The sequence below is a fragment of the Scyliorhinus canicula genome, chromosome 2 (genome assembly GCF_902713615.1).
Source record: "Scyliorhinus canicula chromosome 2, sScyCan1.1, whole genome shotgun sequence".
In the NCBI taxonomy this organism is placed as follows: Eukaryota; Metazoa; Chordata; class Chondrichthyes; order Carcharhiniformes; family Scyliorhinidae; genus Scyliorhinus; species Scyliorhinus canicula.
The window spans coordinates 124,795,432-125,083,789 of record NC_052147.1 but is presented as its reverse complement, the minus strand read 5'-3'; the positions used below and the strand labels follow the sequence as shown (position 1 = coordinate 125,083,789).

The 288,358-nt window shown below is 48.6% G+C and overlaps 2 long non-coding RNA genes across 2 annotated transcripts; one reads left to right on the top strand and one right to left on the bottom strand.

Annotated features, from left to right (window-relative positions):
* Window positions 1–154,433: 154,433 nt before the first annotated feature.
* LOC119962403 lies at window positions 154,434–277,637 on the top strand. The gene is made up of 3 exons (XR_005459866.1): window positions 154,434–154,631; window positions 255,007–255,042; window positions 277,235–277,637. It is a non-coding gene; the product is annotated as an uncharacterized LOC119962403 (long non-coding RNA).
* LOC119962402 lies at window positions 165,269–172,460 on the bottom strand. Its single transcript, XR_005459865.1, has 3 exons — window positions 172,383–172,460; window positions 168,948–169,049; window positions 165,269–165,329 (listed from the first exon to the last, which is right to left on the bottom strand). It is a non-coding gene; the product is annotated as an uncharacterized LOC119962402 (long non-coding RNA).
* Window positions 277,638–288,358: the final 10,721 nt, after the last annotated feature.

Here is a 288,358-nt window from a genome sequence, read left to right as displayed (position 1 = left end):
CACGAGCGTGCTCGTAAGGGGACTGGCCCGCAATCGGTGCCCACCGATCGTCGGGGCGGTGTCTCTAAGAAACGCACTCTTTCCCCTCCGCCGCCCCGGAAGATCAAGCCGCCACGTCTTGCGGGGCAGCGGAGGGGAAGACGGCAACCACGCATGCGCGGGTTGGAGCCGGCCAACCTGCGCATGCACGGCTGACGTCACTTAGGCGCCGCCGGCCGTGTCATTCTCGGCGCGCCGCTTTCACGCAAGCGTCAAGGCCCGGCGGTAGAGTTTCTCGCAACGCCGCTCCTAGCCCCCCGGGGGTTGGGGGGGGGGAGAATAGGGGGCAAGGAGCGGCCTCCGACGCCGGAGTGAAACACTCCGGGTTTCACTCCGGCGTCGGCCGTTGCGGAGAATCACGCCCGTGATCTTGAATTCGTTTGCTACCTTAATTAGGCTGACTAATTATTTCTTGCATGTGGCGTCTTTTCCACAGTAAACAAACAAAAACAGAAGTTGCAACTTGAGCCTATTGCTTGAATCTAATATGTTACATAATTATTCTCACTTCTATAAATGTTTAAAGGATTACCTTCAATTTAGATATCATTTTAAACTATTTGAATTTTATTTGTTCTTCACTTTCTTTTTAAATCTTTTGACTTTCTTATCTCTTTCTCTCATTTGGTGGAGAGGGGATGAGTGTCCAGACTCCTCCATCACCCTTAATTCCATAAGGAGTGACCAGTGAAGCCATTCCACAGAATCAAGAGAACAAATAAGTAGTCCCACTTAGAAAACAGCTGGAATCTAACCAAACTGTCAGAATGTAATTCAGTACATCAGTATGTAGCTTGCAAATTACTGCAGAGTGATATGATGCCATCATGCACATGACTTTCTGTCACTTCCACCGATGCATGCTACCCATTTGGCCTGTCCAGATAAACTGGTATGTACTGTGGTCCATAGAGAAATAATATTATAACATTGCTAGGCAAAGCTTATTTCCTTGTTTTTGATTTGTTAGCCTGTTACTACCAATGAGGGATTTTACACTCACCAAACAGTACTCCACACCAGATGATATGGACTAGGGTGTAATATCTCCACTGACCGACGAACAGCATCTGAGGAGGCTTTAATTTCCCAAGGGAATGGTGCAAGCTGCAAGCACGCCTGCAACCAAGTTCCACAACAGCGACAGCCTAGCAGATAAAAGGTTGAGTTTCTCTGAACATCTACACATCCAGCTCATTTGAAGCCATCACTGGGAACATTGTGATTATCAGCAGCATCTATCCAGGCTCAGTTGACACTGAACAGCTTGTGCAATCAGCAGTGTGAAGCTAATCAAAAGTACATTCTTTGTATAATTTATCTCCTTCCCCTGGACAACAAAGAGCTGTTCAAAATTCAGGATTCCCGCAAGTATAAGAGCTATTGAATTTACTATCTACATCATCCTTCTTCATTGACAGATCCTCAAGATTGAGGATGACTTGCTTCCACTCTGATTTGATGTGCTCTGAGATGGCTGATCAGTCTGATGGGTGATCTACAGACTCTGACACATTTGGGACAGGTGGTGTTTGTAGGGTTAGGTAGATGAGTTGGTTAGAGGTTTGTGCGCTCCCTCTGACACCTCAGATTTGTCTCTGCACACTCCCAACAAAGACCCTCCATGTGGTCCGTGCCTTCCCAAATGAGCCTTCCACATTCTGGTTAGTCACAAGACCAGGGACTCCCATTTTTGATCTCTTCAGGGATGCTTTGACGACATCCCTAAAGTGTTTCCATTGTCCTCCAAGTGTATCATGTTGTAACTGAGTTCCAAGGAGAGTAGTTCCAGAAATCTTGTCAGGCATACAAATTAGATGTCCTGCCCTCCTTAATATGGTACTGCTACCTACAAAGATCTCTCTCAATCTTCAACTCCATTGCAACTATCAATACAATTCCCACCACTTCCATTGTCTATTAATATCCTGGGCAGCCACCTAAATTGAGCAAATGGTGCTAACCATTTACAAAAGAGTCAATTGCAAAGGCGTTGCTTATAACATATTAAGCTTGCTGACTATTTTGGGCATCTCAGTAAGCACTTACTATGTACTTAATATAGAAAAGGCCGTGCTTATTTCTGAGAGTCAGATCTTCAAACAGTTTTAATCAATCATTCACACCAAGAATGCAATCACCTTTGAGATGAGATTCTGGACCTATCCTGCTAACAATTAGGAGAGGCAGTTTACTTGGTTACTTGGCATCTTGATTTTAACCATCCGCCACATGTAACCAATTGTGTTGACACCGAGACTGGTAAGACAAATGGCATCTCGGTCACCCGAGCAAGTAAATGTCTTTATTTGAATGCAGTCCAGGAACTGGGTAGCCCTACAAAACAAGTTGCAGGGTGATACAGGGTGGGCAAGGCTGTCTTCTACAATCATGGCATACGATAGCTGCAGCTTCCCAACACACCAACTGACTGCAGATTAAAATGAAGGTTATGTGTCCATTAGAGTTAACACTGTGCACACCATTGGTATGCCAAGCAGTTCCGAATACAAAGGCAAAATACTGCAGATGCTGGAAAACTGAAACAAAGAGTGAAATTACCTGAAATACTCAGAACCTGTGGCAGAATCTGCGGAGGGAGAAATACAGGCAATGTTTCAGGTCAAGACCTTTCAATTTAGTATGTTGCATTCACTCCTCTGCTTGGGAAAACTAAACACAGACTGGGTGACCACTTTGCAGAACAACTTTCAATCTGCAAACATAACCTCGAGTTTCCAGTCATCAGTCATTTTAATTCTCTGTCCCACACCCACTCTAACCTCTCTGTCCTTGGCTTCTTACACTGCTACAATGAAGCGCGATATAAACTCAAGGAACTGCACCTCATCTTCCAATCAGGCATTTTCTAAATTCAACATTGAGTTCAACAACTTCAGATCATGACTTCTGTCCCCATTTATTTTTTCTAGTTTTGTGTTTTGATGTTGTTTTTGGACAGCAGCTATTGTTGATGATTCTGCTTTTCCCACTTCCGTATCCTCTGGTCCCATATTCTGTTTCTTTTCTTTTCCCATTCCCATCTCCTTTTCCCTTGCAATATAATTACTTTCATCATATCATATTGATTAATAGGGGGATCAAGGGTTATGGGGAGAAGGCAGGAGAATTGGGATGAGAAATGTATCAGCCATGATTCAATGGTGAAACAGGCTCAGTGGGCCAAATGGCCTAATTCTGTTCATATGTCTTATGGTCTTCTTAATCCCTCGTGTCTTATCCAGACCTCTCCTTCTGTGATTTTCCTTCTGCCCACTTCCAATTTCTTAAAACCTTTTAGGTGGGATTCTCCATCCAGGGACCCCCAGATCGCGTTCCCCAATGGGACAGACGGGACGGAGCATCAGGCATTGGGACAAAATCGCGATCAACACCGGGTGCTGACCCAATCGCAATGCTCCGAGCCCTCTCTGTCCACAGGATCGAGGTCCATTCAGACCTATTTACATCCATTTAGCGAGCCCGGCTCCCTATGCTCTGTACCTTCATGACTCTCCGCTTCCCATGGCTGGGAATCACATGGAGGTAGACCACTTGTGGTCTCTACCAGCGTGGCCCTGGCATAGTGGACTCCTTGGGGAGTTGCACCCTTACCCACCATGAGGTCCACCACTCCAGTGCCACACTAGTAGAGACCAACTGAGCCCAACCAAGGGCCAATCCCCCCAACAATACACAGCCTGCCCACCCCATCTCTACCAGACTCCCCTCTCCATGCCCCCCCAAAGGGACCCTTTAATAGGGAGATCCCCCACCCCCGGGACCCCTGTAATGTGGCAAACCTCCCAGGACCCCTGTAATGGGCAGGCCACCCCCCCCTCCCCCCCTCCCCCCCCCCCTGCAGAACCCCTGGAATGGAGAGACCCCTGCCCAGGGACCCATAATGGGGATACCTCCCCACAGGGACTCCTGTAATAATGGGACTCCCCCCACAGACTCCTGAAATAGGGGGGGGCACCCCACAGATAGCCCTGTAATAGGGAGATCCCCCCACACGGACTCCAGCAATAGGGAGATCCCCCCCCATAGAGATCTAAGTATTAGGGGGACCCCCCACAGGGGCTCTGGTAATAGGGGGATTCCCCACAGGGATCTTGGTAATTGGTGTCCCCTTCAGGAACCTCCTGCTTAAAGGAACCCCCCAAACAGATCCTCCCCCACCCTGACCCCCCCCCCCCCCCCCCCCCCCGCCAGAAAAGATCACACTGTCTGGAAGCTAGAGAACAGTCCAGACAGAGGTAGTGAGAGGAATTATAGCTGTAACACTTATCTTGTAGCGCCACATGTCAATTCCTGGAAGGAGAGCAGTCTTTGGTTCCCACAGATCCATTATCCATTAGCTGTAAACATAGCTTTCTAGTAGTGGTCTGTGGTTTACATCTTCTACAAGCCATCTACAGCTTTGATCCATTCATCTCCCTTCAAGGCTCAGTGGCCGAAGTGGTGAAACCCCAATGTTTGTAAACATTGACCACATCAAAGAGAGTTAAGTGCAATCCAATGGAATGCACTTGTGCTTGGAATGCAAATATTTGGGGCAGCAGGGTAGCATGGTGGTTAGCATAAATGCTTCACAGCTCCAGGGTCCCAGGTTCGATTCCCGGCTGGGTCACTGTCTGTGTGGAGTCTGCACGTCCTCCCCCTGTGTGCGTGGGTTTCCTCCGGGTGCTCTGGTTTCCTCCCACAGTCCAAAGATGTGCGGGTTAGGTGGATTGGCCATGCTAAATTGCCCGTAGTGTCCTAATAAAAATAAGGTTAAGGGGGGGTTGTTGGGTTACAGGTATAGGGTGGATACGTGGGTTTGAGTAGGGTGATCATGGCTCGGCACAACATTGAGGGCCGAAGGGCCTGTTCTGTGCTGTACTGTTCTATGTACTCTATCTCTTTGTCTGGACTGCTCTCTAGCTTCCAGGCGGGTGTCGCTTTTTTTAGGGGTGGGGTCATGTGTGGGGGACTCAGTGGGGGTTTCTTTTGCCAAAGGGTCCTTGCGGGGGGTCCCTCATTACAGGGGTCCCTGGGAGTCCCCCTCTTACAGGGGTCCTTGTGGGGGAGGGGGGGTCAGGTTACCCCCATACATGGGGGTTGGGGGAGGAGCCAGGCAATTCGGGAGTAGGGGGCTGTTGTGCTTTGGGGGTGGGGGGGGCGGGGCTCATGGCAGATTTGCGGTTTGGAGGGGGGAGGAAGGTGGCAAGCCATGGGACCTCGCTATCGGGTCACTCAAATCAAGATGACAGCTCGACAGCGGGATTCCCCTGAGAATCCAAGCTGTGCATAAATTTGCATTTTGCATGCGACTGCAAGAGGATCGTAAAACTGGTGCAATTCAGCTCTGGCAGGTCTCCCAAATGGAAAATCCAGCCCAATGTCTTTCCAATAGAGGTGTTTTCCATTGTTTTCAGGTTAGATATTTGCTGAATTATATGCTTTTTCCTGTTCAGTTTAATATTCTTTATTTTATTTTCGTGTATAATTTTCTGAGCTGGAAATGATATATATGTTCAAATACATATATTGACCAGGAATTTCTTTCCTCAATAGCCATGAATGCTGATCTCACCACGATTGAGGGATGTAGTAGCAGTATAGCATCTGGAGAGGTCACTTGGGCTGAATTCCTGAATGAACTCCTAGATCTGATGGTCCCGCCATTTCAATTGGCAAAGTGGTAGGGGCCATTCATTCAAAAACTTTGCCTGTTTCACTTGCATGAATTCTTCTGTGTGAAGAGTGAGGGCTAATAATCACGGGTGTAAATCAAGGAGTCAATCCTCCAAATGCTTAGGTCTCCATCTAGATGATTGCTGATTGTGGGTGAAATGTGTGGCCTCTGCTACAAAGGGACTGATTGCATTCGAGAAGTGGGTGGTTGGGACCAATTAGCTCTCTCCACAATAGAAAGACCAAGTTGAGATCATTTCTGGGGTTGAAGCCAAATGGAAGAACTGCCTTGCTGAGATTTGATATGGAAAGAAAATATTGAAAATAAATAGCAGACTGGTTGTACTGCCTGTCATGCTGTTGCCACAGCTCAGATTCCTGTTGTACGGCAGAGTGAAGGGAATTGCAGCTGTTTGAACACTGTCATTTCACCCCGGGACCTGGGTTTCAAATCAGTTCGGATAGAAGAAATGATAGTTTCTTCTTCCTGACAGCTGTCAAGGGGCCTAATTGAAATGAGTCGGGGAAGCTCACTTCAGTTCCCAGTGGATGTGAATCTACAGCAGGTAATTGTCCTTGGACTTGGGAATGACTCACTGCTAATTTGGTAATTTTTTCCGGACAGGTCACAAAGAGACAATGCAGAAAATAGAAATATCAGGTGGAGGCGATTGATGAGGATAGCTTTCAGAGTTTGGATGTAACATTCTGTCTGGATTCTTGGCAGAGCCCGACAATATATTTGATCAATGTCATAACTGTGAATCGAAGGTTGCTTTCTCTTCCAATGGAACAATCCCTTTATCTTCTCACAATACAAAAACAATGCAGTTCTCTCTGCTTTTTAACTGCTCTTCTGGCTCCAGTGATGGGTATACAATACACACATGTGTTTTCTGTTTCCAGATGGTTTAACCTCCTGTTAACTTCCCAACATGTTCAGTTTTTATTTATTTCACTGGGCTGTCTTTTCTTGCAGCAAACTGTCAGCAAAAGCTGGTTTTGTGCATGCGATTTGGTTTTTATCAGTTTTTTTTCTTCCCCATAGATATGGGATGATGGAGCTGATTCCACGCTCGGTGAAGAAGTGTGAATTCTTCAACTGTGCTCCTGTCAGTGTGACTTGAGAGGGGTCAAGGAATTATGCGGTTGGTCACGTGTACCGAGGTACCATGAAAAGTATTATTCTGCGTATAGTCCAGGCAGATTGCTCCATGCATGAAAACATAGAACATGCGATATGTACAGGAGGATACATATTGAAAATACATAAAGATAGACAACGGATGACGTATATGGTATATAGTTCATAAGAGACCATTCAGGAGTCGGATCTAGGTTTAGTTCTTTTAAGTTTATTTTTGCTGGAAAAGCAATTTGTCAGAGTACTCAATGGATGAAAAGCATCAGAATTGTTGGCGTAAATGTAGCATTAGCTCCTGTTTCTGACCACCCAGCTTTTCTCACTATTCCTAACTCCGTCCCTTCCTTTCTAGTTTCTTTACTTGTCTGTTAATAAAAAGAAAGCAGCAACTTGAATTCATATAGCACCTCCAGATGCTCCAAAGCACTTTACAGTCAATGAAATACCTTTGAAGTCTAGGCACTGTTATAGTGTCGGGAAGATGCTGTTCAGGAATCTTTAAAAAGCTGCAGCACTGTTAGTCAAACAGGAAGGTGCATTCATAGAAACAAAATACTGTGCATGCTGGAAATCTGAAATATAAAAGGAAAATGCTGGAAATAGTCAAATGCTGTGGAGAGGGCAAGAGTGTTAAAGTTCCAGGTCAAAGACTTTAATTAGAGAACATGAGAGACGGAGCAGATTTTAATAACATATGATGGGAGAAAAGGGGAATGTCAGCAAAGAACAAGAGAAAAGGGTCTGGATTCTCCTCCCGCTGCGCCACATTTCTGTTTCACCCTGCCGGCGGGATGCTCCGTTACGCCGGCTGGTCAATGGGGTTTCCCATTGTGGGGCAGCCCCAAGCCGTTGGGAAACCCGCGGGCTTCTGGTATAACGGAGTATCCCGCCAGCAGAGAATCCAGCCCAAGGCCTGTGATAGGATGGAAGGGAGGAGTGATTAAATAACAAAAAGAATGATTGTGCCAGGCAAAAGCAGGTGATTCATGTAAAGAAAATTCCAGCACCTGGAAAATAGGAAGTTATGTTTGGAAATTGTTGAATACAGCATTGAGTCCAAAAAGCGTCAAATCGAAAGATGAGGTGATGTTTCTCGGGTCTCTGTTTAGCTTCAGTGTAACCATAAGACCATAAGACATAGGAGTGGAAGTAAGGCCATTCGGCCCATCGAGTCCACTCCGCCATTCAATCATGGCTGATGGGCATTTCAACTCCACCTACCAGCATTCTCCCCGTAGCCCTTAATTCCTCGCGACATCAAGAATTTATCTATCTCTGCCTTGAAGCCATTTAGCGTCCCGGCCTCCACTGCACTCCGCGGCAATGAATTCCACAGGCCCACCACTCTCTGGCTGAAGAAATGTCTCCGCATTTCTGTTCTGAATTTACCCCCTCTAATTCTAAGGCTGTGCCCACGGGTCCTTGTCTCCTCGCCTAACGGAAACAGTTTCTTTGCGTTCACCCTTTCTAAGCCATGTATTATCTTGTAAGTTTCTATTAGATCTCCCCTTAACCTTCTAAACTCCAATGAATACAATCCCAGGATCCTCAGCCGTTCATCATATGTTAGACCCGCCATTCCAGGGATCATCCGTGTGAATCTCCGCTGGACACGCTCCAGTGCCAGTATGTCCTTCCTGAGATGTGGGGCCCAAAACTGGACACAGTACTCCAAATGGGGCCTAACCAGAGCCTTATAAAGGCTCAGTAGCACATCGCTGCTTTTATATTCCAACCCTCTTGAGATAAATGACAACATTGCATTCGCTTTCTTAATCACAGATTCAACCTGCATGTTTACCTTTAGGGAATCCTCGACTAGCACTCCCAGATCCCTTTGTACTTTGGCATTATGAATTTTCTCACCGTTTAGAAAATAGTCTATGCTTGGATTCTTTTTTCCAAAGTGCAAGACCTCACATTTTCTCACGTTGAATTGCATCAGCCATTTCCTGCACCACTCTCCCAAACTGTCTAGATCCTTCTGCAGCCTCCCCACTTCTTCAGCACTACCTGCCTGACCACCTAACTTCGTATCATCGGCAAACTTCGCTAGAATGCCCCCAGTCCCTTCATCCAGATCATTAATATATATGGTGAACAGCTGTGGCCCCAACACTGAACCCTGTGGGACACCGCTGGTCACCGGCTGCCATTCCGAAAAAGAACCTTTTATCCCAACTCTCTGCCTTCTGTCAGACAGCCAATCCTCAACCCATGCCAGTAGCTCACCTCGAACACCATGGGCCCTCACCTTACTCAGCAGCCTTCTGTGTGGCACCTTATCAAAGGCCTTTTGGAAATCCAGATAGACCACATCCACTGGGTTTCCCTGGTCTAACCTACCAGAGGACAGATGGGTGTGGTGGAGAGAATTAAAATAACAGATAACCAGAAGCTCAGACACACACTGGCGAACTGAACAGAGGTGTCAGTTTGGCCACCTTGATATGGATGCGACAGCAAAATGAGCAGCAATTATGGTGCACTCAGTTGTAAAACGTACAAGTAAATCGTTGATTCATCTGGTAAGGGTGTTTGGGGACCTGATAGGGAAAGGAGGTAATGGAGCAGGCATTACATCTCCTGTACTTGCATTCAAAGTATCGATTTAGATTTCTTTTAGATTTGGATTCAGTTTCAGATTCTGAAATGTTAAATTCAATTAATGGGAGTTGTTGTGTTTGGTCCTTTGTACTTTATGAAGGAATCCACCAAACACTTCAACTTGTCCACACCAAAATCTTTGAGTGTTAAGATAGCATTCTGATACAGAGCACGTGTCATGGAGTCTGCTAACTACCCCTCTGGAACTTGCACCCAGCAGTGACCATTCACTTGTATGTCTTATTACCCTCTCAATCTTCTGCTGAAGATGGCCGGATGTGTCACCCTTTATATTGGAGTCACAGGTCACATGAACTCAGTTTAGAGACCGCATGGTGTGGCTGTACCGCCACCTGCTGGTCGGAGGTTGCACACCTTCCAACTATGATATAGTCCATAGGCATATCACCACAGGGGTAAATTAAAATCTAGAGCCCACAAGTAAAGCAGAGACCTAGAACGTACCAAGGCTGCAAGTCCATGGACCTAATATTCCTGGATAAGTAAAAGGATGCCCACTTCGATCTGACTTCAGTGATTTCATCAGATTCCATGCTGGGTCAGGAGGAGGTTCCCTTATTAACATAAGTAGGGAGTAGTACTGGCATGATGGGTTGGGCTAGAAAATATGGTGGAGGCAAGTTATCCAGACAACCTACAAATTAAACTGGAACCTGAAAATGTCAGGTTTCAGATGTCCCTGTCCTTGTAAAAGGCCTTGCTCAAAGTAGAACTTTCACCCACCTCAAAAAGAGGATAGCTCCTCCGCTCAATGCTGAGATTTGAGTTTGCTGGGATTCTGGGTGGCAGGATGGTCCAGCCCTTCCAGTCCATAGAGGTGGAGTTCTTCTGCTGTTCAAGAAGTCTGCATCCTGGCTTTGAGCCAATGAACATTTTTTAATGCATCAAAGATTACAGTGTTATGACAGGGAGGTAAGTGAACAACAAGATTGTGTTGGGTTGGTTAAGTAATATATGTTGTCCAGGACACTGAAAGAAACCCCTGCTCTTCTTCAAATAACACCATGGGATCTTTGACTTATGCACTTGAGAGATCTCAGTTTAACATCTCATCTGAAAGATAGCACCTGCGACAATGCTGCACTCCCCCAGGTACTGCTCTGGAATGTTAACCAAGATTATGCTGATGTCCTAGAGTCGGGCTTGAATCCACACACTTTGACTCAAAAAGAGCTGCCCTCTTAAGGTCAACATGCAAATTGCATTGTTTTTGAGTGGTAATAGCCTCTGGCATAATTTAACAATGATTGTGATTTTTTAAAAACCTGATCATAGCCCTCATATCCCAGGTAATATTTTCAAGTCCCCTGATATATTTTTCTTTTTGCCACTTTTTTTTTTTTAATTGTGTATTTTTGAAAGCACTCACTTCAGGTAGAAAGTATTGTGGTATAAATTTCACAGTACAATGCTCAACACTGTACCGATTATCAAATAAAAAAATTTCCTCTTCCTAGTTTACTAACCAACAGATTTGAATATTTACATTGTACTCGCTTTGAAAATGTCTCTAAACAAGAAAAAAGTTTTTCATGTTTTGCTCAGGATCCAAATACCTGAAAATGGGCCATTTAGTTAATGAAAATGAACCCTGGCTTTTCATAATTGCTCAATTATAGCACTCAACTATTATCTGAAACCATAGTCAAATTTGAGAAACTATTGTCAAAATCCAGCTTTGCAGTAAACAGCCTTACTTTCTATCCAAAACATTCTCCTCCGTGTCAGATCTTACTCTAATCAAAATCTCTGAATTTAGTTTAAAAATATCATAAATAGGCTTGGTACTTTTTATCACTGAATATCTACACATTTGTGTGAATAAATTACAATAATTGGGATAGCTTAAACAAAATAGACAAAATGGCGGCACACTTACTGAAATAGAACTTTCACATTCCAGGAATTGTGCTGCATTATGATTTTGAGTATTTTGGGATAGAATTTCTATTAGTTTGCTCAGCATCAGCCAAACCAGTGCAAATGAGGGGTGAAATTCGAACCACAAATGACACCCAGGGCAAACTGACTTTCCACAATCTTTTACATCGTCCCACCCACAACAATTACTACGGCCCCGGATTGAATTAATCACCATGGCAAATTTCTGCTATTGGCAGCCATTTAAAGGCCTATGAAGGGGCTCTGAAAATTAAACTTCTTTTTAAACAGAAAGCCCATTAATGGACACCTTTTAATAAGTTTTGAATATTAAAAATATATTTAATTTGTACAGGAACTGACAACTCTATCCTGAGAACCGGTAATTGGTTGTGGAATTTGTTAGTCATTCACTGAATGTGGGCATCACTGACTAGACCAGCATTTATTGTCGCTAATTGTCCTTGAGCTGCCCTCTTGAATTGTTGCAGGCCCTGACCCACAGTGTTGTTGGAGAGAGAATTTTTGGACTTTGGCCCAGCACAATGAAGGAACGGCAATATATTTCCAACTCAGGATGGTGAATGACTTGGAGGAAAACTTTCAGGTGGTGGGGTTCCCAAGTATCTGCTGCTCTTGTCCTTCTAGGTGGTAGAGGCCGTGGGTTTGAAAGTTGCTGTTGAAGGAGCCTTGGTGAGTTCCTGCAGTACATCTTGTAGATGGTGCACACGGCTGCCGCAATGTATTGCTGGTGGAGGGAGTATATGTTTAAGGTGGTGGAAGGCATGCTAATCCAGTGGGCTGCTTTGTCCTGGACAGTGTCAAGCTTCTTGAGAGTTGATGGAACGACAGCCATCCAAGCAAATGGAGAGTATTCCATCACACTCCTGACTTGTGCCTTGTAGATGGTAAGCAGCGTTTGGGGAATCAGGAGGTGAGTTACTCGCTGCAGAATTCCCATCCTCTGACCTGCTTGTGGCATCAAAATATTTATATAGCTAGTCCAGTTCAGTTTCAATGATAACCCCTCCCCCCAAGACGTTGATTGTGGGGGTTTCAATGGAGGTAATGCCATTGAATGTCAAACAGAGGTGGTTACATTCCCTCTTGTTAGATATTGCCATTGCCTGGCATTTGTGTAGTGTGAATGTTGCATGCCACTTATCAGCCCAAGCCTGAAATGTATACAGATATTACTGCATATTGGCACAAACTGCTTTGGCATTTAAGGATTTCTGAATGGTACTGAACATCGTGCAATAATCAGCAAACATCCCCACATCTGACCTTAAGATGGAGGGATTGTCAATGCTGAAGCAGCTTGTGGTAGTCACCATTGTTGTATTGTGTATACTGCATAAGAGAGTATTACGGTAAGGCCCCTGTACTACAGGTACGGGGGTAGATCCCTGCCTGCTGGCTCCCCCCAGTAGGTGGAGTATAAATGTGTGGGCTCTCCGAACTGCAGCCATTTTGGTAGCAGCTGCGGGAGGCTACACATCTCTGCTTAATAAAGCCTCGATTACACTCTACTCTCGTCTTGTCGTAATTGATAGTGCATCAATTTATTACGCAGAGATTTTAAAACGATGGGCCTCCGCATCAAGCCTGATCGCCTGCAGCTGCACCCTCAAGCAGACAACGCCAAGTTGGCCTTCGCACATTGGCTAGCTTGCTTCAAGACATACATCGGATCTGTGACAGAACCACCCTCAGAGGCACAGAAGCTCCAGATCCTTTACACGGGTCTGAGCTCCGACATCTTTCCCCTCATCCGGGACGCGCCAACCTACGCTGAGGCCATGGCGCAACTGAAGGAGAACTATACTCAGCAGACCAACAAAATCTATGCCAGGCACCTCCTCTCCACGTGGCACCAACTCCCCGGTGAGTCTGTGGAAGATTTCTGGCGTACCCTGCAACTCCTGGTGAGAGACTGCGATTGCCAGGCCGTTTCGGCCGCTGAACATTCTGACCTCCTACTTAGAGACGCGTTTGTTACAGGCATAGGGTCAGCCTACATCTGCCAGCGACTCTTAGAAGCGGCTACCCTCGAACTCGCGGCGACCAAGCTCACAGTCGCCTAACGCAATATACAGGCATATGCCCCCGAGGCAGCCAACCAACCCTGGGGACCCAAGTGCTGCTTCTGCGGACAGTCAAAACACCCCTGACAGTGCTGCCCGGCACAGAGTGCTCTCTGCAAGGCCTGCGGGAAGAAAGGACATTTTGCTGCTGTGTGCCAAGCCCGCTTGGTCGCCACTATTGCCCTGGCACCCCCCATGTGCGACCCGCGGACGCCGCCATCTTCCTCGCCTCAGAACACGTGGAGCCCGTGGGCGCCATCTTGCTCGCCTCAGACCACGTGGAGCCCGTGGGCGCCGCCATCTTGCTCGCCATCTTACTCGCCTCACAACACGAGCGACCCCTGGGCACCGCCATCATGCCTGCCCCATGAAACGTGGAGCCCGTGGAGGCTGCCATCTTCCGCACCTCAGGACCCCTGCTCATCGGGCACCTCATCAGGCCGCTTATTGCCGCCTATCAGCCATGTCTGGCCTCCATCACGATCGACCAGTCCCGACCGCACAACATCGCGACCGCGTCGACGACAGTGAAGGTCGACGAGCACAAGATATCCTGCCTTCTGGATTCCAGGAGCACTGAGAGCTCATCCGCCCCGATATGGTAAGGTGCTGCTCCCTCACGGTACACCCTATCAACCAGAGAATCTCCCTGGCGATCCGGGGGAATTGCACCGCCACCCTCACCATCCAGGGTGTAGAGTTCAGCAGCTTCCAGCTCTACGTCCTCCCCAACTTTTGCGCTGCCTTGCTACTCGGCCTAGACTTCCAGTGCAACCTCCAGAGCCCAACACTGAAATTTGGTGAGCCCCAACCACCCCTTACTGAATGCGGCCTCACGACCCTTAAGATCGACCCACCTTCCCTGTTTGCGAACCTCACCCCGTATTGCAAACACGTCGCCACCAGGAGCTGACGGTACAGTGCCCAGGACAGGACCTTCATCAGATCTGAGGTCCAGCGGCTGCTGTGGGAAAGTATTAACGAGGCCAGCAACAGCCCCTAGTGAGCCCAAGTGGTTGTGGTGAAAACTGGGGAGAAAAACAGGATGGTCGTTGACAACAGTCAGGCCATCAATCGGCACACGCAGCTCTACGCGTACCCCCTCTCACGTGTATCTGATATGGTCAATCAGATTGCCCATTACCTGGTCTTCTCGACAGTGGACCTGAAATCTGCCTACCACCAGCTCCCCATTCGCAAGGCGGACCACCAGTACACCGCGTTTGAGGCGGACGGCCGCCTTTACCACTTCCTTAGGGTTCACTTCGGCGTCACGAACGGGGTCTCAGTCTTCAAACGGGACATGGACTGAATGGCTGACCGGTATGGATTGCGGGCCACTTTCCCGTACCTGGATAACGTCACCACCTGCGGCCACGACCAGCAGGACCACGACGCTAACCTTTCAAATTCCTCCACACCGTCAAACTCCTCAACCTAACCTAAAACAAGGAGTCGTGCATGTTCAGCACGGACTGATTAGCCATCCTCGGCTATGTGGTTCAGAACGGAGTTCAAGGGCCCGACCCCAATCGCATGCGCTCCCTCATGAAACTCCCACTGCCCCAAGGCCCCCAAGGCCCTCAAACGATGCCTGGGGTTTTTCTCGTACTACGCCCAGTGGGTCCCAAACTGTGCAGACAAGGCCCGTCCACTCATCCACTCCACAGTTTTCCCCTGATGGCCGAAGCTCACCAGGCCTTCAACCGTATCAAGGCCGACATCGCCAAGGCCGCGATGCACGCGGTCGACAAGACACTCCCCTTCCAAGTCGAGAGCGATGCATCAGATGTCGCTCGAGCCACCACCCTCAACCAGGCAGGCAGGCCCGTGGCATTCTTTTCCCGCACCCTCCATGCCTCCAAAATTCGCCACTCCTCTGTTGAAAACGAGGCCCAAGCTATCGTTGAAGCTGTGCGACATTGGAGGCATTACCTGACCGGCAGGAGATTCACTCTCCTCACTGACCAACGGTCGGTTGCCTTTATGTTTAATGACACACAGCGGGGTAAGATCAAAAATGATAAAATCTTGAGGTGGAGGATCGAGCTCTCCACCTACAATTACGAGATTTTTTATCACCCTGGTAAGCTCAACTAGCCCCCCGATGCCCTCTCCCGAGGTACATGTGCCAATGCACAAGTGGACCGATTCCGCACCCTGCACGACGATCTTTATCACCCAGGGGTCACCCACTTTTATCACTTCATGAAGGCCCGCAATCTGCCCTACTCCATTGAGGAGGTCAGGGCTATCACCAGAGACTGCCAGGTCTGCGCGGAGTGTAAACCGCACTTCTACCGGCCAGACAGTGCGTGCCTGGTAAAGGCATCCCGCCCCTTTGAACGCCTCAGCGTGGACTTCAAAGGGCCCCTCCCCTCCACCGACCGCAACACATACTTTCTCAATGTGGTTGACGAATATTCAAGATTCCCTTTTGCCATCCCATGCCCTAACATGACGTCTGCCACTGTCATCAAAGCTCTCAACACCATCTTTACTCTGTTCGGTTTCCCCGCCTATGTCCACAGCGACCGGGGATCCTCATTTATGAGCGATGAGCTGCACCAGTACCTGCTCAACAGGGGCATTGCCTCGAGCAGGACGACCAGCTACAATCCTCAGGGAAACGGGCAGGTGGAGCGGGAGAATGGGACTGTCTGAAAGGCCTTCCTGCTGGCCCTACGGTCCAGAAATCACCCGGCCTCTTGCTGGCAGGAGGACCTCCCCAACGCCCTTCACTCCATTCGGTCGCTCCTGTGCACTGCGACTAATGAAACTCCCCATGAACGTCTCTTTGCCTGCCCCAGGGTTTCACGCCCAACATGGCTGGCAGCTCCAGGACCTGTTCTCCTCCGCAAGTACGTGCGGCTACACAAGGCGGACCCGTTGGTTGAGAGGGTACAGCTACTCCACGTAAACCCGCAGTACGCCTATGTAGCGTACCCCGATGGCCGCCAAGACACAGTCTCCCTCAGAGACCTGGCGCCAGCTGGTTCCCCACACACACCCCCCCCCCCCCTGCCCAGGCACCACCCTCCCTCCCCCCAGCGCACCCCATAGCAGCCCCCGATCCAGGACGATCCACCCTCCCCTTGATCCCACCCGGGGATGAAGATGAGGTTGACGCGCTCCCGGAGTCACCGATGAACGAACCGACGCCTGAATCGTCACCACGATTGCGGCGCTCGCAACGACGGATCAAGGCGCCCGATCGTCTAAATTTGTAACCTCTTTCTTAAATTTTAAACAACCTGTATGTAAATAGTTTTCCACCACCCCCGCTGGACTCTTTTTTTAACAGGGGGTGAATGTGGTAGTCACCACTGTTGTATTGTGTATACTGCATACGAGGGTATTATGGTAAGGCCCCTGTACTACAGGTACGGGGGTAGATCCCTGCCTGCTGGCTCCGCCCAGTAGGCGGAGTATAAATGTGTGTGCTCTCCGAACTGCAGCCATTTCGGCAGCAGCTGCGGGAGGCTCCACATCTCTGCGTAATATTACACTCTACTCTAATCTCGTCGTAATTGATCGTGCATCACAGCTGAAGATGGTTTGGCCGAGGACATTCCCCATAGGAATGTCAGTAGCAATGTCCTGGGAGTGAAATAATTGACATCCAACCACCACAGCCACCTTCCTTTGTGCCAGGTATGACTCCAACGAGCGGACAGTTTTCCCGCTGATTCTCATTGACTCCAGCTTTGCAAAGGCTCCTTGATGCCATACTCGGTCTAGTGCTGCCCTGATATCAAGGGCAGTCACTCTCACCTGACCTCTGGTGTTCAGCTCTTTTGTCCATGTTTGGACTAAGACAGTAATAAGGTCAGAAGTTGATTGGGCCTTTCAGAACAATTATGGGCAGGTTATTGAGCATGTTATTGAAAAGTATGTGCTGCTTTATAGCACTGTCAATGGCCCCCTTCTATCATTTAACTGATGATCAAAAGTCAAGTGAGGGCAGTAATTGGCCAGGTTGGATTTTTATGTACAGAACAGACCTGGGCAATTTTCCACATTGCCTGGTAGATGCCAGTGTTGTAGCTGTACTGGAACAGCTTGGCTAGGGGTGCAGCAAATTCTAGAGCATCATTCTTCAGTATTATTTCCAGAATATTGGCAGGGTCCAGAGCCTTTGCAGTGTCCAGTGCCTTCAGCCATTTCGTTATATCAGGTTGAGTGAATCAAATTAGTTGAAGACTGGCATCTGTGATGCTGGGGACCTCCAGACCTCTTTTGGCTGAAGATTGTTGCAAGTGCTTCAGCCTTATATTTTGCACTGATGTCCTGGGCTCCCCATCATTGAGGATGAGTATTATGTGGAGCCACCTCCTTCAGTGAGTTGTTTAATTGTCCATAACCATTCAAAGCTGGATATGGCAGGACTGCAGAGCTTAGATTTGATGGGCGGAATTCTCCGCAATGGCCGACGCCGTCGTGAAACCTGGAGTGTTTTACGACGGCGTCGGAGGCCGCTCCTCGCCCCCTATTCTCCCCTCCCGGGGGGGCTTGCGAGGAACTCGGCCGCCGGGCCTTGTTGCTGGCATCAAGGCCCAGTGCGCCGAGAATGACGCGGCCGGCGGCGCCTAATGACATCAGCCGCGCATGCGCAGGTTGGCCGGCGCCAACCCGGGCATGCACGGTTGCTGTCTTCCCCTCCACTGCCCGCAAGATGTGGCGGCTTGATCTTGCGGGGCAGTGGAGGGGAAAGAGTGCGTCTCTTGGAGATGCCGGCCCGACGATCGGTGGGCACCGATCGCGGGTCAGTCCCCTCCCGAGACGGCCGTGGTGCTCGCTCCCCTCTCCACCCCCCACAAGCCCCAAACTCACCTTTTGAGATATGTTCACGCCAGCAGCGACCAGGTGGGTTGCTGCCGGCATGAACAGCAGGCCGCTCGGCCCATCCAGGCCAGAGAATCGCGGGTCGCCACGAAAAACGGCAACCCGCTCCGCTATTCTCCGAGTGGCGTGTCGCACAACACGACACGCCATTTTGGGGGGGGGGGGGGGTGGGAGAATCACGGGGAGTGCCAGAGAGGCCCTCCGCGATTCTCCCACCCGGCCTGGGCAGCGGGGAATCGCGCCTGATGTGTTGGTTATGGAATTGCTATGCTCTCTCTATCGTAGAAGGTTTTGCTGTGCGGCATGCAATTGGTGATCTTGCCTGTGATGTAGCCTCACCAGGTTGACACTCAGTGGTGATGCTTCCAAACCACTCTTGGTGGTGGACCACCCAGACTACATTCTATTCCCCTGCCACCCTCAGTGCCTCTTCCATGGAGAGTTAAACATGGAGGAGTACTGATTCATCATCTGAAGGTGGAACGGTGCGTGATAGTCAGCAGGGGCTTTCCTTGCCCATGTTTGCCCTGATGCCGTGAGACTTCATGGAGTCCAGAGTCAATGTTGAGAATTCCCAGGGCAACACCCTACTGACTGTGCCGCCACCTCTTCTGGGTCTGTCCTGCCCGTGGGACAGGGCACGCCCAGGAATGATGATGGCGGTGCCTGGGACATTGAATGCAAGGTATGATCCTATGAGTATGATTACATAAGGCTGTTGCTTGATTGGCCAGTGAGACAGCTCTCCCAACTTTGGCACAAGTTAGTTGTTAGTCAGGATGTAACATTTTCATGGTCGACAAGGCTGGGTTTGCCATTGTCATTTCCGGTTCCTAGGTCAATGCCAGGTGGTTCAACCAGTTTCATTCCTTTGTTGTCTTATAAATTCATTTTCATTTAAATAAAAGTAAGTCTTGAACTAGACACTCTCATTAAAACTACTTATTTTTTGTTACGAGCGCATTTTCAACTGTATTCAAAACTGTAGCAGATGATTACTTATAAATGTGTCAAGACATGTAGTTATAAGCTGTATTTTTTGAAATTAGATTCTATCCAATTGAGCGAATTCATGAATGATTTTATGTTGGTGATTATGCAAATTAATTTGAGTGGAAGCTTGAACTATTAACATTAACTTTGAAAACCAGCACAATTTGTTGAGCATTTTGTGCCCTGGTTGGCAATTGCGTCGAAAATAGAATCCCTACCTCCTTTTGTCGAAGATAAAATGGATTGGTCTGTGAATACGACACTTAACAGGGGAAGTAAATGATTAAAATGTAAACGTAAAATACAATATTGGGCTTTGTGGAATATTGACTGTTGGTGGACATGGATGAGCAAAACTTTGGGGAAAATCAGGATTGAAGCTTCTCAACTTGAGATCAATTGGAAAGAAAAAGTGCACCTCAACAGAAAATTCAAGGTACAGGGCACGATTTAATGGAATAGTTTCTAAGTGTGGTAGCGAGCAGGAACTGCTGTGAGCTTTCCGACATTCGACCCGGTATCATCCTCTAATTGGTCCACTTAGCGAGGCCCCACAGTGTGATAAAGCGAGATGAGTCCAACGAGTTCTGATGCACCATCAATTGGACTCGAGTCGTAGTGAAGTTCCAAACAACAGGCTTTAATACGCTACATATGAGCCCAGCAGTGGTCGTACAGAGAAAGGCCGACTGCCAGCCGGTACGAGCTCTTATACCCTGCCTTGTAGGCGGAGCTATCAACCTCTCAGCCAATCGATAGGGAGTCACATGACCAGCCACAACCAATTGGCAGAGAGGCACATGACATGCCTGGGCCAATGTGCAGCGAGGCTGCTGTACCAATGGCAGCTTGGTTCTTTGGTAATATGATCTCTCTAGTCATACTACCACATTCACCCCTTGTTGAGAAAGAAGCGGGGGGATGGGAAGGAGTGAAGGGAGAGACGGGGGGGGGGGGGTGTATGTCCCATAAAACTGGTAGTATGACTAGGGACCTTCTCAGGTAGTACTGAGGTAACTATGGCTGCCCACTGGCCCGCAATGAACGTCTAAGAAAACCATGCTATATACAGTGCACAGGAGAAAAAAACCCAACAATAACCATAGTAATAATAATAAAAAGCACAGGCAAGGAACATATGCAGAACATGAAAGTCCATAAGGTCCAAAAAATTGACTCGATCAGCCGGGTGGGTGCCTTTGGTGTCCTGCCGGACCTGCGCAGCGGCGCTGGTCACGTTGGAGCGGTGGTCGTCCGTGACTCCAAGAGCTGCAGTCGTGGACCTGTGTTTGTAACCCTGGTCGGAGTTAGTGGTAGTCGGGCCGGGGGAAGGGGTTCCTGTTGGGTTGCGGGGGTTGCGGGGGTGCTGGGGGCACTGGGGGCAGTCGGGACTGGGGGGGGGGAGTGTTGGTGCTGGGGGGTGTGGCCGCACTCCGGCGGGTGCCAGGTCCCGAATGGAGACCGTTACCTGTCGTCCGTCGGGATACTCCACATACGTGTACTGCGGGTTCGCGTGGAGTAACTGGACTCTTTCAACCAACGGATCGGACTTGTGCACCCGACATGCTTCCGGAGCAGGATGGGCCCGGGGGTGGCTAGCCAGGTCGGGAGTGGGGTCCCAGAGGAAGACATCCTGGGGAAAACAAGAAGACGTTCATGATGTGTTTGATTTGTAGCAGTACAGAGGAGAGACCGAATAGAGTGGAGGGCGTCTGGGAGGACCTCTTGCCAGTGGGAGACTGGGAGACACCTGGACCGCAGGGCCAGTAGGACGGTCTTCCAGACCGTACCGTTCTCCCTCTCGGCCTGACCGTTACCCCGGGGGATATAACTGGTCGTCCTGCTAGAGGCTGTGCCCCTGCTGAGCAGGAATTGACGCAGCTCGTCACTCATAAAGGAGGACCCCCGGTCGCTGTGGATGTACACGGAGTAACCGAACAAGGAGGAAATGGAGTGGAGGGCTCTGATGATCGTTGATGTGGTCATGTCGGGGCAGGGGATGGCAAATGGGAAGCGGGAGTACTTGTCAATCACATTTAAGAAATATGTGTTGAAGTTGTTGGAGGGGTGGGGACCCTTGAAGTACATGCTAAGACGTTCAAAAGGGCAAGATGCGCCTGCTCGGGGCGGTAGAAGTGCGTCCTGCACTCCACGCAAATGTAGCATTCCCTGGTTACAGTCCTGACCTCCTCGATGGAGGAGGACACGTTGCGGGTCTTGATAAAATGAAAAAAATGGGCGACCCCTGGATAGCAGAGGTCCGCGTGGAGGGTGCAGAGGCGGTCCACCTGTGTGTTGGCGCAGGTACCGTGGGACAGGGCATCAGGAGGCTCGTTGAGCTTCCCAGGACGATACAGGATATCGTAGTTGTACGTGGACAACTCGATCCACCACCTCAAGATCGTATCGTTCTTGATCTTGCCCCTCTGTGCATTATCGAACATGAAGCCTACTGACCGTTGGTCTGTGAGGAGGGTAAACCTCCTGCCGGCCAGATAGTGCCTCCAATGTCGCACAGCTTCAACAATGGCCTGTGCCTCCTTTTCCACCGAGGAATGGCGGAGTTCGGAAGCGTGGAGGGTCCGGGAGAAAAAGGCCACGGGTCTGCCCGCTTGGTTGAGGGTGGCCGCCAGAGCTACATCGGATGCGTCGCTCTCGACCTGGAATGGGAGGGACTCATCGATAGCACGCATCGTGGCCTTCGCAATGTCTGTTTTGACGCGGCCAAAGGCCTGGCGACCCTCCATCGACAGGGGGAACGTGTTGGACTGAATGAGGGGGCGGGCTTTGTCGGCGTAGTTAGGGATCCACTGGGCATAATAAGAAAAGAAGCCCAGACAGTGTTTGAGGGCTTTGAGGGAGTTGGGAAGGGGGAGTTCCATTAGGGGGCGCATGCGTTCGGGGTCGGGGCCTATCACTCCGTTACGTACTACGTAGCCGAGGATGGCTAGACGGTTGGTGCTAAACACGCATTTATCCTTATTATACGTGAGGTTAAGGAGTTTTGCGGTACGGAGGAATTTTCGGAGGTTGGTGTCATGGTCCTGCTGGTCATGGCCGCAGATGGTGACATTGTCGAGATACGGGAAGGTGGCTCGTAAATCGTATTGATCAACCATTCGGTCCATCTTCCTCTGGAAGACCGAGACCCCATTCGTGACGCCAAATGGAACCCTTAATAAGTGGTAGAGTCGCCCATCCGCTTCGAAAGCAGTGTATTTTCGGTCACACGCGTGGATGGGGAGTTGATATTAGGCGGACTTAAGGTCTACCGTGGAAAAGACTTTGTACTGCGCGATCCTGTTAACCAGGTCGGAGATACGGGGGAGAGGATGCGCGTCCAGCTGCGTAAACCTGTTGATGGTCTGACTGTAATCGATGACCGTTTGGTTTTTCTCCCCAGTCTTAACCACCAGCACTTGTGCTCACCAGGGACTGTTGCTGGCCTCTATGACCTCTTCCTTCAGCAGCCTTTGGACCTCGGACCTGATGAAGGTCCAGTCCTGGGCACTGTACCGTCTGCTCCTGGTGGCGACGGGTTTGCAATCCGGGGTGAGGTTTGCAAATAGGGAAGGGGGGGTCGACCTTGAGGGACGTGAGGCTGCAGACAATAAGGGGGGAATAGGGCCGCCGAATTTAAAAGTTAAGCTCTGCAGGTTGCACTGAAAGTCCAGTCCGAGAAGTGCCGGTGCGCAGAGGCGGGGAAGGATGAGGAATTTATAGTTTTTAAAAACCCTCCTCTGGACCGTGAGGTCCGCCACGCAGCACCCGGTGATTTGGTCTGAGTGCGAACCAGATGCCAGAGCGAATTTGTGCTTTACTGGGTGAACGGGGAGCGCGCAGCGTCTTACCGTGTCGGGGTGGAAGAAGCTCTCTGTGCTCCCGGAGTCCAGTAGGCAGCTCGTCTTGCGACCATTGATCTGGATCTGTGTAGTCGCCGTGGAAAGCGTGCGGGGCCGTGATTGATCCAGCGCCACCGAGGCGAGTCGTGGCAGGAACCCAGAGTCGCCATCCAATACGGAGTAATCGCTTGCAGGGTCCCCCGTGCCGATCCAAGATGGCGGTGCCCGTCGGCCGCACGTGATGGGGGAATGAACAAGATGGCGGCGCCCGGGGGTCGCACGTGGAGTCGGGGACCCAAGATGGTGCGCCCGCGGGCCGCATGTGGCACGGGGGCCCAAGATGGCGGCGATTGGGAATCACTCATGGCGGTGGGGGGTGGAGGCAGCGAGGTCCGTGGGCCGCACGGAGCCCTAGAGGAGTGCGGGGGGGGGCACTGTCACTGTCCGGGACGGCAGCGACCGACTTGGAGAGGCAGACGGCCGCAAAATGGCCCTTTTTGCCGCAGCTCTTGCAGACTGCGGTGCGGACCGGGCAGCGCTGGTGGGGATGCTTGGCCTGCCCGCAGAAATAGCAACGGGGGCCCATGGGCTTATCAGGACATCCTGCAGCGCAGGTCTCGGGGTCCGAGTCGGCGGGGGTGAGGGGGCTGTGCCACACTGCCCAAGGCGTTGCTGCGTGGCCGGGGGCACATGCGCGCGCGTTGCAGTCAGCGACCTCCAAGGAGGATGCAAGGGTCCGTGCCTCAGTGAGGCTGAGAGTTTCCTTTTCTAAAAGTCTCTGGCGTATTTGAGGTGACTGCATGCCTGCCGCGAAGGCGTCCCTGATCAAGAGTTTGGTGTGCTCCGCAGCAGTGACCTGCGGGCAGGCGCAATTTCTCCCCAGGACAATGAGGGCCTGATAGAATTCGTCGAGGGACTCACCGGGGAATTGTTGCCTTGTTGCCAGGAGGTGCCGCACGTAGACCTGGTTTACTGGCCTGATGAAGTGTCCTTTCAGTAGATCCATAGCGACATCATAGTCCAGTTCGTCCTCTATCATAGAGTAAACGGCGGTGCCCACGCACGAGTGGAGGATGTGGAGTTTTTCTGCGATTTTCTGTAGTAGTGAGGTAACTGTTGAAACACGCCAGCCAATGTTTAAAAGTTGCTGACGCGTTTGCAGCATGCGGGCTGATTCGGAGCCATTCTGGTTGATCCGTAGTTCCATTTTCAAAGTCTAGCGTATTAAATTGATGCACCATCAATTGTACTTGAGTCGTAGTGAAGTTCCAAACAACAGGCTTTAATACGCTAGATGTGAGCCCGGCAGTGGTCGTACAGAGAAAGGCCGACTGCCAGCCGGTACGAGCTCTTATACCCTGCCTTGTAGGCAGAGCTACCAACCTCTCAGCCAATCGGCGAGGAGTCACATGTCCAGCCACAGCCAATTGGCAGAGAGGCACATGACTTGCCTGGGCCAATGGGCAGCGAGGCTGCTGTACCAATGGCAGCTTGGTTCTCAGGTAATATGATCTCTCTAGCCATACTACCACACTGATCAGCCAGCAGTGCCAGAAAAAACTGCACAACTTCCTCAGGGCGGCCAAGATGAGTAGGCAGCACTGTCGCTGGCACTAACCCCGTCCCACACAGTCATAGCCCTACCACCCCGCCCTACACCCACCCCCCCTGGAGGGCGGCCAAACCCCCATCCTGCCCCACATGCGGGGACCGATACCGGCCTTATGGCCAGATCCCTGGCCACTGAGGCCATGACCGACCCATCGGATTGTCTAAAACTGTTGTTTTATCTGTTCCCCCTGCCCCCGGAGAAGGCCGCGCACAACCGCCAGGAGCGGGAGAAGACAGGAGGGGGACTGCCAGACCTGCATCCCCTCACCATGCCTGGCAGAGGGCCCTGGACATGGTCGGTGGCCCGGAGGAAAGCGAGGTTGCTGAGGTGGAGTTCAGCCGGGGGCGAGGAAGTGCTGAGTTGCGGTTCTCTGTGACACGTGTGTCTACCCACCCCTCCCACCAAAACTACCCGCACACCACCCTCACCCCACACCATCCTCACCCCCACACCACTGTCACGCCAACCCCACCCACACCATCCACTCCCACACTACCACCCTCCACCCCCACCAGCCCTGCCCCACGGTCTAATCATGTGCCTTGTCTTGTGCCTTCCAAGGCCTGCTGGAGATGGGGTGGGTCCATCTGGCATCTCCCACCCCCAGCCAGTGCCACTATCGGAGCCACCCAGTGACCTAAGCACCGATGCTGAGAGCAGCTCAGATACCACCCTTCCCCCAAGACACAGGACACCCCAGAGCTCAGGTTGGCGGATGACACAGATTTCCCATCACAGCTATTTCCAACACCCTCCACCATTCCAGAGACACTTACCTCGGTTGGACACATTCGTGAAGAGGCTCCTGGGACACTATCTGGTGTGCACCACACAGCTGATACGGTACAACAGGTGGAGGTAGGAACACCCAACGGGGTGGACGGTCGGAGGGCGGGCTGTCCCGAGGAATCAGCTGCCATCCAAATAGGTTTTGGGTTTCTGGAACAGACAATCCCATCGATTGTGGAGATGCAGTCACAGAGCCAGGGATGACATGAGGGGTTGCCGGCGAGCACCCAGTGCATGCAGGTGCAGTTGGAAGAGTCCAACCATGTGCAACAGCAGAAAGTGGTTCCGACCATGAGTGCCACCCAGGCCAACACTGCACAATGGCATCCACGGTGGAGACATTAGGGGCAATGATATTGGGTATGAATCAACAAGGCCTGGGGCATTCTGTGCAGGCGCTGGCTGAGGCCCAAGGCAGGGTTGCTACCTCACAGGCAACCATTTCCCAGAGCCACCTGGAAATTGCAGCGGCGATGGCTGTGAACGTCGGCGGCATTGCCCAGGTGCTGGGCGCGTGGTGCAGACACAGAGGCAGGTGTCTCAGTCCCAGAGGGAGAAGGCACAATCACTGGCTGGTGGACCGGGCAGCACGTTAGCACAAATGGATAGCACTGTGGCTTCACAGCGCCAGGGTCCCAGGTTCAATTCCCGCTGGGTCACTGTCTGTGCGGAGTCTGCACGTTCTCCCCGTGTCTGCGTGGGTTTCCTTCGGGTGCTCCAGTTTCCTCCCACAATCCAAAAACGTGCAGGTTAAGTGGATTGGCCATGATAAATCTCCCTTAGTGACCAAAAAAAAGGTTAGGAGGGGTTATTGGGTTACGGGGATAGAGTGGAAGCGAGTTTTTAAGTGGGTTGTTGCAGACTCGATGGGCCGAAAGGCCTCTTTCTGCACTGTATGTTCTATGTGACACAAACCCAGAAGGTTGTGGCACAGTCAATGGTTGATGTGGCACAATCTCAGGCAGTGATGGTCCACTCCCTGTGCTCCATGGCCGTGAGCATGCAGACCTGGTTAAGACCAGAGCCGGCCTCCAGGACTGGCAGCGCCAGGTATCGGGAGAGCCTCCGGGAATAGCTCCACTCACACTCCCATCCCACAGAGTAGCCCAGGGGCCATCAGGCACCCCGAGGGAGGAGGAGGTGATGGGGCCCGTGCCGGTGACCCCCGTAGGGGAGAAGCCAGAACATGGCAGCATCCTGGACTCCCCCCCCCCCCCCCCCCCTTCCCGGTTCCTGGTGCATCTGGTGGGCAGCTACAGGGGGGCACCACACCACCTGAGCAGCAGGAGGGTCCATCCAGGCCTAGTCACCCCAGAAGACGCCCGCCGACAGGGGCCCATGTCGCCGAGCGGGAAACACAGCAGGCCCCCACCACTCCTGCCTCAGTGCTCTGTCTGATGAGTGTGAGGGATGGGCTGGTCTGAGCTGGCCGGGGTGGGGTCTGGGGGAACGGACTATGTGGGTGGCCTAGACTCTACACCACCTCCCCCCCCCCCCCCCCCCCCACCATCCCCACCACTGCCACCCCAGGGATGCAATGGCACCATGTGATGGAATAGCCAGTTTGCTTGCAGGGATCATCTAATTGGACGGTGGAAAGTGCTACCCATGGGCAGGAGTCAGGCATGGGGTTACTGTCAACCCAGGCCCCCCATCCCGTAGTGTGGCAGGTATGTAATGCAGGCAGGAGTGGGGCGGAAGTGCGGGGTGTGTGGTGGGGTGTCGGGCTGAGATGAGGTGTCTGTGCCCCTGGACAGTCCCTCCCCTCCATCACCCTGGTTGTGCCCAACATGCCAGACAGCCCAGCTAGTGTCCGGCCCGGCAGCCTGCAGTCGCTCCTCTTTGTGTTTACCTCCTTCTTTCCCTCATCAGCCATCATGCCGGTTTTACAATTTTTAAAAGCACAAGTGAACCACGCCATCGGGATCCCAGCCCATCGGAGGCGGAGAATCGCGGAGGCCCCGGAGAATACTGGATCGGACCCGCTAATGATATGCAAACGATGTTTACTGAACGTGTGTTCCAGTACGAATTGACGCTATTGTCGAGGTGACGGAGAATCGCGATTTGTCATCAAATCGGGGTCCGCTGCGATTTTGGCATCAGAACCTATTCTCCGCCCAATCACGTTTCACAATTTCGCCGTTGGCAAAAGGAGAATCCCACCCATGGTTCCTGTGAAATTCGTTCCAAATCAAGAGTCAACAAGTGGACCAGACTATTGTAATGAGAGGTGCATGAACAAGAGAAAAGATTGAGGCTTTCAGGGATAGGCAAGCTGGCAACAAGGGAATGACATCTGGTAAAAACAAGAGGTAAAGTCTGAAGTACACCTTTGCCTTCTTCACATTAATGCAACCTCTGGAACATTAATAACACAGCGTGGAGGAAATATTTGAATCTGGCAAGCAGGGAGAGAACAGTACGTTACTGAAAGGTATCAGAGCCAAGGCCTCCAAACAGCAATGATCAGATAATCTATTTGTCAAATGAGAATGTCTGAAGGCTAGTGTTGGGCGGGATACCAAAAATAAATCTCTTGCTCTTCTTCGAATAAGACCGCACCCTGAGAGGGCATCCTCAAAAATGGTCTCAGCAACATTTCATCCACAAGACCTGAATTCCTTTCAATGCAGAGCTCGCTCAGTTCAAAACGGAATTAGAGAATGAAGATTTATGAGCCGACAAACACCAATTCAGGTTAATAAAATTATGAATTCCACTCGATAAAAGCAAGAATTGATTGTTTTTTTTAATGTTTTATTGAAGTTTTTCATTTTATACACTGCACAATAAATATATGTATATGGATCAGATACAATCTACAAGAGCTCTGCATTGGAATTGCCCCGGCCCCATAACGCCCCCCATGCTTCGCCCCCACCCCCACACCCTCCCCCTTTTGTTATTTTAAGATATTTTATTGGAACACATATGTTACAAAAAGGTGTGTTATCTAGTTACATATGTATCGCTCTTTCCCCTGCTCCCTCCTGTCGATTGCCTCCCCCCCATGTTTTAGGCATTTCTTTGGAGTCTTGCGTGGCCTTGCTCTTGGCCCCCTATTGTCTGTTCCAGCCATTCCCAACACCCTCCTCCCCTCCTCTCTCCCTGGCTTCCACCCCCCTCCCCTCCCTGTTGCTTTGTTGCCTCCTGTGTGTCCCTCCCCTCCCCTCACTCTCTTAGCTGTTGGCTTCAAACAGGTCCTGGGACAAGTTAGTGAATGGCCTCCACGTATTGTGGAAGCCACCCTCTGACCTCGGATGGTGAATTTGATCTTCTCCAGCTGGAGGAATTCCGCCAGGTCTGCCAACCGGTCTGCAGCTGTGGGTGGTGCTGCTGATCGCCAGCCGAGCACGATTCATTGGCGGGTGTTTAGGGAAGCAAAGGGAAGGGCGTCAGCCCCCTTCCCCATAAATGGTTCTGGCTGGTCTGATATACCGAACTCAGACACTTTTGGACTTGGCTCCTCCCTCACCCCACAACCTTGGGCATTGCTTCAAAGAAGGTTATTCAGAACCCGACAGGTCTGGGGCAGGTCCAGAACAAGTGGGTGTGGTTGCCCAGGCCTCCCTGGCACTGTTCACATTTGCCCTCCACCTCTGAGAAGAACCTGCTCATTCGGGTTCTTGTTAGGTGTGCTCTGTGCACCACTTCCAATTGCATGAGGCCTCGCCTTGCGCAAGTGGAGGTGGAGATGGCCCTGTTCAGTGTTTTGCCCCACCCTATTTCTATCCATAGTCCTTCGTCCAATTTTCAATGTGTCATCCAGTGGGGAGCGTGCCCTTTATAATAGTCCTCCGTCCAGATTCAACAGTTCCCCCCTCCCAGCTGGCCCCCTGTGTCCCCCTGTCCTGTCTCCACCTCCTGAAGGTGGCATCTAGCATGGCTGCCACAAACCTGTGGTTGCTGCAGTTGGGGGCCAGAGTAGACATTTCAGTTAGGCTGAAGTGCCGTCTCATCTGGTTCCAGGTTCGGAGTGTGGCTAATACCACTGGGGTTTGTTGAGTTATTGGCTGGCGGGGATGGGAGTGGTGCCTTGGCGAAGGCCCAAAGGTCGTCCCTCTATCCATACCCATTCCATTTCCGGTTCTTTCACCCATCCCCTCACTCTTTCTGCAGTGGCTGGGAGGATCACGCCCCCATTGTTTCCTCTTCTTTGCAGAACCTTTTTGGGGATCCTTGGGTTCTGCCCCCCCCCCCCCCCCCCCCCCCCACACACACACACACAAACTCTATAATCATCTTGTCAACTGTATTCAAGAAGGCCTTGGGCATAGGGGCTGGTTTAGCTCACTAGGCTAAATCGTTGGCTTTTAAAGCAGGCCAAGCAGGCCAGCAGCACGGTTCGATTCCCGTACCAGCCTCCTCGGACAGGCGTTAGAATGTGGCGACTAGGGGCTTTTCACAGTAACTTCACTGAAGCCTACTCGTGACAATAAGCGATTTTCATTCATTCATTTCATTTCATATAGATCGGTATGGATCTGGACAGGAAGAGAAGCCTGGACAGCATATTTATCTTGAATGTCTGCACCCCCCCCACCCTCCCCGCTAGGAAGAACGGGAGGCTGTCCCATCTCTGTAGGTCCTTTTTGACTTCCTCAGGCAGACTGGCCAGGTTCCACTTGTGGATCTGTGTCCAGTTGTGGGCGATCTGGATCCCCAGATAACGGGATTTGCGTTGGGCTAGTTTGAATGGTAGCCTCCCAGCTCTGTCCTTCCCCCTTTCGGGTTCACAGGGAAGACTTTACGCTTGCTCAGGTTGATCTTGTAGCTGGAGAAGGTTCCAAACTCTCTCAGGAGCTTCATGATCCCTTCCATGCTGCTTTGTGGGTCTGAGATATAGAGGAGCAGGTCATCCACATAGAGTGAGACTCTGTGCTCTCTGTCTCCTCCTTGGAATCCCTTCCAGCTTCTCGCTGCTCTGAGGGCGATTGCCAATGGCTCGATTCCAGGGCGAATAGAAACAGAGCATCCCTGCTTTGTGTCTCTGTACAGCTAGAAGCATTCAGAGCTGCTGGTGTTGGTCTTGCCGGCATTGTACTGGAGTTTTACCCATGAGGTGAGCCCTGTCCCTGACCCAAACTGCTCTAGAACCTCTATGAGCTACTTCCACTCGACTCTTTTGAAGACCTTCTCTGCTTCGAGGGAGACGATCACCTCTGGTGTTCTCTTCCCAGATATGGTCATTATCACGTTTAGCAGTCGCCTGATGTTTGCTGTTAGCTATCTACCCTTAAAGCCCGTCTGGTCTTGTGCGACCATCTCTGATGTACAGTTCTCTTTGCAAGTATTTTCACATCCACATTGGGCAGCAAAATGAATCTGTATGATCCGCATTTGGTTGGTTCTTTGTCTTTCTTAGCTATCAGCGATATAGTGGCTTGTATTAACATTGGTGGCAAGGTGCCCTTCGTTGGTGAGTCTGTGAATATCTTCCGCAATTGTGGGGCCAGTGCTGTTGCAAATCCTTTGTAGAAGTCCGTCGGGAGAGCTGATGCTTCAGCGAACAAAGAACAGTACAGCACAGGAACAGGCCCTTCGGCCCTCCAAGTCTACGCCGATCATGATGCCTGTCTCAACAAAAACCTTCTGCACTTCAGGGGTCCATATCCTTCTATTCCCATCCTATTCATGTATTTGTCAAGGTGCCTCTTAAACGTCGCTATCATATCTTCTTCCACCACCTCCCCCGGCAGCGCGTTCCAGGCACTCTTGTGTAAAAAATACTTGCCTGACACATCTTCTCTAAACTTTCCCCCTTGCACCCTCGTAATTGACTTTTCCACCCTGGGAAAAAACGTCTGACTATCCACTCTGTCCATGCCACTCATAATTTTATCAACCTCTATCAGGTCGCCCCACATGCCCCTTCATTCCAGTAAAAACAATTCAAGTATATCCAACCTTTCCTCATAGCTAATACCCTCCAGACCTGCCTCTCCCAGTTCTAGTGGTGCTTCCAGCCCCCTTCTCCTATCGTCCCCAATGGCTGGCATGTCCAATGCCCATCTATCGAGGAACTGTTTCTTCCCCAAGTCCCTGTTGGGGGGCCCGGAGGTGTACGGCCCCAGCAGAAGGCCTTGAACACTTTGTTCATCTTTTTTGGTTCGGCCACAAGTCAGCCGTCCCTTGCCTTATCTCCCTCATGGCTGCCTACTTTCTCAGCTGGCTAGCAGGCGACTTGCCTTATCTCCATGTTCATAGAAGGCTCCCTGTGTCAGGCAGAATTGGTGGTTTCCTGGTGGATAACAGGTTAAGGTCCATTTGCAGCTTCTTCCTTTCCGCCAGATGATCGGGGCTTCGGAGTATTTTCTGTCTACCTCCACGATGGAGTCGATCAGTTGCTGCCTAGCCACCCTCTCTGCCCTGTCTCTGCATGCCATGTGGACAATAATCTCTCCTCTGGACTTCCGGTTGCGGTGATGCGGAGCTAAGCCGCACGTTCGGTAGCTCCCGCTATTTTCGATCTTTTGGGCTCTTTTAAGGGCCAGGAGTGGTGCTGGTTGGACTTTTCCCCGGGTGGAAACACATCCACTGCGCTTATCTGCCGGTGGATGGACTGGACCAGGAGCGGAGTGGTTAAAAAATCGGCTTTGGAGGAGAGAAAGGTGCGAGGCAGGAGGAACAAGATGGCGGCGGGCGGGGGACCAGCAGCGTGGCAGCAGTGGGCGCAGGAGCAGCAGGAGCTGCTTCAGAGAGCTGAAGGCTGAGATCCTGGAATCGTTTAAGGCCTCGCTGGACAAGCTCATGGCGACTCAAACGGCTCAGGGTGCAGAGATCCGAGAGCTTCGGCAAAAGGCCTTGGACAGCGAGGACGATCTCCTAGGCCTGGCTGTGAAGGTGGAGTCGCACGAGGCGCTCCACAAGAAATGGCTAACGAGGTTGGAGGAGATGCAGAACCGCTCCCGCCGGAAGAACCTGCGGATCCTGGGACTCCCGGAGAGGCTGGAAGGTTCGGACTTGGGGGCCTATGTTGCCGTGATGCTGAATTCGTTAATTGGCGCGGGGTCGTTCCAGGGGCCCTTGGAGCTGGAGGGTGCCCATCGAGTGTTGTTGAGGAAGCCCAAGCCGAATGAGCCGCCTAGGGCGGTGCTGGTTCGCTTTCACCGCTTCGTTGACCGTGAGTGTGTGCTGAGGTGGGCGAAGAAAGGAGTGAAGTTTGGCCTGTTACAGCCGGCTCGCTTCTGGGTCACTTACAAAGATCGCCAGCTTTATTTTGATTCCCCGGAGGATGCCTGGGATTTCATCCAGGCACAGAAGTTGGACTCGAACTGAGGACTGGGGGGATGGGGACAGTTGTACATAGGAGGCCTTGTACTCCTGGGTATTCTTTCATTTTTCTGGTCGTGTTTGCTGATGCTTTTTTGCTTTTTTGCTTTTGGGGGCTTTTATTTATTTATTCGGGTGCTTTCTTGTTTTTTCACTGGTGGAGGGCTGGGGAGCTGTTTGCGGTCCCACTGGGTCACGCGCCCTTCTTTTTCCCGCGTGTTGGGTCAGGGGGGGGGGGGGGGGGGGGCTGAGTTGGAGACACGGGCTTTTTTCCCACGCTAGAAGCGCAGTGGGCGGGACCGGCTCTGGGTGGGGGGAGTGGTGGTTGTGTTACACCGGGGGGGGGGGGGGGGGTCGTTGGGGTGGCGGGAGCAGCCGGGGTCAGCAGGAGTCAGCTGACTTACGGAAGTACGATGGAAGGGATTACGCAGCTAGGGGGGCCCTAGCTTGGGTTGGGGGGGGGGGTAGGGGGGTTTGGGAGGGGGGGAATTGGGGGGGTACCGGGTTGCTGCTGGAGGGGTCGTAGGGGAACTGCTGATGATGGGGGGGAATTGGGAGGGGGGTCTGCCACCGTGGGGAACGGGCCTGGGGGGTTCTGCGGGCACGTGGTGAGCTGAGGGAGAGCTATGGCTGACCGGTGCAGAGGGAGGGGGAAGACCCCTCAGATTCGGCTGGTCACATGGAACGTGAGGGGGCTGAATGGACCGGTGAAGAGGTCCTGGGTCTTGGCGCATTTGAAGGGCCTGGCAGACGTGGCTATGCTTCAGGAGATATACCTTAAGGTGGCGGATCAGGTGAGGGAGGCTGAGAAGAAGCTGGGTTGGACAGGTATTTTACTCGGGGTTAGATGCGAAGAATCGTGGGGTGGCGATTTTAGTTGGCAAGAGCTTGTCGTTTGTGGCGTCGAGTGTGGTGGCGGATAGCTGTGGTAGATACGTTATGGTGAGTGGTAGGCTTCAAGGGGAATGGGTGGTTCTGGTCAATGTGTACGCCCCCAATTGGGACGATGCAGGTTTCATGCGGCGAATGTTGAGCCGGATTCCGGACCTGGAGACAGGGCGCTTGATCTTGGGAGGAGACTTTAATACTGTGTTGGACCCAGCTCTGGATCGTTCAAGGTCTAAGACGGGCAAGAGGCCGCCGGTGGCCACAGTGCTGAGGGGGTTTATGGATCAGATGGGAGGGGTAGACCCTTGGAGGTTTTTGAAGCCGGGGGGTAGGGAGTTTTCCTTTTTCTCCCATGTCCACAAGGCTTATTCCCGGATTGATTTTTTTGTCCTCAGCAGGGCGCTAATCCCGAGAGTGGTGGGGGCGGAATATTCGGCGATAGTCATATCTGACCACGCTCCGCATTCGGTGGACCTTGAGCTGGGGGAGGGGAAGGATCAATGCCCGCTGTGGAGGTTAGATGTGGGGCTTCTGTCAGAGGAGGAAGTATGTGGGCGGGTCCATAGGTGCATAGAGGGGTATTTGGATGCTAATGACAATGGGGAGGTGCAAGTTGGGGTGGTCTGGGAAGCGCTGAAGGCGGTGATTAGAGGGGAGCTGATATCTATTCAGGCGCACAGGGAGAGGGGGGAGAGGGTTGAGAGGGAGAGGTTGGTGCAAGAAATGGTAAGGGTGGACAGGCGATATGCGGACGTGCCGGAAGAGGGGCTTTTGAGGAAGCGTCGCAGTCTCCAAGCAGAGTTCGATATACTGACCACCCGGAAGGCGGAGGCGCAGTGGAGGAGGGCACAGGGGGCGGTATATGAGTACGGGGAGAAGGCAAGTCGGATGCTGGCCGACCAGCTCCCGAAGCGGGAGGCAGCGAGAGATAGGTGGAGTCACGGACGCAGGAGCGAACGTGGTGCGGAGTGCCAGGGACATTAATGGGGTGTTCAGATCCTTCTATGAGGAGCTGTACCGGTCGGTGCCCCCTAGGGAGGTGGGCAGGATGGACTGCTTTCTGGATAAGCTGCAGTTCCCAAGAGTGGAGGAGGAGCGGGTGGAGGGTCTGGGGGCCCCAATTGAGTTGGAGGAGCTGATGGAGGCGCTGGGGAGCATGCAGACAGGGAAAGCACCGGGTCCTGACGGGTCCCCGGTGGAGATTTATAAGAGGTTCTCAGGCCTGCTGGGCCCGCTGCTTGTGAGGACCCTGAATGAGGCGAGGGAGGGGGGGCTTTGCCCCCGATGATGTCTAGAGCAGTAATATCACTGATTCTGAAGCGGGATAAGGACCCCCTCCAGTGTGGATCTTACAGGCCGATCTCGCTCCTCAACGTGAACGCAAAGTTGCTGGCCAAGATACTGTCCAGGAGGGTGAAGGATGTAGTCCCGATGGTTATCCATGAGGACCAAACGGGGTTTGTGAAGGGGAGGCAGCTGAATGTCAATGTGCGGCGGCTTCTTAATGTTATGATGATGTCATCAGCGAATGAGGAGGCGGAAATAGTAGCATTGATGGATGCGGAGAAAGCTTTCGATAGGGTGGAGTGGAGCTACCTGTGGGAAGTGTTAAGGAGATTTGGTGAGGGATTCATTAGCTGGGTGAGGTTGCTATATAGTGCCCCGGTAGCGAGCGTGGTGACGAATGGGAGGAGGCCAGAGGACTTTCGGCTGTCCCGGGGGACGAGACAGGGGTGCCCCCTGTCCCCCCTGTTCTTTGCGTTAGCGATTGAACCCCTGGCCATGGCGCTGAGGGATTCGAAGAACTGGAGGGGAATTGTGTGTGTGGGGGGGGGGGAAGGACCACCGGTTATCGCTGTACGCGGATGATTTACTGTTGTACATCGTGGACCCGGCCGGGGGGGGGTGGATGCCAGAGGTGTTCAGGATACTTGGGGAGTGTGGGGACTTTTCGGGCTATAAGCTCAACGTGGGGAAGAGTGAGCTGTTTGTGCTGCACCTGGGGGAGCAGGAGAGGGAGATAGGGGAGCTCCAGTTCAAGAGAGCAGAGAGGAGCTTTAGATATCTTGGGGTCCAGGTAGCTAGGAGCTGGGAGGCCCTGCACAGGCTAAACTTTTCGAGGCTGGTGGAACAGATGGAGGAATTTAGGAGATGGGATGTGCTGTCGCTCTCCTTGGCGGGTAGGGTCCAGTCGGTTAAGATGACGGTGCTCCCGAGGTTTTTGTTTGCTTCAAGTGTCTCCCCATCTTGATCCCGAAGGCTTTTTTTAGGAGGGTCAATAAGAGTATTCTGGGGTTCGTGTGGGCGCGGAAGACCCCGAGAATGAGGAGGATATTCTTGGAATGAGGCAGGGAGGTCGGTGGCTTGTCGTTGCCCAACCTGTCTGGATACTACTGGGCGGCGAATGTGGCAATGATTCATAGGTGGGTGATGGAGGGGGAGGGTGCCACATGGAAGAGGATGGAGGCGGCGTCCTGTGTGGGCATAACTTTGGAGGCATTGGTGGCGACCCCACTCCCACTCCCCCCGGCAAGGTACTCTACGAGTCCAGTACTGGTGGCTTCCCTCAAAATTTGGGGGCAGTGGAGGCGGCATAGGGGGGAAGTGAAGGCCCCAGTTTGGACCCCGATACGGGACAACCACCGGTTTGCTCCAGGGAGAATGGATGGTGGGCTTGGGAGTTGGCATAGGGCAGGCATCAGGCGGATGGGGGACCTTTTCTTCGATGGGAAGTTTGCGACCTTAGAGGAGTTGGAGGGGAAGTGGGGTCTCCCCCCGGGAATACCTTCAGGTATATGCAGATTAGGGCGTTTGTGAAGCGGCAGGTGGCGGAGTTCCCGCTGTTGCCGCCAAGGCGGGTGCAGGATAGGGTGCTCTCGGAGACGTGGGTCGGTGAGGGTAGGATCTCGGCAATTTATCAGATGATGCAGGAAGAGGAGGAGGCCTCGGTGGAGGAGCTGAAAGTGAAGTGGGAGGAGGAGCTAGGGGAGGAGATCGACGAGGGGACGTGGGCGGACGCCCTGGGGAGGGTGAATTCGTCCTCTTCTTGCGCACGGCTCAGCTTAATTCAGCTGAAGGTGCTGCATAGGGCGCACATGACTGGGGCCAGGCGTAGCCGGTTCTTTGGGGTCGAGGACAGGTGTGGGAGGTGCTCGGGAGGCCCAGCAAATCACACCCACATGTTCTGGGCGTGTCTGGCATTGGAGGGGTTCTGGAAGGGGGTGGCGGGGACCTTGTCCAAGGCGGTCGGTTCCAGGGTGGAACCGGGCTGGGGGCCCGCTATCTTTGGGGTAGCATCGGAGCCGGGAGTGCAGGAGGCGAGAGAGGCCGGTATTCTGGCCTTTGCGTCTCTAGTAGCCCGGCGCAGGATTCTTTTACAGTGGAGGGACGCAAAGCCCCCGAGTCCGGAATCCTGGATTAACGACATGGCCGGGTTCATCAAACTGGAGAGGGTCAAGTTTGCCCTGAGGGGGTCGGTACAAGGGTTCTTCCGGCGGTGGCAACCTTTTCTTGATTTCCTGGCGGAGTGTTAGGGGGTGGTCAATCTCAGCAGCAACCTGGGGGGGGCGGCGGGGGGGGAGCGGGCTATGGGTCTGTTTTTGTGACTATGTGTTTGCTAGTTTCCTTTTTGTTATTAATTTATTACTTTGTATTGGGGGGGGGATTTTCTTTCTTTTCTTTCTGTGCCTTGTTTATTTTATTGTTGGGAGAAAATTTATTGTTGAAAAATTTTAATAAAAATTATTTAAAAAAAAAAAAATCTCTCCTCTGATCATAGCCTTCAGTGCCAATTTCACCAATTTCCTCACTACAAAGACGTTGATATGGGTATAGACCCTGTTTACTTGCAAAAAGAATGAGAACTTCTCACCCCGGTGCATGAACCTCCATAGGTCCACTGGCCATATCTGCTCCGTGAATGTCCCTAGTTCTCTAGCCATGCCTGCTGTATTTCCCATTTTGGGGATCAACCTGTCCATCAGTGGGTCCTGTACACAATCAAAGTTCCACCCCCGCCATAATTGTCATAATATACACCTGTATATCATGGTGCAGACACACACTGATGGACACACACAGGGACCAATCAACATGTACAAACACAGCAGCCAATCACCAGTTAGAATACACACACTATAAAGGCAGAGGGCACCATGGTTCCTGCTCATTCTGGGTGCTGCCTCTCAGTGTAACAAGAACTCATCCAGCCCAGCACAGACTCTCACCACGTGCTGAGAGAGTCAACTGGTTCGGACAAGGCTTAGGTCTCTAGTTTAAGTTAGCATCATTTAGACCCACAGTCATCGTGTGTTAGTTAGTTAGAAGTAATTAATAAAATTGAGTTGAACCTTCATCTGTGTTGGAAGTGTCTGTTTATCTCTCAAGTCTACACTAGCCAACACTTCATGATCAGTTGATGTGTGTCTGTGTCAGGGATTTCTGCCATGGTCTTTTTTACAAACTCCGTGTCGTCCAGTTGGCCGTGTACACTTTCACCAAGCCCGTCGGTGCCCTGTCCAGGACACTACTGACCATGACATACCGTCCCCCTTGGTCAGTAACCGTCTTTGCCACTGTGAACATCGTCCTCTTACTTACCAGTATGGCTACCCCCTTGTTTTCATCGCATAACATGAATAATAGGTCTGACCCGTCCCACCCAGCCCTTTCTTACCCACAGTCAGTCCTTCTCCCTCAGGTGCGTCTCTTGGAGGAAGATTATGTCGACCGTCATACTTTCCAAGTAGGTGAAGACTCTGGATCGATCTTTTCACTGGGCCCCTTACATTCCAGGTATTCTGATGGGGGATTTCTGTCCCCCAATGCACAACGGGATCAACCGTACGTACCTTGTGGATGCATCCCTGCATTCAGGGGTTTCCCTTTGTCAGGGGGCCATCCAAAATGGTGGCAGTCACCGTACACAGCATGATGGTTGGGCCCCTGCGCTCCGGGGTTTCCCTTTGCCGAGGGACCATCCAACATAGCACAAACTGTTTATATGCCAAGAATTGATTGTTAATTAATCCCAAAGGAAAAATAAATTCAACTTTGCCAAATGTTAAGGAAGCCTGGTTTTGTTGAAGCTTTTCATTGATATTTATTCCTGTCAGAAAAAGTTGAAGAGGAACGATCATAGAAGTTGGACAGAGGAGAGGAACAGGATAGTAATGTAAATTATGAGAAGAAAAGTAGTGTCAAAATGAGAATTAAACATTAACCAAAGTTAGATGTGGATGTTGCCCTCACTCTTTCGACTCATAAATCAAGCTGAAATCAAGAGATAAACCACATGTGACACATATCTTTTAAAAGATTCACCTCTAGACACGAACATAGTAAAGAGTTTAAGGAAAGAATTAAGATTGAAATGAAAATTCACTTTTCATCTTGTCAAAGAAAGGATAACATTTTTCATTTTTAATTTGGCATATTATTAATCACCCATCCATAGCAAAAGGCTGCAGTGGATATAAAATACGAAAACATCATTCCAGAGGCTTAACGTGCCTCATTTAACAAAAAGAACAGCAATATAATCAGGATAATCCTCTTTATGAAGAATCAGAAAGCTTGACACATCTCCCTACAGTTATGTTCAGAGCTATCTCACAAGTCTTTAACTCTATTAGAGAGTAAATTACTGATCCTGCACAGATGGGAGTGTTGGTTGGCATGTTGGTGCTATGGAATTGTAGTTCTTGGTTCCAACCACTGTGTCATTCAATTACATCTCCCTTCTGTGAGCATGGGACCTGTGGAATTATCATTTATGCTATTCATGTTTCTCTAGATGAATCCTATAAAAAAGAAAAGTGGGAGAAAATCTGTTGTTACAGTGTGTAAGTAAGTTCAAGAGTAGACAAAGAACATTTCATCCGTACTTATTCATGTTTAAGGATTTGTGCTGACTGTTTATCTGACAAATTGGGCACTCCTAAAAGTTGCAGATTGTCGGATATCTGACCGCAGGCATCACATTTCTTTTTCAAATTCATTCTCGGGATACGGCCCCAGATTTATTGTCCATCTCTAATTGCCCTTAAGAAGGTGGTGGTGAGCTGCGTTCTTGAACTGCTGCAGTCTGTGTGGTGCAGGAACACTCACTGTGCTGTTAGGGAAGGAGTTCCAGGATTTCTACCCAGCGTCAGTGAAGCAACACTGATATATTTTCAAGTCAGGCTGGTGGGTGGCTGCCTTTGTACATCTAGATGGTCATGATGGAGTGTTTTGAAGGTATTCTCTAAGGAGGCCTGGTGAGTTCCTGCAATGCATCGTGCAATTGTCACACTCTGCTGCCACTGTGGAGGGAGTAAATGTTTGAGGATGGGGTGCCAATCAAGTGGCTGCTTTGTCCTGGCTGATGTAGATCCGCTTGCATGTTGTTGGAGCTGCACTCATCCAGCAAGTGGAGAGTATTCCATTACACTCCCAATTGTGCCTGGTAATAACATAATCTTTATTATAGTCACATGTAGACTTATATTAACACTGCAATGAAGTCACTGTGAATATCCCCGAGTTGCCACACTCCGGCGCCTGTTCGGGTGCACTAGAATTCAGAATGTCCAATTCACCTAACGGCACGTCTTTCGGGACTTGTGGGAGGAAACCGGAGCACCCGGAGGAAATGCACAGGGAGAACGTGAAGACTCCGCACAGGCAGTGAACCAAGCAGGAATCGAACCTGGGACCCTGGCCCTGTGAAGCAACAGTGTGAACCACTGTGCTACCGTGCCCTTACCATGGTCGATGGTGGGCAGGCTTTGGGAGTCAGGATGTGAATTACTCACTGCAGGATTCCAACCTCCTCTTGTAACCACAGTATTTATATGGCTAGTCCAGTTCAGTTTCTGATCAATGGTAACCTCCAGGATGTTGATTGTTGGGGATTCTGCAATGGTAATGCAATTGAATGTCAAGAAATGATGGTTAGATTCTCTCAAACCATCATTGCCTGCCACTTGAGTGGTCTGAATACATAGAACATAGAACATACAGTGAAGAAGGAGGCCATTCGGCCCATCCAGTCTGCACCAACCCACTTAAGCCCTCACTTCCAGCCTATCTCCGTAACCCAATAACCCCTCCTAACCTTTTTGGACACTAGGGGCAATTTATCATGGCCAATCCACCTAACCTGCACGTCTTTGGACTGTGGGAGGAAACCAACGCACCCGGAGGAAACCCACGTAGGCACGGGGAGACCGTGCAGACTCCGCACAGACAGTGATCCAGCAGGGAATCGAACCTGGGACCCTGGTGCTGTGAAGCCATAGTGCTAACCACTATGCTATCATGCTGCCTTGTTACTTGTCACTTGTCAGCCCAAGCCTGGATATTGTCCAGGGCCTTCTGTATTTAGACATGAATTGGTTCAGTGTCTGGGGAGCCGCAAATGGTGCCAAACATTGTGCAATCATCAGAGACCATCCCACTTCGGACCATATGATGGGAGGAAGGTCATTGATGTAACAGCCCGGGACACGATCCTGAGGTGTGAGATGATTGACCTCCAACCACCACAACCACCTTTCTATATGCCAGGTATGACTCCAAACAGTAGAGAATTTACCTTGATTCCCATTGACTCCAGTTTTGTCAGGGCTCCTTGATGCTATGCTCGGTCAAATGCCGCATCAATGTCAGGGGGAGTCATATTAAATGCCAAGTTGTTCAAATACCACAGGAAAACTTGAAACAATTCCCCTCATCAAAGAACAAAGAACAATACAGCACAGGAACAGACCCTTCAGCCCTCCAAGCCTGTACCGGTCATGATACTAACCTTGGCCAAAACCCTCAACACTTCCTTGTGCCTTTTCCCTTTATAACCATCCTATCCATGTGTTTGTCAAGATACCTTTTGAATGCCGTTGATGTATCTGCTTCCACAACCTCCCCTGGCAACGGGTTCCAGGCACTCACTATCCTCTGTGTAAAAAAAACCTGCGTCGCACATCTCCTCAAAACTTTGTCCCACGGACCTTAAACCTATGCCCCTGGTGACTGACCCCTCCACCCTGGGAAAAAGTGCCTGCCCATCCACTCTATCCATGCCCCTCATAACCTTGTAGACCTCTATCAGGTCACCCCTGAACCTCCATCGTTCTAATGAAAACAGTCTGAGTCTATTCAGCCTCTCCACATGGCTAACACCCTCCAGACCAGGCAACAGCCTGGTAAACCTCCTCTGCACCATCTCCAAAGCCTCCACATCTTTCTGGTAGTGTTCCAACCAGAATTGTGCGCAATATTCCAAGTGCGGCCTGACCAAGGTTCTCTGCAACTGCAGCCTGACTTGCCAGTTTTTATACACAATGCCCCCTCCAATGAAGGCAAGCATTTCATATGCTTTCTTGACTACCTTGTCCACTTGTGTATCACTTTCAAACATCTGTGGACCTGCATGCGCAAATCTTTCTGACTTTCTATATTCCTAAGTGTTTTGCCATTTACGGTATATTTCACTTCTATGTTAGACCTACCAAAATGCATGACCTCATATTTGTCTGGATTAAACTCCATTTGCCATTTCTCTGCCCGTCTCCAATCTATCTATGTCCTGCTGTATCCTCTGACAATCTTCAACACTATCTACAACTCCACCAACCTTGGTGTCATCCGCAAACTTACTAATCAAACCAGCTACATTTTCTTCCAAATCGTTTATTTCTACTACAAACAACAGAGGTCCCAACACAGATCCCTGAGGAACACCAGTCACAACCTTCCATTGATAAAAACACCCTTCTCCTGCTACCCTTTGCCTCTGTGACCGAGCTAGTTCTGTATCCATCTTACCACCTCACCTCTGTTCCCCTGTGACTTTTCCTTTTGTATCAGTCTGCTTACTGAAGTCCATGTAAACAACATCCACCATCCTCCCCTCATGTTTGTGTTTGCAATTTGTATAGTATGAGGAGAGGTTTTGAAATACAGAAATGGTGTCTCTGACCACTTGTGATAATTTTATAGAAATGTAAATGTTTATTAAGAAATAGGACAAAAACAATAAACTGAAATAGAAGTACACTTAAATAAGATAAAAGCTTCACAGTCAAAACAGCTCCAAACAATCTGAATTTAACCAGTTTCAGAGCTAACCTTCTTCAAATTAGTCAGCGATACCGTAACATTTTAACGTCTATAAATGTCCAGTACATTTTACCACATAGTGCTTTTAATTCTCTCTTGGGAGGCCCTCTGAGGGTTCTCAGCAGTTGGCTTTTCAGATCTGGCTTTGCTCACTCTGCTTGCTGGGAGTTAACCAGCTATTCCTGCTGTTGGCTGAGTCTAAAATAGCTACCTTCATAGGTTTCAGTATCTCCTTAAATATGTTCTTTCCCTTTGATCTCTCATTATCTCACCCAGTTTCTTGAGAAATGCTCTGTCCCAGAATTGGTTTGGGAGGGTGGTCTAGTACATGGTAATCAGCAGGAGGTTTTTTTTTTGCCTGTGTTTGACCTAATGCCATGCAACCTCATGCAATTTAAGTCGATTTTGAGGACTACCAGGGCAACTCCCAACTGTGTATCACTGTGCCACCACCTCTGTTGACTCTGCCATGCCTGTAGGGCAGGACGTACCCAGCAATGGTGATGGTGGTGTTTGGGGCATTTTAAGGTATGATTCCATGAGTAAGACTATGTCAGACTGTTGCTTGACTAATTTGTGAGACAGCTCCTTCAGTTACCCCCACTGTTAGTGATGAGGACTTTCCTGTTAACCTGCTCGACAAGTATTCAATTCACAGTAGCACAGTGGCTAGCACTGCTGCCTCACAGCACCAGGGACCCGGGTTTGATTCTGACTGTGGGTGGAGTTTGTGGAGTGTGTGGAGTTTGTACTTTCTCCCCATGTCTGCGTGGGCTTCCACCAGGTGCGCCAGTTTCTCCCCACAGTCCAAAGATGTGTAGGTCAGGTGGATTGGCCATGATAAATTGCTCCTTGGTATCCAAAGGCATGTAGGTTAAGTGGAGCTATGGGGTTACAGGGATAGGCGGTGTTCTTTCAGAGGGTTGGTGCTGACTCAATGGGCCAAATGGCCTCCTTCTGCACTGTAGGAATTTTCTGACTAACAAATGAAAATAATTTGCTATGTATTCATGATGTGTAGCCATCTGGGATGGCCACTTCCAGAATACAAAATGGATGATTGCAATGACTGTAGGGAAATATGGACAATGTTAGGAAAGCAAGCAGGCACAGAACCTGTATGCATATTGAGAAGGCTACTCCCAGACGAGACTGAAACTGTAAGGCAATTAGCATATTGATGGCCCATCTCCGGGTACAAAGGAATGACACTCAAGTAACCGATGCTATAGCAGACAGCCCGGTGCCAGAAAGACACAAACAAAGCAAGGCCAACGTCCACCAAAGACACGCCCAGCCATCAGGGCACCCACCCCTTTATTGGTCAATATCAATACGAGTGATCAAGATACGGCCCAATTAATCGGGGCCAAGTTCAAGGTCCGCACAAAAGCCGCGAAGCCCCTTCGGGTATAAGAAGAAGCCCCCGAGAGAGAATCGCTCTCTTGGACCCGGCTCTAGAAGCGGAGAGACCTGTCCACCAGCTGCACCAGAAGCAAGTAAGTCCAACACTCGCCTTCAGACGGACGACCTTAGCTGTTCTCCTGCACCTCTTCGAAGCCAACAGCCTCAGATCCGAACAACGGCCATTGTTCCTCAGACTGAGTGGGCACCCGAAGTTAAGTATAGGCGTTAGCATTAGAGATAGTTTAGTTTATGGTATTTTGTGCATGAGTAGATATTACTGTGTGTGTAAATAAATAGTATTGACTTTGAACTAACTAACTGGTGTATTGGTTCTTTGATCAGTATTCGGTTTTGAACCTTGTGGCGGTATCGAAAGATACCTAGTGACTCTAGAGCAAACATAATTAGGATCAAGGAAGGCAACCATATTGACCGCTGTATTTAGAACCAGATAAATATAGCAACAGACGATTAACTAAGCAGGAGAAAATCGATCATATTCTTCTGGAAGACTACCAATCCCAAATTAAATAGCTTGACACACATGATTAGATCTTCTTCTGCTATAATAACCCAAAATAATATGTTATATTGACTGCAAATTTGATGGGCAGCCACATTCTTACCTTTACCTAGATTTTAGAATCCCAGCCCAGAACAGAAGGCAGCAAGATACCTTTTCTGTGGGCCGTTACATGTCGATGATGGTGGGGACATAGGCCTGTAAATATGCCCACTTTCCTCCCCTTCTGCCACTGCTAATTCTGACTCCAGGGACCACCAGATGACAGGTGGTGATCTCCTGGGGCAGCAGCAGAGGCCTGATTGATTGCAGAGGGCCGTGGAGTGGCTGTTTCTTCTTCCATAAGCACCATAATTACTCAATTTCTGTCATTTTCAGGCCTTCATTAAAGGGTATTGCTAACCTACTGACATGGCTTGTGCCATCTTTAAATGGACTTTTTCCTCTTCACGATGCTCCAGGACATATCGCTCTTCAACACCTCTGAAACATCATCTTTGACAGTGGTGGGCTCAACTTTGTAGGGGGGAGGTCACATTGGGGCTGTCTCAAGGTAGATAGTGAACCCAATCGTTAATGGGATCAAGGCAGGGTTAGGGCTGCAGTTGTAATCCTGTCACAATACTCACCAAATGGAAGTTAGTGGAAAATTCCAGTTCCCCAGCCAGCAAGAAATGACCAATCAAGTTGTTCCAAAACTGAGCTGACCTCTGAACCTCAGTGCAACCGGAAAATGTACCAGTAGAAGTCCCACTTATACCCAAAAGACCCCTTAATAATTGAACAATATTGAATGTAAAGGCAATTTCATTTTCAGGCAGTTCATTCCTGAAATAATTTTCTGTGTCGGAAAATAGGTTCAGTCTGAAGTATTTAGTTGGGGTTTGAATTATTGGTTTGAATTTTCTTGTCAAATTATTTTCTCAAATGTGTTGACTGCTCATGTCTGTAAATCAGTCCATGTTGATCTCCGCAAACCCCTCCCTTTTCAATTTAGCTCCAAAATGCAGGTAAAGATGATTCCTACCTTTCTTTCCAATTAAGGGGCAATTTAGCATTGGCAATTCACCTATCCTGCACAACTGGGCAGCACGGTAGCATCGTGATTAGCACAATTGCTTCACAGCTCCAGGGACCCAGGTTCGATTCCCGGCTTGGGTCACTGTCTGTGCGGAGTCTGCACGTTCTCCCCTTGTGTGCGTGGGTTTCCTCCGGTTTCCTCCCACAGTCCAAAGATGTGCAGGTTAGGTGGATTGGCCATGATAAATTGCCCTTAGTGTCCAAAATTGCCCTTAGTGTTGGGTGGGGTTATTGGGTTATGGGATAGGATGGAGATGTTGACCTTGGGTAGGGTGCTCTTTCCAAGAGCCGGTGCAGACTTGATGGGCCGAATGGCCTCCTTCTGCACTGTAAATTCTATGAAAAAAAAAACGGGGCAGCACGGTAGCATCGTGATTAGCACAATTGCTTCACAGTTCCAGGGTCCCAGGTTCGATTCCCGGTTTGGGTCATTGTCTGCACGTTCTCCCCTTGTGTGCGTGGGTTTCCTCCGGGTGCTCCGGTTTCCTCCCACAATCCAAAGATGTGCAGGTTAGGTGGATTGGTGATGCTAAATTGCCCTTAGTGTCCAAAATTGCCCTCAGTATTGGATGGGGTTACTGGGTTATGGGGATAGGGTGGAGGTGTGTGGTTGGGAAGGGTGCTCTTTCCAAGAGCCGGTGCAGACTCGATGCGCCGAATGGCCTCCTTCTGCACTGTAAATTCTATGAAATTCTATGACCTTTGGGTTGTGGGGCTGAGACCCACGCAGACACGGGGATGATGTGCCAAGAAAACCTTAATTTTTTGGAGTTACTTTGTTTTGTCATAAACAAAGTAGCGAATGAGGGCCTCAACCTTTCCTGGAAGGTACATCGAAAACAAAAATGTTGATCTCTCTAAAGGTGTAGGACAATAATAGAGTGGGGCAGAAAGCTAAGGAACAAAGCTGCAAACAAGTAAAGTCTGGAATGACTGAAAGCAACTCACTGACACTGTTAACAATTTGAATTTGGAGCATAGTACCAGTCAGTCACAATTTTTTCATAATTGTGTAAAAAATTATGATTAAGGAAATCAGGAATTGATCGCTCAGGACCTCGAACCTTCATTCAATTCGCTGACTTGTACCTCGACCCCATTTATATGCCATTGTTCCATTTTCCACAGCCGTATCTGACAAAAAAAAATCTATTGTTCTCAGTCTTCAAAGCTTTACTCAAATTTTGGGGAGGAGAAAATTTCAGGGGCGGATTCTCCGTTTCAGAGACGAAGTGCTGAAGCCGGGTCTGAATTGCAGGAGTTCTACGGCCCCAAAAGTGATGGAGGTCCCAGAGCGATTCAGGACATCCTAATGGGCTAGCACAGGCACCATGTGGAACTAGTGCAATTCCAACGAATGTTGGCATGTGATTCATCGGGGTCAGGATCAGCACTGGAGAGCCTGACAAGCAGGAGCTGCATATAGACACTCCACTTCCCACACACCCTCATATCAGCCAATCAGGTTGTGCTAGACCATGCCCATCCAGTTAATGGTTGGCTGGGGCCAGAGGGTACCTAGGGGGTCGCATGGGGAGGCACCCATAAGATCCGTGGCACTACGTTCACAGTGGGCAATCAGCGGCATGTGCAACCGTCTGGTTGCCTTGCAGGCTGTGGAAATGGTGGTCCATTTCCGTCCACCCTGATCCCAAGGCCCACACCAGGCTGCCCCCTGCTACTCCGCCCGGCTCTGGCAGAAGCCCCCCGCCAGCGGCATAACTGTCAATATACTATGGCGATGTTGAACACTTTTCGTACCCCCTCCCTCAGCAACCACGGCGCCTGTTTCCCAATTTTAAATACCAGAGGTGAGCCTCACCTTCAGTAATTCCTCCTAATGGAGGTGAAGCCTCGCTTCAGGCCCGGAAATTGGCAGGTCAGGCCCGTTAATGACATGCCAACAGTGTTTACTGTACAATTTACCTGCCTACGCTGCATGCAGCGTGGAACGCATTCGAGTCGCTGTCGAGGCACCTGGGTATGGCATTCCGTCAGGTGCACAATGCCAGCTTCGGTTTTTGGCTGATGCGAGATGCTCCGCCCGATCGTGTTTCCTGATTTCGGCATCGCTGGACGGAGAAGTCCACCCCGGATTTCTACTGCCCTCAATGTGAAGATGTATAAACTCAAAATTTCCTTGAAATTTGGACAGATTGACAGTGGCATTTTAAAAGACTGCTATTGCAATTCACTGGCTTTGCCCCTCCCTTCGTGTAAGTGTTCCCTTGCTTCTCTCACCCTGCCTGTGTGTTGCTCGTTTTACTGGAGTGTATTAACACGCCTCCGTTTAAGGGCCGTGTGCTTAACACTGCTATGGCTCTGTGCATGTAATTATGCTCAGGAGTCGCCAGGTGCCGTATTTAGACACCTCACAAGTATATCAAGGTCAGGTTCAAAGTAATAAATCTGTACACCAATTAGTAAGTCCAAACGATTGATATTTATTATGACAAATATAATAAATACACATGCATACGCTAAAGAGACTAACTTACTTCTAACACTAAACAACTAAAATACTTATCTAGACAGGAACAGGCAAGGTCAGGGAGCAAGGCTTTCGTCCCGTTCTTGGTCTGCAACTCTCAGGTATTTAAAGTTGTCAGGGTCTAGCAAAGTCTGGATCACGTAGCGATCGTTGTAGTGGCACTTACAGTTTGATGGCTGATGGCTCAACGGCTGGTGATGGAACTGGAGTCAGGATGCGATGTATCAGCAAAGCGAAGCCGGAGCGATGAAAAACAGACCGGACCATGTGCGGGGTCTACTTTTATAGGTCCCCCAAAGTCCGTGCCCCTTCGGGGCGGTCCTGTTACCTGCCATGTATCGATTGGGCCTTTTCCCAATCGATATCTTCCAAACCCCCCAATCTGAGGGTCGCTTCTCGATGGGTGGGGCGGTACCTATGGTTCTTTGTGTTTATATACTATGGTGCCGTTCTGTCTGGGCGTCTACTCAAAAGTATCCATTCATACTTCAATGTTTCTATTGTGTGGGGTCTGGATCTGGATCACCTCATTACTATGTAGACCTTGTTGCCATTTACACCTTTGGCTGACACTCTGCACCTGGCCACAAACTGGTTTCTGTACGTGCAGAATGCTAATTAGTCTTCTGCAAACTGCTTGTCCTTGCTAAGACTGGTTTTTCCCTGCAGCCTTAGCAGTTCTCCATTTTGTAGCCCAGTGTCCATCTTAGGTGGCTACATTCCCTCCTTGTGATCCTCACAAGAAATTGTGAAGGATTACCTATGCACGTTTCTTCGAGTGCCTTTGGGTGCCCTCTTTGGGTTCCCTGACCTTAGCAAGTTCCTGGGCGTCTACTCTGTCTTTAACTATGGGAGAAAAATTTTATCTGACATTTCTACTTGGCGCTATGTCAAAGGGGACAAGCATTACCAAAAACCGGGAACCTCTACCTGTCACAAGTACTATCCTTATCTTACTTTAAACATTTTATTACAGTCTAAAAACCTTATCCATTCACACCACATCACATATCACTTTCTGACTCGGAAGTCGAGTTCAGAACAATATAATACATTGGTATCCTTTATTAACATAGTGCTTTATTCATCAAGGGGCAAGGGGGATTGATGAAACCGAAAAATAGGGGATCAAACTCCGTAAATGGTTGAGGGGCAGGAACGGGAGGCTCTCCTTTTCCACTTCCTCAACCTAAGGGTCTGTACAATTACGCAGAGGATTGCAATCACCAACAGTGATTCAATCACGTACGACATTGAATACCATGTCATGAATTTTGTGCACCAGGTCTGAACTTCGCTGATCAGAGCTGAGCACGGGGAAGTTGGTGTGAGGGAAACATTGACGGCGGGGGTTGTGGGGGAAACGTGACTCGCTTCCACATATACAAATACAACATTTAACAGTAATAGGTAGGCTTCCATCATGGTCTTCTCTTCGTTCTCTTTGTTCTCTTCCTCCTGTATGGCCGATCCCTGCCGTGAACCCTCTTTCGACTCTTCGAAAGCCATGGGATCAAGCACAGTATCTGTCAATACACAGTTTAATATCCGTACTTGCTAGTGTATCTGTCCTCTCATTCCAATTGACCCTTAAATGACTGGCCAAGTCACACCCTGTGACTCACCTCATTTTATTTTTCAAAAGCGAATTTAGGAACAGAATACACCTAACAACTTTCCTCCTGCGAGCCGTCTCGCAGGCTTTGCAAATTTACCATCCGAATGTTCCTGGATGTAAATAGCATGTGGGATGGCGGCCTAAGGGCTACCTAACGAAAAATGAAAACAAATTTTGAAACAAAAGGTCGAATGGGTTGCGTATGGGCCGCTACGGGTACGATTTGAATGGAATCCCCGGGTAAGGCGTGCTGTGCCGTACCCGAGCTTGGCTGACCAAAGTGGGTTCTCAGACAGGGCAGGTCCTCAGTGCCGTTTCTCCACTGCCTGAGTAACCTGGAATGAACGGGCAAGAATGTGTTTACCGTGGGTTTGCAGCCTCTATTCACCGAATAGAGGGGCACCTAAAACAAGGGAGGAGCCAAGATGCTCCAACATCTAAAAACAGGGAACAAGTCGTGAACCGTGTAAGTTCACCAGAGGATACAACTGAAGTTCTCAAAGGTTTCAGCGGAGAAACTTAGTGTGCGTGTAAGGTGGTCACAATCCTTACAGCTGAAAAGATCTCCAATCAAACCATTGGATTGGGAACTGAAGTTCTCAAAGGTTTCTGCGGACAAGCTAAAGTGCGTGCGAGGTGGTCACAAGTTTTTCGGCTGAAAAGAAGGTGTCCAACCTCCAACTGAACCATTAACATTAAAGACAAACAAACATAAACTTACAAACAAAACATGCGTACAGGTTCCATCAGAAAGGATATCGCTTCCCTCAAGCGGTTCCTATTTTACATCATCTGGACACCTCACTTTTTCTCTGCCTCTGTGAACAGGGTCACAAAGGGGTTGCCGTATTGGGAGTCAGACACCGTGTCATCCTGCTCTCCCGGATCCCACACCCTTGTGTGGATCAGGCATGCAATTTTGGAGTTATGTGACCGGGGGTCACTTTCATCGTTGCGGACAAGTATGTATGAATTGTCCCTGTGCCAAAGTGTTGGGTCTAAACTTGAATGGGCATTGTCGGGGTAGTCGGGGTCGGGTGGTGGGTCTGGATATTTGATATAGGTGACTTCCATGGGGTCACTGGAGTCGGGGTCATAGTCGCTACAGTGTGGGCTGTAGGGTTGTGTGCTGTGGCTGTCCTCAAAGTCAGTGTCAGTATCGCTGTCTCTGCTGTGGCAGCTTGTGGGCGTTTCGGGGCGTGGTCTGTTGTGGTCAGTGGGCGGAGTCGTGGGCGAGTCCGATGATGAACTGGTCTGTGAGGGGGATGGTGGAAACGTGTCTCTAGTGGGCGGGGCGAGATGTTCTGCTGCGTCTAGCAGGACATGGTGTGCGTGGTTAGACTGTGTTCCATATGCCTTTAGCTGGTTAATATGGAACCACGCAGTCTTTCCATTGGGGTACTTTATCCTGTAAACTGAGGGGCTAATTTTGTCCGAAATTGAATACGGGCCTGAAAATTTTGGTGCCAAAAAACTGCTGGGGTTATACACAGATAGCATTACCTGTTGCCCAACCTGGAATTCTGTGGGGTGTACGTTCTTATTAAAGCAGGCTGTGCTTTGTCTGCGTCGTTTTCCTAGTTGAACTGCGGCTGCGATCTGTGCAGACCTCACAGTCTCAACTAGGTCTTTAACAGCTTTCCCATGCGTGAGGGCCGTCACTTCGGGGCTAGTCATGTCCAGTCCTAAAAGGAGTTCTGTACCTTTCATAGGGCGTCCGGTCATGAGTGTGTGTGGGGTGAAACCTGTAGATGTGGAAACCGTGTTTCCGATAAACATTAGTGCAAATGGGAGTACTGAATCCCATGTAGAATTGTTCTCTTGAACCATTTTTCTAAGGGTAGATTTTAGGGTCCGATTCATGCGCTCTACAATCCCGCTGGACTGTGGGTGATACGCAATGTGAAAATTTTGTTTAATGCCGAATATGGTCAGGACGTTCTTCATGACATGTCCTGTGAAGTGAGATCCCTGGTCCGAATCTATACTTCTAGGTAAACCCCATCTCGTGAAGATGTGGTGGGTCAGGATCTTTGCAGCTGTCTTAGCTGTATTCGTGCGTGAGGGGAATGCCTCTACCCATTTTGTAAAGGTATCAATTACAACCAGCACGTATTTATAGCCATTCCTACAAGGGGGCAATGGTCCTATAAAGTCGATCTGGAGGTTTGTCCAGGGGCCATTAACTGGTCGAGTATGCCGAAGCTGTGCCTTCTTGGAATACCTCTCCGGGTTATTCTGGGCGCAAATAAGGCAATTCTTGATGTAATGGGTTACATCGGTCCTTAGGTTAGGCCACCAACAGAGTTGCCTGAGGTGCCTCGTGGTCGTGTCGATCCCTTGATGTCCGTGTCCGTCATGGAACAAGGCAATCATTTGGTTTCTGTCCTGCTGCGGGACCACATAAAGCTGGTCCTTGATGATCACACCCTCATGTGTGGTCAGAGCGTGTCGGAACTTATCATACTGAGGCACAAAATTCCCTTTAAAAATCTCCCTGAGATCTTCATCTTGCTTCTGTGCCTCTGCTAAATCCTTAATGTCTGTCTGTGAGACTTGAACTGCACTAGGGGCGCTAGCTGGTGCGCTAGCTGGGGGTGTCCAAAAGTGTCATCGCCTGGAGCCTGCTTTAGCCAGTGCGTCGGCTTTTACATTCCCAGGGGGGGATGACCTATGGTGGCTTCTAACTTTTATAATGCCAAAGGTCCTATCCTTCGCTTTGTCTAGAATGTGGCGGAGTAAAGGGGCTGATGGAAGGGGTTTCCCGTCTGCGGAGACAAAACCTCGTGTCCTCCACAGGGGTAGAAAATCCGTCAAACTGTTGCAGACATATAGACTGTCCGAACATATGTCTGCCGGGCTGGGGAAAGAATCGGGGTGGTCCACTATGTAAGCTATGGCCGCGAGCTCTGCTGCCTGCGCGCCTAAGTGACCTGGCAATTTTAGTGCTATTTCTTTGAGTGCGCGACCCTGCATGTCTTCGACATAGATGCCGCATCCAGTGATACGCTCACCATATAAAACCGTGGATGAACCGTCCACGTATATCTTTAGTGGGCCACACGTGTCTGTGTGTTGGGGGCTTTGTCTTGGGTTCCCTATCTTCCTGGGGGTGTCTTCGCTACGAAGGGTCCTGTGTTGTGTAGGGGTGCTACAATTTCACAATCATGGGTCTGTCCTGGATATTGGAGGTTGTCGGCTAAAAATGTGTGTGTCCGGGTCCGTTTTACCGTAATGTCGCGTCCTTGTAAAAGTAGTGTCCACCTAGCTGCCCTAATCTGGCTAACTGAACCGTCCTTCAGTCGACTGTCTAGGAGTAACTGTGTGGGGGTGTGCTCGGTCAAAATGGTGATGGGGTTGAGTCCGGTAATGTAGGAGAAGTATTGAACTGCCCAGAAAACTGCTAGGAGGTGCCTCTCGCAGGCTGAGAATCCTTGTTCTACTGGGTCTAAAAGTCGGGAGGCATAAGCCACGGGTCGTAGCTGCTCGTGCCGTTCCTGAAGTAACACGGCCGAGAGGGTCAGATCTGTGCTCGCTACCTCTATTGGGGAAGAGTTGGTCTGGGACTTGAAGCGCGGGTGCTGCGCTAAGGGCTCTCTTTAACTCTTCCACAGCCTCTGTATGCTGCGGAAGCCATTCCCAAGGGGCTCCTTTCTTAAGGAGGTCTGAGAGTGGGGCTGCCTTTGTCGCGAAGCCATCGATATGGTTCCGACAATAACCAACCAGTCCTAAGAACGACCGGAGGGCTGAAGCATTCTGGGGAAGGGGCAATTTGACAATCGAATCAATCCTTTTGAATTCGATCGCGCGTTTGCCGTGCGTGATGACTGTACCCAAATACATCACTTTATTTTCCAATACCTGGGCCTTTCTGGGGTTAACTTTACATCCGATCGAGGTTAAAAGTTCCAGGAGCTCGGCCAGAAGCGTAATGTGCTCTGCCTTTGTGTCTGTCTGCAGTAATAGGTCGTCCACATACTGTACCAGACATTCGGGGCGGGAAAATTTTTCTAAACCATTCGCCAGCTGTCGGTGGAAAATGGAGGGGGAATTGTGGAATCCTTGTGGGAGGCATGTCCACGTATACTGCTGTGTTTTGAACGTGAAGGCAAATTTGTACTGGCACGCCTTTGCCAATGGGATTGACCAGAAGCCATTGCTAATGTCCAATACCGTGAAGAATTTGGAGTTGAGTCCCTGTTTGAGCATGGTCTCGGGACTTGTTGCTACCGTGGGGGTTACTGCTGGGGTTACTTTGTTGAGCTCCCGATAATCAATGGTCAGACGCCATGATCCGTCGGGCTTTCTCACTGGCCAAATAGGGGCATTATTGGTCAAGGCTACTGTTCTAAGTACCCCTTCCTCCAATAAGCTACCTATTACTTTCTCTATTTCTCCCTCTGCTTCTAGGGGAATCTATATTGTTTCTGTGGTCGGGGGTCAGGTCCGGTAACGTGAACTTGTCCAGTCATTCTGCCGCAGTCGTGCCGGTGACTGGCAAATGCTGTCCTGTGTTTGTTTAAAACTGCTCTCACTTGTCTGTCTGTGTTTAGTGTAGTCAGGTCAAATGAATAGTCGCCTACTGCGCTAATCCGATTAGCGTAGTCTCCTACTGTGAGGGTGGCGGGTGCTCTGTCTGATCTTGCCATTCGCCAGACACACTGGTTAACTGGGTCGAACGACAGGCTATGAGCGTTCATAAAATCTATTCCCAGTATGTGTTCTGCTGAACGGGGAAGATTTACTAAAACGACGGGGTGTTTGGTAGAGATGTTCCCTAGCTGGATTGCTACGGGTGCTGTAATATGTCCCTGCTGCGAGTGTCCTGTGAAACCGCTAAGTGTGATGGTGGAGGTGGTCGGCTACGTGTCTGCCTGTGCCGTGGTGGTGGAATTAATTGTGGTGCGGGACCCTCCTGTGTCCCAAAGTAACTCTATGGGCTTCCCTCTAACCTTAGCTGTGACTACCGGTCTTCCGGATTGATCCCAAAGAGTGTCACAGACCCAAGTGGGGGAGCCCGAACACCGTCAGTCCGTCCCGTCCACATTGGTCTGTATTGACAGTATCCCTATACTATGAATCGGCTTTGCTTTATTTCTATTCAGAGTGCCTGTCTGCTGGCCTCTCTGCGATCTTTGGGGTGCATTGCATTCCTTAGCCCAATGTCCTAACTGGCCACAGTTGTAGCATTCAAGCGACTTCTGTGGAGGGCTGTTCTTTCCTTCATTTACCCATGCGGGGCTTTGGTGTGCTCTCACTGGTTGAATGTCCGCTGCAGCCTGAGCTTCCTCTGGGGACTTTACTTTGCCTTTGCCCTGAACTGATTGCTCCCAAGCGCGGGACAATCTTTTCAGGACCCATTTCTCATTGTGGGCCTCTTCTGAGGGGTCATAACTGTTGCAAGCACTCTGTCCTGCATCTGTGGCATGGGAAATTATGGTGCGCGTCCATTTAACCATGTTTTCACGGTTCAAATGGGCTCTATTTAAATCGCCGAAAACTGCGTTAAAATGGATCCACAGCCTTCCTGCAAATGCTGTGGGATGCTCTGTTTTCTTTTGTCGGCACTTGTTAAGTCCTTCAACTGGGTCACCTCGGTTATGCCCTATGGCATCTAAAATGGAGGTGTGCATTTCCTCTAGGGTGCCTCCGCCAACGTTCTGTGGGTCGGGGAGGGCTGCTACAACAGATTGGTCTAAGCTCAGAACCGTGAGCTTAACCTGCTCTCTCTCGTTCAGGCCGTACATGGTTGCCTGTTGTTTCACTTTCGCGAAAAATTGGTGGGGGTCTGCGGTGGGGAGAAACGGAGTGATTTTCTCACACGCGTCCCTGAGTTGGGTTACAGTTAAGGGGTGGTGTAGGTGATATCGGGTGCACCTTCTGTGGTTGCTTTCCTTTGGGTGGTGACTGGATTCATGGTGTGGTAGCGATTTGATCTGTGGGGGGTTGGGGTGCTTTTCTTTTCTGCTGCGCTGCTGGCGCACATGTTCCTTGAACATAACGCTGCGCTGTCTCACTTAATTCCTGCCAGTCTGGGGCATTCTCCTCATCTAGCCCTGTTCCAAAAGTACTTTGGAACCCATTCTGCACTGAAAGCAGAGATTGCAGTTCCGCAATCTGCTTTCTACACCTCGCATGATCCACTGTACTTTGTCTTTGTTCTGTGGTGGCAGCATGGAGTGCTCTTAAAGCTGCCTTAAGGTCAGAGCATTGCCTCTGCAATGCCTCTACCTGCTTTTCCGATTCCTCTCTTATCAGGACGGCACGTTGCACGTCCTGATAGGCCTTTTCGTACTGGGTCTGGGAACTACTGAGATGGGCTAGACATGACTGATGTGCCCTCTTGGCATCATCTACCTCGCTACCCTTCTCTGCCAGCTTCCCTCTAAGTTCCATATTCTCTTTCTCGATGTCCCTGACACCACTTTGCTCATCCTATTTCGTTCTTCTAATTCTGCCCGGAGCGTCTGAACGACCTCCTCAGTGCCTCGCAACTGTGCCAAACAGGACACGATTGCCATCGACTTGCGTGATTTACTAAGGTTTTTCTTATGAATTTGAGAGAGGTTCTCCCACCAAGTATGTCCTATACTTCCGGGACCTGTCTCCTCATTCATACAGAACTCTTTCCAAAGGGGCCATCCCTTTCCTTGCAGATACTTGCGGAGTTCCAGCTCCCACACGGGACACTGACCTACTCGGCTACTGCTGGTCGCTGCGACCACAAACCGTTCTGGGTTCATGAGGCGTTCCATTGCCTGCATGGCCATTTTATCTTTCTTTCTTAAATTTGGAACAGGGGGTGTTGAGGTTATGTTTCACAAGACGGGTAAGGCTTACGCTATGTTCCGTTCACAAAACTCCCGAAAGTACGTCGCAACAAAAGCTCTCAGGTTTTCCTTACAACCCTGTTAGTACGCATGCACAAAACACACTTCCGAATTACGTTTATTCGTTTGAACACCTTGATTACTTGTGATTTTTCCTTTTTCTTTACTCAGATTTCTAATTCAAATTTCTGGGTCCTCGACGGAGTGGGGGTGCCACTTGTAACCGCGTCCCGTCAGGATGTCGCCACTAAATATTGCTCGTTTTACTGGAGTGTATTAACATGCCTCCGTTTAAAGGCCGTGTGCTTAACACTGCTATGGCTCTGTGTATGTAATTATGCTCAGGAGTCGCCAGGTGCCGTATTTAGACACCTCACAAGTATATCAAGGTCAGGTTCAAAGTAATAAATCTGTACACCGATTAGTAAGTCCAAACGATTGATATTTATTATGACAAATATAATAAATACACATGCATACGCTAAAGAGACTAACTTACTTCTAATACTAAACAACTAAAATACTTATCTAGACAGGAACAGGCAAGGTCAGGGAGCAAGGCCTTCGTCCCGTTCTTGGTCTGCAACTCTCAGGTATTTAAAGTTGTCAGGGTCTAGCAAAGTCTGGATCACGTAGCGATCGTTGTAGTGGCACTTACAGTTTGATGGCTGATGGCTCAACGGCTGGTGATGGAACTGGAGTCAGGATGCGATGTATCAGCAAAGCGAAGCCGGAGCGATGAAAAACAGACCGAACCATGTGCGGGGTCTACTTTTATAGGTCCCCCAAAGTCCGTGCCCCTTCGGGGCAGTCCTGTTACCTGCCATGTATCGATTGGGCCTTTTCCCAATCGATATCTTCCAAACCCCCCAATCTGAGGGTCGCTTCTCGATGGGTGGGGCGGTACCTATGGTTCTTTGTGTTGGATACTATGGTGCTGTTCTGTCTGGGCGTCTACTCAAAAGTATCCATTCATACTTAAATGTTTCTATTGTGTGGGGTCTGGATCTGGATCACCTCATTACTATGTAGATCTTGTTGCCATTTACACCTTTGGCTGACACTCTGCACCTGGCCACAAACTGGTTTCTGTACGTGCAGAATGCTAATTAGTCTTCTGCAAACTGCTTGTCCTTGCTAAGACTGGTTTTTCCCTGCAGCCTTAGCAGTTCTCCATTTTGTAGCCCAGTGTCCATCTTAGGTGGCTACATGTGTAAGCTCTTCCACATTGTTTCTAACTTTCTCTATGGTACAATATTCCACCATTGCAAAACAGCATCAATGAGCATGGGAGATCATCTGAAATTCTTGAAGCAATTTTTTTTAAACTTCTGATTTTCACCAATATAATTGTCACTAAATGGCGTTCCAGTGCATTCATGGAACCTAATCATTTCATTAAGATTCTTTGCATGTAGGAGTTAACTTTATATCTTTATGTACACATGCATAATAATGTTCAATTTTCCACAATGAATGTGTGTTTGTTTTTATACTGAGAGGGCGACACAGTGGCACAGTGGTTAGTACTGCTGCCTCACAGCTCTAGGGGCCCGGGTTCAATTCCGGACTTGGGTGATTGTCTGTGTGAAGTGTGCATTCCTCCTGGGTCTGCGTGTGGTTCTTTCATAAGTCCATAAGATATAGGAGCAGAACTAGGCCATTCAGCCCATCGAGCTTGGTCCACCAATCTATCATGGCTGATAAGTTCCTCATCTGCTACCTACAATGCTACAGACCAAGAGCTGGATTGCGAAACCAGCCAGACAATCTCCTTCCCGGTGCTCCAGTTTCCTCCCACAGTCCAGAGATGTACAGGTTAGGTGGATTGCTAAATTATCCCTTGTGCCCAAAAGGTTAGGTGGGGTTAATGGGGTAAAGGGAGAGGGTGGAGGTGTGGGCCTGAGCAGGGTGCTCTTTCCAAGGGCCAGTGCAGACTCGACGGGCCAAATGGCATCCTTCTGCACTGTACCGATTCTATGATTAATAGCACCATGGCTCACCCTTCCCCTTCTCAGGGTATCTACAGATTGGGAAAAAAAATGATGTGCTTCACCAGTGTTTCCTACAGCCGGGAACAGTTATCCAAAATGAGATGTTCACGTAGTTTTAATCGTAGACAAAATGAAGGGCATTTCCCGTTGTAAAAATAAATATTAATTGTGTGGTCAGATGAGACCTCCTCAGACTAACTTTGTTAGAAAGATTCTTTCCTTTAGTTGACTCTGGATGACATTCCACTCCCCAATCTGAAAAGAATATAGATGTGAGCTGCCTTTACTCATTTCTGTCTGTAATTGGCTTCTCCAAGTTTGTGATCACTAACTACATACAGGGGAGATAATAAATATGTGGTAAATCTTGCACACAAGTCTTGCTATTCTGCAGTGTGACATTTTGAAGTGCCTCTCTGCTTTGCCATCGGGACAATATATAAATAATATCAGCCTCATAGCAGAATGTAACCCTCACAAGTAAGAGAACACCTCCAGATAGTAGTAAAGAGGAAGCCAGAAAACTAAAAACCAGTTAAACAGAAACCTTAAAAACACTCAAAGGATACTCCAGGGCAGCACAGGGAGAGATGGTGTATTGTTTGTTATCATTCAAATGATGAGTTGGATTGAATTGAATTAAGTACTACCTCTGAAAGTATGTTGTAAATTAAATTACATTTTCAATTGTGCTGTTTTTGTTACTCACGGGTCATGAGTTTATCCTGATCACAATGGTATTTTATTTTACATATGCTGTGTTATATAGGGAGACTACTTATACCAAATTAATTAAATATACCGGTGATGCAATTACCACAGAGGGCATTTGGGAATGTCCTGGCAAACATGTAGCACAAATCAGTTTTTCAGTTTTAATTTTAAGAACCCACTGTCTGGTTTTGTTTCAAAACCTGTCTCCTCCTTGTTCCCCACACTAATCCAATGAGTCCCCCACAAGAAACCTTTAATTCGATGTGAGGAAAAGGCAAAAGAAGGTTGGCCCATTTTGCTTTACCGTGAACTGTCTGCATTTGATCTCACTGCTCCTCGACAACTGACCTCAAGTCTGAGTGCAAACATAGATTTGGAGATTCTGAGGTCATGGTCTGACACTCACTATTCCACCACACATAGGTCTGTGAACACCCATATTCACCCACCTCCAAGCCAGCAATCAGGAATGCCCCTTTTTCGGCTGTTAGAAACCCCCCCCCCAGAATGTTACATCTTGTTCAATAAGGTGTATCTGGGTTTTAACAGCAAACTGCAAACTAATCCTGAACAATAGATCTGGTCCTGAAAAAGTAATTTTGTAATTGTAGAGCATTGTTAAATGTCACCATTACGTTAATTGCTGGGTTTTTAAATGCATTTTTAAAGTAATTTTGTTAAGTTTATCGCACCCCCATCCCATGGAGTAGCCCGGGGGCCATCGGGCACCCCGAGGGAGGAGGAGGTGCTGGGGCCCATGCCGGTGACTGCTTCAAGGGAGGTGTTGGAAGAGCGCAGCATCTCGGACTCCCCCCCCCCCCCCCCCCCGGTCCCTGGTGCATCTGGTGGGCAGCGGGCAGAGCAGGGCGGCACCATGCCACCCGGGATGCCCGAGCAGCGGACGGGCCCATCAAGGCCGGGTCACCCCAGGAGACGTGAGCCAACGGGGACCCTTATCGCAGGCAGGATTCACAGCAGGCCGCCTCCACTCCTGCTGTACCATCCGGGGATCCACCGAGATGTAGCGTTTGGGCCAGTACAGCCAGAAAAGTAGACACCAGTTAAGCTGGCACCGGTGCAGGGCACAGTTTAATTATGGGGACTGGGCACAAATCTGTATATACGTTGCCACATTAAACACCTATTACCACTGTTATAACCTGCCTCAGTGCTCTGTCAGATGGGCGTGAAGGGTGGGCTGGTATGGGCTGGCTGGGCGGGGAAGGGGAATGGGTGGACGTTGGTTGGGTGGCGGGGAATGAGCGGACCCTGTGGGTAGCACGTGCTCCGTCCCAACTCCCCCCTCCCCAACTGCCCCCCCCCCCCGACCGACCCTCCCCACTGACACCCCACGGATCCGATGGCACCATGCGATGGAATGGCCAGCTCGAATGTAGGGATTGTCATGATATGCAGGCACACACATAATGATATACAGACAAGCAACTAATGGACACAGAGAACAGGACATGACCAATTAGTAGGCAGGACACACAGGGGTGAGATCTTGACTATTAAAGACACGAGGCACTCACACTCTGCCTCTTTCCACTGATGAACATCTAGAGAGTCTGTCAAGGGTGTTGTTACAATCTCACACCTCCAGCACGTGGCTAAGAGCTAGTCTGGTTCAGTCAGACCGAGTAACCACACTTAAGTTAGCAGAGAATCGAACTCATTAAGAACTGTGCTAACTGTGCTATTAGTTCAATAAACTTGATTGAACTAACTTCAAGGTATGGAGTATCTTTCTGATCTGAGCTGCATCCAGTTGCAGCCAGTGTTAGACCGGTGTACCTAACACAACATGATACCAGGAGACTACTAATTTAAGGTGGCTTACTTCAGTCCGTTCTGTGACGTTCAGCAAATGTATCCCGGCACCACGGAGAATGTTCAGGCTCCTCAACAGCTCAGGACCTCCGGCAATCTCAGTGCCAACTTGCGGATATTCAAGCAAAGGTTTCTGCTGTATATCGAAGCCACAGACCTCGAGCGTGCTTCTGATGCAAGAAAGATCGCGCTTCTCCTCTCAACAGCGGGTGATCAAGCCATCGAACTCTTCAACTCTTTCCACTTCACCGAAGGCCAGAACAAGACAAAGTTTCAGACCATCCTGGACAAGTTCGATAGTCACTGTGAAGTGGACACCAATGAAATCTTGGAGCGTTACATATTCAAACAACGTCTTCAAGATAAAGATGAATCTTTCAATGCCTTCTTAACTAACCTCCGCCTGCTAGCGCTGTCCTGCAACTTTGGTGATATTGCTGACTCCATGATCAGAGACCAAATCGTGTCTGAAGTTCACTCTGATCCTCTGATCCTCTGAGAGAGCAGCTTTTAAAAATCAAGCATATGACCCTGCCAGTGGCTATTGAAACATGCACAGTGCATGAGCACGGCAAAAATCGCTATCCCCAGTACAAATTGGCTGAAAATGAGAAACTTGCCTCCCACGACGCAGAGAGTGTGCAGGCCATCTCCCTGATGCAGCGCCTCAGCATTGAAGACAGCGGCCATCTCACACGCTTTTCCCAGAGCCACACATATGCCTGATGTGAACGGGATAACGAAGCAGCCGACACCCACACTGTGCAGGTGCAGACGTCTGCCGACCGCACTGCGCACGTGCGACGGCGTAGACCGCATCACGACGCCGAGGTCATGACGTGCCCGAACTGTGGCAACACCCACTGAAAGGGACACTGCCCTGCAAGAGGCAGGCAATGTTTTAACTGCGGGCAGCCTTGTCCTATGCAGCCTTGTGCAGGTCTGCACCACCAATCAAGGGCCAGCGCTCCCAATTCCAATGCAGGCGCATCCAGAATGTGCAACGTCGATTACAGGATCCTGGCAGTACAACGGATCCAGAGGACGAGTTCCTGGAGTCTGCCTACCGAGTGGGCATCGTTACCCAATGTGAACATGCCACACCTAACGCATCTCGCATTCAGTCCATCCTCACTGTGGATTCTGCTGACGAATGGTGTGCGGTGATGCAGGTCAACCACTGCTCCATCCAGTTCAAGCTGGACACAGGTGCCTCTGCCAACCTCCCCTCACAGGCAGACTTCAGACGCATCAAGAAGCCCCCCAAGGTCCTTCCAGCAGCCTGCCAGCTACCGACTATAACGGTAATGCCATCACGGCACTGGGGTCCTGCCATCTACCCGTCTCCAACCAGAGCACCCATGCACGGCTAAGGTTTGAAATTGTCAAGCTGGACAGGGCATCCCTACCAGGCGCGCATGCCTGCAAGCAGCTGAACCTGGTGCAGCGAGTTTATTCAACAACATCCTCCAAAGTGGATCTTCAAGCTGGCATTGACGACATCCTCGCTCAGTATCCGGATGTGTTTGACGGGATGGGCACTTTGCCACATTGGTACAAGATCCTACTGCGACCTGATGTCAAGCCAGTGGTCCATGCACCTCGCCGGGTCCCAGCTCCGCTGAAGGAGTGCCTCAAGGAACAACTCAAGGAGCTGCATTAGCAGGGGATCATTTCCAGGGTAACCAAAGCGACTGACTGGGTCAGCTCGATGGTGGTGGTTAAAAAACCCTCTGGAGACCTGCGCATCTGCATTGATCCCAAGGATCTCAACCAGAATATAATGTGTGAACACTACCCCACCCCGAAGCGGGAGGAACTCACCAGTGAGATGGCACATGCACGGTTTTTCACAAAGTTAGATGCGTCACATAGATTCTGGCAAATTTAGCTCAATGAGTACAGCAGAAGGCTCTGCACCTTCAACACACCGTTTAGCAGGAACTGCTATAACCGTATGCTGTTCGGCATTGTCTCGGCATCGGAGATATTTCATCGCATCATGGAGCAGATGACGGAGGGCATTGAAGGGGTTCGTGTGTACGTGGACGATGTCATCATATGGTCCACGACCCCTGAAGAGCATGTTTCCCGTCTCCAGCAAGTATTCCAGCGTGTCCAAGCCAATAACCTGAAGCTGAACAGGGCAAAATGCTTTGGCATGTCAACACTCAAGTTCCGAGGAGACCAGATCTCTCAGCAGGGCATGTGCCCCTACACATACAAGGTCAAGGCCATCGCAGCCATGAAGGTCCCGGAAGACCAGAAGGCGGTATTGCGCTTCCTGGGCATGGTCAATTTTCTGGGCAAGTTCATCCCAAACATGGCCTCACACACCATGACCCTATGAAACCTAGTGAATAAGTTCACTGCCTTAAGAGTGGAAGGCGGCTCATCAGGCAGAGTGGTGGGAGCTGAAAGCCAAGCTCACCACTGCACCCGTATTTGCATTTTTCAACCCAGACAGGGAAAGGAAAATCTCGACAAATGCAAGCCAGGGTGGCATCGGTGCGGTCCTGCTGCAACACGATGACACTTCATCCTGGGCACCGGTTGCCTACGCATCAAGGGCAATGACGTCCATCGAACAAAGGTATGCACAAATTGAGAAGGAATGTCTGGGCCTTCTCACTGGCATTCTCAAGTTTCACGACTATGTCTACGGCCTGCCGACATTCACAATCGAGACGGATCACAGGTCCCTGGTCCACATTATCCACAAGGACCTTAATGACATGACACCTCGGTTGCAGCGCATCCTCCTCAAACTCAGAAGGTACGACTTTGACCTGGTCTACATGCCTGGCAAGGACCTCATCATTGCTGATACACTGTCCCGCTCCATCACCGTGCCTAGTGAACCACTGAACATCATCCGGCAAGTTGAGTCACAGGTTGAGTCACGGGTGCAGCTGTGTGCTAGCACCCTCACGGCATCTGATGAGAAGGTGATTCGTATCCGTGAGGAGACAGCCAAAGACACCCTCTTGCAGCGTGTTATGCAATACCTAGCCAATGGCTGGCAAAAAGGGCAGTGCCCTCAATTTTTCAATGTAAAGGATGGCCTGACGGTGGTTGATGGTATCCTCCTCAAACTGGACCGTTTGTAATTCCACACAGTCTCCAGAGCTTGGTGCTCCATCAAATCCATGAGGGCCACCTGGGTGTGGAAAAGTGCAGACACAGAGCCAGGCAGGCTGCCTACTGGCCCGGAATCAGCCAGGACATCGCGAACATGGTCCTTAACTGTGCAACCTGTCAACGCTTCCAGCCAGTAAGGTGACACTTCAGCAGCATGAAATCGAAACCTCTCCATGGTCCAAGGATGGCATCGACCGCTTTCATGCAAATTGTCGTGTTTACATGTTAATCATTGATTACTTTTCCAATTACCCTGAAGTCATGAAGCTGTCAGACCTCACATCTCGGACCATCTTCAAGGCCTGTAAGGAGACGTTCTCCAGGCATGTTATCCCACTCACTGTCATGAGTGACAATGGCCCGTGCTTCTGCAGGCATGAATGGTCTCTGTTTGCCCAGTCGTATCAGTTCAAACACGTCACTTCCAGCTCACACTATCCGCAGTCCAATGGGAAGGTTGAGAAAGGGATGCACATAGTGAAGCAGCTCATCTGCAAGGCCGCGGATTCTGCGTCTGACATTCATGTTGCGCTGCTTGCGTGCAGGGCGACCCCACTGTCCACTGGCATGTCGCCGGCTCAACTCCTGATGAACAGGGACCTTCGAACGACGCTTCCAGCCATACATGTGCCCAACCTGGATCACCTCTCGGTGCTGCAGAAGGTGGAGCAACTCCGAGACCAGCAAAAACAGGGTTATGATGCTCATGCCACTGATTTGCCCGAGTTATCCCCGTCAGACACTGTTTGGGTCAAGATCCCTGACTAGTCAGTGAACCTGGAGGCGATCATTGTGGCCCATCCGCTTTTGCCCTGGTGCACACATCGTGCGGCCTCCTGCATCTGCCTGGGCTCCATGCTCTGCCCACCCTCACCCTCATCCGCAACCTCCTCATTGGACGAGGCCTGGAATTCCTCCTCCTCCTGTAGCACATCGCCCCTCTGCTGTGCGGTGTTGTAGAGGATGCAGCAGGCTACATGATGTGGGTTACCCTCTCAGCATCATACTAGAGGGCCTCTCCAGAGCGATCCAGGCACATGAACTGCATCTTCAGGAGGCCGAAGCACCGTTCAATCACGTCCCTGGTCGCTGTATGGATGTCGTTGTAGCAGGTCTCCATGTCTGTCTGTGGCCTACGGATAGGCACAACCGCAGCGGATAACCCTTGTCACCCAGGGGCCAACCCCCCCAGCCAGGGTGTGTCTCGAATATGTCAGGAATCGTTGAGTGTGTCAGGATGAAGGCGACGTACATACTGCCCGAGTATCAGGTCCAAGAGGTGAACGATGCACAGCTGATGGTTACATATCAGCTGCACGTTCATTGAGTGGAACCCCTTTCAGTTTGTGTAGAGCGGCCTGTCAACTGCAGGTGCCCATAGGGGGACATGCATCCCGTCGATCACACCCTGAACCCAGGGCATCCCATCGATGTCGGCGAAACCCTCTGCCCGGGCATCGTGGTGGGCTCGGTCCACATTGAAATAGATGGATTGATCCACCTGAGCATATAGGGCTTCCGTAATGGTGTAGATGCACCTGTGCACCAAGGTCTGTGGGATCCCGGACAGGTCCCCACTCGGTGCCTGGAAGTCACCCCCATCGCGTAAAAGTGCAGGGCAACCATCACCTTGACGGCCACTGGGAGCAGGTATCCTCCCCCATACCCCCACAGTGCCAGTTGTGCTATCATCTGGCAGATATGTCGCATTGTCTCTCTCTGCTCAGCCGGAGTCTGCGATAGAGTGCTTGGTCTGGCAGGTCCTCGAATGACAGGCGGTGCCAGTACACACAAGTACACACTTATGTAGAGCCTCCTTGGCACCTCCTCCTCATCAGCCTGTTGGGAGGCTCGCTCTCCATCCTGGGCGACTGCCAGCTGCCCCTCTGCTGCACACACACTGCTGCAGCTTCCTCTTACTCGAGCAACTGCAGCTCGTAGAGCCGCAGGGCATCCCCCAGGGATGCAGCAACCAGCAGGAAGGCCACCATTGATGGTTGAATTCCAATATATATTATCTGCCAGGGGTGAAAGGTCGAAACGTTAGCATGGTGCATATCCCGTGCCCAACCAAGTCGATCGGGCTACGTGGTGGCCCCGGTTGGCACTGTGGGATCCTCCCCCCCCTTCCGCCCCCCCTCCCCTCCTATCCATCTCTGCACCCCTGGCCCTGTCAGTGCACGGCATAGTGGGGGCCTCTAGCCCTGGCGCCCGTCCCTGATGGCAGGGGTACCGTTGGCTGGTCCTGCCCATGCCAGGGACTACTGTGGGTGTTGTCCTGGGTGGGCTGCCGGTGGGTGGCGGCTGGGTTGGGGGAAGGGGGTGGCGGAGGGGTGGCATGCGGGGGGCGTCACACTGCAGAACCAGGGGTGAAGGTGAGTGGTCAGTCGGTGCGCAGCACGATTGCCGCCTTAATGGTGGTCCATGCCTGGACACCACCCTAGTCCCGTGGGGGGTTCACCCTGGCCACTCGGACTGGTACACCCCGTGTCTACCCCCCTCCCCCGGCCGTGGCAGGGCCTCATCCACCCCAGCCAGCCTGGGCAGTGATCGGCCCGGCAGCCCGCAGTCGCTCCTCTATGTGTCCCACATCCTCTCTCTCCCTCAGCAGCCACCAGGCCTATTTCACGATAGAAACATTCTAGCCACAGAGATAGCTAAATATCACATCGAGGTTTTCTTTGAGGTCAGAGGCGAGCATCCTTTCCTTCATCACTGATAATAAAATCCAGGCCATTGTTACAAAAACTAAAAACTAAACATTATCCTCCATTAAAATCACTACTCTATAGCACACAAACCATTCCTCATGATATAGTCCTAGGCCAGGATTCTCTATTGGCTGACACGGAAAATGTGAAACGCAATTGGGAGGAGAATAGGTTCCGACGCTAAAATAGCGGTGGGCGCCGATTTGACGGCAAATTCCTATTCTCCGTCACCTCAACAGCGGCGTCAATGTGGTCCAGAATGTGCGCACAGTAGACACCGTTTGCATATCAGTAGCGGGCCCAAGCCGGTATTCTTTACAGCCTCCGCAATTCTCCGCCTCTGATGAACCGTGTTCCTGAGTTCACTGCTTTTAAAAATCTTGAAACTGGCATCATGGCTGCTGATGATGGAGCAAAGTGGTGCAGCGGAAGGCTCCTTATTCAAGGGGTCTCTGGGGGGGGTCGTGGGAGGGAGGTTTTGCATTGTGGGGGGAAGGGTAGCCCTTGGATGAACCGTGGGGGCAACTCCCTTAATCTGTTTTGTTAACATTTTTTCGAAGTGGCATTTCAACTGTATTGTTGCTTTACTGAAATTAATGGCAGATATAGATAGTCAATTCAAGTTTTTCCTTTCATTGAAGAAATGTTAGCTGATAATTGTAAAGGTATTTCTTTGATGTTAATGTGATTAATTCTGGTGTCCCCCAATGATCTATCTTTGGCCCCATCCTATTATTCATCTGTATGCTGTTCCTCGGCACGAGAAGTGATTTTATTGAAACGTAACAAGGTCCTGAAGTATTGACAATTGGGGGGGGGGTTTCTCTATATGGGGAATCAGAAGCATGGGGGTACAAACTCAGGATAAGTGATTAATCATTCAGGACCAAGATGAGGAGAAATATGGCATAAAATATTGTGAATCTTTGGGATTCTCTACTACCCAAGAGATGTTCTGTACTATATTTAAGGTTGAGAAAGCCTTTTGATCTCTTGGGAATCAAGGAATACGATGAGTGAGTATGAAATTGGAGTTGAGGCAGAAGATGAATAGTGATCATGTTGAATGGGTGGAACAGGCTCATGGGGCCCTCTGGTCTAATCTGCTCCTAATCCCTATGATTTTTACTGTCAAGAAACACAATTTGCTTGAGTGCATTGAGAGTAGGAATGGGGGTAGGGTATGCATCTAAAAGGCCTTTGGTGTCCCCAGCATCATTTTGTCGCTCATTCCACCCATGAGTTTAATCATTATCTGTTGAAAAGAGAATGAGTGTTGTTGAGATATGCACAGAACCTCATTATTGTTTTCAGAAGAATTGAACGATGAAGTTTAGTACATTTTAAAGTGTGGTGGTGATGCAGAGATTGGGAAGGTTAAATCTATGTGGGCGGAGTTGGAAAGGCCCTTTTGTGTTCTAACATCTGAACAAACCAATTAAGCCCAGTGAAAGAACAGGTACTGAAGGATCATTTACTCTTTGATGAATGTTTCTTTTTCCAAGACCACTTGTTGAGAATCGTTCTCATCACAATTGATGTTTGCAGAAAATAATTGAAAAAAATGTGCACGTTCCTACCAGCATTTTACCTCAACACCTTGTACTCTGTGGAGATTTGTCCATGTGTCAACTGTGCTGATAATTGTCTACTAAACAGTGACATAATGGTCTCAATATTCTTCTGAACCTATATCAGTTCCTGGAGTAAAGTGTAAATGGCTGTTTATGTCATTTCCCTGCAGATTCCAACAGTGTCCCACTCCGATGAACAATTGCTGCGATCCATGTGGCATTATACATTTAACATTTTTAATGAGATGTAGGTTTTCGTGATGATATGCCGAATTAGTTTAAAGAAAGATATTCATAACGGTGCCAAAGAGGCCCGGCCAACCACGCCCACATGTTCTGGTCTTGCCCCAGACTTGTGGAGTACTGGACAGCCTTCTTCGAGGCTATGTCCAAAGTGGTGGGGGTGAGGGTGGAGCCATGCCCGATAGTGGCGGTCTTCGGGGTTTCAGACCAGCCAGATCTATTCCTGGGGAGGAGGGCGGACGCCCTTGCCTTTGCCTCCCTGATCGCCCGCCGTAGAATCCTGTTTGGCTGGCGGTCAGCAGCACCGCCCAGAGCTGCAGACTGGCTGTCCGACCTCTCGGAATCTCTCCAAATGGAGAAAATCAAATTCGCCATCCAAGGGTCAGACGACGGCTTCCACAGAACGTGGGAGCCATTCATGCAATTGTTCCGGGACCTGTTTGTGGCCAACGTACAAGAGGAAGAATAGCCGGGTGGCCAAGAATCAGGGGAAAATGGACGGGAATTTGGGGAAGGTAGCCGGGGGGGAGGGGGCTACGGGTTCGTTATGGGGGTTTGATGGCTAGCTAAGGCCCAAAACCAAACTGTAAATAAATGCCTATAAACATGTGCCTCGGCCATATTGGGGAATGTAAAATATGTATGTCGGCTAAAGGGGGCGGCCACAGTTGTTATTATGAAGATGCTTACCTGTAAATATACATGTTAATTTTTACGTTTTTTTTCTCTCTAATAATTTGTAATTTGTTGGATATAAAATATGAAAACTCAATAAAAAACATTTATAAAAAAAAAGAAAGATACTCATTTTGGACAGTATCCTTCACGACACAACGGGCATGATTTACCTAAATGGGAACAAAGTCCCACAGCGAGCGCGTTTAGCCGCGAGTTTCCTGGCGCTCGCCAAGAAACGCAAGGCTATAAAATGTGACTCGCGTATGATAAGGGGCCTCAATGGGGAACGCACGGCTGAGGCCACACATATCCCTGTTTTGTACACTGAGGAGCGCCACTTGCTGGACAGAGGGGAGAATGCCCCTGCACATGGGACCGTTTAAGGCCTTTTGAGAGGATAAGCACAACCCTGCTTTAACATTTCATCTGAAAAACAGCACCTCCAACAATGCCAGCAAGATTTCTGTGCTCGAGTTCTTGTGTGGGTCTGGAACACACAAACTTATAACTCAACTGTGAGGGTGCAATGAATGAGACACACCAAACACACATCTGCATATATTAGCATTGTGAAATAACTTAAGCTGGATATTTTGCATTATTTATGTCAATTTACTCTGCACTGCTTTCTGCCACCCAGACACACATGTTTTATAAAGGAGGGGATTCTCCAGGTCTACCAGCTAGCGACAGGACTCCCGATGGCCCAGAGAAAGGGGAGTAGGACAAAAACATTTTTCACGCCAGGTGTCAAACTCATTGCGAATCTCCCAGCCAGCCCCACCAGCCCCAACAGGGTTCCTGCCCAAACCCGGAGCGAACAGTCAGATAGCTCATTATATCTATTTTGAAGGTAATTAACGGACAGGATGCTCAATTCACCGGCCTCCTCTGATGCCCCTGCCCCCTTCCCTCCGTAGCTGGGAATCCCGTTACTGTGAATTGGTGCAAGTATTGAGAAACGGGGACCTGTTGGCTTATACTCCGTGGCGTGGCAAGGGGTGAATACTCTCCCTACATTTGCCTCAGTGGGGTGAGTACCCTCCTTACACTTGCCTCAAGGGTGCTGAGGAGATTGCTTCAGGAGAGGTGGTGGTCAGGGGACTTATGCTGGGCTGGAAGCATTCAGGTTGGGGGTCTTTCCTGTACTTGGGGTTCATTTTGTTGGTCTTCCCGTTTGAAGCCTTGATGTGACACCTTACGAAATACCTTCTGGAAATCTAACTAAAGTGCATCGAGAAGCTCCCCATTACCCACAGTATATGTGTCTTCTTCAAAGATGTGCGGGTTAGGTGGATTGGCCATGCTAAATTGCCCTAAGAGTCCAAAAAATGTTAAGTGGGCATTGCTGGGTTACGGGGATAGGGTAGATACATGGGCTTCAGTAGGGTGCTCTTTGTAAGGGCCGGTGCAGACTCGATGGGCTGAATGGCCTCCTTCTCCATTGTAAATTCTATGATTCCATGATTCTATGAAAGAACTCCAATAAATTGGTTAAACACTGTTTACCTTTCACATACCCATGTTGACTCTGTCTGATCATCTTGAATTTATCTTTGATAAATTCTGATCTTTAATAATAGCTTCTAACATTTTCTCTTTGTTGTAACCCACACAGGAGTCACGGGCCGGGCCAATTAATCTCCTCATGAGTCTCGTAGAGTGAAGCCCCCTTCAGCAGGATAGAACACACAAGGTATAAAAAGCTTGGCTTGAGTGAGAGCTGAGCTGGAGTAATCCTGCCCGAGACCTGTATGTATATAGGGCGGGATTCCCCATCGGCCGACGCCAGATCAGGAAACGTGAATGGGCGGAGAATCGGTTCCAACGTCAAAATCATGGCGGGCGCCAAGTTCACACCAAATCACAATTCTCCATCGCCTCGACAGCAGCGTCAGTGCATTCCAGAACAGTAAACACCGGGGGCTGGATTCTCCTATTTTGCGGCTATGTCCGGAGGAAGTGTCTGGTCTTACAACCAAAAAGTCGGCGCCACCCCAGCACCGATGCTCCGCCTGGTGGGGGGCTAGCAGCCACGCCACGTAAAGCCCCCGGCTTGACCTGCCGATACAGAAGCAGAATGGCTGGGTCCGTGGCTGCGCATGCACATGGACCTGCTGCAGTCACGCCATACAACATGGTGCCAGCCGTACGCGGAACCGGCCTGCCAGATAGTGCCCCCCGTAACACCCCTCGCCATCCCCAGACCAGTCCCACCAGCCCCCGCCAAAGCCCCCCTTGCCAGTGGAACAGCTCCCCCACCCCCCCCCCAGCAAGGATGGGCTGGACATGGGGCCCGGACTGGTGCGGGAGGCCGCACAATGTGTGTGCCTGGGCTAACACACTTGACTCTCTGATCGCTTCCAGGTTTACCGACAGGGGGGTAGGACTATCCAGGGGCACGGATACCGCATCACATCCCCCCAGCCTGCAAACCCCTCTGTGATACATAGCTGCCACATTACGGGGCTGTGGGTCCTGGGCTGTCAGTAACACTGGGGCTGGTCCATGGGATGGAGGATGATGACAACCCACTCTAAAATGAGATCTGGTGCTCCACATCTTTTGACAACGTCTCACTCCTGCCCATGGTAGCACTTTCCATCGTCCACCTGGGTGATCCTTGCATGCATGCTGGCTATTCCATGATGGATCCCTGGGTGGCAGAGGTGGGGACAGTCGGGGGAGAGGGTGGGAAGCCCAGCCCACCAACAACGTCTCGGCCAGGGTCTGCATGCTCACGGACATGGAGCACAGAGAGTGGACCACATCCATCTGGGCCTGCACCACATCACACTGCAACTGTGCCACCACATTCTGGATCTGTCCTCCATCAGCCAGTGAGCTCGCCATCTCCCTTTGGGACTGGGTCACCTCCCCCTGTTTCAGGACATCACTGCAGGAGTTCCTGAGGGTTATATCCTCGGCCCAACCATCTTCAATTGCTTCATTAATGACTTTCCTTCCATTATAGAGTCAGAAGTGGGGATGTTCGTGAACGATTGCACAATATTCAGCACCATTCATAACTCCTCAGATACTGAAGCAGTCCATGTACAAATGCAACAAGATCTGGACAATTTCCAGGCTTGAGCTGACAACTGCCAAGTGTGAAGAAAAAAAATATAGTTTTAAGGGATTTATATTTGTATTGATAAACATGAGAATTAAGGTACTATTTAAAGAATTTACTTTTTAATGCCAGCAAAACTAAAGGTCTGGTCATCGACTTCAGGAAGCAAAGTACTGTACACACCCCTGTCATCATCAACGGAGCCGAGGTAGAGATGGTGAGCAGTTTCAAATTCCTAGGGGTGCACATAACCAAAAATCTATCCTGGTCCACTCACGTCGACGCTATCACCAAGAAAGCACAACAGCGCCTATACTTCCTCAGGAAACTAAGGAAATTCGGCATGTCCACATTAACCCTTGCCAACTTTTACAGATGCACTATAGAGAGCATCCTATCGGGCTGCATTACAGCCTGGTATGGCAACTGCTTGGCCCAACACCGCAAGGAACTTCAGAGAGTCGTGAATACCGCCCAGTCCATCACACGAACCTGTCTCCCATCCATTGATTCCATCTACACCTCCCGCTGCCGGGGGAAAGCAGGCAGCATAATCAAGGATCCCTCCCACCCGGCTTACTCACTTTTCCAACTTCTTCCATCGGGCAGGAGATTCAGAAGTCTGAGAACACGCATGAACAGACTCAAAAACAGCTTCTTCCCCACTGTCACCAGACTCCTAAATGACCCTCTTATGGACTGACCTCATTAACACTACACCCTGTATGCTTCATCCGATGCCAATGCTTATGTAGTTACATTGTATATCTTGTGTTGCCCTATTATGTATTCTCATGTATTTTCTTGAATTCTGTATAATTCCCTTTTCTTCCCATGTACTGAATGATCTGTTCAGCTGCTTGCAGAAAAATACTTTTCACTGTACCTCGGTACACGTGACAATAAACAAATCCAATCCAATCCAATCCAATCCAAGTAGGTTTAATTTAATATTTTCTGTGCCTGAAAGGGTAAAACCTATAGTTAGGTTCATGCTGGACAAAGGTATTTGTATGTGTGGGGGTGGGAAGTTCCAACTGTTTTGATTGTGCTTAGCGAGGGTTACGGAGTAGAGAATAAATAAAAGGCTTATCCATGTGCGTGGTGCTGAGCAACTGGGCCCTTGTTAGGATAAAATAAAGCTTTTAATTTTAGTTTTAGACAGGACACTGAAGAGTGAACATCTCTGAACTCTGCCAGGAGAAGCAGGACAGGACAATGGAGTTGCAAAGATGCAAGCTTCCTGAAGAATACATAGATACATAGAACATACAGTGCAAAAGGAGGCCATTCGGCCCATCTGAGTCTGCACCGACCAACTTAAGCCCTCACTTCCACCCTATCCCCATAACCCAATAACCCCTCCTAACCTTTTTTGGACACTAAGGGCAATTTAGCATGGCCAATCCACCTAACCTGCACGTCTTTGGACTGTAGGAGGAAACCGGAGCACCCGGAGGAAACCCATGCAGACATTGGGAGAACGTGCAGACTCCGCACAGACAGTGACAAGAACACAATACAATTCAGATAACCAGGGAATTGATACAGAAAGAACACCTGAAGTTAAGAGAACAAAGACCAAAGAATTGATCACAGGAATTCAAGGAAGATTAAACAAAGTGTTCTGAGTGAAAGAAACAATTGCAGTAACTGGATCTAAAGTGGGACACCAGACTTCAGAGATAGGTGAAATGTTTGATGTCATTTTAATATAGTCCAGGAACCAAGAGTTAAAGCAATTGTGAGCAGTTTGCACAGCAGTCAAGACATGGAAATTCCAAAGGAGTTGGTGTAAAATCCTGACTGGATTCCCTGTTAAAAGTGGAGCGGAAGATTTCTTTAAAAGTGTCATTTGGAAAGCCTGGTCTGGATTTTGGAATGCAAGCCACTGAGGGAACCATACTTATGAGAGAAGATTTTAAAGTGGAGTTTGGAAACTCTCATGTAACAATCATCTGGGAGTATTCAGCAGTGAAATCCACAAACACTAATTTGGATTCAGAGCGGGGTTTGTGCATTTGGCCACAGTCATGGTATGTACTTAAAAGGGACTGAGACTATTGTAGCTTAAGTTTACCTTGTAATCCATGTTACCCTTTAAACCTGTGTGTATTTGTAAGAGGCTAAGGGGGGAGTAAAGGAGAATTGTGCCATGATCCAACTTTTCATGTTTAATTAATGTATTTTCCTGTTGTTAAAACTAATTAGTGGTCCTGTGACACTATTCCTCCATGTTTTATTTAAAAAAGAAGGTACGACCTTTTGAGCCAGGGTTCCACTCTGTTATCTTCTCGTCCAGTTATAACATAGACTTGGATCGTAACACAGGCAATGGCCATCCCCAACAAGACAGAATGTAATCATCGCTCCTTGACATTCAATGGCATTGTCATTGCTGAATCCCCCACAATCAGCATCCTTCAAGTTACCAGCACGGTAGCATGGTGGTTAGCATAAATGCTTCACAGCTCCAGGGTCCCAGGTTCGATTCCCGGCTGGGTCACTGTCTGTGCGGAGTCTGCACGTCCTCCCCGTGTGTGCATGGGTTTCCTCCGGGTGCTCCGGTTTCCTCCCACAGTCCAAAGATGTGCGGGTTAGGTGGATTGGCCATGCTAAATTGCCCGTAGTGTCCTAAAAAGTAAGGTTAAAGGGGGGGGGTTGTTGGGTTACGGGTATAGGGTGGATACGTGGGTTTGAGTAGGTTGATCATTGCTCGGCACAACATCGAGGGCCGAAGGGCCTGTTCTGTGCTGTATTGTTCTATGTTCTATGTTCTATGTTCTATGTTACCACTGACCACAAACTGAACTGGACTAGCCAAATAAAAACTATGGATGTAAAAGCAGGTCAGATGCTAAGAATCCTGTGGTGAGTAACTCACCGCCTGACTCCCCAAAGCCTGTCCACCATATGTAATTCACAGATCAGGAGTGTGATGGAATACTCCCCACTTGCCTGGATGGGTGTAGCTCCAACAACACTTTAGAAGCTTGACACCATCCAGAATGAAGCTTGTTTGGCACCCCAATCACAAACATTCACTCTCTCCAGCACTGGCGCACAGTGACAGCAGCGTGTACAATCTACAAGATGCACTGCAGGTATTCACAAAAGTTCCTTATACAGCACATTCCAAACCCACTATTACAAACATCTCGAAGGATAAGGGCAGCAGACATATGCAAACACCACCACCTGTAAGTTCCCTTCCAAGTCACCCACCATCCTGACTTGGAAATATATCGCTGTTCCTTCACTTGTCATTGGGTCAGAATCCTGGGGCTCCCTCCCTAACAGCACTGTGGATTTATCTACACTGCATGGACTGCAGCGACTCAAGAGTACAGCTCACCACCACCTTCTTAAGGACATTCGAGATGGGCAATAAATGCTGGCCTAGGCAACGACGCCCACTTCCTATAAATGAATAAAAACAATTATTTATTGTATTTAACCTTTGGGGTCATAGAAACTCAAAGTTGAATTCAGTAGCATTTTTGTCACCTCTGAGACCTCGGTATCATTTTTGGAAACTTATGTCAATACATGTTAAAAAACCAACAACCAAGCAACAAAATTCAAAGGTACAGTGCATTGAAACAACTGGCCCTGGAATCTCTGTCCATTCCCAATTTCTTCAAACACCTTCACTATTAAAGCAAACCCCTGGATGATTAAATATCATAGAACATTGCACACCAGCAATTGATCTTCCCACTGTATACCTGAAATTGTCAACGGCGTAACACGCTGTAAAGGGTGACTTTGTAATTGACAATCATTGCTATTGACCTGTTTTGCACAATTGTCCAGTTTCAACATGGACAGTTTAAGAGGTGTGGACTGGAAGTGGGTCACAGCATCCTGGGTTCTGGTCATTTATTTTGCTGCTGCAGTAACCATCACATCAAAACGTCAACGGTGTTTTGAGAAATTCAACTTGCATTAATTGAGGAAGGTTGTAATATTTTCTATGAGCCACAGTCAGTTCTTGTTGTTTGATTGTTATGGAAATTTAACAGAATTGCCTCTGGGCAATTGCACTGAATTTGCATATAGCAAATTAGTTTGGGTGCAAAATAAATCTTTCAGTAGAACCCTCTGTAATTTTGAAATTTGCATTAGTACAGGTATTTCCCAGTGTTCAAAACAAAGAATAAAAAAATGTTTTGTCTTCAGTTAGTTTAATGCTCACAGATTCTGATTTACATTCTATATGTCAAAGTCAGGTTTAAATGATCAGTAACTGTTGTAAATTGCACCTGAAAGGTCAAGTGGAAATAATGCTTAATTCTCTTCTGTAAACTAATTTGCATAATTATTCACAATACCAGATCCAGAAAAAATAGTAAGCTAAATTTAAAGAGATGAAAACAATTAAATGGAACTGTCACAGTGCGAGAACAACAGTAACATATTGGAGAGCCTAAGGTATCTTAACTCCTGGACAGCCTTTGGCCACCTTCTTCTAAGAAGAGGGCAAGATTCTCCGGCCTTGTGTTTCTCACTGGCGGGAGGTGGCACAATGTTCGCTGGTGGTGGGATTCTCTGCTTCTCATTGAAGCCACCCCATGCGTCTGTGAAATCCAAGCGGGGGTGAGCTGCCGATGGGACCAGTGAATCCCACCTCCAGGGGATGGCCGGAGAATTCCAGTCAGAACCTTCGGATCGAGGGTGACTTTCTTCCACTCTGGTTCAATGGTTTCACAGACAGCTGATCGACAACCTGTCACGTGTGAGGCAGGTGGTGTTTTAAGGATCGGATAGAAGGTTTGTGTGCTTTCTCCAATGCCTCGGTCTTCCATCTGCATGTTCCCAATTAAGTCTCTCAATTTATTCAGTGCCTTCCAGAATGAACCTTCTCCATTTTGGTCACAAGCCTGGGACTCCCATATGGGAAGTTTGACCTATTCAGGGATACTTTGAGGACATCCGAAAGTGCCTCCATTGTCCTCCTGCGGTGACTGAGTTCTGGGTCGAACAGTTGCTTCAGGAGTCTGGTGTCAGACACACGACCAACATGTCCTGGCCAGTGGAGGTGGCTCTCAATAGTGGGCTGAATGTAGAGCCAGAACAGTAAAGCCGATGATGAATTTTATTGTCCATGTCTATCTTTATTGGGAAAACATTTTTGACGTCCGGAAGATGATTCACATTTTCCAGGATTTTACCATTAATTGTAATAGATTATGGGGGTGGGGTGTGAGGCTTGTATCATTGGAGTTAATAAGAAGAGGCCCTTAGTTTTCCAGGTCCTATAAAGTAAAGCCACCATATCCAGATGACTTTAGGCTCCTTTCCTCTTTGAGGGGGAGAGCTGACTGGTGGTGATTTAACCTGAGGATCACCACACATCAGGTGAGGGGCAAGGTTGAGAATTCATGAATAAACTCAGCCGGCACTGAACCCGTGCTGTGGCCTTGCTCTGCATCACAAACCAGCTGCCCAGCCAACTGAGCTAAATCGGCCCCCAACGAAAACAGAAGATGCTGGAAATACTCAGCAAGTCTGGCAGCATCTGTGAAGAGAGAAATAGAATTTATGTTTCAAGTCAAACGTGACTTTTCAGAACATGAGGAAGGTAGAAATGTGATGGATTTTATGTAGTTGAAGGAGCGAGTGGTTGGAAAAGCAAAAGTTTGGGAGAAGGTAGTGGGCAGGAGAGGTTAAATGACAAACCTGTAATGGAAGAAAAGGCCAAGGGTGTGGTAATGATTGTAATAAATAAAACATTTGTCCAGAGTGAGTGTGGATGGCAGAATAATGAACAGGTTTGTCTGAAAAATAAGGTTAGGACTGGCACATGACAACAAACAGAATCAAAATGGGGGATAGAATTAATTGCCTGAATTGTCAGTCGATCAAGTGCTATTCCTCAAGCTTGTATTGTGGTTTCATTAGAACACTGCAGGAGGTCAAGCACAGAAATTTCAGTGTGAGAGCAAGGTGGTGAATTAAAACAGCAAACAGTTGGAAGCTTGGGGTCATGCTTGAGGACTGAGTGGAGGTGTTCTGCAAATCTGTCACCCAATCTGCTTTTGGTCTCCCAAAGTAGAGGGGAGCAGTGAATATGGTAGATTGAATTAAAAGAAGTAGCGAATCGCTGCATCACCTGGAAGGTGGCCTTGGATGGTTAGGAGAAAGGATTCAGAGCAGCAGGTATCACACCTTCTATGATTGCATGGGAGGATGCCATTGGAAGTGGATGAGATGTTGGGGGTGATAGAGGAGTGGACCAGGGTATTACACAATGAACGGTCCCTTCAGAATGTCGACATGGGAGGGGAGGGAAAGATCTGTTAGGCTGCAAAGAATTGGATCAAGTCTGAGGTTTGGGTGTATTTTAGAAACCAGCAGAGGGCCATAAAATAGTTGATAAAGAGGGAAAAAATAAAATATGAGAGTAAAATTGCAAGAAATATAAAAACAGATTGTAAGAGCCTATATACGTATATAAATAGGAGGAGAGTAGTTAAAGTAAATGTTGGTTCCTTAGAAGCTGAGACAACAGTGAGCTTATTAAAATAAACATATTTCAATTCTCCTCTCCGATTAATATAACATATAATATAATCTTTATTGTCACAAGTAGGCTTACATTAACACTGCAATGAAGTTACTGTGAAAATCCCCTAGTCACCACACACCAGCACCTGTTCAGGAGGGAGAATTCAGAATGTCCAAATTACCTAACAGCACGTCTTTCAGGACTTGTGGGAGGAAACCGGAGCACCCGGAGGAAACCCATGCAGACACGGGGAGAACGTACAGACTCGGCACAGACAGTGACCCAAGCCAGGAATCGAACCTGGGACCCTGGTGCTGTAAACCAACAGTGCTAACCACTGGGCTACTGTGCCACCTGTGTAGATGTGCGCGGTATTCCAGATAAATTACTGTCCCATATTGTCTTGAATTGTTCGCTGAATACTAAAACAAAACTTGCATTTATGAAAATGGACCGAATGCACACAAAATCAGTAAATTTACGGAAGGTTCCGGAGATAAAGAGATAAGGCAGGAAAGTGGACTGAGGGAATGTTAGATCAACTATGATCGTACTAATTGGCAGAGCAGGCTCGAAGGGCTTAATAATCTACTCTTGTTCCTATTTCTTATGGTCTTGTGGTTTGTGAACAGCTCACAGGTTAACTGTTGTGAAAAACAAAAAAGGAGGGCATCGAGCAAACAGAAGGGCGGAATGAGCTGAGCAAAAGCCAGAAGAAATGCAAATTGAAGGTGGATGACATCCAATAGTATAGATACCCAAGGGTGTGGTTGCTGAAACAAGCTGACAAAGGAAACTGCAGCTTTATGACTTTAGCAGGATAATTAGAAACTAGGGAAACTGTGGAAGGCAGTTTGAAGAAAATGAGACAGTTAGGTGCAGAGGTTGTTAAGAAAGGACAGTTGAGATCAAAATCAGCTAGGAGAAACCCCACGAAGATGATTATTTAGAAAGAGGCAGTCTGAGGACGATGAATGCAGATTATTGAAAACTGAGTTGAAGTGACAACTCGGAGGCAAGATCAAAGAAGAAATTGTGGCTTTCTGATAATATTCAAAGGCACAAAATGTATACAGTCGGATCATTAGAGAAATAAGTATTCCAAAAAAAGCAAAATAAAAACATAAATATTTTGAGGAATTTTCCAGCCAATTATATTACTGATATGCAAATCTGCAGTGAAAATGAAATAATAATAATCTTTATTAGTTTCACAAGTAGGCTTACATTAAAACTGCAATGAACTGTAAAGAGCCTCCAGTCGCCACATTGGTAAATAATAATAAATACTTGGTCACATATTTTAGGTAGTTAAAAGTAATAATTTCAGCAAACCAAAATAGAAATCTTCATATGGGTAAAATAAATTGAACTATTAAAAACAAATTTAGCTTTAATATATTTAAATAAGACGATCAAGGCAAAACAATCAAATTCAGATATTATCAGAGAATCCCTACAGTGCAGAAGGAGGCCATTTGGCCCACCAGCCCTCTGAAAGAGCACCGTACCCAGGCCAAAACCCTACACCATCCCTGTAACTCCACCTATCGCCAATTTAGCCTGGCCAATCCACCTACCCAGCACATCTTTGGACTGTGGGAGGAAATCGGACCACTGGGAGGAAACCCACGCAGATATGAGGACAAAGCGGAGACTGACATTCAGTAGCTTTCTAAAAGGAACTGGTGAAGAGTATAGGGTCAGCTACATCCTTTTGTGCACAGCAGAGAAAGAGTTAAATGTATTTCATAGCTGAGAGACAGCAAAAACCCCAGGTACATTTTTTGAAATATTCTGTGCACACCTCCAGCCAAAATCAAATCATTGGATCCACCAAAATGAATTTTGAAGTCTGAGGCAGGAACCAGGCAAGCCTGATGACAATCTCTGCACAAGATTGTAAAATGCATCCAGAAAATGTAAATTGAAGAAAACAGGTGGAAGTCTGCCAGATCAGCTCATTTGGGATTCTGCAAACCCTAAAACTACAACAAAATGTGATTGGAATCAAGAAGTTCACAACATTGCAGGCTGTGGACACTGTAAAAGTACGAATAGACAAAGGAAAGCACCGACTGCCCGAATGGATAACCTTTAACTCAGAAAGAGAACGGCAGCAGGTCTGATGCAGTGAAACAGCGACCAAAGAATGCACATCATACAGACAGAAGGATCTGCTGGGGCTACAGGTGACCACAGGAGTTCATCGAGAGCAAGAAATAGTTCAATCTGCAGAGCTTGTGGGAAGCCCAATCACAGGGCAAAGATGTGCAGAGCAAAGAAAGAAGATGGTAAAAGAGCAATACAGCACAGCTAGAGGGTGAATAAGAAGGGAAAGAAACAAAATTATCCATACCCTGGAAGATGGTGATTTGTTTAAGAACACGATAGGCATGATAAGCAATTTACACAACTACTCAAATCAGGTAGAGGGTGAGAAATGAGCTCACTATCACAAATCTGAAGTTGAAGCTTGAAGCAGGAGTAACAATACCCCGACTAATAAGATGGACAAATGACAGAAGAGAGCTCAAAGAATGTTATTGGGAAGGTTTCACCGAACAGCACTTTCTGGTGTCAACCAGAGAGCAGGTTTTACTAGACATGGTTTTATGTAACAAGATAGAATTCATTGATAACTTCATAGTTAAGGTGCTCCTAGGTCACAGAAATGATAGTATGGTTGAATTTTACAGTTTGAATGAGAAGAGTGTTTCAAAGACGAGTATTTTAAACTATTTATTTTAAAATTTCAATTAAGGGCAATTTAGTGTGGTCAATCCACCTGCCATGTACATCCTTGGGTTGTGGGGGTGGGATCCACACAAACGAGGTGAATGTGCAAACTCCACAGTGACCCGGGGACCGGGATCGAACCCAGGTCCTCGACACCGTGAGGCAGCAGTGCTAACCACTGTGTCACCTTGTCACCCATATCATTTAAACTTAAATAAGGACAGTTATGACAGCATTAAAGCAGAGCTAGCTGAAATATACTGTCAAATGAGATTATGCAATGGGTCAGTAGAGATGCCGTGATAAACATTTAAAAGGATATTTAAGAAAACATAAAATTAACATATTCCAATGAAAGAGAAAAATTCCAAGAGGAGGATCCACCATCTATAGTTAACCTATAAAGTTAAAGACAGTATTAAACTTTTTTAAAAAGCATGTAATTGCACAGGGACGGGCAGTAGGCCAGAATATTAGAAAAAATTGGTCCGATTCACTTGAAAGATTTGAAAGTGTGGTTCAGGCGCGATGGCGGGGTGTTTTACGACGGCTTCAATGCTGGATTGGCACCACTATTGATCAGACCATAAGACATAGGAGCATAATTATGCCACTCGGCCCATCGAGTCTGCTCCGCCATTCAATCATGGCTGATATTTTTCTCATCCACATTCTCCTGCCTTCTCTCCATAACCCCTGATCCCCTTATTAAGCAAGAACCGATCTATCTCTACCTTAAAGACATTCAGTAATTTGGCCTCCACAGCCTTCTGCGGCAAAGAGTTCCACAGATTCACTACCCTCTGGCTGAAGAAATTCCTCCTCGTCTCTGTTTTGGTGGTAGTGCTAGGATGCCATACTGGCAGTGCCAATGTGCCCAGGTGCCAGGGAGAGTGCCAGGGTACTACCCTGCCCTGTTGCTGACCATCTGTCAGGCTGTATTAACCTCAGAGACTCCTGCAAGGTGCCATAAAGTCTGGTCCACGATTGTGAAAACCAGGGCTAACAGTGCCCAGCTCAGGCCTTGCAGGTGCGGCAATTGACCCTCAGCCGTTGGGTGAATACACCATCGGGATATATAAATGAGCCTAATGGCTCAGTTGAATATAACTAACTGGATCACACCAGCAAGAGCATATTCCAGATCAATCCAGGTGCCGCGAGTCGGGTGACCCACGCGAGGCTTCTTACGCAACCCAGTGGGAAAATTGTGCCCAATATAAAGAACAGCAAAGAATGACAAAAAGGTTCATAAGGAGGGAAAAATTATGAGCTCCTCTGTTAAGGGGGCGGGGGACCTCTAAACAATGTAGGCCATAAATGGGTAATTATCTGGTTGGCAGCATGTAAGAGTGGTGTGCCACAGGGATCAGTGCTGAAACCTCAACATTTTACGATCTTCACAAATGAGTTCAATGAAGGGACTGAAAGTATGGTTGTGAAACTTGCTGGTGACACAAAGATGGGTAGGAAAGTAAATCATGAAGAGGACACGAGGCTACAAAATTACATAGAAAGGTTAAGTGTGTGGGCAAAACCTGGCAAATGGATTATGATGTGGATAAAACTGTGAAATTGTCCATTTTGGCAGGAAAAATAAAAAAGAAACTTATTATCTAAATGATGAGAGATTGCAGAGCTCTGGGTGTCCCAGTGTCTGAATCAAAAAAGGTAAATATATTGCTACAGCAAGCAATTTGGAAAGCTAATAGAATATTCTCACTTATTGTGAGGGGGTTATTATAAACGTACAGAGATTATGGGCGGGAATCTTTGATCCTGAGGCTAAGTGTTGACGCAGTCGTAAATGCTGTCGTGTTTCCCAACGGGGTCAATATGGCCGCAGGAGCAGCAATTCTGACCTCTCCAGGGGGCTAGCACGGCACTGGAGTGACCCACGCCGCTCGAGCTGCTGATCCCCAGCATCAGATGGGCGCCGCGGGTCTGCGCATGCGCAGTAGGACCCCCGCAATTTCAGTGCCCGCGCGGTGTCTCCCTTCTCCGTGCCGGCCCCGACGCAACATGGCGTGGGGCTACAGGGGCCGGTATGGAACAAAGGAGGCCCCCAGCCCGAGAGGCCGGCCCGGCGATCAGTGGGCCCTGATCACGGGCCAGGCCACAGCGGAGGCCCCCTCCCACAGGCCGCCCCCGGATCCTTCCACGCCAATGTCCCGACGGGTACGCCCAAGTTAGAACAACGCTGGTGGGATACGGGTATTTTTGCATGGTCGTTCGGCCCCTCCCGGGCAGAGAATCGCCGGGGGGTGCCCTGTAGTTCGGCCCCTGACTGGCGCCGCGCCGACAGCGCTGGTGCCAATGGCACCGATTCTTCACTCTCCAAAGAATTGCGTCCCGGCGTCGTGGCGTGATTCGCACTGGTCACAGCGATTCTCCGGCCAGGCCCCGAGGTGAGAGAATCCCGCCCTATGTTTCATTATACAGAGCACTACTGAGACCATGAGACCACATTTGGAGCAGTGCGTCCGGTATTGGTCTCCTGATTGAAGGAAGAATGTAAATGTGTTGAAAGCAGTTCACAGAAGGTTTACGAGACTAATACCTGGAATGGGCAGGCTGTCTTCTGAGGAAAAGTTAGAGAGGTTAGGTTTGTATCCACTGGAGTTTAGAAGAGTACGAGGCGACTTGAAAGAATCCCTTAAGATCCTGAACGGTATTGACAGGGTGGATGTGGAGAGGATGTTTCCTCTTGTTGGAGAATCTAAAACAAGAACACTGTTTAAAAATAAGGGGTCACTCATTTAAGACATGGATGAGAGGATTCTTTTTCTCTCAGAGGGTTGTGTGATTTTAGAACTGTTCCACAAAAAGTGGGAGAAGCAGAATCTTTGAATGTTTTCAAGGCAGAGCTGGAGAGATTCTGGATTAACATGGGGGGGGGGGGGGGTGAAAGGTTATCGAGGATCAGCAGGAATGTGGAGTTAACGTTGCAATCAGATCAGCCATGATTTTAGTGAATGGTGGAGCAGGCCCGAGGGGCCAAATGGCCTCCTCCTGCTCCTAATTCATACATTCAAGTACATGTTCATGTGACTAGACTGTCATGATATGCAGACATGCAGATAATAATATACAGACAGGCACAGACAGGCAGCTAATGAGCACAGAGAACTGTGTTATCCCAGAGTACATAACACATCATGTTACCAGGAGACTGCTTAATCTAGGTGGATTACCTCAGTCCGTTCCGTGACGACCAGCGAATGTATCCCGGCACCATGGAGAAGTTTCAGGCTCCTCACCAGCTCAGGACCTCCGGCAATCTCAATGCCAACTGGTGGACATTCAAGCAAAGGTTTCTGCTGTACATCGAAGCTTCAGACCTCGAGGGTGCGTCTGATGCAAGGAAGATCGTGCTTCTCCTCTCAACAGCGGGTGATCAAGCCATCGAACTCTTCAACTCTTTTTACTTCCCCGAAGGCAAGGACTGACAAAGTTTCAGACCATCCTGGATAAGTTTGACAGTCACTGTGAAGTGGACACCAATGAAATTTTCAAGCACTACATAATCACACAGCGTCTACAAGGTAAAGATGAATCTTTCAACTCCTTCTTCAACTCCTAATTTCCAATCTGCCGGGACCACCCCAAAGTCTAGTAAATTTTGGTAAATTATCACGAGTGCATTTGCAATTTCCATAGCCATCTCTTTTAGTACCCTGGAATGCATTCCATCAGGGCCAGGAGACTTGTCTACCTTTAGCCCCATTAGCTTGGCCATCACTACCTACTTCGTGATAACAATCGTCTCAAGGCCCTTACCTGTTATAGCCTCATTTCCATCAGTCATCACTGTTATTTGTGTCTTCCACTGTGAAGATTGATCCAAAAAGCCTGTTCAGTTCTTCAGCCATTTCCTCATCTCCCATTATTAAATCTTCCTTCTCATCCTCTAAAGGACCAATATTTACCTTAGCCACTCTTTTTTGTTTTATATATTTGTAGAAACTTTTACTATCTGTTTTTATATTCTGAGCAAGTTTACTCTCATAATCTATCTTACTCTTCTTTATAGCTTTTTCAGTAGCTTTCTGTTGCCCCCTAAAGTTTTCCTAATCCTCTAGTCTCCCACTAATCCCACTTTGTATGCTTTTTCTTCAATTTGGTACTCTCCCTTATTACCTTAGATATCCACAGTCGATTTTCCCTCTTTCTACTGTTCTTCCTTTTTGTTGGCATAAACTTTTGCTGACACTGTGAAAAGTTCTCCACTGTTTCTCAACTGCTTCATCATAAAGTCTTTGCTCCCAGTCTACCTTCGCCAGCTCTTCTCTCGTCCCATTGTAATCTCCTTTGTTTAAGCACAAAACACGAGTGTTTGTGAAATTCCACCAGATTGTGATCACTCCTTCCGAGTGGATCCCTGGGCGCGATTCTCCCAGCCCCGCGCCAGGCCGGAGAATCGATGCAACCGCGCCACGCTACCCCAACGCCGGTGCGTGATTCTTCGAGGCGTGGAGAATCGGCGCCATTTGCGCCAGCGTGTTTGGCGCGAAGCTGGTCGCAGGCCGCTATACAAGACCGGGACGGCGATTCTCCGGCCCGGCTAGGCCGAGCGGCCGCGCGGAACAAGCAGAGTCCTGCCGGTGCCGGCCACACCAGGTCGCTGTCGGCGGGAACTCTGCGCTAAGGGTCGGGGGCAGCCTGTGGCGGAGGGGGGAGCGGGGCTCCGTCCCCGGGGGGGGCCTCCGATGTGGTCTGGCCCGCGATCGGAGCCCACCGATCGGCGGGCCAGCCTCTCCCCGCCCCCCAGGCCTACCTTGTTGCGCGTCCAGCCCCAGAACCCCCGCGCCATCTTGCGTTGGGGCCGGAGCATTCAGTAAGGCCACCGCCATGCACATGAACCGTTCCAGCACCCTGCTGGCTACCTGTGGGTGACAGAATCGCTACTGCCCGCGCCCGTTTCGCGCCGTCATGAAACGCGAAGCTGTTCACGACGGCACAGACACTCTGTCCCCCGATTGGAGAATCGCGCCCCCTAACTATGAGATCATTAATCAATCCTGTCTCATTACACAGGACCAGATCTAGGATTACTTGTTCCAGCGTAGATTCCATTACATACTATTCCAGGATACTATCGCGGATACATTCTATAAACTCCTCCTCAAGGCTGCCTTGACCGACCTGGTTAAACCAATCGATTTAAATCCCCCGTGATAACTGCTGTACCATTTCTACATGCATCAGTTATTTCTTTGTTTATTACCCGCCCCACCGTAATGCTATTTGGTGGCCTATAGACTACTCCTATCAGTGACGTTTCTGCCTTGCTATTCCTGATTTCCACCCAAATGGATTCAACCTTATCCTCTATAGCACCAATGTCATCCCTCACTACTGCCCGGATGTCCTTCTTAAATAACAGAGCTACACCACCTCCTTTACCATCCATTCTGTTCTTTCCGAATAGTTGTTACCCTTGGATATTTAACTCCCAGTCATGACCAACCTTTACCCATGTTTCAGTAATGGCCACTAAATGATAGTCAATCATGATGATTTGCGCCATCAACTCATTTAGCTTCTTCTGATTACTATGAGCATTCAGGTAAAGTAACCTTACGTTGGCTTTTATACCTCCATCTTGAATCTTAACATCTTTGTCAGTAACCTCTCCTAAGTTATTTTTCCTTTTAACTTTTCTTCTAATTTCTTATTGTTGAACCCATTTCTTTTTGTAAAAACCTGCTGCTTCGCTTTCCATTTATGTTTTTACGACCCATTCTATTCCTTTTAGTAATACTGGGCTGTTTCACTGAGCTCTCCTCAGTCGCTGTACCCTGTACCCTTTTTGACTTTTGACTGTGGCTTCTCTGCATTACACTTTGCCCCTCACTGCCTTTTGTTTCTGTCCCCATTTTACTTCCCTCCGATTTTCTGCATTGGTTGCCAACCCCTGCCACATTAGTTTAAACCCTCCCCAACAGCATGAGCAAACACCCCCTCCTGGGACATTAGTTTCAGTCCTGCCCAGGTGCAGACCGTCCGGTTTATACTGGTCCCACCTCCCCCAGAACCAGTTCCAATGCCCCAGGAATTTGAATCCCTCCCTCTTGCACCATCTCTCGAGCCACATCTTCATCCTATCTATCCTGACATTACTACTCTGACTAGCTTGCGGCACTGGTAGCAATCCCGAGATTACTACCTTTGAGATCCTACTTTTTGTTTATCTCCTAACTCCCTAAATTCAGCATGTAGGACCTCATCCCATTTTTTAACTACATCGTTGGTGCCTATATACATGATAGTTGTTGACTCTCCCCCTTTAGAATGTCCTGCAGCCACTCTGAGACATCCAGGACTCTTGCACTCAGGAGGCAATATACCTTCCTCGGGTCTTATTAGCATTCACCAAAACATCTGTCTACTCCCCTTACAATCGAATCTCCTATCACTATATCTCTACCACTCTTTTTCCTGCTCTCCTGTGCAGCAGAGCCAGCCACGGTGCCATGAACCTGGCTGCTGCTGCCTTCCCCTGGTGAGCCATCTCCCTCAACAGTATCCAAAACGGTATATCTGTTTTGCAGGGAGATGACCACAGGGGACACCTGCACTACGTTCCTACTCTTGCTCTGTCTTTTGCTCACCTATGTTCTATCTCCCTCAGTAATTTTCACCTGCGGTGTGATCAACTCAGTGAACGTGCTATCCAGATGTCCTCAGCATCGTGGACGCTCCAAAGTGAGTCCACCCACAGCTCCAGAGCCGTACACGATCTAACACAAGCTGCAGCTGGACGCGCTTCACACAAGAGGAGTTTCAACAAACTCAACGAGTAGTATGCAAGGAGCCAAGTCTGTTATACTGTAACATAAAGAAAAACCTGACATTTTGCAAGTAAATGCTTCTACAAAAGGACTGGGAGCAGCTTTGGTACAAGAGATAAAATCGATAGCGTTCGCATCCAAAGCCTTAACCTCAGCTGAGACCAGATATGCCAACTTCGAAAGAGAATTCCTGTCAACCGTGTCTGGATGTGAAAAATGTCATACATATCTCTATGGAAGAAAGTTCACAGTAGAGAGTGATCTTCGTCCATTGGAGCAGATCCACAAGAAAAAAAATCTGTGCAGAGTACCTGCAAGACTGTAAGCAAGACTGTTAATGCATTCACTACATTTGCAGATTAATTGAAGGTATTCTGTATAACACTGCATTAGGACTTCCACCAAATATTTCTTGCAATGGACCTTACTTTCTGCTGTGCAGCCTCTTGAAACTCCTCATGCTTGTCTTTGTGACCCCGACAGCGGCTTCCATAATGGTGCCAGTCTGCAGAGTGAAGTTCTGCTGCTTGCAACACTGTGATGAATAGTATCGGTAGCTGCTGTAACGGTACCTTACCTTTAATACATTGTCCCTTTAAGACCAGGCTTGGAACCCTGGGGGACTCCGCCTCTGGCTCCGCCCCCAGGAAACGGTATATAAGGTGAGGCTCACTCGGCAGCATGTGATGAGCACATTTCTCGGCTGCTGTTCAGTTCTCTGATGATTAAAACCTTTGAATCATCTATCTTCTCTCCTGTGTCATAATTGAGGGTATCTCAATTTAATCATCAGGTGCATCAAGATGGACAGTGCTCTAAAGCCGGAGAAACTCAACCTGGATGCTCGGTCTCCGGAAGCCCCGGAAATTTTTAAATATTGGCTCCGGTGCTTTGAGGACTATATTGACTCCTCAGCGACTGATGTCGACGGCGCTCACAAGCTGAGATTATTACTTGCCCGGGTGGGCCACAGACTCTCCTCCACGATCGAGAACGCGGCAAATTACGAAGCTGCGGTCGAGATACTGAAGAAACGCTTCGTGAAGCCGATTAATGAGGTACACGCCAGACATTTGCTCTCAACCTGCAGCCAGCGTTCCAGGGAAACTCTGGACGAGTACGTGAAGAGACTCACTGTGCTCGGGAGGAACTGCAACCATAAAGCAGTGATGGCAGAAACTCACATGAACTTGCATATTCGCGATGCCTTTGTGTATCAGGTCCTCGTACATCCGACAGCGGCTCTTAAAAGATGGGACAAAGGATCTCCAAGGCACGGTAACGCTCGCCTCTTCTCTAGAAACGGCCCACCGTAACCTCCGTACATACTCCGCAGACCTTGCAAACCCCTCTCGATCCCCTCCAGACTCGGCCACACTACAGGCCTGCGCCACGTGGCGATCCGCTCACTCCGGGGCTTCCCCGTGCTATTTCTGTGGGCAAGGTCAGCACCCATGGCAACGTTGCCCGGCCCGCTCCACGATCTGCAACGACTGCGGGAAGAAAGGGCACTTCGCTAAAGTCTGCCTTGCTGGACCCAAAGGCCGCAAACAAAATCCTCACCAGACCCAGAAATCAAGCTCCCGGTCTCACAGGCCCTGCAACACGGCCGCGCGGCGGCTGGACACGCCCACTTGCGACGCGCCATCGACCTCGTTCGAGTCGTGGGAGCGGCCATCTTGGCGGCAGCCATCTTCGAACACCAACACGTGCGGCCAATGGCGACGGCCATTTTGTGACTCCAGGCGGCCATTTTGTGAGTCCAACTTAACCGAGGACTCTGACTACCCGCAACTAGGAGCGATCACGCTCGATTAATCGCGGCCGAAACACCTGCGGAACTCAATGATGCGGGTGTGAATCAACGGCCACGCTGCTCCCTGCCTATTCGACTCCGGGAGCACGGAGAGTTTTATCCATCCAGACACGGTAAGACGCTGCTCTCTGCGCACCCACCCCGCCTCCCAATCTATCGCCCTCGCCTCTGGGTCCCATTCGGTACAAATCACGAGGTATTGTGTTGCTGACCTCGTAATTCAAGGCGCTGAATACACCCGTCTTAAATTCTACATCCTCCCTCAACTCTGCACCCCCCTGCTGCTCGGTCTGGACTTTCAGTGCAGCCACCGGAGCCTGACACTGAAGTTCGCCAGACCCCTCCCCCCACTCACGGTATGGCGCCTGGCGACACTCAAAGTTGCGCCAACCCCCCTCTTCGTGAACCTCACTCCCGACTGTAAGCCCGTCGCCACCAGGAGTCGCCGGTACAGTACCCAAGACATGACTTTTACTAAGTCAGAGGTTCAGCAGCTACTAAAAGAGGGGGTCATAGAGGCCAGCAACAGCCCTTGGAGGGCTCAAGTATTGGTAGTCCGCTCCGGGGAAAAGCAACGAATGGTAGTGGATTATAGCCAGACCATAAACCGCTTTACGCAACTCGATGCGTACCCACTTCCCCGCATAGCAGAAATGGTGACTCACATCACCCAGTATCGGGTATTCTCCACGGTCGACCTAAAATCGGCCTATCATCAACTCCCTATCCGCCCAGAGGACCGCCCCTACACGGCTTTTGAAGCAGCCGGTTGGCTGTTTCACTTCCTCAGGGTCCCTTTTGGTGTCACAAACGGAGTCTCCATTTTCCAGAGGGCGATGGATCAAATGGTGGACCAGTACGGCTTATGGGCTACCTTCCCGTACTTGGACAACGTCACCATCTGCGGCCATGACCAGCAGGACCACGACGTAAACATGAGGAAGTTCCTCCAGACTGCCCGGGTCCTCAACCTCACGTACAACACAACCCGACTAGCCATCCTCGGCTACATCGTGGAAAACGGGGTCCAAGGCCCAGACCCCAACCGCATGCGCCCCCTTAAGGAACTCCCCCTCCCCCGTAGCCTCAAGGCACTCAAACAGTGCTTGGGGCTTTTCTCCTATTACGCCCAGTGGGTCCCCAGATATGCGGACAAAGCCCGGCCACTCATTACGACCACGGTTTTTCCCCTGACGAATGAGGCCCAGTCGGCTTTCGACCGTATCAAGGCCGGCATCATCAAGGCCGCCATGCACGCGGTGGACAAAGCCATTCCCTTCCAAGTGGAAAGCGATGCATCAGACGCCGCCCTGGCTGCTACCCTCAACCAGGCGGGCAGACCAGTAGCGTTCTTCTCCCGAACCCTCACCGCCTCGCAAATTCGGCATTCTGCAGTCGAGAAGGAGGCACAAGCCATAGTGGAGGCCGTGCGGCACTGGAGGCACTGCCTAGCCGGTAGGAGGTTCACCCTCATCACCGACCAACGGTCGGTCGCCTTTATGTTCGATAACGCACAACGGGGCAAAATAAAGAATGGCAAAATTCTGAGGTGGAGGATAGAGCTCTCCACCTATACGTACGATATTACATATTGCCCGGGGAAGCTCAACGAGCCCTCAGATGCCCTGTCCCGCGGCACGTGCGCCAACGCGCAAAAAGACCGCCTGAGAGCCATCCACGATGACCTCTGCCACCCGGGGGTCACCCGGCTTGCCGACTTCATCAAGTCCCGCAACCTTCCCAACTCCACAGGGGAGGTCAAGGCCATGACTAAGGCATGCCAGATCTGTGCGGAATGCAAACCGCAATTCTATCGACCAGACAGGGCCCGCCTGATAAAGGCCTCTGGGCCCTTTGAGCGAGTAACTGTGGACTTCAAAGGGCCCCTCCCGTCCACCAACCGCAACATCTATTTCCTCACCGTCATCGATGAGTTCTCCCGCTTCCCTTTTGCTGTCCCCTGCCCCGATATGACCTCGGCCTCCGTGATCAAAGCACTGCACAGCATCTTCACACTGTTTGGTTTCCCCGCTTATATCCACAGCGACCGGGGTATATCGTTCATGAGCGATGAGCTGCGTCGATATCTGCTCAGCAAGGGCATCGCCTCGAGCAGAACGATGAGCTATAACCCGCGGGGAAACGGGCAAGTGGAGAGGGAGAACGCGACAGTTTGGAAGACTGTCCTTCTAGCCCTACGGTCAAGGAGTCTCCCAATCGCCCGCTGGCAGGAGGTCCTACCCGATGCCCTACATTCCATTAGGTCACTCCTCTGTACGGCCACGAACGAGACCCCTCACAATCGTTTGTTTGTCTTCCCCAGGAAGTCCACCTCTGGGGTCTTGCTTCCACGTTGGCTGACGACTCCGGGACCAGTCCTACTCCGGAGTCACGTGAGGAGCCATAAAACGGATCCCATAGTCGAGAGGGTCCAACTGCTACACGTGAACCCTCAATACGCCTACGTTGAGCACCCCGACGGCAGGCAGGATACCGTCTCCCTGCAAAATCTGGCACCCGCTGGCTCGCCCACCTATCCCGACGTTTTCCCCATCGACCCCCCCCCCCTACCGATGCTCCCCTCCCCGCACCGACTGCCAACCCCGACAGTGCCTCCCCCATAGCGCCCCCTGCCCCCCAGCCGGCGCCGGCACCGATCACCCTAGTCACCCCAGATACCCCCCGCTCCAAGGCGGGCAAAGGCTCAGTCAACCGTGCTCCCGGATATACCACCATCAAATCCGACCGCATCCACGGCACCACCACCGGAGTGGAGAAAGTCAGCACGGACGGTCAAACCACCCACAAGACTGAACTTATAACTCCACTTCACCCCCGACGGACTATGTGTTTATTTTTAAACAGGGGGTGAATGTGATGAATGGTATCAGTAGCTGCTGTAACGGTACCTTACCTTTAATACATTGGCTCTTTAAGACCGGGCTTGGAACCCTGAGGGACTCCGCCCCCAGGAAACGGTATATAAGATGAGGTTCACTCGGCAGCATGTGATGAGCACACTTCTCGGCTGCTGTTCAGTTCTCTGATGATTAAAGCCTTTGAATTACCTATCTTGTCTCCTGTAACATAATTGAGGGTATCTCAAACACACAATTCTTGAAGCCTTAATTGATCTGTATTGCAGAATGTGCCCAGTTCTGTCACACACGTGAAGCGTTACTTCACTAAGCCAGTGAAATATTTGATTAATTTTATGTGGGTGGATGCGAGCGCCTGAGCAAATGTCCCGGATACCTTAGTGCGGTCATCAGCAATAGCTTCTGAAAATGGGGTTGGTCATTCAGAGGGAAGCTGAAATCTGCCTTTCACCATCCAAAGCCTGCATGTGAAAGCGAGGAGCAACATGTCTGCTCCGTGGGTTAAGTGTCATTTCCAGCAGTCCTTGTGGGCGAGAGGGAATAGGAACTCTTTTCTTGGACACTTGAGAAAGCCTTTATCTCCCACAGGCCCAATGCTCCGCTCACCTGATGACAACTTTCCACCACTCTCCAGTCCATGACCCCACTTCTCCTCATCCCAATTAGCCAGGGACTGTTCCCAAAGTCCTGGCTCTGGCCTCCTGCTGTGTGTTTTCCCTCCCCTGCCACTGCATATGCTGTCAGTTTGTCCGGCTGCTCGGAGAGAAAATGAAGCTTGCCTGCAGCTCCAACCCTGCCACGTTATTTAGCCATGTTTGGTTTTCTCTGCCCTGCCATAAATATTGGGGCCATTAAAACCTTAATGGTTACTAGCTGAGCTGTACTTGTGAAAGAGATTAACTGCTGGCCAGCATGGTTTGCAGTACATTTCTGTCGTGCTATCCTTTGTAAATAGCAGACTCTGCAAACACTGTTGGGCTGATGAATTGCAGAAATCTGCCTCGAGTTTTATATTCTGCTGTGGAAATATTGGCAGTTGGATGCAGAATGCCTTGGGATAAACATCCCTCCATTGGTCCTCATTTTCTTGCTCGATAAAGCACATATATAGTGAGATTCCCCAGGGGGGCCCATTTGTTCTCAAGATGTTGATGATGCTGGTAAAGTTGGATTTACTCTCCAGCCTCAGCTGTCTTGAGGGGTTGACAATGAATCTTCTTCAACTGATACAGTCTTTGTGATGGTCGTGACACCCACAGTTGATGATTTTAAAATAAAACTGCAACACAATAATTGACACAAAAGCTTCTTGACACACCTAAGGAACAATAGCAAAGAGAAAAGGAACAGTTGGTATGGCTAAAAAAAAACTTGTAAAAGATTTTTTTCCACTGAGTTCTTGCTATTGGACAGCTGACTCCCTATTCAGTATGAGGAATGCTGGGATATTGCATGAATGTCGTAATGCTGCCATCGGAACTTAAAATTAAGCATCATTTATTTCAGGGAGACGTTCCCACAAGCAATATACATGTTGTGTAAAATGGTGGAGACTGGCCCTGTTTTCAGATTGGTAGAATGCACTTTGAGACAAAAAACTTGACCATTTCTGATGAGAAAATCTAGGCTAATGAGCTTCCCCAGAGATACTGCTGGTTGGAGCTCATTTAAACATTGCAGCAAATTGCTCCACCTGAAAATCTGTAAGAAAAATACCCCAAACAGATATTTCATGCTGCAAATCTGGATGAAGATCTTTCATTCACAGGAAAGAATCTGCTTCTATTCTTAAAGTTAATTTGTTTGTTTTACAGATCTGCTAAGTTTTTCTAGGAAGTGTTGTGTTATGTAATTTGGAATAACACAAACTGCCACTTAATGCAGTTTTGAATAAAAGATGCTCCAGACTTTGAAGCGAGTTCAATATGTTTTATTGAATTATTAGCACAGTTCTCAATGAGTTTGACTCTCTGCTAATTTAAATGTAGTAACAGTCTAACTGAACCAGCCTTGCTCTAAGCCACGTGCTGGGGTGTGATGCTGAGGATACACCCTGTCTCACTCTGTAGATGTTGGTCTGTGAAAAGAGGCAGAGTGTGAGTGCCTCATCCCTTTTATAGTAAGATACCACCCCTGAGTCTCCTGACTGCTCATTGGCCGTCTCCTATTCTATTTCTTCATTAGCTGCATGTTTGCATATCATGACAGGAAGAACACTGAGAGGTGATCTAAAATAAAAGATACAATTCTGAAAGGAGTTTGAGAGCAGAGGGATCTGTGAATGTGAGTACGAATCATTGCATGTGGCAGGACAAGCTGAGAGAGCGGTTAATACAGCAAATAGCATCCTGGACTATAGCATTCGGAGCATGGAGTACAAAAACAAGCCATCATGATAAACGTGTCGATCAGGTTCAGCCCCAACTGAAGCATTGCATCCAGTTCTGGACACCACAGTTGTGGAATGTTCTAAAGGCATCAGAGAGGGTGCAGAAAAGATTCCCCGAGAATGGTCCCAGGGTTGAGGAACATCCGTGCATAAATAGATTGGGGATATTGGAGCTGGTTATCCTTGGCAAAGGTGAGGTTCAGAGACGGTTTTGTAGAGGAGGTTAGACAGAGCAGATAGGGAGTAACTGTTCCTGGTTTTATTGATGGAAGGATTGGGAACTAAAGGACACCAATGTAAGGTGATTGATAAAAGAATCAATGAATACCTGAGGAAAACATTTTTGCGCAGCAAGTGTTTAGGATCTGGAATGCACTGTCTGAGAGTGTGGTGGAGGCAGGTTTGATTGAGGCTTTTAAAGGAAAATTGGAGAATTCTTATCTGAAGAGGAAACAGTTGCAGGGTTAATGGGCATAAGGCTGGTGAGTGACACTTTGTGAATTGAACGTGCAAAGGGCCAGTACAGACATGGTGGGATGGATGGCCCCCTTCTGTGCTCTAAACATTCTACGAAACAGTAGGAAGTCTTACAACACCAGGTTAAAGTGCAACAGGTTTTTTTTCAAATCACTAGCTTCTGGAGCGCAGCTTCGTCCTCTGAGGAAGGAGCTGAGCACCGAAAGCTAGTGAATAAAATCAAACCTGTTGGACTTTAACCTGGTGTTGTAAGACTTCTCATTGTGTTCACCCCAGTCCAACGCTGGCATCTCCACATAATTCTATGAAAATAAAGGCGAGTCAATTTCAGATAAACTTGTTGAATGTTATAGGTTAATATACAATGATGCCCTGCTGGTTATAAAAACATTTACAGGTTCACCACAACTAAAGCACTAAAGAAAATAGCATGGCATGTAACAAATCTAATTTTGGGAACTATTATAGTACGATCTCAGCAAAGTCTGATGCAATTATCTTCTACAACATTCTTATTTGTCATGGGATTATGTTTGCAGTGAGTGCCCTGATTTGCCTTCATCCACAAAGAGACCATTGAATTTCAGCCATTGGACCTTCGGAATTAGGACCTACTGGCTGCTGTTAGAGACTGATGGTAAACAGGTCCCTGGTTAGACATGACATCTTAATTGTGATTCAGACTCCGTAAAAATGCAAGAAGAATAGGGAAGCTCAGAGTCAGGCCACAATGCCCGAATGCCCAGCAAGCTGATGTACCAGAAGCTGAGGCAGGAGACCAGGAAATTCCCAGCCATTTTCGTGGGGCCATTCAGCCTTTATCTGCTCCAGCTCAGCTCCTCCTCCCCCAACACTTCAAATCCCTGATTTACATAAAGGGGCAACAACCCCTGGCCTTTCTGCCCAGAAGGTTAGAGGTTCCCCAAGGCAAAGGTTGGGCAATTTGTCCCTCAGTCGCAAAAGTTCTGCATTGAGGCACAAAGGGCGGGATTCTCTGTTTCTGAGACTAAGTGCTGACGCCAACGGAGAATCCGTGGACTTTTACAGAAAAATCAGTGCTGCACCGCTACCGTTGAGGGGCTAGCACGAGCGCCACGCAGAACACCATCGGTTCCCATGAAAAACTGTGCAAGATTGGCCGGGTCCATGATTAACACTCAGTAGGCTGATAAGCTGCAGCCCCACACTCCCCATATACACACTTATCAAAGCCAAAGAGATAGCACTGATTGTGCTGGAGCATGCCCATACAGCTGATGGGTTGGCTGGGGCCAGAGGGCATCCAGGGAGGTGCCCCCGGAACAGACACCTAGACGACCCCGTACATTAGGTTTAAAATGGGCTGTTAGCGGTGTGTGCAGCTGCTTGGCTGCCTTGCCAGCCGCGGCAATGGTGTTCCATGTACATCCACCCCGACCCCACAGCCCACCTCCTGGCCACCCACCACTATTCCTCTCAGCCCTGGCAGACACCCCCCGGCTAGCGACACGACTGTCGCAAACTATGGCGATATTGGACACTGTCTGCACACCCTCTCTCTCAGCAGCCACCATGCCAGATTCACTATTTTTGAAGGGAACCACGGCGTCAGGAACTCGGCCCACTGGATACAAAGAACCGCGGATGGGCCCACTAATGATACGTAAACAGTTTTTAAAGTACACGCAGAGTGGAACACAATGATGCCGTTTTCGAGGTGACGGAGAATCATGATTTGCCATCAAACCAGCACCTGCTGCGATTTTGGCGTCAGGCTTACAGAGAATGTCGCCCAGAATGTTTGATCACCATTACAAATGTTATTAACATAATTAATTCCAACGAGGCTGATGCTTCTGACACCAAAATAAAATCCAATTGTTCATAGAATCCAGCAATAAATAAGCAAAACTCAGGTGAAATAGATCTCTTCCTATTCCCCATCGTTAATTAGGCATAACTGATCAGAAAATAGACCCTTCAAAGTTGCAAAATGAGAGTTTATGCATGGATCAATGGTTTCTTTATGCTGTACTGGATCATGAAGATGTTTATATTGGGGTAATTTGTGCCCACACATGCTGTGACTATAAAGGTGACACAGGAGCAAAAATCCCCAAGAGCTGGGAAACAAGATTCTTGTCGGCGAGATCTTGTTCCCTGATTTTCCCCACTCCTCACCGGATATGTAACGAGATTCCTGCCCACAAAGGGCAGAAACCTCATTTAAATGCATTTGGCTACATTGTAATATTATTAGCAGGCCACCCCACCACATGATCCCCTTCACTGAATACACAAACCTCGCCGACATGACTTCACATGCGCAAGGTTTACAACAGGCATTTAAAAACGGAATTCGGTGGAGGAATTCACCAATATCTCCGTGATGGGGTGGGCGGAGTGAGTGCTTTGTGTCCATGGGGATTAGGGATGGTTTCATTTCAGCACTGATGAGGGCGCCTTTTAAAGAATTGAATGGTTCAACAGTACCTGGCTCCCCGCTGTGACACCATAAACTCATTAACAGGCTTAATTGACCATTAATCTGAATTGTGTGGGTTCCAAGGTCCAACCTTGACTTCTCCTCAGAAAAATTGTGGACAGACAGAACAGCAATGGCAAACTGACAGAGGTGCTAATATTAATGCCTGCCCTTGTCCGTTCTCACCATCAGACCTACTGTTCCAATGAAATCACTGATATTGCTGATTGATCAGTGTCTTGCGGTTTCCAGGGGCAATCCCGAATCTTTGATCATCAGAAGTTGGAATATTTACTGTATGTTCTTTTGGTATTTTTTAAGCTGCTGTGTAACTTATTTTCTAATTTACTTTTTTCACCACATTCATACTTACTGTCATTCCTGTACTCTGTTGGGCTGAGCTGAGCATCAGTAGTGTTTTGACTCACATCATTTTTATCAACATTTATCATGCCAGTTGATCATTTCTTGTTATTGATTTGCTTTTTCTGTTGTCAGTTTCTGCTGCATTAACTTGTCCCCTCTCTTATAGTGAGTGACTTTCCAGGGTGGGGATGAACCAATCGATGTGGCTCTTCCTGCCTTTTTTGACATACTCAATGTGTGTCCGTTTGAAGATAATCAGCTTGTTTAATAAGTAGTTATTCAACTTTACTCAGCATGTTTTCAGTATTAGTTGGGCACCAATTTCTTGGATTTATCCTTTTCCAAACAGCTGTCAGAGAACAACACCTCCCTCCATCAATTAAGATCAACTGCGAGATCCTGGAAAATGTGAACCATTTTCCGTATGTATGGCGCCTCCTTTTAACAAAGGCTGACATAGATGGCAAAATTCATTGAGAACCAGGATCTCAAACTTGAGACTCAGCTCATTATCGGACAGCAGTGATCCCGATGCTCTCACGTGCTTCAGAGACTTGGACAACCTAAATCAGGCACTGTGAAACACTAGAGAAGAACCATCAGGTACTTCTGGTACAAAAAAGGAGGATCAACAGCAGCATCCTCCCCGAAATAAACATGCCCAACATCATGGCGGTATCAATCAGAACCAGCTCCATTGGCAGGCGGTACAGTCATCAGCATTGTTTCCTCACAGCTCCAGGGGCACGGGTGCAATTCCAACTTTGGGTCACTGGCTGTGTGACGTTCGCACGTTCATAGAATCATAGAATTTACAGTGCAGACGTTCTCCCCATGCCTGCGTGCGTTCCCTCCGGGTGCTCCGGTTTTCTCCCACAGCCCAAAGATGTGCAGGTTAGGTAGATTGGCCATGCTAAATTGTCCCTTAGTGTCCAACATTTAAGTGGGGTTATGGGGATAGGGTCGGGTCCTTCATGTGCCTGACACCAGGCTCCTGAAACAACTGCTCTAGCCGGATTCACAGGAAGAAAGACAAAGCGCTTTAGGGATGTCCTCAAACTATCTCCAAAGAGATCAAACATACCCCCCAATTCATGATGGTCCCCGACTTGTGAGTGACCAAGATGAAGAAGATTAATTCGGGAAGGCACTGAACACAGTGAGAGACTGCATCAAGAACATGCAGAGGTGAAGTTGAGATATCAGAAGGAGCACAAAAACCACCAAATAACTCATCTACCCGACACTTGAAGCACCACCTGGCAGAGCATGTAGATCACCCATTGGTTCTGAGATGGATGATAAGTCCAATTGAACTAGAGCAGAAACAAATCATCTTCAATCCCAAGGGACTGCCGAACAACAAAGAGGGCACCAATCTTACTTGCTTGACTGATTATCACCCCAGTTGTTCCATAATTATTACATTCATGTGGCCTCTTTTGTCCCAGCCAGGAATATATTTTTGATCTAGCCTATTGGGTATATGATGTTATACAAAATTAGATTATGTAATTTGCATGGAAGAACTAACTATTGTGTCTGCACCAGCTTCAGCAGTTCATCTGGGATGCCATCTGCTCCCAATGCTTTGTTAGGGTTTAATGCTTTCACCAATGCCTCGGTTCTGCTTTCAAGGGTAGAGGTTTCATTGATAGGTCCTCTGGAGACTTAAGAGTTGTCAGAAATGCTGCTTTATTAAGCAGCTTAGTATAAATTTCCTAACACTTGATCACGTCTCTGGTTGTTGTTGTCACTTTACCTTTGCAATTTATTTTACATCCAAACTCCTGGATTTAAATTTGGACATTATTTTATTTATAAATGTGTTCATTCTTAATTCTGCAAGATACATTTTGAAGGCAGAGATGTTCGTTCACTTGTACGTGTGTTTGTTTTTCTGTCAGGTAAATTATTTTCTTCCATTACCAAAGGGCTGGATGAGGTTTACAAAAGATGTAATAATACAACGCCTACAGGCTGAGAAAGTGTTTTTGTTCACTGCTCATAGGTTATTAATGATACCTTGAATGGCCAGTTGCTGAGCAGCTACTTGACACAGGGGATTACATTTCAGCAATTGTTATTATTTCTTGATATTCTTGACACTCCCGTTATTCTTGAACATTACATCTATCCCAGCGTTAGCACAGCAACACCGATGGTACGTTAATTCTTATCTTCCAATTTAGTTTCTATGGTCTGATATTCAAATATGCATCCTTCCAAACTCTGTTTGGTATTTCAACAATTTATGGCCTAGAAATCGTTTCTTACTGCGGATGCAAACTGGGTTGGAACAGGAAGATCCCAACACCCAACAGCTGCGCTAAAATAGGAAGATCCCAACAACCAATAGCTGCACTGGAATAGGAAGATCCCAACACCCAGTGGCTGCATTGGAATAGGAAGACCCCAACACCCAATAGCTGCACTGGAATAGGAAGATCCCAACACCCAATAGCTGCACTGGAATAGGAAGATCCCATACCCAACAGCTGCACTGGAATAGGAAGATCCCAACACCCAATAGCTGCACTGGAATAGGAAGATTCCAACACCCAATAGCTGGAGCTGGAACAGGAAGATCCCATCAACCAATAGCTGAGCTGGAATAGGTAGGGATCAACACCCAATAGCTGGACTGGAACAGGTAGGTCCCAACATCCAATAACTGGGGCTGGAACAGGAAGATCCCAACTCCCAATAGTTGGACTGGAACAGGTAGGTCCCAACACCCAATAGCTGGGCTGGAACAAATAGATCTCAACACCCAATAGCTGGGCTGAAACAAGTAGATCCCAACACCCAAAAGCTGGACCGGAACAGGTAGGTTCTGAAACCTGATAGCTGGCCTTGCGTCTTGTTTATATGGTGAGTAATGAAGTGTAGATATCTGCTGGGCATCTCCAGTAGCTTACTGGCACAATGACTTGCAAATTTTAGTAACAGATTTCCAAATGATCTTAAAATTAACCTTTGGTGCACTGCTCCTTCCTCAGGTGAATGAAGAGGTATGTTCCAGAAGCATAGAAACAGGCAAAATAAATCAAAGATGCCAGACAATGCTTTGAGTTAGACATTTGCAGGTAATTAAATCTTTACAGATCCAGAGATAGGGGTAACCCCAGGTTAAAGAGGTGTGAATTGGCTCAAGCCAGGACAGTTGGTAGGATTTCGCAAGCCCAGGCCAGATGGTGGGGGGGTGAATGTAATGCGACATGAATCCCAGGTCCCGGTTGAGGCCGTACTCATGTATGCGGAACTTGGCTATAAGTTTCTGCTTGGTGATTTTGCGTTGCCGTGCGTCCTGAAGGCCGCCTTGGAGAATGCTTACCTGGAAATCAGAGGCTGAATGCCCTTGACTGCTGAAGTGTTCCTCGACTGGAAGGGAACATTCCTGCCTGGTGATTGTCGCGTGATGTCCGTTCATTCGTTGTCACTGCGTCTGCATGGTCTCACCAATGTACCACGTTTCGGGACATCCTTTCCTGCAGCGTATGAGGTAGACAACATTGGCCGAGTCACACGAGTATGTACCATGATGTGTTGTGTTCTCATGTGTAATGGTGGTACCCATGTCGATGATCTGGCACATCCTGCAGAGATTGCCATGGCAGGGTTGTGTGGGGTTGTGGTTGCTGTTCTGAAGGCTGGGTAGTTTGCTGCAAACAATGAAGGCAAGTAGTGGGGGTGTGGGGATGACTTTGGCAAGGTGTTCATTTTCATTGATGCCGTGTTGAAGGCTGCAAAGAAGATGTCGTAGTTTCTCCGCTCCGGGGAAGTATTGGACGACGAAGGGTATTCTGCCAGTTGTGTCCCGTGTTTGTCTTCTGAGGAGGTCGGTGCGGTTTTTTGCTGTGGCGCGTTGGAACTGTCGATCGATGAGTCGAGCGCCATATCCCGTTCGTACGAGGGCATCTTTCAATGTCTGTAGATGTTACGCTCCTCCCCGCCTGGGCAGATCCTGTGGACAAGCCCTCCGACAATCGCCAGACAGGAATTTTCCCTTCCAGTCAGGCAACACTTCAGCAATCAAGGGCATTCAGCCTCTGATCTCCGGGTAAGCGTTCTCCAAGGTGGCCTTCAGGACGCGCGACAATGCAGGATCGCTGAGCAGAAACTTATAGCCAAGTTCTGCACACATGAGTATGACCTCAACTGGGACCTTGGATTCATGTCGCATTACATTCATCCCCCACCATCTGGCCTGGGCTTGCAAAATCCTACCATCTGTCCTGGTTTGAGACAATTCACACCTCTTTAACCTGGGGTTACCCCTATCTCTGGATCTGCAAAGACTTAATTGCCTGCAAATGTTCGCATTTAAAGCATTGTCTTGCATCTTTGACTTATTTTGTCTATATATATGTTTCTGGAACATATCTCTTCATTCACCTGAGGAAAGAGCAGTGCACCAGAAGCTAGTGATTTGAAGCAAACCTGTTGGACTTTAACCTAGCATTGCAAGACTTCTTATTGTGCTCACCCACTCCAACGCCGGCATCTCCACATCATTAAAATTAACTGTACATATTTAAAGTTTTTTCTCTAATATTATAAATGCACCCAAGCTACCATTTCTTTAGCACAGTAATCCTGTCTGTGGGACAATATCTAAAAATGTGCAAGGTTTAGAGTACCCAATTATTTTTTCCAATTAAGGGGCAATTTAGCATGGCCAATCCACCTATCCTGCACACCTTTTTGGGTTGTGGGGGTTAAACCCACACAGACACGGGGAGAACGTGCAAACTCCACACGGACAGTGACCCAGGGCCAAGATTCAAACCCGGGCCCTCAGCGCTGTAGGCAGCAATGCTAACCACTGTGCCACCATGCTGCCCAAGATGATGCAAGGTTTACCACTTACTTTCAAATTCATTTATTTTCCTCTTTACTCTTTCAAAGAAAAAGAGAGAGAACTATGTTCATGTTGCACCCTTTCAAGCAGTGCCTCGCAGAAATGCTTATTCCCCAAGGGTAGACAGCACCGCAGACTGCTCCCTGCATAACTCTCATGCCATTTTTCAATGATATCAGTGAGGAATGTTGTGGAAACTGTGCAGCTAATGCCCAGGACACAGCCAGCTTCCAGGAAATCCACATAAATCCATGATGCTACATGAACAAAATTTTCAACTAAATTATTTGCCTTTCTTTACCGATTAGGAACTTCTCAGTGTGCCTTCTACAAATAGGTTCACTGAAAGTACATGAGGGAAAAAAAGGAGGTTGATAGGGTTAGCTGAAGGAGTAGACTGGTGTGACGCATTAATGTTGGCCTCGTCCAGCTGGGCAAAATGGCCTATTTTTGTACAATAATTTTCATGCAGTTAGTTTTCTGTGTGCACTGCCTTTTAATGTTTGCTTCATTTAGTGATTTCAGTAGATTAGCTTCTCTTTAATTTAAAATTTTGTTCCAGATTATTAAATTATTCCATGAGATTGCAGTGTATTGATGGGTTTACTCAAAACATTCCTGTCAGAGAACCAGTAGCATTTTCAGATCCCTGTTGAGGAGTCGGATTCTCACTGAAATATCAATGTATTCCACTAATTATTTGACACGCTTTGCTGATTCGTTGACAGGAGGCAATTTATACTCTGGTAAAAAGATGGTTTATTTTAAAGCTGTACTGCTGCAATAAATATTTCCATATTTTATTGGTGCCCATAGGGCCATTCCTGACAAAGAACTAGCAACATGTTTACGAAAGCCTGATTATTTCGCAGTGAATAGTTATTTGAAACAAGCAGGAAACAATGAGAAAAGGATCGCAGGAAATCTTCCTTTTGTAAACTATGGGTTGAGGCAGCACAAACCGGAGCATTTTTCAAATAGCTATTATTCAAACCAAATGTGTTAGAAATTGATGCACAACTTGAATACTAAGTGTTCAAAATGGAGGCGAGGAACAGAACACTCACTACAATGTTGCAGAGAAGACTGAGTACAGCTGCTCAGTGAGCTACCATAATAGTCATAATATTTATCTTTCTTTTGATTTTAAGCTCTTTGAATATTAACGTTGAGGGATTTAACACATATATGAATTGTCTTTGCTGTTTTAATGGAGGTGCTAATCCTTTCGAAAAAGAGTAGTTCATGAAATAGTGTAAAAAAGATTTTAAAGCTTTAAGAGGCTTTAAACATTATTGCATTAGCATTCAAAGAGCCTAACTTCAAGGTCTCTGTCTATTTGTAGAGAGAGAAAAACAATTGCAGTTGCTCTTATCAATTATTTAAATCTGAAACCTTTCCCAGCCCACTCCCTCAGGCTGGCTTTTGAGCCCAGGCCATCATTTTGTAATTGAATGTTTTTATTTAATTACTACATCAGGCAACTTCATCCACTTAGGAATTTCAGTCTCAAACAGCTGCTTACGAATCCCCAAATATGCTTTAATTTGAATTTAATTGCTACAAATAAAAATTAAGTAAAGGCGTAGTTATAGTACTGCTACATATAAATTAAAAATAAAAATTACTCTCTACTTTCTCCATTATATTATATTATAAGAGTTCGTGTACACAATTTACTTTATTTTAAATTGTGTTGGGGTGGTATGTTTAGGTGCAGTGCTGTTCTCAACACCCATAAAAATAGACCAAAGTACATTATTTTGTTCTTCGTTGCATGTTTGCTCACAAGTTGTCTAATGAACAAAGGTGAGGAAAAGGATAAATATATATGTCACCACAACAGGACTGAGGCTTGGAAGCCCTGGAAGAAAACATATTTGCAATGGGGTGGGATTTTCTACCCATAACCCCCCACCCCGCGATGTGTTCACCGGCGTGTGGAGGGTGCGGGCCATGCAACACCCTGTGGCTATCAGTGAGACCAGAAGATCCTGTCAACAGCCAAAGGTGCCTCCGCGACCAGAAAATACATTGCGAGTGGTCTGGAAAATCCTGCCCAAGGTTGCAATTGGGCACTGACACTCGTTGGCATGTTATTCTCTTTGCTGCTGTCATATGCCTTCAGTTGGTCAACAGAGGCTGTCTACTTACATACAAGAAATGGTTGGAAAGCTGTTCAGCCTTGCTTGCTTGAGATCCAAATCAAAGGCATGCCAAGTCCTCATCAGAGAGATTCACTAAGGTGAAAACAGGGCCAGGGAGAGGATGCTTTACACTAGGCATATGCAGGCTGCCCTTATCACCCCCCCCCCCCCCCCACCCCCCACCCCCGTGATTCATTCGTGATTCACCAGAAAAGTTTCAAAGTGTAGTTTCAGGCTTGTTTTGCGAAGTGTTATGCAGCGGCTGAAATGTCGGGATGGAGACCGCCATTCAACAGCAGTTAGCTAATATTTTGGGCCTCGAGGAGATTCTCCCCCATCAAGGTCACACCATTGGGGAGGTGAACTCGCTAGCAGACTGGCCCCTCGCAGATCGGGACACCATTTTGAAAGGCTACCCCGATCTCCACCCCTCCATTTCAGATCCCCCCTTTCAGAACCCCCCTTTCAACCCCCAACCTTTCTGCGGCCCCTTCATAACATCTCTCACCCCTTCTTTTATGGGCGTGGTCCCCAAGGTCCTGACCTTTAGCAGTGCCAACCTGGCACCTGGACACCTTAGCACTGCAAGCCTGGCACCCTGGCTGTGCCAGGTGATCATCTGATAGAGCCAGTCTGGCAAGGCCAAAGTGAAAGGTTTGCATTGCCCAGGTGCCCATTGAGGGCATGATCCAGATCGCATCGGGTGTAGCAAGTTGGGTGATTCGTGATCGGCCCGACACAAAGCCTGATTTGGGCTCTCCAGGGATTAACCCATTGTGCCCAGCTCTGCACCTGGCACAACGCAGTGGCTCAATTACACCCCATGTCTTTATTTAGAAACCCATTGAAAGCTCAAGTTTCAATATGATGCACTTTACAACCTGGGCTTTGTCAGATAATTACACACAACTTGGTCTTTCAGGTTCTGCAACTAACTCCGTTTCTTTGAACCTGGCACTATGTAATATCCAGACAGCAATATGCAGCAGACTTGAACTACAAAAGCACCACAAGCAACAATCCCACGTACAAATGGGAATATCTTGAACTAACCGGCATAAAGGGCCTCACGGTAGCATGGTGGTTAGCATCAATGCTTCACAGCTCCAGGGTCCCAGGTTTGATTCTCGGCTGGGTCACTGTCTGTGTGGAGTCTGCACGTCCTCCCTGTGTGTGCGTGGGTTTCCTCCGGGTGCTCCGGTTTCCTCCCACAGTCCAAAGATGTGCGGGTTAGGTGGATTGGCCATGCTAAATTGCCCGTAGTGTAAGGTTAATGGGGTATACAGGTTACGTGGGTTTAAGTAGGGTGATCATTGCTCGGCACAACATCGAGGGCCGAAGGGCCTGTTCTGTGCTGTACTGTTCTATGTTCTATATGATTCCTGATTTCAGGTTTAAAAATGGTAAGACCTTCCAATAAATTAGCGCCAACCAATTCACCTGCAATAATGTGCTATTTCTAAACCACAAGTGGATTTTGTTACCTTTGCCATTGAGTAAAAAACGTTTTCTCATTTTAAGTTGATACACACTTACAAATGTTCAGCTTCGAGAATATAATGGGAAAACAAGTACTGCAAATGCTGGAAATCTGAAATCTAAACAGAAAATTCTAGAAGTACTCAGCAGGCCAGGAAGCATCTGTGGAGAGAAAATCAGTTAATGGACTGGGTTCTTTGCCTGCGCCCACTGCACGATTGCCACAGACGGAAGGCGGACAATGTAAAGATTCATTGCCCTCACGTGGGAATTTCCGGTCGCCGGGCGAGCGTGGCCGAAGATTCCCGCCCAAGCTTCATTGCACCATCTGCACTATTCCTGCCAAAGGGTCACGGTGCCCTGATTCTCTCTGTACAGATGCTGCCATTTCCAACACAGTAAGACAAAAATAACCCATTTTGCCAGCCCTTCACAAAGCAATCAGACTCTTGTGAACCTTTCATTTCCCTTCAATTAGAAACCCAGTAGCAGCTGCCTGAGATCCGTTTTGCCAACATTAAGCATGAACCAAAAAAAATAAAAGTAGGAAGAAAACGTAAACAACTTGCTGATCAAAATATAAATCAATGTCAGAGCAATAGGTTCATAATGACTCTTTAAAAATTAATTTAAAAAATAACTATTAAGAGGCGCCAAACAGCAGAGCTAACTAACAGTACCTTTTTTGCATCAATTGTTTAAGAGGCTGACCGGGAGAAAGAAAGACTAGATCTCAAGTCTTGGTCGCCAGGGAAAGGGGAGGGGATAAGGGGGCTTAGATAAGGGCCGGGATTCTCCAAAAACATGGCTAAGTGTTGACGCCGGCGTAAACACCAGAGTGTTTCACGACGGTGTCAACAGACCCCTTGGCCCAGCGATTCCATGGCTCACAGGGGGCCAGCACAGTGCTGGAAGAAGGTAGTCCCCCCCAGATCGCGCACGCCCGCTGATCAGTGGCCCTGATCACGGGCCTGGCCATCGTGGAGGCCCCACCGGAGACGGATTCCCCATCCCCCACCAGGAATGCCACCGCAGCCGCGATGCCGAGCTCCTGCCGTGTGGGACCATACATGAACCACGCGGCGGGAACTCGGCCAGTCAACCTCTTTCACGACCCCCTGACCGGCACCGCGTCAACTGCATGTGCGTGTGTCCCTGCTTTGAGAAGAGTGTGTTTCAGTGTGTCTGAAAGTTTTTGAAAGCTTCACATATCCAAGTTCCACGATCACCAACAATCTGTCACTTGATGCTGAAATTTAACACACACATTGTAAAGGCTTTATGCTGTTCTACGCAAGCTGATTAAGAGAGTGGGGAACAACAGCAACCCGGCTGTGAACACCAAACAGTGAGTCTACTAAACCTGCATCCTTGACGCACCCCTCTACAGTGGTGGACATCATATGTAAGGCAGTAGTAAAGGCTGGACAGTTTCCACCTTCACTGTGAGATGCATCTTCAGCATCTCTTAGCAAGACAGGGTCACTAACTCGGAGATCTTGGAGCAGTGTAATTCCACCAGCGTACAGTCATTGCAAATGACATCAGCACTAGTTCAGCTACATTCATTGGACAGATGATGGCTGTATAGTCAAAAGCCTTCTGCACAATGAACTGGCAACATGGACCTGCTGGATGCCCAACTCTGCTACAAGGACACCTGCAAGTGAGATATGAAAATTGTGGACATTGACACTGACAACTGGGAGACAGGCGCCAATGGTCATTACATCTGGAGGCTGGCTGTTTGGAAAGGCATTGGAAGAATGGAGCAGAAACAGAAACCTCAGCTGGCCCAGAAAAGGGCCTGGAGAAAACATAGGCTAGTGAGTCATGTACCTTCTCCGCTGCATATCAGGTGACACTAAACACAGAGTTTACCGCCAAGGCACAAACCATTGAGTCATGTGACAGAAGGCCGACAGCAGGAACATTAAACAAAAAACCCAGAGTGTTTTTGGGAGCATGGCAGACAATGAGCAGCATTTGAGAAAAGAATCATCTATAAATTTGCTAAATCTAACACGAGGAGAAAATATCAACAACAAAGGATTTAGGGAGTATTTTTAGTCACGTCAGGATCATACACAACACGAACTTGGATCAGGTTTCTGTTTGGATCATGGAGTTTGTACTCCGAGGCTAACTGTAACTAAGGAATCCTGCACGTGTTGTGTCAGAGCTACAATTACATTGGTAATTAAATGAGAAAAGAATGTGGGTCGACAAATGAGGAAACAGATTGATGAACAAATATGATGTGCTATGAAGTTACAGATACAGATTTAGATGGATGTTTAAGGATGTCTGCTATGGTTTTTTTGTTGCATGGAACATTCTCAATGTAATGACTTACCAACTGTCATTAAATTATCCATGACAAAAGCTGCAAGAAACAAAAGCTTTCTGTGTGGTGAGAACTAAGAAAATAGGCCGGCTGTGTGATGAACATTTATCGAGATGTTTTTCTTCCGTTGGTGTTAACATTCCTCTAATAATCAATGTCTGGTAATATTGCATGTGGCCAACAGGTTTGAGGCATTCTGCTCCATGCAACAATTATTTTGTTGTCTAAGGCTAAACTATGAGCTGGTCTACGCATTTTATGTTAGAACGTAAATTAAGTCATTCTTTTGAACTAAATTGAAATCTTGAAATATGTTCCAGACAGACATTTTTAAAAATTCTTTCATGGGCTGTGAGCGTTATTGACAAGGGCAGCATTTGTTACCCATCCCTAATTGGCCTTGAGAAGATGGTGATGAGCCATAGTCTTTAACATTACAGTCTATCTGGTAATACCGTTTGGTCAACTACATATTATTGCAGAATGTGAGTAATAATGACGTGTGAGCAAAGTTCAACGAGGAAATGTTAATGTCATGAGGGAATGTCTCAGGAATTTACGGAAAATTAAAGGATGTGAGGTGCCAACAGAGATGGAAATAAATAAATTCATAATTAGGCAAAATGCAAATTAAAAATAAACTTGAAGTATAAAAGGCAGACGATAGTTCATATCCCGAGAAGTTTATATCCTGAGATTTCTTAATACTTTTTTTCTCGACAAATATTTCTCTGATCTGTTTCAGCTATGGTAACTGTAATAAAACTTAGCCCTCAAATAGTTAGAAATCCTCAGTCCGATAAATTGATCGGCTAATCTTTTATTGAATCTCCGAGAAAGTTGAATCAAAGTTCCCTTTTTATCAGATCTTCATTGTGGGCCGAAGGGCCTGTTCTGTGCTCTATTTCTCTATGTTCTATGTTCTCTGTTTTGTCACGCTGTTCATCAGATCAGTGACTGGCCAGTTTTATAGATATCTCACTTACTTTATGAGTGCTTAGCAATTTATCCAGAATTCATTCACATTTCGTATACACAAGGGCTGCATTCACATACAACTGTAACACTAGTTTTAAAGTTGCATTGTAAGTCAAACCTAAGCTGACTCCAAAATTTAAGCAACTTGAAATTCCCCCTGAAAGACTGAACTTTGTCTGAACTGTATTTTGAATTGTTGTGCAGCAAGGCCAATATTAAATTATAGAATAAATACAATCAACTCCATGACTTTAAAGTTTAACAGTGTGTTGACTTGAAAAGGCCTTTGGGTCCAGATAGCAACACAAGTAATTCGGCAAAGTGCGCAATGGGTTTGAGAGTCATACATATCCTATCATAATGCCATTGTCATCTCAATCCAGGTAAACTAAATAACTTCAAATTTGGTTCAGTATATGGAGACATCCATTAAAAAACAATTTATCACCATCCAAAAGAATATTTTTTTTTAATGTAAATGTAACGTTGAATTTATTATTGAAAGAGTCTTGCAATGCAGGTTAGAAAGAAAGAAATTGGATTGAAATACACAGACCACTTGCACAACAAAGTGATCCTTTTGTTTTGAATTGCTTGTAGACATTCTAAGGATGTGACAATGTGCTAGATAAATGTAAGTCTTTGTTCTTTATGCATTTGAGGTGAGAAACAAATACCTCAAGAATTCTGGCATTTTGAGAAAACACTAGGATGCTAGACAAGACAAGACAATTTCTATTTGTAATCTGCATTATATTTGCTGTGGAGTATAATCAGATTTGAGCATTGGCATCATGTTGATATTCAGATTTGCAGAATAAAGTTTATTAAACTGTTTGTGCAGGTTGGGTGGATTGTGGGGGGGTGGGGGTTACGGGGATAGAGCGGGAGAATGGGCCATGGTAGAGTGCCCTGTCGGAGGGTCAGTGCAGACTTTGTTTCAATAAATTTGGAGTACCCAATTATTTGTTTTCTTTGGGTTGTGGGGGGGGAAACCCACGCAGACACGGGGAGAATGTGCAAACTCCACACAGACAGTGACCCGGGGCCGGGATTCGAACCCGGGTCCTCATTGTTGTAGGAAGCAGTGCTAACCACTGTGCCACCATGCTGCTGCCAGTGCAGACCTTCTCCACTGTAGGGATTCTATGGAACGATGGATGGAAATGTATTTTTTTAAATCCTACATCCCACTAAATTACATTGCAATAAATGTTTTAGCCAACTTTTCAATATTGTGATGAGATCTATATTTTAGTTTCTTTTGACTGTGTGTGTTAGGTGTAGAGTCATTTTGTTGCTGTATAGGATTAATTCTGGTTGAGTGGAGATTGTAATTTTTAAGGTACAGAAAATGCCCAGCTTGGATACATTGGGCAGGATTCTTTCATCCCGCGGCAGTGTCCACACCGTCGTAAACGCTATTGCGTTTTACGACGGTGTGAATGGGCCGCTCCCAGGTCTAATTCTGGCCCCTACAGAGGGGCAGCACGGTGCTGGAGCGGTTCACACTACTTCAGCTGCTGATCCCGGTGCGAACTGGGCAGCGCGGCACCAATGCATACATGCGCAGTGGCGCCGGCATGCATGCGCAGTGGCTCCCTTCAACGCGCCGGCCCCGACGCAACATGGCACAGGGCTGGCGCGTAGGAAATGAGTCCCCCAGCCAGAGAGGCTGGCCCGCCGATCGGTGGGCCCCGCTCGCGGGCCAGGCCGCATTGGAGGCCCCCCGCGGTCGGAGCACCCCTTCCCCCCGCCACAGGCCGCCACCCGATCCTTCCATGCTGAGTTTGCGCCGTCTGAGAGCAGGTGTGGACGGCACCAGCGGGACTCAGCATTTCCACAACGGCTGCTCGGCCTATCCCAGCCCGAGAATCGATGGGCCGGTCGCGTAGAGTGTACCACAACCGGCACCGCGCCAACCACGATGGCGCCAATGGTGCCGATTCGTGCCGCCGTCGGGGCAGCGTGGCCCGGTCATGGGGATTCTCTGGCCCGGCCCAGGGCTGAGAGAATCACGCCCATCATATTCTACCTAAAAACAGGAGTGGAGTCCTGTTGGGAGACATTAGCAGATCACACTGATCTTTTCAAGGAGCAGAGAATACAGCAGCCCTTGGAGAGCAGATGCAGAGAATGGTCAGATCCTGTAGCTGAAATGTTCCACTTAGCTGCGTGTTGATATCAGGGAGTTGGGGTTCAGCAAAGCATTGTGAGCTGTTGGTTGCGCAATACTGCTGGGAGATCAAGGGCAGCCTCAGAATAGTCTTTGCTCGGTGCAGCTGGGAAGATGGGAACTCAGAGAAACCCAAGACTGGTGTTAGCTCAGTGAATCTGGTTGTTGGGCAAAAGGAAAGCCCCGAAGCAGCAGTTGGCTGCATTGTGGCTGAGAGGCTGCCTCTGTTTAGGCGATGAAGAAGAGGCCTGGGAGCGGATTCAGTGGAAATATGGTAAAGTGTGCCTTTCGGGTTAAGATAGTACCTATGGAATTCAGGTAGAGTAGAGCTGCTGTTAACTGGGGATAAAACGAGTTATTTGAATGAGAGAAGCTGAATTCTCTCAGGAGGAAGACAGCCCATAATCGCCTCGTTCCTCAGTGTCGTATTTAGGGGATATCCCAAAGAAGCACTGGGGAAGCCCTCGAGAAAGTTCCCATGTAAGGGTCTACGCGGCAATTGCCCTGAACCTTCCTCTGGACAATTGCAGTGGACTGGGAACCATCCGACATAGCAATAAACTGCTAGCTTCGCATGATTCAACCACTTTTACCCGATAGTTACTGTTCAAAAAGAGTTAGAGGAAGATAAAAATTGCTTTGAACTCCGGAGTAACTATTGAAACACCCAGATCCAGCCTCATACGGGACCCCCCCCCCCCCCCCCCCCACACACACACACACACACATACACACACATGACCCGCTAGGGGGCCTACCACACAACCGCCACCTCTCACCCGACTCTCCCCCGACCCAAACTCCTCCTCCCCACCCATCCCCGACTGACATACCCCCTCCCAGACTACTCTCTCGTCCTGGGCTGAATTCCACCATGGTCTGGCTCCCACCCCCTTACATTGGTCCATCTCCGCAACACCACCCCCCCCCCCCCCCCCCCCCCGCTTCCTTGGATTTGCCACGGGCACACATTGCTGCCGCCCCTATTAAATCATTTTTGTGCCTCATAATTTCTGGATGGGTTGCCGAGAGAATGGAGGGGTCGTGCGTTGATTGTGTCTGCTGTTTAGCGTGCAGTTTGTGGTGTGTGCAGCCACAGGTTTACCTGTTAATACATATTTACCTCATGTTAATTCTCAATGTTCGTGTATAAGTCTGATAGCATTGACTGCTTTATTGACTTTTTTATGGTAAAAGGTGTTCTGTTTGTTTAAAACATTGGAATCTAGTGGCTTTATTCTTTTAGTAAATACTGAGGGAGGAATTTCGCGGATCCGTTGGCTGTGACCGCAAAACCCGTCATGAAATATTGCGAAAGACCAAAAACTGTATTTGTGCTGGTGAGATTTTTGGAACACGGCGTTCCCAAGTTCTCCCCAACGATGCAATCAGCTTCCCGTCCACGAAAGGCGAGAGCCTGATTTGAATGAATTTGAACGCGTTTTCATCTCATTCGTGAGTTTAAAGTCGAATCTTCACACCTCATTGAAACTTCCCAGCCACCAGCGTGGTATCATGCGGCCATGAATTACTACTGGCTTTTAAAAACAGGTAGCAGGCGCCATGACTTCCGAGGGGGGGGGGGGGGGGGGTTGTGGAGGGGTGCAGGTGGCAGAGAAGGAGGGAAGACCCCCCCCCCCCCCCTCTCCCCCTTGTACCAGGGTATACAAGGGGACAGTTCCCATTGGCCATCTGCAGAGGTTAAAGGGGTTGGGGTGGTTAAAGGGGTTGGCGGCCTCCTCCAGAATGGAGGTCATGACTGGTGTTTGTTGTCCTGATGTCTTCAGTTCTCCGAGGGCTGTGTCAGTTGGCAGGTTGTAGTGTCCGGAAATGGAAATGAGTGCTGAGTTAGTCATCTGTTAGTGGCATAGGGGTAAGGGGTGTCTGTGGGTGCAGAGCTGGGGGCAAAGATGTGATGAGACTGAATGAGGCCAGCCTATGGGACTGGGTGGCTGAGACCCTGAAACAGAAGTAAAGTCCTGACAGCAATGAGATCTTGGGATGATGCAGCCTGAGTAAGAACGATGCCTTTTAGACTTGCCTATCCCTGAGTCGGAGAGCCAATGTGCCCTATGACTTTCCTGAGACTCATGCTCTTCAAACTAATTGGCCATCATGAGTTAACCGTTAACAATTTTAACAAGTCCGCATTTTCAAAGTCAAGGATATGGGTGAAAATTCATGTTTCACGGATAAAATGTTGGGTCAGGGATCAAGTGGGAATTTATAAACATAATTGCCGGATCCCAGCACCTGCCATAGAGGATCCATTACCCTCAAGGGCGACCAATGAAACAGCCTGTTACAACTCCCAGTGGTGTTAATATTAAGGGAGGCGACAACCTGATTAGACTCTGACGACTCTGAAGGGATGAGGGCATTGATTGGGGCCTGTCAAGCAATGATGTTGGAAGGGCAATGATGTTGGAAGGGCACCAGACATGTGAGGGACCGCTACCCACTGGATAAGTGCAGGAATGGCTGCTTCTAGGACCGGGAGGACAAATGATGGGGGGGGGGGGGGGGGGGAGATCTGAAGATGGGGACACCACCCTGACTGTCTCTCCCTCTCTCTCTCTCTCATCCCTCGCAGACTTCTGAGAGATCTCAGGATAGAGCCAGTGGAGCTAGCAATTCTTCTCATAACAGCGCTGGAGGAGCACAGATTCCAGCAGCAGCGAGAGGTTGCACCCAGGGTGAATCCACCAGCAGGGGGCTGTAGGACGGGCTCAAGGGCCGGACACAGCACAAGCTGAACATGGAGCTCTCAGGCAAAGGAGGAGACATCGGGTTTACAGGACCCCATTGTCCTTCATGAAGCTGTCGGAGAACACGTGCCGCAGGAGACTCTGCGCAAACAGGGTGGCACATTGTGACATTCTTGCCAACTTGGTACCACATGGAGGAGGATGGCACCCGTTCCCTGTGACCGCGAAGGTCACAGCAGCCCTAAACGTCTACACCTGGGTTTCATTCCAGAGCTTCACAGGTTACCTGTGTGGCATCTCGCAGTCATTCTCTTCAGCCTCCACAAATGCATCCACAAGGTCACAGAGCGCTCGAGGCGAGGACATCGAACTACATAAATTTTGACCTGGACCAGGCCCATCAGGACGAGAGGGCTACGAGATTCGGGACCATAGCTGGTCCGCCACAGGTGCAGGGGGCCATCGATGACACTTATGTGGCTCTACGTGCTCCGTGGCATCAGGGAGTCCCGTTTATTAACAGGAAAGGATTCAACACACTTAATGTCCAGAAGGTCTGTGATCACTAGGTGAAGATCATGCATATGTGTGCACATTTTCCAGGAAAAACGCATGACAGCTTCATTCTTGGACAGTCTCAAATCCCTGGGATATTCATGGGTCAATACAGGCTGCAGGAATGGCTCATTGGGGACAAGGGATACCTGCTGAGGTCCTGACTGATGACGCCAATGTGGAGGTCTGAGACCAATGCAGAGGCCTGGTACAACAAAGCTCACACTGCCACCCGATCTGTGATTGAGCGACGCGTCGGATTGCTGAAGATGCACTTCTGCTGCCTCGACAGATCCAGTTGGACCTTGCAGCACAGTCGTGAGAGGATCTCCCACACCATTATGTCTGCTGTGGCTTACATAACTTGATGATGACCAGGAGGAGCAGAAGAACTCCTCTGATGATGAGGAGGTCCAGGAGGAAGTGGAGGTGGAGGCTGAAGAGGAGTCAGTGGATGGAGGCCAGGTGGGGGAAAGGCTTCATATAAGCAGGAGGTCCAAGGACGCGCTCATCACTTCCCGCCTCGCACAATAGGACCACCATCTTGTCAGAGAGATCTACAATCGCCACCCTGGGCCAAGAGCCTCGTGACTCCTCTGTGACCAGGGGAGGAGGTTTGCTTGAAAAGCAAGTCTTCAGGGTGCTGGGCCTCGGTGGCCCTTGTGTCTGTTTAGCCTGTCAATACAGTGAGGAAAGCTCAGATGCCCTTCAGTTTTGCTTACGTCTAACTCCTGTCTATCTGCTGCCAACACGTTGACTCCTTAGCTCATGTGTGAAGGAGATTTGGGCCGACATTCTTTTGTCCCGTATCATTAGATTAGGGGCGAGGGTCAAGGGTTCACTGATAAATGCCAGAGTCTCCCAGAATGTATGTTACTTTCAGTTTGAGTGGGCCTAACTGTTTCCGTTACATTGTGGGTCTGTGAGAAAAGCTGCGTCCAGATGGGGTGATGACCTAATCTAGCGAGGGGAGGGTTAAAGAGAGAAAGACCTTAAGGTAGTGAATCACAAAATGTTTTAATGAGGCGACAGGTGTAATTGTGGTATTTCATTATGTATTACCTGAGTGATTGGCGACCACCGGCTTTGAATAACATAGAACATAGAACATGGAACATACAGAGCAGAAGGAGGCCATTCGGCCCATCAAGTCTGAACCAACCCACTTAAGCCCTCACTTCCACCCCATCGCCCTAACCCAATAACCCCTCCTAACCTTTTTAGTCACTAAGGGCAATTTATCATGGCCAATCCACCTTACCTGCTCGTCTTTGGACTGTGGGAGGAAACCGGAGGACCCGGAGGAAACCCACGCAGACACGGGAAGAACGTGCAGACTCCACACAGTGACCCAGCGAGGAATCAAACCTGGGACCCTGGCGCTGTGAAGCCACAGTGCTATCTACTTGTGCTACCGTTGTACAATAACTATTAGAGTAACAATAACTATATAATAATCTTTATTGTCACAAGTAGGCTTACATTTGTAGCCACCGAAGTTGGCCATTCCCTGAATACAAAATGGAGGAACGCAAAGCATAGGATAAAATGGACAATGTTTGCAGCACCAGCAGGCTGCACCAAGCAGGTGTGGATTCTGTCTGCTAAGAGAGCAGACAGCACCGAAATGAACATTCCGCATACTAATGAGGCAATCTCCGGGATAGTTAGCATATTAATGGAACGATTCCAGAGACAATGGACACAAATGGGGAAGTAACTGCAACATTGTAAAGAATACCAGACACCCCGGCACCAGCGGGGTTCGAAAACAAAGAGCCTGAAAGCCCGCCCAGTAGCTAAGGAACAGCCTCAGTATTGGGGGGATTCAAACATATCGATTGGGAAGAGATCCAATTGATTCCAAGCAGGTAAGGGAGTCTGCCCAAAGGGGCACGGATCCCTGGGACCTATAAAAGACGGGTCCCACACATGGTTCATTCTTCTTGTCCAGCCCTCCTCTCTCCTTGACCAGCCCTCCCCTGTGGACCAGCACCTCGACCAGCTTTTGCCAAGAAGACCTTGAAGGAGAGAGAGAGAGGTTTGGGACAGCAGCCACCAGCAAGTAAGTGTCTCACAACGATCGCTACCAGAGATAGACACTCCTGACCCCTTTTAACCAACCTGAAGTCTGCAGACCAGAGCAGAGCAAGAGGCCTTGTTCCCTGACCCGGCAGTTCCTTCGAGATAAGTATTAGTTTATTTAGCGGTAGGAATAGTTTAATGCTTTTAGCGTGTGCATGGGTAATTATTATAATTGTATTATAATAAACTCAGTTGTTTGAACTTACTAATTGGTGTATGGTTTTATTGCTTTGAACTTCACCTTGAACTTATGGCGGTATCTTAACGATACCTGGCGACTCCAGAGCTAAGTAAAGAAACAGAGCCAAATTGAGTGTTAAGCACACTCACCCAGAACGAGCAACACATTGACACTGCAATGAAGTTACAATGGAAAGCCCCTAGTCACCACATTCCGGCATCTGTTCGGGTACACGGAGGGAGAATTTAGAATGTCCAAATTAACTAACATACACGCATTTCGGAACTTGTAGGAGGAAACCAGAGCACCCGGAGGAAACCCAACGCAGCCTCAGGGAAAACGTGCAGACTGGTACATAGACAGTGACCCAAACCGGGAATCAAAACTGGGACCCTGGCGCTGTGAAGCCACGGTGATAACCACTGTGCTACCATGCTGCCCACGGTACATACAGAGTGCTAGATGTAATATTGATTTCTACAGCTCCAGGATCAATTCTGCTAGGAAAGCCCATGTTCAGCTCCTCAGATCTGCGGGCTACAGTCCAACTGGTCGGTTGGGTCACATGATCCTTCAAAGCCTTGTCCCTTTCAGATGTTTACTCCTATAGTCCCCCCTTTCCCCCAAGTTCGGGAATGACCCAACTCGTTTTCCGCCTTTCCTGATAGTCATCGGCCTCGTTTCGCTCGAGCGAGAGTACCACAAGGCCGGAGAATCGCACCCTTTGCCATTTTGTTTGGAAAATTCCACCCCTAGGTTTTCAAATTTTTTCTGCGATAATAAAAAGCTGACTGATCCTTAACCGGATCGTAACAAATTTGGGAGTCTCACCCAGAAGAGTACCAACATTTTGGGAGTCTCACTGGGAGTGCAACAGCAATGTAACTATTTCCAAGAAAAACCTCAGAATTACAAAATCTTTGAAAACACGTGTGCCTACAGCCTCAGTTTAAAATCATTTATCTAAAACAAATCTCTTTTCATCGAAACAGGCAAATAAGCAAAATTTTGTCACATGTCTGTGTAAGTGACGGATGTAATAAGTACCGTCTTGAAGTATTTCTAACCTGTTGTAATTGTATAATGACCATGGCAGCAGGGTTAATTGGCCAGAGATGGAGGCCTTTGTGCCGATATTGTAAACCAGGGGTTTTCAAACTCAAGAGTCGCAACGCACAGGTGGGTTGCGGGTGGATGTCGGGAGGGTCGTGGAGCGATCAGTTGTGGCGTTCCCAATTGCGGAAAGAAGTTCCCAACTGCAGTCCCCGATTGGTTGCGGTGTTTGAGGGCAGGCGGCGCGAGGCTAGGCTGTGTGCTGGTCACCGCGCGCAGAGTGTTGGGGGGGGGCGGATGGGTTGACGGGCATCCATGTGAATACGATGCTAACAGCGGTGGCCCAGATTGAAGATCCGCCCTGGTGCTCGCCCTTTGCGCGCTGCTCGGCTTGTCCTACACCACTGATCGGCAGTATGCAGCCTGTGGCTACTTGGTCAACCCGTTCAACGGCCAGCACAATGTCGGTTTGACCTCCCATGGTGGGAAGTACTGGTCAGGAAGTGGTCTGTGACTGGGGTGGGTACAGTGAGAGGAAGCCAGGCCAGGTTTCTGGGAATACTGATTAACCGAGGCCAGTTAACAGGGCTGACAAATGTGAACACTGGAAGAAACCTAGTCATTACTTTGTGTCGACACTCTCTGGAAACCAGGAAGTCAGAGCTTTTGGTGAGAATGGAGCAGGAGGTAACTTCAGCGCCGGCCCTAGGGTTGCTGGCGCCCCGGGCAAGCTGAACTTCGCCGCCCTTGGGGGGGGGGGCCGAGAGGGGGGGGCGGGGCCGAGGGGGGGGGGGGGGGAGGGGGGGGGGCCGAGAGGGGGGGGGCCGAGAGGGGGGGCAGGGCCGAGAGGGGGGGGCGGGGCCGAGAGGGGGGAGCGGACCGAGCGGGGGCGGACCGAGCGGGAGCCGCCCTGAGGCACCGGCCCAACTGCGCATGCGCGGGACCCGAATCTCTGGCACCCCCTAGCACATGGCGCCCCGGGCGACTGCCCGAGTTGCCGGTGCCTTGAGCCGGCCCTGGGTGACTTGGATGTTTGGATCGTGCAATGCAGTGAAATGAGTAAGAAAGTGTGTGTTTGACAAGTTACTTCATCTCCTCTAAAGTTGTCGTTTGTGAAGTAAAAACAAGATTGTACTTTTTTAATAATTGGTTACATTTCGAAAGAAATTGGAATATATTTAAAACAAAGTTTGTGTCTAAATGTAAGGCTGCACATGTTCAACTGAAGTTAATTAAATTTTTAGCAGTTAAAAAGTCATAAATTTGGAAAAATTAGGAATTAGAAATAAAGTTTCAAAGCGCTCTTTAAATATGAACGATGAGTCTTTCCGCCAGACGTAGCGGCAGAGAGAAGGTCATGCACCTGGCACGCCAGTGCTTTGGGCACAACATCATAGATGTGAGAATACTCCATTTTGTAGCTGCCAATAAGCAAGCAACAGGACTTTGTGAAGAATTGAAGATAGGTAATTTTGTAATAAGGTAGAGAGGGCCAGAGATACAAAGAGAACAGGATCTCACAACTAAATCTGCTGGAAAGAGCTTAACAGGAGAGTCCATGATAGTACAAGGCAGTGCTGGTGTGAGCTGTATCACGAGCTCCACAGCCTCTGGTGAACAAACAATTAAGAAGAAACTGAAATTGGGAACAAAGCAGTATAAAGATGGTTTCTTGAGGTATGGCGCTAATTGTGCCAATGCAAATCAGGATGCAAAGCCCATGTGTGGTATATGTGCTGACAAATGAAGTTTAAAACCCTTAAATCTTCAAAGGCATTCGAAGACTAAGCATGGCGAGTACAAGGACAAACCTCTTTTCAAAGCATGCAGCAAGAACTTAAATCGACAGCTGAAGTCTTCAGCTGAAATGTAACATTGAATGATGAAGCAAGAGATATCGGGAAGACCAAGCAGGCCCATCTGCCGCATTGAAGGTAAGCAATAATGGTATGTTATGAAGGTCGGCCGGCATGGGTTGCTGACATCAGTTGGAATGTCTCGCGAACATCGGCTGGCATGGGTCCCGAAGGTTGGTAAAATTGGGTCCTGGGAAAAGAAGTTTGAAAAAGACTGTTCTAAACAACTACTTAATCCACCTCCATTAGATTAACCAAATATCCAAGATATCTCGATATGATCGAAAACAGAAGTCTGATTGAGAAACCTCTGGAACATAGGAACACAAATCGGCCATGTAGCCCCAGAGCCCGTTCTGCTATTCCAGGGGATCATGGCTGATCTTTGACTTAACGCCATGGCAGGAGTGGGGGGAGGGCGGGGGGGGGGGGGGGAAAGAGAGAGAGGCTGGAAATATGCAACCCATTAACCTGAATGAGTCATCTTCCTCAATAAGTTTAGTTGACGTTTAGTTGACAATAATGTACCAATTTTTGTTTTAAATTAAACAAAGGAGGTCGCATCAATCACTAGATTGTGGAAGTGAGTTCTAAACTTCTACCATCTTTATTTATGTGTAAAAGAGTTTCCTTATTTCACTTCTGAAATGTCCAGGTCAATCTTCAACTCTCCAACCACCAAAAATAGCTTTTCTCTACTTAACCTGGCAGCCGCCCTTCATTTTGTAAACTTTGATGAAAATATCCCTGAACCTTGCAAATTATAAAACTTCAAACCCTTGTTTGTATAATACCTCTCGTAATTTAACCCTTGGAATCCAGGTATGGAGCAAGATCTTCCTCTGTTCATTGTCTAATTTATTTATTTTTCTTTCGTTTTTTGAAATTGTGGTTGTATAAGTTTACCTAAGGCTTAAGACATGGCAGGAGATCACAGACCCATGTCATGCTCCTCGTGTGCGATGTGGGAGCTGAGGGACACGTCCACTATCCCTGGCTCTTTCACGTGCAAGAAGTGTGTTCAGTTACAGCTCCTGTTAGACCGCTTGAAGGCTCTGGAGCTGCGGATGGACTCACTTTGGAGCATCCGCGATGCTGAGGAGGTCGTGGATAGCACGTTTAGCGAGTTTGTAACACCGCAGGTGAAAGTTACTGAGGGAGATAGAAAATGGGTGACCAAAAGACAGAGCAAGAGTAGGAAGGCAGTGCAGGTGTGCCCTGCGGTCATCTCAATGCAAAACAGATATACTGCTTGGATACTGTTGAGGGAGATGGCTCACCAGGGGAAGGCAGCAGAAGCCAGGTTCATGGCACCGTGGCTGGCTCTGCTACGCAGCAGGGCAGGAAGAAAAATGGCAGGGCTATAGTGATAGGGAACTCAATCGTAAGGGGAATAGACAGGCTGTTCTGCGGATGCAATCGAGACTCCAGGATGGTATGTTGCCTCCCTGGTACAAGGGTCAAGGATGTCTCGGAGCGGCTGCAGGACATTCTGGGGGGGGAGGGTGAACAGCCAGCTGTCGTGGTGCACATAGGCACCAAAAAATATAGGTAAAAAAACGGGGTGAGGTCCTACAAGCTGAATTCAGGGAGTTAGGAGTTAAACTAAAAAGTAGGACCTCAAAGGTAGTAATCTCAGGATTGCTACCCCTGCCACGAGCTAGTCAGAGTAGGAATGTCAGGATAGATAGGATGAATGCGTGGCTCGAGAGATGGTGCAAGAGGGAGGGATTCAAATTCCTGGGGCATTAGGACCGGTTCTGGGGGAGGTGGGACCAGTACAAACCGGACAATCTGCACCTGGGCAGGACTGGAACCGATGTCCTGGGGGGGGTGTTTGCTAGAGCTGTTGGGGAGGGTTTAACCTAATGTGGCAGGGGGATGGGAACCTATGCAGGATGTTGGAAGGTGGTAAAACAGGGACAGAAGCAAAAGGAAGTAAGGGGAAAAGTGCAAGGCAGAGAAGACATAGTCAAAAATCAAAAAGGGCAACAGTACGCTACAGTGACTGAGGGGAGCTCAGTGAATAGGTCCAGTAATACTAAAAGGAATAAAACTAGAGATGTTAAGATTCAAAACAGAGGTAAAAAAAACCAACATAAGTGTACTTTACCTGAATGCTCGTAGTATTTGGAATAAAGTAAATGAGTTGATGGCGCAAATCATCGTGTATGACTATGATTTAGTGGCCATTACTGAAACATGGTTAAAGGATGGTCACGACTGGGAGTTAAATATCCGAGGGTATCAAATTATTCAGAAGGACAGAGTGGATGGTAAGGGAGGTGGCGTAGCTCTGTTATTTAAGGATGACATTGGTGCTGTGGAGGATAAGGTTGAATCCATTTGGGTGGAACGGGCAGCACGGTAGCATTGTGGATAGCACAATCGCTTCACAGCTCCAGGGCCCCAGGTTCGATTCCGGCTTGGGTCACTGTCTGTGCGGAGTCTGCACATCCTCCCCGTGTGTGCGTAGGTTTCCTCCAGGTGCTCTGGTTTCCTCCCACAGTCCAAAGATGTGCAGGTTCGGCGGATTGGCCATGATAAATTGCCCTTAGTGTTCAAAATTGCCCTTAGTGTTGGGTGGGGTTACTGAGTTATGGGGATAGGGTGGAGTTGTTGACCTACGAGGGAACAAGCGGTCCTAGATATTGTCCTGAATAATGAGACAGGATTGATTCATGATCTCATAGTTAGGGATCCTCTCGGAAGGAGTGATCAAAATATGGTGGAATTTAAAATGCAGATGGAGGGTGAGAAGGTAAAATCAAATACTAGTGTTTTGTGTTTAAACAAAGGAGATTACAATGGGATGAGAGAAGAACTAGCTAAGGTAGACTGGGAGCAGAGACTTTATGGTGGAACAGTTGAGGAACAGTGGAGAACCTTCCAAGCGATTTTTCACAGTGCTCAGCAAAGGTTTATACCAACAAAAAGGAAGGACGGTAGAAAGAGGGAAAATCGACCGTGGATATCTGAGGAAATAAGGGAGAGTATCAAATTGAAGGAAAAAGCATACAAAGTGGCAAAGATTGGTGGGAGACTAGAGGACTGGGAAATCTTTAGGGGGCACCAGAAAGCTACTAAAAAAGCTATAACAAAGAGTAAGATAGAGTATGAGAGTAAACTTGCTCAGAATATAAAAACAGACAGTAAAAGTTTTTACAAATATATAAAACAAAAAAGAGTGGCTAAGGTAAATATTGGTCCTTTAGAGGATGAGAATGGAGTTTTAATAATGGGAGATGAGGAAATGGTTGAGGAATTGAGCAGGTTTTTTGGGTCGGTCTTCACAGTGGAAGACACAAATAACATGCCAGTGACTAATAGAAATGAGGCTATGACAGGTGAGGACCTTGAGAGGATTGTTATCACTAAGGAGGTAGTGATGGGCAAGCTAATGGGCTAAAGGTAGACAGGTCTCCTGGCCCTGATGGAATGCACCCCAGAGTGAAAAGAGATGGCTAGGGAAATTTCAGATGCACTAGTGATGATTTACCAAAATTCACTAGACTCTGGGGTGGTCCCGGTGGATTGGAAATTAGCAAACGTTTAAAAAAGGAGGTAGGCAGAGAGCGGGAAATTATAGGCCAGTGAGGTTAACTTCGGTAGTAGGGAAGATGCTGGAATCTATCATCAAGGAAGAAATAGCGAGGCACCTGGATAGAAATTGTCCCTTTGGGCAGACGCAGCATGGGTTTATAAAGGGCAGGTCGTGGACTAATTTAGTGGAATTCTTTGAGGACATTACCAGTGCAGTAGATAATGGGGAGCCAATGGATGTGGTATATCTGGATTTCCAGAAAGCCTTTGACAAGGTGCCACACAAAAGGTTGCTGCATAAGATAAAGATGCATGGCATTAATGGTAAAGTAGTAGCATGGATAGAGGATTGGTTAATTAAAAGAAAGCAAAGAGTGGGGATTAATGGGTGTTTCTCTGGTTGGCAATCAGTAGCTAGTGGTGTCCCTCAGGGATCCATGTTGGGGCCACAATTGTTCACAATTTACATAGAGATTTGGAGTTGGGGACCAAGGGCAATGTGTCCAAGTTTGCAGATGACACTAAGATGAGTGGTAAAGCGAAAAGTGTAGAGGATACTGGAAGTCTGCAGAGAGATTTGGATAAGTTAAGTAAATGGGCTAGGGTCTGGCAGATGGAATACAATGTTGACAAATGTGAGGTTATCCATTTTGGTAGGAATAACAGCAAACGGGATTATTATTTAAACAATAAAATATTAAAACATGCTGCTGTGCAGAGAGACCTGGGTGTGCTAGTGCATGAGTCACAGAAAGTTGGTTTACAGGTGCAACAGATGATTAAGAAGGCAAATGGAATCTTGTCCTTCATTGCTAGAGGGATGGAGTTTAAGACTAGGGAGTTTATGCTGCAATTGTATAAAGTGTTAGTGAGGCCACACCTGGAGTATTGTGTTCAGTTTTGGTCTCCTTACTTGAGAAAGGACATACTGGCACTGGAGGATGTGCAGAGGAGATTCACTAGGTTAATCCCAGAGCTGAAGGGGTTGGATTACGAGGAGAGGTTGAGTAGACTGGGACTGTACTCGTTGGAATTTAGAAGGATGAGGGGGGATCTTATAGAAACATATAAAATTATGAAGGGAATAGATAGTATAGATGCGGGCAGGTTGTTTCCACTGGTGGGTGAAAGCAGAACTAGGGGGCATAGCCTCAAAATAAGGGGAAGTAGATTTAGGACTGAGTTTAGGAGGAACGTCTTCACCCAAAGGGTTGTGAATCTATGGAATTCTTGCCCAATGAAGCAGTTGAGGCTCCTTCATTAAATGTTTTTAAGGTAAAGATAGATAGTTTTTTGAAGAATAAAGGGATTAAGGGTTATGGTGTTCGGGCTGGAAAGTGGAACTGAGTCCACAAAAGATCAGCCATGATCTCATTGAATGGTGGAGCAGGCTCGAGGGGCCAGATGGCCTACTCCTGCTCCTAGTTCTTATGTTCTTATCTCCAGTCAGTGTTTGATTGCCATAGCCTTACCAATTCTGGTGCATGGTGTACCAGTTGGACACAACTACACCCTTAAGTTGCTCGTTATGCTCTCCTTAATTTGCTCTGTTTTAATTACGTTTGCTCAAGAGTCGCCAGATACCACGACAAGGTTCAAAATCGAATACTGATCAAAGACTCGATACACCAGTTAGTAAGTTTAAAATCAATGCACATTTATTTACACACACAGTCAATTATTACTCATGCACACACTCTACTCACTAAACTACAACTACTGCTAAAAGCCTATACTTACCATGGGTGCCCACTCAGTCAGAGGAACAATGACCGTTGTCCGATTCTGAGGCTGCTGGCTTCGAACTGGCATAGAATAGTAGCTAGGAGCGCCTATCTTGTAGCATGCGTTAACCTTAGACTTACTTGGCTGGTGCTTGGCGGGTCTCTCGTCACTGAGAGCCAAAGGCCAAGGTGAAGGTGAAGAAGAAGAGAGCGATCTGTCTTTGGGGACTCCTCTTTATACCCCAAAGGGGCTTCGCGCTCTTTTGGGCGGTTCCTGAACTTGGCCCGAATTAATTGGACCATGTCCTAATCATTTGTATTGATTTCTCCAATAAAGGGGTCGTTGCTTGATCAATGGGCGGGTCCTAGGTGACCGTTGGCCTACCTTTGTTTTAGTCTCCACTGGCGCTGGGGAGTCTGCTCTGGTACCGATTGCTTAAATGTTTCTCTTTTGTCCCCAAAGATAGCTCATTACTATGCTAATGGCTTGTAGTATCAGTTTTGTCTGGGAGCTGCAAGCTCCAATCCACAGGCAAATCTTGCACCTGCTTGTTTCCTTTGCACTGTCCAATTTTCCCTTTACTCTTTGCAAGTGTCCATTTTGAAATCGGGACGTGGCCACCCCAGGTGGCTACACTTCACACCGCATACTCTCGCCATCTCCCAGGCTCAAAAAGAAGCAGTCACTCCAAGAAGCGTGGAAAACGTGAAGGCCTGCAGGTGAGAGTGAAACAACACGGCCCAAAAGCCCCTCTGCCTAGCTTACTCCTAGCAAATGTCCAATCTCTGGAAATCAAGCCAGACGAACTTAAAGCCAGACTCACTTTTCAAAGAGAACTAAGGGACTGTGTGCTCTGTTTCACAGAGACATGGCTCACTCCTCCTTCACCGTTCTGTGCCCTACAACCAGAGGGCTTCTCAATCCACCAAATGGATTGTACGACAGCCTCAGGCAAGTCTCGGGGGGAGATGGGGTCTGGCTTCTAATCAACACCTCCTGGTGCGTAGAGATCGCAACACTTGGCGAGTTTCTGCTCCCTGGACCTAGAATACCTGACTACTACCTTCCGCGGGATTCCAGCTCAGTTATCCTGACGGCAGTTTATATCCCACCCCACGTGGACGTGAAAATTACGCTGGATGAAATATACACCACCACAGATAGCCTTGAAATGAAACATCCTGAGGTGTTGTTCATCGTGGCCAGGGACTTCAATCAGGCCAAGCTCAAGAGAGTACAACCGAGTTACCACTAACACGTCACCTGTTCCACCAGAGGCCCAAACATCCTGAACCATTGCTACACAAATATCAAAAATGCCTACCGCTCTATCATAGAATCATATAATCATAGAATTTACAGTACAGAAGGAGGCCATTCAGCCCATCGAGTCTGCACTGGCTCTTGGAAAGAAAATTCACTTAAGCCCTCATATCCACCTCATCCCCGTAACCCAGTAACCCCACCGAACCTCAGGGTGATTTAATCTGACCAATCTCATTGGTCAGATTAAATCTTAACCTGCATACTGTGGGAGGAAATCAAAGCACCCGGAGAATGCAGACTCCGCACAGACAGTGACCCAAGCCGGGAGTCGAATCTGGGACCCTGGGGCTGTGAAGCAACTGTGCTACCGTGCCGCCAACACTTTGGTAAATCTTTTTTTTAAATAAATTTGGAATACCCAATTAATTTTTTCCAATTAAGGGGCAATTTAGTTTGGCCAATCCACCTATCCTGCACATATTTTGGGTTGTGGTGGTGGAAGCCACGCAAACACAGGGAGAATGTGCAAACTCCACACAGACAGTGACCCGGGGCCGGTATCGAAACCTGGGACCTCGGCGCTGTGAGGCATCAGTGCGAACCACTGCGCCACCGTGCTGCCCCACTTTGGCAAATCTGACCACAAAGCTGTGCTCCTGCTTCCGGCTTAAATGCAAAAACTGAAGCGTCAAAGAAAGTCGTGCAACATTGGTCTGAGGAATCGGATGATCTCCTACAGGACTGCTTTGAGTCAGTGGACTGGTCAGCATTTAAAAACTCTGCGACCAGCCTGAACGGGTACGCCACTACAGTAACTGACTTCATTAGTAAGTGTGTAGAAGACTGTGTGCCAAAGAAGCAAATCCGCGTGTTTCCCAACCGGAAACCCTGGATGAACAGGGATATCAGGTGCTTGTTGAAGCCTCGGTCTGAGGCATTCAAGTCAGGTGACCCTAACCTATACAAGAAAGCCAGATATGATCTAAGGAGATTCATCAAAGATGCCAAAAGACAGTACCGGACTAAGCTCGCGTCCCAGGCTAGCCACACGGTCCCCCGCCAACTATGGCAAGGTCTGCAAGACGTAATGGGCTACAAGATAAAGGCATGTAAAATCACCAGCTCTAACCCACCCCTCCCTGATGAGCTCAACGCATTCCATGCACGCTTTGAGCAAGAGGTCAGCGAGAGCACGCCCTCCACACCAGAAGCTTCGGATGAACTTGTATCTGAGGTCACCATTGCAGGTGTCATAACAGCCTTCTCAAAGGTCAGCCCACGGAAAACCACTGGCCCAGATGGGGTACCCGGATGAGCACTCAGGTCTTGCGCGGATCAGCTGGCGGGGGTATTCGCAGACATCTTCAACCTCTCTTTAAGAAGACGACCACCGTCCCTGTACTTAAGAAAAGCCAAGCAGCGTGCCTTAATAACTACCGTCCAGTGGCTCTGACATTCATCAATATGGAGTGCTTCGAAAGGTTAATCATAGCACGAATCAAATTCAGCCTCCTAGATTGACTTGATCCACGACAGTTCGCCTACCGCTGCAACAGGTCCACATCAGATGCCATCTCCCTGGCCCTGAACTCAACCCTAGAACATCTTGATAACAGACACCTATGTCAGACACCTATTTATTGACTACAGCTCAGCCTTCAACACCATTATTCCTACAAAACACATCTCCAAACTCTATGACCAGGGCCACAGTTCCTCCCTCTGTGACTGGCTCTTGAACTTCCTAACCCACAGGCCATAACCAGTAAGGATAGGCAACAACACCTCCTCCAAAATCATCCTCAACACCGGTGCCCCACAAGGCTGTGCCCTCAGCCCCCTACTATATATACACCTTGTAAACTTATGACTGTGTGGCCAAATTCCCCTCCAACTCGATTTTCAAATTTGCTCATGACATCACCGTAGTGGGTCAGATCTCAAACAATGATGAGACAGAATACAGGAATGAGATAGAGAATCTGGTGAACTGTTGCGACAACAATAATCTCTCCCTCAATGTCAACAAAACAAATGAGATTGTCATCGACTTCAGGAAGCGTAGTGGTGTACATGCCCATCTACATCAATGGGAATGAAGTAGAAAGGGTTGAGAGCTTCAAGTTTTTAGGTGTCCAGATCACCAACAACCTATCCTGGTCCCCCCCATGCGACACTATAGTTAAGAAAGCCCACCAACAACTCTACTTTCTCAGAAGACTAAGGAAATTTGGCATATCAGCTACGACTCTCACCAACTTTTACAGATGCACCATAGAAAGCCTTCTTTCTGGTTGTATCACAGCTTGGTATGGAGCCTGCTCTGCCCAAGACAGCAGGAAACTACAAAAGGATGTGAATGTAGCCCAATCCACCACGCAAACCAGCCTCCAATCCATTGACTGTGTCTACAATTCCCGCTGCCTCAGAAAGGCAGCCAGCATAATTAAGGACCCCACGCACCCCAGACAATGAGAGTTTTCCACCTTCTTCCGTCAGGAAAAAGATACAAAAGTTTGAGGTCACAAACCAACCGACTCAAGAACAGCTTCTTCCCTGCTGCCATCAGACTTTTGAATGGACCTACCTCGTATGAAGTTGATCTTTTCTCTGCACCCTAGCTATGACTGTAACATTACATTCTGTAGTCCTTCCTACCCTATGTACGGTATGCGTTGGCTGTATAGCATGCAAGAAACAATACTTTTCACTGTATACTCATATATGTGACAATAATAAATCAAAAAAAGCATGATCCAAATTAGAGGCCAGCTATTCTGTAGTGTCAAAGAAACAAGGCTGGCATCTTCAATTTGCGTATTAGTTACAGTAGCTGTAGCCTCGAAAATTTAAACAGTCAATGAAATATAAAAGTTATGAAAGTGTTAAAATTTGGTTCAGAAAGGACACCAAATATGCGATGCAAAACCTTTGATATAAATTTCTTCCTAATTGTATTCTTGTGAAGTTCAGAGACATTTTACTTTAGCATCAGTGGGATTTATTTTGACATTTAAATAAAAGCGAAATAATGAGGAAAAGTGCCAAGAATATTCATTTGCATTGCCAGCAGGTGAGCTCTGTTGGGTGTAGGTCCTCAATGATGTTCATGAATTAGATTCATTCATTGCTCAGACACAGGTAATTTCTATTCAAAATGACACCTAAAAATATGGCACATTTTCATTCAGAAATAAAACACTTCTCTTGATTCAATTCCAAAGCCTGGTTCATTCTTAGATATTAAACATGTTTGAACACATTGATAATTGGCTCACATTTTACTTGTTGCTTTAATTTGCGAATATATTGCTTTCAAAGGTAAACATGACATTGAAAATTTAAACATGTGTGATTTCATGCAGAACGCCATATTATTACTTCAAGGATATTTTGTGAGTATCCTAAAAAACAGACTTTAGCAGCATGGTGGTGCAGTGGATTAGCCCTGTCCCTCACGGCGCCGAGGTCCCAGGTTCGATCCCGGCTCCGGGTCACTGTCCATGTGGAGTTTGCACATTCTCCCCGTGTTTGCGTGGGTTTCACGCCCACAATCCAAAGATGTGCAGGTTAGGTGGATTGGGCACGCTAAATTGCCCCTTAATTGGAAAAAAATGAATTGGGTACACTAAATTTTTAAAAAAAGGAAAAAAAAAACAGACTTTCAAGAAAGTTCCTTATTTGAACGCATATATCAAAGGGAATGCTCTCACTTGTCAACATGGAGTATAATGTTAGTGTCCATAGGTAAAACAAACATGCTAAAATACATACATTTAAGGTGTGAGACAAGAATGATAAAATTCAGTGCCTCAGAGCCCGTTTTCTCAGCACTATGAAAGTTGTTTTGACCCCAAAGCGACATCTGCAGTGTGTACAGACTCTTCTGTTGTGAGCGGCACAGGTTGTCATTTTGATAGGGACATTAACAAGTGCACGGCCTGTCTACTAGAACACTGTGGAGTAGGCAGTTTATTGCTTAAATTGGGTGGAAGACTGATTTGACACCATTACTGCCATTTTTGGAGCTTGACATTCTGGCGAACACCATTTTTTAACAATGCACAGGCTGAACCTATGTTCATCAATAGGATGGACCCCCAGCAGTGATTTGTAAAAGAATCATGAATGCGTATAGGTTGGTTCCTCATGCGTGGATTGGAGAAGTGACTGGTCTTTAAAATTGCTGAAGTATGTCAGGAGTGGATTAGCAGCTGATAAAGGACTCTGTGCTGACTTCAAAGATTCTGGACAAACCAGTAACTCCCAGACATGGCATCACCTTAGACGGCAACATGACAGGCAGAATGAGAAGAGGTGGCACAGTGCACGACCGGCTGCTGGAAGAGGAAGGTACAGGAGTGGGGGGGGAGAGGCTCTCAGCAGAAGCAATAACTGCCTATCCTGTCATTACCCATCATGCAGCTTCCTGTCACCATTCCTGGCAGCTGCAAGTTTCATCAGAATGAGGGAAGGACAGCAGAAGGAACCCAGGCACTCCAGGAAGGGTGGCCCAGTGAATTCGCTCGAGATCCACTCATGGAATTCCAGTTAAAGTACTTAAAGGGGCAGACTTCCGGTTGCGGCTATGCGGAGCTAAGCCGCACGTTCAGCACCTCCCGCCAGGAACGGACTTTTGGGCTCTTTTTAGGGCCCCCAGCGGTACTTGTTCGACGGTTCCCGACGTGGGAAGGAGTCAGCAGCATTTCCCCAGCAGTATATGGCCTGGACCAGGAGTGGGGCGAGCAAGAGAGCGGTGGCAGCGCCAAAGCAAAAGCGAGGGAAGAAGCACAAGATGACGCTGGTGGAGACCAAGAGGCATGGAGGCAGTGGGCGTAGGAGCAGCAGGAGACTCTCCAGCGCTGCTTCCGGGAGCTCAAAGCGGAGCTGCTACAGCCATTAAAGGCTTCCATCAACAAGCTGCTTGATGAGCCATCAATTGAACGCGAAACGCGTTGCTGTACAAAAGTTAGGCTTTAATAAGCTAGAACTTAGCCCTGCGGTCGACTACAATAAATGGACGACCGCCGGGCGTTCTGACTATTTATACCTCGGTATGGAGGCGTGGTTAACTCAGCCTCTTGACCAATCGGAGAGCCGTCACATGACTGGTCTCAATCAATCGGTCGAGAGGCACATGACCGACCAGGGCCAATGGTAAGCCGGTGTTCTGCACCAATGGCAGACAGTTATGCAAGTCATACCACAACACTGCTGGAGACTCAGACAGCCCAGGGGGTGGCAATGCGGGAGATACGACAGCAGGCCTCTGAAAGAGAGGGTGAGGCCTCAGCCCTCGCGGTAAAGGTGGGGATGAATTAGGTACTCCATAAAAAATGGTAGGAGCGGTTCAAGGAGATGGAGAACCGGTCGAGGCGGAAAATTTGGGGATCCTGAGCCTTCCGGAGGGGCTGGAGGGGTCAGACATGGGGGCCTACGTGGTCGTCCTGCTGAATTCGCTGATGGGAGCTGGGTCCTTCCAGGGGCCCCTGGAGCTGGAGGGGGCCCACAGAATACTGGCAAGAAGGCCCAAGCCGAATGAGCCACCACGGGCGGTGCTGGTGCGGTTCCACCGGTTCGCTGACTGGGAGTGTGTGCTCAGGTGGGCCAAGAAGGAACAGAGTAGCAGGTGGGAGAACGCGGTGGTATGGATCTATCAGGACTGGAGTGCGGAGGTGGCTAAGCGGAGGGCCGGGTACAACCGGACGAAGGCGGTGCTGCACAGAAAATAAGTGAAGTTCGGCATGTTGCAGCCGGCGCGTTTGTGGGTCACCTACAAGGACCAACACTTTTACTTTGAATCCCCGGAGGAGGCATGGGCTTTGTGCAGGCCGTGAAGTTGGACTCAAACTGAGGGTTGGGTGCGGGGGTCTGTATGTAACTGCGTTATTTTCTGAGGGAGGGTTTTCTGTTTAATGCTGGTTCTGTGTCATTTTCAGGGCGGGTGGGGCACTGTCTTTTTGCGTGGGTTCGGTGAATGGGCTCGAGGAGGGAGGTAGACTTGCAGTGTGGGGAGCTGATGGTGGGAAGGGGGGCTGGGGCCCCGGAAGGGAATTGAGCCGACAATGGGAGCTGCTTTAGAGGAGGCGGGGTGGGGCAGGTGGAAAGCGCGGGCTTTTTCCCGCGCTGTGGGTTGATGGAGCCGGGGTCGGAGCTGGGAAGCGCGTGCTTTTTTCCCGTGTGAGAGTGGGAGGGGGAGGTGGAGAGCCTGCTGGTGGGCACTGGGGAGGAGGGGTAGCCCCACGCTGGGAGGGGTCGGTGGACTGGCGAGTTTTGCTGTGGTCAGCAGGAGTCAGCTGGCTTACGGGAGTACTATGAGGGGAGTAACACGGTTAGGGGGGGTCCTAGCTGAGGGGGGTGGGGGAGGGAGGGTACCGGGTTGCTGCTGGAATGCTCAGAGTATGCAGGCGGGGTTGAGGTGGGGGATTGCCGCCATGGGGAACAGGCCGAGCGGGGGGCGCGGGCCAGTGGCGGGCAGAGGAAGGGTTATGGCTAGTCGGCGGGGGAGGGGGGCAGGGAGCCCCCTGATCTGGCTGATAACCTGGAATGTGAGGGGACTGAATGAGCCAGTCAAACGGGCCTGCGTGTTTACACACCTGAAGGGGCTGAAGGGGCTGATGGCGGACGTGGCCATGCTTCAGGAGACGCAGCTGAAGGTGGCGGACCAGGTTAGATTGAGGAAGGGATGGGTAGGCCAAGTGTTTCATTCAGGGCTGGATACAAAAAATCTGGGGGTGGCGATCCTGGTGGGAAAGAGGGTGTCATTTGAGGCGTCAAATGTGGTGGCTGACAGTGGCGGGAGGTATGTGATGGTGAGCGGCAAGCTGCAGGGGGAGCGGGTGGTGCTGGTTAACGTATACGCCCCGAACTGGGATGATGCGGGTTTTATGCGGCGCATGTTGGGCCGCATTCCAGATCTGGAGACGAGGGGCCTGATAATGGGGGGGGGACTTCAATACAGTGCTGGATCCGCCACTGGATCGATCCAGGTCCAAGGCGGGTAGGAGGCCAGGTGTTGAGGGGGTTCATGGACCAGATGGGAGGGGTGGATCCTTGGAGGTTTGCGAGGCCGAGGGCCAGGGACTTTTCATACTTCTCTCATGTGCATAAGGCCTATTCCCGGATCGATTTTTAAATTATGAGCAGGGGGCTGATTTTGAGGGTGGAAGATGCCGAATATTCGACGATAGTCATTTCGGAACATGCCCCGCACTGGGTGGACCTCGAGCTGGGGGAGGAGAGAGACCAGCGCCCGCTCTGGCGCTTGGAGGTGGGGCTGCTGGCAGATGAGGAGGTGGGCGGGCGGGTTCGAGGATGTATCAAGAGGTACCTGGAGGCCAATGATAATGGGGAGGTCCGAATGGGGACGGTCTGGGAGGCATTGAAGGCAGTGATTAGAGGGGAGTTGATCTCCATCCGAGCCCATAGGGAGAAGAGAGAGCAGAGAGAGAGGGAGAGGCTGGTGGGGGAGTTGGTGGATAGGAGGTACGCGGAGGCTCCGAAGGAGGGATTGTTGGGGGAGCGGCGTAGTCTTTAGGCCAAGTTCGACCTGCTGACCACCAGAAAGGCGGAAGCTCAGTGGAGGAAGGCACAGGGAGCGGTTTATGAATATGGGGAGAAGGCGAGTAGGATGCTGGCGCATCAGCTCCGTAAGCGGGATGCGGCCAGGGAGATTGGTGGAGTTAAGGATAGGGGAGGGAATGTGGTGCGATGGGGGGTAGGCATCAATGGGGTCTTCAGGGACTTTTACGGGGAATTGTATCGGTCTGAACCCCCAGCGGAGAGGGGGGGGTGGGTGGAATGGGGTACTTCTTGGACCGGCTGAGATTCCCGAAGGTGGAGGAGGGGCAGGTGGAGGGACTGGGGGTGCCGATTGAGCTGGAGGAGCTGGTCAAAGGGATAGGGAGCATGCAGCCGGGGAAGGCGCCGGGGCCGGATGGATTCCCGGTTGAATTCTATAAGATGTATGCAGACCTGCTGGGTCCCCTGTTGGTTAGGACCTTTAACGAGGCAAGGGAGGGCTTTGCCCCCGACTATGTCACGGGCGCTGATTTCCTTGATCCTTAAGCGGGACAAGGACCCCCTGCAGTGTGGGTCATACAGGCCGATCTCGCTGTTAAATGTAGATGCCAAGCTGTTGGCGAAGATCTTGGCCACAAGGATAGAGGACTGTGTGTCATCCACGAGGATCAGACGGGGTTCGTGAAGGGAAGGCAGCTGAACACCAACATACAAAGGCTCTTGAATGTCATTATGATGCCGGCGGTAGCGAGGGAAGCGGAGATAGTGGTGGCGCTAGACGCAGAGAAGGCCTTTGATAGGGTTGAGTGGGGGTACTTGTGGGAGGTGCTGGAAAGGTTTGGGTTTGGGGAGGGGTTTGTCAGATGGGCGAGGCTGTGATATGAGGCCCCGATGGCGAGCGTGGCCACGAATAGGAGGAGATCGGAGTACTTTCGGTTATATCGAGGGACGAGACAGGGGTGTCCCTTGTCCCCCTTGCTCTTTGCGTTGGCGATCGAACCCCTGGCCATGGCGTTGAGGGAGTCGAGAAACTGGAGGGGACTGGTGCGGGGTGGGGAGGAGCACCGAGTGTCGCTTTATGCAGATGACTTATTGCTATATGTGGCAGACCCAGTGGGGGGAATGCCGGAGGTGATGAAGATTCTCAGGGAATTTGGGGACTTCTCAGGGTACAAGCTCAACCTGGGTAAGAGCGAGCTGTTCGTCGTGCACCCGGGGGACCAGGAGGAGGGGATTGGTAGGCTCCCACTAAAAAGGGCGGAGAGGAGCTTTAGGTACCTGGGAGTCCAGATGGCCAGGAGCTGGGGGGCCCTACACAAACTTAACCTCACTAGGCTGGTGGAGCAAATGGAGGAGGAGTTTAAAAGATGGGACATGTTGCCACTGTCGCTGGCGGGAAGGGTGCAGTCAGTCAAGATGATGGTGCTCCCGAGGTTTTTGTTCCTGTTCCAGTGCCTCCCCATCCTTATCCCGAGGGCCTTTTTTAGGAGGGTCAACAGGAGCATTACGGGGTTTGTGTGGGTGCATGGGACCCCGAGGGAAAGAAGGGTGTTTTTGGAGCGGGGCAGGGATGGGGGGGCTGGAGCTGCCCAACCTCTGTGGGTACTATTGGGCTGCTAACGCAGCGATGGTGCGGAGGTGGGTAACGGACGGGGAAGGAGCAGCATGGAAGAGGATGGAGATGGCGTCCTGTGTGGGCACGAGCCTGGAGGCACTGGCAACGGCGCCGCTGCCGCTCCCTCCAACGAGGTACACCACGAGCCCGGTGGTGGCGGCTACCCTCAGAATTTGGGGGCAATGGAGACGGCACGGGGGGAGGTGGGGGGCTCAATGGGGTCCCCGATACGGGGGAACCACTGGTTTGTTCCAGGGAGAATTGATGGCGGGTTCCTGAGTTGGCACAGGGCAGGTGTTAGGAGGTTGAGGGACCTGTTTGTAGACGGGAAGTTTGCGAGCCTGGGTGAGCTAGAGGGGAAGTTCAGGCTCCCCCCGGGGAACATCTTTAGGTACATGCAGGTAAGGGCGTTTTCCAGACGGCAGGTGGCGGAGTTCCCTCTGTTGCCCCCGCGTGGGGTCCAGGACAGGGTGCTCTCGGGGGTGTGGGTTGGAGCGGGGAGGATTTCGGACCTGTACCAAGTGATGCAGGAGGTAGACGAGGCCTCGGTGGAGGAGCTGAAGGGTAAATGGGAAGAGGAGCTGGGTGAGGAGATCGAGGAGGGGACGTGGGCGGATGCTCTGGAAAGAGTAAACTCCTCCTCTTCTTTGGCGAGGCTTAGCCTCATACAGTTCAAGGTGCTGCACAGGGCCCACATGACCGGGACGAGGGTGAGTAGGTTTTTCGGGGGCGAAGACAGATGTGCTAGGTGCTCGGGGAGCCCAGCGAACCATGCCCATATGTTCTGGGCATGCCTAGCGCTGGGGGAATTTTGGAAGGGGGTAGCAAGCACGGTGTCGAGGGTGGTAGGATCCAGGGTCAATCCAGGCTGGGGACTCGCAATTTTTGGGGTTGCAGTGGATCCGGGAGTGCAGGAGGCAAAAGAGGCTGGTGTTCAGGCCTTTGCGTCCCTGGTAGCCAGGCGGAGGATTCTACTTCAGTGGAAGGATGCGAGGCCCCCAAGCGTGGAGGCCTGGATCAATGATGTGGCGGGGTTTATCAAATTGGATCCTGAGGGGATCAGTACAGGGGTTTTTCAGGTAGTGACAGCGTCTATCTCGTAGCGTGCATTGACCTTAGACTTACTTGGCTGGTGCTTGGCGGGCCTCTCGTCGCTGAGAGCCAAATGCCAAGGTGAAGATGGAGAAAGTAAGAGTTCTCAAGAGAGCGAACTGACCAAGGGGTTTCACGCCCTTCTGGTCGGACCCTGGACTTGGTCCCAATTAATTGGACCATGTCGCAATCATTTGTATCGATTCTCTCCAATAACGGGATTGTTCCCTGATCGTTGGGCGGGCTCTAGGTAACCGTTGGCCTGCCTTTGTTTCAGCTTCCACTGGCGCCGGGGAGTCTGTCCCGGTACCGATTGTTTAAATGTTTCTTATTGTCCCTGGAGATAGCTCATTACTATGCTAATGGCTTGTAGTTTCAGTTCTGTCTTAGTTCTGCAAGTTCCAATCTACAGGAAACCTTGCACCTGCTTGTGTTTGTAGTGCTGTCCATTTTTCCCTGCACTCTTTGCGAGTATCCATTTTGGAATCGGGACGTGGCCACCCCAGGTGGCTACACTCAGCCTCTGGCACACAGGTACTATTGCACCAGCAGAGAGGGGTCGGTGATCACATGGAAATCTCAGGGGGGTCATCATCCTGAGTACGCGGGGCATAACAGAATGGGACATGTTTTCCAGACTTCATTCCCAGGACACCTGAGTGCAAGGAAGGCAGCAGCTGATAATCAGATCCAGTGATCAGGAGGAGGGATACCCTACACGAGAAGGCAGAACCTTAGGTATCAGAAGGATAGAGGAGACGGTCGAGTGACAGAGCTATCTGGACATGTCACAAAACCAATGGCACAGCAACTCTCCAGGCTGATGGTCACAGAGATTTGTGGCCTTGTTGAGGAAGACCTCACACCTCACAGCACTACTCACCATGTCATACCAGGAGCTAACGTTACTGTAGACTTCAACTTCTTCACCTCAGGCTCCTTCCTTGGATCAGCTGTGGATCTGGGCAGGATCTCGTAAACAGCCACACAGCATTGTGTCTCACAGGTCCCTGATGCTCTATTGGTGAGAGATGCACAGTACATTCAATTCCAGACAGATGGGGCCTCGCAGGTACTGAGGGCAGTGAGTTTCACCTCCATCACTGGTTCCCCCAGGTGTACAGCATTATTGATTGCACCCATGTGACTACCAACTGAGATTCTACCACCTAAATGTTCAGCTTCTCTGCAACCTAAGTAAAAATTTCCTTCATGTGTGTGTTCACTTTCTTAGCAGCTGCCATGATTCCTTCACCCTCCATCAGTCCAAGCTGCTGTTGCTATTCATTCCACCACCCAAACTTCATGGATAGATTCTTGGGGACAAAGAATATCCCCCTGAAGAGAGACAGCTCACCCCTTTACATGAGCCTCAGACAGAGGCACAGAGACTCTTCAATCGAAACCATCTGATCACCAGGGCTACCACTGAACAGGTCATCGGGCTTCTGATGATGTGAGTCTGGTGTCTGGATCGGATCTGGATGCTACCCTGCAGTACACTCCTGCAAGGATCTTGATCATTGTGTTGGTCTGCTGTGCTCAACATAACATGGCCTCCAGGAAGGAGTGGACATTGAAGACAGTGAAGTGTTGGATGGACGTATCTCATCAGAGGAAGAGGTGGAGGAGGGGAAAGATACAGAACCATGAACTCTGAGCTGTCTGAGAGAATATTTCCGTTGAACATCTCAACTTTTACCACAAATGAAGGACACACATCAGTCCAGAGGTTTCAATGTCAAGGTTCACAGACCCGTACTCAAGTTCACCATTTCATCCCTCTTTTCGATCCCACCATTAAGAAAAGCAAGATGACACATCTGGCTTCATCTCCTAATATTTACAAGGTGCTCAAAAAGTGCACAGTTACAGGTGAGGCAAATCAGTGACCCACTCATTGCTCTGCCAATGCAGTATCCTCCACTCTCGGCTCCCTCCACATGGTACCCCCCAGGGGCCTGGCAGGCAGCAGTTTACTCATTTTATGCACGTGGCTGTCATCAGGACCAGAGAGCTGCCAATGGGGGAAACTTCCAGAGACTGCTGTACTTGAATCATTGCAAGGGCAGCATTTGTCACATGGTCATAGCACAGATAGTCCTTCAGTCAAAGGGATCATGGAGGCAGTTGATGATGGTGCCTCATAAGGAGTGGCATCCTCATCCTCTTCAGTGACTGCCTCAGCCCTCGCTTGACGCTCCAGATGGCTGGAGAGCAGGACCAGCTGAGGAGCAACTGCCATCCCCTCCAAACATCTGTGTGCGACCAGCGGCATCTGTCCAGGCTACAGGGCATGGAATGCATTCTTGAATCCACTCCATGAGCTGTTGCATTTGGTTTCCCATGAGTTTGACCACTCTCTCAATGGAGGAGCTCATGTGTTCAAAGCCCTGCGCTATGGTGGGTCACATGAGCTGAATGGGCTCCTCCATTCTCAACCCATGACCCCTCACTGCCTCAGGAAACTCTGGAATTTGGGAACATATCTGTTGATGCTGATCTAAGTAAAGTTCCTGTGACTCCTGAAGTCCTGCCTTTGTGTCCAGCTGGGCTGTGGCTGTCCTCCAACCTCCTAGAGGGTCTATCCACTGCTCCCTCTGCCCCTCTACCCATCTCCTGCTCGCTCATGACATGCTCATCAACCTATCTAAACATGCTTAAAACAGCTACCAAGGTGACTGGGTCTGTATTGGTGGAGAGTGTGCTTTTCAGGTCTGATGGTGCTGATCTCTCCTCCAGCAGTGTTTTCTCTGGTGACATGATGGTAATTAATCTTTGTCCCTTGATGTTTGAACCTGTGGGAGATACGAGGCGATCATGAGATTTAACCTTGCTGAGTATTTCTGCAGTGCTGACGTTTTCTAATGTAGCTCAATCTTCAGCATTCTGTTTGATGGGTTGGAGTCCAATTCACCCCTTTATTTGGCATATTCCACTTTTCATTCATCTCACCTTCCCAAGACTTCCTCAGGGTGAGCGCCCCTTTGCAATCTCCATGGCTTCCTCTTCCATCATGATGATTTGTGCAATTAGAGAAATGATGCTCCTATCAGGACCCTCTCGCGGACATTATGTACCTGTTTCTCTGGCAAAGACTAAAGTGAGCCAGCGATAAGGCATTTCTAGCCTCTATAATCACTGACATAGTCTCCTATTCATAAAAGCTGCATGTGCCAGTGCTGGTCAGTCACCGACTCACCATGGCACTGAGCCTTGCTGAGGAGTCAGTAGGTACTCTGGGTTTACATTCCTCTCATGTTCTGGGGAAGCATGGACTCTCTGACTCTGCAGCTGGTGTCACTGCTGGAGTTTCCCAATGTCCTTGTGGTGATCTGCATAATTGTAAATACACAAGGGATTAATGTAAATACACTACGACTAAGTAAACACTAGAGGGAGCACCAGAGACGTCATGACATGCAGACATACAGCTAATGAACACTTGGGGCGGGATTCTCCCCCCCCCCCCCCCCCCCCCCCCCCCCCCCCCCACCCCGGCCGGGTCGGAGAATCGTCAGAGGGCGGCGTGACTCCCGCCCCTGCCGTCCGCCGAATTCTCCGGCACTGGAGATTCGGCGGGGGTGGGAATCGCGCCGCGCCGGTCAGCTGCTGCTCGCAGCGCCCCCCCCCCCCCCCCCCAGCGATTCTCCGGCCCGCAATGGGCCAAAGTCCCGCTGGTTCTTTGCCAGTCCCGCCAGCACAGATCAGAGTAGGTCCCTTACCGGCGGGACCTGGCGGCACGGGCGGGTTCCAGGGTCCTGGGGGGGGGCGCAGGGCGATCTAGCCCTGGGGGGTGCCCCCACTGTGGCCGGCCCACAATCGGGGCCCACTGATCCGCGGTCGGGCCTGTGCCGTGGGGCAATCTTTTTCTATGTGTAGGCCGTGTAAGCCTCCACGACGGCCAATGCGTAGGTGAACCCACCCCGCGCATGCGAGCCGATGACGTCAGTAGCCGCTGATGCTCCGGCGCATGCATGGACTCTCGCCGGCTGGCAGTGTCCCTTCGGCTCCAGCTGGCATGGCGCCAAAGGCCTTCCATGCCAGCTGGCAGAGCGCATACCACTCCGGTGCCGGCCAAACCCCTGAAGCTGCGGAGGATTCCGCACCTTTGGGGTGGGCTGACGCCGGAGTGGTTCACACCACTCCATCCTGCCAGGACTCCCGCCCGCCCTGCCGGGTACGGGAGAATCCCGCCCATAGAATAGGACACGGCCAATGGGCAGTCAAGGCACCCAGAGGTGACACTACCACAAGGGGGCATTACACAACCCATATATATGGACAGGACACACATGCACTGTCTCTTTCCACAGGCAACACTTAAAGAGTAGGGCAGCGGCAGATCAGAAGCATCACACCCACCACATGGCTTAGAGCAGACTGGTTAGTTAGACTGAGTTACTGTAGCAAGAGTAGCAGGAGAGTCGAACTCATACAGAACTGTGCTAATGGTTCAATAAATCACATTGAATTTACTTCAAAGTCTGGAGTATCTTTTGGTTAAAGCTGTATCGAGTTGCAGCCTGTGTTATCCCAGAGTACATAACAGAACAGTCCTGTCCGGAGGGATTGACGATGCATTCAGTGAAGACGGTCATTGAATATCTTCCTGCACTGAGCACAGTTCCTATGGATCACACTCTGCCTGCTCACTGGCCCTGCCACCTCAATCCAGGCCGTCTAGGTGTGGAACTGTGGTCTCCTCCTGTCACCCTCTGGATAGGGGACCTCCTTCCTCACACTGACTGCCTGCTGGAGGATACCCAGGTCAAGCTCAGGGAAATGAAGAGTTGCCCTGCCCCAGAGACCAACCCTCTGCCTCTCCTGAGGCATCTTTCTTCAAACAGAAAATGCAATGAAACAACGGCCACAGAAATGCTGGTGCAGCCTGTTTAAATTGCATCCACTGTCGTTCAGTCCCACCTTCCAGCCGATTACCCTTCTTTCACTGTGAAAATTGGAGGCTATGAATGCTTTTCCCGGAGGCTGGATCACTGCGTGGGGCTGATTAGCTCTGCTGGTTATGAATCCATCGCAACGAAAAAGACCAGCACCATTGCGAGTCCGTCCCACTGTCACTGCGAACAAGGACGGAGAATTTGGTGTTCAGGCAAACCTTCCGTTGACTGCAGCAGGACTGGAGAAACCCGCTGCCATGAATCTAAATCATGGACGGGATTCTCTGTTCTGGAGGCTGAGGACCCCTGCCAGCTGGGAATTGGAACCGACTCCGCTGGCACTAGGAGAAGTGCCCAGGTGCAAGTCTCTCTACTTAACCATGCAAATATATGCACGGTGGAGAGCTTACCAGATTCCGTTGGAATCAGGCCGCCACTCTGAGCAGGTGGCCTGATCCTGAGGTACAGTGGCAAACCACCTTCACCTCACATTGCTAATCCTGCCCCTCCCCCACCCCCAGCATGGAGAGGCATCCTTCCCTCCTCCATGGGAATAATGTGTCAACCCCCCCCCACCACCACCACAGTACACCAGGGTGACCTGACCTCCTCCTCCACCAGCCCCCCATCAACCCCCCACCAGCCACTCTTGCCTAAAAGCTGAAAAGCAATCCAGGCAGTAGAGTGAAAGATCACTGCATTTTCATTTACCCTTCCCTAATATCTGCTGCCTCAGACAAAAGTGTTCAAAACAACAGCTGTTACAAGCGTCAGTGACTCCCTCAAAGCCAAGTACACTTGAAAGGTCTCCAAATTCCCTGACGGTCTTTGAAATGCAAAACTCTCTCTCATTCAATTTCACACAGCAGTACATTGCACTAATCAGTGATTGACAGTTTTATTACTCCAGAGACAGGCACTTTGTGGATTGTTGATCTAACTTTCCCGTCATGCTTGAATGTTTATAAACACTCTTGCTGTGATTGAGAACTCCACACCACATCAAAAGCAGCTAAGTGGTTTCACTTACTCTTATTTACAGAAGATAGCACTTAGCTGCTTTTGTGTGGTGAGACGTTGTCAGTGGGGGTGGAAGGAGGAGGATTTGGGTTTTGGGAGGAAGGGGCCTTCCGATGGATCTTGGAGAGAGTTCCACTGGTGTAAACATAGTGCCAAGTATTCTATCCAGTTAAATAACTGCTCTTTGGGTGTAAACGTAGCTCAGTAATGGTGATATAGCACAATTTATGAAAGGTGGTTTTCCATGTTTACCGTGCAGATTGTAGATCTCACAGATGTCGACAGACATCTTTCCTTTATGTGCCTGGGCCTGATAGACACCACAGTATCCACCACAGTATCCCTGTACTGTTTGAGTGTTTGATGTCTGAAAAGAAGCTCATGTATGCAAAGGTCATCACAGGAGTGGGGATTGTTGAAACTATAAAAAACCTTTTTGGATTTCCATCTAATGCATCAGAAAAAAAACTTCCAACATAATGAACAGTACCCATGATGACAAAACAACTTAAGTTTATACTATGCCTTAATGAAAACGAACATTTTTAGGCATTTCCAAGAGGCATTAGGAACACACTATACAGTCTCTTAATTCTGAACGGCAAATAATACATACCATTTATATTTAGGATGCTTTCTCTTGAATCCTGACTGTGCCAAATTCCTAAATGTTTACTTTTGACATGACTGTAACCCTAAATTCAAATAAATTGACCAAAATATGGTTATTCAGTCATATCATGTATACATGTAATTATCATAGGTAACACTTGCTGAGTAATTCAGCTCTCTAATGTTTATCACTCAGGGCAGTTACTTATCACTGTAAAGAGAGTATTACTGAATTGAGAATTCTTTATAAAACTGAATGGGGAAGTGTGCTAAAGTGAGACATTTTGTGAGAGAAATGTTTTTATTTTTTTAATATCTCCTCTAAAGTTAACATGTTTCTGCATTAAATAAAGATTTGAGATAAATACCCTCACATCCTTTGCGAAAAAGCTGACACATCCAAAATTAACTGCAAAGAAGTCATTTGAATTACTGGTGAATATGAATTTTAATGTGAATATTTTCTTTGAAAACCAATGCTTAATGTGTTTTCAGTTGTTGTATGATAGTCATGTATAAGCAATATTCCAAAGATGCCATTAGAAAGAGAAGTTGTGCTTTGTATATCTGAAAAGAATGAGTGTTTGCCAGTTTCACACTGAAGCATTGCTTACTCTTCATTTCCTGACAAACAAACAGCAAAAAAAGCAAGTGACAATAGTTTGATCATTGTGAACACTCAGTGTCTAATGTGCAGAGACTCGGCCAATAATGAAGTCATTTACATGCATGACAAGGTCTTCATTCACGCTCATCTTTACAGACTCCATGAACTGTTGTTTTATTTAATCAAAAAAAATTTACACATGAATACAGCCGTGGTACCAGTTAACACTGGACCAGCTGCCTCAGTGCCAGAACCACTGCACAATGACCGCTTTAACACTTTATGATTTCTGCTTCTCAGACCACAAGAAGTGACAGGTGCGATTTACTTGAAGGGTACAACCTGTTTTTTCCGATCCTTCATCTGCGTACCTCCCACGGTCCCAGAGTAGTAATGGATCACTGCTAGATTTTGACATACCCCTATCACCGCTAGATTTAGAAAATGAACATGCCAACTACAAACTTGTCAGCTTGGGGCCCTTAGGCAAGCCTCCTTAATTACAGGCTGTATTTCTGTGTGCAAACAGGGGTGAAAATGGCACAAAATTGGCAGTAAATATTAATCATACACTTGATTGGGAACATGACTTTGGGTATGGAGAGACGAGTGACTTTTATGTAATTGGCAGATGCAGGGAACTATAGACAAGTATTAGACAGATCAGATCGCAACAGAATGCACTAATTACCAAAATGTCAACCACGTTGTGCAGTTAAATGGGTTATTGTCTTCAGGGCCTGGATCTTGACAACAGCATTGCACTTTTAAAGATAATGCTGACAGGAATCATTACCGATATTCTAGTATTCCAGCCTGCATAGCCAACACACATTTCATCATTCCAGTCAACTCTTTGAGCCCAATCTGGCATTTTCATTCCATTTCATAAATTAAAGCAGAGCATTTGGAAGAGGTAAATAGAGAAACAGATTGAGTAAAATACACCACCTGTAAAGAGGGATTGCTTTTTTATGATGTTTTGTGATCTATCTGCAAACTAAACATCTGGAAGAAAGTTCTTCTGCGGGATTCTCCGTCGGCGGGATCCTCGGCCCCGCCGGCAGCACAGTCACGCCCATGCCTTTCCCGATGGCATGGGGTGGCCCACAATGGGAAACCCATTGGCCGGCTGCAGGAACGGAGAATCCCGCTGCTGGTAGGGGCAGTCGCGCCGGAAAATGGGAGTGGCGGGATGGATCCTCTTGACCAGAATTTTCAAGCCATTCCTGCCAGGGGGATCCTCCAGTCCAGGCAACTTCCCACCGTGTGTTTCAAGGTAGTGGGGCATGTGAACAATGTGAAAACCTGTTCACAGTGGTGGGACCAGAAGATCCTGCCACCGGCCAGAAGTGGGCCACCTCCATCGCCGCAAAAAACACTGGGGGAAATCCCACCCCTTGCCTCTGTATCATGTCAATTGACAGGCAATACATTACTTTGAAATGCAAACACTTTTTAAAATTCATTTACGAGCTGTGTGCGTCATTGGCTAGAACAGCATTTATTGCCCATCACTAATTGCCATTCAGAAGGTGGTGGTGAGCTGCCTTCTTGAACTGCTGCAGTCTATGAGCTGTAGGTAAACTCACTGTGCTGTTAGGGATATAGTTCCAAGGTTTTGGTCCAGGGACAGCGAAGGAACAACGTTATATTTCCAAGTCCAGATGATGATTGGCTTGACGGAGAACTTCCAGATGGTGGGGTTCCCAGGTATCTGCTGCTCTTGTCCTTCTAGATGGTATTGGTCATGGATTTGGAAGGTACTGCTGAAGGAGCATGGTGAGTTGCTGCAGTGCATCTTGTAGATGGTACAGATGGCTGGCAATGTTTTTCAGGAGTGGAGGATTTGAATGTTTGTGGAAGGGGTGCAAATCAAGCAAACTGCTTTGTCCTGGATGGTGTTGAGCTCCTTGAGTGTTGTTGGCCAGAGGAGAGTATTTCATCGCACTCCTAATAGAATGACACCTTGTAGATTGTGAACAGGCTTTGGAAGTCAGGAGGTGAGTTACTCACCACAGGATTCCAAGTCTCTGACCTGCTGTTGTGGCCACAGTTTTTAAAAACAATCCTGTTCAGTTTCTGTTTAACGGTACCCCTCAGGATGTTGATAATAGAGGATTCAGTGTTGGGTTGTTAATGCCATTGAATGCCAAGAGGCAATGATTACATTGTCCCTTGTTGGACATTGCCTGGCACCCATGTGGCATGAATGTAACTTGCCAATTGTCATCCCAAGCCTGGATATTTTCCAGGTCTTGCTGCACTTGGATTTGGATTGATACAGTATCTGAAGAGTTACGAATGATGCTGAACATTGTACAATCATCAGAGACCATCCTCACCTCTGACCTTATGATGGAAGGAAGGTCATTGATGAAGTAGCTGAAGACAGGTGGGCCTTGGACACTACCCTGAGACATTCCTACAATTATATCCTAAGATAAACATGGCAGATGTTTTTCACACAGCAATAATGCCGTTAACTGAAAAATCATCACACATTTTAGTGGTATTTGAGTGTAGGCGTTTAACCAGGTCATCCGAAGCGTGCCACTGTTCCTCCAAGTTTCATGGTGATGTACCATCAATTGGACGCGAGACACGATGAAGGTCCAAACTTAGGCTTTAATCAGCTAGATGTTAGCCCGGTGGTCAACTACAGAAAAAGGCCGACCGCCGGGAACTCTGGGTACTTATACCCCGCCTCGGAAGCGTGGTCTACTTGCCTCTCGACCAATTGGTGAGCAGTCACATGACTAGTCCCAGCCAATCAGCCGAGAGGCAGATGACCAGCCAGAGCCAATGGGAAACCAGTGCTCCCATTCATACCACCACATTCACCCCTTGTGGAGAAAGAAGCCGGGGGGGGGGGTGTTGTAAGGGGAAGAGAGAGAGGGGGGGGGGGGCGAGGACTGGTGGTATGAGTAGAAACTATCGAGAAGATGGGGGCTACCCACTGGCTCGTGGCAAGAGTGACCAACACGAATACAGTTGGGTGCAAAAAAAATACAATAGAGTCCAATAAAGTCCCATGGTTGCATCAGATGGACACGATCAGCCTGTCGGGTGCCCTGGTGGTGTTCTGGTGGACCGTCGCAGTGGAGCCGGTGACGTCGGGCCGGTGGTCGTCCTCGACTCCGGGACAGTCGGTCGTAGGTGTGTTTCCGTACCCCGGGCCGGTGGTGGAGACGCTGTGATCGGGGAAGGGGGGTTCTGTGCGCTGGGTCGTGGGGGCGCAGGGGGTGCTGGGGGGAATTGGGGTTGGGGGGGGTGTTGATGTAGGGGGAGAAGGCCGCACGCCGGCGGGTGCCAGGTCCTGAAGCGAGACCGTATCCTGCCGACCGTCGGGATACTCCACGTACGCATACTGCAGGTTGGCGGGGAGTAACTGGACTTGCTCAACCAACGGGTCAGACTTGTGCACCCGCACATGCTTCCAGAGCAAGATGGGCCCAGGGGTGGCCATCCAGGTCGGGAGAGGGGATCCTGAGGACGACTTCCTAGGGAAAACAAGAAGACCTTCATGTTTGATTAGTGGTGGTACAGAGGAGAGACCGGATTGAATGGAGGGCGTCGGGGATGACCTCTTGCCAACGGGGGCAGGTCTCTGGACCGTAGGGCCAGCAGGATGGTCTTCCAGACTGTGCCATTCTCCCACCCGACCTGCCCGTTACCCCGAGGGTTATAACTGTTTGTCCTGCTAGAGGCTATGCCCCTGCTGAGCAGGAATTGACGCAGTTCGTCACTCATAAGGGAGGACCCCCGGTCACTGTGGATGTACGCGGGGTAACCAAACAGGGAGAAAATGGACGGCCTTTATGACGGTTGTTGTGGTCATGTCGGGGCAGGGGATAGCGAAAGGGAAGCGGGAGGACTCGTCAATAACACTCAAGAAATATGTGTTGCAGTTGTTGGAGGGGAGGGGACCCTTAAAGTCTATACTGAGACCCTCGAAGGGGCGGGACGCCTTGATCAGATGCGCTCGCTCGGGGCGATAGAAGTGCGGTTTGCGCTCTGCGCAGATGTGGCAGTCCCTGCTGACGGCCCTGACCTCCTCAACGGAGTAGGGCAGGTTGCGGGTCTTGATAAAGTGGTAAAAACGGGTTACCCCTGGATGACAGAGGTCCGTGTGGAGGGAGCGGAGGCGGTCAATCTGCACGCTGGTGCAGGTACCGCGGGATAGGGCATCGGGAGGCTTGTTGCTTCCCAGGACGATACAAGATATCATAGTTGTACGTGGACAACTCGATCCGCCACCGCAAGATCTTGTCGTTCTTGATCTTGCCCCTCTGTGCATTATCGAACATGAAGACTACTGACCGTTGGTCTGTCAGGAGGGTAAACTTCCTGCCGGCCAGATAATACCTCCAATATCGCACAGCTTCAACTATGGCCTGTGCCTCCTTTTCCACTGAGGAGTGGCGGATTTCGGAAGCGTGGAGGGTCCGGGAGAAGAAGGCCACTGGTCTGCCCGCTTGGCTCAGGGTGGCCACCAGAGCTACATTGGATGCGTCGCTCTCGACCTGGAATGGGAGGGACTCATCGATAGCATGCATTCTGGCCTTTGCGATATCCGCTTTGATGCGGCTAAAGGCCTGGCGGGCCTCTGTCGATAGGGGAAAGGAGGTGGACTGGATGAGGGGGCGGGCTTTGTCAGCGTAGTTGGGGACCCACTGGGCGTAATAGGAGAAGAAGCCCAGGCAGCGTTTGAGGGATTTGTGGGTGTTAGGGAGGGTGAGTTCCATGAGGGGGCGCATGCGTTCGGGATCGGGGCCTATCACTCCGTTACGCACTACATAGCCAAGGATGGCTAGACGGTCGGTGCTAAACACGCACTTATCCTGATTGTAGGTTAAATTAATGATTTTCGCGGTTCGGAGGAATTTTTGAAGGTTGATGTCATGGTCCTGTTGGTCGTGGCCGCAGATGGTGACATTATCGAGATACGGGAAGGTAGCCCGTAAACCGTACTTGTCGACCATTCGGTCCATCTCCCGTTGGAAGACCGAGACCCCATGTGTGACACCGAATGGAACCCTAAGGAAGTGGTAGAGGCGCCCATCTGCCTCAAACGCGGTGTACTTGCGGTCACTCGCGCAGATGGGGAGCTGGTGGTAGGCAGACTTAAGGTCCACCGTGGAAAAAACTTTGTACTTTGTGATCCTGTTAACCAGGTCGTAAATATGGGGGAAGAGGGTACGCGTCCAGCTGCGTAAACCTGTTGATGGTCTGACTGTAGTCAATGACCATCCGGTTTTTCTCCCCAGTCCGAACCACCAGCACTTGGGCTCGCAAGGGACTGTTGCTGGCCTCAATGACTCCTTCCTTTATGAGCCTCTGGACCTCGGACCCGATGAAGGTCCGGTCCTGGGCACTGTATCGTCTGCTCCTAGTGGTGAGAGGTTTACAATCTGGGGTGAGATTAGCAAACAAGGAAGGGGGGTCCAATTTGAGGGACACGAGACTGCAGACAGTAAGGGGGGGAATAGGGTCGCCGAATTGGAAGGTTAAGCTCTGCAGGTTGCACTGGAAATCCAGGCCCAAGAGTGCTGGAACGCATAGACGGGGGAGGATGAGGAGTTTGTAGTTTTTGAAAACCCTCCCCTGGACCGTGAGGTCCGCTATGCAGCACCCGGTGATCTGGGCGGAGTGCGAACCTGAGGCTAACTTGATGTTATGTTTGACTGTGTGGATGGGGAGTGCGCAGCGTCTTACCGTGTCGGGGTGGACAAAACTTTCCGTGCTCCCGGAGTCCAGTCGGCATTTTGTCTCATGCCCGTTGAGCTGGATCAACGTCGTTGTCTTGGCGAGCGTGCGTGGTCGCAACTGGTCGAGCGTGATGGAAGCAAGTCATGGCGAGAGTTCCAGATTGTCCTCGGTGGCAGAGTAATCGCTGGCAGGGCCTTCCATGTTGGCCCAAGATGGCGGCGCCCTGGACCCACACTTGGAGTCGGGGCCACAAGATGGCGGCGCCCAGGACCCGCACGTGGCGTCCGGGGCCCAAGATGGTGGCGCCCGTGGGACCCTCGTGGCGGCTGGGGGCCGGGTCAGCGGCGTCTGCGGGCCGGTCAGGGCAGCCGGGAGCGGGGGTAGGGAGGACCGTGGGCCTGTTGCGGGGGCCGGGAGGCGGGCTGGAGAGGTCGTTGCGAGGAGGGGGGGGTGATCCGTGGTCGCTGCGCGGAACAGCAGCGACCGACTTGGTCTGGCTGACCATAGCGTAATGGCCCTTCTTCCCGCAGCTCTTACACAGAGCGGAGCGGGCCGGGCAGCGCGGGTGGGGGTGTTTAGAGAGGCCACAAAAATAACAGTGGGGCCCCGATAGCTTGCCGGAGCATCCCGCAGCGCAGGCCTGGGGGGGGGGGGTCGGGGTCAGCGGAGGACGGAGGTGGCGTGTGCCATGAAGTCCAAGGGGTTGCCACGCGGCCGGTGGCGTATGCACGGGCGTTCAGGTCGGCGACCTCCAGGGAGGTTGCGAGAGTCCGTGCCTCAGCTAGGCTGAGGGTATTCTTTTCCAGTACTCGCTGGCGGATAGAGGAGGATTGCATGCAGGCAATGTAAGCGTCTCTAATTAAAAGTTCCATGTGCTCTGTCGCAGAAACCTGGGGACAGGCGCAATTTCTCCCCAGAGCCGTGAGGGCCTGGTAAAAAACGTCGAGGGACTCACCAGGGAACTGTTATCTAGTAATCAGGAGATGCCGTGAAAATACTTTGTTGACCGGCCGGAGAAAGTGTCCTCTTAGGAGATCCATGGCCGTGTCATAATCGTTTTCGTCCTCAATCATTGAGTATACCGCCGTGCCCACGGACGAGTGGAGGATGTGGAGTTTCTGCTCCTTGGTGGGCTTGCTGGCTGCAGTCGTCAGATAACTGTTGAAACACGCCAGCCAATATTTAACGGTTGCAGGCGCATTCGAAGCACGCGGGCTGATACGGAGGCAGTCAGGCTTGATGCGTAGCTCCATTTCAAAATTCTAGCTGATTAAATTGGCCGATTTAATCAATTGGACGCGAGACACGATGAAGGTCCAAACTTAGGGTTTAATCAGCTAGATGTTAGCCCGGTGGTCGACTACAGAGAAAGGCCGACCGCCGGGAACTCTGGGTACTTATACCCCGCCTCGGAGGCGGGGTCTACTTGCCACTTGACCAATTGGTGAGCAGTCACATGACTAGTCCCAGCCAATCAGCCGAGAAGCAGATGACCAGCCAGAGCCAATGGGAAACCAGTGCTCCCATTCATACCACCACACATGGGATCGTCAACATCCACTGAACAGGCAAATGAGACCTTGACTTAATAGTTGATTGATAGAATGACACCTTGACTACACATCTGTACAGTACAGAAGTGGCAATAGAGTGGGAGAAATCCACCTAAGACTGCCCCCTTTGAAAGCTGGTTAATGGGCCAAATTATGAGTCATGATCTGTTGCATCTGATCTGGGCTTGACATGTGGTGGATGCTGCTGTGCTTGAGGCCTGAAACAACCATTGGGGTTTTTAAATATGCTGAATCAGAGTCCTACACCAGATGTACAACCCTGAACATGAACCTTAGGTACAAGTAATCAGAGATTGTGCCACAGGTGCTCTCTTGCTGTTTTGCGTCTTGAGCAATCTAATGAGCTGTTCTTAAAGTGACTGCCTGAGATACTAAAAGAAACATAAAGAGCAGGATTCTCAGTTGGCTGACACCAGAATCGCAAAACTCGATTGGACGGACAATGGTTTGTGATGCTGAAATCGTGGCCGGTTTCATGCCTAATCGCAATTCTCCAGTGCCTCAACAGCAGCGTCCTTTCCTTCAATGTCCAACTGGTTTGTAACCAAAACAAAAGCTTTCTTCATGTGTGTGCGGCTGCCATGACTCCTTGATTTTCCAGAAGTCCATCAGATTGCCTCAGATCTTCACTCTCACGCAAAAAAAATCCATGAATGGATCCAATGAATATCCCTTGAAGAGATGGTTGTTCACCCCTCTACAGACAGACATTGATATGAGAGAAACAATGCCACCTGTTCACCAGGATAACTATTGAGTAGACCATGTAGCATTTGAAGCTGCCATTCCTAGATCTAGAGCAGTCAGGTGGCATCCTCCTGCACTGATCTTAGTCATTGTGGTGGTCTGCTTCATTCTCCAATATTGCCCTTGAGAGAGGTTGCAGGAGCAGGAGGTGGAATAGGAGAAATTGGGGATGAAGAGAGATGACACTGAATTTAAGGTGGCTGTATGGGTAAGGCTCAGAGTGACAAGGACTTATGAGGATACCATGAATGTCAGAGATATCCTGATCCAGGAACATTTCAACAGAGCCTCGTTGAGCCAGGTTGTGAGGCATGAGAAGTAAAAGAGTCTGGGTTACCTGTGCCAACACATAAAACAAACTGGAACATCTACCATCAATGAAACAGCACATCTGTCCAGAGGCTTTGCCGTCACATCGATCCTATTATCCTTTCATCACCTCATCTCACGTTTCTAGTCTCTGCAGCAGTAAAAAGAGGCCCAGACATTTGGCTTAAAGTTTCATCATTAATCCAATGCAAATAGAAGAAAACAGCTTTGCAGAGACAGTAAGAAGACAACCAGTTACCTACTCAGCTTTCCGCATGACACAAGACGTTCTCATGTCACCCTCAAAGAAGACCTCCCTCCTCTCCATCCCAACCTCCAAAATTAGATCCATGTCAGAATTGATTAAACAAGGGCAGCCCTGCCCAGGTGCCAGGTCTAAGGCTCTCCTGTGGCCTCTCGCTTGCCCCTGGTTCTGTGGAAGGCTTTGGAACAATGAGCTGCTCTTTCCCACTGGACAACCATCAGCCTCAGTGGTGGCTGCTGAGAGGCGTCCAAATCAACTGCACAATTTATCTGGCCCGCCTCTACTCCCACCCCCACTGACTCCAATTGGACAGAGAAAACATCAATAAAGGACCCACCCTCATGAAAATCTTAAGTTAAATCAGTTTCCTCCTGGAGGTCGGTTCCTAACCTGAAAACAAATCCTGTTTTCCTGTTTACTGCCTGTGCGGCGAAAATGCAGCTCTTGGAGTGAGACTGAAATCAGCAACATTTGGCTCAGGAACAGAAGAGCTCCCATTGCAACCAAACCGACTCCAAGCACAACACAAACAACATTTCAAACACAGGTACCAGGAATATATAAGCAATGTATAACTAATCAAAATTACAGATCAAGCATCTCAAGGGAATATTTATTAGTTATATTTAGTTAGGGAATAGATATTGAATTACTGCTAAATTGTAAAATTTATATGCATTGTGAAACTTTGATTTGGATATCTCATTTTATCCCTCCCAGAAGAGTTGTGCTATAAAGTCGTCGTCCTTGGTTAGGTCATGACTCTTTCTCTGTTCTAATATCTGTGTATGCTCGATATGATTAGTGGATTAAATAAATGAAACAAAACCCTCATCAAAATGCTAATAATCCATTCTTTGTGGAAACTCAGCCGGATCTTGCCTTGCATTTCAATATTCAGATTTGCTTTTATATCCTCACAGCTTGTGTCCATTAGCTCCATCAGCTCCTACATCAGTAGTACTGTGAATTCCATCGCTGTTCTGTGATGTGCTTTGTGGCAAGCCCTGGTGCATACATAAATGCAAGCAAGGGAAATTAGATTTTCGAGTAGAGAAAGGGACACCTCCGGGAATGTTTATATTTGATAACGGTGCCCTGGAACACATTAAAAATTGTTTATTCTTTTCTTGGAATCGTCATACCAATATTGGAAAATTGAGCATTGCCATCTGTCAACCAAATATAGAATTCTGTGTGCTGCTAGAGGGTGGTGCAGGTATATTTTTTCCACTCACTATTATAAGCAGAGATATCAATATAAGAATAAAGCATTGAAGCAGTTCAGTATGGTTCAGCTGATTATGACGGTGAGTTACTCTCAATGCCAAGGTTTGATCCCTACTGAGTTACTGATCACAGCCAGGTCACTTGTAAAGAAGCTAAGTCTCAACCACCTTGGGTTAGAAAGAGGGAAATGAGCCAAGGTTCTCATAGTTAATTGCTATCCAATGCTGAAAGTGTGTGTGAATAATAATGGGATTGAGCTTGCCTGTGATATTTCCTCTGTGGAAATCTGCCAACTCTCATTGTTGAATAACGGTCATCTGAATGAGATAGGAAGTGTGGTGACAAGGGCCCTGTGAAATATACCCCAGCAAGTACACAACATCTTCAGTAGAGGATTGGGGGAAAGAAAGTGTTTAAGAAGACAAGTGGGAAAATAATCATTTGTTAATTGAAGCTGAAACCACAAATTCACTGTTTGTTTGGTCTTTGAGCTTTTGTCACTTCCTAAGCGAAAGAAATCCAGGGAAGATTTTTTTATGATTGACTGAGAGCAGAAATTAGTGGGTAGTTGGTTAGAAGTTGACCACATCAATAATTGTGATTGATTAAAATTCAAAATAATCTCATATTCTTTGTCATTCCTACGAACAGGCAGCTAGAACGTTAATACAATGATAAGGGAAGTTAGATAGTCATTATTAGTCCCTGAAAGGGTGAAGTGAGACAAAGTCATATAGTGAAAGCTTTCAAAATCTAATCATTGGAAGTGACAGGATGAGGCAGCGCTAAGTCTTAGTCATACAGTGATGATGTCAATTCAACTGAGAAACAAATTTGAAATCTTAAATGTGTAAACTTATGAAACACTTGTTTGCTTTATGTCAGAAAACCACGTAAATGGGTAATGAACAAACTGAAATGAATCTAGACCATTCAATTTTGGACCACTGCAAAGTACCTTCTTAGCAGGGCAGCAATATTATGCAAGCTGGTTGATAATTAGGCTAAAATTAGAAACTAAATGATGCTGAGCAGCCCATGTTGTGTAGTACACTGTCGTAACAATGGGATAAATCATAGAGTATTAAGTGCCCAGAATAGCACGGCATTGTGGCACAGTGGTTAGCACTGCTGCCTCACAGCACCAGATACCCAGGTTCTGGTCTTGGGTGACTGCCTGTGTGGAGTTTGCACTTTCTCCCATGTCTGCATGGGCTTCCTCGCACAGTCCAAAACTGTGCAGAATAGGTGGATTGGCCAAATTAAATTGCCCCTTAGTGTCCACAGATTAGGTGGATTATGGGGTTATGGATTGGATTGGATTGGATTGGAATTGTTTATTGTCACGTGTACTGAGGTACAGTGAAAAGTATTTTTCTGCAAGCAGCTCAACAGATCATTCAGTACATGGAAGAAAAGGGAATTAAACAAAATTCAAGAAACTACAATAAAATACATGAGAATACATAATAGGGCAACCCAAGATATACAATGTAAATACATAAGCATTGGCATCGGTTGAAGAATACAGGGTGTAGTGTTAATGAGGTCAGTCAATAAGAGGGTCATTTAGGAGTCTGGTGACAGTGGGGAAGAAGCTGTTTTTGAGTCTGTTCGTGCGTGTTCTCAGACTTCTGTATCTCCTGCCCGATGGAAGAAGTTGGAAAAGTGAGTAAGCCGGGTGGGAGGGATCCTTGATTATGCTGCCCGCTTTCCCCCGGCAGCAGGAGGTGTAGATGGAGTCCATGGATGCGAGGTAGGTTCATGTGATGGACTGGGCGGTATTCACGACTCTCTGAAGTTCCTTGCGGTCCTGGGCCGAGCAGTTGCCATACCAGGCTGTGATGCAGCCCGATAGGATGCTTTCTATAGTGCATCTGTAAAAGTTGGAAAGGGTTAATGTGGACATGCCGAATTTCCTTAGTTTCCTGAGGAAGTATCGGCACTGTTGTGCTTTCTTGGTGATAGCGTCGACGTGAGTGGACCAGGACAGATTTTTGGTGATGTGCACCCCTAGGAATTTGAAACTGCTAACCATCTCCAGCTCAGCCCTGTTGATGCTGACAGGGGTGAGTACAGTACTTTGCTTCCTGAAGTCGATGACCAGCTCTTTAGTTTTGCTGGCATTGAGGGAGAGATTGTTGTCGTTACACCACTCCACTAGGTTCTCTATCTCCCTCCTGTATTCTGACTTGTCGTTATTCGAGATCCGGGGGTAGAGATTATGGAGGTAGAGCGGGGGAGTGGGCCTAGGTATGGTGCTCTTTCAGAGGGTCGGTGCAGACTTGATGACCTCAATGACCTCCTTCTGCACGGTAGGGATTCTATGACTCTGAATTCAAAACATCAAAAGTTCCTGATTTGAAATGGATCGTAAGATATGAACCTATCTGCATACTCTCCAGTGGTCATCCGAAGAGCAGCAGGACAAACCTGGAAAGACGATGGGAAATAATGCAATAACAACAAAAAATGCTGGATAAACTCAGCCGGCCGATCTGGCAGCATCTGTGGAGAGAGAAACAGAGTTTATGGGCTGGAGTCTCCGATTTTGAGTCTATGTCACCACGCTGTTTTATTGTCTGTTTTACGACAAAAACAATGGTTTAAAATGGCCACCGATCCTCCATTTTGCTTGGAGCTAGCATCAAGACAGTGTAGAGCACCCTGGTCTAGCTGCCGATACGGCCCGGAGAATTGCCGGGTCCGTGGCCGCGCATGCGCACGGCGGTGGCCTGCAGCGACCACGCCGTGCAACATTGCTCCGGCTGCTCGTGGATCCAACCTGCGAAATAGTGCCCCCCTTTAGCTGGCTCACGTGCCCCGGACCACCTCCCTATAGTGCCCCAACCCCTGGAAAAGTCCCCCCTGCCTGCGGATCGGCCCTCCCCCATCTGTGGCGGCGCAGGACTGAGTCCGCAGCCCCCACGCTGAGTTCCCGACGGATGCGACCATGAGAGACCCACACTGTTGGGCCCCAGGCAACGTGCTAAGGCCGTCGATACATCATGTGGCGTACTCTCCTTTGGAGGGGGCGGAGCATCGCGAAAGCCCCGGTTTGGTCGGAAACTTAGATTCTCCGGCCGATCGCTGGCGTCGAGTACACATGACTCTTTTACCGAAATAATGCACATGATAATGGAGAGCAAATTAGTCATATGGATCACCAAGCAAATGTGTTGTTTGTGATCATGAATGGCTCCTGCCAGCCCTATTTATTTAGTTACAGGATTATATCACTCATATAAATACCACAAATCTGCATGTCTGTGAGCTGGCAATTCCATCACACAGCCCCATCAAACCCTGGGGGTGACAGAGGTGGGGACAGTTGGGGTGGAGGATTTGGGGTGGAAAGAGATGGGGTGGGGCAGGGTACCGGGGCAGTGAGCAATGGCTGCACTGGGGTCCCTGGCCTGAGCCCACTCCCATCTGCCCAACTCCTCCCCGCCCCCCAGCACCATCTCTGCAGCCAGCCCAGTCCATCCCTCACACCCTTCTAACAGAGCACTGATGCTGGTTGCAACATTGCAATAAGGTATTTATTGTGAAAAGGTGAAATGCTGAACACTTACATATAGGTTTGTGGTCTCGCCCCTCATGCTACACTGTGTGCTGCAGCCGTGCCAACTTAACTGGTGTCTACCTTTCTGGCCTTACGGGCTCTAATACTACATCCAGGTTGATGCACGATCAATTGCACAAAGACACAGATTGGGTACAACTGTGGCTTGATTGCAGTCAGATGGTGGCCTCCTACTGCAGCTGGCGAAATGGCAGATCAATGGAGGACACGCATATTTATACATCTAGTGGGCGCAGCCAGCCGGCAGGGGCTACCGGCGAACCTGTAGTACAGATCCTACCTTACATCCCCTAATACAGGTGTACATAGTGGTTCACCACACAGGTGGATGCCCAGGCAGTACATTAGGAGCAGAGATGGCCTGCTGCAGTTCCCGGCCTATGACCTGGGTCCCTTTTGGTGACTGCTCTCTGGTGGTGTGCTGCCACCCTGTTCTGCCTGCTGCACATCTGATGTGCTGGGGAGAGGAGAGGGGAGTCCAAAGTGCTGTGGTGTTCCGGCACCTCTACTGTGGGAGTCACTGGCACGGGCCGCATCAACTCCTCTTCCCTTGGGCTGCCCGATGGCCCCAGGATACTCCTTGGGACAGGGGTGCAACTGGAGCTCCCCTCCACCAAACGCTGCCAGTCCTGGAGGCCCACTCCCGTCTCAACCAGGGTCTCAATGCTGACGTCCATGGAGCACAGGGAGTGGCCCACCTCCCTTTGGGACTGCGCCATGTCACTCAGAGACTGTGCTACCTCCCACTTGGACTGCGCCACATCACTCAGTGACTGTGCCACCTCCATCTGTCAGGTCGGTCAGCGCCCGAGGAATGCTGCCGACACTCTCAGCCATGATGTATGAGGGCGGCTGGTAACCTCCATCCCATACCATGGTACAGAATGGCCTGCCTCTCCTCGCCGGGGTCCAACAGGGTTTCGAGCTCCACATCTGCAAACCGGGGTACCGCTCTCTGTACTGCCATCTAGTAGGCTGGGATGCGTGTGGGGAGAGTGAAGAGCTAATATGCGACTGCAGTTCCGCATTGAGCCATGCTAGCCCATTAATAGTTGATGAATTGGTCTGGGACAGTGGCAATTTTGTTGTTGTGGTAGTCCACCGATTCAGTCCCAGCGTCAGCACTTGGTCTCTGAGCATGGTCTCTTGGAGAATCCAGCCCACCATGATTCAAGACTCCAAACATCTAGCTGGCTGGGAATGCACGCTCCACCCCTCAGGGTTCACCTACTCCGTCCCCAAAGGCCAATTGTATCACATGACCCTCTGGGGACTCGCCCTCTTAAAAGGAGCATGATACCACATCATTCCACCTTTAGATCCCTGAGGAACATTCTCAAATAACAAAGGAACTTTAATACGCCGCAAACATTTAGATAGAACAGTACAGCACAGAACAGGCCCTTCGGCCCTCGATGTTGTGCCGAGCAATGATCACCCCACTTAAACCCACGTAACCCGTATACCCGTAACCCAACAATCCCCCCATTAACCTTACACTACGGGCAATTTAGCATGGCCAATCCACCTAACCCGCACATCTTTGGACTGTGGGAGGAAACCGGAGCACCCGGAGGAAACCCACGCACACACGGGGAGGACGTGCAGACTCCATACAGACAGTGACCCAGCCGGGAATCGAACCTGGGACCCTGGAGCTGTGAAGCATTGATGCTAACCACCATGCTACCGTGAGGCCCCTCTAATCCCTTGTATTTTGTGTACGCCGTGTTCCGTACTCTTTCAGGACAAAGAGATCTGTCGCTCTGGTTCAAAAGTCAGGGAGTTTTCACCCCAAATGTTTTTTTGTGTCTCCATATTATTTATAACGCAGACCAAACTATCACGGAGCATGTCATAGAACAGTTGCATACTCACAAATTCAGCTATCTTCCATAACCGTGATTATGAACTTGTGCCAGACTCACCGGGGATCCCCTCTACCATATTAAAAACAATGGGTGGGATTCTCTGAACCTGGGGCTAAGTGTTGACACCGTCGTAAACGCCAGAGCGTTTTATGACTGCGCCACCTGGCCCCTAGGATCAGCGATCCTGCACCACACAGGGGCCCAACATGGCACTGGAGGGCCTCATCCTGCTCCAGCTGCCAAATCAGTTGTCAGCACAGCCGGCGCGAGTTCGCACATGCGCGCCACGGCCGGCGTGAGTTCGCGCATGTGCGCTATGGCTGGCGTGAGTTTGTGCATGTGGGTAGGTTGCCTTTTCCGCGCTCACCCCGCACAACATGGCGGAGACTTACAGGGGCCCAGCATGGAGGAACATAGGCCCCCACCAGGATGAGCCCGCCCACCTATCGGTAGGTCTGATCACGGGCCAGGCCACCGTGGAGGCCCCCCCCCCCCCCCCCCCCCCCGGGGTCGGATCCCCCTCACCCCCACTAGGCTGCCCCATGCAGCATGAATGCGGAGGTCCTGCAGGGTAGGACCACACGAGAATGACGCTGGCGGGACTCGGCCTAACTTGGCCGGAACTCGGCCCATCACGTGGGGAGGATCGCCGGGGGACCGCGTTGAGCAGCCCCTGACCGGCACCACATTGCCGGAGAATTGGCGGACCGGCGTCGGAGTGGCTTCGTGTGATTCGCACCCCCCCCAACCCGGCCGATTCTCCGACCCAACGCGGGGTCTGAGAATCCCGCCCAATACCTTTGAATGATCACTGATGGGGTCAGGTTAAGAACATGCGCCACAGGCTGGTCGAATGAGTGTGTATCTGTTGCTACCATGTATGTAAGACATCTGGCCACCCCGAACACATGCGCCCCGCTGGCCGTCAGCAGGGTGACTGCCTGACGCTCATTGTCTGTGATGTTGTTGGCACAGAAGAGGTAACGCATCCTTTCTGCATACTGATTCCAGTCTTCAACACTGCAATCACCCAAACAGAGGTATGGTCGAACCTTGGTCCAGAAATTCAGGGAGGTGACTCAGCCCGGTAGGTTGTAGCATCGATGGCAAACCAATTTATTCCTCGTCGCCATTTTAAGAAGGACAAGGGTCTCCACAATGAGTAAGAATAACAAACTTTGGTTAAGTTCCAATATCGTTATGTACAACTCCCCGTAGATCCCTATCAGGTCTCTTCTTGGTTGGTGCCTTACTACCTGACATTTTATACATGGTTGAGTAGAGTTCCCTGCCCCTCAATGGGGGAGCCCGTCCTCCGCGAGAACCACGGGGAAGATAGTCATTCTCACCCCGTAAGCCCTGCCTGGCATATTACAGGAACTATTTCCAAAAATATATATATCCAGGGCAACATTCTCTGTTCGGGAAACTATGTTCTCCTGCCAGAGTAGAATCGCTCCTGGTCTATACTGGTGCTAGGAGTGGCACCCAGGAGCGATTCACCCTCCCATGACCTGCCAATCTATGCATGACAGGGAGCTCCCAGAATTCCATTCCGAATCCCACTATCGGGACGCATTTTGAGCAAGAGGCCTGATAGCGAGGTGAGACGGCAGGCCACCCGCCACCCCACAACACAAATCCTGCCGCCCCCTCCCACCCGCACCTGCTTGCTATCCTCCCCCACCACCACTGGAATTGCTGGGTCACCCCACATCTAGCTATGATTCTCAGGTCGTCACCACATCAAAAGCAGTTGAATGCTTTCTGCTGAGAAAAAGAGGAAGTGACTGATGGGAGAGGGGGGGTTCGAAGATGTTTGGCTTAGTGGCAACAAGCTTACCTCTGAGTCAAATGTTCATGGGTTCACGTTATTCTCCAGCCATGGGTGGTACGGTGGCGCAGTGGTTAGCTCTGTTAGACCCACGCAGACAAGGGGAGAATGTGCAAACTCCTTATGGACAGTGACCCAGGGCCGGGATCGATCCCGGGTCCTCGGCGCCGTGACGCAGCAATGCTCACCACTGCGCCACCGTGCTGCCCCTGCGGGTTAGGTAGATTGACCATGTTACATTGCCTCTCAGTGTCCAAAAGGTTAGGTGCGGCTGCTGGGTTACGGGGTTAGGGTGGAGGCACGGGCCTAAGTAGGGTGCTCTTTCCAAGGGCCTGTCGATGGGCCAAATGGCCTCCTTCTGCACTGTAAATTCTATGATTCTATCTATGATTCTATGAAGGCATAATCTCGGTTGAGATTGTATGGACTGTCTGTGTGGAGTTTTCACTTTCAACCCGTGGCTACGTGGGTTCCTTCGGATACTCCAGTTTCCACCCAGAGTCCAAAGATGTGTAGGTTAGGTGGACTGGCCCTGCTAAATTGGCCTTTAGTGTCCAGGGATGTGCAGGTTAGGTGGGGGAAGGACGGGAACTGGGCCTAGGTAGGGTGCACTTTCAGAGAGTTGGTGCAGACTCGATGTGCCGAATGGCCTCTTCCTGCACTGCAAGGATTTCATGAATCTCTAATATGGTGGGCTGTCTCTGATATGGGGGTGTGTGTGATGAGGGATGATCTGATGGGTGGCTCTGGTGGGGGGGTCTGATGGCGGTGGGATGGGCAGTATTATGCATTGTGGGGGAGAAGGAGGGGGGATCTCCGATGGACTTTGGGGGCTGTTAGTTTTCACAAACTACTTTCAAAATCATTATCATTCCTATAAACATAAAGTTGTTCATGAATCTTAAGCTACATAAATATTTTGGGAATCACAGACATATTTTCCATGCCTTCGGTCAACTATTGCCACCAAAAACGGAGTCTATCACCACAATAATGATTGTATATAAAATAGTTGACTTTTTTGCCCTTCAAAGTAAATTATTATCAACAAGAACAACTCCTATTATCCAGCATCTTTGACATAACGAAAAAGCCCCGGGTGCTTCACAGGAGCACTATAAAACAAAGTATGACATGGAGCCACAAAATGTGATATTGGGTTAGATGATGAAAGGCTTGGTCAAATAAGTTGGTTTTAAAGAGTGCCCTAAAGGAGAAAAACAAGGTGGCGAGAGGTTTAGAGAGGGAATTCAAGAAATTGGGGCCCACGCAACTAGCGACACGGATATCAATGGTGGTGTGTGTGGTGAATGTAACTTGGTAATTCACACTGTATCTTTGTAAGTGCAGTAGCGTTATCCGACCACTAGGGGGAGTAGCTCTGGGAATGCTCAGGAGTTTGTACAGGGCTCCACCCTTGGCTCTGCCCACGACTCCTCCCCCTTGTGCTGCTGTATAAATACCCTTGTCCAGAGTCAGCCTGCAGTTCACCGAGAGTTCATCGACGGGTAACAGGCTGGCTCTGTAGTAAGTAGATTAAAACCACTGTTCATATCTGAAAGCACGTGTCTGGTGAATTGATGGTTCCATCAGAGTGATTATAATTGGGAATACACAAGATGACAGATTTAGAGAAGTGCAGGTACTTCAGAGAGTTTGGGGATTAGCCCTCAGTTGTTCAATTGTTCCATGTTTGATTATATGAATCTTTATACAATTGATGCTTACTGTTCTTGATTGGTTAAACCTGGGTGTGAACTGAGAGAAAAGGAAAATAAGCTGTAGAAAGAGCAGGAAGCTGGAGTTAGAAACAAGGTGTAGACAGTTTAAAGCACTGTGAATAAAACCCATTACACACAAGAAACTAGAATCTAGTGTCATTTCTGTACAGATTCAAGGTGTAAAATGTACAACAGTGGCGTTGGAGGAAATTATAGAGATGGGGATGGGCAAGGCCATGGAGGGGGGTGAAAACAAAGATGTGAATTTTAAAATCAAGAATAGCCTGACTGGAAGTCAATGTAGGCCAGTGAGCACATGAGTGATAGGGGAAAAGAGCTGTTAAGACATGGGCAGCAGAGTTTTGGATGCCTTCAAGTTTATAAAGAGTAGAAAGTGGGAGACCAACCTGTGGAGGATTGGAATAGTTGAGTCTGGAGGAGACAAAGGCATAGTACGTTAGGATTTCAGCAGCAGATGACTTGATACAGGGCCAAAGTTGATTGACGTTATAGAGGTGGAAATAGGCAGCCTTAGTGATGGTGCAAATGAGAGGCCGGAAACTCATCACAGAATCAAATGTGACACCAGAGTTGCAAACAGACTGACTTCACCTCAGACTATTGCCCAGGAGAGGGGTAGAGTTGGTAGCTAAGGAACAATAATTTGGAATGTCTTCAGTATTCCCAATATTTAATCAATTTGAAATATTCCTCCAGAGGGATGATAAAATGTGAAATAATCCCAACCATCAGCTTCAGCAATTGTCTCTCCAGGAGCTCAGGGATATGAACCCTGGTCTCAGAAGTAAACATCCAGTACCCAGACAGCAATGCCAACTTCTCACTCACACTCTATGTGTGATATTATTAAAACATAAATCTATGTTTTTGTAATTAAAAGTATTTGTTGCACGTCAATCGAGGCAGCCTACTGTGCATATTACCTCACTGGCATCATTGCATTTTCTCCATTCACCAACTCCCCATCCTTCTCTGGTACTTCCTGAAAATAAATTGGAAAACATTTTGATATTATGCATTTTGAATTACATATGGGAGCTGTTGTTTCCCAACACATACAAACTGTGCTCTTCAGGAAGGTTATATCTCCTACATGCTGCCATTGCTCTGAACAGTTTTACATTCAGCCTCAAGCAGCACCTGGAATGAATGGGTTGTCTTATGAGGAAAGGTTGGACGGACTGGGCTTATTTCTACTGGAGCTTAGAAGAGTGAGGGGTGACTTGATTCAAGTATATAAGATCCTGAAGGGTCTTGATGAGTTGAATGTGAGAAGGACGTTTCCTCTTGCGGGTGAGTCCAGAACTAGAGCGCACAGTCAAATTAGAGGTCAGCCTTTTGGGACAGAGATGAGGAGAATTATTTCTCAAAGAGGTTTCTGCACCTTTGAAACCCTCTGCATCAGAAGGTGATAGAGACGAGGCCACTGAGTATTTTTAAGGTGGAGTGTTATGGGTCAGGGTTTAGAGAATCCCAAAATGTATCATGGAGTTCACCTGACCCACAACATTTAATAAATTGTGGTATGGGGAGCATACAGCCCACTCTACAGGTGTGGTACAGCAGAAATGGACCAGTATTTTTAAAAACAAAACAATGTTTATTCTATGAATTCAAGTTAACCTTTTTAAAACAAACAGTTTTAATATCTTAGCAACTATTAATTCAAAGATAACCCCCAAAGAATACAAAACGAAGTAATCCTTTAAGCTGTCATTTTAACATCCAAAAGACTTAACCAACCTTTAAACAGGAGCACATTATGTTCACATTCACTATTGAGAACATTTATAATTCTGAATTCACCAAATGATCCAGAGATAGTCTTTGGATGGCAGAGATCAACAGGACAGCTCTTTGTTTAACTTCAGCTGCAGCTCACTGGAAAACCCAGACACACCCAAGATGTTTTCTCAAAGTGAAACTAAAAAGCAGAACCAGAGCTCAGCTCCACCCACACTCTGACATCACAGCAGTAACATGAGCAACCAAACATTCCTTAAAGTGACATTCTCATGACAGGAGGTAGCTAGATTCTTAAAATCCTACAGTGCAGAAGGTGACCATTCAGTCCATCGAGTCTGCACCAGCCCTTGGAAAAAGCATCCTACTTAAGCCCACACCTCCACTCTACCCCCTTAGCCCTACCTAATCTTTTGGACACTAAGGGGAAATTTGTCATGGCCAATCTGCCAAACCTGCATATCTTTGGACTGTGGGAGGAAACCGGAGCACTTGGAGGAAACCCATGCAGATACGGGGAGAAAGTGCAAACACCATGCAGACAGTCACCCATGGTCAGAATTGAAGCTGGGACCCTGGAGCTGTGAGGCAGCAGTGCTAATCACTGTGTCACTATGCCACCTTTGTGCTCCCATGCCGTCATAGGTCCACTGTCCCATCTACCCCCGATGACCTATGACTGCCTTGTTAGGCAAGACAATCAAAGGTTATCGGAGGTAGAGGTGGAATTCAAAACACAAACAGATCATCCATGATCTTATCAAATTGAGAAGCAGGCTGGAGTGGCCGAATGGTCGACCTCTGCTCCTATTTCATATGCTTGTCGGTACATATAATACCAATATATGCTTCTCTTGTCCTGGGCTTATAGATATGGCTGCTGGAAAGCGATGAAATAAACCTGAGCAGCAACAACAATTTGAATCTATATCGCGCCTTTAAGATAGTAAAATGTTTCATCGTGCTTCATGAGAGGGTTCACAAAATTTGACAATGAGTCAGAGACGGCCAAAAGCTTGATCAAAGAAGTAGGTTTTAACAAGCCTCTTAAAGGAAGAAACATTGGTAGATAGGTTTTGGATGGGAATTCTGAGCTTGAGGCCTCGGCAACTGTAGACACTCCTGCCAATGGTGAAGCAATAGAGGTGCAATGGAGGGAATTAAAAACAAGGATGAGAAATTAAAAATTGAGGCACTGCTGGATCTGTCCACATACAGATATCATCACAATGTCATTAACAGTTGCAGAAGATAATTTAAAAGGCTCATGGAAGGCTGTCCTTTATATCCAGAGGACTAGAATACAAGGGGGGAGAATTCATGCTTCAGCTCCACAGGCCTGCGTTAGACCACAACTGGAGTTAGTGGCAGCGCTTCTGGGGGATACATTTTGGGAAGAATATATTGGCCTGGGAAATGGTGCAACATAAATTTACCAAATGATACCTGGGGAAAGATATTTGCTTGTGTTAGTGGTGTAAAATGGGTGAGATTTATTGGTCACTCATTGTGCACAGGGTTTGATGTTCAGTTCTGGTGGTTGCTTGCACCACCACCTGAGGTAAATTTCTACTCTCTGAACTCTAAGCTTTAAGGGGTGATTTGATTACAGCGTTCAAGATATTCAGGGCAACAGTAGGGCATATAGAGAGAAGCTATTAAGGCTAGTTATGCTGCAAGTGTTCTGAAGAAAAGCAGTACAGACTTGAAATGTTAACTCTGTTTTTCTCTCCAGATATGCTGTCAGATCTGCTGAGTTTGCCCAGTTTCTTCTGTTTTTATAACTATTTACACTGACTGAGTAGTCTGGATACGACAGGACTTCATCTAAAAATTAGGCAATGTGAAGGAGTGAATGAAACCTCACAACTCACAAAGGTTGGAACTTGATTCCTTAAACATCAGCTGAAGCTAGTTCAAATGTGAATTTTAAATCTGTACTTTATACATTTTTGTTAACCCAAGGTATTAAGGAATAGGGGGCAAAGGTGGGTATGTGGAGTTAGGTCACAGGTCAGCCATGATCTCATTGAATAGCATAACAAGCTAAGTAGCCTCCTCTCGTTCCTATGAGACTTACTGGAGGTCAGCAAGTACGGGGTGATAAGTGAACAGCACTTTGTACAAGCTCGGACACAGGTGTTTGAATGAGTCCAACATGGCAGGTAGCCAGGAAAGCATTGGAATTGTCAAGTCTCAAGGTAGCAAAGGCAGGGTTAAGGATCTCAGCAGCAGATGAACTGAGGGTAGGGATGGAGATGGATGATGTTGCAGAGGCAGAAATAGGTTGAAAGGAAGCAAACTTGCTGAAAAAGAACAAATCCGAAAGAGTGAATTAGCAAAAGGAACACTTGAACATTAAAGCATTTGAGTTTCAGAAGTTGGTATGTACATTAACTGCATCTTGTTCTGAAAAGCAGTTGTCATCATTTCCCTCTTAAGATATCACCTCATGATTAGTTGTGAGTAACACTGGCAAAAACACCAACAGGCACTCACTGACTTTCAACATCAGTATCACTAAAACAATCCAACAATTGATATTTTCATCCGATAAGATGGCTGTATTCCCTCTATACTTGAACTGTATTGTATCTCAGTCACTATCCATCTAACAATGCTCGGATGTCATTGCCACAGTTCCATTCTGTATATACCACTCTGACAAGCAGGTGAGCTGAATGCTGAGGATGCATTACACATCCACCATTTTTTTGTCGCACTATGACATGCCAGCTAATGTATACTCAGAGCAACAAAGATGAAGCTGATTGTGGTGATAACATCCACCATTATGAAAAAAGGCTTTTCTCACTAAGCTTGAAGTGTTACACGAAATTGCAATTATTAGACTCACACATGCATGACCTTGTGTTCTTCCTTATATCAAAGTGTTCAGAGGCTGTTTGAAGCAGCAGGGATTAGGTACCAAACTGAGATTCTTTACATGATACATAATCTGGAAAACAGCAAAAACAACAGTACGTTGCTTAGTTACTTGAGATTTTCAGTTGAAGGAAAACTAAATTTTTCAGCAATATGTCTGGAGTGGTGCTATAATGTTAACTCCATTTATATGCTGGGAACTCGCATTCACTTGTAAATGTTGATTCACTTTCACCAATTCTGCAAAATCACCAAATTCTTCTCAGGTCGATGTGAAGAATTCCAGGTCATTATTTCAAAGAGAATTATCCCCAGTGTCCTGGCCAATAATTATCCCGGATCAAGCATCATAAAAGTAGATTACCTGTGGTCTTTATCACATTGCTGTTTGTGGGATTTACTGTACACAGATTGGTTGCCATAGTTCCTACATTATAACAGCGATATTGGGCACGATCAAAGGGCCATGCTACACCCGAAAAGCAGCGTGCCATGTGCAGTGTGGCCAATAGAATCTGGAGATCTCGCTCCCGGGATCTCCCTGGCTCGCAACGCTTCACGAGATGTAACGTTATCTCGCAAGACGTTGTGATGTAAATCCTGCCCACTGTGGGCGAGATCACGTTTTAGTGAGGATAAATGGATCTTTTTCTAGTTGACAAGATGTAGCAAGTGAGGTGCTACCAGGTTCAGTCCTCACGCCCAAACTATTTACAATATATATCAATGACTTGGATGCAGCGATAAAAGGTACTATAGCCATATTTGCAGATGACACTAAAATTGGTGGGATAGTAAGATGCATTGAGGGAACAAGAAATTTACAAATGGATATAGATAGGTTAGATGAGTTGGTCAAGATTTGACAGACGGAGTTTAATGTGGATAAGTGTGAAGCTATCCATTTTGGTTGGAAAAATAGAAAGGCAAAAAAAATGGTGAGAAACCTCAGAATGCTTTAGTGCAGAGGGATCTGGGGTCCTCGACCAGGAGTCACTGAAAGCTCGTATGCAGTTACAGCAGGTAATAAGGAGGGCAAATGGAGTATAAAAGTGGGGAAGTGTTGTTGCAACTGTACAAAGCATTGGTGAGACCGCACCTGGAGTACTGTGTACAGTTTTGGTCCCCTGCTTTGAGGAGGGATGAAGTTGTATGAGAAGCAGTTCAGAGGAGGTTCACAAGATTGATTGCAGAGATGAGGGGCGGGATTCTCTCAGCCCACGCCGGGTCGGAGAATCGCAGGGCAGGGCGCAATTCGCGCAACGCCGCCCCGACGCTGGTGGTACGGTCGGTGCGGCACTGGTCAGATGCCGCTCTACGCGGCCCCTCCGGCGATTCTCAACCCGGGATGGCCCGAGCTGGCCGCCCAAAAAGCCCTAGTCCCACCGGCGCCATTCACATCTGGTCTTACCCGGCGGGGCCTCGGCATCCACCCTATCAGGGCCCCTTGATGGGGAGGAGGGGGTGGGGGGGGTCCGACCTCGGGGGGTCCTCCACCGTGGCCTGGCCCACAATCGGGGCCTACCGGTCAGTGGTCCGGCCTCTCATGGTGGGGGCCTCTTTTGCACCGCGCCAGCCCCTGTAGCCCTATGCCATGTTGCATCGGGGCCGACGCGGATAAGGGAGCTACCACGCATGCGTGCCGATCGCAGCGCGCATGCGCGCGTTCGCGCCGGTGCAGAGGGATCTGGGGTCCTCGACCAGGAGTCACAGAAAGCTAGTATGCAGTTACAGCAGGTAATAAGGAGGGCAAATGGAGTATAAAAGTAGGGAAGTGTTGCTGCACCCATTTGACACCGGTATTGGAAGCTGGAGCGGCATGGGTCGCTCCAGTGCCGTGCTGGCCTCCTGTGCGACAGAGGATCGCTACACATAGTGGTCCGATGACGCCGTCGTTAAACTCTCCAGTTTTTACGACAGCATCAACACTCTGCCCTCAGATAGGAGAATCCTGCCCGAGGAGTTTGTCTTATGAAGACAGAATGAACAGTTTAGGCCTATGCTCTCTCGAGTTTAGAAGAATAGGAGATCTAATTGAGGTGTATAAGGTGATAAAAGGTATTGACAAAGTAGACGTGGAGCATATGATTCCTCTTGTGGAGTGATCACAGTTTCCGGATAAGGGGTGGCAGATTTAAAACAGATGAAAAGAAATTACTTCTCTCAAAGGATGGTGAATCTGTGGAATTCACTATCCCAGAGTGCGGTGGACGCTGGGACATTGAGTAAATTTAAGGAGGAGATCGCCAGATGTTTAATGAGCAATGGGTGAAGGGTTATGGAGAACAGGCAGGAAAGTGAAGTTGAGGCCGAGAGGAGATGAGCTATGATGGTGGAGTGGGCTCGAGGGGCTGAATCCTGCTCACAAATGTATGTGTTACCAAGAAAACCTTCAATTCTGTAACGTTGGAGAACCCTATAAAATGTATCAATGTCTCCAAAAAATCTGGGTTGATGTAAAGCTCAACGTGAAATGCCACAACAGGGACCCAACAAGACAAGCGCTGATCATGGGAAACCACCATTCATACTTAGATCCAGACTTCCATCGTGTACAAAATAATGATGCCAGCATAACGTTTGTATTCAGTATTAATTACCAGTTGTCAGCAAATTCTGCACATTTCCTGCCTGCCACTAAAATGCTAATCATTCTCTTCTACTCATGGATATGCTGATTGGCATGTATGCCACTTACAAACCACAAAAGGCCAGGCATAACAATATTTAAATAACAGATTTGAAGCAGACCTTGAATCATGGGCGGGATTCTCCAATAATGGGGCTATGTCACCACGCCCGCAAAACAATGCGCGCAAATCACTCTGGACTTACCTGGAGTAAGTCCAGGGTGATTCTGTGATTTGCAGGGGGCTAGCAGGGCTCCGGCTGCCGATACGGGGCCCTTCACGTCTGGTCGAGGGTCCGCTCTTGCGCACGGTGGCGGCCTCTGTCGACCGCCCCACGCGTCATAGCCGACCCACACCACAGACTGGCACCAAGACGACAGCCCCCCTCCAGATCGCTGACGTCTGCAGATCGGTGGCCCCCGATCAATAGCCTGGCCGTCTTGGAGGCCCCCCCCGGTGAATGAATGCCGCAGACTCAGATCGCAGCCGCCACACTGAGTGCCCGCCGGCTGGAACCATGAGGGAACCATGTCGGCCAACTGGAGTATCGCAGCGGGAGCCTCTTTCAATGGCCCCCGACCGATGCCGCGTCGACCGCACGCGCCCAATTGGCAACAATTCTCCGGGGACCAGAGCAAGAGCGGCGTCGGACCCCATCACGGGTCTGACACCCATTCTCTGCCCCCCACGCCAAGTGCGATTTCGGTGCACAGGTTCGGAGAATCCCGCCTCATGTCTTTTCTCTACTTTATTGTAATCAGTAAATCTATTGTCACCTATGCTGGTGAGCTTTAAAAAGGCAACTTTTCATCTTGCAACATGGGCAGTACTTTGTAGCCCCGTTCAATCTGCAGAATATTATGGCCCCATCCACCGAGTGGGATATTATGACCCCACCCACCCAGTGGGATATTATGGCCCTGCCCACCCAGTGGGATATTATGACCCCGCCCACCCAGTGGGATATTATGGCCCTGCCCACCCAGTGGGATATTATGACCCCGCCCACCCAGTGGGATATTATGGCCCCGCCCACCCAGTGGGATATTATGGCCCCGCCCACCCAGTGGGATATTATGGCCCCGCCCACCCAGTGGGATATTATGACCCCACCCACCCAGTGGGATATTATGGCCCTGCCCACCCAGTGATATATTATGACCCCGCCCACCCAGTGGGATATTATGGCCCCGCCCACCCAGTGGGATGTTATGGCCCCGCCCACCCAGTGGGATGTTATGGCCCCGCCCACCCAGTGGGATATTATGGCCCCACCCACCCAGTGGGCTATTATGACTCTGCTGAAGTAAATGACAATTTTTGTGTCACAACTACTGGGGGAGACTCGCCCGGTGCAGCTGCAAAATCTTGGCCAGAAGAGGTTGGATTTCTCAGTTATTTAATGTCCTTACATATGGTGGCATGATAGAACGCAGCATTGGTAATTCCCGGTGCAAACATGCAACCAATGAACACTCAGAATAGGACACAACCAATAGCAAGTCAGGACACTCAGAGGTGGCATCACCACAAAGGGGCATGACATAAACACTATAAAAGGGATGAGGCAATCACACCCTGCCTCTTTCCACAGACAGACATCTAAAGAGTTCGACAGGGTTGATCAGCACGATCACACCCCAGCACGTGTCTTAGAGCAAGATGGTACTGTTAGACTGAATTACTACAGTTAGATTAGCAGAGAGTCGAACTCATTTGGGAACTGTGTTAATAGTTCAATAAACACGTTGAACTTATTTCAGAGTCTGGAGCATCCTTTAGTTAAGACTGCATCAAGTAGCAGCCTGTGTTATCCGAAGCAGCATAACACAACACCCAGAAATGGCACAGACACAGTGGGCTACATGGTATCCTTTCTGCTGTAACAATACTGTGATTCTGTAATTAAGCAGAGCTAAGGGGTGGAAATTGTAGATGACTCAATTTGCAGGTCATCATAATCTGCTATTTTAGTGTCCCCACCTTATTTCATCCAGAGACACTTTGAAACTAAGACAAAGAATTAGTCCAATGATAACATGAACATTTGATCAAAGATCTGGAGATAAATGTTTCCCATCACAACTTTTTCTAAAATAATTTCAATACGATGAATAGAAATATGAAAATAAATTTAATAATATTCACCTTCCCTATAATATCTGGAGCTCCATTCCACGTTTATTTAAGGATGTATTTCCTAACATCAGTTCAAAATTTACTTTTTACTGGTTTGAATCTCTGGTCTCACTGTCCTGTGGCAGAATTGTCACTGAATTGCACTAAGCACGGTTGCGGTTGGGAAAATCAGCAAGCTTCCTGCCAGCCGCAATGATGGTTTTTTTGCACCTTATTGGTGAGGTTGACTGGGCATGTAAATTGCCCCTTAGTGGCAAAGGTTAGGTTGGGGATGAGGGCAGGTAGGATGCTCTTTGGGAGGGTCGGTGCAGACCCGATGGGCCGAATGGCCTCCTTCTGCACTGTAGTGATTCAATGACTATGGGTTAATGGCCCTGGTCCCTGTGTCACCTAATGCTCACCACAGAAACCATCTACACCTTGGCGTGTGTATGAAGGTTCTCCCCCCTCCCCCTAGTCATGAGCAACTGCTATTAGATTGCTTTGGCCAGAAGCCTGGATGTGCTGCTTTCAGCCCAGGCACCTGGCATCCTCATGCACAGCACTGTAATACTACAGTGTTTGGAATAAACATGAGTATCAATAATGTGCAATATGTTGAGGGTGTCCCCGAGGTTTGTCTTCTGGGAATTGTCTGGGATCACGACTGTAACACACTTTAAAAGCTTATGTGGGTGTCCAATTGAACTTAACTTCATAATCATTGTGGGGAAATGCCACACCGCGAACAATGGCGCTAAACCCCGGATATCAATTAGTGACTCGTTGTGTGATTAGTACTGCAGGAGTGTGCATCATTGCTTCACTTTGGTGATCCCTGCAATGTCATTGAGAGGCCACTAACATCTCTCAGCTGTGACTGTCGGCTCATGAGGAAATGCAGTTCAATTGGGTGGTCCCGTGATGGTCCCTGACACCCTTCCCTGCCCCACTGCAGCCAACTGCTGTCCAAGAACCCTGCAGAGCCCCCAGCAGCAGGTTGTGGCAACAGAAAGATGATGGTGGTGGTCCTAAACTCTGACTGCCAGACCAACTTGCACACTCCCTATGCGAGCATGGAAACCAACTCATCGCTGAGCAGCTGTTCATTAAGATTGCCCCCTCTCATTGACCTCTCACTCCTCTCCCTGGCAAGAACCTCTCAATAACCTTTCAATACCTATCAATAACCTTTTAATGTTCAGGAATATGTTCCCTCCAGTTTTTCCATCAGGTTCAAATAAAATAGGCAAAGAAGAGATTAGTTCGTGTAACACAGAACAAAATAATTTAACAATCAACTGAACTAGAGCAAGCAATAAGATAAGCATTAGTTTCCCAGGAAGATCTTGCTGGTGAGATCACTGCAGCCTTAGACTTAAAATGAGCTGCGGGCATGACCTTATTCAAAGACTTGTAGCCTACCTGCATTGTCTGGACAGATTAGTATATCCAGAAGATGTACTCAGCATGCTCAGGTGCTTTCAGCAGTGCATGTGTACAATTGATTCCACCCAAGGCAATTGGAAATCCAGTTATTTAATAACAGTCATCTCTAGTCTTCTGTTGATGTTGTTCTGTCCCAAGACATCAGGACATGTTCCTCTGACAACATCATCTGTCATTTGACATATGCAGCACACCACACATCTGTGGTTCATGCCAGCTAAATCCCCCAGTAACATTTGAAACAAGCTTCAGTTGGTAAAGGTTAAGAGACATAAAGGGCTTTACATAGACAGGAAAAACTTTTACAATGCCTGACTTGGAAGTTATATTAATTCTAAACTAGGCGCTAACTGAATCAGCATTCAAGATGCTGGAATATTGCACGAAGGCAGGGAAGGCTCTAGCTAGTCGATCCAGGCAATCATTATTGAAAAAATATAAATGCTGAGATCAGGGACGCCATTATTGTGAAAGGCCGCCAGACCTGGAAACGCCTTTGTGAAGAATCATTTAACAGCGCCATGTTAGATATTTGGATATCTCTTAAAGCTGAACCAGCAACTTAAAGATTAATCATGGACCAGAAATCTATTTTCCAGATCAATATGGAAATATCCAAGGCCCAGATCAATTATAAGATTGTGGACTTTGGAGAACGGAATTCCTTAGATACATGAATTCCTCAGGTTTCGATAGAAAAAAAGAAGCTGAATAAGTTAACACGCTGCTTTATTTGGTAGGCCCAATTGCTGATGATATAATAGCTCAACAAGGAATCAATGAATGGTCTATAAAATTAGATGAAGTTCTAAAATTATCCAATGCTTATTTTAACCTAGAAGGTACAAAATCCCCGAAAGGATTAAATTCAATAAACATGTCCAGCAGCGAGGATAACTTGTCAACTCTTTCATTCATGGTCTGTGTATAATGGCTGAAGGCTGAGATTACGGTGACCTGAAATCTGAGTTTATCAGGGATGGAATAGTTGTAGGAGTGGCGGACTGCACTCAAGATATGTTTCAAGCAAAGGATGGCCTGACCTTTGAGAAAGCCACCCTGATTTTCAGGCAATCAGAAATTGGATTGCAGCATAGATCCAAATTAAGGGAGGGAAGCAAACATGGTACAAATTAAACCCCACTATCCGGTTAGTGAAACAGCACAGAACCAGGAACGTTCCGGACCAAGGGAAACAACACCCTAACCAACCAATAGGCCCACCAGGTGGAGCAAAGTGCCTCTAGAGCCGTGATCAATTTCAGGCGATTTCAGCCCAATGCTTTCAATGTAACCGAGTAGGGCACTTCAGGAAGAGGTGCAAAACCAAAACATCGAAACATACAGAAAATCTCAAGAGGTTTCATAAGGTTGAGACTGAAGATGTGCACAGCCATGCTTCTTGGGGGAGATGAAAGACCCTTGTTTTTCATTCTGAAATGCCAGCTAACTCACAATATATTTTTTTAAATTTAGAGTACTCAATTCATTTTTTCCAATTAGGGGGCAATTTAGCATGGCCAATCCACCTCCCCTGCACATTTTTGGATTGTGGGAGCGAAGTCCACACGAACATGGGGAGAATGTGAAAACTTCACATGGACAGTGACCCAGAGCAGGGATCGAACCTGGGACCTCGGCGCCGTGAGGCAATAGTGCTAACACTGCGCCATCGTGCTGCCCATCTCACGATATTTAAGTACTTTCTAATGTCTGTTTATTTTAGCACAGCTGGACATCCAGGTAAAAATTTTTAAAGTTCCCATCTGTAATAAAAATATTAGATGAAGCGATGTTATATTAATATGTTAATTTGCTAATATTAGTAACAATAATTTCTGGATTATAGTCTTTAAGGTTGGAAGCAAATTCTCTCTTCCTATGTGGTCCATTAACTTGTGTTCAATACTGGAGCTGTATTTCATCCATTTCAAAAGGCATGTTGTTGACGGTTTCACTGCTTCCTATTTGCTATGCATGGTTACCAAAAGCACTGGTAGGCAACTAAAAACATAGCTTACTCTCAGGTAGCATTTTGACATGAACCTGACTATACTGTATATTTCATGGCAGCAGATATTCTCTAATTTCTGTCTTATTATTGTTTCCAAAACATGAATAATCTTCTCCCTTAGAAATTGCAATACAGAGTAAAATGTGTTGCTATTCATTTTGCTGTCAATATGGTTACATCAAGCTTGACATTTCCTTCCACCTGCTTCGTCACTGAGCGAAGATCCCCATGATAGTGTGCGACACTGTAAGTGATTGAATTTCAGTTGACGCGCATATTTAAATAATGACGTACATATTTAAATTAAACACCGAAATGAACGGTTACGTCAGACAGCTATTTTTCAGAAATCTGTGTGGCTTTAAGGAACACTTTAGCAGCAGGCATTCTCCTCTGCAAAAGGTCACCAATAAGATAAGCTTAAGCTCATTGTTCCATCTATTGCACCTAAAGCAAATGTAACTATAACAAGACAGAGGGAGGTGCCTGATCTGCAGAGGCATTCAGTCACTGTTAAGTGGGCCTTGGCCTTTTACATGGCAACCCTGGCAACTTCCTCAAATGAACACAGGCCTCTTTTCAATATTCTACATCCTCCTTGGTCATAATCCTGGAAGCCCCAATTTAACCACATTTTGGAAGCGCCTTCACCACACAGCTTGTGGTGTTTCAAGAAGAAAACCCACCTTTACCTCCTCAAGAGTAATTAGGATCAGGCAATAGATGCCAGCCTTGCCAGCAACACCTATGCTTTGGGAATTAACCTAAAATGGAACTGAAAATACCCATGTTACAGATTATTCCAAAAATCTGAAGTGATTTCATATTCAAGACATAGTTGAAAGATTTTCCCCGATACCTATTTATAACATCAGAAAGGAATGTATAAACACCATCAGCGAGATTCTCCATTCCAGAGACTAAGTGTTGACGACGGCGCAGGATTCATGGACTTCCACGACCGCAAAACTGGTGCCCCACCCGGACTGATTCAGCAGCTGTTAAGCGGCACGTGAAACACAATTGATTCCAATGAGAAACGGTGCCGGATTTGCCGGGTCCAAGATTGACATTCAAGATTGACACTGAGAAGCTGCAGCCGCATATACACGCTTCACTCCCCACACACACCATCCCAGCCAACAAGATGGCAGCAAGGAGAGCGGTACCCCGTTTCACGGATGCCGAGCTGCAGGCCCTCCGGGATATGGTGGAGGAGAGGCAGTTGACCCTGTACCCCAGCCCCGGAAGGAGGCTGCCAGCCACCGCCACCTGCCATGCCTGGGCGCAGGTGGCAGAGGCGGTCAGCGCCCTGAGCAACACCGTCCGGATCGGCCAGCACCTCCTCAGGGCAGCCAGGGAGAGTCCCACATACCCGACCCTCCCCCACCAGGATGACAGCTGAATTTCCACCCTGCACCACATGCTAGCACCCATACTGGTTGCCATGGCCGGGTGCCCTGGCCACTGCCAAGCAGAAGGCCGCTCATAACCGCCGGAGTAAACTGGAGGGAGACCGCCAGACCTGCGGCCCCTCACCATGTCAGAGAAAAGGGCTCTGGATGTAGTCGGCGGCTCGGAGAAACGGGAGGTCGCCAGAATGGAAGTCAGCCGTGTCATGCTCTGTAGACTGACCGAAGTGATTGATGAACTACAGAACATCTACTTTAAATAATTTATTATGAAACAACTGTGTGTAAAGACAACTAGGATTAAATAAAATAATAAATTATTAACACTAATTAACTATTGTAGAGCTACTGCAAAATACGTCTATCCTCCAACACGACTTACTCCCAACTCCCCAGCCACAGGGTGGGTTTACACTGCCACCCAGTGGTCAGAGGTCACGCATAACATTATGTACAGAACTGCTTTATGTATATCATCGCAGGCCGAGGACGAGGAAGTGAGACCCGGCTGTGTTGCGGTTCCCCGTGACATGTGTGTCAACCCAGCCAACACCACCCCACACCACCCTCACCCCCAAACCACCCTCACCTTCACCCTCACCCCAACACCACCCTCATCTTCACCCCCATACCTCCCTCACTCTCATCCCCACTACCCCCCCCCTCCCCCCAGCCCCCCCCCCCCACCCCGGTCCGCGGTCTAATCATTCGTCTTGTCTTGCATCCGACAGGTTCTGCTGGTAATGGGGCGGGTCCGTCCAGTGTCCCCTGCACCCAGCCACTGCCACAGCCAGACTCCGAGCTAAGCAGAGACGATGAGAGCAGCTCGGACAGCAGCCCTTGATCCAACATTCATGACACCTTAGAGCTCTATTTCAATGTTGACAGAGATCTCCCGTGACAGCTGCCTCCACCACCCTCCACCATCTCAGAGACTCCTTGACACTATCTGGTATGCACCACACAGCTGATACATACTTCAGGTGGAGGTAGAATCACCCGAGGGAGTGGACGGTTGGAGATGCGGGCTGACCCAAAGGATTAGCTGCCGTCCAGACGGGTCTCGGGCTTCTGGAAGATACAGTCCCATCGATGATGCAGTCGCAGAGCCAGGGACTACGTGAGCGGTTGTCGGTGAACGTCCAGCACTGCAGGTGCAGTTGGAGGAGTCCAACTGCGTGCAGGAGCAGGATGTGGTGCCGACCATGCATGCCACCCAGGGCAACACTGCACGGGTGGCGTCCGTGTTGCAGGCATTATGGGGCAATGATTTTGGCTATGGATCAGCATATCCAAGGCCTGGGACATTCTGTGCTGGCACTGGCCATGGCCCGGGACAGGGTTGCCGTCTCACAGACAGCCATGTGCAAAGAACCACCTGGAAATCACAGCGGTGCTTCTGACTGTGGCCCAGTCACTGCAGGCCATGGCTGGAAGGTCGGTGTCATTGCCCAGGCACTGGCCAACATGGCGCAGAAACAGAGGAAGGTAGTCACAGCGTGATGTGGCGCAGTCCCAGATGGAAATGGCCCACTCCTTGTGCTCCATGGCCACGAGCATACAGACCCTGGTCGAGACCATTGCAGGCCTCCAGGACTGGCAGAGCCTGGTTGCAGAGGAGCCTAAGGTGATAGCTCCACTCTCATCCCTATCCCATGGAGTAGCCCGGGTGCCATCAGGCACCTCAAGGGAGGAGGTAATGAGGCCCGTGACGGTGACAGGTGCCAGAACACTACAGCACCTCAGATATCCCCCTCCTGTCTTGGCACATCTGGTGGGCAGCGGGCAGAACAGGGTGGCACCATGCCACCTGGGACACCCGAGCAGCAGCAGGACCCATCCAGGGCCTGTCGCCCCAAAACATGGCCGCCAATGGGGACCCAGTCCGCAGGGCGGGAATCACACCAGGCTGCCTTCACACCTGATGTACTATTTGGGGATCCACCAAGACATAGCGCTAGGGTCTATAAGGCCAGATAGTTAGACACCAGTTAAGTCGGCATGGGTGCACGGCACAGTTTAGTTATAGGGGCTAGGACACAAATCTGTATATATGTTGCCACATTAAACACCTGTTCACACGGTTACAACCTGCCTCGGTGCTCTGTCAGATGGGTATGAGGCTGGGCTGGTCTAGGCTGGCCTGAGAGTGGTTGGGGGTGCGTGCAATGGGTGGATGTTGTGGGTGGTCTGGGCTCTATCTATTTCATTTAGTTTCTTTAAACAATCCGCATTTCCATCAGTATTGGCTCCACTTTACCCACCCTAACCCACTTGGGTCATCTGTTCCAAGTTGTCCTTTGGCACAATACTTACCTTCTGCCAATAACACAATCTTAATGTGCCACAATCAGCACCCATCTTGGCCTTGATCATCCCCATTTACATTACCCTTGTCTTTGTGTCCATAACATCTTTGTCAGTCTCCACCTGTCGCTGGCCCTCTATCTGGCCCCACTGCTCCACGCTCCCCCACGCCACAACACAATAATATAAAACTCATCCTATTTCCTGTTCTCTCCGGCTTTGACAAAGAGTCATTGAGACTCTAAACGTTAGCTCGCTTCTCTTTCCACAGACACTGCCACACCTACTGAGATTGTCCAGCATTTTCTCTTGTTGTTTCAGATTCCAGCTTCCACAGTAATTTGCTTTTATCTTTGATAGAATAGATTGTTCTGTTTTCATTTGTATTTTCAATAACATTCAATGTTATTTCTACAGATTTGTAGTTTAAACTCCCAGTCCTGAAATTTTGAGTTATCTTCAGCTGCCCAGTAGACAGCCTGGCATCAACCTAAAAATAACTGACTGCCCCGCACAGAGCTGCCACCATCAAAGGGACCATTCACTGGGTGGTTGAAGTAAATGCTTACATAGAAACATATATAAAAAATAAAAGCAAGAGGAGGCCATTCAGCCCTTCTAGCCTGCTCCGTCATTCATTATGATCATGGCTGATCATCAATTTCAATACTCTGATCCCGGCTTCACTCCATATCCCTTGATCCCTTCAGCTCCAAGAGCAATATCTAATTCCTTCTTGAAATTACACAACGCTTGGGCCTCAACTACTTTCTGTGGTAGTGAATTCCACAGATTCAGCACTCTCTGGGTGAAGAAATTTCTGCTCACCTCAGTCCTAAACTTTATCCTGGTGTTGTAAGACTTCTTACAGTCCTAAAAGGTTTGCCCCTTACCCTCAAACTATGATCTCTAGTCCTGGACTCCTCCAGCAGCAGAAACATTATTTCTGAATCTACCCTGTCTAAACCTGTTGGAATTTTATAAATTTCTATGAGATCCCCTCACTCTTCTAAACTCCAATGAATATAATCCAAACTGGTTTAGTCGCTCCTCATATGACAGTCCCGTCATCCCAGGAATCAGCCTGGTAAACCTTTCCTGCACTCCCTCCATAGCAAGAACATCCCCAGATAAGGATACCAAAACTGCACACAATATTCCATGTGTGGCCTCACCAATGCCCTATACAATTGCAGTAAAAAACACTGCCTGTTACAGGCACTCCCCCTGAATGCAAATCGAGGATCTAAATCATCAATTGAACCTGATTACAAATTCATTGCTTACACCATGGAAACAACTGCCACCTTCAGCCAGGAAAATCCATGAGGGTATAACAGGGATTATCATCTTAACTTAAATCCAGGCCCCCAAATGTATCTAAAATGGACATCTGTTTACAATGGACAGACAATCCAACAGGATTTTCATTGGATTTTTTCCCTATGACTCGTGCAGATGAAACTGACATTGAGAATTTGTTCCAAGCATGTTCATTGCAGGGCGGGAGGGGGGGGGGGGGGGGGGGACAGATCAGCAGCCTTAACGTCAACAGAGCCCCTTTTCTGAAAAATAGAGAGAAACTGTTCTCTTTGGATGAAGTATCAAGAGTCAAAGGGCACAGATTCAAGATAAATTGAAAAAGAACCAACAGCAACATGAGGGCAACTTTTTTTTAACATAGCAGGTGATTAGGAATGCACTGCCCGAGAGTGTGTTGGAGGCAGATTCAATAATGGCTTTCAGAAGAGAATTGTAATAGTTCCTTAACAGAAAGATCTTCAGGGCTATGGGGAAAGGGTTGGGGGGAGTGAGGCTAACTGAGTTGTTCTTGCAGAAAGCTGTCATGGACATGGGTTGGATGACCTCCTTCCATGCTGAAACTATTCTAAGATTCTACAATTGGGAGAACTGCCAGAAGAAATTCCCAGTGATAATTAGTGTGAAAATTGCTGCTTGACTGCTTCCATTATTGATATCACCATGGCAATTGAAATATTGGGCTTGCAAGTTGGCAATTACTGATATTAGCTCTTTCCACCATATTATTAGAAGCTGTTGCTCATTCTGGGTGAGTGTGCTTAACACTCAATTTGGCTCTGTTTCGTTACTTAGCTTTGGAGTCGCCAGGTATCGTTAAGATACCACCACAAGTTTCAAGGTCAAGTTCAAAGCAATAAAACCATACACCAATTAGTAAGTTCAAACAAGACACGTTTATTATATTACAGTAATCTACTAATCATGCATATAAAACTATAAGATTAGGCTAATCCTACCACTAATAGGCCAAATACCTATCTGGATAAGGGGACTGCCGGATCAGGGAACAACGGCTTCTAGCTTTGTCCTGGGTCCGCAGGCTTCCAGTAGTTATGGACTACAGGGGGTCAGGAGTGTCTACTCTCGTAGCGTGCATTGTGACTTACTTGTTCGCGGCTGCTGTCCAGACGTCTCCTCCTCAAGGTTCTTCTGCTGCAACGGTGTTCTGCTGGGAGGGCTGGCTGGTCAAGGAAAGGCTGGCAGAGAGAGAGAGAGCTGGGTCACGGTCTCTGTCTTGTACGCCTCTCAGGGTTTTGCGCCCACCTGGGCAGACCCTCTATACTCTCTCAATCGATTGGGTCTCTTCCCAATCGATTGATTTGAATTCCCCAATAGCGGGGCAATTCCTCGATCACTGGGACGGTTCTTAGGACTTATTGTTTTGGACTTCTTTGGTGCTGAAAAGTCTGGCCTTCCATTGAATGTATCGATCTGTGTTTAACTTGTTTCCATTGTATCTGGAGATTGCCCGGTATCGCCTCATCAGTATGCTAACTGTTTTATTTTCATAGTGCTGTCTGGTTTCTGCAGCAGTCAAAACTGGTTTCTGCAGTAGTCTGAATATACAAGCGCTTTGCAAGCTGCTTGCTTTACAACATGTCCAATTTCCCTGCATTCCTTGCAATCTTCCATTTTGTGTTGGGCAGTGGTCACCCCAGGTGGCTACAAAGCAAAGACTCAAAAGTATCAAAAATGTGATTCTGAAACAAAATCAGTTTGTGTGAACTGAAAAGTTACATTTATCAACATGTGAAGTACAAAAATTGCCCTTTCAAAAAACATCAAAAAAAGGTGCTATCCTGAAAAGAACGTGTTGCCAACCACATGTGACCAATGTCCAAAAATGTTTTTTGATTCTTTCAGTGGATATCTTGCCACAGGTGACAGAGTGAATAACAAAAGAGACATTTAGGCCAGAGGTAGAATTTGAGTTTCTTTCCATCCCTAGCGAAAAGGAGTCTATTTTCTTCACAAAGTATTTGGACGAATAAAAGGAAGAGTTGCAAAGATTTTGCAAACAGTAACAAAATATTTGCTTTTCATTTAATTGTCTCTGGGAAGCAGTCTGTCTTGTGATATGAAATCAGATGGTTATATTGCAGTCGGCAGTGTGATACAAAGGTCATCCATTGTGTGGAAAAAGCCTCACTCGTGCTTTATCAGGTCTTTGCTACATCCTATCTTGCTACAATGCTTCCTATGTCTGTTGTTTTTATTGTTAGCTGAAATTACTTTGGATCAAACTTTTCAGTGACACTGAATCAATATTTACTGTCAGTGATCTGATGCATGTAAGAAATTTATATATTTTATATTTTATATTTTTTGCAACAGTGTTATTAAAACCTGGGTTAAGATGCATACAGACTGTCTGACTGCCAGAGCAGTGATTAAGGTGTCATAAAAATCAGGTAATCATTATTTTCAGGTGAAGTGTCCTGCTAATAGATCTTGAGAACCATTTACTTGTTTACAGATAGCTAGTTAATGGAATATTGTTTATGTTTGAAGGGCCCCTGGAGGTGTAGATAGTTTCTGAGGGCTATTTTGTTTATTTCAGGCTAAACAAGTCAGGAGATATCTTGTAGGAAGAGACATAAGGAGACTTTATGCATTGGGTACAGATGATGTAGTTAATGGGAGGAACCAGTTCAGTCTGAAAAGGCAGTTGGTCTCAGAACTCTAATCTTAAGAGAGGTGTTTCAGTTTTGCCCTGAGAGGTTCTCTCTCCAAAGATTCTGCACAGAGAAAGGCAAGTAGAAACTGGATTGTTAAATTTATTAACAAATGTTATTTGATTTGCTTAATTGGAATATAATGGCAGATTTAGGAAGTAAATTAAGGGTTTCTCTTTTATTTAAGAAGTGTTTTAACTGTTAAACTGATGTACCAAAAAATGTAATTGTTGATAATGTGGTTAATTCTGTGTTTAAATTAAAGTTTGTTTTAACATAAAAGATATTTATTGGTCTATGTTATCACTCCTGGGGCGCAGTAACATGTCCTCATAATTTTATGAACTGCAAATTATTGGGTTTCCCTCCGGGGTCCTAACAGTGATGCATCTCCAATAAGGAGTGTACAGCTCCTAAAAATGTAATAGGTTAGGCACTTAAACTCTGATAAGTATTTTAAGATGGCAAAGGTAGGAATGGTACATATGATAGCAAATAAAACAAGGATGCCGGAACAGATCCTTACGCATCACAAAGCAGAAAATGCCGGAAAAACTCTGGCAGCATCTACGGGGGAGAAAATAGAGTTAATGTTTTGAGTCCAATCTGACTTCTTCAGAGCTGAAGAGAGGGAGAAATATCTTGGATTATATTCTGTATAAAAAGGGGTGGAGCATCAGGAGCAGAATAGAAGGTCAGTCATTGGAGAGATTGTTAACCCTGTTTCTCTCACAAGTAACAATACCAACACCGGATCCATTTGCGTATTGCCATCTCTGTATTGGACATAATTAAGGGTTTCTCCGGCACCCAAATGTATATGTACCTCCCCAGTTCCCCCCCCCCTCCAAAACAGGTGCCTACTTAGGCGTTAAAAACAATATTGCCAACTGTACAGAGTTGCTGTTGTTGAGCTAGTGAAAATACCCTACCAGTTTTTTTTTCTGTTTTTTTCTCATATATAGATCATAGAATTTACAATACAGAAGGAGGCCATTCGGCCCATCGAGTCTGCACCGGCTCTTGGAAAGATCACCCTACTCAAGGTCCACACCTCCACTCTATCCCCATAACCCAGCAACCCCACCCAACACTAAGGGCAATTTTGGACACTAAGGGCAAATTTAGCATGGCCAATCCACCTAACCTGCACATCTTTGGACTGTGGGAGGAAACCGGAGCACCTGGAGGAAACCCACGCACACACGGGGAGAATGTGCAGACTCCGCACAGACAGTAACCCAAGACGGGAATCGAACCTGGGACCCTGGAGCTGTGAAGCAATTGTGCTATCCACAATGCTACCGTGCTATTTTAAAATTATTATTCTGTGTACATAACTGTGAATATACTTTGTTCAAAAACCCAATAAAAAACATTTATAAAAAAAACTCTGTTTCTCTCTCCACAGATGCTGCCAGACCTGCTTTGTTTTTCCAGTGTAGAATCCACACAGAGTGGTCACGTGGAACGAAGGGTAGGATCCAAGAATAAAGGTTTATTGATACGTACGTTAACTACTCCACTCCCCAAATGGTCTCCCGCCTTGATCTACACTCAGTCCGGTGTTTTTATACTCTGTGGGCTCCCCTAGTTAAAGGCAAAGTTCCGCCCCATTACCGGGGAAGTTCAATAGAGGTCACAGAAAAATACCATGTGACTCCATGAGGGTAGTAACCATCCTCCCCCCCTCCCTCCGTCACAGGTCCTGGCGACGTCTGCATCTGCAGACTGGCGTGAGAGCCCCCTCATTCTCTTTGCGCTTGGCCTGGAAGCATACACCGGATAGGGCATTGACATTTCCACATGGAGTGCCTGGGTGGAGCTGGTAGGGCCAGCGTGGCTTCGGGAACCAGCTCGGTGGTCTCTGCCAGTGGCTGAATTTCCATGTCAGAGTCGAATGGGTCCACGTCCGCCATCTCAGCATCTTGGGGCTCTATGGTCGATGGGACCAGGGCAGTGGCGGCAGCTGGGAAGGCGGATTATGTGTAACTCACACATCCAGGAGCAGGCCCAGCAGATCAGGGTTCCTGTTGCCATGTGCCTGTTTGATTCGCAGCCTCGTTCTCGCAACTTGTATGAGACAGGTCTGGTCTGTGACTACACCATGCCCGGAATCCATTGCCGAAATTTCAGAAATGTATTGTGACGCACGGGGAGACTTCATGGGGCATATGCCGGCCCAAGTCTATCTTGGACCTGTCCTGCTAACAGCAGACCCTTCCCGCCAATGTCCGGGAGTACCAGCCTCAGTTGACTGCAGAGATGGCGTGCCATTAACAACTCGGATGGCGCGACCCCTATCGTGGCATGTGGTGTGGTCCGAAAAGAAAGGAACCGGGCCAACCATGCCTCCAAAGATCCTGAGGTCTGCTTCCTCATTCCCAGTTTGAATGTTTGGACGGCCCGCTTGGCTAACCCATTCGAGACTGCCCGGTACTGAGCGGAGCACATGTAGCAAATCCCATTTCAGTGCATAACTTTTTTTTAAAATTTAGAGTGCCCAATTCATTTTTTCCAATTAAGGTGCAATTTAGCATGTTCAATCCACCTAGCCTGCACATCTTTGGATTGAGGGGGTGAAACCCACGCAAACACGGGGAGAATGTGCAAACTCCACACGGACAGTGACCCAGAGCCGGGATCGAACCTGGGACCTCGGCGCCGTGAGGCAGCAGCTCTAACCCACTGTGCCACCATGCTACCATGCTTCAGTGCATAACTGAGCCGAATTCAGCACTGCTTAAAGCTGTCCCACTATCCAAAACTAGCACCTTGGGTACGCGTGGGCGCTGAATGTCTGATGCAGCCAATTGACCATGGTATTTGTAGTAGTTGCTTGCTTCCGGTGTTCCTTCATCCACATGGAGTTGGGATCAACTATGTCAAAAAACATGGAGCCCTAGAATGGTCCTGCGAAGTGAATGTGGAGGCAGGACCAGGGCTGATCCGGACATTCCCACAGATGGAGGGGCACCGTCGTTGGAAACTTCTGCTGCTCCTAGCATGGCACACAACGCTGGGTCAATTTCTCAATGTTCTGAGTCTATTATGGGCCACCAGACGTAACTGTGGGCCAACATCTTCATTTTGGAAAACTCCCCGATACCCGTCGTGGAGGTCCTGTAATAGTGGGCCGCACCCACATGTCCGGAACCACAACTCGCGTTCCCCACAGGATAATGCCATCGTCGACGCTCAGCTCCAGGATGTTGTCCCTCAGGTCATCTGGCAAAGTACGGTATTGGACCCCATACAGGATAACGTGCCTGACGCGGGAAAGCTGCGGGTCCACCTGGGTCCAAACCTGAATGCGAGATGCTGCTATGGACAAATAATCCATAAAAAGCAAGGTGACAATGATTTCACCGGCAGAAGCAGGCGTGAGCAGCTTGGTGGGAGGGGGAGGTGGCTTAAAGCTCATACACAGCCAGTAGCAGGATCCAGCATTGGAAATTGGGGATACATTGCCTGGTCCTCCTAGAACAGGCCCAACATAAGCTTATGGTCCGTGAGCATCGTGAATGTATGTCCATAAACATACTGGTGAAATTTCTTCACCCTGAAAACGACGGCCAGACCCTCCTTCTCGAGCTGTGCATAATTACATTCTGCATCAGCGAGGATCCTGGAGCCAAACCCGTCATCCATGCGGTGGGTGAAGACAGCCCCAATCCCGTAAGGAGATGGAGAGGGGCCTGCAGCATTGCCAGGTTGGGGATGAACTTTCCATAGTAATTAACAAGCCCCAGGAAAGAATAAGGCAAACTCGCTGCTTGTCAGATGGAGGTTCTGCAACCAGTCATGGCCCAGCAAGCTTGGCCTGTGCCCGCGCACCATTACTAATGGCAGATTGGCCGATTGTTGCCCATACATGACTGGGACCACCAAGGTGCATGCAATGGCCTATGTCTTCTCCATATGTGTTATCAGCTGGGCATCAGTGTCCTGTGGAGCCAATGCCTGGATGCCCAGCCGGATTTGGTCAAAAGTCCGGCGGCTGACTATAGAGACGCTGCTCTGGTATCCAACTCCATCCATATGGGATGCCTGTTCACCTGAAGTGTGACATTGATCGGCGCTACTCATGGTGCACTATGCAGTGCAGCTGCTGCTCTGAGTCGTCTTCCTCATCCAAAAAGTATACCCGGTCATAGGGAGGGCAGTCGCATCTGGTGGGCTGGTATGGAGCTGGGCAATCTTGGGGCTTTCTGTTGCCTTGGTCTCGGCAGCCTGTTGCTGTCCTGTATTCGTTGTGCGGGTCTTCTCGGTTGGGGGAGGCAGCTCAAACGCCCTCCAGACCTCCGTGGCAGTGATCTGCACTCTTAGAAAATGGCCCCAAGCCAGAGGCCCAACTCTTTGGACCTTGGAAAGGCTGCACAGTGTTCCTTCAGATGGCCTAGGTTCAGGACCGCCATGCCTTGGAGCCCCTACACTCCCTGTTCAGAGCGTTCATGGAAGATGACTATCTCAACGGTCTGCTGTAAATCCAAGTGAGTTTCCGCCAGAAGCTTCCATTGCATTGCTGTGTCGTGGATCCCACAAACCAAACGATCTCTCAGGGTTTTGTTCAACATTGTTCCGAACTCACAGAACTGAGCGGGTTTTCGTAGTTGGGCCAAAAAGTCGGTAATGGATTCTCTCTGATTCTGGGTGGCCTTGTGAAATTGAAGACGGTGGACAATTATCGGTGGCTTTCAGTTAAAATACTCCACAACTAAGACCACTAAGACCGTGTATCTAGTGCATCAGGGTAGGTCAGACTTTTACTGATACTGTAGGTGGGGCCTCCGCAAGCCATGAGCGGGATTACCATTTGTAATTCATCGCCGATTATGGCGTTAGTTCCAAAGAAATATTGCATTTGTGCAATGTACTGCCCCAAATCATCATTACCTGGATCACATTGTTCTAATTTTCCAAAGTGAGGCACCTCTGCCGGTTGAAGACCGGCCCCTGAAGCATATGAAAAGTGGTCCAAGTTAGCAGCAATCGACGCCGACGGCAGCTCCACTTGATCCTCTTCGCCAGTGTAGAACGCACACAGAGTGATCACATGGAACAAAGGGGTTTTTTTCTTATAAATTTAGAGTACCCAATTCATTTTTTCCAATTAAGGTGCAATTTAGCGTGGCTAATCCACCTAACCTGCACACCGTTGGGTTGTGGGGGCGGAACCCACACAAACACGGGGAGAATGTGCAAACTCCACACAGACAGTGACCCGGGGCCGGTATCGAACCTGGGACCTCGGCATCGTGAAGCAGCAGTACTAACACTGCACCACTGTGCTGCCCTAGGAACAAAGGTTTATTGATGCGTACAGTAACTATTCCACTCCCCGAAAGATCTCATGTCCCGACCTACACTCAGGCCGTTTGTAGCTCTGGGGGCTGTCTTCGTTAAAGGGGAAGCCCTGCCCCATTACCGGGGAAGTCCGTACTCTGGAGGCATCACGGGGAACTAGATGATCTACACCCGGTGACCTCCGTGGGGGTTGTAACACCAGTATTTTCAGTTTCTGTTTCATATTTTCAGCATCTGCATTATTTTACTTCTATATTAGATCCATTTGTATCTTCACGAGCCAATGTTTCCATGCCAGCTTGCCCATTTATCAATCAATGTTTTACAGGGATTTGTTAAGAAGGGGTTTTCATATCCAGTAAATCTATCGTTGGCCCCACCCTGGAACATTTAACACTACTGATAACTTTTACTACCCTGCCTCAAAATCCGAGACTCTGTCTTTTAGGATTTCTTAAAAATGTTGCCATATTCATGTATTAAGGTTAAAATGTCATTCATTAATTTCACAGGAAATGTAAAGCATTCTTATTGATAGGTTTACCATAACATCAATCCATTGTACAGTAATCCTCAGTCTGCTCTCCGCCCCTCTTCCCCCATCAAGGCCTTATACCAAATTCAAGTCCTTAAAACTTCATCTCAAGCACAAAGTGATGTGTTGGGCAGGCTGGGTCGACGTGGACTGCACTTGATGCAGTGTAGCGAGAGACAGACCTCCAACACTCGATAAGATGCAACACAATTTTATTTAACGTCTAAACTATTATACATGTTCAACTGTGGGTTGACACTATACTGACTTGTCTGGAGACCTAGTACTAGCCTGACCAGATTTACTAGCTACTGCATGGTGTTTGCACTGGCTAGCTCACGAACTCTGACTGTCTCAGTGGCTGGGTTCCGAGAGAGCGGGAAACCTAGTGCCCTCTGGCTTTATAGTGGTAGTGTCCTGTCTGGTGATTGGCTGCTCTGTTCTGTGTGCTTACTGGCCATTCTGTGTGTCAATCACTGCCTGTCTGCACTCCATTATATACATAGATGTATATTATGACATCTCCCCTTTCTTTTTAGATAATAAATACTAAGGTGCGTGTACATGGGGATATGTATATCTGTGTGACTATTTACAGAACATGTTAAAATGAACTTATAGACATAGGAAGGTGTCGCTAGTGCAGATATGCGGCAGATGAAATGGTAAAACGGTATTTACAGACGTTAAAACGATGAGGTAACAAGATGTACAAAAGTTCAGTCTATAAATTTAGTCTTTGTGGCGGGTGACGAATTCTGGTTGATCGCCGCAAGGGTGGATCAGGGGCCGCCTGCACTTGGATAGGCGGGACCGCCGCCAATGCGGTGCTCGCAGGGGTCGGCAGGATTGCTGGTAGATCGGTGGCCTCGTGGCAGGGCACGTCCAGAGAAAGCATCGTGTGTGGCGGGGCACCTTGGTCAGGTGGCAGGTGTGGAACTCTGCGCAGTGCCCTTCTGTTGCGCCATAGGAAGGAGCCATCAGCCATGGGGGCGAGGAACGATCTCGGGGCCACTTGCTTGATCACCACAGCTGTGGCTGACCAGCCGCCGTCAGGCAACTGTACACGGACACGATCAATTGGGACCAGCTTGGGGAGGTCCGTGGCATGAGCATCATATGCTGATTTCTGACGGGCCCGAGACTGCTACATCTTTTGTATGACCGTATGGTGGTCAAGGTCTGTAACGTGGATGGCTGGAACCGTGGTCCTCAGAGTGCGATTCATGAGCATCTGCGCTGGAGACAACCTAGTGGACAGCGGGCTTGCCCTGTATGCCAGCAGTGCCAGGTTGAAGTCGGAGCCTGAGTCTGCAGCCTTGCATAGCAATCTCTTAACAATATGGACCCCCTTTTCGGCCTTCTCACTGTAACCGAGGCATCATGTTATTTGAATCCTTCTGGATTATGTGGACAACTGGCCTGTGGTCCGTCTCTACCGTAAATTTTGGGAGTCCATAAACATAGTCGTGAAACTTGTTGATTCCCGTTAGGAGGTCCAGGCATTCCTTCTCAATCTGAACGTACCGTTGCTCAGTGGGCGTCATGGCTCTGGAGGCATACGCAAATCGAGCCCAGGACGAGGAGTCATCACGTTGGAGGAGCACCGCCCCAATACCGTCCTGGTTCGCGTCAGTGGAAATTTTGGTCTCCTTGGTTGGGTCAAAGAACATCAGAACCAGGGCTGTGGTGAGCTTCGCCCTCAACTCACGCCATTCTTTTTCATGAGCGGGCAGCCACTGGAATTCCGTAGACTTTTTGACAAGATGGCGGAGGGCTGTGGTGTGGGACGCCATGTTGGGGATGAACTTCCCGAGGAAGTTGACCATCCCTAGAAAGTGGAGGACCGCCTTCTTGTCTTCTGGGGTCTTCATGGCGTTGATCACCAAAACCTTGTCAGCATCCGGCTGCACACCTTGCTGCGAGATGTGGTCACCAAGGAATTTGATGTCTGATTGAACAAACGAGCACTTGGCCCTGTTGAGCTGGAGACCATGCTCATGGATTCTGTGGAATACCTGCTTGAGGTGAGCGATGTGCTCTTGGGGAGTTGTGGACCAGATTATTACTTCGTCAACATACACTCGCACCCCCTCGATATCCTCCATCATCTGTTCCATGATGCGGTGAAATACCTCTGAGGCAGAGATGATGCCAAAAGGCATCCGGTTGTAGCAGTAGCGACCGAACGGGGTATTGAATGTGCACAGCTTGCGACTGGATGCATCCAGCTGTATTTGCCAGAACCCCTTGGAGGCGTCCAGCTTCGTAAAGAATTTTGCATGAGTCATCTCGCTGGTCAACCCTTCTTGTTTTGGTATCGGGTAATGCTCCCGCAAGATGTTGCAGTTTAGATCCTTGGGGTTGATGCAGATCCGAAGCTCCCCTGACGGCTTCTTGACTCAGACCATGGAGCTGACCCAGTCCGTGGGTTCTGTGATATGATTCCCTGGTCCTGGAGGTCCTGTAATTGCTGCTTGAGGCGGTCCTTGAGGGGTGCCAGCACCCAACGTGGTGCGTGAATTACAGGGGTGGCGTTTGGTTTGAGCAGGAATTTGTATCGGTATGGGAGCATGGCCATTCCGTGAACACGCTGTGGTACTGTGTGATGATGTCACCAATTTGAGCCTGGAAGTTTTCATCAGGTGAGGCCGTCGCCTGTGAGGATGACATGGTGTGGACTCGCTGAACCAGGTTCAGGAGCTTGCAGGCCCGAGCACCGAGCAGGGAAGCTCTGTCAGGTCCTACGATCTCAAACCGCAGCGTCGCTTTAATTGACTTATTGGAAACTCCGAGTTGGCACAAGCCACTGGCAGCTATGGCATTGCCATTGTAGTCAAGGAGCTGACAGGCCAGTGAAAGAATACTTGGTCTGACGCGGATGGTGTCGAGATCGGATTTTGAGATGACGTTCGCCGATTTGCCGGTGTCCAGTTTGAACTGGATGCGAGCCTTGTTAACTGAGGACAGCACACCACCCGTCGTCGGGATCCACACTGAGGATCGTGAGGTGCTTCACTATCTTGGAGAAAGGCAGCGCATGCTTCGTAATGATGCCCACCCGGTATGGGGATTTGAGACACTCAGCATCAGGATCTGTTAGGCTGTCGGGATTGGAATGTGGCATGCTCTGCTGTATTGAACGGACGGTTCTGCACCGTGGCTGGGTTCGCTGGCTGCTGGGCAGTGGAGCAGATCTGCAAAGGGCTGCGTAGTGGCCAAGCTTGCCACACTGTAGACACCGTCGTGATTTTGCCGGACATTGCCGCTTTAAATGGGCGGAACCACAATTCGGACATGTCATGACGCCAATGTCAGCACGATCTGTGCGCCATCGCGCATGCGCAGGGTGCTCGAACGGCGTACGCATCTGCGCAGTCTGGTCATCTGTCTCGCCGTCCCCTCAGTCGTGGTGCGCATGCGCAGGGGCCCGGGAAAAGCGTGCGAAATGGCCACTCTCGTCGATACTTAGGCCCTGCATTTGTGCAATAGCCTGCACCACGTTGGAGGCTAGCTTTGCAGTTTCTGCCGCCCTGATGTGGGAGTACCGATTGTTAGCATGTTCGTGGAGAACGCACGTTTCGATGGCGATGGTGAGGATGAGCTGCTTGACTTTCAGGAGCTGCTGGCGAAGGGAATCGGAGTGGGCCCCGAAAACGATCTGATCCCGGATCATGAATCAGTTGTCGAGTTATAGTTACATGACTGCGCGAGGATGCGGAGATGGGTTAAGAAGGACTGAAAAGGTTCATCCTTACCCTGAAGCCTCTGCTGGAAAACGTACCGTTCAAAGCTCTCATTGACCTCAATGTCGCAGTGGCTGTCGAACTTCAGCAGGACTGTTTTAAATTTCGTCTTGTCTTCGCCTTCAGCGAATGTCAGGGGGTTGTAGATGTGGATAGCGTGGTCCCCGACTGTGGAAAAGAATAGTGGGATCTTCCTGGTGTCCGATGCGGCCTCGAGGTCGGTGGCTTCGAGATAGAGTTGGAACTTTTGATTGAAGATCTTCCAATTTGCACCGAGGTTGCCAGCGATGCGGATCTGCGTAGGAGGGCGGACGTTTTCCATGTCACCGGATGGCTGCTTGCTGGTCAACGCTGATTCACTCAAGGTAGGTCTGTCAATTTTCAGCATCACTACCTGGTACCATGATGTGTTGGGCAGGCTGGGTCAATGTGGACTGCTCTTGATGCAGTGTAGCGAGAGACAGACTTCCAACACTTGATGAGATGCAACACGATTTTATTTAACATCTAACTATTGTACATGTTCAACTGTGGGTTGACACAATGCTGACTTGACTGGAGACCTAGTACTAGCCTGACCAGACTTACTAGCTACCACATGGTGTTTGCACTGGCTAGCTCACGAGCTCTGACTGTCTCAGAGGTTGTATCCCGAGAGAGCGGGAAAACTGGTGCCCTCTGGCTTTATAATGGTCGTATCCTGTCTGGTGATTGGCTGCTCTGTTCTGTGTGCTTACTGGTCATCCTGTGTGTCAATCACTGCGTGTCTGCACTCCATTATATACACAGATATATATTATGACACTATGCAGTAGCCTTTGACGCAAACTCAGGTCTTCAGTCCAAGCCTTAACCCTTTGTAAGAGTAAAAGGTACAAAATAATTTGACAAAACTTTGGAAACTGCCTTTTTATCTGCGCATGATTTTATGTTTCTTTAAACTCATGGACTTTTTTCAGGCAGGAACCGTGGCATTATAAAGAGTGAAATCATTTATTATTGATACGTGCAAAATTATTCATTAGAATCTGAAAAATATCTCAGCTTTATGCTTGAATTAAAATAATCAATTGAAATGAAACAATGCAACAATTTCCAGATGCATAAGGTTTTTAAAATTAAAAAAGTAGAAGGTTGTCCCAGATGGTGATGCAAAGCAGACTATATTGGTTTGCCCGCCTGTTATAGCCAGTGCCGAATGCTTAATTCCATGGAATGGAATATCACTGAATATCAGGTGCTACGGACAATAAATCATTGCTCCAATACTAACATAGCCCTTACTCCCCCACCCCCCCCACCCCCGCCAACCTCCCTTCCCCCCAGCCCCTGTCTTGCTCCACCACCTGAGATCTATTTCTACCAATAAATGATTACCTGCGAATGACCCCATAGCTAAAGCCATATATTCGTGTGGCTCAAGGCTGTTGGACGATTAGTAGCAGCAGTCAGGAAGATACCAGCTGAGGTGGAGTCCTCGGAAAGTGAAAGGTCAGGCAGCAGCAATCCTGGTGGAGCTGTGTCTCATTTCACTCAACAAAGTTGAGCTTGTAAAAAGCCTTTTTTTTTTAACTAGAGGCATAAGTCTGGGATGATTGCTCATCAACAATAGTTCCAACAAATACCACTCGCGGTTGATTGGCACACCAGTTTTTTCCTGTGTCTGCAACCTAGCATATGCAGGTTTTCAAAAGATCTCCAGTCGGCTCGGACCCATTCTTGTTGCTATGGTGATCTATCCTCTGCTGTGTGGTCTTTTACAGTATGTCCACAACCTAACTATGTTTAGTCGGCAGATGTTCAAACGACCTTTTAAGATTTTTCATTCCACCTCAAGCAGTAGCTCTCGTGTCAAAGGTTAATTATTTTAAAATATATTCATTCGCAGGATGTAGGCATCATTAGCTAGGCCAGAATTTATTGTTCATCCTGAATTATCCTTGATATGGATAATCTGGAATCACAGCAGTCCTTATGGGAGAGATTCTCCCACAGTGCTGTAAAGTAGGGCGTTTCACTATTTTGAACCAAGTGACGATGAAGGGACAGTGATATATTTCCAACGTAGGATGGTGTATTACCAAGAGGAGCTTGCAGGCGGTAATAATGCCATGCATTAGTTACTGTTGTTCTTCTTGGGGGTAGAGATCATAGTTCGGAGCTGCTGTTGAAGAAACCGTGATGAGTTGTGGCAGTGCATATTGTAGACGATGCATACATCAGACGCATGCACCAGTGCTGGAGGGAATGAATGTTCAGGTGGATCAATGGAGTCTTGATCAAGTCCCGGATGGTTCCAGACTTCTTGAGTTGTTGAAGCTGCACTTATTTCGGCAATTGGAGAGCATTCCATCACATTCTTGACCGATGCCTCAGCTAGTACTGGAAAGGCTCTTTCTGGTTAATGGTGAACTCCCCCGCCATCACCAGCCCCCAGGATGGTAATTATGGTGGAAATTCAACAATGGTTGTTCACAGCCCAAGTTCTACTCCTTGTCGTAAGTATTAGCCTTCATTCCCAAATTTTAATCCTCAATCCTAACCATAGTCGCTATTCTCCATCTCAAACCCGAACCTACTGGTCAAACTTTGCAAACAATGGTCAACTGCATAATACCTTCCAGTCTTAAAATTTAATCCAGAACTTATGGATAATGAAATTATATTTTAGAAAATAATTTTATTTTCTAATAAAAGCACGATGGCACAGTGGTTAGCACAATTTCTTCACAGCTCCAGGGTCCCAGGTTCGATTCCCAGCTTGGGTCACTGGCTGTGCAGAGTCTGCACATTCTCCCCGTGTGTGCGCGGGTTTCCTCAGGGTGCTCCCGTTTCCTCTCACACGCCAAAGATGTGCAGGTTAGGTGAATTCACCATGCTAAATTACCCTTAGTGTCCAAAATTCCCCTTAGTGTTGGGTGGGGTAACTGGGTTATGGGGATAGGGTGGAGGTGTGGGCTTGGTTAGAGTGCTCTTTCCAAGAGCTGGTGCAGACTCGATGGGCCGAATGGCCTCCTTCTGCACTGTAAATTCTATGAAAACATTAACTTTATGATAGTGAGCATCCTGCTGTGCATACTTGAAAGAGCATTGAAGGCTGGATTTAGAAAAATAAAATCCCTTTGAAACTCTTACCTATCATTGTAAATTATAGTTTACCTCAAACAAAATAATTAACTTATACAATATGAAGTGCATGGCCATTGGGAAAGGCAGAAAATCGAGAGGTAATTGTAGAAACTCAGAAACGGAATGGCAAAAGGTTTACCAAGAGTGGCATAAAAGGGTAGATGGCTGAGCAATAAGATGAAAAATAAACATTCTAACTTATCTACACTGCTCAGGAGTTGGTCGAACACCAGGAAGTAGGAAGGCTGTGAAGTCAGGTAGGAAAAATGAAGAAACCAGTTCAGAACATAGTTTGGGGCCATCCACACTTGGTGTGGCCTACTTTAAGCCTTGTTATCACCGCCTGTTCTTTTCAAAGGCAAAGCCGATCTTCAATCCAGTTAACTAATTTTCCAAAATTAAGTGTGCTTTTAATTTCCTTAAATCTTCGGATGTACAGCCTGTTACTGTGCCTGGTCACTTCCTCCCAACCCCACAGACGACGGAGTCCCAACATAACTGAATTAAGCAATAATTTGTGTTTTCCTGGGATCTTTAACCCTTGACTGCTCCAATGAGTTACAGATACCAGGGGCGGGATTCTCCGACCCCCCCGCCGGGTCGGAGAATCACCGGGGGTCGGCGTGAATCCCACCACCGCCGTCCTCCTAATTCTCCGGCCCACCCAAAAATCAGCCCGGCATGAGTCGTGCCGCCCACCTCGGAGAATGGCGGGGTCCGGCACGACTCAATGGGCGCCGTGGCTGCCCAAATTCTCCAGAGCGCGAAGTCCCACCCGTGTGTTGCCAGTCCCGCCAGCGTAAATTGGAGAAGGTCCCTTACCATCGGGACGTGGCGGCGCGAGCGGCCTCCGGGGTTCTTGGAGGGGCGCGGGGGGATCTGGCCCCAGGAAGTGCCCCCACAGTGGCCTTGCCCGCGATCGGGGCCCACCGATCTGCGGGCGGGCCTGTGCCATGGGCCTTCCGCACTGGAGGCTGTACTGGTCCGCCATTCATGGTGCGGAAGCGAATCCCTCTGCGCATGCGCGGGGATGATGCCAGCACACGCTGGCACTCCCACGCATGTACCAACTCGCTCTGGCCAGCGGAGGCCCATTGGCGCCGGTTGGCGTGGCGCCAAGCCCCTTTCCCGCCAGCCAGCGGGGCACAAACCACTCTGGGGCAGGCTTAGCCCCTAAAGGTGTGGAAGATTCCGCACCTTTGGGGCGGCCCGATGCCGGAGTGGTTCACGCCACTCCGTCCCAACGGGACCCCCCCGCCCCGCCGGTTAAGGGAGAATCCCGCCCCAGATTTATAAGTAAAACACGAGCAAACTGTTTATTTAAATCAAGAGTGGTTGAACCTATAAAGGAAATAATTAGAACTATGATCTACTAGTCTACCTATTCCAAAATCCTCATCCCACCCTCCACCCATTCACACACAAAACAGACACACGGCGAAGAGATAGGAAAAGGATTAGAATAATGGGAATGGAAGGAAAATGTTTCAGATGAATGTTCACTGCTGCAATTATGGCCTCTGTAGAGTCAGGCTTCTCCAAATGCGACGTTCTGGGCAAGTAGTTTATACAAAAGGTTCAGCTCAGTGCAATTCTGACCTCCGGCCACCAGATAGAGCCTCTGTCTCCCTGAGATATTGCTGGAACTTTAAACTTGAGAATTCTACAGTCTTTCCCATTTGCCTGATCTCTGCACAAAAACTCCAGCTGCATTATAAAGAGAATTCTCAGTTTGGGTTCCTCCCTGCCATGCAGACAGAGGGTTAAAGAATCATAGGCCTGGTGAGAAACAGCTTGCAATCTTGCACTCCAGAAGATCTCATCACAGTTGTGATTGCTGTCTGTCTTTTAAATAGGAGTACCTTCACAGACCTGACTAGGAGTTTTTAAAATGGCAGAGCGAGAGCAGAGAGAGCGTGTCTTTCAGCTTCTTCCTGTCTGAATCTCTTCTCACAGAACTCAGGACAAAATGGAGACCTTCACATAACCCACCTTTCTTCCGGAAGATTCTGAATGGCTCCACGAATCGCAAGCAACAACAAGAGATGGCCTAGAATTCCAGCCTCAGTGATTGGCTGCTGACCAAATCTATCAAACTGACATCATGGACTCTGCCACAGTCCCTCAAAGGGAAGTCCTGGCAAGGCCATTAGACCAGGGGTGTTTCTGGTTCACACCAGCTAGCAGGAAGATTGTAGATTAAAGGCAGCCAGGAGAGGAATTAAAAATTAGACACAGAGCAGACAAACGTTTTGCAACAGTATCCTAACCTTTTCAAATACCTTTACAAATTTAAGCAAATTAGAATTAATTGGATAGCTTACACTCTAATTAATATCACAGTCATAGTTCAGGTAGTGGCTTGCGACTGGTACCCTTTGTCGAGGTATCTTGTGTGACAAGTAAAATTGTGCATCGCTTGTTTATGTAATAATGTATCCTGAATGCTGAGAGCAATTAAATGGCTCCAACCCTGATGTATCAATGCGTTTGTGAAAAAGGACACAAAAACAGTTTAACTTAAAGGAGATAAGATGGGGAGGGTCTGTGTAGAATTCAATTGTTTGAATAAATTTAGAGTACCCAATTATTTTTTCAGGTCTGGCCGCATATGTAGGGAGAGGAAAGGGTCATCTGGACTTGAAACTTTAGCTCTTTTGTTTCCCTACAAGTGCTGCTGAGATTTTCCATCATTTTCTCTTTGGTTTCAGATTCCAGCATCCGCAGTAATTTGCTTTTACTCAATTATTTTTTCTCCAATTAAGGGGAAATTTAGTGTGGCCAATCCAACTAACCTGCACATTGTTGGGCTGTGGGGGTGAAACCCACACAGACACGGGGAGAATGTGCAAACTCCACACAGACAGTGGCCCACGGCCGGGATTCGAACCCGGGTCCTCTGCGCCGCAGTCCCAGTGCTAACCACTGCGCCACATGTCACCCCTGGTGTAGAATTCATGTATGGACACAGGAGGGCAGGAACCCGGCCATTCTGAAATTACTGAACCACTGAAAATTGAAGTAGACGGAAGTTTTACCATGACTTTCACACAAACATAACTCAAACCCAGCTTCTACTTTGTCAACCATGAATGAATAATAGGATAAATATTCCCATTTCAACATATGCGGAAACGCACCCTGCTTACTCGGAAACAGGAGATAGAGATCAGCATAGTGAAGAATTTCTCCTTGGGTGTGAGAGATCGATGCTATTTATACTCTACATTCGGAAACACATCTCCATATCACTCTTAGGTAAACATTAGTGTAGGGTCATTCCTGTTAGCTCTCTTGAAGCAGTTTCAAAAATAACTTCCAACTGCTTGATGCCTTGTGATTAATATTAATGGTGCCTCAGTCACAACAAAAATATTTGATCAGTGACAAGAAATCTCACTATCAGCACCTCTTTAAAAATTAAACGACAACACAGCATTTTGATTGATGTTTTGTGTTCTCCCGTTTTTGTTATGTTTGAAATGTCTTATTTAAAAGTTGCATGCTGATAAGATCACCAGGAAATTGGCTTCGAGGAGTGCAGGAAGCTTCCATCGTGTAGGATTCCCTAGGGTGTCAAATGTGCAGGTTGAATACCTAATCATTTTTTATGTATGTGGATAGAGAGAAAAATAACAGGGAATGTGTATGTTTTCTTCCGAGAAAAAACCCCCCACATAGTTTGTTACCTATGGGGGGTCGGTTCAGGGAGTCCAGCCAGTTCGAGGGATCAGATCAGGAATTAGAGTGGGGCTGTGGGTTGGAGGAGGGGGGTGTCCCATGTGGGTGGGAGGCGGTGGGGATGGTAAAAAGGTGAGTGGAGTGGTTAGTCAGGGGAGAGGTATTTTGGAAAGTCCCCTGGAGTTATTGGTGGTGTGAGGGGAGTCACCTGCGGGGTCAGGGGTGTGAGGGGAGTTCAATGGGGGGTCAGTGGTATGAGGGGAGTTCCATGGGGTCAGTGGTGTGAAGGCGTTTCCATGGGGGTCAGTGTTGTGAGGGCAGTTCCATGGGAGGTGAGTAGTGTGAGGGAATTTCCGAGTGGGTCAGTGTCGTGAGGGGAGTTCCATAGGGGTTGGTGATGTGAGGTCAGTTCTGCGGAGGGTCAATAGTGTGAGTTGAGTTCCATTGGGGCTCAGTGGTGTGAGGGCAGTTCTGTGGGGGCTTGGTCGTGTGACACCATTCCATGGGGTGGGGGGGGGGGTTGTCAGTGGTGTGACGTCGTTCCATGGAGGGGTAATTGGTGTTAGGGCAGTTCCATGGAGGTCGGTGGTGTCTGGGGCGTTCCAGGAGGAGTCGGTGGTATGAGGGCCATTCCAGTGGGGGTCAGTGGTGTGAGGGCAGTTCCATAATGGTCAGTGGTGTGAGGGGAGTTCCATGGGGGGTCAGTGATATGGGGGACGTTCCATGGGGTCAGTGGTGTGAGGGCAGTTCCATGGGAGGTCAGTGGTGGCAGGGGTGTTCCATGGGAGGGTCAGTGGTGTAAGGGCAGGTCCATAATGATCAGTATTGTGAGGGGAGTTCCATGGAGAGTCAGTGATGTGAGGGCAGTTCCATGGGGGGGTCAGTGGTATGAGGGCAGTTCCATGGGCGGTCAGTGGTGTGAGGGCAGTTCCATGAGGGTCAGTGTTATGAGGGGAGTTCCATGATGGTCAGTAGTGTGAGGGCAGTTCCATGGGGGGTCAGTGGTGTGAGGGCAGTTCCATGGGGAGTCAGTGGTGTGAGAGCAGTTCTATGGGGGGTCAGTAATGTGAGGGGAGTTCTGGGGGGGTTAGTGGTGTGAGGGCAGTTCCATGGGGTCAGTGGTGTGAGGGCAATTCCTTGGGGGGTCAGTGGTGTGAGAGCAGTTCCATGGGGGTCAGTGGTGTGAGGACAGTTCCATGATGGTCAATGGTGTGAGGACAGTTCCTGGGGGGTCAGTGGTGTGAGGGGAGTTCAATGGGGGTCAGTGGTGTGAGGACAGTTCTATGAGGGTCAGTGATATTAGGGCAGTTCCATGGGGGTCAGTGGTGTGAGGGCAGTTCCATGATGGTCAATGGTGTGAGGACAGTTCCTGGGGGTCAGTGGTGTGAGGGGAGTTCAATGGGGGTCAGTGGTGTGAGGACAGTTCCATGAGGGTCAGTGATATTAGGGGAGTTCCATGATGGTCAGTGGTGTGAGGGCAGTTCCTGGGGGTCAGTGGTGTGAAGGGACTTCCATGATGGTCAATGGTGTGAGGGGAGTTCCATGGGGGTCAGTGGTGTGAGGGGTGTTCAATGGGGGGGTCAGTGGTGTGAGGACAGTTCCATGATGGTCAATGGTGTGAGGACAGTTCCTGGGGGGTCAGTGGTGTGAGGGGAGTTCAATGGGGGTCAGTGGTGTGAGGACAGTTCTATGAGGGTCAGTGATATTAGGGCAGTTCCATGGGGGTCAGTGGTGTGAGGGCAGTTCCATGATGGTCAATGGTGTGAGGACAGTTCCTGGGGGGTCAGTGGTGTGAGGGGAGTTCAATGGTGGTCAGTGGTGTGAGGACAGTTCCATGAGGGTCAGTGATATTAGGGGAGTTCCATGATGGTCAGTGGTGTGAGGGCAGTTCCTGGGGGTCAGTGGTGTGAAGGGACTTCCATGATGGTCAATGGTGTGAGGGGAGTTCCATGGGGGTCAGTGGTGTGAGGGGTGTTCAATGGGGGGGTCAGTGGTGTGAGGGGAGTTCCATGGGGGGGTCAGTGGTGTGAGGGGAGTTCCATGGGGGGGTCAGTGGTGTGACGGTGTTCCATGAGGGGTCAGTGGTGTTAGGGTCCATGGATATCAGTGGTGTGAGGGGTGTTCCATGGGGGGGTCAGTGGTGTGAGGGGAGTTCCATGGGGGGGTCAGTGGTGTGAGGGGAGTTCCATGGGGGGGTCAGTGGTGTGAGGGCAGTTCCATGATGGTCAATGGGTGAGGGGAGTTCCATGGGGGTCAGTGGTGTGAGGACAGTTCCATGGGGGTCAGTGGTGTGAGGGGAGTTCAATGGGGTGTCAGTAGTGTGAGGGCAGTTCCGGGGGAGGGGAGTTCTGTGGTGCTCGGTGGTGTGAGGGGAGTTCTATGCGGGCTCGGTGGTGTGAAGGGATTTCCATGGAGGTCGGTGGTGTTAGGGGATTTCCATGATGGTCAGTAGTGTGCGGGGTGTTCCATGGGGGGGTCAGTGGTGTGAGGGGTGTTCCATGTGGGGGTCAGTGGTGTGAGGGCAGTTCCATGATGGTCAGTGATATGAGGGGAGTTCCATGATGGTCAGTAGTGTGAGGGCAGTTCCATGGGGGGTCAGTGGTGTGAGGGCAGTTCCATGGGGGGTAAGTGGTGTGAGGGCAGTTCCATGGGGGGTCAGTGGTGTGAGGTCAGTTCCATGGGGAGTCAGTGGTGTGACGGCGTTCCATGGTAGGTGAGGGGGGGAGGGGGGTCTGGTGTTAAGGTCCATGGATGCCGGTGATGTGAGGGCAGTTCCATGGGGGGGGTCAGTGGTGTGAAGGCAGTTCCATGATGATCAGTGGTGTGAGGGGAGTTCAATGAGGGTCAGTGATATGAGGGGAGTTCCATGAGGGTCTGTGTTGTGAGGGCAGTTCCATGGGGGGGGGGGGGGGGGGGGGGGGGGGGGGGGGGGGGGGTCAGTGGTGTGAGGGGAGTTCAATGAGGGTCAGTGATATGAGGGGAGTTCCATGAGAGTCTGTGGTGTGAGGGCAGTTCCATGTTAGGATTGGTCTGAGCCTATAAAATAGTTACACAGGAGCTTTATTTCTTCTAACAAGTAATTTCTTAAAAGACATCTGGCACCTTCTTAACAATTACTTCTTGAACAGCCTGTACAATCGTTTGCACCTCCTTCGTTTCCCTTGGGCTTTCCTTTCCCACTCTAAAAAATCCCACTGTCTTATCCTGTTTTACCACATCAGCCTTCCCAGTGCTTTTCTTCAACCACCAACACTGTGACTTTACATGGCCTAGTTTATTACAGTGAAAACATTTGAAACTTTTCATTTCTTTTCCACCCTCCTGGATATCTTTTTTAATCTGAGGTACATTCTCTTTATTGTCTCCCATCAGATCACCTTTACCTTTACCACTTGAGTATTTCTCATGTCCCCAGTTTCTATCCCTCACCAGCTGAAACTGATGTCGGAATCCAATCTTTGATTTATAAACTAATTCATAATCATCTGCCATTTCTGCTGCTAATCACGCAGTTTTAACCCTCTGCTCTTCCACATGAGTTCTCAATACATCAGGAATTGAATTTTTAAACTCCTCCAAAAGTATAATTTCTCTGAGAGCTTCATACGTTTGGTCTATTTTCAAAGCCCTTATCCACCTATCAAAATCACTCTGTTTGAGCCTTTCAAACTCCATGGGCGAAATTCTCCGCACCCGCGGAAAGTCGGCAAACGGTCGTAAAAATCGGGACCGTTTTACGACGGTCGCGAAGGCTTCATTTCCCGACCGATTCACTTCCTGGAAATGGGCTAGCAGCGCGGCCGCGTCAATTACATGCGTGATGACGACGGAACGCGACGACGACACGAACCCGCCCATGTGACGCCGCCCGACGCCGTAAAAAGGCGCGGGCGACCACAGAATCTGTCGGGCAGGATGTCGGAGCCTAGGCGAGCTGCACCTCGCTTTATTGATGCAGACGTCGAGGCGCTGCTCGATGCCGTGGAGCAGAGGAGGGGCATCATCCGCCCGCGGAGAGGGCATCGCCAACCTGCCAGCACGGTACGCCAGGCCTGGCGTGACGTGGCTGCTGCCGTCAGTGCTGTGGGGCAGACCCCTCGCTCAGCAGAGCAGTGCCGAAAGAAGCTACACGACCTCACCAGGTCTGCCAGGGTAAGTGCCATGAGGGTGCTCCCTAGGCACAACCATCCCTCCCCCTTAACTGCCCGGGGGGGGGGGGGGGGGGGGGGGGGGGGGGGGGGGGGGGGGGGGGGGGGGGGGGGGGGGGGGGGGGGGGGGGGGGGGGGGGGGGGGGGGAGAGGGATTGGGGCAGAGTTATTTGAGGGTGGTTCACAAAGTTGTCACAGACCCAGCGCTCTGGCCCCGAGGAGAGATGCAATCATCTGATGACAACGTGCCCCCCCCCCCAAACTGTGCCAGTATCAGAACGGACTTCTGATACCTACCGTTTTGTAATGATCTACCTATGTTTCCTCCCCCAACAGGCCAAGGCCGGTCATAACCACCGTGAGCGGCACAAGACTGGAGGGGGTTCGCCCAACATGCACCCCCTCAGCACCTTTGAACAGAGGGCACTGGACCTTGTTGGGGGTCTGCCACCCGCGATATCGCGCAATGCGAGGTTGGCGGAACTGCAGCAAGTGAGACAACCCTCCCTGACAAACACCCTCCCCCCTCCCCCATCCTCTGTCCCTTCACACACCCTGCCCACTGGGACACCTCCCCATCCTCTGTCCCTTCACACACCCTGCCCACTGGGACACCTCCCCATCCTCTGTCCCTTCACACACCCTGCCCACTGGGACACCTCCCCATCCTCTGTCCCTTCACACACCCTGCCCACTGGGACCGTCCAGCGGCCTGCCGAGCAAATCAAAATAACCCGTCTCATTCTCTTCCCTAGGACGTGATGCCGAACGACCAGGGCCGTCTGGCTGCAGACGGAGACAGGAATCTGCCGCCACCTCACCCGGGGCCTCACAACAGAGGGTGCCCGATCAGCGGGCAGCCCTATCCGCCCCAACCCAATCTGCGGACCAGGACGCACAGAGGGTTCGAAGTCCACCACCACCACCAGAAATGGCCAGGGACAACCCTCCTGTCGCTGAGCGGCCCCACACCCTGGACGAGGACCTAACCATTGAGAGCGTCGGGCTTGCGGCACTGCTTTCTCCCACCACTTCCATCATCCCAGAGATACACACCCCGGCGGGCCTATTTAGTGATGAGTCTCCTGGGGCACAGTCTGGTTGGCACATCACAGATGAGCAGGTACAGCAGGTGGAGGTCGGAGCAACAGAGGGCCCGGACTCGCGGAGGCCAGACCAGGCCCAGGATGCAGCTGGCTCCCAGACGTTTTCGGAGTTCCTGGAGTTTCTCAACCCACCCGCACAGCCGATGCCTCAGGAAACCCAGGGAAACAATGATGGGATGAGGGCTTCCTTCCAGACTCTGCAGACGCTGTTAGAGGAGTCGATCCGCGTCCAAGAGCAGGGAGTGGTGCCGCTCATGGCAGAGACCCAGTCCGACACCGCACGGGTGGCATCCGCGGTGGAGGCAATGGGTCAGGTTATGCAAGACGTTGGGATTAATGTGCACCGCGTCATCCTCGGCCCTGGACAGGGTTGCCCTCTCACAGGCAGCAATGTGCCAGAGCCAAACCGACATTGCCGGCGCCCTGCGGGCCATGGCCGAGTCTCAGCAGGTCATTGGCCAGTCGCAGCAGTCAGTCGCCGAGAGCATCAACCGCCTGACACATGTGCTGGATGGCGTCGTGCACAATCAGGTTGAGATCGCACAGTCCCTGGCGGGAATGTCTAACTCCCTGGACTCCGTCTCTGCAAACCTTCGGATCCTGGTGGATACCGTTGCAGGCCTCCAGGACTGGCAGCGCCAGGTGTCGGTGGTGCGACGGGGAACCTCCCCGCTCGCACCTCTGTCCCAAAGTGAGGCCCGGGGGCCACCGGGCTCCCCGAGGGAGGAGGAGGTTTCGGGGCCCGTCCCATTAACTCCATCACGGGACGTCCCGGAATTCTCGGCCTCCCCCCGTCCCATCCCTGGTGCATCGGGTGGGCAGCAGGCAGAGCAGGGTGGCACAATGTCACCCGAGACGCCCGCAGAGCAGCCTGGCCCATCAAGGCCGGGTCGCCCCAGGAAACGCTTGGCCAAGGAGAAACGAGTCGAGGGGGGCGATTCGCAGCAATCCTCCTCCACTCCTGCTGTATCATCTGGGGATTCACTTAGACGTAGTGGTAGGGCCCGTAAGGCAACTAAGATAGACACTGAGTAAGTTGGCACGGGTGAAGGGCACAGTTTAGTTGTAGGGGCTAGGGCACCTGTAAATAATTGTTAATATTAAACGCACTGTTCCACCTTACTTGTAATACCGTGTGATTGTTCCACAGCCACAGGAATCGTGATGGTGACCGAGTGTCGCTGGGGGTGACGGGTGGTGAAACCTCGGTGCCGGGTGTGCAGTCCCTGCCCCTACCCCCCTCCCACAGCTAGCCCACGCGGGCACGTGATGGAGTGTCAGTGACGAACTCAGCGGCCACCAAGGTGGATGGTTCAGCTATTGCCATGGGTCAGACTCTCTCTAACGATTCTGAGCTCACAGCTCTTCGCAGAGCGGGCTGTCATCATTCCACATGGCACTGATCACACCCGCTGACACAGCCATCAATGTTGTGCCATTCCGTCTGGACCCAGTGATAAGCGTCATGTCGAAGTGGAGCAGTGTACACTGAGGGGGGGGGGGGGGGTTGTGGTGGTGGCAGTTGTGTGGTGACCCTCTGCATGACTAGCGATGCAGGTGGTGGTTTGGTGTTCATCGGGGACGTCACATGCGATGCGTGAACCGTGCTGCCACCATGGCGTCGCGTGCCCGCCGTCCTTGCCGGGTCCGTCGTGCCGCCTCCTGGACATCACCAGCACCTGGGTCGTGTCTGCGTGCTGCGCCCGCCACTCCGCCAGCGTCCTCCTCCTCCTCCTCCTCCTCCTCCTCCTCCTCCTCTGTGCTGGCACCACTGCCACTAGCTTCTCCCTCCGCCTCCTGCAACAGGTCATCTCCCCTCTGCATCGCGATGTTGTGCAGCGCACAGCAGACTACTACAATGCGAGCGACCCTGTCGGCCTGGTACTGCAGGGCCCCTCCGGAGCGGTCCAGGCACCTGAATCTCATCTTCAGGAGGCCAAGGCAGCGCTCCACCACACCCCTGGTTGCTGCATGGGCCTCGTTGTATCGTGTTTCCGCATTGGTCTGAGGCCTCCGTATCAGCGTCATCAGCCAAGACCTCAGCGGATAACCCCTGTCACCTAGCAACCAGCCCCTCAGCCAGGGGGGACGTCCCTCAAACATCGCAGGGATGAACGACTGCGCTAGTATGTAGGAGTCATGCACACTCCCTGGGAACCTTGCACAGACGTTCATGAACCTCATGTGGGGGTCGCATACCACCTGGACATTAATGGAGTATGTCCTCCTCCTGTTTGTGAACACGTCCCTGTCCACAGCAGGCGGGCGCATGGGGATGTGAACACAGTCGATTGACCCCTGAACCCTCGGTATCCCGGCCACACTGGCAAATCCACGGGCTCGTGAGTCTTGACTTGCTCGGTCCTCGGGAAAGGTGATGTAGCGATCGGCGATGGCATAGAGGGCGTCGGTCACATCCCGGATGCACCTGTGCACCGATGACTGGGAGATCCCAGAGACGTCCCCTCTCGGAGACTGGAAGGAGCCGGTAGCATAGAAGTTCAGAGCGACCGTCACCTTGATGGCTACCGGGATCGCGTGTCCTCCCCCCGTTCCACGTGGGGCGAGGTGCGACAGGAGTTCGCAGATATGTATCACCGTCTGCCTACTCAGCCGGAGTCTTCTCCTGCAGGTGATGTCCGGCATTGTTAGGAAAGAGACCCGGACACGGTACACCCTCGGCTTTGGTCGTCGCCTCTGACGCCGTGGCTGCACCCTCACTCTCTCCTCTTCCTCTTCCTCCTCCTCCTCCTCCTCCCCCCCCCGCCATGCTGCTCGACGACTGGCAACTCCTCGGCCCTTCCCTCTGCTGCTGCAGCTGGCCCTGCAGCCACTGCAGGTTGTGGCTGTGGATGCTGCTGCATCTCCAAATCCAGTAGAGCTGCCCCAACCACTGCGCAGAACATAGCCGTTCTGTTCCCATACATCGTGCTAACCTACAGAAGGGTGGTGGGGGGCAGAGAAACGGGACATGTTAGACGGACGTTAGTCGACACCTCGGCAGCCGCCAGCCATGGGATACCAGTGTGTCCCGGTGGCCTGGTCGCGCTGCTGACACGCGGTCAGCCTAACCCCTGGTCACTTTCTGCATCCAACGGCCAGTAAACTATGGCCTCCTCACGGGTGCGTCAGTGGCCTGTGGCCGGAAGCCACAGGGGAACCAGCGGCCGTGTCCTCGTCACCTGCACACCATGGCATGGTGGCAGACATTTTGTTACGGGGTTGGACGGCTCACTCTCTACCTAACCCCCCCCTCCTTCGCCCCCCACTGCCCCCTCCGTCTCCCCCACTGCCTCCCCCGTCTTCCCCCACTGCCCCCTCCGTCTCCCCCACTGCCCCCTCCGTCTCCCCCACTGCCCCCTCCGTCTCCCCCACTGCCTCCCCCGTCTTCCCCCACTGCCCCCTCCGTCTCCCCCCACTGCCCCCTCCGTCTCCCCCACTGCCTCCCCCGTCTTCCCCCACTGCCCCCTCCGTCTCCCCCACTGCCTCCCCCGTCTTCCCCCACTGCCCCCTCCGTCTCCCCCATTGCCCCCTCCGTCTCCCCCACTGCCTCCCCCGTCTCCCCCACTGCCCCCTCCGTCTCCCCCACTGCCTCCCCCGTCTTCCCCCACTGCCCCCTCCGTCTCCCCCACTGCCACCTCCGTCTCCCCCACTGCCCCCTCCGTCTCCCCCACTGCCACCTCCGTCTCCCCCACTGCCTCCCCCGTCTTCCCCCACTGCCCCCTCCGTCTCCCCCACTGCCCCCTCCGTCTCCCCCACTGCCCCCTCCGTCTCCCCCACTGCCTCCCCCGTCTTCCCCCACTGCCCCCTCCGTCTCCCCCACTGCCCCCTCCGTCTCCCCCACTGCCTCCCCCGTCTTCCCCCACTGCCCCCTCCGTCTCCCCCACTGCCTCCCCCGTCTTCCCCCACTGCCCCCTCCGTCTCCCCCACTGCCACCTCCGTCTCCCCCACTGCCCCCTCCGTCTCCCCCACTGCCCCCTCCGTCTCCCCCACTGCCACCTCCGTCTCCCCCACTGCCTCCCCGTCTTCCCCCACTGCCCCCTCCTTCTCCCCCACTGCCTCCCCCGTCTTCCCCCACTGCCCCCTCCGTCTCCCCTACTGCCACCTCCGTCTCCCCCACTGCCTCCCCCGTCTTCCCCCACTGCCCCCTCCGTCTCCCCCACTGCCTCCCCCGTCTTCCCCCACTGCCCCCTCCGTCTCCCCCACTGCCACCTCCGTCTCCCCCACTGCCCCCTCCGTCTCCCCCACTGCCACCTCCGTCTCCCCCACTGCCTCCCCCGTCTCCCCCCCACTGCCCCCGCTCTGGACCCCCTCCCGTTCCCAGGGATGCCTTCCCCGTTGTGGCCAGACTCGAGCGGTGCGCTGAACGGTGCGCTGAGCGGTGCGCAGAGTGGTGCCCTGACCTCCTCCAAGCAGTCGTCAGCCAGGCCGACTGGTTGACGAATTTAAAAAGCAGGTGTGTTTCACGACGTCCAAACAGGGCGCCATGACGTCGGGACTTCGGCCCATCCGGGCCGGTGAATAGCGGGGGGGCTCTCAGTGGCGATTCTGGTCGTGTCAGGGGCGGGAAGGAGGCGTTTGTCGGGAAACGCGACTCCGACAATTTGCGGGGTTCGGAGAATAGCGGGAGGGCGTCGGAACAGCGTCGCCGTAAAAATTTCCGACGCCCGCTATTCTCCGACCCGTCGTGAGTCCGGAGAATCTCGCCCCATGTATGTTTGACCAAATTCTTGCCTTAAATTTCTAAACCTTCGTCTGTAAGCTTCAGGCACTAGCTCATATGCACTTAAGATGGATTTCTTCACCTCCTCATACGTTCCAGATACCTCCTCCGGTAGTGATGCAAACACTTCACTAGCTCTACCTACCAGCTTTGTTTGAATCAGTAATACCCACATGTCCTGAGGCCATTTCATTTGTTTAGCTACCTTCTCAAATGAAATGAAAAAGGTTTCCACTTCCTTCTCGTCAAACGTTGGCAATGCTTGGACATATTTAAATAGATCCCCACCAAGCCTTCGACTATGACGCTCTTTCTCACTATCTTCACTACTATCATCCAACTGTACATTTCCCTTTATGTCTGCCAATTTTAATTGACTTTCATGTTTCATGGCCATTTTCTGAAGTTCAAACTCCCTCTCTTTATCTTTTTCCCTGATCTGTATCTGCCTTTCTTTTTCTTTTTCTGCTCTCTCTCTTTCTTTTTCCTCTCTCTCTCTTTTGTATTCAAGCCACTTTAATTCTTTCTCATGTTCCATTTGTTTAATTTGCAACTGAATTTTTGCCATTTCCAATGAGTTAGACTCTATCTCAGGCAACTTTAAATGCTTAACCACTGCCATAATTACCTCACCTTTCCGCATTTTGTCAGGTAATGTTAACTGCAATGTTTTTGCCAAACCTAACAGTCTGTTTTTCGTCTCTGTCCATAAGGTACTGCGTGTGACATTCTCCACCCCCAAAAACTTCTGAACCACTGAAAGAGCCATAGTCCACAACACACTTAAACTCAAATACCACACCGGAAAAGCAACAATCCTTCACTGTCTTTAAGTTCACAAAAGCCAATCCAATAGATAGACTTTTATCTCCCTCAAGCCCCCAATTGGTATGGGAGCGGCGTTTTCAGAACCCCAAAATGTATCATGGAGTTCAACCAACCCCCACTTTAATGTATTGTTGCTTTTGAAGCATACGGCGTGTTCTCCAGGTGTGGTACTACAATTATGGACACGTGGGGCGGGATTCTCCGCTCCCCACGCTAGATGGGAGAATTGCGGGAGGGCCGCTCTGGCACCCCCCGCGATTCTCCCACCCCCCCAAAACGCGACACGCCGCTTGGAGAATCGCCGCTTGCCGTTTTTCCCGGCGAAGTGCGATTCTCCGGCCCGGATGGGCTGAGCGGCCTGACGACCTGGTCGCTGCCGGCGTGAACAGCACTCAACAGGTAAGTGTGGGGCCTGTGGAGGGGTGGAGAGTGGATCGAGCACCACGGGCGTGCTCGTAAGGGGACTGGCCCGCAATCGGTGCCCACCGATCGTCGGGGCGGTGTCTCTAAGAAACGCACTCTTTCCCCTCCGCCGCCCCGCAAGATCAAACCGCCACGTCTTGCAGGGCAGCAGAGGGGAAGACGGCAACCGCGCATGCGCGGGTTGGAGCCGGCCAACCTGCGCATGCGCGGCTGACGTCACTTAGGCGCCGCCGGCCGCGTCATTCTCGGTGGCCGAGTTTCCCGCAACGCCGCTCCTAGCCCCCTGGGGGGGGAGAATAGGGGGCGATGAGCGGCCACGGACGCCGGAGTGAAACACTCCGGGTTTCACTCCGGCGTCGGCCGTTGCGGAGAATTTCGCCTCTGGGATTTTAAACACAAAACAATGTTTATTACGTGAATTCAACTGAACCTTCTTAAATAAACATTGGATCCCTTAACACTCCTTACTTAAAATAATACAACACTAAATAATTCCTCAAAATGTTCCTTCAAACCTCCAAAAGACTTAACACCTTTAAACAGAAACACATCAGGTCAAAGACGTTACTATTATGAGTTTAAACCACCCAAATGATTCAGAGATATTCTTTCCTGGCAAAGATCACAGCAAACACAGCTTACTGCAAACACAGACACACCCAAGCTCTTTTCTCAAAACTGGCTTTCTCCTTTCAAAACAGCTCGCAGCAAACCAGCCAGGCACTTTTCAGCTGCTTTCGTAAACTGAAACTAAAAGCAGAAAAAGCAGAAGTAATCTCAGCTCAGCTCCCCCCTCTGACATCACTTCAGTAATATGAGCTGCCTCATTTCTTAAAGGTACATTGCTTAAACATCCATTTCGTAAAGGTACTCTCACATGACAGGTTCCAGACTCCCACAAGGGGAACAACCTCTCAAGCTAGTCTGTCAAGCTCCCTGGGAATCCTATATGTCTCCAGAAGGTAATGTTTCATTCTCAAATTCCAATGAGTACAGGCCCAATCCCTCATCCAAGTCATAAATATATATTTTCAATAATTGTGGCCCCAGCACTCATCCCTGTGGAACTTTATGAGTTACAGGTTGCCACCTTGAAAATGTCTTTCTTATGGACCACCTCTGAAGATGGATTTTACTATGGACATGCCTTGTCATGTTGCTCATGGACTTTCACACCTCTGGTGGTCAAGGTCCATTTGAAAAAGGACTATTGAAAGAAATGGATGTGCCATTTATATCTTATATTAACGCAATGGGGAACTAAAAGCCAGAAGAAAATGTACAGATGTTCAAGCTCTCTTTAAAGATGAAAGAACCCCATTTCCTGTAAGTTTCAACTATCTTTAAACTTGCCAAATGTTTCTTAGATGAATCATCAAAATGTGATTCCATTTTCTACAACAATGACTACAACAGATATTGTAATTAAATTCCTTTGGAATGTACAGTGAGCAGCACTTTAAGAACTGGGCTGTCACACAGAGGCAGAGGAATCTGGAGAAATTGCTCTCTCTCTTAAACTAAGTTAAGCTCTATATCTACAGTCACCTCCTGACTCCCCATCGCCTGTCCGGCATATGGTGGAATACTCCCCACTTGCCTGTCTGAGTGCAGCTCCAACAACACTCAAAGAACTTGACACCACCCAGGACAAAGCAGCTCCACTTGATTGGCACCTCTTCCACAAACATTCAATCCCCCCCACCACCAGTGCACAGAGGCAGCCGTGTGTACCATCTACAAGATGCACTGCAGGAACTCACCAAAGCTCTTTAGACAGCACCTTCCAACTACACAACCACTACCATATCTCTGAGGACAAGGGCAGTGGTCACATGGGAACACCACCACCTGGAAGTACCACCCCAAACCACTCACCATTCTGACCTGGAAACACATCACCGTTCTTTACTGTTGCTGTGGAAAAAAAATTGGAACTCCCATCCGAACAGCACAGTGGGTGTACCTATGCCACATAACTGCAGCGGTTCAAAAAGGCAGCTCACCACACTTTCTCAAGGGCAAATAGGGATGGATAATAAATGCTGGCCTAGCCAACAACACCCATGTCTCTTGACAAATTTTTTTTTTTTAATCCAACAAAAGAGATGGTGAAAGATCATCTGAAAGAATCTTAGGAGTAATTTAGCAATTTCTAGAAGACAGTTTACAGATTTGAAAAAAGTGAAACTGTCTCCAGCAAATATAGTTACATGGGCTTCAATTTATCTCCGTGATTTTAAAGGAAATAGCAACATTAAAATGGCTACAATGTTCAAGTATCTACGTCTGAAGGACAAGCAAAGGACTTAAACGTATACTCTTTTAACTTCTTGATATAGCTTTAACTTTTCGCACTTCTGATACCTGAGTCTGTGTATCGCATCTTTTATTATTTTATCCCCTGGGATTAGTAGCTAATAAAATTGCTCTCACTTTGTCTCAAGGAAACCTCATTCATGGTCTCCTTATTGCTCATTGCTTAGATAGTAAAGAAATTACATTTGGATTTGAAAAAAGGCATCCACAGGAAAATAGAATAAAACTTGGATGTGACCGGCTGAGGAGCTCATACCCATTGTTAGATAATGGGAGGAATGTTACAGTCCTGTCGTGGTGATGTCGGGGCCTGAAAAGGTGGCGAGCCGTTCAAAATTCCAATTACTTCAGCATGACCGGAAAACACTGCCAGCAGGAGGGGCTAGGAAATTCTACCCAGTATGGAGGGCAGGATATTCCCTGCAGGCTTCAGGATCCCATTGTCGGAGTCATGAGGGTTGCAATCCCACATAACAGTCATCCAGATGTGATTTTCCCTGAAGAGGCTAATTAATGGCAGAGGGCAGTCCTCTCGTCCAATGAAGTTTTGAAGATGGGCTCTTAAACCTGGAGGGCCAATTGGAAGCCGCCCAGCAGCATGAAAAACAGCAGGTCAGAGAGACAGCATATCAAAATGGAGGCATCCTTCCTCCAACATCTTTGAAGTAAAATTTTAAAATAGCCTCATGATCTGAGCCACCCTTGTGGAATCATTCCACAGAAAGGGCTGCAGCTGGGCTGGCTCAGGGACGGCCCCCATTGTTAAGGTTGTTTGATATTTCACAGATTGTACGGTTAAACATAAGCCATTTATTGTTAACCCGTCACTGTGGATATATCCAAGGTACTGCGCTGTGTGGATGCTGCTGTGTAGCTGAAGCTGAGCTGTCACAGGGAATGCCAAAGCTGGCACAGGGAAGGCCTAAGCTGGCACAGGTAAGGCCTAAGCTGGCATGTGGAGTGCCTATATTGGCACAGGGAAGGCCTGAGCTGGCACAAGAATGGCCTGAGCTGGATTAGAGAGCTGGCCCTAGTCTTCCAGCAGGAGGCTACATCCAGACAGGAAACCTTTCCCCAATGCTTGCAGCGGCCTAAAGTACTGAACTATTTTTCTACATCAATGGTAATTATATAAATGCAAGTTGTTTTTGAAGTTTCCTGATTGAAATTTTCTCCTGACCACCTCATCCGGTTCATCGATTTTGGATTTCCCTCTGCAATAAAATAATCCATGAACAACTAACACTGAATCCACCCCAAGTTCAGGTTCCCACTTTAATTGCTCTTATCATAAAAACCGCAGCTCCTTGCAAATTTAAAATGACTTTGCACAAAGCTTCATCTGTAGCCAAATCTCCTTGATTGCACAGATATCTAATCTGTCACTGTCGAATTGATTCTTTCCAACCACCTTTTCTAAACCTCTTGTAATAATTAACCAGTCTGGTGCTTTTCCTAAGTGGCTTCTCTCAGGCAAAATCAGGGTACAAAGGTAGCAGCTGCATATCAGCTTCCATCTCTCGACAGCCTGTCCCTGTCTACTTTCAAGCTTCTGTTCAGTCAGTGCAGATACTGATAGTGGTGGAAGTGGAGCCATCTGGAGATAATGTGCCAACATCCAAATCTGCTCCGTCTCTCTGCCAGCCTGCCTATGAATCGCAAGGTGGCTGGGTCCATTGCAGAATTAGCAGTGTAGCAATCATTTTCCTCCTGGTTTGAGGACCTCACCAAAAGTCTGTTTTTGAGGAACCTGGAGAGAAACTGCAAGCTTGTGTTCCAGCTGCCAATACTTCTATCAGAGAATCTAAGATTGCCTCAGCCGATCGCCCTAGAGCTGAAACCCACTCCGTGGATATCAATACATTTTAAATTCTATTGGTCAGCACATCACATATACAAGATATTAAACCCTCTGCAATTAGATCATGGTGTGGAAACTGTAGAGCAAATAACATGGTGAATACAGCATCACATCATGTTCTGCAAGCATTGTGTGCAGGGTGTGCAGAGGAGATTCACTAGGTTAATCCCAGAGCTGAAGGGGTTGGATTATGAGGAGAGGTTGAGTAGACTGGGACTGTACTCGTTGGAATTTAGAAGGATGAGGGGGGATCTTATAGAAATATTTAAAATTATGAAGGGAATAGATAGGATAGATGCGGGCAGGTTGTTTCCACTGGCGGTGAAAGCAGAACTAGGGGACATAGCCTCAAAATTAGGGGAAGTAGATTTAGGACTGAGTTTAGGAGGAACTTCTTCACCCAAAGGGTTGTGAATTTATGGAATTCCTTGCCCAGTGAAGCAGTTGAGGTTTTTAAGGTAAAGATAGATAGTTTTTTGAAGAATAAAGGGATTAAGGGTTATGGTGTTCGAGCCGGAAAGTGGAGCTAAGTCCACAAAAGATCAGCCATGATCTCATTAAATGGCGGAGCAGGCTCGAGGGGCCAGATGGCCTACTCCTGCTCCTAGTTCTTCTGTTCTTATGTCCATTCCTTTATTGAATGCAGGACAATGGGCATCTCAGTCATCTGGTTGTGTAATTGCTGACAAAGGCACTTACTCTTGTTGTCAAAAAGCCTGCTCTACTTCCTCCTCCTGCATTTCAAGATCGACCTTCTAATTCAAAACACCTGTCATGCACCTGTCACCCCACTAGGCAAGTCAATACTGGATGAAATTTTGATGAGGTAACAGTTTGCTGTACCATTCCTTTGAAAACAGGGCAATCAAAGATAATTCAGACCTAAATTCAAGTGTGTTTATTTACATATATTGTCATCTTCATCTGCATGTTAGCTTTGTCAGAGTTGAAATATGCTCTGATAATGTCGAGGACAGAGCAGCACTGTGTTGCAGTAGTTAGCACTGCTGCCTCACGGCGCCGAGGTGCCAGGTTCGATCCCGGCCCTGGGTCACTGTCCATGTTGAGTTTGCACATTCTTCCCATGTCTGCGTGGGTCTCACCCCCACAACCCAAAAAGATTTGCAGGGTAGGTGGATTGGCCATGCTAAATTGCCCCTTAATTAGAAAAATGTTTTAAAAGATAAAGACTATGATAGAATGGAGGAAGGAAAGATAAAAATAACTCTCAATAGAGATATATCCACTCATTATATTCTGCTCGCTTTCTCTAATTTCATTATTTGCGACTCTGATTTTCCCTTTCCTCAACTGGCACTATTACCTGAAGGTTTTTCTCCAGCTACTATGAACTGCCTTTCCTCAAAGCCACTGAGCGGGGAGGATTCTCCGGGTCAGCTAGCTAGCGGCAGGATTCATGATGGCCCAGAGAATTAGGCGCCGGGCATAAAATGGGTCTCAAGCCGGGTGTCAAACCTGTTGCGAGTTTCCCAGCCAACCCCACCGGATCCTCATCTGCATTTATTTGAATGCAATTATCAGGTTAGAAGCCTGATTCAGCGGCCTCCAGTAATGCTGCTGCTCCTGTCACACACCCCCTCCCACACACCCCCCCACCCACCCCAAGCCGGGGTTTCCGCTGCTGTGAATTGGTGCAAAGACCTGGTGGCTTGCTGTCCGAAGGGAGGGGACAAGGGGGTGAGTATCCTCCCTACATTTACCTCCAAGGTCACAAGGGAGGCTTCTTCATGGTAGGTAGGAGTCGGGAGGGGGGCTTGGACTGGGCTAGATGGTCTCAGGTCATGAGTTTTTTTCAGGGTGGAAGTTGTTTGGCTGGTCATCCCATTTGCAGCATCTAAACTCTAAAGTGCCTGTCACCGTGTCAAGATGAAAGCTGTATGAGAATAAAGTGATTCTTTCCACGTGCAGTCTTTAAATTGCCTGTCAGAATATCAAATGAAAGATTTCTGTGAAGGGAGTGAACGGCTTCCCATCTGCAGCCTTGAAGCCTTTAAAATGTCTTCCAGTGTGACAAAATAAAAGATCTATGAGATTAAGATAAAAGTCTTCCATATAATGTGGTGGAAACCATTTGAAGAGTTTTTTTCACAGCCAATTTCATTGCACTTTAACTTTGTTAAGCCTCTGTTCATGCCTAAAGTCCTAAAAGCTTTGATCTGCATTGTTTACATTCAATTTCATGAATGAGTGCATTTTAAAAGCTTCTTGTTTGAAAGATCCAAGCAGTCTCAAAGGAAAGCTAACCATTGCTTATTTATATAATCATGACCATTGTCTCTTGCACAGATTTCTGAGTATCAGCAATGCTACACCCAACAACAGTAATGGCAACATTCTTCTATGCATTTCAAAGGACTGTTATGGTGAAGTTGGTGCTACTTTGTCATTAATTCAGGCAATAATTTGCAAGTATGTGTGTGAAATTATAACTTGTGACTAGGAATTGATCCTTAAATGGACATGAGAACATTCATAAATGATGCTATGTAAATACGCTGTTAACAACAGTGATGGGAACCCTCCCCTAGAGGTGGAAATTTACACTTTGCTCCAGAGTTGAGAGTTTACTATCTACAAAATGTCCTGCAGCAACTTTCTGATGGTTATCCAACAATACCACCCAAACATAGAACCTCCATCACCTCAGTAGGTGCATGGGAACACCATCATCTCCAAGTTCTCCTTCAAGTCTCACAACATCCCAACTTGGGAAAAACATCACTCTTCCTAACATCGCTGGGTCAAAACTCTGGACTTCCCACTTTTACAGCAAAGTGGGAGTACTTTCACCACACAACTGCAACGGTTCAAAAAGACAGCTCACCACCACCCTTCTGGAGGACAACTAGTGATGGGCAATAAATACTGCTCCGAATAACACCATTCATATCCCAAAAATTATCAATTTTATGCCCAGGATTTATCAGTATTCACTGGTATACCGTTCTTCACTACTGCTGCCTACCATGTAAATTTAGATTCATAGCTACTTTTTAAGAAGGATATTGGTGCAGGGTAATTGTACAATCCGGCGAGACAGGAAATTGCATGTTCACTTTCGGACTAGATTTGCATTTTGTCGAGACAAATGTGAAAGTATTCCTGTCTCTCTACAGTCTCTCTCATGTAAAATAAATTGAGGGTCTTAACCTAGTTTCTAGAAGATACAAATCGACAGCACAAAACTGCTTTTTGCAATTTGGCACTAAACCGATACAAAATTGGCAGCTTAAACCCGACAGTGCCAAAGGATAGAAATTGATCTGTCTGAGTTGTATAGTAGGAAGCACACTTTTGAAATTGAGGTTAAGACACACTATCCTTGACTTGAGAATGTTTGATATTAGAACTGAGTATAAGAAGTGAGAAACCATTTTGGAAAGAAAAAAGCAAAGTCGTGATGACACTCTACATTATGTCAGTCAATGTGATAAATGATTTTGTTTTCCCAGTCTGAAATCTGATAGATTAACATGCTTCCACACAGCTGGTACATTCATGGTAGTTTTGATAATTAGTGTTGCTACCATTCAGTTTTTCTGGCTAGTATTAATGAAATTTGTGATCAATCCTCCTTCGGTTACCGTTTTATATAGTTAGCATTAACCCTGTATTTCCTGATCGATGTACAATGATGATAACAAGTTTTAATTTACTGTCTTGCTACATTTGCATTTATCTTAGTTACACCATTCATTAGAACGGTCGATGTTATAGTACTCTGCTGTAATAATGCACAACTCATGTTCAATGACGCAGTGGTCTTGGCTCATTTTACCGGATTTGGTTCACAATTTTAATTTTCAGCCTTCTGTAATTCAAGAGAAAAATATTGCAGATGCCAGAAATCTGAAATAAAACCAGAATATGTTTACACACTCAGCAGGACAGATGGAGAGAGAACAGTTAACAGGCTGGGTTTTCATCTTCAAAGCAAATAGTGGGAGTCGTGAAATTAGGTAACTAGTTTATTTTTGTTCCACTGGCTTACTCAAAAGAGTGTAAAATGCAACTGCACACCCTGGAGAGGGAGTATGTGGTGTCTGCCAGGAAGCTGGAGGCCTTCAATGACTAGCGGCCACTGCAGAGACTGCAGTGCATCGTCAGTCCCAGAAACATTATTTTGATTTGATTTATAAAGTTTCCTTTGAAAGTTTGATTTGTTCATTACAGGGTCCTTTAAAGAGCTCTCAATTTGATTTAGCTGATTTGTTTACTTCGTTTGATTAGTGCTAAAAAAAGCATATGTGAAACAACTTTAGAATCACAAGGCTTTGGGTTCAGCACTTGAGTACAAAAGTCAAAGCTGACACTAAAGTGCAGCACTGAGGGAATGCTGCACTGTTGGAAGTGTCATCTTTCCAATGAGATGTTAAACTTGAGGCTATACCTGCTGTAGTAATCCACGGGAGGCAGGAGTTCCGTCACCACACCAATATTTATTTACAATAACGATATTACAGGAGCAGCTACAAACAGTGCTGCTAGCAGTCCAGTCAACTTAAGACTGCTCACAAAGCCTACACAGGTGATTATATGGGCCCCCTCAATGAGCTATCATTGAGGGAGCTCATACTCCAATTGGCCAACCAATAAAGCCAATTGGAGTTCATTACACCTGCCCTCTCAGGTGCATGTAAAAGATTCCACGACATTATGTTCAGGGGCTAGTGTGCATCATGAGCCCCCATTACAAGATTTTAACTTGATTCATTAAGTTTCCTTTAAAACGTCTGGGCGCGATTCTCCGCAAAGGCGGAGAGTCGTGAAGGCTGCCATGAAACCGGCCGTGTTTCACGGCAGCCTCCGTGCCCCCTCCCGGGACCCGATTATACTCCCCGGTCGGGGCTAGCATCGCGGCCCCGTGAACTCCGGTATCGCGGGCTTAACTAATTTTGCTAAGCCCGCGCGCCAAAGTTAGCGACGGCTGACGCATATGATGACGTCAGCCGCGCATGCGCGGATTGGACGACTCCAACCCACGCATGCGCGGATGACGTCATCCGCGCATATGCGTCAGACCCACGCATGCGTGGTTCATAATGCCCCTCAGCCGCCCTGCGGACTTATCCTGCGGTGCGGCGGAGGGAGAAAGAGTGCGCGGGAATCGGACCCGCTGCCCGCGATCGGTGGGCACTGATCGCGGGCCCATACCACCCTTGGCACGGCCGTGGTGCGGCCATGCCAATCGGTGGCATGGTTGTGCAGAATGGCACTTTGTGGCCGTTTTCACGAACTGGTATAGCAGGTGTATTAAAAATCGTGAAAACGGCCGTAAAGGCCTTGGAAATCGGCCCATCGGCCAGGGGAGAATCGCTGCTCGCCATAAAAAAAACGGCGAGCAGCGATTCGTGTCGGGGGCCGGGCGTGGGGGGGGGGGGGGGGAGAATAGTGGGAGGGCGCGGATCAGCGTCGCCGTAAAAATTATCGCCGCCCGCTATTCTCCGCCCCGTCATGAGTGCGGAGAATCGCGCCCTCTGTCTTTTTGTAACAGAGTCCCGTTAAGGGACTGTCAATTAGTTGATTAGCTAATTTGTCCATTTGTTTGTTCTTATTAGGACTCACAATAGTATAAAATGTACCTGGGTATTCCTGGAGAGGGGGTTTGTGGTATCTGCCAGTATGCTGGATACTGTTCAAGACCGATGGGCACCACAGGGGGTGGAGTGCATCATCAGACCTGGCAACATTATTTTAATTTCATTTGATAAGTTTCCTTTAAAGTTTTGTCTTTTTATTACAATACCCCTTTTGGGGGTATGAACTTGTTTATTGGTTAATTTGTTAATTCGTTTATTTTTTACTGGTTTATTCAAAAGAGTATGAAAAGCAACTGCTGGAACACTGGGTCGGCTAATAGGTAGAAGGCAGAGACTTGTCATGCTGTATTTTCTAAATAAACCTACTATCGGCAAAAGAATTTAGGCGGGATTCTCTAATCCCACGCCAGAGTGTCCACGCCGTCATGAACGGGCCGACCCGACGACTAATTCTGGCCCCTACGGGGGGCCAGCATGGCACTGGAGCGGTTTATGCCGCTCCAGCTGCTGATCCCGGCGCGAACTGGCCGCCGCGGGATCCGTGAATGCATAGTGGCGCCGGTGCCAAAGCGCGCATGTGCAGTGGCTTCCTTCAACGCGCCGGCCCAGACGCAACATGGCACAGGACTACAGGGGCTGGTGCGTAAGAAAGGACGCCCTCAGCCAGAGAGGCCGGCCTGCCAATCGGTGAGCCCCAATCACGGGCCAGGCCACATCGGAGGCCCTTCCCTGGGGTCGGACCCCCCCCTCCGCCCCGGGGACGGACTCCCCCCTCACCCCCCACAGGCCAGCCCCACCCACACCCTTCCACGCCGAGTTCCCGCCAGCTGAGAGCAGGTGTCGACGGTGCCGGCGGGACTCAGTGTTTTCACGACGGCCGCTCAGCCCATTCCGGGCCGAGAATCGGCGGGCCAGCCGCGTAGAGCAGCCCCCGACTGCCGCTGCGCCAACCACACCGGCGCCAATGGTGCCGATTCTCTGCTCTGCGGAGAATTGCATGCCAGCGTCAGGGCGGCGTGGAACGATTCATGCCGGTGATGGGGATTCTCCGGCCCAGTCCCGGGCTGAAAGAATCCCGTCCCTTGTGTCTAGAATCATTCTTCACCATCTGTCATGGGACCCATGTGACAAAGGTAAGGGGGGGAGGAAGTTTCCCAAATCGTGTGCTTGTATGGGTGGTTGTCATAGGAGGTGTTGACGGTTAATTGAAGAATGGGTGTACTGCAGGGACCAGTTTCTGCAACGATCATTTTATTATTTAATCTTTCCTGTCATCCATCCCATCACAGATCTCCCCATTTGTTCTTTCTTTCCCTTTGCCTGCCTCTGTACAGTTTTTTCCCTCTGTCGTAAGAAGCTGCCTGATCGGCTGAGTATTTTTAGCCTTTTCTGTTTTTATTACATTGAGTTAAGATGTCAGCTGAAGCTCAACGGTTTGTACTTTCACCCTGAAGCTTGGAGTTCAGCTTCTCCTCCAATGACCCAAACACAAAATCGAGGATGACCCTTTACTGCAGTAATGAGAAAATGCTGCACTTCCTGAGATGCAGTCCCAAATAAGGAGTCACATCAATATCTGACACATCAGGTGCACATCAGAAATCCCAGGGCACCATTCCAAAGAATTACAAGGAAGTTTCCCACAGTGTTGTTGCATAAGAGTATCTCTCAAACAAGAACAAATTATCCAGTTATTCTCACACTGCTGATTGGGAGAGTTTGCTCTGGATACATTCCCTACATTACACTTCAAAAGTACTTTTAGTTTTAAAACACTTTGAGATGTCCTAAAAGTCTGCGCACGAGTAAATGTCTTTCTGGGGCAAATTTATTTTACACAGAGTCACTTTAGTGGCAGACAGCACTGCGAGCCTATCGGTGTGGCGATGTTGTGTTCTTCATCAAGGTCAATAAAGAAACCCATACGGATTGAGAAGCTCATAGTCCGTGATGCTATCTGTCCTGGACAGATGAGAAACATCTGCACAGCACCTGCTTGAAGTGGATCTACACAAATAAATCTGCCCCTCCTCAATACACCACATACCCAGTCAATTATAAGGTTGACTGCTTCTCTTTTTTTATTTTCAAAGTAAGTTTTCTCGCTTTCAATCCTTTTAGGGTTAACATTGCAAAGCAACGTAAAAGTACACTTTTGTATGTGTTGAGATGTAAGTAGCATGATGAAAAGTCAAACAATGGCAGTATCATAAAATATAGCTAGAATACCTATAGTTGTCATGAAACAACTGCCCTAATCTCAGATTGGTCCTATAATGTTATGGATCGACTGGAACACAAACTATTTTCTTCCCTTCCACTCCTGATCAAAGTTGAAATTGTTCTCCTCTTTATAATTCCTCAGTGGCAGTGCACACTGCCCATATTCTATCATATCTTTTCACTCTGTCTATCAACTAGAGAGCCATCTGCTATCCAGCTGCTTTATCCAGTACAATTCTCGACTGTTGTCAGCTAGGCATCTGGGCAGTGTCTTAATATATTGTATTTGATCTAGCTTGTCAAGATTAGGACTAGTTAATCTATTATTTTGAATTATAAAGAAATTACAACACAAACACAGGCCATTTGACTCAACCAATCCATATTGGTGTTTATTTTAACAGGTGTCCTAATCTTATATTTCTGTCCTACCCTCATTCCTTCATTCTCAATTTCCTTTAATCATCTATGTAATCTATTGTTTAATATTCAGACATAATTAATGTGATTCCCAAACTTCTGTGCAAAAGAAAATGTTTCTACCTGTTCTAAATCTCGTACATGTCTATTCTATGTTCCTTTGTTTTAGACTTTTTAAACATGGGAGATAGTTTATTCCTCTGTATTCTATCAGTCCGTCCACAATTGTAAACATGTCAAACTCTGTCAAATCATCCAACAATCTTTACTTTGCTATTGAAAACAGCCACGACTTTTCAAATCAGTCTTCAGATTAATATCACCCGATCTAATTTCCTAAAACAATCCCTACAGTCTGGATTCTTCTTTACCATTTCTTTATTAAAGGTAAACCATAGGTCATCTGACAATTATTACCTGAGATCATTCCCAGATAGTTCTCCAGAGATTGCTACCTGAGGGGAAACCTATATAGTCCTTCATTTCATTATGACATACAACAAATGTTTGACGGCACCATCCCTATTTCGTGAAATACTGGCACCCATGATGACCAACGCATCTGTGGAGATTCTCCTTCTCATTTTCTGTAACATTCATGGAAGAGCTGCGGAAACTGTAGAGAATCAGTGTAAACACTGTTCACTGTTTTTCCTGGGATTTTGTAACTCCTGCCAAAGTTATGACAGATATGCAGAAGGGCTCTCACAAATAAATCACTCTCTGGTCTTCAACAAGATGAGGGTTCCTACAGAGGAGGGCTTGCCTGACAGCAGACAACTTGTTGTTTTTACATGTCCATATTCAAAGCTGCTACTAAGCTACCAGGCAAACGGCTGCACATCAGCCAGAGATTCATTTCAACTTGACCCACAATCTTACTTTGCAGTGTAGTGCTGACTGTCCCAAGATGGATTCCCAACATAACACTACTAGGTACAAAGACGAGTCCCATACTCTTATTTAGAAATATCTAAATCAAAAATTTAGTAACTCAATTCTTACAATACCGTTGAAGAGATTGGTGTGTTACTGTACCGGACCAGACCCCAATTTATTTTAGGAAACCGGACAAAACCCCAACAACGTTTCAATTTGTAAAACTGGGAAGAAAGAATACTTCGCTCCAGGGGTGATTCCACTGACAAATAGGGATCTTTTATATTGAAACAAAGTTTATTATTAACCCAGGACTAAACATATTAACATCACAGAAAATAGCTTTTCAATTAACAATTGACCAATTCTTCAAGTAAAAGGAAACTGTAGGTAGAACATAGAACATAGAACGATACAGCGCAGTATAGGCCCTTCGGCCCTTGATGTTGCACCGACATGGAAAAAAACTAAAGGCCATCTAACCTACACTATGCCCTTATCATCCATATGCTTATCCAATAAACTTTTAAATGCCCTCAATGTTGGCGAGTTCACTACTGTTGCAGGTAGGGCATTCCACGGCCTCACCACTCTTTGCGTAAAAAACCCACCTCTGACCTCTGACCTATATCTATTACCCCTCAATTTACGGCTATGTCCCCTCGTGCTAGCCACCTCCATCCGTGGGAGAAGGCTCTCGCTGTCCACCCTATCTAACCCTCTGATCATTTTGTATGCCTCTATTAAGTCACCTCTTAACCTTCTTCTCTCTAACGAAAACAACCTCAAGTCCATCAGCCTTTCCTCATAAGATTTTCCCTCCATACCAGGCAACATCCTGGTAAATCTCCTCTGCACCCGTTCCAAAGCTTCCACGTCCTTCCTATAATGAGGCGACCAGAACTGTACGCAATACTCCAAATGCGGCCGTACTAGAGTTTTGTACAACTGCAACATGACCTCATGGCTCCGGAACTCAATCCCTCTACCAATAAAGGCCAACACACCATAGGCCTTCTTCACAACCCTATCAACCTGGGTGGCGGTGTTCGTTTCCATTAGGTAGCTGCAGTCTCTCCGTCAGTTCCTCTGAGGTCTGTCTTCTGTGCAAAAGTCCTTAACAGTCAGTGTCCCCCGTCCTGTCTATACTTCTTACAGATGGCGTCAAGCATGGCTGGTGTGAACCTATGGTTGCCGCAGATGGAACGATGGCGGACATACAGGTCAAGCCGAAGTGTGGTGTTGTCTGGTTCCAGGTTCTTAGGGTGGCTACCACCACTGGGCTTGTTGAGTGTTTTGCTGACGGAGATGAGAGCACTGCTGTGGAGAGGGCCCGGTGGGACCCTCATCCATTCGGTGTCATATCTCCGCACTCTTTCCGCCGTGGCTGCCCAGTGGTAGCACTGTAGGTTTGGGAGGGTCAGGACCCCCCCCCCCCCACCCCCTCCCCCCCCCCACCCCCCCACCCCCGCCATGCTTCTTTTTCTTTGCAGGACTTTTTCACAATCCTTGGGTTCTCTCCCCCCGACACAATGCCATAATCATCTTATCGGTTGTGTTGAAAAGGCTTTTGGGGATGTAGATCGGTATGGACCTGAACAGGAAGAGGAACCCAGGCGGTATGTTTATCTTCATTGTCTATACCTTCCTGCCAGGGAAAGCGGGAGTGCATCCCATCTCTGTAGGTCCTTTTTTGCTTCCTCCATCAGACTGGTCAGGTTCCACTTGTGGATCCGTGTCCAGTCGTGGGCAATCTGGATAGCGGAATTTGTTTTGGGTTAGTTTAAATGGGAGACCCTCCAACTTTGCCCCCTTTCGGGTTCACAGGGAAGACGTCACTCTTCCTCAGGTTGAGTTTGTAGCCCAAGAAGGTTCCAAACTATCTCAGGAGCTTCATGATCCCTTCCATGCCACGATGTGGGTCTGAGATGTAGAGGAACAGATTATCTGTATAGAGTGAGACTCTGTGCCCTCTGTCTCCTCTTCTTACCATTCTCAGGGCGATCACCAGTGGCTCATTGTCTGGGCAAATAAGAGTGGGGACAGCGGGCATCCCTGCATGATCCCAAGTCAGTTCTCAATTGGCTAAAATGCAATGTAAATTGTGGTTGAAAGGGTACCTCTGTATTGTCTAATACTTCACAAATCCAGTGTTCCCCCATTAACATGTGAAGATAGGCTTGAGGTCCAGCGAGAACATTATACTGCGTTAGACCTTGATCAAATAGACATTGTGAGGACTCAGTTTCATGGATAAGTAAAGCTGTTGAAATGTGCTCTACGGTTGAGTTAGTTTCAACCTGTAAGTGGGCCAGTTGGGGCAGATTTTGCAGGTGTAGGTCATGTCATTTGAGTTTTTCCTACATCCCTCAGTTCATCTTTTTTTTGCACTGTAGCTTTCTGGAAGTGAAGGCTGATCATAGTGTGGCAAAAACAGGGAATCTGGGACCTTAGCGAACAGCTGACCTATTGCTCTATCTCCTTAATCAATGAGATTTAAAGATTGTGAAAGAAACAAGGACAATTAGAAGTAAGATGAGTTAGGATGGATGAACTTGAGTCAAATCAGATGGAAAGAGAACTAAACAGGGAAAAGGAAAGATTGACTTAAGCAAGAGAGAAAAATAGGAAACAATATTTGATATTTTTAAAATTCTAACGTCAATTTAGTACATACGGAAATGAATTGAAGTGTAAAAATTGTCCATTTCGGGGACAGAGAGGCTAATTGGCATTATAGTAACAATTACCACATCAATAAAATGGTACAAAACTGTATTAAGATCCAGCCCAAAGCGTCTGCAGCATGTTTAATGGACAATTAATGTGGAAAGTCCTGAAAATAGTGGAGAAGCTAAGGTTAAGATGCTCCTTGAGCAAAGAACACAGCATGGCAGGATAAATATACCAACAAGTTCTAAAGATTCAGAACTCAGGGCAGCACAGTAGCACAGTGGTTAGCACAGTTGCTTCACAGCTCCAGGGTCCCAGGTTCGATTCCCGGCTTGGGTCACTGTCTGTGTGGAGTCTGCACATTCTCCCCGTGTCTGCATGGATTTCTTCCGGGTGCTCCGGTTTCCTCCCACAGTCCAAAGATGTGCTGGTTAGGTGGATTGGTCATGATAAATTGCCCTGAGTGTCCAAAAATGTTAGGTGGGGTTACTAGGTTGCGGGGATAGGGTGAAGGCGTGGGCTTAAGTGGGGTGCTCTTTCCAAGGGCTGGTGCAGACATGATGGGCCGAATGGCTTCCTTCTGCACTGTAAATTCTATGATTCTAGCTCATACCGTATCTCTTAATCCCAACAAGATTGCTGATTGATTTGAACATTAGTAAGAGCATTCATCATGAACACACTATTATTCTACCGGCAAGATCCAATCTAATATTCTACATGGGGTCCCACCAATGACCTGAATTTCCCATCACAGCCTTTCCAGCTCTTACATTACATTTCAAATTCAGCTAATAGTTATACACTATAGTGGCTGAGTTATATTAATTACATTAGTTATACACTATACTGGCTGAGTTATATTAATTAAAATAGTTATACACTATATTGGCTGAGTTATATTAATTAAAGTAGTTATACACTATATTGGCTGAGTTATATTAATTAAAGTAGTTATACACTATACTGGCTGAGTTATATTAATTAAAGTAGTTATACACTATATTGGCTGAGTTATATTAATTAAAGTAGTTATACACTATACTGGCTGAGTTATATTAATTAAAGTAGTTATACACTATATTGGCTGAGTTATATTAATTAAAGTATTTATACACTATACTGGCTGAGTTATATTAATTATATTAGTTATACATTATACTGGCTGAGTTATAGTAAATAAAGTAGTTATACACTATACTGGCTGAGTTACATTAATTACATTAGTTATACATTATACTGGCTGAGTTATATTAATTAAATTAGTTATACACTGTCCTGGCTGAGTTATATATTTTATACTGGCTGAGTTATGTTAGTTATATATTTTACTAGTTGTGTTATATTAATTATCTTAGTGATATATTATACTTTTGGAGTTATATTAATTATATTTGTTGTATATTATACTGGCTAATACTAATTATATTAATTATATAATAAACTGGCTGAGTTATATTAATTATATCAGTTATATATTACATTGGCTGAGTATATTAATTATATTCATTGTATATTCTACTGGCTGAGTCCAATTATAGGGTTGGGAACCTTGGGATCTCCTTCCCCATAATGTATTCACTACACAGCACATCTGCACATGTTTAAGGAGATTAGTGTGAAGCACATCAACAACTTTGTAATTCAGAGTAACATTCAGGAGACTCTGTGCATGTTTATTACCTAGATCATACTTTACTCTTTCCAACTCTTCACACGAGAGCTGGATTACTGTGCAGCGAGGCTGTTAATGACTGACACAGGGCACTGTTCCTGACCTCAGGATCCCGGAACATTCCCAGCTGGAAACGAAGATTGTACTATTTGCTATCTCTTCTGTTAGCTTCTGCATAGGAATTGAATACTAAGCAGTTGGATTAACCAGCTTCTTTTTTGCTCTGACTAATGTTTTGTACACCCTGTAAGATAGGTTTTCGGTAACAATTGAGGTGAGGGAGACCTAAACCTGTCTCCTCCTAGCCATTCATCAGCCTGCTTTCCTGTCCTAGACTCTTACCCATCCTAATAAACGCACTGCATAAATCATCAACTTACAAAAGTAAAGCCACAGTAATACGTAATTTATCCTCGGTACTAGGGTGGCATGGTGACAGAATGGTTAGCATTGTTGCCTCACTGCGCCAGGACCCAGGTTCAGGGTCTTGGGTGGCTGGGCTCGCACATTTTCCCACGTCTGCGTGGGTTTCCTCCGGGTGCTCTGATTTCCTCCCACAGTCCAAAGATGTGCAGATTACGTAGATTGGCCATGCTAAATTACTGCTTACTGTCTAGTAATGTGTAGGTTAGATTAAGGGGTTATTGGTAGGGAGTAGAAGTGGGCTTGGGTGTGGTGCTCTTTCAGACGGTCGGTACAGACCCGATGGCCCAAATGGCCTCCTTCTGCACTGCAGTGATTAGAACATAGAACATAGAACAGTACAGCACAGAACAGGCCCTTCGGCCCTCGATGTTGTGCCGAGCCATGATCACCCTACTCAAACCCACGTATCCACCCTATACCCGTAACCCAACAACCCCCCCCCCCCCCCCCAACCTTACTTTTTAGGACACTAAGGGCAATTTAACCTGGCCAATCCACCTAACCCGCACATCTTTGGACTGTGGGAGGAAACCGGAGCACCCGGAGGAAACCCACGCACACACGGGAAGAACGTGCAGACTCCGCACAGACAGTGACCCAGCCGGGAATCGAACCTGGGACCCTGGAGCGGTGAAGCATTTTATGCTAACCACCATGCTACCGTGCTGCCCCCATTAGATTCTATGTATCTAAGGTCATTTACATGTACTATTTGTCACTTCTAAAAGTAAGCATTGCTGAAGAATCAATCCCTCACTGAAAGCACGAAGAGCGATTTTGATGCTGTGATAAGAGTTTCGACAAATGTGTTTCTTTAAATTGGATCATCCATAATTATATATCATGATATCCGGCAAAAAAACAGTTTGAACAATGCAACTCTCTTCAGTTATCTCCCCCTAACATTACTAATACACGATTTGGAGGACAGCAGTTCATTGTGAAGAATTTTTGTTTTGAAAAATGCAACTACCAAGACGTTGCCCAAAGTAAAAATAATTAGTAATTATTTATTATGATTAGATAGTTAATGTGTGCCACATTGTGCATGATCCTCAAACGGAATTGAGGCTTGTTGCACTTGTGCGCTGCTTTCCAAATATGTCATGATCAGAAAACCTGTATACCCCAACATTCTCTTTTATTTGACTTAATCCTCTTAAAACAATATAAGCAGACAGTTTTACTTTGTAGGATATAGTAAGGGCTGTGTCTTCCACAAGGGCATGAAACTTCACAATGTGAAGGCCACAAACTAATGCTTCTTAAAATCAATGCCAAATACTATAAAATTGAATTGAAGAACTTAAGAACAGCGGGAATAGAAAGAGGAGGAGGTAATTTTGTCCCTAGAAGTTGCTCCATCATCAATAAGATAGTGAATGATCTGATTGGGGCTTTAACTCCTCTTCGCTGTCTTTCCACCTCACCAACCCTCTAAAATTAGTGGGAAATCCTTTTAAGTGCGGCTTCAGCAGAGAGAATATCCCGAGGCCAGAAATAACGGGAAATGGCAATGGGTAGCTGGATGTTTCTCGGCACTGAAGCCAGTGAAGAACACCCCCACGAAACGTGCAGTTCAGCGGACTTTGACATGAGTTCACTGAATCGCACTCAATGTTTCCCTTCATGGGGGAATTTACTAGAGGGCACAGTATCAACATAAGTTGCCTCCAATTGAAGATGGATGTGAGGAGAAATTTTGTCTCCAAGAGGATCATTAATCTCTGGAATTCTCTAACCCAGAGAGCTGTGGGTCATTGGATATATTCAAGGCTGAGTTAGACAGATCATTGATCTACAAGTGAGTCAAAGGTTATGGGGACAGGCAGGAAGGTGGAGTTGAAACCACAATCCAGTCAGACATGATCTTACTGAATGGTGGAGTAAGCTCAAAAGGCTGAATGGCCTCCTCCTCATCCTTATGATCTTGGACTTGTTGTCCAACCACTGCTAAATCTGACCGAGCCTTTTTAAAGCTGGTCAAGGCAGCCACTGAAATGAGAGTAGGCCTCATTTCATACACCCATTTTCAGACCCATTTGTGAAATTCTCTCTGAGTAATCAGAGCCTGAAATACATACACTCTGCCTATTTTTCCATGGTTTGTCAGACATGAGCACTTCTTGAAGGTACCACTTGAAGCTATGAAGAAGGCTTCAGATTAAAACAATTTACTCTAATGTGGAGCCTGGACAGGTAGGAATGCGCTTCCTGTCTCCACATTAAGACTGCGGCAGTTGCCAGCCTGCCTGAGGAGGCGGTGGCATAGCGGTATTGCCACTGGACTAGGAATCAAGAGCCCCAGGGTAATGCTCTGGATACCTGGGTTTGAATCCCACCACAGCAGATGGTGACATTTCAATTCAATAAAAATCTGGAACTAAAAGTCAAGTGATGATCATGAAACCATTGCCGATTCTCATTAAAAACCCATCTGGCTCACTAATGTCCTTCAGAGAAGGAAATCTGCTATCCTTACCTGGTCTGACCTACAAGTGACTCCAGACCCACAGTGATGTGGTTGACATTTAACTGCCCTCCACTGAAATGGCCGAGCAAGCCGCTCAGTTCAAGGGCAATTAGGGATGGGCAACAAATGCTGGCCCAGCCAGCAATGTCCACATCTCAAGAACACATTTTTAAAAATTCCCCACACTTCTAATTGGCCTCCCCATTCTCACTCCCAACTTGGGCCTTGATTGGTGTTCAAGTCAACCAAAATTGTTCAGGCCCTGAATGGCAGGCACTCAATTGGTGCACATAGCTCATAACAATTATGATAGAAAAACATTGAATGGCATTGTAACCAAGGTAATAGCACTGAATTATGGAATGTTTATTATTTTGCAGTGTCAATGTATGCAATTCCTGTAATTAAGGTTGCAATAGATGGTGCCTAATTATCAGATTGATGGCTCCTAAACACAAGGCAGTGACAGAACTGAGATTTATGCTTTTGAATCCCAGGATAGTGCCGACCTAACTCATCTCTGTTTTAAAGAGGCACAGAGTTGAAAATATGACTTTAATCATGAGAAGAGCAGGGAGATAAATGTGTGAGTCATTCTGACTGCTCTGGCAATGTTTCTGTCAGTCAGTTCAAATGGATCATTAGCACAGTTCTGGGAGCAGATTACTTACTCGCAACTGAAGAATCGTACATGGTTCCAGGGAGCAGGTAGACGGGAAAAATTAAAAATAAGACACTAATGTCTTCGAAATAACCAGCTTTTAGTGGAACTAGCCAGTCAAGACACTGCACAAACAACTCGGGAAGAGGACCTTATATTGTCGCAATCTCACGAAAAGTAAAATAAATACAAGTCATGCTGTGACTTTGGTGAACAATTCTTTGCAGAAAATTACAAAAGTTGGTCATGAAATGCAGTCAGCAACTTCCAGTGGCGGCCATGGAGTGAGTGGTCGCACAGGGCTGCTCCAGCGGGAAGGAGTTGGTTTGAGCTCTTTTCACCCAAAAGTGGGTGAAATTTGACGGGAAAGTGTAGTTGAAGGTGTGGAGGAGAAGTCCCCCTCCCCCCCGGGAGTAGCATGTCTGCTGATTATCAAAACCGGCAGAAAAAGGCCAAAAACCTGGCCAAGGAACTGGAGGAGAGCTGTGGCCCAGCAGCAATTGTGAAGATAGCGGAGGGGGAAGGGTTGTCGCAAGTTGGAAAACCCCAAATGGAGCAGTTGATGCCGTTTATTAGAGAGGAGTTCCACCAGCAGCAAAAGGAGATGCATGAAGATCGGTCGCATACCTGAAAGGATCGAGGGAGAGTCAAGAAGTGCCTGGAGGAACAGTGGTCGCAGACCCAGGAGATTGAGAGGGTGATGTCTGACCACAGTGCTCGGGTGGTGGCATTGAAGGTGGAGGTGGGACTCCAGGGACCTTTGCAAGTCACTAAGGACAAAGGTAGACAAGCAGGAGAACAGATCCAGAAGGCAGAACCCACATATCGTGGGCTTGCCAGAGGGTGTGGAAGGCAAGACTGTCATGAGATACATCTCGAAGATGCTGGCATGGCTGGTGGTGGAGGGGGTACTAAACAAGGCCCCGGAGGTGGACAGGGCACACAGGTCCCTAAGGAAGAAGCTGAGAGCAGGGGAGCCTCCTCAGGTCATGATTGTGAGGCTCCACAAGTTTGTGGAGAAGATCTTAGAGTGGGCCAGGGAGATGTGGAACTGAAAATGAGAGGGGAACGGGGTCTGTACCTATCAAGACATTGGAGCGGAGCTTGCAAAAAGGTGCAGCTGGTTCAACAATTCTAAGGCGGTTCTATACCGATGGCAGCTGTAATTTGGGGGACTATACCCAGCGAAACTGTGGGTCACTTTTGAAGGCCAAGTGTACTATTCTGAAACCCCAGAGGAGGTCAATTACTTTATTAGAAATCATAAACTGGGGGAGAACTGAATTTTGATGGGAGACGGAGGAGCTGGAACAGCACAGATCGGAAGATGCGGGTATGGTGGGGACCGGAGGTGGTGTGTTATGCTGCTTCGGATAACACAGGCTGCTACTTGATGCAGTCTTAACTAAAGGATGCTCCAGACTCTGAAATGAGTTCAACGTGTTTATTGAACTATTAACACAGTTCCCAAATGAGTTCGACTCTCTGCTAATCTAACTGTAGTAACTCAGTCTAACTGTACCAGCTTGCTCTAAACCACGTGCTGGGGTGTGATGCTGCTGATCAACCCTGTCTAACTCTCTAGATGTCTGTCTGTGGAAAGAGGCAGGGTGTGAGTGCCTCATCCCTTTTATAGTGTTTATGTCATGTCCCCTTGTGATGATGCCACCTCTGAGTGTCCTGACTGCCCATTGGTTGTGTCCTATTCTTAGTGTTCATTGGTTGCATGTTTGCATATCATGACAGGAGGGTAGGCGGGCTTTGTCTCGTGTGGGGTAATTTTACAGTTGTGATTGTTTGTTAAAGGGCAACAATTTTGTGAGGGGAAAACTTCCCCCACACCCCCGCCCTCCCCCCCCACCACTTGTTTTTTTTGGAGGAGTTGACTTGGGCTTTTGGATCTGTCTTTGTTTGTATGGGGGCATGTGGGGTCCATGGGGAGCCATTTGAACAGACCAAGAAGCAAAAGGTGGGTGGAGGGGTACTTAGGAGGAGCTTTCGGGCAAGAACTGCCACGCTGGCAGGTATTGCTGGTGAACAGAAGTCAGGTGGGGGAGGTGGCCACCGGGGTTGGCCAACAGGGGGTGGGGGTTGGGGTTGGGGGAAGGGGTCGTGATGCGATGTGGCAGTGATGGAGAATGAGTGGGGTCATGGGCAGATGGCCCCCTTCAGGGCAAAATTAAAGATGGCAGAACTGGAAGGGGAGGAAGGCGGACAGTAGAAGGGAATGGAGGTGCAAGCCTCCGGTAAGGTTCGGAACATGGAATGTACGGGGACAGAACGGGCCGGTGAAGAGGCCTCGGGTATTCGCGCACTTGAGGAGCCTGAAGTCCGGGGTGGGCTTTCTGCAGGAGACGCATCTTTGGGTGAAGGATCAGGTAAGATTGAGAAAGGGATGGATGGGTCAGGTATTTCACTCAACGTTTGATTCAAATTTGTAGGTGCCAAGGAAGTGTACGACCCGGGTAGGAAGTATTTGATAGTGAGCGTGGTGTTGGAGGGGACGCTGGTGGTGTTAGTGAACGTTTACGTCCTGAATTGGAATGATGTAGGGTTTGCGAAGGGGTTGCTGGGAATGATTTTGGACCTGAGCACACATCAGTTGATTACGGGGGGTGATTTTAATTACATGCGAAGGAGCAGGGAGGACTTGTGGAAAGGATGGGAATGGTGGTCCATGGAGAGTTAGGAACCCGGGGCAGAGGGAGTACTCCTTCTCGCATGCTTACAAGGTATACTCCAGAATTGACTTTTTTGTAGTTGGTGGCGATGATGGGGGCAGAGTACACAGGAATCCTGGTCTCAGATCATGCGCTGCACTTGCTGGACATTAGACTTAGCTCGAGGCAGGAGCAGAGGCCGGGATGGAGGTTAGACTCAGGTCTTCTAGCGGACAAAGGGTTCTGTGAAACGGTGCAATTGGTGATCAGAGACTATGTGGAGGTAAATCAGAATAGGGAGGTATCGATGGCCGCACATTGGAGACCGTTGAAGGTGGTTGTTCCGGGGGGGAGGGGGGGGGGGTTATCTCTTTCAAGGCCAACAGAGACTGGAGTAGGAGGGAGGAGTATGGACCATTGTTGGGCAAGATAGTTGAGGTGAACAGGAAATATTCAAGTCCCCCCCATCAAGGAGGGGTTGGTGGAGAGAAAGGGGTTACTGAGGCAGTTGGATGGGTTGACAGCGGGGAAGGCAGTGGAGCAGCTCTGGAGGCCGAGGAGGGTGCACTATGAATATGGAGAGAGGTGAGCCATATGCTAGCCCAACTGCTACGGAGGAAGGCTGCATCCAGGGAAATTCTGAAGGTATGAACAGAGAAGGGAGAGGTGGTTTTGGAGCCAGGGAAGATTAACGAGGCGAACAGGGAGTATTGTGAGATGTTACATAGGGCTGATCCAGGTGGTGGAGAAGAGGATATGGGAGGGTTTTTGGATGAGCTGGAATTCCCACGGCTGGATGAGGAGAGGAGGCAGATGCTGGAGGAGCCGCTAGGGATGAGAGAGGTGATGGACAGCATAAAATAGATGAAGTCAGGGATTGCCCTGGAACCGGATGATTACCCTGCGGACTTCCATGAGGAGTTTGTGACAGAGTTCACAACACATTTACTGGGGATGTTTAGCAAGGCGCTGGAGAAGGAAGAGCTGTCTGAAATACTCACCCAGGCATCAATCACGCTAATCCCGAAGAAGGGGAAGGACCTGTTGGAATGGGGGTCATACAGGCCCATTTCACTGCCAAACATGGATGTGAAAGTGTTGGTGAAGTTAGTGGCGGGGAAGGTGGAAGGATCCATTCCGGGAGTGGTCGCAGAGGACCAAATGGGTTTTGTAAAGGGCAGGCAGATTTCCAGTAACATTAGGCGGTTATTAAATAGCATCATGACGCCATCGAGGGGACGGATACTGGAGGTAGTGATCTCTCTGGATGCGGAGAAGGCTTTTGACCGGGTGAAGTGGGCGGTACCTGTTTGAGATTTTGGGAAGGTTTGGATTTGGGCCGGGGTTTGTGGCATGGGTGGTTCTGATGTACGTGGTCCCGGTGGTAAGCGCACGGACAAACGAGATGAGTTCAGGAAGCTGTGAGTTGTACAGAGGAATGAGGCAGGGATGTCCGCTCTCACCACTGCTGTTCACACTGGCGATAGAGCCATTGGCGACGGCCCTGAGGGGGTCAGTAGATTGGCAAGGGATTGTGAGGGGGAGTAGGGAGCACCATGTGTCACTGTAAGCAGGCAATCTGCTGCTGTTTGTGTCAGACCCATTGGAGAGTATGGGGAGAATTAGAGAGGGTCAGAGCCTTCTCGGGCTATAGGCTGAATGTCGAAAAGAATGAGGTGTTTCTGGTGAATCCGGCCAGTTGGAGAGTCAATCTTGAGTTGTTCTCGTTTAGGGTTGCTAGGGACAGGTTTAGGTATTTGGAGGTTCAGATGACAGGGGAGTGAGTTACAATGCACAAATGGAACCTAACAAAGTTGGTGGAAGAGGGTAGGGAGAACTTTAGGAGATGGGATACGTTCCACCTGACACTGGTGGGGAGGGTCCAGGTGGTAAAAATGAATATTCTGCCAATGTTCCTATTTATATTCCAGAGACTCCCGATCTTCATTCCGAAGGTTTTTTTCTGGAAACTGGATGCAGCGATTTCGGAGTTTATATGGGCGGGATAGGGAGCTAGGGTGAAGAGGGCCCTGCTACAGAGGCAGAAATGGGAATTGATATTTCCAAATCTGTTTCATTACTACTGGGTGCCAAATACAGAGAAAGTGAGGCAGTGGTGGGAAGGATGGGGGGAGGGGTTAGAGTGGGTTAAGATGGAGGAGGAGTCCTGTAGGGAGTCCAGCCTGAGGGCCATGCTGATGGCGGCACTACCGCTGGCACCGAGGAGGTACACGATGAGCCTGGTGGTACAGTCCATAATTAGGGTGTGGAACCAGATGCAGAGGCCCTTCAGGATGGAGGGGATGTCTCTGCTGACACCGCTGAGTGGGAATCATGGGTTTAAGCCGGGGGAGATGGATGGCATGTATAGGAGGTGAAAAAAAGTGGGGCTGGTGAGAGCAAGGGATGTATATCTGGAGGAGAGGTTGACAAGTCTGGAAGAGCTGCGGGAGAGGGTGGAGCAGCCGAAGGGAAGGGAGATCAGGTATATGCAGGTGAGGGGCTTTGTGCGGAAGGAATGGAGAGGGTTTCCCAAGCTGCCGGCACATACCCTGTTGGAGTGGTTGATGCTCCCGGATGTGGAAGGGGAGGGCAGGATTGGGGATATATATGGGTGGCTGAGGGAGCAGAAGGGAGTGCAGGTGGTGAGGATTAAGAAGAAATGGGAAGAGGAGCTGGGGGAATATAGGATGAGGAATGTGAAGTGAGGCGATGCACAGGGCGAATTCAACTTCCTTGGATACAAGGATGAGTTTCATGCAGTTTAAGGTGGTCCATAGGGTGCAGGTGGCCTGGGCGAGGACCAGCAAATCACACGTATCGGTTCTGGAGCTGCAAGGCGTTGAAGAGATACTGGGAGGGAGTGTTCAGGATGCTGTCAAAGATTATGGGGTAGAGGCCGGGCAGGAGCCTATGGTGGTGATTTTTGGAGTATCGGAAATGGTAGAGCTGATGGAGGGGTGAAATGCTGATGTTGTGGCCTTCGCCTCTCTTGTTACCCGGTGAAGGATTCTGTTGGAATGGCGATCAACAACGCCACCAGTTGGTAGCGGCCTGGCTGGGGTACCAAGACTACTTTCTCCGGCTGGGATCAGCGGAGGGCTTTGAGACACGGTGGTGACTGTTCATGACCATGTTTGAGGAATTGTTTGTCGCAGGGGGAGAGGAGGGGGAGGGGGGGGGCTGCAAAGGGGGAAAACCTACACAAATTGTAAACTGTGAGGTGTGGAGAATGTTTTTTGAGTTATTTATGTTTTGTGCATTTGAATATGTTTGGAATAAAATACATTTTTTTAAAAATGAAATGCAGTCAGCAAAGTGGAATTACTCACGCAAAATATAAAATAATGAAACATCAACCAACGCTGCAAACCCAGGGCTTTTTTTTTGTCTTTGGGTATTTAAAGATTCATTACATTCTTTATTTTTACATTTACAATTGCAATCCTTTGTAATTTCATTTTGCTTTGGCTCTTCATGAGCAGACAAGTCAGTGCCATGGAGTGCTAGACAATTTTACCTCATGCTATCAGTGTCACAGGCAAGGTGCAGAATGGATAAAGTGGAGACAAAACTCCTTTCACTTTGATCAACAATGTCCCCCATTTTGCAACAGATTGCCATTTTCATTTCCCACACCAGCTATTTATGTGCTTTCCAAGTGTAATGTACAAGTAGTTTACAGGCTTAGCATATGGTAAACTTAAACCCACTGATTTAAGAGTTCTTAAATTCACATCATTTTGGATGCTTACAGTCACCAGATAGGAACAAATCTCATCCTCTTCTACACTGGGTCGAACTGAGGTGAAAGGATTCCTCGCTATCTCAATGCGTCATCTCCAATCTACCCTTTTGATTTATTTGTCGAAATGATTAATTCACAAACGGTATTTGGTCTATGGTGAAGTGGAATATGAGCCTGTGGCTGGTGGGTCTACCCGAGGGAGTTGAGGGTGCACGGCTGACCAGATACTTCACGGCTGATGAGCGCCAATGAGATATTTTCTGCGTCGGAGCTGGACAGGGCACACAGAGTCTTGAGGCAGACACCGCAACTGAAAGAGCTACCGTGAGCGGTGATCATTCGGTTTCACAGTTTTCAAAGAAGCGGGTCCTGGAATGGGCCAAGAAAGCATGGAACATCAACTGGGAAGGCAACACGGTAAGGATTAACCAGGACATTGGCATGGATCTGGTGAAATGATGGCTGGCCTTCAATAAGGTGACGATCGTCCTGTTTAATCGAACAGTGCGATTTGGGGTTGTGTATGCAGCGAAATGAAGCGTTACATTTGATTCAAAAGATTTCTATTTTGAAACTCCCAAGCATACGGAGGATTCTGTCAAAGATCACCGTCTAGACATGCTTGAGGGATGTGGGCAGGCAGTTGAGCAGTTGGGATGTTAATATTTTACTGCTTTTATTGTTCATATTCATGCTGTCAAGGTGTAGAATTGGGTTAATGGTGGAGGTGTTTGGATAGCGTCATTTCCTCTGTTCTGTTTTTTTTTTAAGTTGCTGGGAAGCCGGGGTTGGGAGTATCTTTCCTTAGTTTAAGGCCTTTGTTTATTATGGGTGGGACAGAGGACCGGGGGGAGAAACATGCTTGGGGCAGGTAAGAATGGTCACCTGAAATGTATGGGGTCTGGAGGCCCAGTCCAAAGTACATGGGATTTTGCTCATTTAAAGAGCTTGGAAGCCAATGTGACATTCCTTCAGGAGACCCACAAGCGTGAATCAGATCAAGTGTGTTTTCGGGAGGCTTCGGTGAGCCAAGGTTTCCTTTTGGGATTTGACAGCAGGGCCCAGGGGAGTGGCCAGCCTTATTAATCAAAGGGTTGGGTCCGGTTTCATTCGGGGAAGGTATTAGTAGATGTGGGGGAGTGGTATGTTGTAGTACGATATGTTTTAGAAGGGATACTGGTAGTGTTGGTAAATGTTTATGCCCCGAATTGAGATTATACAATGTTCATAAAATGGCTGCTGGCAAGGATCAAGACAATAATCAACGTGTTATGGGAGGAAACATGAATTGTGCGCTGGATCCAAGGGTAGATCGTTCATGGCCAAGATCCCTGGCCCCAAGGGATGTGGCAAAGTTGTCAAGGTGTAGAATTGGGTTAATGGTGCAGGTGTTTGCATGGAGTCATTTCCTCTATTCCGTTTTTTAAAAAAGATTTTCCTTCTTAGTAGTTACTAGGAAGCCGGGGGGAAGGGGGGATTGCCAATTCAGCCTCCAAGGACACAAGTCTCTCTTCGTGCTGGGATAAGGGAAATTTGCATACGTGCAGTGCGGTCAGCCTAATGAAGGTGGTTTGTGGAGGAGCTGTTGTCAAGTGACAGTCAAACCCGAAACACTTCCTCAGTGTTTCCCCCCCTACCTCCTCCTCTAACCAAAAAAAAAACACGGTCGTTGGGAAGCGGGAGCAGTGGCCTGTCGTGAAGGTGAGTGAGTGCCTTTAAATTTGCTTACCTTTCAGCGGGAGCAGGGTTTGAGGGAATATCAGGTAAGTTCTTCCTTTCTTTTTCTTGTTTTTTTTAATCTAGAGGTGATGTCAGGGAAGGCAGTACAATGCTCCTCCTGCAGAATGTTTGAGGTGAGGGACGCCATCAGTGTCCCTGCTGATTTCATCTGTGGGAAGTGCACCCAACTCCAGCTCCTCAAAAACCGTGTTAGGGAACTGGAGCTGGAGCTGGATGAACTTCGGATCATTCGGGAGGCAGAGGGGGTCAGAGAAAGAAGCTTCATGGAGGTAGTTACGCCAAAGAATAAAGATAGATGGGTGACGGTGAGAGGGGCTGGGGGGAAGCAGTCAGTACAGGGATCCCCTGTGGTCGTTCCCCTTAGTAACAGGTATACCGCTTTGGATACTGTTGAGGGGGGGGGGACTTACCAGGGTCAGCCATGGGGTACAGGTCTCTGGCACAGAGTCTGTCCCTGTTGCTCAGAAGGGAAGGGAGGAAAGGAGTAGAACATTAGTCATTGGAGACTCCATAGTTAGGGGGATAGATAGGAGATTCTGTGGGAACGAGAGAGACTTGCGGTTGGTGTGTTGCCTCCCAGGTGCCAGGGTCCCCGATGTCTCAGATCGTGTTTTCGGGATCCTTAAGGGGGATGGGGAGCAGCCCCAAGTCATGGTCCACATAGGTGCCAACGATATAGGTAGGAAAAGGTATAGGGATGTGTGGCAGGAATTCAGGGAGCTAGGGTGGAAACTTAGAGCTAGAACAAACAGAGTTATTATCTCTGGGTTGTTACCCGTGCCACGTGCTAGCGAGTCGAGGAATAGGGAGAGAGAGCAGTTGAACACGTGGCTGCAGGGATGGTGCAGGAGGGAGGGTTTCAGATTCCTGGACAATTGGGGCTCATTCTGGGGTAGGTGGGACCTCTACAAATGGGATGGTCTACACCTGGACCAGAGGGGTACTAATATCCTCGGGGGGAGGTTTGCTAATGCTCTTCAGGAAGGTTTAAACTAGTTCAGCAGGAGATTGGGAGCCTGAATTGTAGCTCCAGTACACAAGAAGCTGAGAGTAGTGAGGTCATGAGTAAGGTTTCAAAGTTGCAGGAGTGTACCGGCAGGAAGGAAGGTGGTCTAAAGTGCGTCTACTTCAATGCCAGGAGCATCCAGAATAAGGTGGGTGAGCTTGCGGCATGGGGTAGTACCTGGGACTTTGATGTTGTGGCCATTTCGGAGACATGGATAGAGCAGGGCGAGGAATGGTTGTTGCAGGTGCCGGGGTTTAGATATTTCAGTAAGTTCAGGGAAGGTGGTAAGAGAGGGGGAGGGGTGGCATTGTTAGTCAAGGACAGTATTACGGTGGCTGAGAGGACATTTGATGAGGACTCGAATACTGAGGTAGTATGGGCTGAGTTAAGAAACAGGAAAGGAGAGGTCACCCTGTTAGGGCTTTTCTATAGGCCTCCGAAAAGTTCCAGAGATGTAGAGGAAAGGATTGCAAAGATGATTCTGGATAGGAGCGAAAATAACAGGGTAGTTGTTATGGGGGACTTTAACTTTCCAAATATTGACTGGAAACACTATAGTTCGTGTACTTTAGGTGGATCCGTTTTTGTCCAATGTGTGCAGGAGGGTTTCCTGATGCAGTATGTAGATAGGCCAACAAGAGGCGAGGCCATATTGGATTTGGTACTAGGTAATGAACCAGGACAGGTGTTAGATTTGGAGGTAGGTGAGCATTTTGGTGATAGTGACCACAATTCGATTACGTTTACTTTAGCGATGGAAAGGGATAGGTATAAACCGCAGGGCAAGAGTTATTGCTGGGGGAAATGGAATTATGATGCGATGAGGCAAGACTGAGGATGCCTCGCCTGGAGAGGAAAACTGCAGGGGATGGACACAATGGAAATGTGGAGCATGTTCAAGGAACAGCTACTGTGTGTCCTTGATAAGTATGTACCTGTTAGATAGGGAGGAAGTGGTCGAGTGAGGGAACCATGGGTTACTAAAGCAGTTGAAACACTTGTCAAGAGGAAGAAGGAGGCTTATGTGAAGATGAGACGTGATGGTTCAGTTGGGTCGCTTGAGAGTTACAAGTTAGCTAGGAAGGCTCTAAAGAGAGAGCTAAGAAGAGCCAAGCGAGGACATGAGAAGTCTTTGGCAGATAGGATCAAGCATAACCCTAAAGCTTTCTATAGGTATGTCAGGAATAAAAGAATGATTAAGGTAAGAGTAGGGCCAGTCAAGGACAGTAGTGGGAAGTTGTGCGTAGAGTCCGAGGAAATAGGAGGTGCTAAATGAGTATTTTCATCAGTATTCACACAGGAAAAAGACAAAGTTGTCGAGGAGAATACTGAGATACTGAGATACAGGCTACTAGACTAGAAGGGCTTGAGGTTCATAAGGAGGAGGTGTTAGCGATTCTGGAAAGTGTGAAAATATATAAGTCCCCTGGGCCGGATGGGATTTATCCTAGGATTCTCTGGGAAGCTAGGGAGGAGATTGCTGAGCCTTTGGCTTTTATCTTTAAGTCATCTTTGTCTACAGGAATAGTGCCAGAGGACTACAGGATAGCAAATGTTGTCCCCTTGTACAAGAAGGCGGGTAGAGATAACCCCGGTAACTATAGACCAGTGAGCCTTACTTCTGTTGTGGGAAAAGTCTTGGAAAGGTTTATAAGAGATAGGATGTATAATCATCTGGAAAGGAATAATTTGATTAGGGATGGTCAACATGGTTTTGTGAAGGGTAGGTCGTGCCTCACAAACCTCATTGAGTTCTTCGAGAAGGTGACCAAACAGGTGGATGAGGGTAAAGCAGTTGATATGGCGTATATGGATTTAGCTGTTTGGATCAGAAATTGGCTAGCTGATAGAAGACAAAGAGTGGTGGTTGATGGGAAATGCTCTGAATGGTGTCCAGTTACTAGTGGTGTGCCACAAGGATCTGTTTTGGGGCTGTTGCTGTTTGTCATTTTTATAAATGACCTGGAGGAGGGCGTAGAAGGATGGGTGAGTAAATTTGCAGATGACACTAAAGTCGGTGGAGTTGTGGACAGTGCAGAAGGATGTTACAAGTTACAGAGGGTCATAGATAAGCTGCAGAGCTGGGCTGACAGGTGGCAAATGGAGTTTAATGCAGAAAAGTGTGAGGTGATTCATTTTGGAAGGAATAACAGGAAGGCAGAGTACTGGGCTAATGGTAAGATTCTTGGTAGTGTGGACGAGCAGAGAGATCTCGGTGTCCATGTCCATAAAGTTGCCACCCAGATTGAGAGGGTTGTTAAGAAGGCGTACGGTGTGTTAGCTTTTATTGGTAGAGGAATTGAGTTTCAGAGCCATGAGGTCATGTTGCAGTTGTGCAAAACTCTGGTGCGGCCGCATTTGGAGTATTGCGTGCAGTTCTGGTCGCCACATTATAGGAAGGATGTGGAAGCATTGGAAAGGGTACAGAGGAGATTTACAAGGATGTTGCCTGGTATGGAGGGAAGATCATATGAGGAAAGGCTGAAGGACTTGAGGCTGTTTTCGTCAGAGAGAAGAAGGTTAAGAGGGGACTTAATTGAGGCAAACAAGATGATCAGAGGATTAGATAGGGTGGACATTGAGAGCCTTTTTCCTCGGATGTTGATGTCCAGCACGAGGGGACATAGCTTTAAATTGAGGGGAGATAGATATAGGACAGATGTCAGAGGTAAGTTCTTTACTCAGAGAGTAGTAAGGGCGTGGAATGCCCTGCCTGCAACAGTAGTGGACTCGCCAACACTAAACGCATTCAAATGGTCATTGGATAAGCATATGGACGATAAGGGAATAATGTAGAGGGACTTTAGAAGGGTTTCACAGACGGTGCAACATCGGGCCGAAGGGCCTGTACTGCGCTGTAATGTTTTATGTTCTATGTTCCCCATTTTTCAATTTCTCCCCCTGCGCCCCTACCACTTTAATTGTTTTGCAAAGTTGCTCCCGATCTTTATGAAAGAAGCGGGAGGTACAGACCCTTGGCAGTTTGGTCACCCATGGAAAAAGAGTTCTCGTTCTTCTCCTCAGTAAACAATGCTATTTCCAGGATTGACTATTTTGTCATAAACTGGGCGCTAGTGGCAGGGGTGAAGAAATCTGAGTACTCAGTAGTGGTCATTTCTGACGCTGCCCCACGTTGGATGGACCTTGAGTTTGGGGTAGATAAAGGGCATTGTAAGGTGTTACAGATGGATGTTGGTCTGCTAACGGACATTGGGTTCTGTGCAAGGATCTCAGCGACTATCCAGGATTATATTTTGACAATGACAATGGGGAGGTCTCTCCCTCGACACTATGGAAAGCACTGAAGGCTGTAATTAGAGGAGACATTATTACCCACGCAGAGTTGGAGGCAAAGAGGGAGCATGAAAAACTAGTAGACGATATTACAGAGGTAGATTGTAAGTATGCGGACACCAATTCCCAAGGACTATTAGCGGAGAGGAGAAATCTGCAAACGCAGTATGATCTGATCGCTACAGATAGGGCGGTGTGACAGCTGAAGTGAGCTAAAGGGCTATTTACGAATATGGGGAGAAAGAAAGTTGGCTCCTGGCGTATCAACTGAGGAAACAGGAGGCTGAGAGGGAGATTGCCCAGATTAGGACACAAGATGGGGGCTGCTCTCAGATCAGGAGAAGGTAAATGAGGTATTTAAGACCTTTTAGCAAAATGTATACGGGTCAGACCCTCCCCGAGATGGGAAAGATATGGTGGAATTCCTGGGTGAGTTGGAGTTTCCCAAATTGGAGGAGGAATTATGAGAGGAATTTGAACCTCCATTCAACTAGAGTTGGATGAGATCAAGTAGGTGATGAAAATGATGCAGTCGGAGAAGGCACCGGGACCTTATGGGTTGCTGATGGACTTTAATAAAAAATTCATAGACCTATTAGGCCCTATATTGTTAGGGATGTTTAGGGACTCCTTGGAGAAAGGCACTCTGTCACAGACCTTGAGGCAGGCTTCGATTTCCCTACTTTTGAAAAAAGACAAGGACCTTTTAGACTGTGGTCATATCGTCTAATCTCCCTGTTAAATGTGGACACGAAGCTGTGAGCAAAAGTGCTGGCATTAAGACAGGAACCTTGCCTGCCAGAGGCGATGGGGAAAGACCAACCGGGTTTCGTTAAGGGGTGGAGGTTGACAGCGAATGTGAGACAACTGTTGAAAGTGGTGCTTGCTCCGGGGAGGGTCGGGTTACAGAGATCATAATCTCACTCGACACAGAGAAGGCATGCGACTGTAGAGTGGAATTATCTGGTTGCGATATTAGAATAACTTGGATTTAGACTGGGCATTGTAACGTGGGTGCTGCTGTTTTATATGGCCCATTTGCCAATGTTTGCACTAACAAAGTGACCCTTTCATAGAATCACTACAGTGCAGAAGGAGACCGTTCGGCCCATCGAGTCTGCACTGACCCTTTGAAAATCCCTCCAATACCCCGTTCTGTTGCTCCAACCCCACCCGAAGGGACAATTTAGCATGGCCAATCCGCCTAACCTGCACATCTTTGGGCTGTGGGATGAAACTGAAGCACCCAGAGGAAACCCACACAGACACAGGGAGAATGTACAAACTCCACACAGATAATTACCCAAGATCAGAATCAAACTTGTGACCCTGGTACTGCGAGGCAGCAGTGCTAACCACTGTGCCGCCATGCTTTCACCTTTACTGGGGTACCAGGCAAGGAAGTCCGATGTCCCCTTTGCTGTTTGCACTAGCAATAAAGCCACCAGCCAAGGCCCTGAGGTTCTCAAATGCATGGGGAGGAATAGATAGAGGAGGGTGGAACGCAGGGTCTTACTGTACGCCGACGACTTACTATTATATGTGAGGGATCCGAAGGCATCAATGCGTAACATTATGGGGATCTTGCAGCTTTTTGGGGCCTTTTCTGACTACAGGATCCATATAGGAAGGAGTGAATATTTCTGGTTTGGGTGCCGAGGCAGAGAGGCGGGGGAGAGGTTTAGGGAAGTGCAGTACCGGCTAGCTGGAAGTAATTTTCGGTGTTTGGGTGTCCAGATAGTAAGGAGCTGAGGGAAACTCCGGAGGTTGAATTATAAGAATCTGGTGGCAAAGGTCAGTGCAGACTTGCAAAGATGTGATTGTGATGGTCACCCATTATTCTTGACAGGCCGAGCGCCGTCATTTAAAAGAAACAACTTGCCGAGATCTTAATTTTGAATTCAGTGCCTTTCAATATTCTTACCCAAGGTTTTTTTTTGAAGAGATTGACCATCTGGTGACTCGGTTTATTTGGATGGGTAAGAGCCCAAGGATCAGTAGGACATTGCTCCAGAGGGAGAGACAATTAGGGGGCTTGGCCTTGCCAAACTTTCAATACTATTATTGGGCAGCTAATACTGAAAAGGTGCTCGAGTGTTTCGGAGATCGGATAAGGTTTGGATTTGGGTGAAAGCAAAGTCTGTGAGGGAAGCAAGCCTAACGGCATTGGTAACAGCTCCATTACTGGCGGTACCAAAGAAACACTCGTCTAACTTACCATGTTAAAAATTTGAAGGCAACTCCGCCAACATTTTAATTTAAGGGCTGCCTCGAGGCTGACCCCTATCTCTGCGAATCAGTTATTCTAACCTGCGAGGTCGAATGTGAAATTTAGGGAATGGAAAGATAAGGTTTAGAGAAAGTGGGAGACTTATTTTTAGAAGGTCGGTTTCTAGCTTAAGGGAACTGGAAGAAAAATCTGGGCTTACAGACACTGATGGGTTCAGGTATCTCCAGATGCACAGTTGGGTCAAAAAGTACTTTTCAGCTTTTCCGATGAAACAGCCTTCCACCTTGCTCAAAAGGATCTTATTCTGCTCTGGTTCAGAGATGGCCAGCACGTCGGGTATATACCAGCGGATGATGGGGGAGGAGATGGGCTCTGTTGAGGGTGTGAAGGCAAAGTGGACAGAGGAGCTGGGCCTGACCTTGGAGGAGGAGGTTTGGAGTGAGGCGCTGAGGAGCATGAACACAACCTTGTCCTGTGCAAGGCTGAGTCTCACCCAGCTGAAAGTAGTGCTCCGAGCACACTTTACGGAGGTTAGAATGAGTTGATTTCTTTGAAGGGGTGATAATAGATGCGATTGCTGTTTGCGGGGACCTGGTGCGATGTGCACACTTGTTTTGGTCGTGCTCAAAGCTGCCAGACTTCTGGAGGTCCTTTTTCGAGACTATATCGGCAATCCTGAACATTGGGTTGGAGCTTTGCCCATTGGTGGCAATTTTTGAGTGTTTGGGCTGTGCCAGAACTCCGGACAGGAGCGGAGGGAAACCTCCTGGCCATTACCTCACTGGTGACAAGGAGGCAGATCCTCATGCGCCTCAGCGTGGCTGGGTGACTTGATAGAGTTTTTACATTTTGAGAAGGTTACGTTTAGCCTGAAAGGGTTAGTGGACAACAGGTGGCAGCTGTTTATATTGTACTTTAAAGAGCTGGTCACTGTTATCTGTTAAAAGGGAGGGACAGGGTGGGTGGGTGGGGGGGGGGGGGATCTTAGGAACTATGTTTTACTGTTGTAAGGGAATAGGGGGGTTGGGGGAGGGGACTCTTACTGTTTAATTGTTATTATGTGTTTTTATAGGTTTTGTATTAAATTGTTCCCGACCCCCAGACGTAACCCCTGAACCCCACCAAATCTGGAACTCATCTATAAGGGGGTCCTCAGGCCCCCCCCCCCCCCCCTCCCGCACCCCACCTCACACCCGCAGGGCACTCCTTAGATTGATCCCCGGCATGGACAAAATTCCAGCCTGGCGCCCTGTCAAATTACATCTGACTCACCCAGCTTAAGCTCCAAACCCACATATTTGAAAGCCACAGACGCTTGACTTGATTTTAAATTTCTTCCTAATTTGATTACTAACATTTTCTTCAAAGTCATTTCTGCCACTGCACAAAAGATGGTCCACATCATAAATATTCTGGAAAACCTTCTCTTACATTGCAAATAGAATGAACTGGGTCCACATTCAGTTGTGAACATCGTGGGCGGGATTCTCCCTTCTGGGGTACTAAGATTCCACGCCGATGGGAAAACTGGCGCCAACCACTCCGGCATCAACAGCTCCCGAAAGTGAGGAATTCTCTGAATTTCCAAGGGCTAGGTGGATGGCGGAGGGGTTGGCGCCACTCCAGCCGGCGCCAAAGGGCCGGCGCGAGTTCACGCAAGCGCGGAATGGCCAGCATGATCTCGCGCATGCGCAGAACGGCCGGCATATTTCCGCGCATGCGCAGACCGGCCTGGATATTTCCTTGCATGCGCAGGGGTTCTCTTCGCGCTAGCCCCCGGGCAATATGGCAGAGCCCTACAGGGGCCCGGTGCGGAGGAAAGAAGTCCCCCCATGGAACAAGCCCGCCCGTAGATCAGTGGACCCCGATCGTGGGCCAGGCCACCGGGGGACGCCCCCCCACAGGGTCGGATTCCCCCCGCGTGGGGGCCGCTTTCAAAGGCCCCCGACCAGCGCCGCGGCAACCACGTGGGCATGATTGCCGCCGATTCTCCGGTCACCGGAGAATCGACGGTTCAGCGTCGGAGCGGCATGGCGGCATGGCGGCATTCTCGCGCCTCCTTGGCGATTCTCTGACGCGGCACAGGCTCGGAGAATCCAGACCACTAGTTTTGAAACCCTATCTGGCCCAATTTCTATGATGTTGCCTTGTAGGGCATGATCTACCTGAATTGGAACAGAGCCCCGTAATGCACACGATCAGCCGAGTGTTTTCTGGCCCTCAGAGCGCTGGGAAACAGCACATTATCAAACAGCCATTTGGGTAGATTGGGGGCATCAGAGGGGAACGCACAGCTGAGACCACACCTAGTCCCGCTTTCTGCAGAGGATTTCCGTTCACCAGACTTTCTCAGTGCAGGAAATAGGGACGCCATTTTTAAATGGCAGCCCGATCTCTTGTACCCCGGACATAACCACAGCCCCTGAATCCCAACTGACCTATAAAGGGGTGCTCGGGCCCACCACCACACTCACGTAGGGTACCCTGGATCCAGGGTACGATCCAGGGTGACACTGCCAAGGAATCCAGCAGGTACCAGCAATGTCAGGGTGCCACCCTGCCCCGAGGGCAGGCATCTGGGAACTTTCAATCCCCTGAGAGACCCTCACAAGTGTCATTCCATCATGTCCCCGTTTGTGGAAACCAGCACTGAATGGCATTCACATAAGATCTGTGAGGCACAGGAGTATCGTAGAAATACATATCAGAGTGAGACTAGTTAATGAACTAAAAAGTGATCCCGTCCACAATTTGCCGGATTCACATCGTGAAGTCTTGCGAAGTCGCATTAAATCTTGCGAGGAATTGCAAGCCTGGTAGATCCTGGTAGATCCTGGCATCTACTGCCACGCCGCATCACGTTGCCTTTGGGACCCAACGCAGCCAGTCAATCACATTCAGTTTTTTTGTTTTGTTAGACTCTCCATCCCTGGGAACTGGGACAGGTCCACTCAACCCACTGTCTGACTCACTAAACTGATAGGCTGTGTGCTACAATCTCACTTCGAGGGATTAATCTGCTTACCAGCTCTTCATTTGAGCACTGTCCCAGTCAGTGCCTTCAAAACGTTTCTGTGCGGTCACCACAGAACATTAAGGAATGTCTCATGCCATGTAACATGATCTAAAGCTGTTCACTATGTTGTACCTGCACTTAATCTTGTTGCCAAGCTGTTTGGCCACCAAGCTCTGGAACGCCGCATGACCTTCTTCCGATTTTGCATCCAGATTCTTGGGGTGAGATTGCAAACATTGCCTTCTCAGTGTCTGTCTGGAGGGCCTCCTGCGCCCCAATGAAAGGATGTCCTTTTGTCCACCTCTTATTATAACACATACAATGCTGCACATGAGAATATTTTGCATGCCTTCCACCCAGTTGCACCATTCCCACTGTTCTTTCAGCTCAGGAATACTTTCCCAGCCACTTCCAGCACCTGCTTCAGCGAGAATGCACCTCTCCTCTGAGAGCACAGGCTGGCTTTAAGTGGTGCTAGTCTTGCCTGAGCTTCCTGTGGGAAGTACACAGCCATTCAACAGCATATTTAGCACTGGGCTGCATGTTACTGTCATTATAACGAACCAACAGCACAAAGCTTTCATGTTGTCTGCATCATGATGAATGGATTGGGTTAACTGTGCATTGCAGGACCCGTATCTATGTTTGGGCCTTATCCAATGTTTTCCCCTTTGCCTTCATAGAGATCCAACAATAATGTCACCAAATTAAGTAGAATCTTTATGAGCCAATTCTAAATTGCACTCAATTTTGATATCGGGCTTTTTTGTACAATAAATACAAAGAAATACTCTCCCATTGCTTTGACATCAGCCTTATGACAGCATCACCGTGCCTTTGTCAAACATTTCACCAATCATCTACCCGAGGTATTTCAGACTCTGTAGTTAGCTAGAGAGTACTTTGGCTTAAGTATTCATTGCATAAATTCTATTCTCAATGAAGAGCTCTCCCATCACTTTTCCTAAGATGAATGCTCCATCTGCTTTTTGAACAAATAGATTCTTTATTGTAGCAACTAATGTGCACTACAGAGAGATTGAATAAGTAGATTTGAAAGAACACATTGCTTCTATTTATTGATATCAGGGTAGCATCCTTAAATGAGCAATTCTATCCATAACAATGTTAATTAAACTGCACACTCTGAAATGATAACAGATAAAATACTAAACATGCGGGTCATGCCCAATGTATTTTAGATTGTACAATCTGAACTGAATATTTGCCTACAACTTCATTATATAGCCATGATCATAACAAATTGTTATATTTCACTGTACAAAACATTAAATTAGATATCCTCAGCATAAATTTTATAATAAATCGCGTTTCTCAAATCAATGTAAGAAAAAATGTAAAATATAAGAGGGCCTTTTTGAAATATAAATTTCAAATTAATTTAGCTATCATATTCAGCTTAATATTTTGTAGAATCTGTGTCACCAAATGACAAAATGTCACTCTGCTTTTCATGGTTTTTGAACTCACCCTGTTAAAATACAGAATTTAAATTCATCTTTTTATGAAATGTTATTCATTAGACCTGTACATTTAGTTCAATTTCACATCCACACAAAGAATTTTACAGCTCAGTATTAAATCCTGATGTACTATGATACATATTTAACTGGGTTTCAGTGTCAAAATCCATGAGAAGAATTGATGTGTCTGTTGTAAAAAAAACTGAAAGAAGGTATAAATAATAATTATCCCATGAATTATTACTTTTCTGATTGCACATAGAATATAAGTACTTCATTGTGTTAGGTGTGAAGAGCAGAGCTGAGCATTTGTACATTACTAAACCACTTAATTAAGTGCCTCAGATATTTGTAGCAGGCTGAAAGTAATAACAGAACCACATTTATATTCCAAGCACTCCTTAGGGTAAGTCACTGCAATATGAGCAAAGCTTACTGGGAAGGTGGTCTGCTGAATGCACAGCTAAAACCTTAATTATATTTTGCCTGCCACCTCAGTACTTCCTTTGCCTCGTCTTAAGTGCGACTGCATATAGAGATGGAATGAATATGCATTCTGGAACTGGGCAGGCTATATTTTTAATGCAGTTTGATATTATCGGCTGTTAATTTGAGCCACAGAGAATCTTTTTAAATCTCAGATAATTAGTAGCTAATATCCAAAATGATTGATTGTTATGCAGCAATCCATCGCTAATCAGCAATTATGTTGAACTTAAAAAATGTTTCATTGACGATAAACATTGAAAACACAGACCTGCCAGTATGATACTAACAGTACATGGAGTGCAGTAAATAACCAGTATTCAGCCGGTTTCCCCTGTTTGAATATTTTGTTATTTGTTCATTAGATTACATCAGTGACTATACTTCAAAAGTATTTTAGTGGCTGTAAAACACTTTGGGACATCCTAACATAATGAAAGGCAACGGATAAATGTATTTATTTGGATGGCAGAACTGAGGGGTATTATTTAGAGATAATTGAAATCAGGAATGCAATCTCATAAATTTGGTAACATAGCGTTGGAAAGGTTTTGCACTTGGTATTTTAATGGCGACATCAGTGTTCCAACAATTGAGTTAGTGAATGATGGTTGGTTGTATGTTTGAACTTCCATCCAATGACAATCATTCCAAGCAAAGTGCCAGTTGTGCTTGTAAATTAGACAACTGCTACTGGGATCTCCAGATTGTATGTTACGCATAGCTGGTTGCGAGTTCTGGAAGTTAATGTTTGATTTTCAAATGTCCTGAGACAGAATTTAACAGGTGGAGGAAATAGTGTGTGAAGCCTTACTGGTATTGCATCAAGATTGTGTCCACTGGTGCCCTGCAACACTGTCAGAGGTTATACCATCAATGGGAAGCTACTTCATAACAATGGAGCTAAGTGCCTCTTTAACATATCTCTACTTGTCCATGGCAGCCACAAATTCAGGTAGTTGACTATATTTGGAGTGATTGCTCAAGCCCCCATCTCCAATGCTGGCCATATGGCCTCCTCAGACTTCTGTTTTTGATAATCTATCTACCATTTTTTTTTAAATAGTCAGGAAACCATTATGTTCAGTGGCTAGTCGACACTGGTGGCACCCACATCTGTTCAAGTAGAGCCTAACCTCACTGGATATATCACTCGCAACTGATATACTGGGTTTCACCAAGTCAAAGGAGCAGAAATTTCTGGTGTAGATGGACTTGGCCATTGGGTTCATCCGCCTTGCTGCAAATGGCCTTGTAAGAGGCAGATGGAGGATCCAACTGGTGAATGAAGACCACCAAACTCCATTGAAATTTTGATTCTCATGGTTATCAGAATGTGGCAAATTTCCTCGCTCAAGCTTCATAGGCAACATCAAATACTCAAAATGTATGTGGGTATAAGGTTATGGATTAATTCTGATCGTAGTTGCATTTGAATTTTGGGAATAAAACTTTCCTTTCTTACATGAACATAAATAATCAGCTAATAAAAATGAAGTAGAGGATTAATATTCAGCACATTGCATTGAATTTTACTCAGACACAGTATGTTGTATTTTACCTGTATCTGCACACTTTGGCTTCTTATTGTGTATGTATTGTCTTTTTTCTAGTTATATAAATTCACATTATGTCACACAGGTGTCGGAAGGGCATTGTCGTCAGGAGAGCCGAAGGGTAAGTCAGGAGAGCTGAAGGGAAACCCAATCTAAGAACAAAGAACAAAGAAAAGTACAGCACAGGAACAGACCCTTTGAGGGATATCGATGCTAACGCCACTGTGTGAGAGTCAATGCTAACGCGCTGTGCAAGAATCATGGGTTTGACCCGGCCGGGAGGGGAGGGGGGGGGGGGTGGATAGTGTATACAGGAGGTGGAGGGAAGTGGGGCTGGTCAAGGTGAGGGATTTGTATTTGGAGGAAGGGTTCGCCAGTCTGGAGGAGCTAAGGGAGAGGGTAGAAGCGTAGTGAGTTCAGTTATCTACAGGTTAGAGACTTTGCACGAAAGGTCTGGAAGGGGTTCCCTAGATTGCCGGGATACACCCTGCTGGAGTGACTGCTGTTCCGGATATGGAAGGGGAGGGAAGAATTGGGGATATATATAAGTGGCTGGGGATGCAGGGAGGCGAGCGGGTGGTGAAGATCAAGGAGAAATGGGAAGCGGAGTTGGGAATGGAGATCAATTGGGGAGTATAGAGTGAGGAACTGCGAAGGGTAAACGGGACCTCCTCGTGTGCAAGGATGAGCCTGATACAGTTTAAGGTGGTGCACAGGGTGCATATGACTTGGGCGGGAATGAGTGGGTTCTTTCAGGGGGTAGCAGAAGAGTGTGAGAGGTGTGGGCGGGGACCAGCGAATCATGCATACATGTTTTGGGGTTATGAAAGATTGGGAAGCTTCTGGGCAGGAGTTTTCGCGGTCTTAGCCAGGGTAGTAGAGGAGGAAGTGGACCCGGACCCTTTGGTGGCGATATTTGGCATTTCAGAGAAGCCGGAGCTCATGGAGAGGAGGAAGGCCGATGTCTTGGCCTTCGCTTCTCTGATTGCACGGCGACGAATTTTGCTGGAGCGGCGGTCGGCATTGCCACCGGTTGGGTGACCTGTATGACTTCCTATGGTTAGAGAAGATAAAGTATCAGTTAAGGGGATCAGCAGGGGAGTTTGAGAAAAGGTGGGAGATGTTTGTGATCGTGTTTGAGGAGCTGTTTGTCGCAAGGGGGTGGGGGAGTGGACAATGGCAGGGGGGGTGAAAAACGAGAAAAATCTGTACAACCTGTATAGTTGATTGTTGGAAAGAATGTTTCCCGGGGTATTATTTGCTGTAACCTACTTTGATACTAGTTTGAATAAAATGCGTTTTTAAAAAAAGGAACAGGCCCTTCGGCCCTCCAAGCCTGCGCCGACCATGCAGCCCGTATAAACTAAAATCTTCGAAATTTCCGGGGTCCGTATCCCTCTATTTGCATCCTATTCATGTATTTGTCAAGATTCCCCTTAAAAGTCACTATTGCCCCAGCTTCCACCACCTCCTCCGGCAGCGAGTTCCAGGCACCCACTACCCTCTGTGTAAAAAACTTGCCTCGTACATCTACTTTAAACTTTGCCCCTCGTACCTTAAACCTATGCCCCCTAGTAATTGACCCCTTTACCCTGGGGAAAAGCCTCTGACTATCCACTCTGTCTATGCCCCTCATAATTTTGTAGACCTTGATCAGATCGTCCCTCAACCTCCGTCGTTCCAGTGAGAACAAACCAAGGTTTTTCAACCGCTCCTCATAGCTAATGCCCTCCATACCAGGCAACATCCTGGTAAATCTCTTCTGCACCCTCTCTAAAGCCTCCACATCCTTCTGGTAGTGTGGCGACCAGAATTGAACACTATACTCCAAGTGTGGCCTAACTAAGGTTCTATACAGCTGCAACATGACTTGCCAATTCTTATACTCAATGCCCCGGCCAATGAAGGCAAGCATGCCGTACGCCTTCTTGACTACCTTCTCCACCTGTGTTGCCCCTTTCAGTGACCTGTGGACCTGTACACCGATATCTCTCTGACTGTCAATACTCTTTAGAGTTCTACCATTCACTGTACATTCCCTACCTGCATTAGACCTTCCAAAATGCATTACCTCACATTTGTCCGGATTAAGCTCCATCTGCCATCTCTCTGCCCAAGTCTCCAAGCAATCTAAATCCTGCTGTATCCTCTGACAGTCCTCATCGCTATCTGCAATTCAACCAACCTTTGTGTCGTCTGCAAACTTACTAATCAGACCAGTTACATTTTCCTCCAAATCATTTATATATATATACTACGAACAGCAAAGGTCCCAGCACTGATCCCTGCGGAACACCATTAGTCACAGCCCTCCAATTAGAAAAGCACCCTTCCATTGCTACTCTGCCTTCTATGACCTAGCCAGTTCTGTATCCATATTGCCAGTTCACCCCTGATCCCGTGTGACTTCACCTTTTGTACCAGTCTACCATGAGGGACCTGGTCAAAGGTCTTACTGAAGTCAATATCCACTGCCCTACCTGCATCAATCATCTTTGTGACCTCTTCGAAAAACTCTATCAAGTTAGTGAGACACGACCACCTCTTCACAAAACCATGCTGCCTCTCACTAATATGTCCATTTGTTTCCAAATGGGAGTAGATCCTGTCTCGAAGAATTCTCTCCAGTAATTTCCCTACCACTGACATAAGGCTCACCGGCCTGTAGTTCCCTGTATTATCCTTGCTACCCTTCTTAAACAAAGGAACAGCATTGGCTATTCTCCAGTCCTCCGGGACATCACCTGAAGACAGTGAGGAAAGATTTTTGGCAAGGCATCAGCAATTTTCTCTCTAGCCTCCTTCAGTTTTCTGGGTTAGATCCCATCCGGCCCTGGGGACTTATCTACCTTAATATTTTTCAAGATGCTCAACACCTTGTCTTTTTGGATCTCAATGTGACCCAGGCTATCGACACACCCTTCTCCAGACTCAACATCCACCAATTCCTTCCCTTTGGTGAATCCTGATGCAAAGTATTCATTTAGTACCTCGCCCATTTCCTCTGGCTCCTCACAACGATTCCCTCCCCTGTCCTTCAGTGGACCAACCCTTTCCCTGGGTACCCTCTTGATTTTTATGTACGTGTAAAAAGCCTTGGGATTTTCCTTAACCCTATTTGCCAATAACATTTTGTGACCCCTTCTAGCCCTCCTGACTCCTTGCTCAAGTTCCTTCCTACTTTCCTTATATTCCACACAGGCTTCGTCTGTTCCCAGCCTTCTCGCCCTGACAAATGCCTCCTTTTTCTTTTTGACGTGGCCGACAATATCTCTCGTTATCCAAGGTTCCTGAAATTTGCCGTATTTATCCTTCTTCCTCACAGGAACATGCCGGTCCTGAATTCCTTTCAACTGACACTTGAAAGCCTCCCACATGTCAGATGTCAATTTACCCTCAAACATCCACCCCCAATCTAGGTTCTTCAGTTCCCGCCTAATATTGTTATAATTAGCCTTCCGCCAATTTAGCACATTCACCCTTGGACCACTCTTATCCTTGTCCACCAGCACTTTAAAACTTACTGAATTGTGGTCACTGTTCCCGAAATGCTCCCCTACTGAAACTTCTACCACCTGGCCCGGCTCATTCCCCAATACCAGGTCCAGTACAGCCCCTTCCCTAGTTGGACTGTCTACATATTGTTTTAAGAAGTCCTCCTGGATGCTCCTTACAAACTCTGCCCCGTCTAAGCCCGTAGCACTAAGTGAGTCCCAGTCAATATTGGGGAAGTTGAAGTCTCCCATCACAACCCTATTGTTTTTACTCTTTTCCTCCGGGACATCACCTTCGGAAGGCCTAAGATAGGGCAGCATGGTGGCTCAGTGGTTAGTGCTGCTGCCTCACGGTGCTGAGGTCCCAGGTTCAATCCCGGGTCACTGTCCATGCGGAGTTTCCACAATCTCCCCGTGTTTGCGTGGGTTTCGCCCCCACAACCCAAAGATGTGCAGGGTTGGTGGATTGGCCACACTAAATTGCCCCTGAATGGGAAAAAATGAATTGGGCACTCTAAATTTATTTAAAAAAAGGAAGGCCTAGGATTTCCTTATGTCCCAGACGAGTACTTCTGCTTCCCCTTGCTCAGAAGGAAACACAAAATAATGAACTCAACTTTCTTGCCCTTCGGACTTGTTTCTTCTGGATTGGTCTATTGATGTAAGCCTCGGGCTAAAATTAAAGTCAGGCTTTGATGTTATCATCAGAATCGATTTAAGAAGGACCTACCTGGCCTCCTGCTGGGTGTCCGGCTTGTCTGTTCCAAGGTTAAGATCAAAATTGTAATTCAGGGACGATGCAGTGAGATCAGTGAGGGGAAGTCAAAGAGGTGGCTTGAACTGTCCACCTGTCTGGTATGGGCCAGGTGGGCTGCTTTAAAATCATTTCACATGTTTTAAATATATATCAGCTATCAATCAGCAGGTGGATTTCAAGTGTGTCATGTCCAGTACTGCATGCAGGAGTCAGTTTACACTAATGAGAAGGTTCTGATAAACTAACAGACCACATAATCCTCATTCTAATTAGAATATATTCAATTTTTGGTGATCACCATATCTTTCTGCTTCCAATTCTCCCTCACTAAAACATGTTGAGTGGTTCTGCAATTTAATGGACCTTATTAAAATAGATGGCGGCAGCCATCAAGAAACTGAATATTAAGATGATTGGTGCACTTAGCAGCCATTCTGTGAGGTGTTGCTGGAATGTATAATCATAGCAAGCAGGAAATGAACAGAGTACGGTCCACTTGCCTCACAGAAATGAAGAAAAAAACAAGCATCCATTTCTAATTTTTCAGAAAGTATATAACCAGTTGAATTGGAGCCAGTTATTTCTCAGCTATTCGAACATTTCAAGCAAAAATCTCCCTTGTTGAATGAAACGAGGAAGAAATATAGAAAGTTGTTGGCAGATGAAGGGAGGCTTCACTGAATAGTCAATTTATGATTGATACAGATGCAAAAATATTTCACTTAAGTCAACTAAAAATAGAGGGGAAAGCAAAATTGAAATTTAGTGAAGCAATAGATTTTGCTAAATATTCGATAGGCTCGCCAGATACCATAGTTTCATATCAATGAAAATAGTTGGTCTTGATAATAATTCAATTGAATTGAATCAGTTGAAACTATGCTATTAATTAATTGTTGCTCAATTCTTTTTAGTTCCAAATATGTTTTTCTGTGTTCAAGCAGCTCACAAACATATTAGATTCTTTTCCTGGCATTACTAAAATGAAATCATACATCCAATCCATTTTTGAGATTACATATCTCAGCTTAGCTTTTGTTTTGTGTTTAGTTTCAATAATTGATTGATTTTGCATATTTTCTCTGAAAAACACAAATGGCAGTGCAGGTCATGGTATTCGGCAGTGAATTTGGAATAAAAGGGTCTCCTAATCGTGCCAATCACAGAGGAAATGAAAAGAGATCAATAATCTGCAGCAAAGTGATGATTTTTATGCAGATATAATAGAAAGGCTGATGCAAAATTAATGTGTGCACTGCAGCACTTGGGCTGACAGGCTATGTATTAACAATAAAGGTTGTCATGGATATGTAAGGCATATTGTTCCTAGTCATTAGACTTTAACTAGATCTGCTTGTAAAATAAAAATGTACACACTAGGGGCCTGACTCTCAGAAATTGCTGCACATTTTCCTGAGCACAAGCAATAGACTTGACATACGGAAAGATATGTCAAGCATGCATATCACCAAAATATAATACATTGATTTATTGTTTCAGTGTTTTCAGGGTGCTGATCTTGACATTTAAGGAAATAAAAATATTACATGATGAGGGAGACTCGCAAACTTCCCATGCTTTCTCGATACATTCCCAAGTTGAGGTTCCAACCTATTGTTAATGCCGAAGCAGGGGTTTTGAGAAGAGTGCTGGCGCTGCTGCTGTTGGCGTAGCTGTCGGCAGACCACAAAGTGAAGCTTGGGCACTTCACCTTCGAGAGGAGAAGGGTAAGAGATTTGACAGAGATGGTTAAAATCACCAAGTGGGGCAGCATGGTGGTGCAGTGGGTTAGCATTGCTGGCCGACGGCGCTGAGGTCCCAGGTTCAATCCCGGCTCTGGGTCACTGTCCGTGTGGAGTTTGCACATTCTCCCCGTGTTTGCGTGGGTTTCACCCCCACAACCCAAAGATGTGCAGGGTAGGTGGATTGGCCACGCTAAATTGCCCTTTATTTGGAAAAAAATTGGGTACTCTAAATTAATTTTTAAAAATTCACCAAGTGTTTCAACAGAGTGGATAAAGAGAAACTGATTTTCGTAGCAGCAGGATTAATATCAGAGGGCATAGATTTAGGGTGATTGGCAAAAGGACCAGAGGTGACATGGAAAAAAGGTTTTTGTCTGCCCAGGTGTTGAGAGTTTGGACAGCACTGTCTGATAGTCTGATAAGGGGAAGAATACATGCAGCAATGGAAGACAGTTCCAAAGAAGTGGCTTAATTACAGTGCAAAGAGATAATGAAGTATCCACACATGAAGGGAAATGACTAAAGGGAAAGCATTATATGAGGCCATGTGGAAAAGGTGGCAATAGGGGAGGACAAGGGATGTGGACAGAACTCATTAACATGTAAATAGTCAGATCTGGATGTTTAGTTTTTAATAATACAAATCCCAAGGAGATGACAAGTATAATACCTGATGGATATCCAGATCCAGCACCGTGTGATTGTATTGTGCTTCAGGCACTTCTTTTCAAACCCAGCTTAATAAAGGTGAAACAAGAACACTCTGATGTCTAAGACTTATAGAAACATAATCATTCTACAACCTCGGAGGTTCCCTTCAACAACGGGAGCCCTCGTAGTATAAAAACCTCGACTTCGATGTAGGTTGAGGATGGAGGCCCTTTGGGGAGTGGAGAGTTATTGTGGATAAAGAATAAATCAGTAATGGTGCATCCAGCCTACTGTTCCATGTGTATTCATTCTGCGTGGGTTCTACAGACATAGAAAATTGGGGCGGGAGTAAGCCATTCGAGCCTGCTCTGATATTTTATATGAACCTCTACCATGACACCACACTCCAATGTTCTCTCCATACACCTTGACACACTTAGAGTCTAGAAATCTATCTATTTCCTTCTTAGATACTTAGATACAGTGACTTGGCCTCCACAGCCTACTGTGGTGGAGAATTTCACAGGCTCACCACCCTCTGAGTGAAGAGGTTTCTCCTTATCTCAGTCCTAAATGGCCTACGCCGTATCCTGAGACTGTGACCCCTTGTTCAAGACCCTCCTCCCCCCCACCCCCAACCAGAGGAAACAACATCTCTGCATCCAGTCTGTCCAACCCTGTCAGAAATCTAAACGTTTCAATGAGATCCTCCTCTCCTTCTTCTAAATTCTAGTGAATATCGGCCCAGTCGACCCACTCTCTCCTCATACCACAACCCTGCCATCCCAGGAATCAATCTGGTGAACCTTCGTTGCACTCTCTCTGTGGTAGGTACATCCCTTCTTAGATAAGGAGGGGAAAGCTGCACACAATATTCCAGGTGCGGTCTTACCAAAGCCCTGTACAGCTGCATTAAGCCATCCTTCCTCCTGTACTCAAGTCCTCTTGCAAGCAAGGTCAACACAAGGTCCTAACTGTTTGCTATACCTGCATGCTTGCTTTCAGTAACTGTTGGACCAGCACACCCAAGACCCTTTGTATGTCATCATTTCTCAACCTATCACCGTTTTAACAATACTCTGCCAGTTTGTTTCTCTGTCCGAAGTGGGTAACTTCACATTTACCCACATTATACTCTTGTGGTGAATGTATTATGACAGCCATTCACCACTGTATTGCATTGTGTTATGTTGTGGCCCTTGCGGACTCCACCTTGTGGAATACATTGTACTGTATTACACCACTTTGTATCAGGTTGGTGCCCTTGTGGGCTCTGCCCCTGGCTCCGCCCCCTTGAGGGGAAGTATATAGAGCTGCTGCCCTGCAGGTGGCTCTCAGTGCAGAGCAGTCGCAGGCAGGCACAGTCCTAGCTGATTGAAGCTACAGTTCACTTCAACTCTCCGTCTCGTGTGGATTGACGGTCGCATTAACTCTATCTACCATGGGCTGGATTCTCTGTTCCTGAGGCTTAATGTTGACACCAGGGCACGATTCGTGGACTTTCATGACAGCGGAACTGGCGCCGAACCTGGACCGATTCAGTGACTGCGGAGGGGCTAGCACTGGCGCCATGTGGAACACAATCGATTCCAATGAAAAATGGTGGGGGATTCGCCGGGTCCATGATTGACATCGGGAGGCTGAGAAGCTGCAGCCCCATATATACACATTACAATCCCCACACACACCATTTCAGCCAACAAGATGGCGCTGGTTGCACTAGAGCGTGCCCATCCCGCTGGTGGGTCAGCTGAGGCCAGAGGGCACCTAGTAAGATGGCCGGGGGGGGGGGGGGGGGGGGGACCCATACAACCTGTAGCCCTGAGTTCATAGTTGGTAGTCAGTGGCGTGCATAGCTGCATGGCGGCATTGCCGGCTGCAGCAATGGTGTTCTATGCCCGTCCACCCAGACCCCACAGCCCACCTCCTGCCGACACCCCACTACTCCCGCCCCCCCTGGCCTTGGCAGACGGTCCCGGCCAGCAGCACAACTGTCAGCATACAATGGACATTTTCCATACCCGCCCCCCTCTCTCCCTCAGCAGCCACTGTACCGGATTCACGATTTTTAATGGCACAAATGAATCATGCCATAGGGAACTTGGCCCATCAGAGGCTGAGAATCGCGGAGGCCTCGGAGAATACCGGGTCAGGCCCGCTAATGACATGCCAACGGTGTTTATAGTACGGGCATTCCGGAACGCATTGACGCAGCTGTCGAGGTGATGAAGAATTGGGATTTGGTGACGGAACCTATTCTCTGCCCAATCCCGTTTCCCAATTTTGGTGTCAGCCAACGGAGAATCCCGCCCCATGTTATTGCTGACTCACTCAACTTGTCTAAATGACCTTCAAGTCTCTTAACATCCTCCTCATCACTCACATTCCCACCAAGTTTTGTGCTGTCAGCAAATTTGGAAACATTACATTTGTTTCCCTCATCCAAATCATTGATGTATTTTGTAAATAGCTGGGACACAAGCACTGATCCCTGCAGGACTGCACTAGTCACATCTGTCACTTCAAAAAAGACCCATTTATTCCAACTCTGTTTCCAGATTAACCAATTCTCAATCCATGCCGAAAAATTATCCCCAATCATGATTAATTCAACTTCATAATTAACAAATCATTTAACAGTGGCAACCTAATCCCAACCCGAATGAGCAGCTTTTTTGAAAACTGAGGATGATTCACAGCAGACTGAAGTTACACGATATGAATTCTCAGGTAAAAATTCAATGGGATGGACTTTCCATTGCCCAATGCCGGTAAAATGTTTCCCGATCCGAAGGAGAATGGAGCGATGACCGATAAACAAGGTCGGTGCCGGGAGGCAGGCACCGATCCCATTCCAATGCTCTAGTCCCCCGCCACCGGTGGCAGTGAGCTACATGCCCCATGCCAGTGGCATCAAACAAACCTGATTGACAGGCTGGAAGCCTGATTCTCCAGCCCCCTCCACCCTGTTACGATCCACCCCCTCACAGCCGGGAGTCGTGCGGGCATGATTTGGTGCAAGTATTTACAAGCGGAGGTCCAGGCGCCATGGCCATTCAGAGGGAGCAAGAAGATCAGCAAACATTTCAAACTTTGCTGAGGGGTATCTGCCTGGATCTCAGAGAGCAGCAGGAAGGATCTGATGGCAAATACGTGGATTGAGGTTGTCCCCCTCAGGATTGGGGAGCCCTGGCTGAGGACCCCATTGCTGCATGTAAAGGAATCATCAGCACACATGCAGGGATAATCCGGGCGGACATTGGGAGGCCAGAGTGAGTTCTGGAGGCTCCAATGTCACCCGGCACTACCAGTCCTGGAGGCTCGTCTTCGGCTGAAACATGGTCTTGGTTCCCTCAGCCATGGTGCACTGAGATAGTCACATGTCCCTCAACAAGTGAGCCATGACACTTCCAGCCTTGGTCATGTCCCTAACTACCTCAGTCATGTCCATCTGTGATTGGCTAAGGTCAGTCAGTGCCTGGCGAATGCTCTCGATGTCCTCAGGCATGACCCTTTGTGAATGGGCCAAGCTCTAGATCACCGCAGCAATGTCTGTATAGGTCTGGGTCATGTCTGCCTGTGACTGGGCTCTCCTGTCCTGTGCCTCAGCCATGGACAGCACGCTGTGCTCCAAGTCTTGGGCATCCTCTGACATCTTGCCCCAGGCCTTCCACCATGGACACCACCCTTTCAGTGTTGGCCTGGGTGCCACACATTGTCGGCAACATCTCCTGCACCTGTAGGTGGCTGTACTCGTCCAGGTGGACTTGCAGGCACTGGGAAGTTGCTGACACCCCCTTCTGTAACTTCTGGCTTTGCTTCTGCACCAGTGATGGGATCATCCTTTCCAGAAGCCCAACATCTGTCTGGGTGACAGCTGTTCCCTGGGAGCGAGCAGCGCTCCAATCGTCCACTCCGTCGAGAGTGTCTGCCTCCACCTGATATGCTTCAGCATGTGTGTTGAGCTCATCAGAGAGTGACCCTGGAGCCTGATGGCTAACATTATCCACCGAGGTGAGAGTATCTGCGGTGATGGAGGGTTCAGGAAAGGCAGTGCCGTGATAGTGTCTTCCCTGGAGTCATGGCAGGGTGGCTGCGATGCTAGATGGCCTCGACCTATGGTGATCCCGCAAGATAAAGGACAAGGGGCGAGATCTTGGCAAGGACGGGTTTGTGTGAGAGGTATGATTCACTTGCTATGGGGATATCTGCATTGCGTTGGACTCTCACTTATTTGGCGCTTCCAAACTCCACTGCAACCACTGCCCCATCCTTGGCCTCTCTTCTCTGGCGCTCCTGGCGTTTATGGGCCGCTTTATTCTTGGGGACTCAGGGAGGACATATGAGACCCTGGTTTGTAGCTGGTGTCTTGTGTGTGCAAGGCTCCTGGTTGAAAAGGACAGTACATGTGTTGGGATTTGGTGGAGGATGAGTTGTAAGGGAGCTGCAGGCAGGTGAGGTGTTATGAGGTGGGTGAATGCAGCTACAGTCACACCCAAGATCCAGGACTAAGCAGCCCTTTTGATTTGCACCCTAATGCCTAAAAGAAGAAGGGTGTGTTAATAAAAAAATAGCATTAAAACAAAAAATAGTCCAACAATATCAAAGAAGAAGCTCACCTGCCCAGTTCAATTAAATAATCTCAATGTCAACAGACTAGAAGTAATCGAATCAAGAACTATATTATTGTCATGATGTGTGCTTTCAGGTTGTACCAGTTATGTTAAATGAGCTTGAATTCATCAACAGAATTGTGGCACGGACGCAGTTTACAATTAATAGACAAAATGAAAGAAAAATTGGTGAAAGAATTGTTCGTGAAAAATTGGAAATGTGAACCTTGGGCTTAGAAAAATTAATCTCAAAGATCTAAATTGCGAAGGAAACTAAGTTGAAAAAATTGGTTAAGAATTGACCCAATGGAGGATTGGCAGGTGTAAGGAGGACATGGTAGAAATAATGTGAGCTGACAATGAGGAAAAGAAGATACAAGTAAATAGATTGTTGGTAAACATGAAGCAACAAGATGTTGGCAGCCTGAGGGAGCATCAAGATACGTTGTGGTCCACTGAGGACTTAATAAAGAAATTATGTCCAATTGCAAGGGTTCAAGATATAATAAACTTAATACGAACAAAGCACAAGGTCAACCAGAAATAACATTTTATGACAGGCATCATGTGCAGCTTGTACTCAGCGTCTGCAATCAATATAACTCAAGAAGGAATAGGTGACATAGAAAAGTATCTCCTTCATCTGCTTGCACAATATTGATGAACTGAACCACCTTCTTGTTAGTGGAGGAGCATTTAATCAAGTGGGAGGGTAACAGATCTGGTCCCCTCTCCCTTCCTGCCTCTGTCCTGATTAAGTAAATGGTGGGAAGGCCTTTGGACAGCCTTCAGACATCTGCTGCAAATGAGCCCACTGGGTATTTGATGCCGACTCAAGGTCTTCATTTAGCTGCCACTAGTATTCACTTACTGGTGGGCAGGAGGCTCGCCATACAGGGAGCCAGGAAGCCAAATCCTGGTATGTTTGCTTTCAGACTCCCTGGAATTAAGGGGGAAGGGTCCCTCATTCAAAGTGCCAAATCAAAAGACCTGGCATCAGAAAGGCGGTCCCACTGAGAGCCTCAATACCCTTGCAGCCAAGACCCCTCCCCTCGCAATCCCCAACCGACCATCACTTACTTGTCGCCTGGGTCCCTTGGCGATCCTGGGTCTTGGGTGGGTGTAACATTGACATCAGCCATCGCCTCGCCTCCCCAGTGGCACCTATGAGCAATGCAGAGCTGCCCATCTCCAATTAGCCAGCAGCTCTCAGCGAGTGGGACTTCCACCCTCCAGGGTCCTGATTGGCACTCAATTCAGTTAGCCTTCACTAAAAGAGGTGATGTCGGACTCTCACTGCCTCTTCAGCCGGTGGTAAAGACGGCTTGCTTCCATTAAATACTGCTCATAGGGTTCACCCTGTGAAAGTTGATCCCCACATTACCAAACCTGGTATCATAATCATGTCTCCCTCTGCATTGAGAACAGTCAGGTCATTCACATCATATCCCTTGGCCTTCTCCCGCTGCTGCCTCTGAAATGCTTTCATTGATCCCCTTCATCACCCCTTCCAAAGAGAGCCTCCTTCCTGCCCCAATCTCCTGCACCAGGTTTCTGTATATCTCTCTGGCCTGCAACCCATATTCCAGACATTGTATGGTATTATTGTCACCACCAACTTCTGATAATGCTACCCATTCAACCACTGTGCGTGTAAACAGTCTGCTGCAGCAAGCAATCTCCTTCCCTCAAATTGGCAAACATCCAATCATAGGCCTTTCCATTGTCTCCGCACACCTATATTATTCATATAAGATTGGTCCAGCATGAATGTTCATGACATTATGCACAGAAAATCCAAGTTCCTATTTTCTTTCCGGAATTCTGATTTGAAACTATTTTTCCCAGCAAGGGTTAGATAAAAGTTAAACACTGCAGAAAAGGATGAAGCTAAAATGAGAAATTGCTAGAAAAAGAGACATGTCAAAGCTTTTCATCTTACACTCATCAGGACTCTTCGCAAGAATACATAAGAACAGGTGTAGGCCATTCAGCCCCTCGAGCCATCCCGCCATTCATTGAGACCATGGCTGATCTGTGACCTAACTCCATATACCAGCTTTTGGCCCATATCCTTTAATATCTTTGCTGAACAAAAATCTATCTATCTCAGATTTAAAATTAACAACTGTAACTAGTAACCAGTATGAGAGTGCCAGTATGAGAATGCACCAGTTAACTGACAGTTAACTGTCAAGCATTGTTTGAAATTTAAACCCAGCAGTTTGACCCTGATTGGTTAGCACTTATTGGTTAGCACTGCTGCCTCACAGCTCCAGGGACCCGTGTTCAATTCCCACCTTGGTTGACTGTATGTAGGAGTTTGCACTTTCTCCCCGTGTCTGCGTGAGTTTCCTCCGGATGCTCCGGTTTCCTCCCACAGTCTAAAGATGTGCAGGTTAGGTGCGTTGGCGCAGCTAAATTGTCCTTAATATCCAAAAGGTTAGGTGGGGTACTTGGTTGTGGGGATAGGGTGGAGGCATGGGCTTAAGTAGCGTGTTCTTTCCAAGGGCCAGTGCAGATTCAAAAGGCTGAATGGCCTCCTTCTGTACTGTAACTTCTATGATTCTATTCTATGACAAGTAGGTGCATCCTCCCTCAGCCACAGGAATAAGGGTCACCTCTCCACAGCAAGCATTAAAGTGACCCAACACTCCCCAACGACCCCCAACAGAACCCCCCACCCGCCCCAAACAGAGTCACTGCCTGAAAGCTGAACAGCAGTCCAGGCAGTAGAGTGAAAATTCATTGCATTTTCACTCACCCTTCCCCAACATCTGTTGCCTTAGACAAAAGCATTTAAAGCAGAAGCTGTTACAAGTGTCAAAGGTTTCTTCCAAAGCCAAGTACACTTGAAAGGGCTTTAGATCCCTGACAGCCTTTGAAATGCAAAACTCCCATTCAATTTCACAAAGCAATACATTGCATTAGCCAGTGATTGACATTTTTATCGCTCCAGGGACAGGTACTTGGTGGGTTGTTGATCTATTTTTCCCTTCACACCTGAAGGCATCTCCAGTACCCTGCTTTGATGCTAGGCACAATGTTTATAAACACGCTTGCTATGATTGACAGTTCCTTGCCACATCAAAAGCAGCTGAGCGCTTTCACTTCCCCTTTTTCACATCAGGGGCGAAAGTTTCCGACCCCCCGCAGGGTCGGAGAATCGGCCGGGGCTGGCGTAAATCCCACCCCCGCCATGGCCGGAATTCTCCGCCACCCGGGAATTGGCGGCGGCGGGAATCGCACCGCGCCGATCGGCGTACCCCCCGCGGCGATTTTCCGGCCCGCGATGGGCCGATGTCCTGCCGCTGAGAGGCCAATCCCGCCGACGTAGTTTAAACCACCTCTGGAGGCGGCGGGATTGGTGGCGCGAGCGGGCCCCCGGGGTCCTGGGGGAGCGCGCGGCGATCGGACCCCGGGGGTTGCCCCCACGGTGGCCTGGCCCACGATCGGGGCCACCGATCGGCGGGCGGGCCAGTGCTGTGGGGGCACTCTTTTTCTTCCGCCGCTGCCACGGCCTCCACCATGGCGGAGGCGGAAGAGACCCCCCCTACTGCGCATGCACTGGTGGTGATGTCAGTGGCCGCTGACGCACCGGCGCATGCGCGAACCGGCGAAGGCCTTTCGGCCAGCTACGACGACATGCGGTGGGCGTCACACCCGTTGGCGCCGGTTTTGCCGCCAGTCGACGTGGTGCCAACCACTCCGGCGCGGGCCTAGCCCCCAAAGGTGCGGAGAATTCTGCACCTTTGGGGAGGCCCGACGTCGGAGTGGTTGGCGCCACTCCGCTATGCCGGGACCCCCCGCTCCTCCGGGTAGGGGAGAATCCCGGCCCAAAAATCTTGTGAAGTGAGGTGGGGGGCTTCCGATGGGCTTTTGGGTTACCTCAGATATGCATTTATCTCCCCCTTTAACCACCATGGGGTCCACCGTATCAGTGTCATGCTTGGAAAAAATTGCACCAAATCCCACCAGGAGAATTTCTCGTTGCAGGGGTTCAGTGCTTAACGAAGGAGTGGAGAGTCGGGCTCACAGCTCATTAATCATATGCAAATGGATGTGTTATAACCGCAATTAAGGTCCCAGGATTAAGACTACACGATTTCCCGTGACCTCCCCGGAATATGAACTTCCCCTTTAAGACAGGAAGGCTTTCGCCTTTAAGAGGGCGGGGTTTCCCCTTTACAAGGAGAGCCACAGTTGTATAAAAACTCTGGCCTAGCTGTAGGTCGGGGAAGGAGACCCTGAGGGGATGGGAGGTGTATTGTTATTGTATTAAAATAAACATTGTTCTGGAATTTCTACTTTTGTCTATGCGTTCTGCCTACTACGGATTCAACACTGGTGAGGAGGATTCAGTGCAGCTGCCGTCGACACTGGCTGCTCCGTACCCAGCTGACCTAATCCCGGCTTCGGCAGGCCGCACTACTAACCACCGAAATGCCGCTCATAGGAAATCTCAAACCTTTTGTTGCAGGTACAGATGATTGGCGGCAATATGTTGAACGCATGGCCTATTTTTTCCAAACGAATGCGGTTACTGTCGATGCATGAAAAACTGCGATATTACTGGCTTGCAGAGGGCCTACCTACAGTGTGACAAAGAGCTTGACTCACCCAGATGCCCCAGATTCCCGGTTGTTCACCGCCCTGGTGACCCTGGTGGGGGAGTAATTCTACCAGAAACCACCGCACATCGTATGCCATTTTCGGTTCCACACAGCTGATCAGGCACAAGCCGAATCAGTGAGTGACTTCCTTTGCCTGCCTCTGGATCGCTGAGACATGCAAATTCGGAGTAACACTGTACGAGATACTCGGGGATCGTTTCGTGTGTGGATTCCGCGATGCGGCCACGCAACGGAAATTATTAGCTAAGGCAACCTGGACCGGCAACACGCGGTGGTGATAGCTATCTCCAGAGAAAGTGCCAAGCAAGGGGTCCAGGAACTCTAGGGCCAGACAGTGCTCAATCTGGGACACAACGACAAGCACCTATCACACTTGGCTAGAGCTGAGGAGGCTGGCTCCTGACAATGGGACACCTACCAGAGGAACACGGACTGCTGTAATAGAGGCCTAGGACACAGTCAGACATTCTCCCCCGACCAGGAGGATCAGGGATATGACTTCCAGCCAATGGGGGCCGTAGCTGGCCGCAGAAACCAGAGAGACAGGAGGCCTGGTGAGGATCTAACCTCCATGTGTCAGGGCTTACTACGTGGAAGATGCAGACAGCACCTGCCAGCAGTGGCTACACCAAGAGTAGCGCCCATCTTGATCTTCCTGCGGATTAACGGCCACCCAATCTGCATGGAACCCGATACTGGGGCAGCAGTGTCGGTAGTCAGTCGCCGTATGTTCGATTGCATTCTGTCTGGCCTTCAAATCACTGACCCTGTCGGACACCAACGCGAGGCTGGCCTTTTATTGGGGGTAACCGCTGGCAATAGTGGGCAGTTTGATTCTGGTATGGTCTACAGTCTGCAAACCTTCCACTGGTGGTGGTCCACTGGAGCGGTCCGAGTTTTTTGGGGCATGACTGGCTACGCCACTTGCAGTTAGATTGGCAGCAGGTTTGCTGCATGCACCCATGTGGCCCTGAGGGAGTTCGATCGAGGTTTTCATCGGGATTGCAGGATAGCTTGGTCACCATAAAAGGAACTGTGACCCAAAACATGCAGATTTCTTGGCTCAACTGAGCTACTTCCATGCCGACCTATTCCGTATGCCTTACGACCCAAGGTGGATGCTGAGTTGGGCCGGATGGAGAACTTCGGCAACATCCCCCCAGTACAGTTCTCAGACTGGGCGGCGACGGTCGACCCATTCATGAAACCGGATGGAACAGTACGCTTGTGTGGCGACTATAAAATGACAATCAACCATGTGTCTCGGCTGGACCGTTACCCAGTGAACACTCACAGAGTGCTATATGAATACACCTGCCTGCCCTTTGGGGTTTCCTCCACGTGTGCGATATTCCAGTGAGTAATGGGGAACAACCTGCGAGGCCTGCCTCACTTCGACCCATCCGGTCAATCCCCTTGAACTGCGACTCTTCTCCGTATGCCGTCAGGCCCATGCTGGCTCATGAAATGGACAACTGATTTGAAAGTTCTATCAGCTTTGCCTCAAGAACGTTGGCTGACCCAGAAAAGCAGTATACCCAGATCGAGAAGGGGGGTTTGGCTGTCACATTCGGGGTCAAGTAATTTGTAGCGCTAAAAATTATACTCAAAGCCGAGAGACTAGTACAATAGAGGCTTTATTGCTGTACGATGTTGTCCCTCCATCTGCAACAGTAGACTAAGGGTCTGAGCAGCTCTCATACATTTATACATAAGCTCCCTGTGGGCGGAGCTAGCCGGCAGGGGCTGACCGGAGGAACCTGTATTACAGGTACAGGCATACATCCCCCTACTGCAGTACACATAACTACAGTGGTTATCTCACCACATTCACCCCCTGTAAAAAATGAGTCCGGCGGGGGTGACATGTAACTCTAATACAAAGGATGCTATTTACAAGAGGGTCCAACAAGGAAAATCAAGAGTCCATCTGGTTAGCAGGTTACAGGTTGAGCCGAATCGGTGGTCGGACGTTCCGCTGTGATCGGCGTAGCTGTGGTGGTGACGTCGGCACAGGCGGTGATGGCCCCGATGGTGCAGGTGCTGGCGGTGTTGGTGCTGGCTGCTGGCGGGATGACTCCGAGAGCAAGCCGAAATCTTCCGTGTCCTCCAGGGTGGGCAGGGGGAAGAGGGATGGACCTGATGGGGACGAAACCGGAGGCAAGGGAGATCTGCCGGTCGGCGGGATGGACCGCAAGGGAATAGCGACTTACCGTGTCCGGGTGGACGAAGCTCTCGGTGCTCCCGGAGTCGATGAGGCAGGAGGTCACATGGCCGTTGACCAGCACCAATGTGGAAGAGGGTGCCAGGTTGCGAGGACAGGACTGGTCGAGCGTAACGGAGGCGAGCAGTGGTTGGTCGGCGGTTGAGTCAGATGAGTCCGATGAGGAGCGGTAGCGACCCGTGTCCCGTGATGGCGGCCCCTGGAGACGAGATGGTGGCATCCGCAGTACCTGTGGGTAAAATGGCGGCGTCCATGGAGCGCACGTTATGGGGTCGGAACAAAATGGCGGCGCCCATGGAACGCACATGGCTGTGGTGGATGAAGATGGCGGCGCCCATGGGGCGCACGTGGCGGGGCGTCAAAAGATGGCGGCGCCCACTGATCGCACGTGGGGTCGGGGGAAGCGGACGGCGGGGCCCATTGAGGGAGCGGCTGAGGCGTGGGGACCGGCGGCGCGATAGCGGCGACCGTCCGGGACTGACACACCGCTGCGAAATGGCCTTTCTTGCCACAAGCTTTGCAGGTCGCTGTGCGGGCCGGGCAGCGTTGGCGAGGGTGCTTCTGCTGGCCGCAGAAGTAACAGTGGGGACCCCCAGGGGGTGCGGTGCGGCGGGCAGCGCAGGCATAGTGCGCGGGGGCGGCTGCTGGGGGGGCCGTTTGCGGGTTCCACGAGGGGTAGGACGGATGGGCCTGGGGAGCCGTTTGCGGGGTCCACAAGGGGTAGGACGGGTGGGCCGAGTGGCTAGCAGAGTAAGTTTGCGCACTACGGGAGGCGGCCGTCATGGAGAGCGCCAGGGCCTTTGCGGCCGTGAGGTCGGGGGCGGCCCCTTCCAGCAATCGTTGCTGGATGGGGTCCGAAGCAATGCCTGTAACGAAGGCATCGCGCATGAGTAAGTCAGAGTGTTCTGTGGCTGTGAGGGCCCGGCAGTCGCAGTCTCGTACCAGAGGTATAAGGGCCCTCCAGAAGTCCTCAATCGACTCACCCGGCTGCTGGACGCGAGTAGAAAGTTGATGCCCCGCAAACAGGGTATTCGCCGATGGTGCATAGTTCTCCTTGAGCAGTTCCATAGCTGCGGTGTAGTCGGTCGCATCTCGAATGAGCGGAAAGATGCTGGAGCTAAGTCTGGAGTACAGGAGTTGCTTTTTCTGAGCCTCCGTCGGGGGAGGGTCTGCTGAAGAGATGTAGGCCTCGAAGACTGCGAGCCAGTGATCAAAGTCTTTTCTGGCGTGAGGCGAATGCGGATCCAGCTGCAGATGGTCAGGCTTGATTCTGATGTCCATGGTGACTGGGAAATCGTACAACAATAAATTGTAGCGCTAACAATTATACTCAAAGCCGAGAGACTAGTACAATAGAGGCTTTATTGCTGTACGATGTTGTCCCTCCATCTGCAACAGTCTCAGACAAAGGGTCTGAGCAGCTCTCATACATTTATACATAAGCTCCCTGTGGGCGGAGCTAGCCGGCAGGGGCTGACCGGAGGAACCTGTATCACAGGTACAGGCATACATCCCCCTACTGCAGTACACATAACTACAGTGGTTATCTCACCACATAATTCCATCAATCTGTCTACAGGCATCGCTTCACTGTTCTCACGGACCACAAGCCCCTCTTGTGGGCACGTCAAGGTGGATCGAGCAGTTCCTCCATTACTTTCATCTGCATCCAGCGATAGTTATACACTGCGAGCAGCAAAGCCTATGTGTTGGAACACCGCTCCGGGACCAAGACTCCCCACGCCGATGCGTTAAATCGTCTGCCCCTAATGACCAAACCATCTACACCAGCGACAGCAGGCAAGGTCATTGCCACTCTCCTACGGACTCGCTACCGCATTGTGGGATTCCGCATCCACCGGAGGCCTCAGACTGACCGTCAGCTGTCCCACGTCAGTCACATGGTACAGTGTGGGGCTCAGCAAAGGACTGGACCTAAATGCTGATGCCACAAAGATGCAGGAACTTAGTATAGAAGACATGGTGGTCCACCGCATGGTGATCCCTGAACATGGATGCGGCCCACTCCTGACGGACCTCCACAATGGTCACCCTGGTGTGTCCAAAATGAAAATGTTAGTTCAAAGTTGTGTTTGGTGGCCTGGCATCAATCCGGACATCGAGCAGGTGGCCCAGCGCTGCGCCCAGTGTAAGGCACACCAGAAATTGCCTCCTGCCGACCTGCTCTACCAATGGGCCATGTCGTCCATGGTCTTGCCTCCATATAGACTTTGCAAGTCCCTTTCAAGGTGCGATGCTCCTCGTCAATGCCCACTCAAAGTGGATGGAGGTCCTCAAGGTACAGGTGACAATGGCCCGGACCACCATAAAGAAACTCCAGAACATTTTTAACATGCACGGTATATCCGAGGTGCTCGTTTGCGAGTGTGGACTTTTGGTATGGTGTTTGCGAGTGTGGACTTTCCGGCATTCATATCTGTCAACGGGATCCATCACATGAGGACCGTCCCATACCACTCAGCTTTGAATGGATTGGCTGAGCAGGCAGTGCAAACTTTTAATCTCGGCATGAAAAAACAAACATTGGGATCCTGGAAGATCCGCTTAGCAAAGTTTTTGGTTTGCTACCGGACAACCCCGCATGCAACGACGGGCATTTAGCCAGCCGAGATGTTGATGGGCCGCGGTCTCTGCACCCGTTGGAGTCTCGTTCTTCCAGATGTTCAGGACCGGACCGAAGCAGACTCAGGTCATCACAGGCCACTGCGCGAGGTCGCACTGGGAGACGCTGTACATGTCCGGAACTTCGGTGGAGGGGCCACTTGGATCCCGGATTGTGTTGCCGAAAACAGGCCTGGTTTCTTACCAAATGCGGGCACAGAATCATGAGTCTAATAGCCACATGGCTCATCTCCGAAACGGCCATTGATTCGGATGTCGCGTCTTCACCGTTGCCCCAGCCACTCCTGTTAGCACCAATGCCCCCAGCCGCTGGTTGCCGAGGATTCAGCGGTGGTTTCTAAGGACACTGAGATGCCGGACAAAGAATTGCTTCGCTCTGACACCGAAACCGAGATGGACAATCTGCCACCGCTGGGTGTGCCTGTGCCGGCTCCTGTGGTCATGCAGCATTGAGCCACTCCCCAAACATTCATCATATAAACGCCACTTATCGGTCCGATATACATCCCTGAAGCCGCGAGCTTGGCGCCTGCACTCCGTCCACAGGCGAAAAAGTCAAAAGGCACTTACCCATGAATGTGAACGTTGCTCCGGTCTTCGGAGGGAGGAGGGTCATAATCTCAATGGAGGTCTCGGGATCATGACTATACGGTTTCCCATGACCACCCCAGAATATGAGCTTCCCCTTTAAGAAAGTTGGGCCTCCCCCTTTAAGGGGTCGGGGTTTCCCCTTCACAAGGAAAGCCCCAGTTGTATAAAAACCCTGGCCTAGCTTAGGTTAAAATGACACAACTTAATTTTGTAGCCAATTTAGTTCCTATCTACCATGCAGGTGCAGCAACATTACTGCATTTAAATGGGAGATAGACAGCCAACACCATTTTCATAAAAGCTAATGGTGGATTGGTGCATCTCAGATGGCAGCTTCTCAATTTATCCATACAATCATGTATCTGCCTTTGCCTGAATTTGCTGCACCATTTGTGCATAAATTATTTGGATCAGCTGAATGTGTGATCAACTACAATTGTGCTCAGCTAGAATTCTCGTAGTTGATGATTCATGACAGCATTTACATTTACATTTAGTTCTGCTCTAGCTTAGTTGCTTCCATCACTGCTTGTAGCAATGATGGTGCTTTTCTCATGAGATTTATTATTAGCTGTTAGTACTGCAGTATTAAAACTATATCAACAATTGAGTTTAAATGTTAATTGTGAAAGAGTGCACAAGAGTCAACTTTGCAAATTCTACAGCACAGCAACACAAAACACATGTCATGCAATTTCTTCATGCATAAGAGGTCAATGGAAATTAAAGCTTTGTGGGAAGATATCTGAAGGATAATTGCACCTAACATATATTTGTCAATAGTCTTTAAGATGATTTTCCAAAATAGATTTTGATTCTGAGCAATACCAATCAGATACTATATTTAACCAACCCAGTTTACAAACACAATAGTTGATTATGATTTAAAATTTCTAGCTGCTCTCCATACGCATCTCAATTCATACTTGTACTTACCTTATTTGATTCTCTCCTGTTCTAGTGACACATGAAGTACGTGCTAATGTCTGTTCCCGTGGCTAGTGTTTCCCGGAAAACGTTGCTATCCTGTGGCCATTGAGGGGCCCCACTCAACATTAAGTATGGATGGCCAGGAGTCTCTCCTGCTCTAATCACCTTGCATCAGGCTAATTGGAAGGATTTACAGGTTGATAATCCTTCAGTGGCCATCAAGTCCTGGACTCGAACATGAAGATTCTAGCTCAGAGATTAGGATGCTACTCACTGCACCACAGTATCTTCTCTATGAAAAGGCAGAATATGCACGTTTGCAGAAAGAAGGCAAGAGAATGGCACGAAGCTCATTCACAGAGCTGCTGTAGACACAATGGGCCAAATGGCCTCCTTCTGTACTGTAATAATTCTGAGACTCTGTAATATTGCATTGTAACAATTGCAACATGTGCTCTATATACAATTACAAAATATGATTGACATTCCTGGTTACTGAACATACTTGTTTAAATATCTCTATCTTTCAAATGGAAAGAATAAGACTGAAAAATGCTTAATTGTTTGATATTAATGTGTGTGTGTGTGTATGTGTTTGTGTGTGCGCATTTTCTTTTTCAAAAGAATATTCATGAACAAAATTGGAGTACCACAAGGTAATGAACATGTTTAACTGCAAAGATAACTTTACAATTTAGGTTACAAAAAAAATGTTTTAAATGTTCCTGAATTATTAAAATAAGCTGTAGCAGGCAGATGAAAGAATTCAGTGTTCATGTACTGACTGCCAGAGATGGCAGTCAGCACTTATGAAGAACCTTCATGACTGCAAATTGCCTGCACAATTGTAAAAGTGATAAGCAAATTAGGTGTTGTTGCCAAGAAAGAAAGAATTAAATAATGATACTTCGAAGCCTTGGTAAGTGCAAAAGAAAATAGAGAAATATTAACGATCTAAAGTAAGCAAAGATGAGTTATTGGTGCCGGTTTAGAGGAAAAAGCATGAATAAAACTATTTTGTTTCATAGATGAAAATAATCTTAAAAATGCATGCAAAAGAAGGACTTCATGTGGATAAATGATGGTTTAAAGAATCATGCATCTCAAAAGGGCAACAACCAGAGGGGAATTGCAATTGCTAGAAAAGTTAAATCCAAAATGTGGAGCAATATTCTCTCTGCTGCTATAAAGTAAAAAGAAAAACTTAATTGGTACAACTTATCTAACAGGTAGGGTAACGTCCTCTGTAGCAAACCCTCACCTGCACCATACTCCTTTCAGCCCTGATCAACCAATTGTCTTTACTTAGCTATTTTTACCCAAGGTTTCTAACGCGGACGCCACCTGTTCAATGTTTGCCTGGGTACCATGCATATCGGCCTGAAGGTGGTTGGATTCTTCCAGCATGTTCGTGCAGGCACTGGAAAGTAGCTGACATCCCCTCCTGTATATCCTGGCTCTGGGTCTCCATCTCCACCAGTGATGGAATCATACTTTCCAGAAGAGCGATACATGTCCGGACTCCAGCTGTTTTCTGGGATCGGTAGCCCTCCGACTGCCCGCTCCCTTGGGTGTCTCTACTTCCACCTGATGTGCTGCAGCATGTGTGTCATGCACACCAGAAGGTGACCCAGGAGCCTCTTCACTAAAATGTCCCACTGAGGTGATCGTCTCTCCGATGGTAGAGGGTGCAGGTGAATGCAGTGCCAGGACGTTGGTGTCTTCCCAGACTGGTGCTCCAGGGTGTGCTGGGGTTGTGGCTGGGGCGAGGTATCCCAAATGGGCTTGCATGGTTTAATGGTGATCCTGCAAGACAAAAGACAAGAAACATGGTGAGATATTGGAAGGAGTGGTGTTGGGAAGAGGGGTGACTCACTTGCTATTGGGACATCACTCTACATTGGGAGCACACTTTGTTGTCAAATGCCAACCTCCACCTTGGAGATAGCCTTCACCTGCACTTCCATGGATAATTCCATCCCCTCTGTTAGGGGTGAGAGTCCTGGGGTCTAGGATATCCCGTTTGGCCTTTTCCCACTCCCTTCTGTTATGGGCTGTCTCGTCCTAGGGGGACATAAAGGACATGGTGAGACCTACGGAGTAAAGTTACACGGAAGGGTGCGGGGGGGGGGGGGGGGGGGGGGGGGTTGGTCTGTAGCTGGTGGCATGTGTGTGCAAAGCACCTGGCCAAAGAGGACAATACAGTTGTTGGGGTTTGGTGCAAGGTGGGATTATCATAGAATTTACAGTGCAGAAGGAGGCCACTCAGCCCATCGAGTCTGCACCAGCTCTTGGAAAGAGCACCCTACCCAAGGTCAACACCTCCACCCTATCCCCATAACCCAATAACCCCACCCAACACTGACAGCAATTTTGGACACTAAGGGCAATTTATCATGGCCAATCCACCTAACCTGCACATCTTTGGACTGTGGGAGGATACCGGAGCACCCGGAGGAAACCCACGCACACACAGGGAGGATGTGCAGACTCCGCACAGACAGTGACCCAAGCCGGAATCGAACCTGGGACCCTGGAGCTGTGAAGCAATTGTGCTATCCACAATGCTACCGTGCTGCCCCATGTGAGGGAGATGCAGGCAGATGGGTTTTGATAGGCCTCTATGGAAGTGGGGGTGTGATGTGAGGAGTGATGTCAGGGGAACAGAGGAGGTAGTTCATTCATCTTCTACCGACACTGCGTGTCAGTCTGCCTGGTGAGGCTCACAGCATTCCCATTCACACCTACATCAGGTGTGCCTGATGTGGCACCTCCTTCATACCTCCTCCTTGGTCTGTTGGATGGTCGGCACTCGAGCCTCACCAGCTGGTCCCTGCTTTTCTGAGGCAGGCTCCTCTTGTGCAGGGTCCTCTCCGAGCATGTCCTGTGTCTTCAGCCTCTGTGCATCCTCAACCGTAGCTGCGGCCAAGTAGAAAGTGAGCATCCCTGGCTGTACTCCGGAATTCATTCTCTGTCGGGGGGAAAGAGCTGACATGTTAGCAAGGTGAGTATTCCCTTGCCCATCCAAATCCAACAGACATCATGGTGACCCTAAGTTGCACATCAGCTCCACTCTCCACATGTCCTCCCCAAACCCACCCCCACCCCTCAGATGTTCAACCAGATATGTTGCCTTCCACAGTGCACCCCTGTCCCCATCAGTGAGTGGCACCGGGGAGCCAATATCCTCACCATCCTCCCTGTCCACAGGGGTACAGGTGACTGCCGCAATCTGTGTCCACATTAGGCTTTGCAGCCACTGCGTAGTTGCAGTATGATGTGGGTCCTGGGTGTGACACATAAGTTGTGACAGGATGGATGGGAGCCGGGAGGAGGAGGTAGACAGGGCTTGGAGATGGCTGGTGGTCCTGCGTGGTGGGCTAGCTGATAGTGTCACTAGTGAGACCTCTGCTCTGAAAGGGGCAGTGTGCTAGGGAGGGTACCAAAGGCCACAGTGCATTCTCTGATCCTGGGGCTAAGTGTTGATGTTCTCGCCGGAGCGGTTTACGCCGGCATCAACAGGTCCCTAGGATCAGCAATCCTGTGCCACACAGGGGGCAGCACGTTTCTGGAGAGATTCACGTTGATCCAGCTACCGATACCGGCATCAGAACAGGCGTGGCGGGTCCACACATGCGCGCTACAGCCGGCGTGAGTTCGCGCATGTGCACTACGGCCGGTGCGGGTTCACCTTCTCCGCGCCGACCCTGATGCAACGTGGCTGAGAGCTACAGGGGCCCGGCGTGCAGGAACATAGGCCAGGATAATCCCGCCCACCGATCGGTAGGCCCCAATCGTGGGCCAGGCCACTGTGGAGGCCCCCCCCCCCCCCCCCGGGGCCGTATCCCCCCTCCGCCCCAGCAGGCCAACCCCCGCAGCATGAACACCGAGGTCCCGCTGGGTAGGACCACACATGAACGCCGCAGACAGGACTCGGCCTAGCTCATCGGGCACTCAGCCCATCACGCGGGGCGAATCGGCGGACCTGCGTCGGGCTGCGGCGTGTGAATCGCGCCCCCACGGGCGATTCTCCGACCAGGCGCGGCGTCGGAGAATCCTACCCCAAGTGCCCTTTGTTTGGCGTGAGCTCTGCAATTCCCCTGCTTCCCCTGCAGAGGGGCTTCTGATGAGTGCACTGAGGAGTGGCAGCACCTGGTGTGCCACTGATTGAGCTTGGCCACGCCCATCCCATTTGATGGGTCAGCTGGAGTTTGAGGTTTTCCAGGGGGTGGCCTCAGTGGGTTCCCGCATAATGCAGAGGCTCTGTGAACAATTACAGGACACTGATCAGTCAGCAGAGTGAGAAGCCAGGGCCTGTAACTTGTACCAAATGGATGCATTTAAAACAAATACTGCAGCAATTGCAGCCTGAGCCAGGAAACCCTGATCCCGAAGGGGACAGCCCAAATCCACGGCATATCACCAAGTCGCCCCCACCCCACCCCTCCCCCCAGCCCTGGCAGCCACCCCCCAGCAAGCGCAACAATTTTTAACAGTTTTTTAAATTTGGCTTATCTTCTCTCTCCCCCTCAGCAGCCAAGGTGCCCAGTCCACATTTGTAAATACCTGTAGTAAATTACACCCATATGACTTCTACTTGAGCGAGGCGGAGCACCACGGAGGCCCAGAGCACATTGGGTCGAATGTGCTAAATACATTTAAATGAATGCAAATGAAGGTTTTACATGCTACTGCTGGCGCAGGACACAAACCTTGTTATTGCCACCTGCAAGGGACCAGAGCATGGCTGCCAAATCGGTGGAGGGCGCGGAATTCTATTGAGGACAGATATCCAATTCTCCTCCCGATCGCGGTTTGCATCTATGGTGTTGCAAGGCGGAATTAGCCCAAAGTCTTTGAACGTTGCACTCACCTCAAAGTAACAAGTGAAGGTGGTCAACGACATACCATTTATATCTGGCTGTGATTCAGACCGGTCTAATATCTCGCTGGTGTGGCACGTAATTAGAAGGGAGAATGTGATTCCAGTGACTTGGGTATTTGACATGCTAATGCTTGCAAATGGTGTTCCCAATATGGATCAGTAAGAAAGTAGACCTGCCATTAGGTCTCCGTAAGAATGACAAAGGGAAAATTCCAACTTGTTTATCCTCTTGTGGAAATCTGACTTTTGGCTTCTTCACCTGTACTTGTAGCATCAATGTGAGTTTCAAGCCTATTGCCGGTGAGCCATCTGTTACAAGGGTTTTCCAAGTCTATTGCTGGTGAGCCATCTGTTAACGGGTTTTCCAAGGTTTTCATTGCTCTTTCACTGAAGTTATCGCACACAAGAAGCAAAATCCTAGGGGAATTTTGTCCCTTGTCTTATTGGTACTTCCATGAAATGGAACGCAGGATGACGTTTGATGTCAAATTTAGGTTTAACTTTGTCAAGTTAATTTTGTGCATTGGAAGTCATACCTGAAGCTAAAAGCTGGAGAAAAGTAAATCTGTAGACCAGGGGAAATATTTCAAAAGCTTCACTTATGGTGAGGCTGAATTGTGGTCATGCATTGCGAAATCATAACCCTGACCTATAAATTTTCATTCATTGATTTTGTAGGATAGGATTCCGAACATTTAACCTCATATCTAATCTATAGCCTGAACTTCACATTGCCACGCAAACATTCATCCAATACTGTTGCAATCTCACCAACTGAGTTGCATCACAGGTAGGACAGGATTCTTCGCCATTGCAATTCATCCATTCCAAGATTGAAGATAATTTTCTGCATAAGAAATTAATAGCCCTCTGTCAAAGTTATCATTGCCACAATATAATGCATCAATGTTTAATGTTACAGAGGGTATTTCTAATGATTAATCTGTGTAAAAAAGCAAGTGTAAATAGTAGATTTTGGCATGAGGTCAGCAACGTGCAGTCCTTTAGGTATTTTTAAAGGCTAGTGCCACCCTGTCAATCACAAAGTGTAAACCCGAATAACATAGGTAAACTTTAAGAAGTTGAAATACATGCTGAAGAAACTACCATTAATTTCAAACAGATATTTTTATTACTTGCTTTCTTTTACTTTTGAATATTCTCGCTACAACTTTGAGGTCTTGGGGGCTTTGAGATGTTAGTTGGAACGTTGAGATTCGGAGCAACCTTTAGCAGCAAAGCTGTAGCGCCGGCTCATTTTGAACCCTGCTGACTTCAATCTTACACGATCAGACCCTGGAATTTATCTCCAAGAGATACTAAATCTGCTCCTCCAAATTAGAATTGGGGACGTCACCCCTTCCCACTCACAACCCTTCCCTCAACAACAAGTTGATCTAAAGTTGCAACCAGACAGGGAAGTGGAGGAAAAGTCACAACCAGATCAGTCACAATCTTTTTGAGTGGTCGAGGAGGTTCAATGAGCTAAATGGCCTATTTCTTATCATCTTATGATCTTGGGTTGTTGGAATTCTTAAATTTCCAACAGGAAACTAGCCATGCCATTGATTAATTGATGTTTGAAACCTTTACACACCTAAGAAAATCTTCTTGGGCAAATGGTGTTACTTGATGTAAAAGGATCATTTAGATCTTCAGCTATTTGACGTTCATAGAAAAGCTGCTCGCAGACAAATATAGAGTGGATGATTTACCGCAAATTGGAATGAGAAACAGCAGGATAATCTTCTTATACCCGGCAGTAATCCAGTAGTAATGATAAAACGTCAGTAATGTTTTTTCTCCAACACAGCTAGGTCTTGCAGTTAGGAATTTCCCAACTGACCAGCATTCCAACAAAAATTAGAACAATCTAACTTGCTTTTTGTGGACAATCCCCACAAGACTGTGAAAGAAATCATATAATTAACCTCAACACAAATAAATACCTTCATGAAATCCAGCTTGGATGTTGGGGTAAATAAATTTGAAATAAATTCTATGGAATACTGAATATATAATACCGGAGGAAGGAGGACAATTTTAAATTTGCTGTTTGCGTTGTTGCTGTGCCGTTCTAATCAACCTTGCTTGATTAAACTGTAAAACTGAGGTAACGATTCAGGCCAGGCATGTGAATCTGATTAAAATAAAATAAAGTTATGCTTGGCTGCTCAAAATGAGTTGATCAAATGATCGCAAAATTAGGTATGATGCAAACATGGCCAAAAGGGAAAATATGGAAAAGTTGCAGGAAATTTTCCAAAAAGGAAGTTGATAGAAAACAACATCTTTAAAATTCGAAATGTTTTGACACGAGTACTCTAAGCGTGAGGTCAGATTCTCCATTACAAACATGTATAAACATGGGGGCAGCATGGTAGCATGGTGGTTAGCATAAATGCTTCACAGCTCCAGGGTCCCAGGTTCGATTCCCGGCTGGGTTACTGTCTGTGTGGAGTCTGCACGTCCTCCCCGTGTGTGCGTGGGTTTCCTCCGGGTGCTCCGGTTTCCTCCCACAGTCCAAAGATGTGCGGGTTAGGTGGATTGGCCATGCTAAATTGCCCGTAGTGTCCTAAAAAGTAAGGTTAAGGGGGGTGTTGTTGGGTTACGGGTATAGGGTGGATACGTGGGTTTGAGTAGGGTGATCATTGCTCGGCACAACATCGAGGGCCGAAGGGCCTGTTCTGTGCTGTACTGTTCTATGATAGCCTATATTATAAATATATGTTATAAATATTATCTATGTTATAAATATTATCTTCCAAATGGGTCAGGTCTGACTTTAGCAAAAAGGACAGTGAAGAGGGAATCAGCCTGGAGAAATAATGAGTCCCATTTCAAATCATCTTGGAAAGAGTTAAATAATCCCTTTCTCAAGACATGACAGACGTACTTATTTTTACCTCATTGTAATTTAACAAGGTGAGAGGGGAGAGGATAAAGTGCCACTCTTCTGACAGAGGAAAAGTTGGAAGGGATAAAATACAGCAGTATAATTCCACTGAGAAGCAAACTACCAGAACCTTCAATTGCTGCCACATTCCCATCGACTCCATTGTGGCATTTAACACCTGCAAGTGCCAGTCCAAGGATACCCTCCCCAGCGCAAGTTGCTAATGAGTCTGTGGGGCTATCAATGAGGAAATTACTAAGCCCTTTGAGTAGCTGGGAGTGAAAGATGAGGGTCGGAATTATCTGGTTGCACCGATTCACTTTTCCCACCGTCATCGCACCCCCGCCCGTGGGTTTCCGGCGGCATGGGTGACTTCAATGGGGAATCCCATTGACAAGCGTCGGGAAGGTAGAATCCGGCTGCCAGCAGACAGCACGCCGGTGAGAAGCAGCTGGGGAACCAGAGAGTCCATCCTGGGATGTACTGCTCCCTCATGGGGGCTGGAGAAAGGAGCTCTCAGTTGGGGACCATAAGTACCCAGTTTTAAGGGAACCAGCCTTCAAAACAACGATACTTAGTAAGCAGCATTCCCATGTGCAGGCAGAGAATCTTTCAACGTATACGTCAGTGATTGAAATAATGAACCACGCAGAGTCCTGTTCTGGAGTCTTGACGTTTGGAACGCATTGTAGGCAGCTTGCCACAACTGCATAACATTTCCAATCCTGTGATTGGAGAGGCATAAGATGTCAGTAACAACTTTGAATGATGTTAATAGACTCTGGAGTGGCAACAAACATTTCTGTTGTTGATGCTTTGAACAGAATACCTCCCCCAGAACACCTCCCCCAGGTTTATAAGGTAGAGTTGGCATTAGACAGTCTATACTCACACCAACCAGCAGCTTCATTGTAAAGGTTACATGACTCCAACTCTGTCACACTGCTCATCACCATCCCTGCCTCTGCCCAGCTCCCGAAAAAGTCTTCATCTATGACTCTGTCACTTTCCCACTCAGCAAATCCAATTCGCTCCTGACTGACCCGATGTTCTCCACCTTTAGTAAACTCCAGCTCATCCAAGATTCTAATCTTAATACAGATCAAGTCAATACTGACCTATATTGTTTCCTGTCCCCCATACCTGACATTTAAAATTCTTATCTCTTCATTGTGTTGGCCCTCCTGATTTCTTTAACCTCCCTGAGCTTTACAATGTTCCCTTCAGTGAAAACTTCTGTTCCATATCCCTCATCACTGACAGCCATCCAGGCCTCACTCTCTGGGATTGCCTCTCTAACCCTCTCCGTATCAGTTTCTTCCTCTCCTCGAAGAAGATGGTCCTTAAAGCCTACCAATTTGACCAATCTTTTGATCACCTCTCTTATTAACCCCTTATCTAAACATCTTTGTTTAAACATGTCTTGGGATGTTTATCTTCTTTGTTAAAATATATAGTGTTGTGCCAGTGTTTGTGCAGACCACAAAATTGTGACATAAATCATATATTGCTTTAGTGGTACTTTCTTGTCGACACGAACGTTTTAATCATTTACATAGGAAGACAAAATGGTGCTGGGAACTGGGAGTGGTATATCATATCTAAAGATCAGGGTCCGGGTTCTCCACTACGGAAACTAAGTATTGACACCGGGACTATATCGGTGGATTTCTATGACAGAAAACGCCGTTCCTGGACCAATTCATCAACTATTAATGGGTTAGCACAAGCGCCACATGGAACACGATCGATGTGTCAGATTCACCGGGGTCAGGATTGACACTTGGGAAGTTGACAAGATGCAGCCGCATAAGCACTCCACTCTCCACACATACGCATCCCAGCCAACAAGATGGTAGCACAAAGAGCGGCACCCCAGTTCACTGATGCTGAACTTGCTGCTGGATACCGCGGAGGAGAGGTGAGCTACTCTGTACCCTGGGGAGGGAAGGAGGTTGACACCCGTCACCGTTCACTGGGCTTGGGCACAGGTGGCAGAGGTTATGAGCGCCGTGAGCCCAGTGCAGGACAGCAGTGGAGGAAAAAACTGCACAACCTCCTCAGTTCAGCCAGTATGAGTAGCAGCACCACTCCCATCCCACACACCCGTAACCCCACCCTTCTTCCCCCCCCCCCCCCCCCCCCCCCCCACCCGGCGGACACCCAAACCCCACCCTGCACCACCTGCCAGTACCCATGCCGGCTGCCATAGTTGGGTGCCCTGGCAACGAAGGCCACTAGCTACCCACCCCCTGTGCTGCATCGCTGGGAGAGGGAAAAGACAGGAGGGGGGCTGTTGGACCTGCCCTGCGGCCCCTTACTGCAACAGAGCAGTGGGCACTGGCTGGTGGGTCCGGTGAGAGGGCAGTCACCGAGGCGGAGGTCAGCATCAGTCGAGCAAATGAGACCCCATGGAGTTCTGGTTCCCCATGGCATGTGTATCGTCACCCCTACCACCATCCCTACACTCCCATCCAACACCCCCCTCCACAGCCATCACCACATCCACCCCCCCCCACCACTATCATCTACCCCTACTCACCCTTCCAGTACCGCCACCTCCACCACCACCCTCACATCCCCCTACACCGCCACCCGCCCATCACCACACACCCCCATCCATCACAATCCGCCACCCCAACCCGTGATCCAATCGCATCATGTTTTGAGCCTTGCAGAATCTCCTGGAGATAAGGCAGGCCTTTCTAGTGTCGCTGCCCTCTTCCCCAACCACAACCCCAACCCCAAGTGGATAGGAGCGAGGAAGCAATGGGAGCCCTCAACCCACAGCCTGAGACACCCCGACCTCCCGACACAGCTGTTTCCAACACCCTCCATCACCCCAGAGACACTCACCTCGGTTGTGCATATTAGTGAAGAGACTCCTGGGGCACTATTTGGTGTGCACCGCACACATGTCGTGGTACAGTACATGGAGGTAGGACCCCCGAGGGGGAGGCCCGACCCCAGGGACGAGTTGCCATCCAGACATGTTTTGGGTTTCCAGAAAGGGCAATCCCATCTATAGTGAAGATGCAGTCGCAGAGCGTGAGGGGCTGTCAGCAGCCATCCAGTGCCTGCAGGAACAGTTGGAGGAGTCCAACTGCCTGCAGGACCAGGAGGTGGTGTCGACTATGCATGCTACCCGGGCCAACACTGCATAGGTATGGTCCGCAGTGGAGGCCTTTGGAGAAGGTATTGGCTATGGGTCAAGATGTCGAAGGCCTGGGGCACTCTATGCGGGCGGTGGCCGAGGCCCAGGATGGGGCTGCCCTGTCACAGGCACCCCATCGCCCCCCCGCCACCTCTCCCCACCCCCCAATGCCCCCCTCCCCTCCTCCCCACACAGTCCGCACCTCCGCCACCCAAGTGTT